This window comes from Numida meleagris, chromosome 7 (genome assembly GCF_002078875.1).
Source record: "Numida meleagris isolate 19003 breed g44 Domestic line chromosome 7, NumMel1.0, whole genome shotgun sequence".
NCBI classification, from domain to species: domain Eukaryota; kingdom Metazoa; phylum Chordata; class Aves; order Galliformes; family Numididae; genus Numida; species Numida meleagris.
Genome location: NC_034415.1, coordinates 1,187,513 through 1,434,832, shown reverse-complemented (window position 1 = coordinate 1,434,832; position 247,320 = coordinate 1,187,513). Strand labels below are relative to the sequence as shown.

Here is a 247,320-nt window from a genome sequence, read left to right as displayed (position 1 = left end):
GCGGGGAGCTCCGGGGCTGCTCTGCGGCCCTGCCCGTGCCCCCCTTTCCCCCGGGCCGACTTTCGGGGAGCGCCCTCCCGGGCCCCGCGCTGTGTCACGGAGCGGCGCGCTGCTGCCGGTGCCCCGCCGGCTGAGGGGCGTTCCGCCTGGCGGCGTGTGGGGAGGAATAAAGGCTATCTCGGAGCAGGTGCGCTGTAGTCAAAGCGCGTTCGCTTACTCTGTAACCCGTTCGCGTTCTCCGTTGTGTTTTGGTGTGGGAGCGCTGTGTGGCTGAACGCAGCCCCCCGGCATTGGCGCTGCGCTGTGCTTGTGTCTTCCCCGGGAAAGCGCCGTGCGTGTCGGAGCGGGCGGCACGGCGCTGCAGGGCTCCCCGGGGGTGAGCGGTGCTGGGGCACGGTGGCTGGAAGGGCAGCGTGGTGAGAGCGGGGGGTCAGCGCCTACGGTCCCCGTGGGGGCCGCAGGCACTTACTGGGGCGGAGCTGCCCGCTGCTGAGGTGCGCAGTGCTGCTTCCTGCGGGTTTCACTGTGACACAGTTCGCCGAGGTGCTGAGGCTGTCGCTGAGATCAGTGAGCTAGGACCTGTGGTTGAGTGTTGTGTCTGTGTTGAAACGCATCGCCGGGCTCTCTCAGTGAGATCACGAGGGTCTGAACCGCCCAGAAATGCAAGGAAGACGGACTGGAATTCCCAGCCCAGCTCTGCGAGGCACGTTGTGTGCTGCTGGTCTGTTTGGGAGTGATGAAGACAAAGGGATAATGCTTGTTTGGGAGTTTGAAAACTCATTTGTATTCTACAGCATCAGACCTTCCTGTAACTGTCATGCGAATGCAGATGCAATTAAATTTCTTCTAAAAAGGGTAACTTAGAGACTGTCCAAAAATCATTTTCTTGTTTATAAGCATTTTCCTGAAGTAGCATATTTACATGCATGTTTATGTTTCTTAAAAAAAACAATGCGCTTATCATGCCATGAGGCGGTTCATGCGATTGATTTGTTCTTAAAACACGAGGAAGAGCAGAACAAGAATGAAACCTCTCCCTGGGAAGCATAGGAGTAGATAGGTTCTGTTGCAAGAAGCCCACTTAAAGGGCATCTTGCGCAACAGAAGCGAAGAAGAGGTGTGTCAGCTGAGTGGCAGGGTAGTTGGTTGGGTATTTCGGTTTTTCTTGATATTGATTTATTTAGGAGATGGTTATGGGGGTTCGGAGAGAGGACAAATGTTGGAATGGGCTGCTATGAAAAGATGGGGTAAGAAAAAAAGGTACCTTGTCAGTGGAAATGACCTGAAATTTTAAGCTTTAATACTCCTTTGTCGTCATTTATACCTCAGGTTAATGCTGTGCTTCAGTTGTTCTTGAGTATTGGTGCTAGAGCTGATCAGATTGTGACGCTGTGTGCCATATGTGCTGACAGAAAGCAATGCAGTGGGATGGACCGACGATGCAGCTTGAGCTCTAATCTTGAGTTTCCCTGCTGGTTTTTTATTTACTTATTTTTATTCGTACACGCTCCGCTGATTGTCAGAAAAACTGATTGACTTCATAGTGTCATGTGTAAACCTATATATAGCTGTGATGTCACGATGGTGTTACAGTGCTGCTTTATTATTTTGACAGCGTAATGCAGGGAAGTCTGGAATCATCAGTCTAAAAAACTTTCTACTAAGTGAAGAACCTTTTTCAGTAGCTTTACCATTTTTTTTCTATTTGCCTGTCCAATAGGAATGTTGCTCTGACCCCACATGTGCACTGTGTTCATAACCTTGCTGATTTATGAGCTTCCTGGTGCATTCCAAACTGGCTTTCAAAGATCAGCATCCAAACCACATATTTAGCTTTTCTTAGCAGGATGCCAAAGGTGCCGTTATTCATTCCATGTGAAATGGAGGGGTGCTGATCATCCTTTCTCCAATTTATGTGCAGAATATAAACGAAGAAAAAGAACTTAAGTTTTAGAACCTGGCGAAAGTTCTGCATGCAGAACGAGCTGGTCCTGTTAAAGCCATACAGAAAATGGGAGGTAACTTCTTGCGGACGCTGGAGGAGGCCGCCATCAGTCGAGTGCTGTCCCTGCTGCAGCAGCGGGAGCTCTGGAGTGTTCAAGAACCGTGTTGGTGTGGCGCTGAGGGACGTGGTTTAGCGGATGTGTTGGTGATGGGTTGATGGTTAGACCCAGTGAGCTTAGAGGTCTTTTCCAACCTTAATGATCCTATGAATCGACTCTCAGGCAGAGTACTGAGTGTTACGATTGTTTTTCTGTCAACAGAATACAGAAATAATTGAAGGTAGTCTTGAAGCTCTGTAGGGTGACTTCCTATTTAGAGCAGACTCCAGTGGATCCAGTGGCAAAGAAAGCTGGAGTGTGGATGTTCCTTGCTTCAGAGGGAGTATTAGCCTGAGCTATGCTACTGGTTTCCTGATGGTGAGGCTCCGTGCAGGTTTGCCTCAGCTTCACTTTGTTGTTTGCCAAGGAAGCCGTGTAAGTTGTTTCATGTAACCGCCAACGCAATAAAGCATAATAAAAGTGAAATGTAAATGCATTAGGTGAGGTTGGGAATTAAGATGTTAATTCTAAACTCCTGGTTAAATTTGTGTTTGTTTCTTTTCCAGTCTATAAGGATGGAATTGAATTTTTCTCTGGGACCAAAAATCCTGATCCAGTTGCCAAAAGGGGAAGTAAAAATGGTGCTAAAACATAAGGAAAAAGCATTTTGCTACAAGTGCTGGCTCTAGGTTTGTGTATTGTCTGTCCATCTGTTTCTTCTCCTGCAGAAAGGTGCTCTGCAAGCCAGATATTAATTCCTTCCCTTGACTTTACAGCCAGGAGTGGGTGCGCAGTCTCTGGGTGTGTCCGCCCGGAGCCCATCCAAATAGCCAGTGGCTGGAGTGACTGCAATGAGAATTAAACCCAGCTGCTGTAAGAAGCGAGGCCGTTGCGTCTGGCACAACCAGGTCTCTGGTGTTCCAGAATAAACTGTGCTGCTATCATCACTGTGTTCCCAATCAAACGTTCTGGCAAAAATCTCATTTGAGAAAAGTTGGCATGCGATTATAAGGAAAATGAAGAAGAAAACTCTTTAATGCCTAATTTTCATTTTGTGTTGCTTAATGTTCAGTAGCATTGGTTTCCAAACTTATGAACAGTTTCACTGGAGAATTTGTCTCTTTCCCCTCATCTCTGGGGGGTAATTAGGGTATCTGTGATTTGTTACTGCGGACGCTTTGCGTGGTAACATCCATTCATTTTGCTGATCACTTTCATTCTACTTGGCTCATTTCTGGGGATATGGCTTCCTGCTGAGGGCTCATCACTGATACCGGCTTCTTGTTTTTGTATGCTCTCGTAATCCATTTAAGTCACTTTACGGCTTTGCTCCCACCAGAAGGAGTGGTTGTGCTGGTTCCACGTGTCAGCAGTAGTGGCTCTGTGCCTGCCGGGCAAGCAGGCGGGCACTGAGTTGGGGCCTGGCCCTGCTGTGGTGCCAGGAGGTGGCTGGGAGCTCCTCGCACCCTGAGCTGCTCCCAGGCACGAGCTGGTGGCAGAGCTGCCCCAGTGGCAGAAGCGAACGGCGCTGAGGAGGGTCCAGGAGCAGGCAGCTCGAGGCAGGTGAGTGAATGGGGGATTCCAGCAGTCAGTGGTTGAATTGGCCTGGGCTGTCTTGGATTGGCAGAGTTAGATTGTTCATGAAGCACACAGACAGAAATAGGTGTTCTTATAGAGGAGTAAGTGAAAGCTTTGGTTTGGCCTCCATTTACAGCTTCAAAAAAATGGGGCTGAGGTGTGTACAGACTGTGCTTTTTAGTGTGCTCTGCTTTTTATATGTGTTTCTAACAAATCGGGTTTTAAGTTTATATGCAAGTTGTCTAGATAGTGACATAGCACCTGGCGAGTTCTTAGGCTCTTTGCACTTTTCTGAAAGGCAAATAGTGAGGTGCGATCTCACATACAGTGCTTCTGCTGCAGTAGGATTGGTTTCTTGGTTGACTGGTTTCTCCGGACTCCATGTATTCATAGAAAAGAAATGTAAAGGTGCAGTGTTAGTCTGTCTCGCTTGAGGTTTTATAATCAGCATCTTAAATAAACAAAACTAGGAAGCTGATTTTATTTTCATAATGCTACAGTATTCTGTCCTGTGAAACTGCAAAAAAAATCTTAGTAGTCAACATCTGTTAAGCAAGCATAAAATGAAGTATTGATTGTCGCTGAAATTCTCTTTCCTTTCAGGCTGCCATCATGACGGCTGAAGAAACAGTGAATGTTAAAGAAGCTGAAATAATTAAACTGATACTAGATTTTCTGAACTCAAGGAAGCTTCATATCAGTATGCTGGCGCTTGAGAAAGAAAGTGGGGTCATTAATGGCCTGTTTTCAGATGACATGCTTTTCTTAAGGTAGGCCTTTCTCCAGTGCTTAAATACCACGTGTATGAAAGCATGCTGTCGGACTGTGATTCCATGGGCAGCTCTATGACACTAATCACAAGTTCTCATTCTTCTGCTTCCTCATCTAAAGTCCTTCAGTGAACTAGTTAATGTAAATGACTAAGCATCAACGTAGGCTTTAGAGTTAGGCTTGTTTGTTTTCTTGTTTATTCACGTGTTCATTCGTTTTGACTTCGTTATTTTTCTGGCATGCTAATGAGTTCTAAATGGGAAGGAGTCTTAACACATGCTAGTGTCGGCACGGGCTAAGTCAGACAAAGCACCTGAGCAGGAGATGGGAGTGCAAGATCATCTTCTAGCAGCAGTGATCTGTTATCTGCTTACCACATCATGTGGAACTGAGCATGTTGTTGATTGGTTTCTGATAAAAATAAATTATTCTTACAGTCTACTGGTACTAAGATCTGGGATGAGGTACCCGCGGTCATCAAGGCATGGAAGTTTGCGTCATTTACTGTTCATTATACTGTCCTCTGAATTATTGGAAGGAGTTAGTGTAGATGCACAGTAGATCTTCAACATTGTAGTTCTTCAGTGATGTAAAATATCATGTCAAAGGTATTTAATAACTTTCTGGAGGCGTGAGGAAATAATTTATCTGATTATTTTTAAAATGTAAATAAAAATAAATGGTTAAACGGGTTTTCTCATGTAGCTTCCCTTTTGATAAGATTACAGATATTGGAATAAAATGAAAGAACAACTAAAGAGATTAGTAATAATACTTGTTTGTTTCGTTCTTAGCTAATTCCAACTGTGCATCTAATGAGGAATGCAGCCTTTCCTTCTAGAACGGGACCGTTTACGGAGTACTGTGTGCATTATGAGTTCAAGTAATCCACCTGTGCAACGTAGCACACTGTTCTTAGGAGCTAAAACTCTTTCACTGGCATAGTTACTTCCCAGCTGTTGCTTTTATATTCTTAATATGGGTGCTCTGCACCTCTTTGTACAAAAATAGGTCCCGCAGTATTTATACAATTAAAATTAACTTTTTTTTACGTCCAGTTCGGTTCTGCAGAATGTCTTCCTTGAATAAATGTATTTAATTAAAATTTCTTGCGTGAAGAATACTCAATAAGAATTACAAGTAAAGCAGGAAACACGGGACCATTTCATACTTACTGATATATTTTTAAAAGCATCAGTATTTGTACCTGGATGAAATTACTTTTTTTAGTATTTTATTGTATCAGTCATGTTAGCGTATGTGCAAAGCATTAATTCTTCCAAACAGATCGATCGCCTGCTTTTTGTTTAGATACACAACTGTCATTTAAACGTACAGCTTTCTAAGCTAGTTGCTTAGAAAGAAGGAAGATGTGCTTGTCTGGTGAAATTAAAGCAGTGTTGTTGTGTTTCTCTTACTAGGCAATTGATTCTTGACGGTCAGTGGGATGAGGTTCTCCAGTTTATTCAGCCTCTCGAATGTATGGAAAAATTCGACAAGAAAAGGTAAAACAGAATGTGTATCAGAGTTCCTTTTTTCTTGGGAGCGGATGTTTTTTAAAAAAAATACAAGAAATTAAACATTATTTAAGAAAATAGTAGATTGAAGTTTTTAACTGTTTTATTTGTGTCCTGTATACAGTTCCTAATTGCATGTGGTTGTGTTATTTATACTTGAAGTTAAAAACCCATGTGCGCACAGTGCGTGATGGGCTTCGATTTGCTTTACATCTCAGGAATGTGATGCTGCGTGTTGAACTGTTCTTCTCTTCTATTTAAGAAACAAGTATGCTTGCTATACTTCTTTATTCCCTTATGACCCTTCAAATATTTTTACTGTGTTATTTCTGAAAGCAGTAATTGAAGAAAAATGTGTCCTGCTAAAATTTTGTGGTTACCAATTTGTTAAATTTTGATCAGAGTTTCTTAACACAGTAATTTCTATGTCTGACTCAAAAATTAGCTGTAAAATAGGTTGCTTATCTCTAAGAGAATATTGAACTACTGGATCAAGGTGGATAATACTTCACTACTTGCTTGCAGATTTCGTTACATAATTATGAAGCAGAAGTTCTTGGAAGCCTTATGTGTAAACAATGCAATGTCAGCAGAAGACGAGCCTCAGCATGTAAGATCTGTGTTTGTTTTGGGAATTTTTTGTTGGCAAAAAAACTTACTCGCGTGTTCTAATTAAAAGAAAAACAAATGCTCCCAGACTGAATAGGCAAGTTCTGTCTGTTACAAAATGGTTTCATAAATAGTGGAAAAACTAATTGGTGTCCTTTGGAAGTGAATGCAATCCCCTATTCTCAAATAGAATTTTATATGCGAGGGTTGCTTGAAACATGGCAGTATAGATCAGTAACCGTATGTCATCTCTGTGGTCCCGATCTTGAAATTTACTTGAGGCCATTATGCTAAAGAACAGTGCTCTTTTTCAGGAGTGCTCTGAAGCAAGCCTGAAAATCAGGGAAATTTATTGTCAGAGTCAGGTCTGAATGAAAGATGATATTAATCCTAAGCTTCATTTCTGTTGCTTTTAAGAAGAAAAGATGCTGTTGTTTCTTTGAAGGCAACAGATGTGGTCACAAAGGACTGATTGAGTTAAATGTGCAAACAGAAGGAGCCATGAACTTAGATTTTCAATGTGGAGACATGGGTGGCAAATCAAAGTGACAGAAAAGGCATGCTGGCTGTGGACTTAAGAGTTCCTCATTTGTAAATACAGGAGTATTAAGTTTTGAACACAAAGGTTCTCCAGTTAAAAACAATGAAGAGTTCCAGTAGTTCTAAGGCAACCGATTTTGTTTTCAAAACTGAATTAACTTTAATTCTGTCTCGTTACATATACTACAGAGTCTTCTCTTGACAGTATAGAGAAAGCTTGAAGTGTTTAAAGGGAACATATACTTCTCCTGTAGTCAGTCTGTGCACAACTATTAGATAATGGCACAGGAGAAGATAGTGAGATACATTGCTTATTTTTGTGCTGAGTGTTAACAGATGTGTAAGCATTTGTGGATGAAAGGCTGGTACACTGAGATTGTGCTAGGGAACGGAGGTAGGATTTTATGTATTTTTAAAGAACCTTCTTAATGAAAAATGCTAAGTTACTTGTATTTAACGTGCTTTTCTGACTTAGTTTCAGGAAGCTTTCTACTAAAAGCCATATATTCGTATAGAGGTGTTACCTTTAGAGGTTAACTTTTTTTTGAACTTCTTTTAACATTTTCCTGATAGGGAAACAGAAAACCTTAATGTATAAGACAACCTGAATTTGCTAATAACTGGAAACTAGAGAAGTATGCCACTTTTCAGAATTTATGCTGATAGCTTTCCATGGACATAGGGAAAAAAGAAAAAAAATAAATATAGTTGGCCCTGAGAATGGAACTAATCTTCTGTGCTACAGTAGAATTGAAACCGTTTGGCTGCAGATAAAAAGTTTTAACCTGTAGAATCTGTGGTGATGTGAAAGTTCCACAGATCTGTAGCAAACAAGACCAGGAATGGGGCAGAAGGTGGAAATTTCATGGAGTCTAAACATCCAGGAATTTGACTCCGTAAATGCATTTGTATCAGCAGTTTTGGTCTCTATATTGTATGCTATTTTACCTAAATATAAATAGTAATATTAATAAAGGAATGAGAGTGGGAAAATCCTGCTACTGCATGTTCTCCTTCAGCTAACTATAGAAACGTGCACTACAAGCTACTCTGTTAACTGGAATGTTTCTGTAGCTGGAATTCACAATGCGAGAGGCTGTGCAGTGCCTACATGCATTGGAAGAATATTGTCCCTCTAAGGAAGACTACAGCAAACTCTGCTTGCTGCTCACGTTGCCTCGCTTGACCAACCATGCGGAATTCAAAGACTGGAATCCCAGCACGGCCCGGGTGCACTGCTTTGAAGAAGCTTGTGTCATGGTGGCAGAGTTTATTCCTGCTGATCGGAAACTGAGCGAGGCTGGTTTCAAAGCAAGTAACAATCGTTTATTTCAGCTTGTAATGAAGGGATTGCTTTATGAATGTTGTGTGGAATTCTGTCAGAGTAAAGCAACAGGAGAAGAAATCACGGAAAGCGAAGTATTGCTGGGCATTGATCTCTTATGTGGAAATGGATGTGATGATTTGGACCTTAGCTTATTGTCGTGGCTGCAGAACCTGCCAGCTACTGTTTTTTCTTGTGCTTTTGAACAAAAGATGCTTAATATTCATGTTGATAAACTCCTCAAGCCTACGAAAGCTGCATATGCTGATCTTTTGACGCCTCTGATCAGCAAACTTTCTCCGTATCCATCATCCCCAATGAGACGGCCTCAGTCAGCTGATGCTTACATGACCCGCTCCTTAAACCCTGCCTTAGATGGGCTGTCCTGCGGGTTAACGAATCATGAAAAGCGCATCACAGACCTTGGGACCAAAACTTCTCCGATGTCGCACTCCTTTGCTAATTTCCATTACCCAGGGGTACAGAATCTCAGCCGAAGTCTTATGCTGGAGAATACTGAGTGTCACAGTATTTTTGAGGAGTCACCTGAGCGGTGAGTGCAACTGCGGTTTTTTACTTTGGCTTAAATTACATGCATGGTATTTCTGGATGTAATTGTAATGTTGAAACTTACCTTGGTTGTTTAATGGCTGGTTGAGTAGAACTCTGTAGACGAGGGTTTTTATTCCTCACGCGTTTATGGTTGAAATCAGATTTTCGTATTTGGTTGTCAGCCTTTTGGGTTCAAGCTGGATTTTCTTAAAGTTTAGATGTACAGAAACTGGAAATTCTAGCATAAATACAAATTTCTTTTCTGATTATATAGTAGAGGTTGTGTTCAATATTTTGGTTTTTTTCGTCCCTGATAAATATATGCAGTCTGTGAACTAGCTGTAACTCCATCTTTGTTATTCCATTCCATTCTCAGTGTCTGTAAACTTTGGTTGTGATACTGCAAATAAGTAAATATACTTCAGAATTTTACATACAGCTGTAGCCATAATGAAGGCAGGGGAAATGGCAGCGTGCTGGCATTGTCACATTCCTCTATCATGTAAACTTCTGCAATAGTAGCCTGGTATAAGTATTTACCTACCATTTTCCAAACTGTATCTGAGGAAGCCTGATGGACTTAATACTACTTCTGTATTATATTCAGATCTGTATTGTTTCAAGGTACCTAGGTTATGATAGCGACAAATTCTGTAATAAGCTTGTTTTAATGCAGTGTAGACTGCAAAATAGACTTCTATATTAAGAACTAACGTGTCAATACTTCTCTCTTGTACCTTCTGAGAGAACAGATTTGTTAACAAGGAAAAATAGTACATGTCACTTAAAAGCTTAAGGCTTTGCTTGGACTTCAGTTCGATCAACAGTTCTGCTCTTTTCTGGAAGAGTTTATACATGCTAGGAAACAGCTGCCAGAGGACCTGAAGGTAACTAGCCCTGTGCTTGGTTGCCCTGGCCAGCAGAGGAAACTTTTGGAGCTGTGAAGTTCAATCCTGGCCACAGTTGTTGATTTTTTCTTTTTTTTTTTTTCCTTACAACAGTGTTTTTTTTTAAATCTTCTTTCAGTAATGTACATCTTAATAAATTATCTCACTGCTTATCTTGAAAGGAGTTATTTTTGTTTCTGAATGATCTGGTTTAATGGTTGGTTTTGGCATCCTCTTCATAACTGGAGTTTATAGATAGCTTAACTCCTATAGAAATATTTCTTGAGATATATTCTTAAAGTGTACGCTTTGAAGATCTGAATTGTGCAAACGTATGGCTAACACCAGAGGGAATTCACAAATGTCAACACTTGTGTGTGTCCAGAGACCGATGTTAGAACTCAAGTTTATTTCCTTTTTCAGTTAGAGAATATTGAAATAATGAATCACAATCAAGTAGTTACCTTGTGGACTAAGTAAAGCTCACAAATTACTGCAGTCTTTTGAAATCCCTTTGTATACGCATTGGAATGTGACGTTAAGTGAAGCTGATAGATCTCAACATGTTATGTTGTTGTCTTTTTTCTGTAATGAATCTCTTGATATTTAGAATGACCCTAGGTGTCTTTAAAGACGGCATTATGTACTTGAGAAAAAATCGAACCTCAGATTATTTATCTGGTTTAACAGGCGATATTTACCAGGGTACAAACTGGAAGCTGAGCTTTTTGAGTACATTGCCTTTGCTTCCTCTTGGATGCAGAAGAAATTTGGTATTTCTTCTGTAAATCATATTTAGTGAGCAGTTGCTTGTCTTTAAGTCAGCTGAGTAAATTACGATAACTGAAGAGCTCGGAATAACTTCTTTAACAGCTTTGCTCCAAGTCGCTGTACAAAGAGGACTTCGCAAGTTGATAAAACTGAAGATGGGAATCTTAGGCTTCTGAACTGTTGTGCAAACTGATGGCTAAAGCATTTTGGAAAGCGTTCCACATGGAAATAATTGCATAGTACAGGAAAGGGTGGTGGGGGGGGGAACCATCAATTTTGCTGAAGTAGTGCTTCCAGGAATGTTCTAGCTGATGAATTTTAAGCATATCTTAAACTTAGATTTGTAATGGCAATTAAACTAATAACCCATAGAAAACACTAGTCTCATGGATGGTTTAAGGCTATGTAATTGAAGTGCAAGGATAACATCACATGGCATCCGAAATGCTTATTTTCTAAAGATTTTTGAAAAAACATTAGCAAAAAAGTGCAGTACCTCTTGACTTTTTTTTTTGTGGTGGTGCCTTTGTTTTAGTTCGTTGCATTTGTTGTTTGTTTTTGTGCAACCTATTGCAAGTGACATTTGCTCTGAAGTGGTATCTTCAGTTTTATGACTTAAGTAGCTTGCACATTTCTGTGTTACCAGCTTTTACTCTAGGTTTCTCTTCTTAGCAGGGGAGTTTCTACTCACATCTTTTCTCAATTGCACTTCTTTTCCATGTTGCTGCGAGAAGTGATACTCCTGTGGAGCCACAGCATCCCATTGGCAGCGAGACTTTGTCCCAGAGTTTAGTTCCAGAAAATGAACCAGTTATTGGAGCGCAGAGTCAGGGATCGGCCAAACAAGAGAGAAGTGAGGTACTGGTTGTTTACTTAAAAATAATGGAGCCTTTGGGACTGTGTTCTGATACGTTCATAATTTGCTTTTTGTGTTGAGAATTTCATGCATGACAGTAAGTTGTTTTGAATCTTGGTAGCTTTTTTTGTGAGATGTTAACAAATGAAATTATAATATTGCATCTTCTGTAAGACACTTTCTTTTCATTATAAAAAGTTCTGCTGTCACTTCAGTCTACGGTGCGCCCCATGAATGTGGGTTCTCACATTAGCGTTGCTAAACTATTGCATATAAGTTAAATTTTGCAGTACTCAAAGTCAACAATGTTAGATTAAACAGTGCTTAATCCTTTTGGTGTCTCAGTCAGGAATATAGAGTGTAGCTTGCAATTTTGGTGTTAGTGTCGAGTCTCAAGGGCCATCGTATCTAATTTGTCTAGAGCACAGAGTGATGAAAATCAAATAAATCCCTACTAAATATATCTTTGCTGTCCAGAATCCAATAGCATGACCTTCTTTTTTTAAAAAAATAAAAAAAAAATAAAAATGAAAAAACTTTGTGCCTTGACATTTTCCCAATCCTTAATGTCAATATGGGGAAGGTGAAATAGCAGTTCAGTAGGAAGGAGTGAAACAGTTACCTGTTCTTTTCCCCTTCCACAGTTTTAAGTATCTGCCTCTTATTTCAGTAACAATGTATTCTTACCTGAATATTTGTACAAAGAGTTTGCCTGGTGAAATAACATCGAGTATGTAGTTTGTTTGATTTGTAGACTCCAGTTTGGTTTTCTTAAGTAAACTTTTGTGGTATGACATCTATAGGGTTCTGAAAACCAGTCCAGTCTTAACAGGGCTGGTCTCGGGTGGACTCTGGGCGGTTGAGTGGGGCAGTGGGGCTATGAGGGGATTAACAAAGTCCTCTAAATGTGAGGACTTGGCTTCCCTCAAGGACTTTGCTAAGTAACCTCTTTGCAATAAAGTTATCAATGTGGGTTGGGAATAAGGGGAGGGAGACAGGAAAGAGCTTAGCTAGGCATATGCCAGAGCAGTCCTCAAAAGTTAGAAAACCAAGGGAGAGTTTATGGGGAGAGAATGGAGGCGGGAGGTATTACTCTGTAGGTGAAGATGTTGGCTGGGCTGTTATACACAAGTAGGAAAGAATGTAATATCCAGTCCAATTTTGTCACGTTTTGTTTTGTATGTGTTAATGGTATGTGTCTATCTGTGAGTAAGAAATTCTTTTAATTAATTCTTATGTGTGTTGTTAATGGAAAGTTTGTTTTAAAAGCCAGGTTTTATACTATAGAGTATCTTGACAACATGTTTAGGTGTTGGATTATGTATCGTTATCACCCAGACTAAGGGATCCAAGAATTTGATCCAATTGCAGCAAATAGGTATTAGTTATGAAAAAAGTGTGGGCCGGAATATGCCTCTTGTTTATAAGCATGCTAACTCAGTGACTTGGAAATGGGTCACGTATTTGAAATAGTTAGAATGCTTCTTAAACTTTAAAAGATAATTTCCAAGTTTGCATCTTGTGGAAACGTAATGAGCATGAAAGACATTTTTTTTTCTTTTACTGCTGTTTTTTTTCTTTTGATTGGTGGAAACGTTATGTTTTATTTTTCCACAAAGTCTGTGTCGCTGTTGTTAATACTTTGGTCTTGGACCGAAGTGCTTTTGGCTTCGTGTGTTTTGCTGTTCATTTTCAACTTGTTCTCAGCTGGTTTTGATGGTGACATTTGGAGCTAGCAACAGAGGGAGGGAGTGCAGAAGGCAGGAAGTCCTTGGGAGCTAGTGATAGGGAGGGAGTGCAGAAGGCAGGGAGTCGTGGGGGAAGCTAAAGGGAATACATAAATGTGAAGAGACAACGTAAAAGGAAGCTCAAGTATTTGTTTTGCCCAGAGGTGCTACGTATTATTTTTGATGTTGATCTCTGGGAGATGAAAATCTGTTCTGCAGACCAATGGCAGAAAGGTGTCAACACAGCAGAAAATACTGAAGTTATATTGAAAATATGAATTGGAATTTGGAGTGTAGCTTGTTCAGGTTTTTTCTTTTGTTTTCACCTTTTGATCACCTATTTGTTTTGATGTTAATTACTACTTTGGAATTTTTATGGGCAAGAGCAGTCTTGTTCTGAATTAACCACAAAGGCTTCAAAATTGGCAGCACAGTATGGCAGTGATTTCCTTCTTTAAAAAGGAAATTGTATCTGGTTTTAGGGAAAGTGAAAGCATTGTGGGTCTTTTGATGCATGTGAGGAAGTAATGAACCAGGGAGTGAGTATTTAGGTTAAATACTGCAAGTAACTATTCTATTATCATTTCTTCTAAGCTTCGTGATTCAACAGAGCAGTTTCAAGAATATTACAGACAAAGGCTACGTTACCAGCAGCACTTGGAACAAAAAGAGCAACAACGGCAATTATATCAGCAGATGTTGCTGGAAGGAGGTGTCAATCAGGAAGATGGAGCTGACCAGCAACAAAATCTTACTGAGCAGTTTCTTAACAGGTTGGGGATATCTGTTACTCTTCTCCTTTTCTCTCCAGCCTCTCACGTCCCTCTGCAAGTTCACACATTAACCTCGTTTTGTTTTCTGCTTGTTTTTATTTTTTTTAAATAAGGTCTATCCAGAAGCTAGGAGAATTAAATATAGGTATGGACAGTCTTGGAAATGATGTACAAACACTTAGCCAGCAATGCAATGGGAGCAAAGGGAATGTATCTACCAATCTAGCAGGTAACGTTACATCAGATGCTACTCAGAGGATGCCAACTGATGGCCAAAGCGTTAACACAAGCACTCCTCGAAAACGTGGATCAGCTAATCAGATACCCTTTCCTGAAGAGTCACCTGTGCAGGGGAATCAAATGTAAGTTATTTGAGACCTGTTTAGGACTGGAGATTCCCTTCTCTTAGCACTGTGGGAATAACTGTATTTACTTATCAATACCAAATGAATTTGTTGTTTGAATTAGGGATATATGGTTCATGACCTATAGTCTAGATATTTTTATACGAATTTTAAAATCTTGACGTATGAGAAATACTGGTTAATTGTGATGGTTTCTATTATACGATTAATTTTAATTCCACACCTCTTATTCTATATTACTTGTGTAGTTCCTGTTTATTTTGTAATTCTACGAAGCTTCTGAAATACAAAATAAACAGGGTGGGAACTGGATTTCTTTTTCTTGTGTAAAACTAATGCCAGCCTAAAAGCAAAAACTATTTTGCACGTGTGTGCTGTGTGTATTACAGCATGAAAGCAAATGTTTTTTTCTTTAAACTTTGACTTGTTTGATGCCTGGAGTTAACTGCCCCAAAAAAGACAACCTCTTGTAAAAATAATAGTTAAATGACAAAGACTTAGATGTGTAACGTAAGTTCTCAGTATGACTGTAACTTTAGTCCAGAAATGCTTACAAACAAATCTCCATCCTTTTTCTTGATTTTGTTGTGCATTTCAACCCTTCACCAAATCAAAACAGTGTATCGGAACATGCTGTCACTCAGCCACAGTTGGAAGACTCTTCGGGGAATCTAAATAGGACAAGAGGTGATGAGGTGAGTGTTCTTGCTGTCTTTTACGGTGTGTGATTTTTGCAAGATTTGGTATTTTATCCTGAGTATGTGAAGTTCTCTCATTGTTAAGAGATGGTTAGACTGAATTTGGGCTGATGTAATAATTAGTGTCACAGAACTATTGAGGTTGGAAGGGACTTCTGAAGAATGAGTCCTCAACAACTGTACAGGGAAGGTTCAATGGCAGTAGGTTGCTCAGGGCCAGCTCCAGTGGGGTTTAAGTATTGAAAAAGATTAGGACGGTACGGTCTCTGTAGGCAGCCTGTTTCCATACTTGACCACTCCGGATGTTCTGTTGAAGACAACAGGAATATTTAAATCGGACTTGCTGTATTTTCATTTGTGCCCATTGCCTCTTGTCCTTTTGCTGGGTACCACTGCTCTGTCTTTTTTACTCCTCCTGTCAGGTTTTTATACTCATTGATTAAATCCACCCCACTGACCCCAGCCTCCTTCAAGCCCTTCCCTTCTGGAACGGTCCCAACCCCCTCAGTCTGTCTCTGCAAAAGGAAAGCTCCACTCCCTTAGTCGTCTTAGAGGAGCCAAGCACTGGGCACAGTACTCTAGATGTCAAATGTAAAAATACAGCAAAAGTAGTGCTGAGCAGTAACTCGATTTGTAGCTTTGGTCCTCTTACAAGTTTCACTCGGATTAAACATGTATTTGTAGAAATAAATTGTAGTACCAGGCTTCTGAGATGGGCTGTTGAGAAAGAGTGTTGTTGGTGTCCTGGAGTGAAGGTGAGAAAAGTTAATGTGATGTCAGCTTAGGAATGAATTGAAGAATTTCCTGAAGAATGTCGTTCATTGACGAGGTATAAACATGGTTTCACCAAACTCTGAGTTCAGTCTGGTGCTGCTGCTTTTTATACATTCTTCAGAGTAATTTATAACTGCTATTTCAACAATCAAGTCCACTTTTAAACGTCTAGTTTTGCATTAAGAACCTAATTTGACTGTCATCATTCTACATAGGATGACAAATCAAAAAAGCAGTTCATTTGCATTAATACTCTAGAAGACACACAAGCTGTCAGAGCTGTTGCCTTTCATCCCAGCGGGAGTTTATATGCTGTTGGCTCCAACTCTAAAACCTTGAGAGTGTGTGCCTACCCAGAGGTAATTGACCCAAGGTAAGAAAGACTGTAACTGTTTGTTTTCCCGTGTCATAGTACTTCTTTCTCCGTTAACTACTGATACCTGTATGTTTCATTCCTTTATTTTGCTGTTGTAAATAGTGCAATCTTTTTCTTCCTTAGAACCTTGAACTGCCAAACAAAAAGAGCCTGCTGAAGTATTTATGTATTTGTGGACTAGTTTTTTTTCTTCCCTTGCATGCCAGATGCATTGCCACAGTACAACTTTTCCTTATAAAAGTGTTATTTTTGTCTTAGTGGGTGGGCTTCTGTGTTTACTCTGGCTTCTGCTTTTAATACTTCGGGGGTTTTCTCGTAGATGTAAATACTGCCATCTCAATAATCATCTCCTTGCCCCCGCTCCAATAACATTATTTTCTTGGAGCAGAGGGGAAGCACAGGCATCTAAAACCTCACAGTTTCAGAAGGAGCTACAAGCATGCACGGTTTAGGATTCACATTTAGGCTTTTAAAGTGTTCAGTAAGTAATCTGAATATTCCCACTCATCCTCTCCCCTTAAACATAGTACTGTAAATCAGTAAGTAACCATTGTTGTAAATCGGTAGGCTTTGAAGTTTAATTCTAAAAAAATTACTGACAGTATACAAAACAAAAAATTGTGGATTTTGCTGATAGTGCGAATTGACTTGCTGGGCTTGAAGCCCAGATACTCTCTCCTTGGTTGGTAAACAGCGCAGACGTTTCCAGTAGGACAGGCAATTCATTATCAACTAGTTAGTCTCCCCTCACACAACTTACTGTTGTAACTATTGGGAAAGATTAGATTGACTCTGCAGCCTTGGTCTCTTGTGAGAAGTGCATGCATCTGTTCAGACAAGAGACATAATGCATGTGGATATCAAAGGAATACAGAGACTTTCTTCATTTTGGAAATGTGCTTCTTCCTCTTAACTGGTCTTTTGCTTTGCTCAGTCTGCTGGAGACTTGCTGTCATGGGATTTACAAGTCAGCAAAGAAGTGATTTTAAACACAATCTTTGTAACTGTCTGACTCTAGACACACGATTGGTTTTTGCAGAAAACTCAGCTGCGTAGAGTATCTGATAAAATAGCAGTTTAATTATATGTCAGAGTTCTGTGGGATTTTGTTTTTGTTTTTTTTGTAAACTATCCCTTAAATTCATGTTTGATTCAGGGCAGATTTTTTTGTTGCTTTTTTTTTTTTTTAGATTAATCAGATTAATAGACACGTGTTCTAATGCTGCAGATGTTGATCAGTGTTTCCACTCAGCTGTTGAGCAGCGTGTGGTCTCTGCAGGGCAGGTGCCTCGCACTTCTTGACAGTCTCAGTGATTCTCCATTGCTGCTTCTATCTACTGAATCTATTTCCATGAATCCAAACTGAATGGTCGTGCTTTAGGCTAATTTGGCAACAAAATGAGATTAGCTTCCATGTAGATTTTTTTTCTATCTTTCTTGACTAGAATCTGTTTATCGCAGAATTTTTTTAAACAGACGTGTTTGTTTTGTTGGGATTTTTTTCCTCTGTTTTGTTCTTATCAAGTGTCTACAGTATGTTTTTCAAATTCCTCGGTAGTGATTTCATGTGCTGAGTTTCTGTTGTTGATGTTACTGCAGTGAATGCTGATGTCAGATACAGCAATACTGTATTTTAAGCACCGGACTGCTTCCTGCTAGGGGAACAGAGAAACAACATAAGTACATTGCCTCTATTTCACCTGAGGAATTCCCTAATTTGGACTGTTCTTCTTACTTCTGCTGTGTGTAAAGCTGATCTGCTTTCAGAGATAAGAGTGTATGGTGTACATAAAGGTGCTAGGAAGGCTGTTTTTTTTTTTTTTTAAATTAATTGTTTTCATTTAATGGGAAAAGGAGACTGTTAAGGCAGCATTCTTCTGCTTCTTCCCAGGCAGGGTTAACGCATAAGAAACAATTTCATTTATTTACGGAGTACATAATTTTCCGTACAAATAAAAATAAAACACTTTTCTTTCCTATTTTTCAGTGCTTATAATACTCCAAAACAGCCAGTAGTTCGCTTCAAAAGGAATAAGCATCATAAGGGATCAATCTACTGTGTGGCCTGGAGTCCCTGTGGACAGTTGCTGGCTACTGGTTCTAATGATAAATATGTGAAAGTACTGCCTTTCAATGCTGAAACATGCAATGCAACAGGTAGCGTGTGTGTGTGTGTGTGTGTGTAAAGAAGTAATTTTCGATTATTCCTCCACTACTTAAGACCATTTAAATTACGTTGCTTGTGTACTTAAGTTTTGCTATAATTTTTCTGATACGTGAATTTATGTAGTCCCTCTTCCTATTTACTGTTACTGCAGTCTTTGTAAAGAAAATAAACACTGAGGTGGTGTTTGGGGGAGATCCTTTGGGTTTTATTTTAGTTTGGATGTTCGAGTTTTTTGCTTGCTTGCATTTTCTTGTTTTGGAGATTCTGTGGCATTGTGCTGCCATCTGAATTTTTTTTTTTTTTTTCAAATATTGGTAAATAGCTAAATGCCCTTACTAGCTTTAGTCTGTGAGACTTGCCAGTAGGAATGTATTCCCACTTGGAGTTACCCTTTTCCTTGATGAGCTCTGTTGTCATCACTTAAACTGTAGAAATCCGATATTTCTTTCATGCAAATACTGTTTGATTTGCCTAGCCCTTGTAACCAATGTTAGCTGAGCTAACCAATATATCCAGTGTTACCTTGTAAGCAATATTACCCCGAGCTCAGGCTTACTTGTGGCATGTGTGTCTTAATTATCCTTTCCTCCTGGCAGAGAAAACCTTTCTGTATGTGTGTTACTTCGCCACAGTTTACAAGAAATAATTGCACTATGTAAACCTTACCTGGAGATGATCTCCATATACTTTTTTGCTATGCTTTAGGAATGGTAGGAAGCTCAAGCAACACCCAGTGAAAATAAGATTATTGAGGCTTTTAATTGAGCTGAAATGGAATGTTCTATTGAAAGTATGTATTTACAATAGCTAGTATACTGCCCTTGCCTGAAGTAGATTGCGTTGTCAGTATAACAGCTCTAAAGATTGCGGCACTGACAGTGCTAAACCAAGTATGCCTCATCTTGTTGCTTTTTATTATTACTTTTGTTATTTTAGGACCAGATTTGGAATTCAGTATGCATGATGGGACAATCAGAGATCTTGCTTTTATGGAAGGACCAGAAAGTGGTGGTGCTATCTTAATAAGTGCTGGAGCAGGGGACTGTAACATATACACAACAGACTGTCAGAGAGGGCAAGGTCTGCATGCTCTAAGTGGCCACACAGGTAAGTTGTTACTTCGTTCTTGCACTTCAGAAGTCTCTATTGGATTCATGTAGTAATGATTTTTGAAATGTCATCTTCGTGTTTTTCTTTTGAGCAAGACTTCAGTTATCCCTAGAGTACTCTGGTGCTAGTGGGGAAGGGTAGCTATTTTTGTGTTCGGGATTTTTTTACTTGGCTTTTTTTTTTTATTGGTTTGTTTGTGGGTGATTGTTTTGTTGGGCTTTGGTTCAGTTATTATCTTAAAATATACTGGCTGTTAATTTAGTGGCAAAAGTGCATACTTTGTTCCAGAGAAGGTGCAATGCTGAGTGTTGCCTTATACTGTTAATTCAGAACCTGCAGACCTTCTACAGGATCATGTAATCTCTGAATGCAAAAGTATCATCAGAAATGTAATATTTCATTATTGGACTGATTATGTTGCATCCTCTTTGCCACAGGTCATATTTTAGCACTTTACACATGGAGTGGTTGGATGATTGCATCGGGATCCCAAGACAAGACTGTAAGATTCTGGGATCTGAGAGTGCCAAGTTGCGTTCGTGTTGTGGGAACAACATTTCATGGAACAGGTAAGATTTGTTTCCGTGCTTTTGCTCATTCTGGCATTAAAAACATACTTAAAAGTGTAAAGTGAATATAAGGTGCAAGGGTTTTTAGGATTGTGGTGACTTGGCTTTAAGAGAAAGCCGTGGGAGTGTCATTTATGTTTATTTCCCTAAAAATAGATAAACACTTGAAATGTTGGCAACTACTTTGGCTTGTGAAATTCAAACAGATGCTGTGAAGTACTTTAGAATAAAACAAGACACATGAGCTGTTTCAAAACAAAAAGGCGGCTAGCATTCAGTATTTCTGTATAAAATCATGGAATATCCTGAGTGGGAAAGACCCACAAGATCAAGCCCAAATCCTGGCTCCACACAGAACCACCCAAAACTCAAACCCTGTGTTTGAGAGAATTGTCAGGATGCTCTTTGAGCTCCAGCAGCTTGGGCCTGTGACCACTGCCCAGGGCAGCATGTTGGATGCTCACCACCTTCTGATGTAGAACCTTTCCTTAACCCCCCAGCCGCCCCTCCCCTGACACAGCTCCATGCCATTCCCTCAATTCCCTGTTGCTGCCATCAGAGAGCAGAGCTCAGTGCTGCCCCTCAGCTCCCTGTGAGGAGCTGCAGCCACCGTGAGGCCTCTCAGCCTCCTCTGCTCTGGGCTGAACAAACCGTGGGACCTACCTCAGCCGCTTCTCACATGTCTTGCCCTCCAGACCCTTCTCCCTCTTTATAGCCCTGCTTTGGATGCTCTCTAGTAGTTGTATGTCCTTATGTTGTGGTGCCAAAACCTGCATACAGGTGGCAACCAGCAGGGGTGCACTGGAAATGTGTTTGTGGTAATGATGGTAGCTGTACCCAGGAGAAGCTCCTTCACAACTGCAAAAGAGGGAGAGAAAGCAGGGGTTTGCCAAAGGTGTAGACCCAAGAATGCCTGGACAGGCGTGCACATTCTGTCAGTGAGCACTGTCATCCCTGGCTGGCTGCAAGTGATAACATTCCCATTTTCTCATTTGCGTCAATACAGTGGTTTTTATTTTTCTCGTGTAGGAAGTGCTGTAGCCTCAGTAGCTGTTGATCCTAGCGGTCGTCTCCTGGCTACGGGACAAGAGGACTCCAGCTGCATGTTGTATGATATTCGAGGAGGGCGAATGGTCCAGAGCTATCATCCTCATGCCAGTGATGTTCGTTCTGTGCGCTTCTCTCCAGGGGCTCACTACTTGCTCACAGGATCTTATGATATGAAAATAAAGGTGACAGACTTGCAAGGTAACATACTGAAGAAGATTCTAGGTTAATTTTTGATTTGTTTTTCTCATAGAGAATTAATCAAAGATCACATTCTGGTTTAAAAGAACAGAATTTGGAGTGTTTGAAATGTCGTTGTGTTGGTGAGGAGCAGGGAGCCGATAACAGTAAAAACTATTGAATGCTGTTCCCTGAAGAGTTGGCCTTTGCTTTCAGACAGTGTTTAAAAATTGACTCTTTAAAAAAAAAAAAGTTTATAACGATACTTAAGCTTACTGGGAGGAGTTTAGATGTATTTTATACCTTTTCTTTTCCTAGCACCTTTTCCTAGACTGCTAAATTGCATGTGGGGTGTGTGTGTGCTTCTATGTCTGTGTCGAGAGGTCAAGTATGCTTCATAAGGTGAAATACGCGTGTAAGTTGTATTAAACAAATCATAAAGAGCTAGGATATAAATCGTTAACTGATGCCTGTTCTTCTGCTGTAGGAGACCTCACAAAGCAGCTTCCTCTTATGGTGGTAGGAGAGCACAAGGACAAAGTTATTCAATGCAGATGGCATACACAAGATCTTTCCTTCTTGTCATCGTCAGCAGACAGAACTGTAACCCTTTGGACCTACAATGGCTAGAGTGCAACTAAAGGCAACCTATGCAGCTGAAGCACAGAGACCTGAGACTACAGAACTGTAGAAACTGAGTAATAATAATTAGGCATTCAGAGAGCAGCAGTTGAGTAGGAGAGTGTCTTGAAGAGAGACACGTCACAGATTTTTCTGGTTTCACGGAGGTCTTGGTGTTTTTAGTATATTCTTTTGCAGTGCTTTCAGTCTTCCATGTGAACTCATGCTGCTGTGACCTATTGTAGTCTTGTTGCCAAAGTTTGAGAAGAACTCTTTTGTTGTCAGTGTGCACTCTAAGTAACATGAATGACGTGTTTACAGTTTGGTATTAATTGCATTCCTTGGTTTTTGCCTCAATGAGAATTTTATAGAAAAACTTAAGTTGAACAACGCTTCAAGTCAGTATCGAAGTAGTCCCATGTACACATAAGATATTCCACTGTTTTTTCAGATTTATTATATTCATCACTTCTTAACAAGAGGTCAGGCTTTTTAACATCTCCAGTTTCAACTTTTTTAGTCATAAACTCTGAACTGTAAAATTCTGACTAGACAGTAACCACATCTTGATTATAGTCTTTTCATCTAAATGGGGAAATGTTGCTGTTGTTACTACATGACATTGTTTTCAACAAGCTGACATGTTGGAGGGGGGAAAAAAGTACAATACTGTTGTTTTTTTTTTCTGTAGAAACATAAAATATTTTGCTTTTTGAATGCAACAGAATACCTCTGTGTATAATGTACTGTAGAAGAGAGTGGACTGGCAGCAGTTGTCACAGTGAGCTTAATGGCTATCGGTTTTCAAAGTAAAAGGGATACCATTAACACTATAATAGAAACCAGCATGGCTTAAAATGCTATGTCTGCATGATAATTTAAGAATTAAGTAATTTAAATTCCCAGTTCAGAAGCTTATCTGAATCTTATTTCTTGCACTGTTTATGTATGGGAAATTAGTTTTATTTCTACAGAACTTAGATTTGAATGTTTATGTATTGTTATATTTTTTCATATTGTACAGTTCCTTTACTTTTTAAATTTAAACCTTAAACAGTAGGTTATTTATTTGAACTGCGGTTAAGTTTTGGATTCTCTTGATTACTAAATTATACGTGCACTGTAGCAAAGCTTTTTTAACTATCGTATAAAAGTGGAAAGGTAAATATAGAAGTGTATCTGTGCTATAATCTCAATAAAGACCTCCAACACCTGCAGCTTACCTTATCTGCTTCAGATTCTTGTTCTGTAATTCCTCCGTGCTACTCAAGCTATGAGTCAAAAGCTGGTGCATGTTTAGAATTTGATCTTGGACAGCTGATTGTAGTGGGGTAATAACAAAGTAGAGTAGAGCTATGAATTTGTTTTGACACAGGTGGAGGTGCTGATGCTGCTTTGCAGGAAAGCAGGGCTTCTCACTGATCCCTTTCCCCAGCTGCCTCCATACCTGTGCTCAGAGCTGCCAGCTTGTTTACCACTCAGCTACCTGCGTGAGAATTACTAAAGCTTGTGCTGTTACAGAGAGGACCCAGTACTACATCACTTCACGTTCTAGAGTTGGTGCGAGTCTGAGTTGTCTGTATGTGAGAGCACCTCCCCTGGGCGCGTATTTACTGCAGAGAGCCTGGAATACCCGAGTGGGAGAGAAAGGGGAATCTTTATGAAGGATTGAAACAGTAGACTGAGTGGGGGGGAAGGGGAACAGTGCTTCGGAGTAAGAGTAAGGTAAGAATTGCTTCATCATCTCTCCCAGCCGTGTATGGTTTCTGGGTACTTAGTGTTTAGCTTGAACATGTCGGGGCAGAGCTGCTGGCTGCCCGCCGCGTTCCAGCCCCGGCTGGGCTGCACGCCATTGGCTTTCCCGCCTCTCGCTGCACTGCTGCCGCCGTGCGGTGCGCGCGCGCAGCTGCCCCTGAAGCGACCGACAGAGCGCGGCCCTTCCAGCCCCGCCCGCTCTCCGTGCCCTGAGGGGCCGGGCCCCGCCTGCGCGCCTCGGGGCGGAGCTGCGCGCCGGGGACGCCGGCGTAAGGGGCTGGGAGAAGCCGCAGCCCCTCCCTAGCGGCCGGAGGCTGGCGCTGTGGCGTAGCCAGGGCCTGGGGAGCGCGGTGAGGCCGTCTGCGGTGCTGAGGTACGAGGGGCCGCGCGGGGCCTAGTGCGGGCGCGAGGCGCATTGTGGGCGCGAGGCGGAGTGGCGACCGTTGGGGCGGTGGCGGCGCCGCTGACGGGAACCGCCGCGGGCGGGCCGGGCCGGGCAGGCTGCGGGGCTCTGAAGAGAAGGTGGGAGTGGCGATGGTGACGAGAACGCCTGCTCTGTGTTGTGCGGCTGTTTCAGCCCCGCCCTGTAGGCGCAGCGATGCTGGTGCTGGTTCTGTGCGCGGCCGTGCTGGCGGGCGGCGCGGCCCAGGACGACGACTGGATCGACCCCACCGATATGCTCAACTACGACGCGGCGTCGGGGACGATGAGGAGGCCTTACAAGGTGGGAAAAGCGCGTGAATGTCTGTCTGTCGTCAGCGGGCCTCTGTCCGTGTCCTGCTGATAGGTTGCCCTTAAATGGCGTGTTTATAAAATATGGCAGTTGTGCTCTTTTTATCGTTCTATGAAGATATATTGTGATTCGTAAACAGAAAAGAATTGTACATCTGTATCTCTGCTGTGGGAGGCGCTGCGCCGAGCGGCTCTCGCTGGGCGCCGGAGCACAGCATTGCATATCTGAAAATGAAGTATCTAGTTAATGGGTAACGTTTGAGTTAAGCTATCAAACTTCCCAGTAATATAGGGGTAAAGCCTGTTTGAAAAAGGGATGAGGGTGTTGTGAAACTCAGGGGAGTTCTACTGTGCTGGGTATCAGAATCTTCAGAAGGAAGATCAGAACTGGGGTTGAATACTGTGCTGCTGGTACTCTGGAAACACGGAGAATATGAAATATGAGAATATGATTTTAAGATGGTGAATCATACCCTGTTGTCTTGTGTGAGGAGTGCACTGTACATGTGTCGCGAGATGCGTGTTGTTTATCTGTGTCATGTCGGGCACCGTAAGCTATGGTTGGCTGCACCAGCACCCTTGTCATTCTTCAGCTTTAAATTTTGGTTTTGTAGTCTTGAATAGTACTTATTCAGTGTTTCAGAACATCGTTTTATGCACCTTTAAAAAGTGCAAACTGTGTTATTTCTCTTAATGATTCTTGTGGAGAAGGCAGTTCCCAGAGTGGTGGGATGCTGCTTCAGGGTGAAGGGGGAAACTGGAAAGTTGCGGAAGGCACACAACAAGGAATTGCAGCTCTGTTGACTTTGAGTCTGGCTGCGTGGCCAGTGGGGCTGGGGATTTGGGTTGGCTGGAAGCTGCCCCTTTAGTCACTGGGTCAGTAGTTAACCAGCCATTATCTAATCTGATGCACTGGGGCTCATGTGTTCAGCAGTGCTCGGCCAAAGGGAAAGGGCGAGACCTCTCCTTTTGGTGGCAGCATGCAGACAGGCATAAAGCAGCTATTGGTTTGGACCCTGAAATAGCAGTAGAGAAGCAATGGAATGTAGCTGAGAGCGTTTGCAGAAAAGACCAACCCTCGTGTTTTAGCACCTTTGCTAGTTAGTGACCTGGCTGTAGAAGTGTAACGTGGCACGTTGATCAAATTCTTGGATTCTGAAAGTTTGTTTTTTCTTATGTAACTTTAGGTAAACTATCACGATTCTGAGGACAAGACAGTGGATGGAATCATCACTGAAAACTTATCAAGTTGTTCCAGGGAAGTGGATTCTTTACAGCAGAAGGTTTGTGATGGAACTTCAGAGTATTTTCCAGTCTCTGGTTTGTGCCTCATGCAGAGGCGATGGATGACATAGGTAGCGTACAGAATTGCCAGTTCACTTTGGGAGACCGTGCATTACTTAGAGGGAATCTCTTTGTGTGACTTCAGAGGAAAGATCGAAAGAGGTTTGAAGTCAATTCTAAACTACAGCTCTGCCCATCAAGGGCCGTTTCCTAGAACGTTTTGTAGTCGAACAGAAGCTGGTAGGAGTTATGTGCAGCGCTGTCAGTTTAAACGTGGTGGTGGCGGCGTTACTCTGCGATGCCACAGCCTAGAGAATCTGACTTCGCATTTGAGCTGTTCAGTTCTGGTGGGTTTGAAGGGCTGGGCTGGGGGTAGGAAGAGCGCACTTGTGGCTGACCGCAGGGAGCGGTGGCAGCAGCTCTCAGAAGCCCCGTAGGCACCCTGCACTGCTGCTTCCTCTGAGGTCAGAAGGATGCAGTGATGCTTGCGTAGCCCTCAGCCATTTGGAGACCCGGTGTGAAATGGAATGTTGGTATTGTTCTAGTTGGTATGTTTTACGTGGCACAAACTTAAAACGTGAGGAGAGCCAGATCTGTAGTTCTTCTAGTCCTACTGAAGTTGGTATTCAAACCACTTTACTGCCAGATCTAAAGTCCTCAGTACTGGCCGGTGCCACGGAAAGCAGCAGCAGTGTGAAGAGCTCCTTAGCAACTGAATATGATTTGTATCCGATGTACTGATCGTGGGATTATTGCTAAACTAAGGAAACGCGACCTTGTTAATCTTGAGTTTCTTGTGTTGGTGATACTTGTTTCTCCTGTGAACCAAACAGTGTTTGAGCAACAAGTGAGTGGAAGTGCCTTTATGTTGTAGGTTGCAGAATGTGAGAAGAGGAACGCCAAATCTCGTGAAAGCCGGAGCTTTTATATTTTTAAGCGGTACTTGAATAAGATTTTAAATGAAGCTGGAAAACTTGGCCTTGTGAGTATCTGAATATGGATTAAAAATGAGTTTGAATTCATTCTGTTATACTTCGCATTAAAATGGAGGAAACTGAATTGGGAATTAAAAAATAGTGGAAGCATGCGCATGCAGTATTGCTGTCAGAGTTTGCGCTGTTTTCTCACGGGAGGCACAGTTGTCCCCTTATCTGTAAAGCATCCAGCGGCAGTGTGTGTGACTTCAGAGCACAGGACGCAGTATCTTGCTGGGATGCAGCTGTGTAGAGCAGTGCCCTATCCCGTTCACCTCAGCGTTGTTAAACCTGGGAGAGCTGGATTCCTTATTTGCTTGTCGTGCTCGTAGGCTTCTCTTTAAGACTTGATTACGCCGCCCAGCTAGGAGTAGCAGCTTTGAGTGTAGGAATCACCGCATCTATTTCTTTGTTTTATTGTCTTTGGAGAGATACTTTTTATTTTATCCAGGGGTAGAACAATAATTTTTTAGCAGTTGTTAAAACTAGTATTTTAAAAAGAACATTACATTTAGCTATGTAACATTTCTTAATTCCCTATTTAAAAGCTTCTGTCTGTGCTAACTGGTCTTGAAGAAGTTCAGTGGCACCCACGGTGCGTTGGTCATGAATGCCTGTCAATGAGAATTGCTTGTAAAATTTAAATTGCGGGCGAGATAACGCAATGCATTGGTTTTAGGTTTTTTGCAGTAGAGTTGAAAGAGAACAAAACAGCTGCAATTTTGCTTTATATAGGTCTTATCCTATATCCTGCATTCCGCCACAAAAGGTGGCTGGTATGTAATCGGGGCTTATAATCAGGATTTTGCAACGAAATACCGTTTTTCTTGCGTACATGTTAAAGACTGCCTATTGGAAATACTATTGTTTTGTCTTGCCTTTAATTCAGCCTGAGGGAAACGTGGACCAAGTGCATTACGATGCCGAGATTATCCTTACAAAACAGACGCATCTGGAGATCCTCCGGTTCCTGCAGGAGGAAGCGTGGCAGTCGGGTGCTGTGGATGATGCGCTTAGCAATATTTTGATCAATTTTAAGCACCACGATTATAAAGCTTGGCACTGGAGATTTGAAGACACCTTTGGGATTGATCTGTATAATATGTTTATGGTAAGAGAAGAAGAAAGGCAATGCACTTGTATTAATTACTGTTTTCTCCGGTTTCCTTGTGAAGCGATATTACCCCCTTAACTGTGTGAAAACCTGCCATACAGCTCTCACTTTTTAGTTGTTGAAGCTATAGGGCAGGTAGTTATTTGAAACAGCAATTCAACTTTTTTATTCCTCTGGTCTTATTTTCTTTTTGTAGTGTTGTGATTTTTTTTTTCCGTTTTTCTTCTTCTTCTTTTTATCTTTTATAACTGTGTTGTGGGACTCTTTGGGCTCTATTGCTTTGTCATCGTGACTTACGTTCATAATGCACGGGTTGTCGGTTGTCCGTATTTGTCTCTTGTTCAAATGGATGCGATAGCTGTTGGCTTCTGTAGGAGTTGGAATGTATTTCTATTGAGAGCAAGATACATTTGAGGTCTTAGATTTTGTAGGTTAGAGTTTTTGTGAGTTGTGTGGAAAAATTTTACATGCTGTTGTGTAGTGTGGAAATGTCATGTTCTTTAAAGTGGAGTTATGAAGTGCTAAACCGAGGATAAGCTGAAGTTCTTGGAATAAGTCTTTACAAGATATGCTAATATTTGTGAGCTAAAATGGTCTCGAAAGTAGCTTGTCTGGTTGTGGGGAGTCCATAGATGGCTAATGGAAAAACAAGCTGTCATCCGTTTCGCTTTGCTCCTAGCAGTCCTCAGGTGGAAAAAGGCTGCGATATCCTTCTCTGAAGTTTTCCTGCTGGTACTTAGAACATAACTTTGTCTCCACGCCAACCCACAGCAGGTGGTAGCAGTTGCTCCATGATTCATACTGCGTGCTTTGCTACTCAAGTGTTGAATCATACCAATGTTGTAAATTTAAGTTCTAATAGGTAATGTTATAAATAGCATAAGGAAGAAATAGCAAAATAATCACAACGGTGACACTTTTTTACTTGGTACTGCAGCAAGTATTCTGCGAAAGCAAGAAGTTTTAAAGCTGTTCTGTGTAAATGATGCCAGGAAAAACAAAATCTGGGAATTCCTTCAAATGTACAGAGAGTAAGCTTGAAAAATTCCAAATCTGAATCGTAATTGTTTTCTTTTTCAGATACTCTTGTGCTTAGTGTGTGTTGTGATTATAATAGCTACAGAGCTGTGGACACGTATCCATTGGTTCGTTCAGCTGAAACGTGTTTTATTAATAAGCTTTCTCATCAGTTTTGCGTGGAATTGGCTTTACTTATATAAGGTAAGTTGTTTTGAAGTCTTAATGGCTTTTAGGCTTAGCATTTGATAGTTATGAGGGACTTAAGGTGATTTAGTTGGCTGCAAAATAAAGAAAGGGAAGAAAGGCCTGTATGCTGACAAGTGTATTAAGCCTGAAGAATGATCCTGCCACTTTGTACCTTGCCACAAAGGTGCACGGAAATCATAAAGCAGTAGCACGGTGATTACGCTGTGTGGGCAGGGAGTTGTGTTCCTTGACATGAAGTCCATCTAAAGAAGCTTGTTAAAAGTCTCATGAAAAAGCATTGATTTCTTTCTTTATTAGGATTCTCTGGAGGAAATGAAACCGTTTAACAGGTGATTGATAGACCAGAGATAGATGCTTCATTAATGGTCATGGAGCAGCTGATTGAACGATGGCATTGCCCTTAATGGCAAGGAACTTGTCCTACTGAGTCGTAGCCAGCCACCAAATGTGGGACCTCACGTCTTGCCATCAGGATCTCCCTGGGGCCTGTCACAGCCCAGAGCAGGGGAATGCCACAGCGGGATGGCTCTTGAACGCCAGGGGACTTGGTTGGAGTCACTGAATGTCAGAATTTTTCAGCTGACGGTTTGCTTTGAATTTTTTTCTACTTGATTTCCAGTTGCAAACTACAAGGCAAAATTAAAATGAATATGGGTGTTTGTGTTAATGGAGTTATTTAAAAAATAAAAGAGGAAGTCATGAAGTTTTAGTAGTTCCATAGCAGCTGTCTCCAGTTTTAATTTAGAAACCTTTTTAAGGAGAGAAGATTTCAAATTGCTTTTGCCTTGGATTTTTATCTTTGAATATTGAAGTTTGGGTCATTCAGATTCCATTTGGAGAATTAATCAGAGGTAGCTGTGGTGGTAGGTGTTTATCCATCCCCAAGAAGTACTTAGAACCTAACTCTGCCTGGTAACAAGCTTTTGTGATAGCGTTGCCCAGGTAATTCCCACACAGCTGCCAGAAGCGCACAGCTGTGAGCGTCCTGTGCTCTCCACCCTGTGTGGCACAGCAGGTTGCAGCATGGGGGTGGCTTGGGCACTGTGCCCCTGACTTGCGGCTGAGCTGTTCCCGGCCCGGTGTGAGCTCTGCCTTGGGCCAGAGGCTGTTTAACAGTTCTGGAGCTGTCCCAGGGGCTGTGCTGCTGCTGGCAGAGGCGTCTTTGAAGCAGTCCCTGCCTTTCGAAAACTACTTCTGTCCCTACGAAGAAACTTCAAACTGAGTTTGATTTGTGGGAGTTTGTTTTGCTTTTTAGGATGTGTGATAAATCTGAAGAGGTTTTACAGATGATGGCAGCTCTGTCTTTATTTTTCGCAATTATTTCTGATTCTCCCGCAGCGGGCTTTTGCACAGCATCAAGCAGAAATTGCCAAAATGGGGCAGTTTGATAATGTCTGTGCTGAGAAGTTGGACTGGAGAGAGAGTCTTATTGGTAAATATGCATTTTCATTGTTCTGTAATAGCTTGTAGGGTCACAAAATATTCAGTAATTGTGTCCAAAATACTCTAAATTCTTTGTGAACTGTAAGTATGCTGAATGTTCCGGAGCAATACACAATTACGTGTTTTCACCATTTTTCCTTGTCACAAGACTTTCCTTTCTAGCCTTTGAAGGAGAGCTGACATCAAAAATGATGTTCTTAGAGCATATCACAGTGTTGCTTTTTTTCCTTTAAAACTTGGCCTGTGTATGTTCCGCCAGCTGCCCTGCCCAGCACCACTCAGTGTAGGCTATTGAAGATAGGATGGCCGAATTAAAGATGAGTTTCCATCAGCCAGTCATGTGAATGCAACAACCGATATGCAACTATTTTATCTACTCTGTTATTTTACAGAGAGGGCTAAATTGTTTTTGTATTGACCGGTATTTATTATTCCGTACTATAGCAGGTAGTCTAACGATGCCTGTCGTGCTTTTGCCTTTGAAATTCAGTGGCTGTGATTGCTCTGTGTTAAATTTCAGTGGATTATGATATGGCTTCACTGAAATCAAACTACAAAAACACTAGTGTCATACATTACTTAAAGCATTGAATTCTCTTAAGGAGAAAGTCTTTCTGCTTACTCGGATATTCTCCTGAAATCTAGCATGTACATTCTTAAGCATACTTGCAGCCTGGCAGATAAGTAGTAATACTCAAAATTACTTCTGTTTCAGTGGCCGTGGACAGAATATGCCAGATATGAAGCGTTTCCCCAGGCTGTGCTTATTTTTTATGACTAAGCATAGGAAAACCATAGTTCCTTCTCTTTCTTTCCTGCCTTCCCTCTCCTTCCAGCATTGCTCTGACTGAATAAACTGCACTGCCAAGCTAACCTCAGGTTTTTGAACTTAAATCTCGGCCTTGAACTGTATCTAGATTTCTCTTCCATCTGTAGTTGAAGTGCTACTTCCTGAATTACTACGTCATAAAATATGTTTTAACAAGTAGTGAAAATGCGTCCCTGTTCTGACTTCAGGATGGCTCAGAAGCCAGTGGACGTTGCAGGACGATCCGTGTCAGAAGTACTACGAAACTCTGCTAGTAAACCCTGTTTTGCTGGTTCCACCAACAAAGGTAAAAGCCAGACCCAAAGAGACTCTTTGTGTTTCTTTGTAACCCGTGCCAACACCAGGTTTCCATTCGTACTTCTCTAGGCACTGGCTATTACTTTTACCACCTTTGTAACTGAGCCTTTGAAGCATGTGGGACAAGGTATTGGCGAATTCATCAGAGCGCTTATGAAGGAGATACCGCTGATCCTGCAGGTTCCAGTGCTAATCATGATGGCTCTGTTCATTCTGGTTCGTATGCATTGGTAGTATTTAAAAGCTCAAATTTATTTTTATATATTTAACTTACTTAGGCATTATTATTTATTTCTTATTTGTCTGTTGAACAGATTTCATCACACAGGTGAAATTATTTGTAGGAGGAATTTTTTCCTTGGCAAAATCTTGTTAAGTTCAGTTTGGGAAATAATAGCATTAAAGTGCTTGAAATCCTAGACTCTATGACAGCTGACTTCACCTTTGTTCCTATTTCTTTCTTAAGAATCATTACACAGCGATGCATGTAGTTGCATTTTGTACACGAAAGCACCAAGTTAGACCCTTCAGCATCTTTACTGTGGCACAGAAGATGAATTACAATGTGGCAGCTCTTCCACTGTGCAGAAAGTTTGAATTTTATTGTAGCCATTTGATCATCGGAAGCTTTATTTCAGCGCTTTTTAGTTTTGTGGCTTTGAATTCTGTGTGAAAACTGTAGGCTGCCACTGTTTACAGTTTTGTTTTGTTTTGCCTTCCCTCCCCCAGGCTTTCTGCTATGGTGCAGCATCATCAGTGTCTGTGATAAGATATTTAATGCCTTCTCAGAAGAAGAGGCTTCCTCTACCTGATGGTCAACGGGAGGAAATAGACTTCAGCCAGTATGATGGGAATAAATCTGATGGCTACTATTCACAGAAGACTCCTTGCATTTACAGAGGCCCTTACGACAGAGGAGATGTTCAGATGAGACCTGGAAATAGCAGCAGCAATCCTGACGTGCTGCATGCAAGCGCCAAGCCAGATGCACAAGTAGAAGAGTCTCAGAAACCAAAAGCTGGTGTACGTTAGTCCTGGCACTCCTTGGGATTAGGTTTAATAGATTTCTGTGTCATCTGCTGGAATGTGCTTAAGCAACAAGCTTAACTCAAATCTAGTGGGGAAGATGTAGCTGTTCCTTTATAGGGAGCAATAGATTATCTTGGGTGTGCTTTGTCCTGGAAAAATAGGGGCCATGGTTAAACTGTGGCAGGAACCTCCAGAATTAAAACACTTGAACACTGTACTGAAAACACTTTTAACCTGTGCGTTCAGAGATCTGTATTTATGTCAGCCTGGGAAGATAGGTTACCCACAGAACGAAGGGGAAAAAAACGAAAACTTTTCTGTGAGTTACAGAAAATTAAAAACAGATTTATACTGTAGATTGTGCTTATTCCATGTAGTGTTTCCCCGTGGGGGGGGTGGGGGGGGGAAAGGAGTATTGATTATGCTTTGAAGTTAGGAAATTTGAGGGAGTTCTGTCTCTGGAGCTGAGAGGCACTTGAAGCTATGGATAGCATTGGTTTGGGTTGCTTGATTAATAACTTAATAATTTTTACAGAATAGATTGCACACTGAGGCTGAAGTTTGTAGACTAGAAACTCCTCCAGCTGCAACACTTAGTGGAGAAAAGGCATTTGAGCAGGAGAAGCAGCAGACAGATAAAGCGGAGCAAGAGACTGGAAAAAACTGTGATCCTAACAGAAACGTGGAAGGACAAAGTTCTGCAGAGGGACCGGCGGAAGAGATGAAGAGCAGTACGTGTGAGTCACACGAAGGAGACTGAGGGGCCCCCATGCTTTCTGGTAAGTTTTGTCTGACATGTAATTATCACATACTTGCTAGCTCCATTCTAGTTCTCAGATGTAGAGGAGAGCTCAGTAAGCTGATGAGAACTCATCTTTGGCCAGAATATTAGTAAGTATCGGTGTGACGTAGGGTTTATAGTCGGAGATTATTGTGCACTTCTTGTGGAACTCGAAATGAATGGAGTTTTAAATAAGCAAGCAAGCAGGCAGGAGAACAGCCTTGTGGCTGCGTGCTTAACATCAAGTTTGTGTGACAAGGTTCCAGTAAAAGCAGATACTCTGTGGTAGGAAAGCACATATTCTGTGATGAGCAAACATAAGGCTAATCAGGTAACTGGAAAACCACCTAAAGAAAGTTGCTGATAGTCATATATTCCTCATGTAAGAATAATTGGAGCTAAAAGTGAGGTTTCAGGACAATACTCGTTTTTTGTGGTTTCAAAATCAGTTTTCAGAAAGTAGAAATGCTCATCATCAGCTCAGTTTGAGGAAATCTTAACAGTGTTCTTTTAACTTTATCACGTGCAGAGGTATGAGAAACTGATGTCCTATCAGTTTGTGTCAGGGACATTGAAAGCTGAACAGCGAATAGGAAACACTACAAATTGCAGAGATCAGCTCAATCAAGTGATGGTTCACCTGGTTTGAGAAAAAACATTCTGGCATTTCTCCTTTAAAAAAAAAAGTTGTTTTTGCTTCAGTAGGCGTCAGTTTTCAGTGCTAAAAAAGCTACAAGAGAATGTTTGTAAAATATTCAGTAACTATTAAATAGTTGTAATGATATGGAGCTTATCTATCTCCGTAACTATTCTTAAACTGCTCTTACTCTGAAGCTAAAATTAACATTGGATTCTTCTCTAGGGATATAGAATTTAAAACTTAAAAATGGAACATTTTGATTTATGAATAACCGAAGTGATCCGTTTGCCACCTTTAGCATTAAAATGAGCAATGTGTGACACTAGGTACCTACACGTAACATAGGTCTAAGGGTTCTCACGAAATGCATCAGTACAGATGTCTGAGGGCAGATGTCTGAGGGTGAACGCTACCCGTTACAGCTGTTTCTCCCAGGAAACAGCCTAGCGTAGCACATCATCTTTTCAGCAGAAGTAGTGCAGTAAGCAGCAGCCATACGTTCATTACTTGTAACATGTAAAATTCTTGTACTGCAGGAATTACCTGCTGCTTGTACGAGGCTGTGCTAAGTGCTCACTGTCCCTGTGAGGCTCCTGGTGCAAGGAATGCTTCTGGTGGTGCAAGCGTACCCCGGTTTATAGAACTACGTTGAGTGCTGCTACTTAAAATACAAGTGTAACGTTATAAACTAGTTCTGATTGTTCCCTGCATTACTTAGAGCGGTTTTACACTTAGGTAAATATTAACAAAACAAGCCCAGTGTATTTCTAAAGGAGTTTTTTCACTTTGAAGACTAGATTAGATTTTGATTTAGGTATTTGATTTTTTTAAATAAATATGATGCAGGTTGGTAGAAGCAAAGACAGACTAGGTACTGAAGTAATTTCTCAATTACTTTTATTTAAAAAATGTATAAAAGAAAATGGGACTTCTTTCAGGGAGGTAAAAATCAGAAAAAAATCAAGTCTTTATCCTTATAAAGAGCATACAAACCTAGGTCTCTCACTAGGTGTGGTAGAGATTGCACACCAGCAACAATATCTCGAGGGAGAAAAAAACTGCTGTTAATGTTCATAAACTAGAGGCAGATACAGTAATGTGTATCTCAGACGCAGCTGAAAGCAGCTGCCAGATACAAAGAGCCAACTCCAACTACCAGTCACAAGTACGGTGCTGCTATTATACAAAAAGTGATTATAAAGGAGACAGAACTACTACTTGCAGTCCTTCGTAAAAAGACACATTTTTCCAGCAAACAAAAACAAAACTTAAGATGCTACTGCTGTACAGTACGAGCCTGTCCATCTCCTCAGCTAGAACTTGGTCCTTTTATAGCAGAGGGCAGGTGGACTCTTTGTTCATCCATTCTCTTAGCTTGGGATCGGACAATGAGGCTGAAAAAGTCCTCATCTGGTACAGTCGGTCCTTTTGCAGATGATGGAGGAGCACATCTTTGATCGTCCAGTCTGGAACCCTACAGACAGACCAAGCAATAAGGCTTACAGGACTGTAATATTGTAATAAGCAAACATTGTAAGTGAAACAATGACTAAAAGCTTTTCTTTTCACATTTAAAACTATGATAGGGATTTACTTTGTAAGCTTTGTTTCAAGCTTATGTCTTAACCGTTCTTAAATGAAATTACGATGTTAAAAGTGCAAGCATAGTTTTGCTAACCTTTACTTAGCTGTTAAAAACCCCCCTGTAACAGAAGAGCTGTCTTCCTTTCACTGTGAAGGGAATCAAAAATAGCTGCTGGGTTGTCAGATTGGGAAAAGCACTAGCTAGAGCCTCAACAGACTGATAGGTTTTAATCATGATGTTGCAGAGCAGTTTGCATAAAATGTCTGAGCTGTTTCTGTGCTATTTCATACCAACGTCACGAGTCTCGGGCTGTCACATCGCAGCCTTGGACTGTCACCTTGGAGACAGAGGTCTCCAAGACAGCGCCCCTGCTGCACGTCTGTGTGAAGCAGTAACATCAGTACCACAGGAGCAGACTGAAGTTTTCCATTCCTTTCTCCTTTTGTGTTACATATTTGTTATACACAGTACACAGTATTTATTATATTAATATCTAGATTATTTGCCAAGGTTCAAAAACAGAAGATGATATTTCACCAGGTTGACGAATGCTGTAATTCTAGACTCGATTCCAGGTGTTACTTTTCACAAAAGCTAATATAACTTAACTTACCTTTGAAGTACTCAGTATTGGAATTTTTTTACTTGGAGATACACAAACTGTGAGATAAAATACCAAGTCTTTTTAATTAAATGACTTGGTCCAGTTGGTATATATGCTGTGCTATACTTGGCAGAAAGATCACTTGCATATACCATGAAGTACTGCTTGAAGTGGCCATAATTTTAATGATGATCACTGACTGCCACGAAAACTTCAATAGTGAATTTTCATTTGCTGAATTAATTCCTGCTACACCCGGTGTCCAGCTAACAAAGCCAGCTCCGAACACATTGCCATACTCATTTAAATGTTTTCCTTCAGTGTCAGCATCCCTCAAGCTCACCATTGGTTACTTCAGTTGGTTAACATAAGTATAAATACCACCGTGATAACTTGTAGCCATGGGAAAATTAATATAATTATATGCTAAATATGAATATTAAATGTTAATATGTATATTATATTAGATAATAACAAATATTTAAGAATAATGTATTTAATATATATTTATGTATATATATTATTGATTTAAGTAATACATATTTAATATATTAACATGATTTTATAATAGTAATATACTATTATAGTATATATAGTTTTTATGAAATTGTATTAATATACAATATACCATATATATTAATGTTATTAAATAATATAACGACTGTAAAATATTATATATAATAATTAACTATATAATATATAGAATATAAATAATGCCATTATAAATGTACATTACATATATAATTATATTATTTAATAGATATTTTAATAGATATTAAATATTACTAAAATGTATTAAATTAATTAGCCAGTTCCAATAAGTATATAAACATAAACACCATTCTTATATATGGTCTTATGTATATATATATATACATGAGGCCATATGCGTATATAAAAATGTATATAATGAGAACACAAAAGAATATATATATAGACACACAAGGTTACATAAGAATATATGAGAATACGTATATATAAAATTCTGTGTATTAATGTGCTCATCTATACATGACATACACGTATGACATATATACAGTGTTTTATTTTCATACATATATGTTTGTTTTTAACTTTATGTCCTTATCTACCAAATCCATTTTTATCTTAAAATGTATGTGATAAGCACGGAAGCCTTCTTGCAGACGTTAAATAGCAGGATGCACAAATCAAACCCCAGAAATCTCACGGCCTTACCTGGCATTTTATTAATATATCGAAGAAGTCCTCATCTAGCTCTCTGTTGTTACTCGCCATTAAGTGGCCTAGCACAGACGGATTGGTGCGGTGGTTCAGACGCAGGCCAGGCAGATTGCTAAAGCTGGCGCGTTGGTCGTCGAGGCGGCGGCTCTGGGAACTCGCGAGTAAATCCAGGAATTCATCGGTGTGGGGTGAGACTACGGAAGCAGAATAGGCTAAAGGAAGAAGAAGAGAAACAAATAAGCACAGAAGTTCCTCTCCGTTCAAATACATTTTCAAAACAGCGTTTGACAGGAACCGAAGTCAGCAACAGATCTTACTAAAAATTACATTTTCGTATTGTTTTAGGTGGAGTAGAGGATGTTGCTACTGAAGCAGCTGAGAATCTGTTCTTCTCCTGGAAGTGGCATCTCTGATCATCCATCCTGTTACTCTGGAATCGGCTCAGCAGATCAAAGAACCCTTCATCTGCCACTGTTTCTCGACTGTTTCTCTGGAGAGGAGAGAAAAGTTAGAGGTACTTGGAACTCAGAAGTACCTAAAACTAGGGCAGTTTGATTCCGGTAACATATTTGCATATCTGAAATACATTAAACTAATTTTATTAGTCATCCATTCCTGTAGACAGAGATTTATCCAAAGAAGAAACATTTATGGCAAATGATTCTGGAAGGTATAACCTAGTAGAGACGTTTTGTTGTCAGGAAGAAATGGTACTCTTATCAGTGTAAGAGTACACCGAGAAGCCCACTGCCTGTCAGCCATGAAGTTTCCATTTGCTCCTCAGCTCTGTGTTCAAAAGCACTCTTCTCTCAGTGAGATCAAATAACTCTGTTTTAAACATTCTTTTTAAACAACTTCTGGGAAGAGTGCAGCAATCTAAAATATACATTCAATTATACCTTCTGCTGTCTGAATGCAAAAAGCTACATTTTTCAAGTTAGGAGAAGCAGAGTGTGGGAGAGATGCTAAAAATAAAATATATGCAAGCTGACCTGTAATCTTAGACAATCCATTAGGAAAAAAATGTTCCAGTAGTAGGAGAGGCATACAGCTGTCACCACCCAGGAGACAGAAGGAGAATGGCAGATTCTACATCAGCTTACAGTGTTTAACTCACGTATGTAAGTAAAACTAAAAATGTTACCTATACAAACACATTTTCCATAGTTTTGGTCAAACTGAGATTAAGTAAAGTCAAGGTTATGATCTCTACAGGACTCCAGACCTACCCTCTGAGAGCTGGGAAGGCGGTGGTCAATGGAGTTACTGGCATCCTGCAGAACTTTGGAAGCGGTGCCATTTTTATACTTTTTCCCTTTGAGTCGATTTACAAAAAGCAGTTTTGCTGAAGGCTTGGCAAGGAGTGGTTTCTGCTTAGCAAGAATCTCACTGTTCCAGTTCTGAACCTAAAAAAAAAAAATAAGTATTTTCATCATGGATTCTTTTATTTCTTTTTTGTGTATTCTTTTTCTCCCCCAAATGAAGCACCTTTACGCTATTCATTTTATCCAACCACTGGGACATAACAACTTAAGTTTTGCTTCTGTTACTTGACGTGTGATTATTGAGATCATGTTACCTGAATCGGGCCAGTACTGTTACTGAGCAGTCTTGTAACTGAACCGTAATGCAACAACTGATTTGACTAAGATGTGTTTGTGGCGCGTGTAATCAAACATGCTCTAGCTTTCGTTGCTGAGGGCTGTGCCGAAACTGGAGGAAGAATGGGGGAAAATGCCAGCAAAAGAGCAAACAGGATTAACTATCTCATTGCACTGAAAATGGCGTGGATAGCTTTATCAGTCTGACGGAGTTCCCCTAAATTCTCTTCTACAATAAGTTCCCATAAATCTGATAACTTCATCTACAGTAACAAACTTTTCTAACTGGAAAAAAAAAATAAATACTTGACCCTGCATCAGAAACTGTAACCACAATCCCATCTTTCAGCAAAACAGAATTCATTCTAAAGCCTTAGAGATCAACCCGTGTTCCAGCTCCAAGATGACAGTATCCTGTAAATCAAGCCATAATGCTAGTGTCTGTCATGTTGTTCTGCACAGCAAAGACACTTAGTGAGTAAGCTTCAGAACCTACTACGAGTGTCTCAAAAAGAGCCCTTTATAAGAACTAAGCCACAAAACTAGGTTAATACTTCATTATAAAAATCCACATGAAGCATTTGAGCATATTTAGGGCAGACTACCACAGGCTGCATATTTTTAAAGATACCGCAGACAAATGGGTTCAGAGAATCAGAAAATACAGCCGATACTAGCCAAAAGCTTAAAGGTTCCCTGCAACAGAGAAGTCGGTCTGGAATCAAACCCAGGATCTTTAGAAATCAGTATCCAAAGAGACACTCGAAGCAACAGTGCTGCTGCAGTTGCACCAGCTGTCACAGTGCAAGCTTTGAGATAACATTTTCTACTTCTAAACATGACGGTATGCTTAGGATCACTTGAAGAGACAGGCATCAGATACCCCAATACATAAAGAAAAAATAGCAATTTCAGCCTACCTCTGGAATCATTTATGTAGAACTGCCAGCTGGTATATAAATTTAAGAGAGACTTCTTCAAGACTGAGCTAATGCTTTGGAGTTCTATTCTGAATGACTTGCCGCATCAACAACAAACCACTTTTAAAGAAGCGATTACAGGAGTTCTTTGATGTCAGTCATCACTCTTAACATTAAACTCTTACAGAAACCTTTAGATTTTGTTGCAGTCTCACCAGCAGAACAAAGAAAAAAGGAAAGCACCAACCTTTTCTGGTGTTAATTTCATAAGTTCCATATTCTCCATACTGTGACGACGACCTACCCTTGGCCGGGTACCTTCAAGAAAGAAAAGAGTATTTTTTTTTGCCATTAAGGTTTATGGTGTCACCTTCAAAGCTGTGCTTGTGTTCATCACATGCCCAAGAGAAGCAATTCTGATTTCCAAACTCACAAGAGAATAAATAATAAATAAAAGCAGCCTTAAAACCCACACAGATGTGAGGTATGCAGGTTGCTTTCGGGGAACAGCGGAGAGGAGCACGGACCTTCAAACAGAAAAACATCAAACGAAGCAGCTTTACCTACAACCCCTTGTGTTCTTACAATCATGCGAAGGAAAAAGGAAGGACATAATTTGGGCAGCAAACAAATACATTTGCCACATTAAAAAAAAAAAAAAGACTGATTAGAAACTTCAGATGATACATTATGTGAAGGAACTAGGCAGTAACCTATGATTCACAACATAAATCCTCCAAAAAAGGAAGAGCTGAAGGGATCCAGTACCGCATCATTTATTTTTCTTTTGTGAGCGGGGGAAAAAAAACACTCCAGCATCTATAGTCAGAAAACAATGCAAATAACAGATTTTTTTTTTGAAGTTTGATGTTAGAAAGTATTTGGAGAAAAGCACGTACCATTCAGACTGTTATCTACCGCATGGCTTTCTGACATCATGGAGCTGTTTGTGCTATAGCTCAAGCCAAGAACCATTTGAAGATCTGAGAGATTAAGTCTAGCAGTGAGTTCCCCACTTCTGTCTCCTACCTGTAAGCAAATAAAGTAAGCAGTTCTGTTACTGTAACAAAAACATATACATTTGTAAATACCAAGGACACTTTGTTCACAGACTTCTAAGAGAAAAGGGTTTAAAAGGTTTCCCATGTTGGAAACTGTTAGAGCTGCCTTGGCAATGAAGTACACCAAAGGCACAAACCAAAGCCTAAAATAACCTCTGCTAGGCTCTCACAGCAAAAACCTGGCAGCCACCAGACACGAGTGAGAAATCATACCTCTCTGGAGATCTCCAGGTGCCTCTCAGCAAAGTGCATAGCTTGGTCATGATTGCCCAGAGCAGTATATGCATTCCCTAAACTCCAGCATGCTCTTCCTTCACCAATTCTGCAAAAGATAAAACATCTGTCTTCAGGGATATGTATCACATCCTCTCCGAACACTAGGGGTCAGGTTTTCATAATATTACCCAAATAATATTACTGTGCCAAAGAAAATTCAGACCCATCTCCAGAAACTATTCCAACACCACCACTTTAAGGACCTTACTTAAAGAACTGTGATCTGATATAAGCATAAATGTAAGCAAATCTCATCAAAACTTCTATTTTAAAATTTACAGCAACATTTTTAAGTCACTCCTTATAGTTCTGCAAGCATGGAACATTGCACAACCCCCTTTCTGTTCCTCAGACTGTGTGGCTTATTATTCTTCATGTATTCTGCTTATTTTGTGAATTTAATAGGTGTAAAAAAAAAAAAACAACCACACACCAGCCCCAACCAAAACAAATGCTTAATTCTACCTCCTCTTCCCCCCCCCCCCCCAAAAAAAAAAAGCTTTTAAAAGAGGCATTATTTACTACTGAATTACCCACCCTCCCTTCTCCACCCCTTCCTATTTTCTTCATTTGTGGAGAAGTGGGAGACAAATTCCTTTGAAGATATGCAAAACTACTACAATCAAATCCTGGAAAATATGTTTTTCCCTTCATTTTCAAAGGCAGTACCAAGACAAGAAGATCTAGATGGTCATTATCAGTTATCCTCTCACTGGATTTGTTATCTGCAATACTTTCAAGAGCTTTTTTTCCACCACTTGAAAACAAGCTCTGTACTGCAGGGAATTCACATTCAGTTGTTATACAGAACAACATCACCAAAGTTTGTAGTAACAGGAATTGCTTTAAGCATCACATACATTAAGCAATCTCTTAGGGCTTACTTATCATTTAACTCCTGAGCAATCACAAGGTGTTTCAGATGATAATCAATTGCTTTCTCATAGTCTTGAAGCAGAGTGTATGTGTTTCCAAGGCTGTAGCAGGCCTGTGCTTCCACAGCTCTATCTTGAAGCTGCCGCGCCAGCTGTAATGTCCTCCTGAAAGAAAGGGTTTGTCACCTCACAAATCACTACTTACTCATACAAGTAAAAATCTATTACATAAACTACATAGATTAGGACACCAGACTTTAGGACACCAGACTGACAAATTAGCTGCTAACGAATTATCTTGCAAAATCTTCGGAGATTTTAGGCATCTTCCACTCCCCTTCATTGCAGTCCATTTCTGTTTATTTCATGGCAGAGCAGACAGAGCCCTCAGACTGCATGCTCCAATGTTCATGTATTGCTTCATTGATAATTTACAGGTGATTTGCTGGTATTATCAGCATTAGAATTAATTTATCAGCATTAGAATAAATACTGTGTGTTCTCCATCAACATGAGCAAGACAGACCTATAACCACCATGCCAGCCTGTCTCTGCTAGGTAGGAATCTAACTAGAATCTACTCAGTATTGAGGCACTGTATTTTCCCATTTTCGAGAAGAATGGCTAAGCCCTGAAGTCCAAGTAAGATGCTAACACCTACACTGCATCTTTGCAGAGCTTATATTTTTCCGAGATACAGCAGCTACGTGTCTGCTTACGTGTCTAGAGATAAAGAAGAAAAATCTTGATTACAAATACAAACTAACTATGTAAAACCATGTTGATGCGCACCACTGACTGCTGGTCGTGAGTATACCTGAGATGGCTACTGCTCTCAGGTGTACTGAAAAGTCACTTGGATCACTCCAGCACTCGCTTAGACCTAAGACAATAATGCCTGGTTCTAGAACAAAGTGAATAAATACGTATCAACAGAAAGACATCTGCAGTGCTGAGAAGTATCTATTCAAAAGTAACAAAAAAGTTAATGTTGTGGTAGAAAACCTGAGTAAGCAGGGAAAAATGCTAAGTATTTTTTTACTAAACGAATGCAGCCCTTTTCCAAGTATATTTTGAAGAGATGGCTATTCTACAGCGAGCTCAAGTACCAGTACAACAGAAATTAGCTCTATGAGAAGAGGGATAAATGGAAGCAGTCAACTAACTTGTAGTATTCAGAAGCGGTCTCAAATTCACCCAGGAATATGTAGGCATTTCCAAGATTGCTGTACGCTCTTCTCTCTGCTGATCTATCTCCAAATTCTTTTGCAATTAGGAGACGCTTAAAAATGTGAAATAAGCATATTAATCACTCCGTTTTATACTTCATAATATACGTTTGCACACAAAATCGAACGCCCATAGACTTTCCAACCCTATCTGTTCTTTAGGCCAACAGCGCTTGAAAATAACAGCCAGACTTGACGCTGTGCCCTTAAGATCTAAAGCTTGCATTAAAAAGCTTATCATAATCTACAACAAAACGCATGTATGTGAGATCTGGAGCAACTGGTGATATTTCACATTGCTGTACCTGTTCATGGGCTAAAACCGCACTCCTGAAGTTGCCCAGAAGGTAGTGTGTGTTTCCCAGATTTCCAAAGGCACGTCCTTGTGCTGCTCTATCACCCAGTTCTGTTACTATTGTCAGGTTTTCCCTGTTTTGAAGAAGTGAAAGAGAAAGACTAGTGCCTTTGAAGTTATTTTTTCTCATAGTCATTTAAACAGATCTTATCTAGATAAAGGAAGAAGTAGAGTATTCTGCTTTGGCCTATTTTAATGGCCTTTATGCAACCACAGTTCTTCCACTGAGCAGGGAACGCTTTCAGTGAGATACTGAACTGCGTTCTTGTTCACGCTGGCCTGCTCGTTTCTAAGAAAAAAGGTACGTTACACGCAACTACACAAAATTCAGTTGTCTCAGTCTTGTTCTAAGAGTAATGCTGAATTCTAATGTAGGGGAAGGACTTACCTGGTAATAAAAAGTACACTGAAAATGAGAGCTAAACAAAAAATAGTGTACTTTCCAGTTTATAAGGCTGAAATTCACGGTCTTATTAGCTCATGACTCCACAAATCTCTCAATATTTTAACAAACCAGATGAATGTATCTTCTCAATCACCAACATTTAGAGCTACTACTTACTCATAGTAATTTGCAGCTTTTTGCAAAGCATTTTTCACATCCTCTGGAAGCTCCCCTGGATCATGTGTCCCAGTGCAAGCCACATTTTTCCCTTTAGAGTGATAAACATTTCCCAGATTATACAGTGCTCTAGCTTCTCCAACCTAAAACAATAGTAAAGCAAGGCGTTAAAACTTTCCGCTTCCAACTCCTGTGTCACAACAACCATTAGTGCAACCCACAGAAAGGAGTTCGTTAACTACTTGCCAATGCATGCTCTGCCCATTCTAAGTATGCTCTCATCGTCCACCCACATTACACCCTCTTGTACTCCTCAATCAAATCGTATCGTGTATTATTCCCTTCTGAGGTATGTAAGATACATAATAATTATTGAGGCCAATTATTAAAAGAGTTTTTTAAGAGAAGTCTCCTAGGTGCAAACAGATACCTTAAAACTGACAGATTCTTATTGTCTATAAGAAATATTTGAATATTCCGTTTTTTATTTCCTCTGAAAGGTGGCACACTCATCATTCAACAACAGGGTTCACCAGTGTGTATTAGTAGGAGTTTATTTCCGGATTCCTAAGCATCACTCACCTTATCATTAAGCTCTCTGGAAATATCCAGATGCCTTTGACAACAAACAATAGCTTCCTCAAAGTTTCCGAGTACCTTCAAGGTGTTCCCCAGATTCCCACTAGCTTTAGCTTCTCCCACCAGATCTCCAATTGTCCTAAAATTGCAGAAGTAAAGTAATTCAAAACCAAGCCAACAATCGGTGTGTGGTAGACGACGGTATCTAAAATGCATTCACATAAATATGGTTCAGTCTATCGTTAAGGAAACATTTAATTTTGTTTCTTAATGATTATACAGAAAAGCAGTCCCAGGATGACAGAAAGTTTTAACTATTTCTGAGTTTCCCTTGACTATCCTTTTATTATACAGTAAACGTACCGGTCTCCCGGAAAGCTTAGAAGAAATACTACACTTCTACATTCTGACTGAGATTAAGGCAAAAGACGACCACTGAGCCCCTCTGCCTCTGACACTTGGGGAGTAACACAACAAAGCAGCAGGTTCCCACGAGGATGCTTACTGAACGTAGGCACCTTTGTGGTTACCGCACTTAAGCAAGTAAAGGGGGCGGGAAAACCAGATTTTTGCTTATATTGTGCTCAAGTTCTACATTAGTGCTTGTGTCTTTTATTCGATCTATAATAAGTAATTAAAAACGAGATCATGAATAGTGTATGAAATGCACAGTTGTAGATTTCAGTGTATTGTATTGCGAGTTTTACACGTAGAAACGTGAATAAGCTTTATCTTCTAAACAAGAGAGCCAGAAAGACTTAAGTTTTAGGAACAGAGAAGGGTAAAGAAAGGTTGGATTTAAAGAAGCCTCTTAATTATCCACAAACCTGGTAAGGCCTCAGTTAGTACTAGGATTATGGTGCTAGGCTGAGCATTAGCTCCCAGGTTAAAGGGCAGTCAAGTTACCTACCAGCCCCCCGGCCCTCTCCTGTCACCGCATTCATGCATTACCTAGTATTAGTGGCAGGTTTTGGCAGGCAGACGAATAGCCAGCTGCTCACCTCTACAAGAATAGGATGAAATGGAGAACAGGGTTAAAGACACAAGATTACCTTGCAAGAGTTAAATCATGGTGATGGTATTCCAAGGCCTTTGCGTATTCATGCAAGTAGAAATAGGCATTGCCTAGCTGGCTGTATATAGCACTGAGTGTTTTTAAATCTTCAGTTCCAACCTGAACAGCTGCTTCAAAGAAAGACACGCCAGCTCGGCAATCTCCTGCTTTACACAGGCGCTCACCTTCCAAAGCCAGCTCTAGGCAAGAAGCCTCCATCCTGCACAGTTTAAATAAAAAGAGATACCTGTCACTCCATATGCAGTACTTGGTCCAACAATCTTGAGTTCTGAAGAGGTGTATTTTACTCAGAGGGTGATCTCCATTTGTTTAGGACAGGAAGTCAGCACCACAGGACAAACAACGACTACGATGCTCTAATATTAGAGAAGCTGAGGCTGAAGCACAACTTGGCACTTCAGTAGTGATATGCAAACATAGCAGTAGAACAAAAAGCTTCAACTATTTTTATTTTCATGTCTTGAAGATCCAAACATTGCTTTGTCCATATACAGCATCTGTAGAATCCTAAAATGCTGAGTATTCACCATCTAGATAATTTCAGAACAACAAACTAAAACTCAAGCGACTACTAGCAAATACTGATTTTGACAAATGTAATAATACAGTCTTAGCTCTTTTACTAATAGGCTTGTGGATGCAGAATATTCAAGGAATTGAACACTGTAATGGTGAAACATAGGTACAAACGGATGTGGCAGTTATTTACAGCAGGCTAACAGCAATTGCTTTCTCCTGTCCAACTCCCCTCCCCAAAGAAGTCAGTTTTACTTTTAGGAAGCTAGCGTAGTTACCTGCAAAATGTATTATTCAAAACAAACATCTTAAAAGTCCAAATGTTGTTGTGTATCAAAGACCACGACTACTTCTCCTAAAGGTCTTTCCTATGTAATTCACTACTACTTTGTATTTCATTTCCTATAGTATCACTGTTATGAAAATTCTCACAGTGTTAAGGAAAAAAACAGACTTAATTTACAAAGTGTATGTCAACTCCCGTTACTTTATTGAAAAGCCATAAGTCCAGAAGGCACTGGAATGCACTGTATCATTATGAGCAAATAACTGTGTAATTATACAGGTATAAAATACTGCAAGCAGTAAAGAAGATATCAGTGAATCTGTGGATTACATTTTGAACAAAGGAGCTCTGTGAGAGAACAGTGGCTGCCAAAAAGTATTCACGTGCACTTCCACTATTGTGAATTCAGCTGTACAAAAGGTAAAAAGCTAAAATTTCATGAAGTGTTAACGACCATGTATGAAAATTTCCTACTTTCCAGTGCTGAGATACGAGGGAGATAGGGAGGCAGAATAAGGAGGAAGGCAGCTTCAGGGTCTTAATCCTGAAGTATTCTCTAGCTTTTTTGGAATGTCTGCATTTTAACAAAGCTTACAAAAATGCCACCATTCTACTTTTAGAAGATTTTCTGAGAAGAAAATTAGTAAGACACATTCTCTAATTGTTCAAAAAGTGTGCGCTAATACTGCCAAAAAATGTTGGACATAGCTGTCAATTTGTGTATTGCTTTAAGTTTTTCTTCGATAGGACTATGTTCTGGCTGCTTGGAACGGCAGTCCAAAACAGAATGTTTTCCATCATTTAATATGTCTTTATTATGTTATTATGTGATATTTACCTGGTTGTAAGAATAAATATTCTAGAAATATAGTTCAAAACATATGCCTATTTTCCTTCACATGCAAGATCGGTAACAATCACAAATGTTTGCTTTTCCAGCAGCTGTTTTAGCAGCAGCACTAGAAGACAGCTGTTCTACAAGACACAGCAACAAAATATTTAGCGTACCTGCAAGTTTTACATTTGTTTCTCTAAAATCAGAAAAGAATAGGTTATACAACATTTGACAGAAACCTGAGTCAGAAGAAAGCATTTTTGACAAACCGACTGACCTGCCAAGAGAACCAGAAGAATTTGGATCGTAAGTAAAATAAGCTACTAACACAAAACAGTACCATACCTGCTGGTCTTCGACATTCCACAACTTAAGCACAGTGAGAAGACAGACATATTTAACTTTTGCAGTTAAAGATAGTGTCTGCTTGGTAGTCAGTAACGATACAAATAGAAAATGGGAACTGAAGCATGAAGTTCTTTCCAGGCACAACTTCTCAGGTTGGATATCCATAACACATGCGATGGTGGTAAGTTTGGAAGCTTCTCAGAGAAGCTCAAGCACTCCTATTGCTAGAGCACACAACTTGCTCTTTATTACATTGTGCAGGTGTTGAATGTAAGACAGAAAAAGGCAGAAATGATTAAGCACAGCATGTTACACCATCAGCAACTGAAGGTTTAAGATTTAAAACACTTCATTGGGTAATCTTAATCCTATCCAAAGAGGTTCTCTCCGGGCACCTCATGTTAACTGACATGCCTAATTAAAGTGATGGCGAGAAAATATGGTGCTCCTCAGTGCGAAGCTTTAGAACATTATACAATCGCATTCGTTTCTTGGGGTTTTAGCTTGAAAGGATTGCAGTAGAGCTTTCAGTAAAATGTGCGTACGGCAAAAAAAAGTCAAAATGCTACACCAGACTCCAGATGTATGAAGTGATTTAGCCCACTTGAAAATCATGGTTTTATTTGCGATTTGAGAATGCTGTGGACCAGGAATTTTTCTGATATTCTGCTCTCAAGTAATTTCACATTATTCCAAAGGCCGCCAAATGTCAAGGCAGCATTACCATTTTGTCAAGGAACTTGAAACAATCTTTTGACTCCACAATCCTGATTTAGTACCACTTACACAAATGAAAGATGTGGTTTGGTTTTGGTGTTGTGTTTTTTCTATCTAGAAAACTAAAGCTGATGCGTATCAGCTATTTCAGTTCAACCAGAATTAAAGGAAGTAAATGACAATGAGACTTAAAAATTGTCTGGGTAAAATAGAAGTCAACATTTAACACTACTTGAGCACACTTCCAGAAAGGTTGCTTCAACAGCTAATTGGAATCCGTACAACAAATTGAAGCTGTCAATCCATTTGGATCCATTCTGACTGGCCTTCTACATTTTCCAAGTCTAAATACACTATAAAAACAGAAGAACAGATACAACAGAGTATTTTGATTTATTACAGTTGCTTCTACTCAGTATTTTATTCACACTTCAGAAAAGCTACAGAATTATTATTTTACCACTTTGGAGCAAAAGGGCCTCTAAGTTTATCCATAAAGTACAAAAATGGACCCAGAAAGAGAGAGACAGAGTGTGTGTGTGTGTGTGCGTATGTGTGTATATATGTGTATATATATACACATATATATGTGTGTGTATACACACACACACACACATATATATTTACAATCTTTGGAAGACTGCTCTGAAAAAATCACACATTTTTTAAAGATGTACATAACTGTTCTACAGTCAAAAACCCACCACCTCCTGTTCTCAGGGACTGTTCTAACTGCTCATGGTTAAACAGCACGTCAGCAGACCAGACAGGGCCAGGTTATCAATGTTTTAAGAAGTCATTAAACAGTTAAAAGGAGAATATGAAATTACTTTCTCTGTTCCAAGGGCTGAATCAAATTACTTATTTATTCAACACAGAACAGCTAAACAAAAGATACACTGAATCCACAGAGACAAGAGAACAAGGCCCATTCATCTGGGTACTTCCAGTGAAACTCTGTTCCTACTAAACAGGATAGCTTTCTTCCAGATGTGACTGGGGAAATACTCCATTATTCGGCTTACAGTTGCCTCCACCTGCTCTCTGAAAGGCTGGCATCTCCTGAATAATTTCTCATTTGTAAAACTACCTCATCCTTATCTCTGCCTCTAAGCTCTTCATCTTCCCTGGCTCCCTTACGCTTCATTTTGGTTTGGTTTTTGGTCTTCTCTGGCCTTCGTATTCTCTTTTGAAACCTGACCCTTATAAGAATACAACTCCTAAGCATCTGCCTCCACCCAGGCCTCCCTGCTTTTCTCCCCTTTGGACTCTCCCACCCTTTATCTGTTCACATCTTAAAATAAAGAATGGAAAACTGATAACAAATAAGGCAAGAAGAAGAAAGCAAGAATACCCTGATTATATTACAGTCTCTAAACACTGCTAATTTAGTTTTGCTCTGTTCAATTCTTTCATAGAGGATTTCTGAAGACTTTTGCTATTTGGTGGGGGTGCTGCTTCGTAACTACGCTGTGAAACATAACAATCCGTGCACGGACACAAAACCAAAGAAAACTATTATCTCTCTTGAATTCAGAGAGAAAAAATCACTAATGCCACAGAATCCTATGCTACAGATGACAAGCTGCTCCTCATTCCTACCTTATTCTTGGTTTCCATGCATAATGTAGAAGTGCATCACTCTGACCAGTCCAAACAACTTAACTGCATGGCCACTGGAGCACTGTGCTCAGTCAAACGGCTGCTTTGGTATATGGACTTAGCAGGCCAAGGCAAATTAGTTCTACAAATATTTACTCTATAGATTCCTTACTTATCAGTCACAGTTACTGACATCAGCATTTCATTTCAAGTCACCAGCTGACGTTAGAACAAAACAAGTTTCCCTCCATCAGCATCAGCCTTTTGTAGTTGCTAAAGCCACTTTACTGTGGGCCACGCATCTGCTGTGGGGAGAAAGCAGCAGCTCGCGCAGCAAGGAGCAGACGCACAGTCAAGCTCTGCCTCAGGAGCGGGCCGCCAGATTCCTTGTACAGCCAGTTCCAGCAGAATGCCAGTGGGAAAGTTGCTCTGAATTTTAGAAAAGTTTAATATATGAAAAGAAATCAAAGGATTACAGCTCCATGTTTTTCAAATGTTCCACAGATTACAGTTCTTAAAGAAAGGTTTATTAAGACACAAATGCTTTTTTTGATAATTGGTATCATTTAAGCTCGTACAGAAATACAGAATAAAGCTGTAAGACATTTTGCTCTACCCATGCTCACCAAATTCGGCAAAGTTATTTCTGGCTTGTCAAGTTAAACAAGGCAACTGGCCATGCTGCTTTCTTTGCTCATTTACTTTCCTAACCTGAACAGCCCCAGCTTTTGTCAGAGAGCAAGGATCTCCTGCGGTTGTCTGGGAACGACCTAGGGCATCAGCCAGATACGTCCAAGAAACAAGAACAGAACAGCAGAAATACCATGCCCACACAGTAGGGATTTCTGCTATCAAAGCTACTGTATACAGATTTTAGCAAAATAAAGAGAGAAGAGCATAAAATATATTTTATTTACCATTTTTTTTCCATATTGACCACAAAAAAGTTCCTCCTGCTGAGTGCAGTGCTAACCAGAACTAATACTGTACTTCTGTGAAATGGAAGACAACCAACCTAACGCTGTCAGAAAGCTGTATGAGAATGGATTCCCCAAGTTCATACCTTCACGTTCACGTGAATTAATTTTAAGCCACAGCACGTGCCGTCTTGCAAGCAAGAGCGGTGCTCTGTTTCTGTTAGTTAGCGAGGAAAACCCCTCCAGAGGAAGGCTGGCTGGGGGAACACACAAGAACCACGCTTTTCATTTGTTCTTCAAACAATCATTCCACTGTTGCAGCGTCCCTTCCTGTTGAATGAGCTGCAAGATTTACCCTCCCCAGCAGTAGCCACTCAATTACAGTGCACTGCACAATGTTTCTGTTGTTCAAATGCGTTAGGGGGAGCCTGCAATGCTAACATTTCATCTCACATCTATAAAGGGGATTCCAGAAGAAAAAGGATAAAAGCATTCAGAAGCAAAACGGCATATCCTCTTGACTTGCAATTATAGCACTTCTTAGTTCAAAATGTCAAAGCAGTTTTTAATCCCTTAATCAAATCTATCATGAGGAAGGAAAACAGCGCTCTAGATGACAGTGCCAGTCACAGCAACAATAATGGGACAAGCTCAGAGAACGTTAGCAGACAAAGCTCCACAGTTTGCAGAGGCAACCCAAAGCTAAACAAAGATGTAAAACGGATTACCGTGCAGAGATCATACCTTGTATTGTTTTATGACAAGTCTAAGCAGAAAGACAGTGGAAGTACAAACACTCATACAGTGTTCTGCAGCCGCACACGGTTCTACTATGATCCAATCTAACCTACTATATAACAAAAGTGAATTTTCATACTTGGAAAATAAAGGAAAGCAGAGAAGTAGTGATTCACCTTTCAGTTTCAATCTCACTAGTAACAGAGACACCAAACTAGTGCAAACATGGTTAGTTTCCTAACGTTAACAGTACTTAGTCATCCATACTAAAATTCATTGTCTTACCTGTATCGCACATGAAAAGACTGCTCTTCTCGCATGCTTATCAAAACATTACTTTCCTCCATTGAGTTGCATTATCAGTAGAGAAAACACTCCTGTTCTGTAGCAAGGCAAGTAGTTTGCTACGCAGAACTGTTGTCAGAACACCATTCCAGTTAGTAGGTTAATAAGTTGGCGAAAAGGTATCCTAAGCTTCTGTTGAGATACTCTTCTTTATTACTAAGGCAAGCATGTCACTGTCAGACACATCTTAAACTTTCAGAAACGTGTTCAAGTTCTTTCATCTGTGGCCCTTTCAGCTCCATTCAGCTGCGTTTCTGCAAAGGGAACACAAGACGCTTGGCTTGAAGTCTGGTAACATTCCGTTAATAACTCACAACCACTTGCAGCTGATGTAAAAGCATAACACTACTCCTACCGAGCAGGAAGTGTCAATCAAGAACGTAAAGCCAGAGCCAAAACATTCATACATACACGGCAATTCCTGTAGGCAAGCAAGAAAGCAAGAAGGTTTAACAAAAAACAATGCTCTTCTCTGCTGGAAAATTCAAGTAATGTATCCTCGTTAGTATTTTTTGGCCTCATGAAGTTCCATGCAAAAAGCTTAACGGGTGAAAGCTACAGAATGAAAGGCATAACATAAAACCAATTCCAAACTGCTTTACGTGCAAACAGCTGCCAGAACAGGCTGACACAACCCCACCTGGAGAGGCCCACTCTGAACATCAGAAGCACAGAAGCCAGCAGAGGTTTAAGCTCTACTCCCCTCCCCTCCTCCCCTAAAAGCAAAGGGATATTTGTGTTTCGCCTTTTTATGTTTTACACGGGGAACACATTCCCAAGTGCCGCAGCGTTGCCGTATGAGCTCCAAACTCTGTTTCAAAGGGACTACAGCAGCCAGTGCTTAGAAGTTAGACCTGTTCAGGCTGGCAGGGAAAACAATTTGCCAGAAAGAAACTATTCAGAAGTTTATCCACTTTTAAGTATATTTTTAGTAGAGAAGTTGACATGTTTATTCCTTAGCACTAATATTACCTTCCTTTGCAAGTAAACATCAATCGTGTAATTCGCAAATGCATATTTCATCAAGAGCTTGCAGAGATGTCACAAAACAAGAACAGAACTCAGATTTAAAGCTGTCACCAGAACTCACCCATCTCTGTATTTTTAATTGTCAAGGTAGGCAATGCCTTCTCATTAGTTTCATCAATCACCAGGTGCGAATATTCATTCTTCTCACCACCCTCCTCTTTGACAGCATCTTTCAAACAGACCATCCACAGTGTTCTTCCAGTCAAACTACTTTGCCCTCCCATGCTCAGCACCGGAGTTATGTGGCATCAACAAGTGGGTGTGGGTATTCTTTTGCAATTACAAAGCGTGATACATACATTTTTAAATACCATTGCAACCCACGCACTGGGAAGACCACATGACAGGTATTTGCTCTGCCCAGGTTTGCGCAAAGCTCAAGTCAGGAACTCCCGCAAGCAGCCAGCTGCAAGTCACCCCGCCTGCACTCATCTCCCCAGAGCAGTCCTGGCGCTCGGCACTACACGGGAACCAGAAGTTAGTCAGACGCTTCGCATCGCTTGTCTACAACCTCATTTAACTGGGCTCCATGTCCATCGTGTCTGCCAGCTCCCGTGGATGCCACCTCCCCACTGCTGGGAGCCCTGCTCCTGCTGACCGCGTGGCACGTGGCTGGCCTTCGGTGCCTGATGTGGGCACACCGAGCTGGCCCATGTCCAACTTACAGCACATTAATCAGAGTTGTTAGTTAAGAATTAAGGAGGTAGATATCCATGAACCCTCTTGCAGTCACTATCTCCTTAAATCAGAAGATTCCAGCAGCATCCTTGGCTCCTTCCCTTGTCTCACCATCTCCCTTGACCATACTTCCTTTTTGGAGATGGTCAGACGATTGATGATCGAAAATCATTTCTGTGCTCATCTGCAGCTCCAGGGCCGCCTGTACTGGCTGCCACAGGCTGACCAGTCGCTGGACGCTGGCTACCGCAACGTTCCCAGCCCAGCTCTTCCTGCCTTGCCTAAGGAGGCATCAAACCAAGGGCTCTCTAGCCATCTGCTATTTTTCACAGAGCTACAGAAGCATCTGCCAAATGAAGTCATCAAAGGCCGAGAGATTCAGAATTGACGCAGCGAAAGTACAAATCGAGGCAGACCAATAGCACACATTCTATTTCCTTACAAAAATGAGCTACAGAGGGTGGTTGTTTCAAGATTAGGGCAAATTTTCCAATGTTGAACTACATCTGAATTTCCTTTCAGGGAGCGGCTGCCGCATAAGTGAAAAAACAGGAAAAGAACCTTGCAATGGATTACCTGAAAACAAAGCAGAGCTTTGTGTACCCTGTGAAGAGAAAGACAGACTAAGAAACAAAAAAATACAGTAAAGGTTCTGTTACCAAATTACAAAGGTTAGTTTGACTCCAGACCTTGAAATTGTAAAACTACATATAAACACAAACAGTAAGTCTAGAGATACTGAACCACAGCTGGAACCAGACAAAGCACAATTTTAGTCTTTAATGACGTCCAGGGATATTTTTAAAATTCACCTAAGTTAACAAGGAAGTCTAAAATAAGCCCCCCAAAATTTAATGAATTAATTCTATTTCAAATTTAACCTCGTATTTGCATAGAAAACAGCACAGTCAACAGCATTTGTGCAGTACTAACCATTCCGCTCTAAACAATCCCTAACGTAGCAGTGTGACACGTTGGGAAGCAGCTGTTTTCTCCAGACCTTGGCACGACAGAACACAAGTGCTGAGCCTCGAGCGGGACACGCAGGCTAACAAACCCCACGCGAGGACAACAGCAGAGTGCGACTCCTGGAACCCTAGCGGCATGCTCCGCTCTGCACCGCGTTCGACAGAAGTTCAGCAGCTGGTTGGCTGACACCACACGGAAACCCCCTTTGCTGACAAAGTGACTTGGAGGTTTTATTCAGGCTCAGTGGATGCGGAGCAACTCCAGCTCTGAAATCGCGGCTTTCCTCCGGATGGCTTTACGCTCGGTGCAGATACGCAGGTACTCTCAGGATGAACCGCAGGGCTCCTGCGGAAGGACTGCCTTACAAGCACCCAACACAAGCAGCGTTCCAGCGTACCACCGAGTGCAGCCCCGTCAGATACGGGCGGGCTGCACCCAGAGGCAGAACAGGGCAGTGGGGGTTTGTAACCGCCTGGCACTCCACCTAGCTGCGTGCCTGATGGAGCAGATTCTGCAGAGCTTGTCATTACACAGTGCACGGGGAAGACCTAGCCTACGCTATCAGACTCACCAGACGAGCTGAAAGTAAATACATTAATATCAGCAACTAACGTGCTTGATCCAGATGCTTCCTCCTCCACCCCGGTTCTATCTGCCATACGGACTGACAAATATTAGACCACGCGAAACTAAGTCACCTCACTGATTGTTGCAGAAAGTCCCGAAGTGGGTGGAAAAAGGGTACTGTACCAGCTTTGGGCCGCACGTGACACCCATTCAACAAAACAGGAGCCTTACCAACCCACTCGGCACAAGCCTAGAATTTCCCTTAAGGCACGCTAACAGAAGGCAGCACACGAAGCTTCCTCCCCTGTTCCCAAAGCTATTTTTTGCATAGGAAATCATCTGCTCCTCGTTGGAAAGAGAACCAAAGGAATGCTAACCGACAGCACAAGGCTAGAGAGGTGTTTTATTGCCAGAACTGACTGACCTCGTATGAATCGAAAGAACAGGATTACAATAGGGGAGCTTGGAACCTTGACTCCTTGATCTATAAAGTTATTTCATCTCTCTTGTTAGCCAATTAATGCCCAAGACTTAATTACTTCAGTATAACCAGGAGGCCTTCTATAGAAGCAACAGAAGCACTTTGTCAAACAGTAAAATAAATAATAATAGTAACAATAACAACAGAAGCTATGACACTCACGAAGTACCTTCACGTTGACTGATCCAACTGACTCGACTCTTCACTTCTCCCCCCAGTTTGTTTCTAGCACTACCTTTACTGCAAAGGAAGAAAAGGGTTTTTGTCCACGTACTTAACCCAGCATGGCTGCAGGGGCAGAAACCTCCAGAGACAACCAAGAGCCAGGATACCCAGGACTGCCCGAAGTAGGACTGGAAAATAGCTTTACTGAAAGCGTTAAATAACTGTAGGAAAAATTAATAATAAATATTGCATAAAAATCTACAACTACCTTACAAGATTAAATAATAATTAGTTACACTAGTTTGCACAATTTTATTTTTTTAATAAGCTTAAAAAAGGTTCTAGCAATAAGGTCCTCCTAACTCTCGAGACACTAAAAACCAACCAAACAAAAAACAGCATCCCTGAGACAAAGCTTGCTCACAACCAAGCGAGATCTCACCGCACCCTCAGCTGAAAATGAAAGCATGGACACAGCTCCCGAGCAGAGTCCAACATCAATTACGTAACGGCTAACACAGTGCTGCATTATGACAAACACGGTAATGGTGGAGATGCTTCATTTACTGCCCTATTTCTAAACAGGCTTGATCTAATTTTTAAATTCTGTGGTTACCCAGACACAACTGACCTTGCCGCTCAGTGGGTTCCAATGCAAGGCAGAGGAGGCTTGGTTCCCCCAGGCCCTCTCATATACAACAAACCCTCTTCACTCTCCCTCCACTTATAGCCCCTTCTGGCCTAACACGACAGACACCCTACCTTATACAACATTATGTTAAAGGCAAACCAAAGCCCCGGAGCGTTTCCACATGCCCTCCGGCATCATTCCCATATAGTTTCTATTTATTCTGTAGATTAGAAGTAGTTTAATTTCCCTTCGTATTTGTGCTGTACCTAGTTAAGTTAATAGAGTTTGCAGCTTTAATGCTCAAGATCTGCAACACAGCAAGCCTTTTCAACCCATATATGCTTTCGGTTCATTTTTTCCTCTACCACTAAAGGGCCGCGCAAATGTCTCTTTAACAAGTAAGCATTGCCTTGCATTATTTTCAGTATTGCTCACAATAATCAACCTAAAAAAAAAGAAGTCTTAATGACACAAGTTATTTATTCCAGGACATAAAGAAAAAAAAAAAATTCCCAACAACCCTGATGCCTGAATCCAGAAGCACCTTCCTACTCCCCCCCGGAGCACCTAAGCCACAGATAAAAACTGCATAGATGCTTTGCAGCGAGAAAACTACATCATTCCAGAAGCTGAAGGGAAAAAACAAAACCTTTTAATTAAGGAACTTCAACATTTCTGGACAGAATCTACCATCTCTATTCCTACCAAGCACCTTATTTCCACTCAGCGACAGACTGAAATATAAACGCACTCCTTTTAACAGGGTCATTCATGAAGAGCAGAAAGAAATGCCAGGCACTTAGGACAACAGCGCAACACATGAGTGACAAAAACCAACATCTCCTCATTGCTGGTGTGTTCATCAGAGCACCAACACGGCTCCAAGCCAGCCATTAACTGTAGTAAGGGAGGAAGTGCCCTACTAGGCGCTCCTCAGTAACACAGTTTTGTAAAGAGAAACATTTAAGGAGTCTTGCAGTGGTGCAGGCTATACAATAACGTACAGGTTCAGAATGCAATGCTGACAAAAACAAATAAAAAAACAGCACATATCCTTACACTAGGCATAGGACCACAAAGCACACATGTACCGCGCTGATACCTGAGTGTAAGGAACAGCAAAGTTCAGTGATGCAGGTGGACCTCTCAGCGCCTCTCCCACAGAAAGTCTTTCAGAATAGAATATCCCTTTATAAAAGAATCAATTTTTACCTGGAAATCAGCTCGCTACTTAACGTATCCGCCTGGCGCGCGAGTAGCTAACAGAAGGAAGCACAAGTAAGCGTTTTTACTGTAAGGACGTGTCCGCAAATAGTTCGTGGAAGCCAGACTTCTCAACTCTGCAGTAAGGCAAGCCCCTACCACGGCAATATACAAAAGGAAGAGAAGACGAAGTGCCTGCAGCAGAATATAACTAATAGCCTTACAGCAAATCTAATCGGGCAACAGGGAACTAATTCTAAATGCACCAAAATTTTCGATGCAAAACGCTAGAGTAACACCTTCTCTGCGCCTGGAAGAACAGCAAAAACTGAATAGCTGAGAATTCCATTTCTTTTACACTTTCAATACACCGAGATTATCACTTTTAGTTTTGATTAGATTAACAACTTCTGAGTTTCCACACGTTGTCATCCACAGCCTGAAAACAGGCGCTGCGCTGCCAGCAGCCTCCTTTCCAAGCATCCCATGGGAGATGGGAGTCACAGCTTTCAAGTGCTTTAACGCCACAACAGACCTACATGACGACCACAGGGAAGTCACAACTCGCATCCTTTTATTCTCAGCCTAAGTTTAAAACCACATCATCGCAAAAGCAGTAAGAGTTGTGTTACCAAGACCCGACCGTACATTCAAGTCTCTTTCCTGCTTGCCAGGACAACCTCACCGTGCCAACGCTGGACGTCAGGCCTCTCCCAGCCCACCAGGCCGCCACTCAACCACCACTAAACGCTACAGGCCGCCAAGGAACGCCAGATGGGAAACATTCAGCACAGAATGTTGTACTTAAGCTGATGGAGAGTGTTCATCGCGAATCTCTCCGATAAGGCGCTCCGCTTTCCTCAGCTCTGTTTTGCCTCTATTGCCCACAGCTGCACCCAACCGTACTCAGACATCACCACACAAACACCGCACGCTGCCCAGCCACAGCCAGCGACTGCTGGGTAACACACAGCCCGTGAGGCACTGCATGTAAGAACAGAATTCTGAACAGCGTAACAGCAGGGCAATGGTAGAAAAAAAATAGGGCAAAGAAATAAAAAGATTGGGAGAGGACCCACAGTAGATCACGTCCACTTTTCCCCATGACTCAGCTGCACAAAAGCTGTCCCTTTAAATGAATAAAGGTTTATACACACAGAAGTTCTATTATCTGAACAGGAATATTTCTCAGATACCCCCAGATTCAGTCCAAAGAGACAACTTGCCATTAGCCATCTGTACAACGTTACACACATCTCAGACCACCTCTTACCAGGCTTCCTACTCCTGCTCTCCCTGTATTTTGCACTCCTAACACTGCGATCTTTAACAAAGCAGTACTCTATTTCTGATGCAATCATCTGCGTAGCTGACTTGCTATTAAGTGCCTAAATGAAAGCAAATAGTTTTTTCCTTCATCTGATATCACTGTGTTCTTTCCTTCAAAGGACTGGTAAGAGCCAGAACAGGTTCATCTTTCACCAGCTCCTAAGATCAGTACTTCCTAAACATAAATTATTTCAGTAATGTGTTAACACTGAAGACTACTGAAAACCAGATCTGGGTATGAATGACAAAGTCGTGCAAAGTGAAAGTGACCGCGCTGCTGCTACCAAAAACATGAATGACAGCAAGTGAAAAGTACAAATAACTGTTATTAAATCTAATAAATTAATAAATAAAACACAGATACGGTTGAAACTACTGACAGATTGCATTATCCATTAGAAAGAAAAAACCCACTCATTTCTTAACACGACTTTTAACTAATGGGAATGAAGCTGCTCTCCATAAGGCACACGGGGACCTGAAGAACGCTGGTTTTGAAAAATCAGTCTGCTGCCATTTGCTGGCAAGAAAAAATGAAAACAGACAACAAAAATAGCCCTAGCAAACCAGGAAGAGATTTCCACCCTGACAAAGAGATAACACTCCTTTTCAAAACAGCGTTGATCTCCTTTACAGTATGCCAAAAGAAGCACATCATCTTTGTTTTTGCAACGCTGCCATTCAACACGCTCAGATGTGCCACAGTCTTTAAATAATTCAGAAAACAAAAGAAACAAAGGGAGGGAGGCAACGATTTAAGCCAAGTGACAATGACAGCACATTAAGAAAATACTAGCATGCCCATCAATGTCTTTTAAAAAACTATTTTGACTTTCCAACCAGCAAGTTGTGCCTTAGTTCTCCAGCAAGAGCAACGGGAATATAAAACTGCAAGCAGCTTTCAAACAAGAGTATTAGAGCAAGCCCCATAGAGGTCTTCTCTGTTTCAGTAAAGCTGGCTCAAGTTCCAGGCAGGTTTTGTGAAAGCTCAGCAGGGAAGTAACTGAAAGCATCGAGTCCATTCCTGCAAAGAGGGCTACGGAACCTCGTGTCCAGGTGACCATCAACGGAACGAGCGCCATGGAACACCGGCCCATAGATCACTTTTAAAACGCATAAGATACATACAAGCAAAGATTTTGTAAGGACCACGTTGCAAAGACGATGTTTCTGGTTACGTTTCCAGCTCAAATAACGCAGACTTACACGAAAGGCACCCTTTTCGGACCGGCCCTGGGAGGACCCGTTCGCCCCGCGCGGAGCCGGGCCGCAGCAGCCACCAAGAACCGCGGGCGACAATCCGGAGAAACGCGGTACCCGGGCTCACACGCAACGCGACCTCCAGCCCCAGCCGCGGTTCTCGAGCAGCTCGGAGCGCGCTCGCTGTACGCGTCGTTCCCCGCGTCCCGCCGCCCAGCAGCGCGTTACCTCGCCCCGCGCCGCCGCCCACCACATCTCGCCGGGCCCAGCGCAGCCGCCGGCGGGCACGCGACGGGACGGAGGCCGCGCCGCTTCTGCTCCGGCACGGCGGCGCCGCTTAAGGGTGGCACGCGCGGCAGCGGCCCCGAGGCACGAGCGCCGGGCCGCAGACGCACGCGCGGCTCTCCCGGCCCGAGCGCGGAGCACGCGCCCGCCCGCGGGTACCGACCGCCGACGAGCGGCGGATTCCCGCCTCCCTCCGGCCGCGAAGCCCCCCCGGGGCCGCTCGCGCCTCACCTGGCGCCGCCGTCGCAGGCCGCGGCCCCGCCCGCCGCCGGCGCAGTTTCCACAGCGACCGCCGCGGCGGGGAGCTCCAGGCGGCGCCGCCCACGCGCAGCCGCGCTTCGAACCCGCCAATCCCCGCGCCCCTGAGGCGGGGCGGCTAACGGCTCCGCGCCTGCCGCGCACGCGCGCAGGCCGCCCGGTAGGGAAGAGCGCATCATTCACGGCGGCCAATGGGAGCCGGGGGCGGGCCGCGGCAGGGCGAGGGGAGCGGGGCGCGTGCGATGCGGGGAGCCCCGCAGGCGGCGGGCCGTGCGCGAGGCGGGGGAGCGGCGCGTGGCGCAGCACGGCCCGGCCGGGGCGCAGCGCTCCCGGACTGGGGAAAGGGGAGCTGCGAGGTTGCGTCTTTCCGCCTCCGCTGCCTGCAGGTAGGGTGAAATAAAGCGCTGCTGCAGCTCCCAGCACCGCGCGTTAGTCTGCTACCTTAATCCACGGCGCGTTAGCTGCTGGGGGCGATGAGCAATCAGCCGAATAACGGCTGAAGGGGTGGCGAGCAGAGCGGGCGTGGGGCACGCTCCGGCGGTGAGCGTGTTTTCTGACAGAGCTGCTGTACTTCACGTTTCACTGCCAGCCTCGTCTCCAATTACCATGGGTTGCTATGCTGCACTGGAGCTGAAAGCAGCAGCAGCAGTTACCTGGCACTGCTCTCTGCTCTCCTTTTCCAAGCCTTTTGGCACCTGTGCCTCTGTCCCCGCTGCGCCGGACGAACACTGGTTTCCGTGAGCGCAGCTGCCAGCCCTGGCCCTGGGCATGGTGCTGGAAGACCCACCCAGGTGTAAGAAAGCAGGTCCTGTTCTCAACTGCATTCAAATCGACAGGAATTCTTACTATTCCCTTACAGACTTGGATCCACACACTAATAAAAGCTCTACCCAAAAAACAAGCAGAGGAATGATGGCATTCACACAGCCTACAGCAGGGGTAGGGAGGCAGTGAGGAAGCAGAGACCAGCAGAGGGGATGGAAGCCCCAAGGAGCTGCTCCTTTTTAAACAGACTAAGCTACGTCAGAGACACAACTGATGTGGAACAAGATGACTTCCCATACGGTGGAGATGCAGGAATAACCTGTGAATACATAAGCTCAGAGAAACTGAGTGACTGTGCTTGTATCAAGAGCATTTCTGATATTTTCAACTTATCCTGTTCTGAAGCTTACAAAAATGCATCAGCAGATTATGAAATTCATGCACAACCTGAAGGTGTCTGTGCCTATGATACAGGTACCATGGGAACTATCGGCATTTCAGCTGCAATGCCGAGAAGTGAAGCGTCCTTTACCAAAGAATTACCAGGTGCTGGTGGTAGTGAACCGGATGGCAAGGACCCTCTGACTCGCTCAAAGATGTCCCGTGTCCTTTTGCGCCATTTTTCTAAGGGAGAGTTAACGAGCACATGGCAGCTGATTGAATGTGAGACTATACCAGAAACATCCTTGACTGAAAGTACTGATGAAGCCACAAACAAACTTGAGACTTGTAAACGTGTCCAAGGCCCGTTAACACGTGAACAACAGGCGGCCAAGGTGGAAGAGCACCACTTAGAAAGGCTCAAAGCAGTGAACACTGGAGGGAAAAATCAGAATTTGCTAAATGAAAACGAACTTGTTTCTAAAACCTCTACTTCTACTACTGCTAAGATTGGGTGCAGACAAGACAATCCACAATTGATTAATGAGTATAAAGATACACGTATCTTCCAAAACACAGAAGAAGAGAGATATGCATTTAAGAAATCAGTACGATCTCATGAGCTCATACAGGACCAAGGTGAAGTTCAGAGATGTCAGAAGGACAATCATGAAGTTACTTCAGAAATGAAAGTACCAAAAATGAGTGAAAATAATAAATCAGTCCCCACCATTGAAGGAACAAACTCCTTCCCTACATTGCTAAATAAATTGGCAACTATCCACAGCATTCCAGAAAATCAGAACTGTTTTGATTCCACTGAAGTAGCAAATCAGAAGGAAACGAGCATTCCAGGACTGTCCCAACAGCTAAAGGTAATTAAGATGCTTTATGAAGTTCAGAATTTCTTAAAACGAAAGTATTTTGTGTTAAGCAAACTCTTAACATGACTAGTTCCTGCAGGCATCCAACAGCTACCAGTAAGGAAACCACTTCAGTCAATAGTCACTTTCACAAAGTTTCGTGGGATAGGATTCCTGTGGCGCTTTCATTACCAAATTAATGATGCTGTGACACCTTATTTCTGATGGCAAAGCATCCTAGCAAGCCATTAGGAAATTCACTATAAGCACATACTTCCAGTATTTATGAAAGTGTTCTAATTCACTAGAAGTAGTGTAAATGGGAATTTTTTCTTGTAATATTTTTAATCCCATGCCTGTACTTACGTTAAAGACTTAGTAATGCTCTTATTTAGGCCAGCATTCACTGACAGGTCCATTTTTTCTAAAGGTTTTGTTCTATAATAAGATTTGTCTTACAGCAAATTTTAAGATTTCTCCTCTAGTAGTAACTTCCTGTTAAGATTTGTTAGTAATTAGATAATCACTTCTTAATGCCATGCCCTGCCACTGAGTTCACTCACAGAGCTATACAGATGCTTAAGTCCTTTCCTAGGCTTATCCCTTCGTAAATTGTTCAAGATGGAGTAGCTCTTAATAGTTTTCCCTATTAATTCTTGATGGTATATAAGATGCAAATGCAGCACGCTGACATCAAGTATCATATTGACCTTCTGAAGTACAATCATCAGATAACAGAGTCCTCAAGAAGTCTTCCTGAATTCATTTTCTTATTTCTGGAGACTGAGTAATCACCACAACTGTTTTGTCACCTTTATAATATACTTCCCATTTACAAATTGTCTAAATACAAATTTTCATAACCCCAAATTGGCATATTTCAGTATTTACGCAACAAGAGATTATACAACTAAACTCAAAGCAAATTATACGGTGCAGTTATAATCAACTTCTCATTAACTTTAGAAAGTTGTCCTGTGCATTTCTGAACTTTTTATTGTCCAGAGCATTCTATATGCTTTTTCTCTAACCGAAGTTCTCATTTTGACAGATACTTCATCAGTCAGGTTTTCCAAATGCAGGATTTGTCATTTACTCAGGAGACACTGGGACATCCCCTGACGCCTTTACAGCAGGCACTTCTGTCCTTCTACCATCTACACCTGGTTTGTCTGAACCAAGTAAATGCAAATAACTAATTTTAAGTAATTCAATAGCACTTCCGTGCAGAAAGTTTCGGCAGGAAGTCGAACTAATACCTTTTCTCTTGCATTATGCAGGATTGCCATGCAGGACACTGGCATCAGCATTTCCAGCAGCTGGTACAGTAGAAGCACGCAGCCTAGATCCTCCTAATTTACTGCCCGAAATAACACAAGGAGAGAAGAGGTCTCAAATACTGAAGGAACAGACAGATCAACTAAAAATGAAAGTAATGAAGAACTCTGTTTCAGTATCCATTTTGCACTCATTCTTAAGCTCTACACTAACTTGGCATGTTTGTTTTGAAAAAACAATATAAAAGTCTGGTATTTTCTCTTGAAGGTGGAAGACTTCTCTCAGCGTATGGCCCAAGAGACATTCCTCCTCCAAGACGATTATTTGGTAAATTCATGTATTTTCAGTTATCCGAAGTGTACTTTAATTGGCTTACAGACTTAAAGTTTTCTGGCAATGTACTCGATGTTTTTCTCAAGCAGACACTTAGAAGTCATCTCGTTCTGAATCTCAGATTTAAACTGAGTTCAAGAAGCAAAAATGCAGGAGTCAGTAAGTGGCTCGGTTCTTACATTTAAGGACCACAAATCAAAAGTAGGCAGTGAAAGGCCTTAAATTGGCATAGAAATAATCATTTTTGATTTGTAGGGTACTAGGTCTGAAATACTATTTAGTGTTTTACTTTTAAATAACCGAGCAGCACAGTGTACTGGGTAGGTATAAAAGATGCAATCCAGAGCAGCAGCAGAGTTCTCACTAATATCACTGCAAATATCATCTGCCTTACATGGCATAAGTAGATATTACTATGTGTTGCTAATGATAACATCATTTACTATCGGAATATTTCTTACTGGTGAAGGCATTAAATGAACTGAAAAGACACCTCGATGCCTTGGAAAGGAATTACTTAACTGCTAGAGAGGAGCACCGTGACTTACAGCTGCAGTACTACAAGGACAAGGCTGTCAGCATCGGAGAATTTGATCCTGAAAGGTTTGGAGCTAAGCGCTAAGTACATTTTCCATATTTTGAGGTGTCTGACCACTACTTCATTTACCCATTAACACTTGTCAGAGGTGAAAACATGATCTTAATATTCCATGGGGTAAGCTAGAAGCTATTTGGCCAAAATTCACCTCATGCTTCACATATCCTTGTTGTAATAAGGATATCTATTTGATTAATTCAAGCATTTAAAAGGGACTCAGTGAACTCTACTTCTTGCTTCCCTCTATGAATTGTTTATTGCAATGCCAAATATGGTTATCATAGTAAGAAACAGAAGTTTCACTAGCTGCGTATTGTGATTGGTTTCAGAAAAGTGGAAGGGGAAATATTTAGACTTGGCACGCTGCTTGCGGCCATCCGAGAACAAGCTGATGACAGCAAATGCAGCCCGGCTCCTTTGCTTCCTTCCTGTGGATCTGCCCATTCATCGTACTCTCTTTGGGAGGTAACTCTGAGTTATATCATTTAAAGACGGCATTATTCCATTTTTTCCATTTTACTGAAGAAAATCAGTGTGGTTATTGCATGTTCTCCTCTAGCAGGATGCTCTTGGATAGCAGGTTGCTTCCAAGAAAGTTTTTTTGCATGAAATTGTAGCTTAATTCATTCATTCTAACAAAAACTTAAGTTAATCAGCGTAGCTGTGTTTATATCTAAGTACTAGCTTCAGAAGCATTCATTTCAGAGTAAGAAAATGAGCAACTATTTTAAGTTATACAAAGCTTTCTGGTTTTGCAAATTCATCATTATAATTCAGTGGGAAGAAAGATTACTTTGTCCAAGATTCTTGAACTGCAGATTTGCTGGAAGACTAAACATCCTGCTACAGAAAATTGAGTTTACTGTTAAAGACGGTAATATTTTGTCCTGGATCATAAACGCATGGAAAAATCTAATCGGTTCTCCACAAATCTAAACATACATATCTCCATATGCTTTCATACTGCGTATTTTGGATGACATAAGTCATTCTTCTCTGAATCTCAAGTGAGAGATAATTAGAAAATGCTGGCTGGTGCAAGCCGTCTGCTTGCGATACTCTGACTGAAAACTGCTACCCTTTGCTTACTTCACGCAGAGCTCAATAGTTTCAAGTATTGCTGATTCTCCTGAAGAAAACGCATTTCTTCCCAAGAACAATGAAGGAGAAAATACAAGCCAGACAAGTTATGTAATCCCACAGAAAAATGCCCACTTTTCTTCAGAACGTGGGAAGTGCAATCCTTGTTTTCACACGTAAGTATACAACTCCCCCAACTATTGGAAATACCACAAAAAATTGTTCTGTAATTATTTGCTGAGTCCAGAAAATTGGGGTGCCTGGAATATCGGAAAGCAGGCGGAGTATTCCCAGACTAAACTTCTCAGAGAATCCTAAGAATTCTTTCCAGCCTGGCACTCCTACTCTAAGGCCTTTCCTGAAGCCAAAACACTACTACCATCAGTTTCATTAAGAGTTAAATCATACCTCTGTATAAAATTGATTGCAACCACACTAATTCATGATATGGATGACTAGTCACAACACAGTACCAGCACAAAGTATTTGCTTATATTTGTGTGGTATTTTTAACCAAAAGGAAGGCAGATGCTTACATAATTAACCATCAAAACTTCATGCCACAACTCTACAGAGTATCTCTGCCCCCTTGCAAGCATTTAATAGGTGTTAATCTAATGAGAATTAACTTGGATTAACCAAATGTTTTCCTCTTAACCAATTAAGGTTACACAAGAGAGCTGAATCAACTTACGAAAGAGAAACGGATCCTCTGGGGAAAAGATGGCTGCTAGCAAGCAAGTGTTCTTCAAATGTAACGGTATGACAAGTTTCCACCTTCACTATAATTTAGGTGAACGTATTTGTCTTTGAGAGCATTTATGGAATATTTTTCCCTTTAGTTTTGCACAACATGAAAGCTCAGCTTTTGAGATATTACAGTTGTATAACATTACTTGGATTGGTTTCCAAAGAAAAAAAATTGAAGAGATATTGAATATTTTTGAACTATTTGTTTGCTTCTAAGTTTGCTTCTCTTAGGAAAGACCTAGCTGTGTTTACTAGCCTGCCTTTATTTCTTGTTCAGAAGGCAAAAATCTACAGGCAATCGCTTGCCTACCAAAACTTTTTTTTTCAACTTTAAGGCCATAAGAGAAGTAGATGAATATACACTAATCTTTCTCAACACTACATGACCATGTCTTGTATTCCAACTTTACAAATTATTAAGTCTTCATATGTTCTCCAGTTTCCTTTACCATTAGAATTGCAATAGATCAAATTGTAGATTTGATGGCAACTACAAGCTGTACAGAATCGATGTACACTTGATGCTACTGTTCACAGTAATATAAACAATACATCAGTTTGTTTTACCATCTGTGCACAACAGAGATTCTTTTCACCTGAAGGAAAATACGAGGCTGAAGGTCTTGGATCCCATACTCAGGGTACATTAAGTCCAAAATATAATGCCAGTGAAGAGAGTATGAAAGGGTAAGCGGATTGTGTGCTTTGGCTAGGTACAGACACTTCTCTTCAGCTGCGTGAACTGATCCATGCACGTGCACAGTATGCCTCTATACTGGACTCTGCTCAGAACACTGAGTATTTTTTGGTATGTATGAAATGCAAGGATGATCTGTTTTCAAAATTACCTGTTCATCACATAAGGTATGAGATTACCAGACCACTGGTAAAACACCCATCAGTTTTATTGAAGACAGGATTATTTTCCATTTTTAAGTAGCCCGTCTCAGTGATATAAAGCTTAAATAGCACAAACTTACGTTAATAAAGTCTGAAGAGAAATTTACTCTTTTTTTGCCCCCTTTCTTCAGTGATGTATGATAGCAAAGCGTTTAGCAACTAGAAATATTTGAGATTATTATTGTCATGAACTACTCCGGTAATCTTGGAAGGAGAGCATATTGATACCTCCTCATGTATTTCAAGTCTAAGGGTCAATCTGTCAAGTTTCATTTACAGATATGTCCATGTGCTAAAATAGTTCTACACAGTTTATTTGGGCTTTACAACTTTCAGCAAATCAAATCTCCATCCAAAGCCAGATCAAATATTAACATTCCGTGTAGAACATAATAATCATCAGCTTAGTATGCTGAAAGCAAGCAAGCATAGAGAAAAATGCTGTCAGACTATTTATTGAGTAGATACTAATATTTGTCCAGTAAATCTCACTAGCTTCCTTTATTCTCCCTTTGCTTCTAATCTTTGTTTCCATGAGCGGATAAGAAAAACTTCGAAATAAATTTGATGATACTACATGCCCTAAGATGAAAACATGTACATCAAATATGGCAAACCATCTTTGCTCTTGTTCTGCCAGAAAGTACAGCACCAATATTCCTCTAATTCCCCAAAGGCTGTAAAACTGAAACCTTAATAGCTCAGTTACTAAGAAACCATATCATCCTTACCATTAATAGTATTTTGATGCAGCATGCGTAAGCATCTCTAAATACACACAACTTTATACTCGATTGTTTTTCAAGAAAACGTCATTATTTTAAGGTATGCTTAACAGCTCTGGTAAGGCAGGCTCTCTGTCAGAACGAATCCTTTAACAAAGTCATTATTTTGTGATTAATTTTTAATTTAAGCTTCTACTTGCCACCTTTTTGGATCAGTGAAAAAGATAAGAGTTCTTTCTCTAAGTAAATGTGATTTCTTCTGAGTTAAGTGGTCAAGCATTAATACATTGGTAAGGCTCATCATAAAGGTATTAAGATTCAATTGAAATATCATTCTGTTTTCATGCTTGAAGAAATAACATCCAGGAAACGAAAACTGGAATACATTCAATCTTCACTGAAAGAAAACCAACTGATTTATCAGATACAAATCTGAGTAAGTAGCAACGGGGCACCAAGATCAGAACTGTGTTTATACCTACTATTCAGCCTTGTTAAATAATCCACTCCTGTTGCACCTAAGCACCATGAAAATTATTTTCGAATTCCAACACATGTTACTGCTTAGCATAGTACAAGATATTAAGAATAAAAAGGGTACTATAGAGGAGACCACATGAAATCTACTAAGCCACTTTAGAGGTGGCAGACAAGCTACAAAGGAATTAGAATGAAATACGAGCAAAACAAGTTTTACGTTTGGGTAGAAACAGATACTGCAACAGCTTGCCACTGAGACCAGGTCTTATCTCCATCCTTGAATATATTGGAAACTCAGCTGGACAATGCCCTGAGCTACTTGATCTAAAGTGGGTCCTGCTTTGAGGAGGGATCGGACCAGATGATCTCCAGAAGTACTTTCTAAACTGAACTACTCCATAATTCTAATCCATCTTTAGATGTTTTCAAGTATTACTACTAACATTTTCAAAAGTATAATACTGGTGCGCATGCTGTGCTTTGCTAGTGCTGTTTCTCCTTATTACATGCTAGAAGGAGATTCCAAACTTGGAAGTCTCAGCATGAAATGTTTCAATATCCACTTTCTGTTTTGGGATACAGCTTTCTTATTCTGCCTAAAAACCTAAGGAAACGTTTTCCTAAGCCTCTGTTCCGCTCAGGACGGAGACAAAAGACTGGATATGTTCTCCTTCTTCAGTTCAGCGCCGAAGGACATAATTTCACCTAATCCAAACTAGAGTCCTCACTGACTACTTGAAGTAATTAAGTCAGCTGTCAAATCATGCAAGATCCCAGTTCTTGAAGGTTAACTAAGAATCTTTAGGCATTTGTTTCTCTTAGAGCAACTTAATCTTTCCTCTGCAGAATACTCTGAAGCTGTAAATATCCAACAACCTAGAAGAATAGTTGGAAGCGTCCTAGATTTAAATGTGAAAAAATGTGGGTTTGTTTATGCTTTGGGCCTACCTTCCATCCTTGATTCCTCATAGCATCCTTTCACTTCAATATAATACACTGGGGCTACTATTCTTAGCGCTGTTTTGTTTGGTATCTATAACAGCTGCTGTATCCTCCCAGCTTCTGTCATGTTCCTTTTTAGGCTGCCTTCTTGCAGTAAAACTTCAGCTTTCAGCCATTTGAACCTCTAGAGCAAAAACCTAAGGACAGGGAGAGGGGAGAGTGTTGTTGTTGTTGACCGTTTCCAGTCCCAGAACTGGAAAGAAAAGTCAAATCTGCATTTCAGGCTTACAGTTAGAGCTGAAAGCCATTCTTAACAGCGTAGACCCTACCTGTAAAATGAACAGAAAAATACTTCAAACTGCAGTATTGCTACTGACTGTGAAGGGCTCAGAAATTATTTAGCTGAAACTATATCATGACTTACGTACACAAGCCAAAATTTCCAATATTTCAGATCTTTTTAACGTATTTTTGGGATTTTAGGCAGTGATTCAGAAGATATCTCGGCCTATCATTCTTATGGTTCACAAAGTGATGAATTTATGAAGTGTGAAAGTTACAAAATATTCCATCCAAGACTACATAGAGAGAGAAAAGGTATAATGATTTCCGAAATACCGAAACCTACGCAAAGTTTTCTTCTTCGAAAAATCTGAACAACCTAATGATGTGCCTTTGTTTTCAGGATATAAAAGCAGATGCCCCAGAGAAAGCCAAAGTCAATTTAAACTCAGGAATTACAAAGAGTCTGTTCAGTCTTGCGCTTTATGTAGAAATAAAAACTCTGGCTCAACTTGTAAGTATGATGCACTACTGAAATAATTTTAAGCTACGAGCCAGATTTTCATGAGCAAAAAGCTACGTCGCACGTGTATCAGGCTAAACTTAATGTAGTGTGAGCAAGCCACAGCACTTCAGCTAAACAGCACACAGGTACAGATCCTATCGTGAAATCAGCAAATCCAATATTTACTCACCTACCTGAGTTTTATTCCCTGTGCGTGACAGCTACCGCCTTCTCTACTGCTTTTTGACAAGTCCCGTATTTCACTATAAACAGTGGTAACTCCAGTTTTCCAGTGCCGTTAGAGAAATATTAAAAGCAGCCATTATTATGCCAACCTTTTCATTACTAGCTGTTACTGTACGTACTGTAAAAAAGCATTAAAGGAAATACCAGCTCTGCACTGTGTGACATGCAGCAAAGCCAAGGACTGCCTGATTTTTACAAAACACTGAACATCTAGCTTTTAAAGTCACTTCTCTCAGGCTCTTCTTCGTACCATAGGTAGAAACCAAAGGCAGAAGAGTCTCAAGTTTTCAACAGTGGGCAGAAAGTACAAGTTAACTATTTCTCTGTTAAGACAGAAAAACACTACATCAAAGTGGTACTTACAAAGTTATTAGGATTGAGATTATGACAGTCATTATGCAACGCTTTCCTCTTGGAGTCTTTCACTACATGAAATGCAATACAAATCTACACATCATTTGTTAAAGAACTAAACTCAACCCAAAAGGGGAACCCAAAAGCAATGTTTTGGTCTCATTTACATACATTAACATATTCAAATTTTAGTTTAGTGGTGACTTGAAATTGAGTTTTATGCTGAACAGAGAATGATTTTAAATTGATTTTCTTCGCTTTTATTTTTACACATGGCTTCAATGTCCTAAGCTTGTTCGCAGAAGAGAACCCCCAGCCAAAAGGCTCAAACAAATAAACAGTCTCCTGAAGTTGTAAACAGACTTTCTGAAAGGTAAGCTGCAATAACTGCATGTGTGCATGCAGCACATGAAGAAATGCCATTATTAAAGATTCAGCACTAAAAAAAAAAAATCAGTTACCATATCATAAGCGGGGCAGTGCTTTATCTTTTGCGGAGCATGCTATGCATTAAAATTTTACTCAGTAATGAAATTAAAATACTTACCATAAGAGCAAACGTAAATAATTATCTGAGTAGTTCTTCAATCTTTGTAATTTAGCCAGTCAAGTTTCAGCTTGATTCAGCTGACATACTTAGTTCTCCATCTCGAAAACAAGTAACTCTTCATTATTACGTAGTATACCCACATTCCCATTCACAGATCCCTAAAACAATACCAAACCCCTACGAGTATTTTTAAGTCCTACTTGTAATCATCCTTAACATAAAATTACTCATAGAATCTGAGAAATAAAATGGATTCTTAACCATAGCACAGACTACGCAACCTGAAACATGTTCTGTGACCGTAATTTTTGGCAGCTTTACCGAATAACAGCAATTTCTTGTAAGTATGGTAGCTGCACTTGAGAATCAATGGCATAGAGCACTCAGAGAAGGTTACAGCGCCAAGAAAATGATGTTGTCATGAGAGATTTCTTGACTGCATTCTGCAATGTTTTTCTGTCTTACTGCAATACAGATTATGATCAGCTGTATTTTTATAGTATATTCACTGTAAAACTGACTTGGAAATTCAGGTCATCAAAATGATCAAATTCACAGTTTAAAAATAACTTGGCTTATCAAGTCGTGTATTTCACTATGTATTACATTTAGACAAAATGTTGAGGCTGATGAAGCCTGCTATTCAAACACAGATGATCAAGTTATGCTTTCCCATTAATGCTTACCCAGCAAGAGGTCTGCCCGAAGCAAATCCGCGATCAACATCAGAAACAGAAATGCCAAGGATTTCAACATCAACGTAAGACTTGAGTGAAAGTTAAAAACCTTACAACTCATCTCCAGAAATGTATATTCCCCATATTATGGCACGGCTGAACATCCACTTTCTTAACACGCTGAGTATTCCAATCTAAGTTTGTCTAGTTCAGGATGGGACAGGATGAATAAAGTTAGAAGTTACACACCTAAAATTTTCATACCACTTCAAAATCAGGAGTTATTACATTCAAATAAAGCTCAGTATAAGGTATAGCTCTTGATCTTAGGTGAATACAGAAAACCATTTAAATATTACTATACTGCGTAAGTAATAAGTAGTGTTATACCCTGAGATATTCTACGTTGTGTTTCACAGGTGTAGACCACAACTGCAGAATCTGTAGGTGAAAACTGCCAGAATCGCTTTAAGCCACCCTTATACTCCCTCCATTACAAGAGCTTCTTGACCTGTAGTTTCATTTAAACACTGCAGGATTACACAAAGAAAAATAAATAACCAACACTTCAGCTTGAATCCTTGAGTAGCCTACAAAATAGCTTTTTTTTTTTTAAATAAACTTCTCAACACATGTTCAGAGTAGACCCGTTGAAAATGCTGCAGAGCCCTCAATTACACATTACTTCCTATTCTATACCTATGGAAACAATTGCATTCAGCAAAGCTGTATTTTGTTGTTTCCAGCAGATTTTAAATTCTACTCTGGATCATGCAATACAGACAGCAAACAGTTTGAAGAAAGCTACAGAAAGAATGGTGCAAGCAGTTTCAGAAGACCTAGCTAAAGCTGCAAGAAAACAGCTTTAACTATCTACTTTCAGATGCTGTTTTTTTTTTTTTTTTGCTGGTTGATATTAAAATATCTCTACAAATATAAAATGATAAATATGAGAAAATCAGCTAGCTTTAGTTCTCTGACTGTCAGTACTAACTGGTACATACTAGTATTCCACATGTTATACTCCGAGCCCCAACTAGAAAATGAATTGCTTATTCCATTGAAGTCTTAGATATTTTGCCTGGCCTCTGTTACTGCTTACAACTGCCTTCTCTGAGCATTCGTTAAGCATCCATTTAAGTTAGCTTTAGAAAAACTGGCCTATCGAGCAAGGTTAGCTTTTTTGATTTCCCTCTGCCCCCAAAGAGCAGAATAAATTCCATTCACTCTTACATACATTTTCTTTTCACACTTTAGAAGTAGCTGCTTGAGCACACCAGCAAATAGAAGCAGGTTCTGCACCCGTAAAAGCAGGATGCTAGTAGATCAAGTCATACACAGTTAAGGCATATAATTATTTTTAGTGTGCCCTACATTGAGAGTGTTCTAAGATACATCCTTGCATGTCTCAGTAACTGAGTAATGCCATTTGTCTACGTATTCCTAACAATTAAACTGTTGCTTCACTGCAATCTCCTTACCTTGCCTGATACATCTGACTGATATTTCTAGCTGATGATGTAGGCTACAGAATTTTTTCCAACTACAGAAATAGAGCAGGCCAAGAATCATGATCTATTATTTTTCTTCTGAAATCCATTTCAACGCAGCTATTAAAAGCAAGCAGACAGTTAACAGCCACCTATGTATAATCGGGGATGCTATTCACTGAAGCAAATCCGAAATATTCGTTTGAGTTGAAAGGGACCTTTACAGATCATCTAGTCCGACTCCCTTGCGAGTAAAGCCACGTCTACAGATCCATCAGGCTGCTCAGTGCCCAGTTCAGTCTGACCTTGAATATCCCAAGGACAGGGCAACCTCCACCCCTCAGAGCAACCTGTTCCAATGCTTCGCTACCCATACTGTAAAGAACTTTTTTCTTACATCCAATCTAAATCCCCCCCTCTTTTAGTTTGAAACCATTTCCCCTTGTGCTATCACAGCAGATTCTGCGAAATAATCTGTCCCCTTCTTTCTTCTAGCCCCCTTTACCTACTGAAAGGCCGCTACCAGGCCTTTCTCTTCTCCGGGCTGAACAGCCTCAACTCTCTCAGCCAGATTTCCTCTCTCTTGGACAAAGTCTAAATGCTGAATAGGGAGACTTAGTTCAGCATGTCTAATTGATATTTCTTCAACTCTACGCAATAAATGTCTTTACAATGGGTTCTATATAACTTGTCATTTTGGTCCTTAAATAGGATATTTTGATATTATTCTGTTCTGTATTTGTTGTTTTTAAATTACATTATTTTCTAAGTAATAAAACTGCTTTAAAGGAGGGGAAGAAAAAAAGCAATTTGCAACTTTTAACTTTGAATTAACTTAAGTAGCAAAGACATTCTCTTAACTCACTAGTTAGCCCGAGGACAACAAAACATCCTTCTGCAAAACCAGAAGTGAATACCCTTACAGCTTGGAGAAAATGTATATTAAAACCCAAGTAATCTGTTAGGTTACATTATGACATTTCTCTCAGAGTCTACATGTAACTGATTAGTACATCACTGCATGTCAATACAATATTATCCCCTTAAAAAGGTCATTAAATTTGCACTTAAATAACTTAAGACAAATCTAAACATTAGCAGTATTGCAGAATTAATACAATTTATTTGATCCACTTCAACACAAACTGATATATTTATATACAGGAATAAGAGAACAGTAACTTCTCTGAATAGATCAGGTTTGGGTCATAGTTTGCTCTTGTCTTAATTAAAACATTGAGTCCTGCCAAAGACTAACCATGTTGCTTCCCTTCTTCTCTCTCATCTCTTCCCCCTCTCCCCCCACTATTTCAGCTTTTTTTTTTTTAAACACTGTTTGGGAGCTAGTAAAACAGTAACTGTCATAGGCAATTTCATTTCTTAAACAGATGGACCACGTAGACATAAACAGGAAGATTCTAAGAAATTATTTTTGAAAAGCTTTGGTTATATTTAAGTATGTACAGGAATTAAGTGTACTTCGGTCCACAATTAACAGCATTTCTCCAAAGCTTTTTAATGAAATTCGAACTGCTTGATACGTGCATGATTATATTTCTACCTTACCCGCTACCATCTGAAAAAAAGCATTTCCACAATGACATACAATTCATGTTTCCAATGAGTTGTTTTACAGAGAAAAATTTAGAGACATTGCACATACGTGGAATATTTTATCACTTCTTTTCACAAACTTTCTTCTGAAGCCTTTAAGTGGTTAGACCCTTTTTAATTCAATCATTTTTAGAAACTATTAGAAAAAGGTTTCACAGTTTTCTAAAGCAATCAGAGTTTATATATAATCACAATAACTTTTATATAATTTATTAGGGATGAACATAACCTTTTGTAAAAGCACACATTGATTTTTTTTTCCCCCTTCTGTCTTCTATTTCCCCCCAAAAAAGCAGCAACTTTATAATTTAAAGTGACATTCCATTAGTCAGAAACATATTGTGTCCCAGTGCACTCACTGGAGAAGTCAGCTATGTAAGAATATGTACACATTAGACACTATTTGTCATTGCCAAATGCATCTTAAGCATCATCATTCCTACTCATCCTTAACGCAGACCGTATCCTTCGGTTTACTAAGGCTCTTGACTTCATCCAGTAGTCTTCTAGGTGTCAAAATATGCGTAGAACCTGACAACAATGACAATTTCAGTCTGATTTAGGTATGATTTACAAACATTCCCTCTTAAAAAATTAATTATATACAGTAAAAACGACATCCGTGTAACAATTACATATAGAGAAATAAATATTATACACACAAATACCAGCTACAGAAAAAAGATACATTCGCATTTTTTCTGTACCTGGCAATCAGAAAAGCACAACATACGAAAGTATTATGAATTGTTATATAAAGCATCATAACATAAAATTAACTGTCATTATTAGGTAGTGCCCCTCTTCCACACACCACAGACATTCAGAGGAAGCACCATGACTCTTGCTCTGCCCCTTGCCCTCAGTTAAATGAAGCCTGCCAGTATTTCAGGACCAGGAAAGACTTGAGGAGCAGAGAAGGAACGGCAAAGACCGCAAACTTGAAACTGGTGTCCAAACAAAGAGTTCTAGGTCCCTACTCTGTCTTGTTTGAATCACAGGCTTTTATCTGAGCCCCCTTCACTCTATCCAGTTGTCCCAGTCTGCAAGAAATCTACCCATTCGGTCAAAGTGTGAGTTAGTGGTGGCAGGCGTTATCCTAAAAATCGTTTAAATATCTGCACTGGACATTATCATGAACAGTACTTTCCTATAGAAACATCAGTTACAGAAATGTGGCTTTTATTGACTAACATTTTCCTGAAAATTTTACAGCAAATTCCTAATTCGGTACAGCCAAGAAAACTCTTACTACTGAAGAGCATGTAACTATTATTTCTCCTGTTCTCAAGGAGAGTTAGCTTCTACCTTGAAGGGTCACCCTCAAGTTATAAACAGAAATCTTAACTACTTAAGGTTAAGGCCGTCTTGAACCTTGAGTTTTAGTTGTGTCAATCCAAACAGTCTAGTATTCCTTGAATTTGGAATTCAGAATACCATTAGGTTTTCACTTTGAAGTAGCAGCATAGAAACTTGGCAGTTATTACCTTACCTCAGACAGCAGGATGACAAGCACAGCTACAAGAATCACTTCACAACAAAAGGAGAAACTGTGCTGGATTTAGTGCCACGTATTACAGTGGAAGAGACATGCACTAAACAGTTTTGTAAACAACTCTCTGATGAGGAAACAGTCTTGTAGTCTGGGATAACAGGCGTGTAGTTCAACTAATTGCAACTCAAAAATAGGAGCAGTGTTAAACCTGCCTCAACAACCACCATCGATAATAGAAATCCAACTCTCCACAATTGCTGATAGCAGATTCTATAGCTCAGAATCAAAGTTGTTACTGCTTTATGAAAACGTTTTCTTTCTTTTTTTCTTTTCATCTTTAAGTGGGTAGATCGATTAAATCCTTTTTGACTCTCAGGACTAAGTTTTGTTGCCAAAATATAGGCATCTCAAAGAATTTAGGATGATTTAGATGATCCTGCACCCAGAAAACTGCTGCCACTGGAGATGGATGTAGGTCTGTGTAAGGTTCTGTATCTGGGAGTTCTGATACATAGCACACCCCAATGTTTTAGTACTTAAATATAGACAGCATTACAAGAAGTGATTACTCGGAGCATAGCAGCTGATCGAAAAAGCACTTGCTGCCTCTGAAACAGTTGAAAAATTATTATTTCAATTACTGAGAAACTGAGAAATTACTCCTGCTAGCAACCCATGCATTTACAGCTATACTGGCAAATCCTAAAAGGATTAGGGAGATAGCTAGTTCTCAGGGAAAAAGCTTTTTCATGATGTGTTTTTATGTAAATTGTCCAAAGAAGCCATGACGAAACAGAAAAATATTGCAAAATGGACTAAGTAAACTACACTTGAAAAAGCTTTATCAATTAATATCTTTTTAAACAGAGGAAAAAGATTTCTTCTTCCTCCCACCTGAAGTGATTAATTTCGTATTACTTTACCAGCTTTCCTACTACTTACACAAGTAACTACAGTAACACGCAAGGGTAGCTGTGTGAGCCTATTTAATCATTTCTGCTATACATCAGGCTACTCTACTATCAGTACATTTCCTCTGATAATTCACGATATTCTTCTGTAGTTTTCAGTAATCATTTATTTGTCCATGATTAATTATTTATCCATATTTATTGTAAAAGACAGACCCAGACCTTCAGTCAGTCTAGACAGAAGTAACTTTTCAGTTCAAATGTCTAGTTTACAATGATGTATTGGCTGTAGCATTACTTTACTGAATCAACTTCAGGTAAAAAAGAAGGGTCCTTACATTTTTGCAGGAAAGCATTTATAGGCTATACACTTCTGTGTAAAGTAGATCCCTGCATACCACCTTTTTCCCAAGACAGGCTTACCAACGATAACTTCACAGGACTTGTAAGCTTGAGAAACTTCATAAGCGCTGCGCATCTCAGAATGTGTAATTCCTCCAATCACAAATACAATCAATCTCGCACTGCTCTTCCGCTCATCTTGGTAACTAGCTTTAGGTTTCTGGCGAGCGCTGGAATGCATTTCATGAGATTTATACAAAAAAAAGATCAGTAAAACTATCTAAATGATACACTTAATGAGCAGCAACAGTTTTTGTCTTGCAGTTCATGCAGCAAAATTTCAATAAATCGATAACTACAACAGTAAGTTAGAACATTACACAGAAGCTATTCTACTATCAAAAGGGGAAAATAAGTATAAAGCAAAACTCCAGTTGCTTCGCTACTAAGTAGCTTAATTCTGTCCGCTACCAGTTACAGTGGCAGCTTTCATCCAAGTTCATTCAGAAAGGTTAAAATTAAGTTTTTCAGGCTCCATGAGCAGAATATGACTAAGAACATATGTATTTGGCTGTTAGCAGGAAAGATTCAAAATCTAGTAAAAGAAAAAACAAAGCCCTTAAAACATTTTCTGCAGTGTGCGCACACACAAACAAATAGTAGATTCAAATTCAACTGTCAGCACTCCATCTCTTTGCTAGGTTGCCTAGAAGACTGTCCGATTTTATCAGCTTGCAAGACAAAGATGTGGTTACAATGCAGAGAGATGTGGGCTATATTTATGACAGTCAGCAATATACAGACATGTCCTTATTTGATCGTTGTTTTATGCAAGGTCCACAGCTGGTTCAAAGAGAGGAAGTATTTCTAGTAACAGCAATGTCACAGGTGTTTCAATTAAAACTTTTCTGCTTTGCATCATCCAGAACTAAACAGCAGGGTCTGCACGCTGTTTGGATTTCACTCAGACTCACAGCTGAAGAGCCCTGGTCCAAGCTCATTCTTTTTATCTGGTTAAATCTCATCATAGACCACCCAGCATCCAGAAGTAAAGCTGGGGGATTCTTTCCTTTTAAGTATTTTTGTAACAGAAATGCCAGAAAACATGTGCATGGGCTGACAAAATACACTTCACCTTGACATAAGCCTCTCAGTAGCAAAAAAAGTGGTGAAAAGGGTGTTAGGGTGAAAGAGTTGCATTCTAGAGGGTTATTTCATGAGGTTTATAGTATTAACGCTTCTGCCACAACAGAAGTCCCTGCTAAGTGCAGTGTTTCACAATTCTTTTCAACCTAAATTGCGTATCGGCCCAACTATATATGCTGCTTTACAAATCACTGTCTGCATACAGTTTAATTTTGTCTTCTCTCTTGATACCATTGTTATGTGTATATATCTGTGGGGATCCATCTCAGGGTCCTAAACTAAAGGAACTGGCTGATGTGGTTTTCAAGCCACTCTCTGTCATAATTGACAAGTCATAATTGAGCTGTCAGGCAGCGTCCCTGGTGACTGGAAAATGGGAAACACCACTCCCACTTATAAGAAAGCGAGAAAGAAAGAAGCAGGAAAAAACAGGTCAATGATTTTCACCACTTGGCCCGGGAAGATCATGGAATCGATCTCCTGGAAGATATATTAAGGCACAAGGGAGATAAGGATGTGATCTGAGCCAGCCAGCACGATTTCACCAAGGGCAGACCATGTCTGAACAATCTTGTGGCCTTCTACAAAGGAGTGATGGTATCACTGGACAAAGGAAGGGTAACTGATGTTACTCACCTGGACTCGTCCAAGGCCACTGACATGGCCCCACATCACATCCTTTTCTCTGAACAGGAAAGCAATGGATTTGTAGGGTGCAATATTTGGAGGTTGGAACTAAATGATTTTTACAATCCCTTCCAACCTAAGCCATTCTATGATTGTAATATTTCCCTACACTGATCATTATAGCGCTAGTCCAGGAACATAAGGACGCACAACAATGTGGTGAACAGTGGAAGTAACAGAACTACTTTCTTAAGACCATCTATCTTTAGCTTTGTCTTATATTTATTAAGGTGCAAATTCCAGATAGGAAGATACTGGTCCTGACATTCAAGAATTACTGGGATAAAGCAGGAAAGAGGGGGAAGGTACAATTTAGTAAGCTAGAAAAATTCCAAAATTGCCTCTCAATGCTAATAAGCTAACGACCCCTTGACATCAGGGTTTAATTACGGAACGTAATCATGCAAAGAAGCAGAGGTTGAATTAAACTTACTCAAATCATTTTTTTCAAGAATGATACCACCTAACACCATAGCAGAAATAACTGTCAGAAGAAATGAAAACATGCATTTTGCGTAAGTCACAGTACGATAATCCATTATTACAACTACTTCACACTGAACTAAAAGCTATTCAATTTTCTCTTACTGGGAACATCATAACTCACTTCAAAATGCAAAGCAAAGAAACTAAACAAAAAAAGCCTAAATCAACTACCCAAGGCTAAGAAGAGTTACTAAATTAACAATCAAGTTCAGTATGTTTTAGATGAGTTAAAAAACATAGTTTTACACTTAAATTATTACCTTATTTAAATTTTACCACTTAGAAAATAAACTTCCTTAATGCTTTGCAACATATGACAAAAATGTCAAGAAACAAGTAAATATACTTGTGAAGAAATTAAATAGTGTACCTCACTATTCCTGAACCGTTCCAGGTAGGAGGACACTGGGAACAGTAAGGCCATTCTTTTGAATCCAGTTTGTTTTCTATAGCATCCTGAAAGAAAAAACAGAGACTCACTTTGAAAAGCCATGGCAAACAAAAGCCCATCAAGTTTCATCTTCTAGTAAGGATGGCTAACTGGAATTCAATGACAACACATGTGATTTCTCAGAACAACCAGTGGCAACCAGCATCCTAACAACAGTGTTCTAATGTAGCAAAAATGCTACACCACATTATGCTAAAAATTGTTACAACGCTTTTGTACATCATTAGGAATTGGGAGTACACGTTAGTTCTTTCTAAAAAAGAATACCGATTTAATCATTCCGGTATTACTAGTAGTTTTTCCATCTGTAACTACTCTGACATATTCCATTTTTCCGGAGGACCACATCGGAGAAGTAATAGCCCCCTGAAGGGGCACTGGGTTAGCGTATCAATCACGTTAACAAAAATCTGCAAATGACTGCACTGGGTCAGAATGAAGATCTAGCAACCCCGTTATTCTGCCAGACATCAGTGACCAACTGATGCCAAGTAAAATTTTCTATCCTCTGCCAATCTGGAATTGAAATTTGCATTACTAATGGAAGACCTGCTAGAGGAAAGCCAAAACAAGAACAGAAGCAGCTAATCTCCAGATCTAGATTACACAGAATATTCCCAATGGCATGACAGGCAGTTCAAAAAATACTTACACTTCAGTTTGCTTTAATCTTAAGCCCAACTACAACAAGGAGCGCGGCAGTCTAGTTATCAAGAGATTCTAAGTGATTACTTAACCGAAGTAATTTCTAATATTACGGAATTTCAAAAGATTGAACAGAACAGCACACTTACACATATCCCTGCAACGCGCTCAAGAAATAGTTGGTCAAATTTACCTCCATAACATCTTTGATAAGAGGCGTCCACCTAGAGAGTTGAAACGTTTCTTCTGAGGAACGGTCCCTTCTCGGTTGTTTTTGTTGCTCAACAGCTGACTGAAGAGATGTTCAAAGACATAGTTGTATTATACAGTACATTTGGGCTTCATTGAAACTTACTGACAGTTTGCAGGAGGTGGGAAAAGTCAGTAGGAAGTTTTAATCAATTGCAATCATACCATTATATGATTGGTAATCTTTCTACAGGTAATCATGCTAGCAGAATTCAGGATGTACCAGAGAAACACCTTTCAGAGATGACTAATTGAGCAAGCTAGCACTTTCCAAAACCAAATAGCCCAAGTCACCATCTGATGATTTTAGAGGAAGCATTATAGGCATCTCTTTCAAAATTATTAACATGAATTGTTGAAAGACACGTCATGAAAACAAGAGCACCTAGTAACTGCTCGCTTCCAAAAATAGGAGACCTGATCAGCACTGCTAAACGTTACTGAAAGCTGTAGACAAGTGCTCGGACAGTAGGAAATTAAAAAAAGAAAAATCTTACTGAAGAGATAATAGGAACATGAAGGTATCTCCAGTTTCTTATCATATCACTATCACTTTCTATTTGTACATTCTGGATCAGTTTGTCCAAGTTCTCCTGGGTAGTTCCTTTGATATAAGAAAAACATATGACTTAGTTACCATGACTGTCACCGAGACTACTTTTACCTCGTGCATTCTGGGCTGTTACTTTTTCATTATTATTACTTGTGTTCGGTTCGGTTTTTATGTTTGTTTTGTTTTTTGACTAGCCAGTACACAGTAAGTTTTGTATAATCTGTATTTTAGATGAACACTTGATTCAGTGGTCCACTTTTGAGAACAGAACTCAATACTGTTACAGATTCTTGAAACCTACATTCTGACCATCTTCTATTTCTTTAGTACAAATTCTTCTCCACTTTCAGGATGCAATCGACATAGAGCTCCCCCTTTAACAGCTTCAGTATTGCATGAAAAGGAGAAAAATTAAGTTGCTGCACACATCCAAGCTCAGGAACAATGCTAAAAAAATATGGATCTGCACTTCTATTAAAACCCTTATTTCCTAATCAAGAGTATTATCTTTAACACCATATGTGGGAAGAGAAGCTACAGAGGATAGACAATATTTTTTAAACTTGGCCAGCTGCTTAACTTAAATTAAAAGATATTGGGCTCAAGTTTTGAAATGATGTCTCTAACACTGAGATAAAAAGCAAGGCAGCTTAACATACCATTTGTGCTGAAGATATACAGGAGAATAGCTCTAATTTTGTCATAGCTGTCATGACTTTTGCTGAGCAGAACTGGAAGGAGGACTCTCATTGAGTCTTTCACTTTTTGGCCTTCTGCGTCAGTTCCAAGAGCCAAGTCCTAAATTAAAAATAAAGCAAATCACGTTAGTGAGTAGTCATCTAAGGAACGCATAGTTTTTCTATGTTTTGAAATGCATTTTTATGAAACTGTAGGCCCCACGGAAAAAAAAACAGAACACAAGATGCACCAATTTAAACTCATTACGAATAACTTTTGACTTAATTATTTCAAGAATAACAACACTATAATAATACTACGTAACGCATTTAAAAATTTGAAACTCATACAGTTTGCACTGGATATTGGAAAAGCTCCTAGATTGTAGGTCAGGCAGAACAGATTGAAATTCTCTTAAAATGATAAAAGACATTCCATCTGCATAAGAGAGTAAGCCAACAGCTCAAATACAAGCAGCTACAGCCACTGATGTATCGGTATTTTAGACATGACCTGTCATATTATTATAGTTTCATTCCAAGCTACAATAAAAACAGTTCTATCCCCCTCCCCCCTCCAAAATTATGTTATTCTATACCCCAAAACTGTTTCAAAATATCAGTTCAAAAATATTTTCATCTGTCAAATTATAATGAAATCGCAGAATGGCTTCAATTGGAGGGAACGTTCAAGTTCATCTAGTTCTAACCCCCCGTCACAGACAGGGTTGCCCACCGCTAGATGTGACTGACCAGGACCTCAACCAACCTGGCCTCGAATGCGCTCCAGCACCTCACCACCCTGCAAGTAAAAAATTTGTGCTTGACATCTAACCTAAAATGGCCGTCTTTGAGCTTGAGTCTCCCTTCTCCTATCACTATCAGACCATATAGAAAGTTGGTCCCCTTCCTGCTCATAAGCTGCCTTCAAGTTCTGGAAGGATACAGCAGTGTCCTCCAGGAGCCTTCTCTAAGATAAACAAGCCCAGCTCCCTCAACCTCTCTTCATAAGAGAGGTGCTCCAGCCCTTTAACATCTTCATGGCCCTCCTCTTAACAGCTCTGCATCCTTCCTGTAATGGGAGCCTCAGGCTTGGACACAGAACTCCAGATAGGGCCTCACCAGGACAGGGTAGAGGTAGGACAATCACCTCCCTCTCCCCGCTGGAGACCCTATTTCGATGCAGTAATCCAAAATTCACATTAACATTAGTTTAGTTTTTAACTTAAGATTGCTAGTATAACTGTAATTGAAGCTGTAATTCAAACAGGTGCTTTTCCCAGATATTAAGAGAGTTTTCTTTGTCAGAACACAGTAGGGCAACTTCACCAGAGATTAGATAGAAGAAAACACAGAAGTAACCTTTATACAGATCAGCTAGATTCAAATGCAAAAAACTCTAACAGCAACTGCTTAATCATTAAGAATCTTGCACATTTAATTCCAGTATTACTACCTCCAGAAGTAGCTACAGGAAAAAAATATGCATACTAGTCTACCCATATACACTACATAGACATATACCCATATAGATATTTATGATATCATTCCATATAATTATTGTATTATATTTGTAACATAGTTAGCATATATACACTATTATATATGCATTTAGTGTATACAGACATATATACACATGTATTAAATAAAGTATAACTGTAGATACACTAGTATATATCAGCACCTATTCCTAAAAACAATCAAGTTCCATTTGCACCAGTTCCATGGGGTTACTGTTTTTTTTCTTTTCCAGCTTGTTTTTAACATACCTGTTCAGTTTTACAAAGCCTTTCTATGTTAGCTTTGAACTTGCTCATGCAGTCTTCTGCTATATTGAGATGAACAACTTGCTAGAAAACAGAAAATCCAGTGTCATAGCTTGATATGTTCAAAAAATAATAAGCAAGCCATCATTTTTATCAGTTACAAAATTCAGTCTTTCAACTGCTATTCACTATTATCACACATTTTCTGTATTTCACCCGTCACTAGAAGATCGACCCCCATAATACTTTTAAAACACTAATTGCACTGGTATCTTCAAGCCTTTGGGCACACAAGTAGTACAAAGAATTAAGCATTTTGAAGAATTAAAATGAAACACTAGGGAACAAGTTCTCATCAAAACTTTGTAGTAGATGAACATAACATAGAGAAAAGTTATATACTGCACTCAAGATGAGAATGACAGAATAAGCCTGGACATCAACAAGATTGTTATAGAGTACAAAAGATTTACCACTAAGCTGTAGTTATGAAATACTCCTTACCCTAGTAATCTCTTTACGGTACTGCGGCATCTTTTTCATTAAGTGGGCCAGACTGGATAACGTTAACTGCAAAGAAACAATTAAGTTGAGTTTTCGCCCCCCATCTTAGACATAGTTATTTCCCTTCCTGTTGCTGCTTTGCATTTTTCAGACATTGCAATAGATATAGGTTTATCTGTGTATATTTAGGTTTCTCTCCAATTCAATTTACATTAAATTGCACAGATCTAATCAGCTAATCACAAATTAACAGGAAAAACAACACTAAACAACTTACTTTTCCTTCTGTTGCTTTCTTCTTGGATGAAATTTCTTTCAACAACTTAGATATTTCCCTGCACAAAAATTGAAAGTAAGTAATCAGATACAACAGGACCACAGTTCTTAAGTATTTTCTTACAATCTTATAAGAACTGAGCAGCAAGAAGTTCTGAATGAAAGTATAAGCTTCAAATAGAAGTTTCACATAGAGATAAAAGCATTTTTCCACAAAGGAAATTGCAATTAGACAAGCTTTTTTTTTTTTAAATATTCCCACAAGTGACATAACGCAAATAAGTTGTTAGCACTTTTTGCCAAATCCCTTTGGATTTCACTAGTTTGCAAATATTTCCTCGGGAAATTATTTCACTTCAGTTTTACTCAAGAATGTACTGAGTGTTAACAGATCTGCATTTCTATATACATACTATCTTTCTGAAAATATGCTTTCTTCTTGGCATCAATTATTCACCAGTATGAAGTCTATTTTATAAGCCGTTTTCACTACTCCCACATCTTTTTTCCCCCCCACAGTTCAGTAATCTCCCCCCTACAAGAAACTTTCATCACCTGTACTTCTAGCTACTCGTTAATTCAAACACGTACTCAATTACATCCGCAATATGCTTGTGCCGAATCTTCACCCAGAGCTCATCATCTTCTTCCAGAATCGCTTCCTTTTCCTTCCCATCTGCTTTGTATCTTCAAAAAGAATATTCAGGTTGATTTTTTCTGTTGTTGTCTACTATTTACTCTTTTTCTTCATTCTAATAACTTTCTAGGGAGTATTAATTATTTAATCAACATACACTGTAATAACAGTAACATACACAAGTTTTCACTTAAATCAAGCTATGGCCTGAAATAGAATAAAATTTACATTTTACAGATCATATATTAAAATAAACAAGGAATAGATGAATTTTAGCATGATTCTTTAGGGCAATGCCTTCTGGATTTCTTTTTAAACTAACAGCAACTACGGTTTCAATGATACATTTACATGCACTTAATTACTCATCAGCTTCTAAAATAATTTTGGTTGTGAAATAATACATATTGAGATTATGAAGTGCAGCTTTTTGTACCAACCATAAAAAATACTCTAACCCTGAAGGAGAATTAAAGTCCCATTCATCCACAGAATAAATTAAGTAGTACAAACTACTTCACCAGTACAAGTAACGCGCTTCAAAGCATGAGAAGACAACTGTTACTTTTCTACAAACATAAGTAAGCGTACAGAACAAAAGAAAGAACAATCATACTACAAAACACTTGCAGTTACAGAACTCACGTAGATAACGTATGCAGCCAGAATGCAGAGAAATAAGAAAAAAAGTTACAAGATTAATTGTGCAAGTCAGATCATGGCTCTACCTAGAAAACATCCTCTGCTACATTCCATATACACAAAATTCTGTGACAGAAACACTAACTTAATATAAGTCAGAAAATAAACATTCCTGTTTGTTTAATGGAACAATAGGTTCCATTTGCTATAGTGAGTCATTACGATTTGCTATAGTGAGCCATCAGAAAGCATAGACTCAGGCAACATCTTTGGTGCCACTAGCAAAGCACTCAAAACTACGTTGCTACTCTGAGCAGTAATAAAATAGTGCATTTCAACTGAAGACAGCTTACCTAAATATGCATTTGGAATAGAAACATGTAAATGTGCAATGACTATACCAATTAGATGACTGGAGCTACCAAAGTGAGTGTTCCTAAAAAAAAGATAATGGAACTTCTTCTCCAAGGCTGTTGTCCTCTTAGTGGTCTCGTCTGCCTTACTAAACCAAGCAAGGCAGTCTGGATTCCGAATGTGCACTATCAGCGCTTTGAACATAATACTAGACTTGAATCAAACGTGTTTTTGAAATCGAAGAGTAAAAAAACCAACCACCCACAACACAGATTTACTTCAGCAGGCAAATGAAGTCAATGTTATTTGTTAGCATTGAGCTTAGCAGAAGTGTTAATTAAGTCCCACCTAAATAAATAACGAAGTTAATGAAAAGAAGTTACAAATCCAAGAGGATGACTGTTAACTGAAGCAATCCATACATACCAAAAGCAGCTAACAATACCTGTGGTGCAATTCAGCTAAACAATTCCATAGATATGGTCAAGAAGAAAGTGCTTAGATTAAAAAAAGTACTTGCTTGTAAGTATCATTCTCAATTGGTAGTAGGTCATACGCCATTGCCTGGAACGTGAGTTCGTGAAGGACAGTTGATACTGGGTCAAAGCCACGATCGATTATTATTAATTGTGAGTGGGTTTTAGCCTAGAGAGCCATCAAATAAATATTAAGTTGCATTGATTTTTGTACTGTCCGTCTTAAATTTACAGTCAATTACATCACTGCACACTTTTTTAAAACCTCCTATTGCTAAGTAATCTTTCTTAGCTAAAAATTACAGTCTGAATGTTTATCAACGTAAATGGAAACAAACATTTAAACAACAACCAGAAAAATGTTTTGAGGTAAATAGAAATAGAACACATAAGCAAGCTCTTAAGGTCTCCCACTGCCTATACGCAAATAGAGATGTGGTTTGTAATTCTGAGTCCGTTGTCTATATTCAGCTGCAATATAGAATGAATTCTGCACTAAGGCATCCAAACATTCATCCTAGGGTTTAGTGGAGTGGCGACAGCATCAGATACAAGTATTTCTGCAGCAGAGTGCAACCCCACCAAGTCCCAATGGTCTACCCTCTACTTCTGTGTAGAGGCTGCGGCCCATGATGTAGGAATACATCAGAATCATTATTTATGTGAAAGGCAGCATCTTTGTGGAAAGTAAATCCCTTTAAAGGAGCCACTTGACGCACGTAGTGAAATCCTTCTTGCAGAAATTCATGAAGAATGGTATTAAAACAGATGCTAGTAACTTCTCTTCGGGTCTGTACCATCCCTACAACTTTCCAAGAACAACTAATTTGTTCAGTAACATGCAAACCGTATTTACTTAAGTACAGTTAAGCAGCACAAATTGCTACCTCTTAGAAGAGGCTGTACATTCAGCTGTACAAACAGCTGAATGCCAATTACTTGCCTTTATTTGCAAATAAAACCTAGTTTGGTAAAGCCAATTCACAGAATATACTCCCAAAAGTTTGTTTTCCAGAAGCAGATATTTTAGTTCACTTTCTACCTTTATTTGGCTTTGCTCATCAGTTTTGTAGTAGTTCTCAAGTTTTTTTTCAACAAGCTGGGCAAGTTTGCTGGCATTATCTGACGGTGAGCTGGGAAGATAAGAGACAAAAGCAACTTAAATCACCTCAATAAAACATTCCAATGCTACCTTTAAAACAAAGCCTTCCTAGCCTGATGGCCCAGCACTAGATCTTCTCAGGTGTGGGAGACACGCACTTGAGGCAAGATGTGCCCCATGGTCAAAAGCCTGAAGGTACTGTTAAAAGCCCACAGCTTCCTTTGCCTACTTTCCAAATGATTACACTTACAGCAAATTCGCAGCTATCTTTAATTTTAAGCAGAACCCAATCTACACAGTGCACATTGCCTCTAGCAACAGCCGCAACTCCCAGGTTTTTCAGATAAGCACAGACATGCTAAGTAACTCCTCAACTGCAAAGCCAGACGGTACTGTGGCCAAAGCAGAGCAACACTCATAGCAGATCCATTAACAGGACACTCCTCAAACCATTACTGCAAGTCTCACTACTGAATATTCAGGTACCTACACATTTAAAACATTAGCAGCTGGAATTCTATGAATTCTAAGATTTTAAAAAAGAGAACTTATTTTCTTACAATATACTACAAAAGAGGGATTTTTTTTAACTAGTGAAGAGAGAATTGTTTTATTTTTCTCTTAAAAGAAACGTGAGTCTACTTTAGAAGTGAACCTTACAGTTCAGGAAAGCTCTGTTACAGGATCAACTGGGCAAGCGAAGTAATAGGAGACAGTACACTGGAGCTTCATGCTATATAGATCAATCATGAAATACAGCCAATTTATAACACAACAGTGTACAGCAAGCACTTAGGTTAACACACCAAGAAGTAACCCACTGCTTTGCCTACGCTTCGCAAATTCCTACCTTTCTACTGTGTGGAGAAAAACAAATGAGTTGTGGAGTGAAAGCAATTAATCCACAGTAAATAAAACCACTCTGTAGCCTCAAGCTATTATCAAATAATGTGGCAAAAGTGAAAGCAACTACACAAGTAAGACCCCTCACCTTTTACATCGTACTCCTGGATTCTCTTCTAGAGTGGCACACAAGGTAACAATTTGTTCAGCCATTGTCTCCATCACAGCATCTTTATCCTTTGTCTTTTCCAGAGTTGGACTGTAACAGCAGTAGAATGCATCTGGGACATTCAGAGTAAATACCTACATAAAGCAAAACCAAGGAGAAAACAAGGTATAAATTGTGCACTTTAAAACATCTGTTAAAAGAAAACCCGCTTGTATGTAAGTTTATACACTAAGTACTATGCAATTCCGTTATCAAAAGCCCAAGGCCTCCAAGAACTCCAGCTCTTCAAATGTAATAGACCTTGATGAAATTTATTTAATACCATACAGAATTACTTTTTCAACAGTTCAGTAAGTGGAATGCAAGCACAGAAACAATTCCACCGTCTGTAAATGGCACTTCTCCAACTTCAGAGGGACCCTTAACTACAGAGCCAAACAACTTCCATCCAGATAAAGATGTCCATTTCCTTAGAGTCGATAATCACCTGGACTTGGCCCAGAGTTCAGTCTGACTATTTGTTCCATCACCAGAGAAAGAAGGTCCAGGGATTTTGAATCAGGGAAAAGCAGTTTACATTCTCCATTCATTTTCTCAGGATTCAAAATATTCTCACAATTCAAAACAATGACAATAGAAAACTAAACTAAAAAACATGAAGAGACCAAGTGCTGTTCTGACATTTGACATGTTAATAACATTTCAAAAATACAGGAGAGACTTGTTGGAAAGCCATTTACAGTTAGTTCTGCAGTCCCCAAGAGCAGACATTGTTCTGGGGTTTGACTGCATTAGCAAGTATCAGAGTGCCTTTCAGCAGTATCAGATGATGCATACATTAGCAACAAGTTACTTCTCCACACAGCGCTCATGCTTTCACACTGACAACACTCGAGCTCCGGCAGTTTCCTTGTTTCCCTATCAGTAAAAACTTAAGTAGCCCAGATGTTAGAGGTTTTGTTTTTCCTCTTTTCTTAGGGACGTTTACGTTTTGTTCTGTTTTTCCTTATCTTCAGTTCTCTTCATCTGGTTGCTCTCCACTTCCAATTTTCACTGGGTAATCAGCTCTGGAATTCTAACTATTCCTACTTCTATGCATCAACCTACCTAAGTCCATCAAAAAACCAACACCTCACCATAAACAGTAACTAAATTTGCTGCTTCAAGGCAATCCAGAATACTTCCCTTCTCCTGAAGCACAGATTCCTCCTCTAGCCTCTCTGTGAGGATTCTCTGCTGCAACTAATTCCAAGTTTTGCAAAGAGGTCATACGCAAACAGCAAATCTCTGGGTACAAGAGCATTTGTTTTCTACCGAGAAAAATGAGCAAGCACTGGAAGCATGTCAAAATGGTAACAAGCCTTACAAACAGTTGGTCAGTGAAAAACAGAAGAGGTGATTTCAATTTATTTTCTGTTAAAATCAACAATCCTTGAAAACAGTCTTACAAGCTACGAAGCGTGATTGAGTGAAAGAATAAAACTTACCTGAGACTCATATGGGAAAAAGGAAATACTGATTTCCTTGCATCTCCTTATTGATCTGGCGCAGGAAGACTTAATTTTATTGAAGAGGTTGTCGGGGCAAGCTAGAGAAAAAGACACTAAGCTAAAAATCTTCTGCACACATTCCAACTTGAACTTAAGTCATTTATGAACTCACAATATTCAAAACCTCTTGAGTAAAACTTGTTTTCCAAAATGATTATTTTTTTCCATGTGCTTCTAGTACGACTTTTTTGTAGGTTCAAATTCTGATCCCACAGCTCACTCAACTTATCAGTTTACCACATCTTTGAATTCTTTTTTTCTTTCAGAACAGTAATTAACAGCCATTTACAGTAATATAAGCAAGCTGTTGAAACTTCTAGAGCAAAATAAGATTTATAACCAGTGTTTTGTGTTTGAGACCTCTTTTTAAAGAAACGCTGCTTGTCATTTTTTGCTAGCTTTTGGCAGGTGAGGTTAGAGCACTTGCTAGCAGTCTACAACAGCGAAGGATATCAGTTATAACAAAGCAAAAATTCCTGCAGTTAGAAGAGAGAAAGCATATCCCATGCTACAAGAAGGTTAAAGGAAAAAATAGTATGTATATATCAAACATGAAACCACCAATATACTGAAACTGAAAATTGCAGAAATGCATTCTACTGCATTTAAAGGCCACATTGGACCCCAGTCAAATCAAATTTTAAGAACATTTGGATGACAAACACTACACAGACTTGAAAGCGACAGTAAAAGGTATTTCTCTCTCTCAATAGAGAAGTTTCAGCAAGAGCTCATGCTGAAAGCTAGCCAACATACAGCAAAAAAGACAACATAAAGAAAGAGAACAATATATTTTCAGTAATACCAAAACCTCCTGTACCAGCATCAAACGAAGCAAGATACCAGGAGACACTGATAGTCATTTGATAGCTGCTATGAGAAAACACACTTCCTTGAAACATCAACATAATGATTCTATTCTGAAATGGAAAACCTAATTACTGAAAACTGCTAATTGGATGAATAAATGGTTTTGTAATGTGATTTGAGTATAAATTAGAGCCAAATAATTATCTGCCTTCATCAACTAAGCTTCTGCCAGTGACAGCCAGACAGAAGCAGACTCACAAGGGCAGCTCATGGCACACAAAGAACAGTCCTCCCAGAAATAGAGAGGAGAAGGGAAGGGATCCACCTGATAAGCTTGAATCCTTTAGAAATGCAACTTACGTAACAACATAAACTAGCAAACCCCTTAAAGGAACAGCACAGAAGTTGGCCTTTCTTTCACTCTAAGCTGCTACATATGATACAGAGTAAAAATATACAATTCAAACACCAAAACACAGTGAGAATGGGAATAACAAAAACCAAACAAGAACTGCCTTTCACTTCGGGTTTGAGAGAGACGTTTTTCCCTTAAAAGCTAGGTTAAACAAGCAGAGCAACTCCTAAGCAAGAGATGCACACCATCCACGAACACGAACAGAAACTGCCAGGATTCAGTGACATTTAGTTTTAATGTCTGCCTCTCCATATCATTATAATCACAGACTGACTGCAGAATAACATGCAGTCACATGAACTGTATCTGCACTTGGCAATTAACATCATCCATTCAAGGGGTGCTTAGGTACCATGTTGTCCTTTCTCCCAAGTAAGGAAAGAAAGAGCTAGTTCACAGGTCTGAAGTAACGAGCTACAATAACTAATGACAAAATGTTCTTCCATTAAAGCAAATTCTCATGCATCTATTTTTTTGAATGGTTTTATTTACATGAGGTACATAATTTTACTCAATTGCTTCCCTCCATAGCTTCTGACCCAGAAGAAACCAAGATACTTTTAAAATAAAACTAGATTACTAAAGTTAATAACTGAGATAGGGAACGATCAGCGTTGGAAAATGGAAGAACTGAGCATTGCTGCAGCACCTTAACAAAGTTGTGACAACCGAAGTATGGTTAATTAATTGAGTCTCAAATCCTGCCTGAAGAAACAGGACCCAAATATTATGCAGTGTGCTACAAAAAAGATAAAAGAATAACTTATTTACTGTAAGAGTCAGACTACAACACAAAAGCTTACTTACAATCAGTGAAATAGACGTATGCTGCTTTGTATTTGCTGGATGATTTGCTGATGAAGTCATCAATCAGACCATCTACAGACTTGGGAGGGGTGGGGGAGAAAAATATCATTTATTTGCCTTTCTTCGTGAACCTAAGTTTCTCCCCTCTCTCTTCCTACACTTGTAATAACCCAGTCTAGTTTAGGAATATTGCAAAGCAACTTAAAAAGAAAACCTTGCGTTTTTTGTCTTTAATTCAAGAACAAAATTAATCAACAGTGACAAAAAAGTCAGTCATGCACCTCTGCCAAAATCACTCCGGGAACCAAAGCAGGACACCTGCATCATTTTTCAACTTCAATAGCACTGAAATCTTTTCCTCACAATAATTTTTACTAAGTAGCAGCAGTCTCCTGTTAGAGTCATTACTTGAAATTGTTTAACCTATTGCATTATTACTAGATGCAATGTCTTTGTCAAGGAGGTTACTAATTTCTACACAACGAAACACTCTAACTTCTACACAATGAAACATTGCTTCTCTCGAAGAAAAGTTACACTGTTGGTTTGGGTTTTTTTGTTTTTTTTTTTTGAAGTACTGACCTTTTTGGTTGGAGTTATGAAATATATTGCTTTCATGTGTGGAACAGGCTCCCGATTTTTATACACGTTCTCCACCACTACAACATAAGAAATACTACATTTTGGTATTGAGAACATTACGCAACTATAAAAAAATACATATTTTAGTGTAAGGTAATAATAATAACGGAAAACAAATTATCCACAAAACTCCCATCAAGTATTCATCTCCTGCCCATAGAGCCTTGATTTTTGTTAACTAGTCTATTTTTTACTCATTGTTTTAAATACAAGTTAACACAAGACTTTTGCAGCACTTATCCTTCTGTCAACTCAGGTTTAGGACCAAGCAGATTTTACACCCCACAGAAAAGGATGCTCAAACTACGGGGAACAGTGTGGGTTATTTTGAGGAGAACTGCCTTATCAAGATGATTCTTCTTCCAGTTGATCAAAGGAGAGGGACAATGAAACCATGCAGGGCATCATCTTGGACTCTAGCCTCTATTGTACTTTGTTTGCCCATTTCCTGTGTACTTACTCTGTTTCAGTGTAATTGCAGCCACAAATTAGACATTTTCAGCAAATCAACTCTTTCATTCAACACTTACTTTTCTGTTTAAAAAAATCACTACTGTATACAGTGGTGCAGTACACTAGACTGAAAATGCAGAGAGATTCATGTTGCTCAGTAATTTTGAGTAAAAGAAAAGAGACTAAATAACATCAGATGTTCCGATGTGGAAAGATAGGTTCTTTTCAACAGTGTATTGAATGAAAAGTAAGGGTTTCATCCTGATGAACAGAATACGTGCCTACTGAAAGCTTCTCACAAAGGATAAGTAGAACCTACTATGATTAAAATACACTCAGAAGCGTAAACAGCTTTGCTACCATTCTTCTAGAAGAATTATGTCATGCAGAATACATGGAACAAGAAAAAGCATTGTGAAAAACAATACTGAATGAAATGGCATACCTTGAGGTTATAAATTAAGCATCTAATCATGCTATCTCTTCTTTAAGCAACCTTACTACACATGTGCAAAATAACTAGTTCTTAGCAAAGTGTTTCTCAAAATATAAAACTAGAGCTAATTAAAAACTAGATTATTTACATTTTGTCTAACTGTTCCAATTTCAAAAGGTATGCTTGGCATGATATCCTAAAAAGCATTACAGAAAGGCCAATGAAGAAAAAAGTGCTTTAGAGCAAGAAAAGCATCAGGTTTTGGTTTTTTTGTTTCTTTTTTTTTTATTGTAGGGAAGGAATGAAGAAGAAACCAAGTTTACTGAAGGAAAAACACTTTTACAAAACGCATGTAGAAAAGCAGTCTTATCTAAGCAGACATACTATGTAACTGAGATCCATCACAATCCATTTGTTGACACAAGCCGCTTTTGACAGTGGTCAACATCAAGGAACATCTGAGCAACTCCAGCACATGAAAGGAAAAATTCTACTAGAAATTACTTCCCAGCTACAGGGAAATCTGACAGTTACTGTTCGTGCTGCTGACAGTTTTATTCTAGGTAAAGTAACAATCAATATCAGTTAGTTTTACACTTCTTTAATTATGGAAAAATCTCATTTTGTGAAGAAGCCATATATTTCTATGCAGTATAGAACTCAAATTTAAATTCTCGCCTCTGCATCGCATCCGCTTGCAGACATCCCTCAGTTTGTCTATTGTCTCCTGTTTTTATTCTTTCTTCAGCTCTTATGTTTCTATACCTTCATATTCTAATTCTGCTGCCCATGAGCACAAATGTATTCAAAGCAGCGGATACTACTCCGTTCATTTAGTTCTTTACTAGTTACATAGTAACTAGTAAACTTTTAGTTGACATAGTTCATTTCATTCTTTACTGAGCTCTTGAATCCACTTCAGTTGACAGATAACATCCTGAAGAAATCTACCACTTCACATATAACATTCTTATTTTCCTGACATTAGCAAGCAAACAAAATAAACCACATCAATAACCATAAGCCTTAATACAAACTTCAATTTTTTTGAAAAAACATTTTTAGATTCTAAGCAGAGAAGCATTTCATTTTTTCATTCAAATAAATCAATTGCAATTAATTGATTACTCCAAAAGCCAAAAACCTGCTAGTCTAATAGCTCACGGTTATTTCTCTTCAACCCCCGAATTAAGACAATTTCTTGTACGAGTACCATCAACACAGTTCTTTCCCTTTTTCATATCAGGACATGATGATCCGTGTATTGCAAACAAGTATGCTTACCTGTGATACCCTCTGCCAGTAGATCAGTCATTTTGCAGCACAGTGACAGTAATTTAGTAGTGTAATCATCTAAAAGAATTACCTAAAAATTTTTTAAAAAAATCAATTAGATAAATTGATTGGGTATAGTAAAGCCATATTATTTCTTTAGTAACTTGGCTTGAAAATTTGATTCCAAAATCCATTTCTTTACTCTGTATCTTTATCATCTACTTTCAGAAACTGTAGTAGTAGTAATAGAAAATTAATCTTTAATAACGTCAGAAGGCATCTACCTACACACAGGATTTCAGAGGATTAACTGCATCTTTAATACGTATGTTGTCCCCAGTCTTCCTACTAGAAACTGCCTCAAAACTTTCTCTTCAAGACACGAGTCTTGAATTCCTGCCTAATTTACTGTACAGCCTGTTGAAGTCTATCTGTTCTTATTCTAGAAGTGTTTTACAGCTCAAGCAGCTTCTTTGTTCTCCCACCCTACCTCCATGCTTCTTACATTTTTTAGCAGGCGATAATTTCTTCCAGCTAACAGAGCCTCCTTCCTTCAGACTCACAAATAAGGCTCTTACCATTCCCAACCATTTCTACTTATCTTCTTGAACCTGAGAATCTACTAAAAAAAAAACCCACAAGATTCCTCTGTATTTTGTATTACTGCTCATGTACTTCCTTATCTCTTCACTTCCTCACGTTTCATAAGATACGCATACATTTCATAACAACTCAACAAGAACCATCAAAAGAATCAAAATTTTAAGAAGTTCAATTAATTACAATCATTTTAGTCTCAAAACGAAAAACATGACAATGAATTTCAGATACACAATTAGCCACACAAAATAAAGAAGTCAGTTCATTTTTCTTCCCAATCAGTAATAATTGGCTTAAATCGCATCAAGAAACATAAATTAGAAAGTGTTAAAAAAGAAAAAGCCCCAAAAGATGGACACCAAAACACACCGTGTAATGAAACTGAAACAATCAGGAGTTCTCTCTCCTCTTCTATCCTTTAAGAAAATCTCGCAAGAATGACACAAATAATAATTAGATGACTAATATGGCCAAGCGTCATTCAAAGGCAATTTAGAGAACCCCAGGAATCTCTGGGCTGCTTTAGGGCATCTACAGCAACATAATTAAGAAAAACAACATAACAGCTAACTCACTACAGGACAAAATGGAACAAAAGTTAAGTTACACACACACACTGGAAGATATTTAGAAACATTTTAATACAAATGAGAAAAAAATTGAACACTTGGATCAAATGATCTTCTTGCAGTCATTTTATCTGTACTTTTTTTTTTTTTTAACTACTGGTCATGCATCACTAAAAGCGGCACACACATTAGTGGCATCAGTCTCAAGCCCTGCCTGTCTTGTACTGTTGCATCCTGTTCCTCATATCTCACACAGCAGTGTCATTTCCTCCTGGATACCACTGAAATTAAAGCATCAATGTGAAGTTCTAGAGAAATGAATGAAGTAACAGAGCTGATACTCTATTATTTGGAAAGCAAGCAAAGCTTTCAGCAAAAAAAAAAAATCATCCATCAAACGATAATTATACAAAATCATACCTTCCATTCATCCTCCTTCCTGCAGTCATCAAATATTGCAGATTTCAGCTCTATAGACAGGAAGAGAGATAGACAGGTTAGCAATCAGAGGAATCAAATTGTTCCAAAAAAGAGTTGTAAATTTCTGCTCAAGTCACACTAAACGATCACAGTTCCGTAAATATTTCACGTGGTGCTGGGGTTTTATTTCTTTGCTTTTAAGTAAACTATGCCGCTAAATAGACAGTACGCATGCAAAAATTTAAGTTAGTCCTTAAGAAATGGTCGTCCCACCCACACATTCACGAGAGGCAGACCTATCTACCAGTACATGCAAACTTAAAATGTTTGGTTTCTGCTGGAATTCTAGAGGGAGAACGCAAAGGAAACCTCAGTTCATTCAGGAAATAAAAGTTGCCTTAAAACAGGCAGCTGTTATTTTCACTTGCTATCAGAGCTTTGGGAGAAATGTTGACTAAAAAGCATGTAGCAATAATAGCTGTAGCGCATAACTGGATCCTGGCTCTAAGAGATCACCAGAACTAGAAGCTGTACCTTTGTGGAGGAGCAAAGTCATCAGACTACCAAAAATTTGATCATGTCAGTAATAAAAATAAGTTATTAAGTCAGAAAAACAGGGGAACTGATGAGCCGATACTTATATCAACAAAAGAATTTTACAAGTCCGATTACTCGTTCCCCAGAGAACAGTATTTCAGATGTTGCTGCTAACTGGGCCTAACTGTCTCAGTTAAACACCAGTATAAAGCTAGTAGTAACAGAAATCTAATACACAAGCTAGCAGGTTCAGCATCCATTTTGTGACTCCTGCCAAGTAAGAAAACTGACAAGAGTTCCAGAACAGCAGGCGCACGTACAACAGAAAGTACATCTGTTTCTTCAGTGTTCGTAAATATTAACATCTTCACTTACATTAAAGGCCCTCTGGCATGACACTGTACCTAATACATCCAAAACTCATACCCAAACCCAGTGCGTAATACAGGCCCTTTTTCCCTGCCATGTTTGTACTCTGTATGTTTCTTACATTTTTTTCTAGGTCTCTACACAAGGTGTGTGAACTCATCTGGATTTTCTTTTTTAGCTTTGTGAAAATTCATTATGCTTCCTATTTTCTGAGAACGCTCTTACCAGTAAGTCAGTGTCGATCATTACACAGAGATCTTTTTTAGTAAATGGAGAGCCTGAGAGCATTGTCTAAAACCTCAAGTATTGTTCCATACAGTACTTTCACTTACTTGCCTACAAAATAACCCTAATCATAACAAATGAATAATCCCACAACTTGATTTCTATAATCAAAAACATAAATCAGCTTCATCCCATCGGGAAAAAAAATAATTATTCCAAGCTACCAGTATAGCAGATACAGTGTACTTGTCCCTGCAACACTTCAAATTGCCATTTATTTTGTCCCCACCTGCAGCTACACGCCTGAAAAATTCACTCTGGCTTACAGACCCTCAAAATCACCTCATTTGTTTCTAGCAAGCTATCATAAGCCCATGCATAAGTAGTGCTCCATTCCTTTCTATGGGGTCACTTCATTCTTCACACCAACCACCTACCCCATCCAATTCATTTAAGTCATTTTTTCTCTACGTAAGAGAATTAGAAAGTAAAATAACTAGACACAATCAGAAAGAATAACGGACTGCTATATCTCTGTGGTGAAAAACGTGGTGAAAACACAACAAAGTTTATAAAAGTAGACCATGCTGTACTTCCCGAAGGAAGTACTTGGACTGCAACTTTCACCATAAGCAAGTGTTTTGGAAAACAAAGTTGCTAAAATGCTGAGTCATAAGAAGTACCTATGGTTTCAAAAAAAAAAGTAAACAAGCAGCTTATTCTTCTCCTCTTTCCCCCCTCCTTCTTTTGTTATTCTCTCATTGAAATACGTGTGAACAACACAACAGACGATAAACTTCGATGAAATAACCTTTTCCACACAGTTCTGCTTGCACTCTGTCTAAAGCTTTCCCTTACAGAAACAACGCATTACCACAAAACAACAGCTCCTAAGCAGCACCATCCAACAGCACAGACAGGGCACTCAAACTTCCCCGCCCACCCACGGGACAGGAAGGCACGGGCACCTCCTGACACACAGCCTGAACCCGCACAGCTCCGCAGGGACTCCGAGAGCCGCTCCCGAAGCCGGGAGCCGCGCGCAGAGCCGCCGGCTCCAAAGTAGGAGAAGCCCGCGGGAAGGTGACTTCCGCTCCACCTCCCCAGGATGGCGGAACCCGGCCAGGTCCGCCTCAGCTCGCCGGGGTCCGAGCCCTTCCCGGCCGGGCCGCCCCCACCCGCGGCGGCGGGGGACGAGCAGCACGGCGGCCGTGCCGAGCTCCGCACAGGAGCGCCCGGACCCGGCAGCGCTCTCCCGCCGCCGCCCAGCTCCCAACGCGACCCCGCCCCGCCCTCAGCTCCGCCAGAGCAGCGAGACCGCCGCAACACCGACCCCCGGACGAGAGGCAACGAGCAGCGAAACGAGACCCTCACTGACTCACTCTGCCACACCAAACTCTTCAGCCCCCGCACCGCCGGCGCCATCTTGCTCACAGTCCCACCCCTCCACTCCCGGCCGCGCCCTCTTCAGAGGCGGTGCCGGCCCGCGCGAGCCGTGCCCGCCCCTCAGCGGCCGTCCGGCCGCGGGCTCCGCCCCCCGGTGCCGAGGGGGAGGTGGCAGGTGTGAGGTACCTGGGGTAGAGCCCCCTTCGTCTGGAAAGTTCTTCGCGAGAAGGCTGCTGGCGTGGCAGGTGAGGAGCCCGGCCCCTGGGGGAGCAGAACTGCCCCTTCTGCCGCTGTAAAGCCCCTCCAGGCACCCTGCTGACCGCACGGTCTAGTGAGCGATTGATTCATTGCGGGATGCCGCTTCTGTCGGTGGACGCGGCGTGAGGGGGTACGGATTCCGGGGCGCTGCGAGGAGGGTTCCGCGCCTCCGCGCAGCACAGAGGAGAGCGAGCTCCGTGCCGGCGCGGAGAGCGTCTTTCCGCTCAAAAGAAATCCCAGAGAGAAAAGCAGGTGCTTGTGAGTGAACGAAAACAGCCACGGCGAACTGAACAGCACGTTGCAGATCTGAATTGGGCTTGATTATTTTATTATTCTTGTATATTCAGGAATCGTGTAACAAGAAAAGAAGAAAAAAAAAATCAACCGAACAAAAAAACCCTGCCTACCTACAAGCTCATCTCCGCGTAGGACCGGTGCACTGCCGCCGCTGCCAGCTCCCGGCCCCGGTCAGCGCTCCGAGATGCGCGGGTCGGGGCGAGCGTCTCTGGTGCTCGTCGGACTGCTCCTCCACAGCCTGCAAGTGGTGAGTGCCACTGATTTTCTTTCAAAGTATTTTCAAGAATGGAAGCGTTTACAGGTGACTGGCAAGGCTTTGAAGTGGAGAGTGAAAAAATAAAATAATATTTTAGAGGCCAGGATCTTTCAAAGCCTGCCAGCAACTGAACGCTGGGTCTATGGGCAGATCCAGAGAGGAGAATGGGGAATATAATCTGGCAGTCTGTCTCACTGGTTGCACAGTGTCTGCGCTTAAAGAGTCTGAACAGTCACGTCACATCAGCAAAATGTGTTTAAAAAGTGTAATCTTTTAAGTTGATATTGTTATTACTAACATTATCAGGAGTTTTTGAATTTCCCAATTAAAATATTTTGCTTTGCATTTGTAATTTTTTACATCTTCTTTTTCAGATCTTTTCAGCTAACGCAGGTACATCTTCAAAATGATGTTTTGGTTTTGCCTACTCATTTCTGAACGGGTCCAAAGAGAACGTACAAAATTCTGATTTCTAATACATTCCGTAAGTTCGCCATGTTTTAGGAAAAAAAAAAACTTTTCAGGTTTGAGTTTTTAAAAACTTGTCATGATATTGCTGATATCTTTATAAATTTTAAATCTCACTTTTAGGAATCACAGTTCTATCAGACACTCACAGAGACATTCTCATGCCACAAATAAATAAATAAATATTAATAATTAAAAAAAAATCTCCTAAGCACTAAATATTTTTTAGTGTTCTGTGCATTTTATACTTCCTTCAATCTCCCATTCTGTGCCAAGATCTCCTGTTGCCTTATAAGTGAATAATATGAGGAATGCAAGACTGCAAGGAGTGCTTTCAGAATTTGCTCGGTCTCTAAGTGGAGTATTTCTGAATGTATTGAACTGTCAGAGTCTTCAACATTTAAGTGTGGCCACACTGTTTTAGTACTCGGATGCTTATGGTAGCACATTCTTTCCACAGGCTGCAGAACACACACTTGATCCTATTCATGCAGAGTACTGTTCAACAGGTTGAATATTTATATGTCGATTATATCTAGTATGCTTTAAAATAAGCGGACTGAAGTATCTAAGGGTTTTCAGTAAAACAGTTGTCACCACAAAATGATATTATGAGAGCAAGTAGTGGTTATTGCAGTAATTAATAGATTACAAAACTGACCAAGGGAAATAGCACTCCAGAATCAGTGGAATGTGGATCTGCTAAAAGTCAGATCACCCGCATGCTTGCTAAGGCATCTTAGCAGTCATCTTGTCAAGACTTCACTGCATTTAAGCATGACTGAAACATTTTTCTGATTATGGTTTGTTTAGTTTTTGTGTTTGTGTGGGGTTTTTTGCGTGTGTTGCTTTGTTTTTTTGTGTGTTTTTTTTTTAGGTTTCTCTATGTCCATATATGATGTGGCCTCAAGAAGCATTTATCTCAGATGGTCCAAGTTTTCAGGAGCCTCTTCTTACAGAGTCACAGCTACAGCTGTGAATACTGTGGGCCATTCTTTACCGGCTCATTTTAGTGGTGTTACACTTAAGGGCACTCTAACTTCGTTAATTCCCAATACTGTCTATAGTATACAAGCAGAAGCCATAGACAAGAATGGAATTATTCTGGCAGAAACACAGGCTATGCAATCAACAGGTTAGTAAGAGAACCTTCATGAAGTATAATTCCCATCAGCCTCTGTAGGGTTGGGATTTCATCCCTGATGTTTGTTGAATTTGTAGGGAATAGCTGCCGTTCCCGTTGCAACCTTTTGCTGGTGCTCACACTGAATTTGGTAGTAGCATGATTAGCTCATTTTCTCCTCTTCTTTTTTCCTATATGTTTCCCTGAGCTGCCATGCACAGCTTGCTCTGTCTCCAGCTTTCCAGATTATCTGCCCTTTCATTACAAGTGCAGATGTGAAGCTGTATACATTTGTCAGTACCGGTGCTGATAAATGGTACTTTTGCTTCAAAGGACTGCTAGCATGTAAATAATTGATACGTGATGAAGGATCTACATAAGCAAAGTGCTTTTTTAACTCATGCTGGAGTGCAATTGAGAAAAAAAAATTGTTGAAATTCTGTTTTTAATCATAATTGAACACTGGAACAGGCTGCCCAGAGAGGCTGTGGGTTCTCCTTCTCCGGAGACATTCTAAACCCGGCTGGACGTGTTCCTGGGTGACCTAATGTAGGTGTTCCTGCTCCAGCAGGGCGGTTGGACTCGGTGATCTTTGGAGGTCCCTTCCAATCCCTGACATTCTGTGATTCTGTGTGATAATTTTTAGAAATAGCCGTTACTTCTCCAGTATTTTTTTTTTAATGAAAGGAATCATTGCAATAAAAAGTAGCTGTGTTTATCCTGATAAGTGTAAAAGAATTCAACTGCTAGATTAGTTATCTGAGAACAGAAATTAATGATTCATATTTTCGAATTTATTTCTGATATAAATGATGCTTCATATCCTCTTCTTGCTTGACGCAAGCAACTCCCTTAAATTTGCACGGAATTTGTTATGAATTGCTACTAATGACAGTATATTAAAAGGAAAAAAGTAATCATAGCACAGTAGCTGGCAACTTGCTCAAATACGGGGACAGACACAACTGCAAATGTTCTGGAGGCACGGTCATTCGGAAAATACATTGCCAGTTTTAATAAGGGACAAAAGAGGGTGTCTGGTGTGAACAAATGAGAAAATGCTTGGGTCTAAGAGAGCTGCCTTCCTATGAATAAGTTTGCCTCGAGGCACATACTGACATCCCAAATACTTTTTAATTCCTTTTTGTACTTTAGACACTGTAATCTTGTCCTCTAATGAGTCTTTTGCAGTCTTGTAACATATGGATTTGCTTTACCTATGCTAATTCTGGTCTGAACATCCTGATTACTGAACATAAATTGCTTGTGGTTAAGAAACACACTCTCTGTAGTCACTTTGTAACTGCAGTACGTAAGAGCAGACTCTTTCCGAATGACCTTCAGCATAAGGTATCAGAAAAACATTCAATTGGAATATTTAATGTGATGTTATTGTATATCTGAATATACCTGCTTTGAGCAAGGAGAAGGGATCCTCCCAAACCGTACCTATCAAACTAATTGTTACGGTCTTTCATCCATGAAAATTTGCCACCGTCCTAGTAGCAAGTCTTTTCAATTATTATACGGTTTCTCAATAGTCTTTGCAGTTTATGTGCTGAAAAAATCTGTTGGTTTTTTTTTCCTGAAATAAAGGTAATTACACTATATTGTGTAACTTTTTATAACTGAAGAATAAATTCAAATCATTAATACAAGGTACAGACCGTTTGTCCCGATCTGTCTTCGTTAAATGTACAGCGCTTAGCTTTGAGTTCCCCAATTTCAGCACATCTTTTGTGATTCATGTTTTAGCTCCAGATGTACCTGTTATCGATCAAGCTTACTCAAAACTTAGCAGTAGTATCACAGTGGAATGGAGAGCGGTACCTGGAGCTACTAGTTATCTGCTGTTTGCACAGGATGGAGATTCCTGTGTCGAAACTGTAGTCACAAAATCACCAGGTACAGTGATGGGATTGAAACCAGCCACCTGGTACAGAGTCACTATCAGATCTGTAAATGCAGGAGGAAAGAGCCGGCCTTCACCTTCCAGAAAAACAGCAACAGGTGGTTTTTATTTTTATTTCAATTCTGTAATATTGTAATTTAAAGCATTTATGCAAGTATCTTACCTTAAAAAAAAAAAAAAAAAAAAAAAACCCAAACCAAAGAACAACAGTTTTGGAGCTGAAAATGAACAGTATAGCCCAGAAGCGTACCAGTACCAATTATTATAATCTTATATTTTAAATTGTATTGAGCACATTCTCCTTGCAGTTCTTGAGGACTAGAATTCTACTGTCTGACTTAATAACAAGGACGTGAGTCTGAATTATTGGTTTTGCTTTGTAACAGTACTGAAAGTTAATGTTCAATAGAGAACTTTCAATAGAGTCTGTATGAATGGATGGATTTTATTTTAATAAAAGACACAATTTGAGAGATCGGAATAAATGAAAAAAAACAGCTAAAAGTACAAAATAATAAGACAACCTAAAACTTAGATGGGAAATGCAGTATCTTAGTGATTTCCATTCTGATACACACTCAACCCTTCATAATTTGTTAAGAAGTTGCATGAATTACATTCATTTTACAAAATCTCTTATATAATGGAAGTACCAAATCAGTGTCCTAATTTATTCTGCCAATCTTGCATTAATTTGTTTTCCTGGTGTTGTTTTTTTTTCCTTGTTTATTTTTTTAAATAATTTGGTGATTTTTAAATTCTGTACATTCGTTTGGTATTTGGACCCCGCAAGCGGTATTACTGAAAAACTTAAAGCTTCGTTGATACTCTTTCTCAACAGTCTTGTCTGCTCCAGTTCTGTCTGTCAGTTCCCCGAGGTGTGATTCCATTGCAGTGAGCTGGAAAGCTGTGTATATGGCAGCTGGATTCTCTGTGTCCCTGATGAGATCAGACGGTTTGGGCAGAATGCTGAAGCAGAACACCACCAACACCTCCTTCGTATTTTCAAATCTAGATCCAGGAACTCTCTATACTATAAAAGCATATGCCTGGAATGTCAATGGTCTTCCTGGAGATGATTTCACATATAATCAAAGAACGCGTAAGAAATTTTATTTTCTGAAACTTTGTAAGCATTTTAAGAAGAGATATACAAAGAAGTATTTATGTACATATGATTGTGTTATGTTTTTCTAAGATATATTGGATAGATTTAAACATTGTATACATTTTATTTCATGGAAACTCAGATGATGTTTCTATGTTTAATGAGTGTTACTGAGGCAAAGATACCTTTAACTAGCAGCAAAGTTTTACAGGCCTGGGTAAAGATTACCCAAGCTTAGACTAATTTGAGGATTTTTCTTACTGTAAACAACAAATATTCACATAAGGCAAGGAATTTGAAAAGAAAGCTTGTTGTCAAAGTACAACTAAAATAATTTATTTAGAAAATTATGCTACAACATTAAAATCAGTGAGGGTAAAAAGTTACTTCATTTGCAAGAGCTGAAAGCGATCATGTCTGTAGACCATATGCAAAGTTGTAATTACAGATGTTCCAAACCGGTGTTCCATAGGTCCTAAGGCACCAGCAGATGTTCAAGTAGCTTTCGGTAGCGGAGCTTTAAGAGCTGTTGTTTCTTGGACGCCAACAGAAGGAGCTCTGACTTACAGTGCGACAGCCTCCAGCGGACTCTTGAAACTCAAGTGTAACACATCTTCTTCCTCCTGCATAGTACCGTCGCTCCAGTGTGGGTCTGAATATTCTGTTTCTGTCGCAGCACATAATGATGCTGGATCCAGCAATCCTACTGATGCAATAAGCTTACAAACTAGTATGTGAATAATTGGTTGTTACATAGCTTATGGCATTTGAACATACATTTATTTAATTTCAAATGTTAGGCCGTTAAAATTCTTGGTTCCCAAAATTGTTTTTGCTTCTGAACTGTGTGCATAAACTATGCCATATACCTTTGTACATAGCGGATAGTACCCTAAATTTTCTTAATATTTCTGTGAGAAACTTGCAATGGTGTACGTATTGTTAGCTGAAACAAGAAGTCTGCATTTTCCTCTTACCAATAGTACATACTCTAAAGTCAATTTTCTGAGCGTCAAACCAATCTAAGGAATAGCAGATCTATCCTACTGTGGCAGATCTGTCACAAATAGAGGGGGAGAAATCTGTGAGAAAATAGCACGGAGGACTGGCCCTAGGCTGAGAAGTGTTCTAGGCTAGATTTAGTTGCAACCTAGAATGCAGATTAATAACCACTTGCAGCTAAAATGGCACCACCGGACTGAATTAAGATGCAGTCACAGGCCATTTCAGGTAGCAGCTTCAGCTGCTGAAAGGCTGCTGATCTCAGCTACTTAGCGCCACTGCCGTGTCAGAGATTAATGCTTTCAGATCTGTTAGATGTATGGCCCATGTAAGCAAAACCTAAATCATGTAAGCTATGTGCTACCTTACAGACACCAATTAATTACTGATTTATTTAACGTTACCTACCTCGTTTTGACCTCTCATTGATGTGAGTTAAAGATCACTCGTGAGCAACTCAGAAATAGTTCTAATGGAATGAAAGCCTTTGGTAAGAGACACTTTTAAGCTGTGGCCTGTAATCTTCTCAGCCAACGTTGCTTCAGTTCGACCATGTATAAACTAATAAGCAGCATGCTAAACTCTTTGAACCAGAAAGAGATGAAAGGTGTTAACTGAGCAAAACCTATGGAGTTTTCAGTTTACTGCAAAATTTTAGGATGCCACCAGAAAGGAAACCCACGCAAAATACTTCTTTATTTTCAGTGAGTGTCATAACACCATATAGAAGGTTTTCCCAAAAGTTTTTTAGGTTCCGAATGCTATTTAAGCTAGTATTCTGATTGTCATCCAGAACTATTATCTGTGAGAACAGAACGTGGCAATTCCTTCTCAAATACTACCTGGTGCCTCTGGTTTTGTAGATGTCTTTTATGTAAGTGATGAAGGTAGCATGTTTTGTTCTGCAAAAATCATAGTCACTTTTTGTCTAAATGTAAGTAACATCATCTGTAAAGCCGTATGAGTTCCTGTTTTCTTGAACAAGACAATTCTAAATATTCAAACTTTAGAATAATTCTCTATATACCAGATTTTCCTATTTTTCCCCCTGAAGTATAACTTAGAATTATTTTTTCTGATTTTTTTTTCAGTTCCTTGTGCACCAGGAAATGTATCAATTGAAGAGGATGAACGTGGAAACTTGTTGGTATCATGGTCTAGAGTAAATTTTGGTCATTATTATGTGGTTTTTGTGAAGAGCGATGATGGCTTGGAAGTATACTGCAACACATCACGTACACAATGCCATTTCCAGTCAGACTGTGGTTTCACCTATTTCGTTAGTGTCTTTGCATATAACAAAGCGGGGCAGAGTCCTTTAGGTGATGTATTCAATTACACCACCGGTAAGTAATAATGTATTCTTGCAAATTCCTTTTAGATCTGTTGACTGTCTTTATGATAGAGCTGACTGTAGTTTCAAATTTTTTTTTAAGATAATGACTTAAACTTCAGTTTTTACTTAATTTGAGGGCAAAATGACCAGTTCAGTGGGAAACTGTGAAGAACATTCTAAAGAATTACTTAGATAATTTCTAGATGTTTTGAAATTTTAAATTGAGGATAGTCATAATTCTACGTATGTATAAGTACACATAAATACTATGTATTACATATACATGCAGAGGCCCTGTGTTAAAGGAAGGGTGTGGAATTAACTCAGGAAGAAAGTCTGGGATGAATGACATTCAGTTTGCGCCATATAAGACGTCTTTGGCGATTTAAGCTATGAAGCACAGTGGCAAACGACGCAGTTTTCTGTTCAGGCTGAAGATTCTATCTGTGCCTTGCCTGTTCCAGCACCGTGCTGCCCCAGCGACTTCCACGCCGTGCTGGTGTCGAGCGACACAGTGCAGGTGAGCTGGGCTCCTGCCCGCGGTGCTGAAATGTACGAGACCAAGGCTGCCTCCTGGAGAGGGACGGTGCTGTGCAACGACACCGCCACCGCCTGCACCCTGTCCGCTCTGCGCTGCAACACCCGCTATAATGTCACCGTTTACTCCTTCAGCGAGGCCAGGGGCAGCAACGCATCGTGTGCATCTAAGTTTGTGGCAACAGGTACGAGCGTTCCTACCTTCCTTTAGCGGAAGAAATAATTAGGTGGATTGCATTGATTAATGGATGAAAACCATTAATAGAGAGCTAAATTACTGTGGCTGACTAAAGTGAAAAAATAAGGCTGCTGGAAGTATTTGAAAATATACTGTGATGAGGGACCTAAAAAAAGATTCGGACTGAAAGTTAGTGCATGCTCCAAGCTTTTGAAAATCAGATCTACAATTCATTGCTGTTCCTGTACGCAAAATCTACGTTATCATTTCTGTCACGAGTTCTGAATTCACGCTTGATGTAACCATGTAAGGATTATAAACTTTTTCAAAGGAGCTTATTAGTTGTAACTGGAAGCTAATTTTTATGTGTAACCGTTATAATACTTGTAAACAATCTGTTAAACAACTTTCAGCTCCCTGCAGTCCTGAAATTAAAAATATTTCAAAGGAGGCTCTTTCTGTGGTCAGCGTGCACTGGCAATCTGACAATGAGGAAGCTACATATATCGTAACTGCCCGAGGAGAGGCTGGACTTTGGCATTGTGCAAGCTCCGGAAACTCTTGTACCCTAATTAATCTTCCCTGTGGATCTGCTTTCTCTGTTAGTGTTACAGCAAGATCACCAGCTGGACAGAGCTTACCAAGCTACAGCGTCCCTTTAGAGACCGGTACGTGAGAATTGTATTTGATGTAAAATATTTAGTATCGTGGCAATACAATATTTCTACATATGTTTCTAAATGTGTATATGTGTATAAAAATTACCATTTGTGCAAATTATACTTTCTGTATTGTCTTCTGCTTAAATGCATATGCATCTGTGTGTGTATAAGAAGGATCGCTTGGCATTTGTCTCAATCTAAGAAGCCTTAGTGCATTCACTTATGATCTGTCACAGCTAATATCGTAACTTCCTTGGCAGCATTTTGACTTCTAATATTACCAGGAGAGGCAATGAGGTTATACCCCCCTCAACAAACTAAATAGTCTTAAGAGAAAATTAAAGCACTTCCTACCATAATTCCTGCTATTAATTTGTTAGCATAACTTTATCCTATATTTTTTACCCAGATCACTCCAAAACGCAGTCCTGGGATTAATGTAGGCCAGGATCAATTTTAATCAGGCAGTTTGGTTTTTAACAGTTAATTTGTTTTGTAGAGAAAGAAAGTTTAAACAGAGACAGACCTTGACTGTCACATGACGTGACAGGTAGAGATGGATCCTGGTTACTTGGACCCTAGGCATGTAGCTGGAGTACGTTCTTCACCACACTAAGGTTTGCCTGAAAAGTACGCTAGTTTTCTTTGCTCAGCGTCGTGTACTGCTCTAGTTGCAATCCTCCAAAATGTTTTGTTTTCCAAAGGAAAAACTGAATTGAATTCTCTATTTTATTTAAGCTCCTTGTTGCCCTAATGACCTGACTCTAACTCAAGTGACACAGTCTGTAACAAATATCAGCTGGTCAGTTGGAATGGGTGCGCACACATACGCAACAACACTGGAGTCTCCAAAGGGACAGGCAGAATGTCACACTCTTCAAAACTACTGTCTCCTGGGATGCATCACATGTGGCACCAACTACACAGTATCTCTGACAGCAATCAGTGAAACTGGTTTGACGTCCCGTTGCACATATCAAGGATATTCTTCGAGTATGTAAACGATAAATGCAATTGTGAAGAAAATGACTAAATATACAACTTAATTGAATAGTGTTCCTCTAATGCAAGTAATGTAACTGAAACTCAATAGTTGCAAGTACCCTCTTCTAAATAAAAGCACATAGAATTAATTTCACTATCATTTAAGCCCTGTTCTTACAGCTTATAAAGAAGCGTTGATAACAATACTCCAGAAACAAGTATTTAATTATGCTATGGCATAATTAAATTCTAGAATCCACAAAAGGTTCCGGGGCTTTCTAGGTAGACCTACTGCTTCCATAAGGGGAGAGTAACCGTATTCCTGTACATCAAACAATGGTTAAATTCTAGCTTCGTAATTCTGAGAGAAGTTCACTTACCGATACATTTCTTATTCTGCTAGGTGCTTGCTGTCCTTCCAGAGTGAAGCTATATAGACTTGGCAGTAACAGTATCCGGGTATACTGGCGAGCTTCTGAAGAAACAATAAGCTACAGTACCGATTTACGTGGCTCAAAAGGCAATTTCACCTGTACACCTAGCTCGGGTCTAAGTTACTGCGATATCACTGAGATACCTTGTGGGGACGTCTACACAGTGGTAGTATCTCCAGCTACTGATAAGAGGCCGAAGCTTACATTTTGTCCTAAAAAAATATATTCAGGTAAATCTTAAAATTTCTTTGAACGCTTTTTTTCTCCACGCACGCTAGATAGTTAAAATGTAATCAAGTTATTTGAGTAAAGGCAGCACGCAGCAGAACTTTTCTGTTCTAGTGTTGACGCCAGAGTAATCTTCGTGGGTGCTACTGTGCAGTACTTGTGATGAGCTTCACAGGAGCATTTTGAGATTAAGTACAGGAAAGTTGCTTTTTCTTAATGTAGCTTTTGCCCAAGGATCACTAACACTTAACCACACAGATGCCTCTTAACTGCTGAACCTAGTGAATAAAGAGAAGTTAATTTTCAGTTGGGAGGGCAGAGGTTATATTATGGAAGCAAATAAATGAGGTTTTTGATCAGTTTGTTTTATAGTGTTATTGTTTGTTAAAAAAAAAATAATCAAGAACTTCTATAAACCAACCCCAAGTGGATAGTGGATATTTTGAATTAGTAGTAATTTCCTTGGGATTCCTTTCCCAGGGCGTAAATTTAATCCACTATCAAACTGTAACGTGATGCGATTGCACAGTTGTTTACCAGGGATTACATTCAGCAGCCTACAACCTGAAACTTACCATTCATATTACTGTTTCGTGTCATTTCAGTAACCTGTTCTGGAAGCTCTGTTGGAATGGGTAAGAACACACACTACATTCATGCCAAAATTCGTGTTCGTAAAAGCATATTAGCACTGCGTAAATCCAAGTAAGTTGCAAATAATAAATATTTGACCGTCAAAACTTAGCGTTATGCAGGTTTGTCTCACCCCTCATCTTATAATGCATAATTTAAAAAACATCTTTACCTACATTGTTGCCTGCGTACCATCATGCCGTTCCACACAGTCACATGACATTTACTGTTTATCTAATAGTACATAATAAAAGGCAGGCTTATCTTTTATAGCCCAGCCATATTCAATTCTAAATTAAACAAGGTCACTGCTCTAAATGTGACTTAGCTGAATCCATTCTACTTCATTTCACAAGGGTTTCAACACGATAGTCTTGTGCTCCATTTCTCTATATAAGATGCTGGAAACAACTTTGAACGCATTTCACTAGAGAATTGCTTTTCCATAACTGGAATTATATTAATTTCTGAATTGTTACAGTGATTTACAGAGGAAAGGGCCATGCAGAACATGTCTAGACGGAAATTCTGGATCAAATAGGGAGGTAAGTTATAATGTCATAATTAGGATTACAATGTACTAATCAGACTTATTCTTCTGCTTAAATTTTTAGAATTAGAGAAAGAAGCTTAATCAAATCTTATCAAATATAACTGACCTGTTGAAGTCCATCATATTTACCTCATGTTGTCTACTCCTATTATCAATACTGATTGATCCCCTCCTTCAGTAACCCACCTTTCACTCCCTTGTGTAATTTCGAATACAATTTTGTCACTCTTTGCCAGAAGCGAAGCAAGCAGATCAAGATACTCTCCGCTCCTCATTTTATTTTCCTATCTAACATGACTCCTTCTCCCTTCCTCAAAGTACTAGTTTTCTGGGCAATTCACTGTCCTTGTCTCAGAAGGATAAGGATGGTGACAAGTCACTGCTGTCCTTTTTTCTTCTACTCTCCCTCCCCCCGGTTGATCATTTCCTCTTCGCTGCTCTCCTTCAGCTACCCTGGATGTTACAGATGTTAACATCATTCTCCCTGAACACCCTTTCCCTGAAGCTGGAAAGATGATCTACGCGTAACTGCAACAGTCATAGCTGCTTGAGGATGGGGAAGAGGAAAGCTGGAGATTTAAGCTATGGAATTAAGCTACTCATAGGATACTGAATTTCAGCCTTAACTGATGAGATCACTCTTAAAATACGGCTGAACATAAGAGACCCTGGTAATCTTGAACTGTAATTTTCAACGTAAAGCAATCAGTTCTGAAAGCTGTTCCAGAACAATTACTAATCAATCAGTGTTCTAGACCTAATGCATCACTGAAATAGTAAAGGCTGAAATTAAGAGTGAAGTGTAACAACAACGAGCACTTCAGGTGCACCCAAAACTAGAGACTTAAGTAAGCATGCTATGCCTATTTACATTTGATAAAAAGTGCATCTATCCTCCTTAACTTTCAGAGGTAATTCACGAGGGTAAACTCAACATCCTCTTTACGTTTTTTGTTTTGTTGCTGAACTAACAGTTATTACTAACATTAACTTCTTGGTTTTCAGAAAAGGCAGAACATTTCCTCATACTCCACCCACTGTGGTTACTTCTTCAGCCAACACAGACCTGTCGAAGGATAAGCTTTTCTTAAAGCTCAATTTAAAATTTAGGTAAAAATATAACCAGACAACAACTGAACAACTTCAGTAGCAAGAGATTTCTCATACTGTGGATCGTGGTGATAAAGGAAAGACTAACTCCTCATAAAACAGTAAGAGCAAAGAGGGAGAAAAATATTCTTATTTTTGCTTCCTTAAATAAGTGGAAATTGTATTACTAAAAATCAAGCTTTTTTTCTTCTCCTTGAGGATTAGTGACAACTGTTTTACTCCTGTAAGATTTAAGGTACAGCAAACGAGTGAATATTCAGGTAAATGTTGTGGAGGGTTTTTTTGTTGGTTTGTTTTTAAATGCTAGTACTTAAATACGTAATATCCTGGATGCCCTGCGTCATGCAGAAGCAAAAAGGCAAAACATGCGTTTATTCCTACCTTCGGGTCACTTCATGACCGACTTACCCTTACATTCTTCCCATTTTCTGGGCTACTCCATTTCTTTTTTAGGTAAATATTCTATACAATTACATAAAATGTTCTACACTGCTACATAAAAGCCCTAATTTGTTCAATATGTCACTTTGTTTTCAAATGAAAAGACTGAGGAACACAAACACTCTTCAGTTGGCGATAAACATGCAGGGAAAAGCTGAGACCCAATACAAAGGAATTAATTGAGAGTTTATTCCAGATGGTTCTCCTCACTTAGTATACAAGTCAGAATAATCTATCAAATAGACTTGGACTTCAATGACACGATTTTTTTTTTTCCTATAATGCATTTTGGTTTTTGCTTCTAATAACCTGTTTAAAAAGAAAAATCTGCCAGATGAAATGTTCAGCACAAACTGCAATCTTACTATCTGTAGAAAATATGACTTAAAAAAAGGACACTATCAGGTAATTGTTATTTTAAATGTTTACACTTATAAAAATGCTTTGGAAGCTTGAAACTGAAATCTTTTGAAATGATTTTCTTCTTCCTACCTCCCTCTTCCCATCTGAAATGCCTTCATTAGCTCAGGATTATCTTAAGTTACAGAGTGCAGCTGCTGATTATCAACATTAAAATACCATAAATTGATCAACTGTGTTTAACAAAACTGGAAGCTTACGTATTTTTTTTCCCCCAAACAAAATGCATAGATGGCTACAGTACTCACCCATCAACCTTTACAGTGTCTGCCTGAGGTAGCCTTTCTGAAGAATTTTATACTAAAAAAGCCCATTGTAAACTTAAACTTTGCATCTAAACCACCGTCTCCTCAGAATTCCACTCCCAACTTGTCAACAGTGGTGATCAACAAAAAACATTTTAAAAGTTTCTGAAAACAGCAGGTACAGTGGACAGAAGTGTTATTCTAAATCTGCAGCCCTCCGTGTACATTGTATGCACATAAATATCTCAGCTATAATACACATTCAAGGTCGATCCCTAAGAAGCCATACTATTATGTGAAGCACAGCCATGCTAACTTCAGGATAATACAAACCATAATTCCACATCTACAAAATCAAAGTAGAATTAGCGGCAGTTTATTGCCTCATACAAATTTAACCAACATGGCAACCATGCCAAAGGAATTAAAACATTTTCAGGACGTATGTACAGACTGTACATTTCAGAAACATCTGAACAATAAAAATGCAACAATCTCTGGATTACAAATTAAACTAAACAAATGGGTTTGAAACCGTCAATGTATTGAATGGGTTTACAAAGGCACTTCCCTACCCAGAATAGGAAATGACAATCTGCAGCCTAGAGGGAGGTTGGAGAAGAATGCTCATCAACTACTGCACAATCTCAACTTTAAGAAAAAATAAGCAGGATTTAATCAAACATTTATAGGATTCAATGTGATCCACTTCTTAAGAGTTCACACAGTCTCATCTTTGTTTTTCTGTTGCTTTTCTTGGCTCTCTCGCTCTGTACTTTGGCTCCTTCGACGATCATGTTTGTCCGAATGGTCCTTGCTATCACTGTGATCATGTTTGTGGGAACGTTCTTTGCTTCTGCTACGCTTTCTAGATCTTTCTTTACTGGGACTGTGGTCTCGTTTTCTTGATTTCTCAACACTATCTGTTCTTCCTCTGCTTCTGCTTCTACTTCGTTTATTTGATTTCTCTTTACTTTCACTTTTATGCTTACTTGATTTCTCTTTGCTCCTGCTTCTACTGCGCTTACCTGTATTCTTACTTCGGCTTCTACTCCTATGCTTTCTTTCCCGGCTTCGACTTCTGCTATGTTTTCTCTCTTTTTTGGAATCCCTCTTATCATCCCGGTGTTTCTTGTCATCTTTGTCATCCTTGTGTCTTCTCTCTTCATTATCACCCTTACTTTTCCTTTCTTTTGACCTTTCTCTAGATCGATCACTATCTTTTTCTCTCTCGCTACCTCTGTCCTTATCATAATCTCTCTCTTTCTTTCGGCTGCGTTCATTTTCTTTCTCTCGCTCCCTATCCCTATCTCTTCTGTCTCCTTTCCTGTCACGACTTCGACTACGGCTTCTGTATCGTTCCCTGCTTCTGCTTCGTCTCCTTTCCAGTGCACGATCAGTACTTCTAGACCTGCGCCTTTCTTTTTCTCTCTCTTTAGCTTCACGTTCCAATCTCTGACGTTCTCTTTCTCTTTCTAGTTCTCTATCAAAACTAGATGATCCGTGAGCTTCCCGATGATGACTTCTGCTTCTGGATCTTCTGGGAGACCTCCTGGGACTGATGGATCGTCTTGGAGACCTTTCAAAATAAAGGATATTCAGTATGAAACAAGTTTTCCAAGTAAAGGAAACCTATCTACTCTCCGAAGTATGCTTTACATACTAAGCCTACATTTAATCTTAAAGACCAAGTAGCCTGCAATATAGCAGGATCATTTGTTTTTATCCATTAACATCCATAAACTAATTGCCCTAAATGCCATCTTATGGAAAAGACGACATAACGTAGTTCTTCATAGGTAGTAAGTCATTCAACATTGAACTTTCAACGTTCATTTACAAAATAACATATATACGACCTTGAACGTCTACGTTCTGGATGCCGGTCTATTTCTTCCATTCCCTCCTTGCCATCTTTCTTAATTTTTCTGGGTCTGCTTTTAATTTGCTGGTCAATAGTCTTCTGGACTGGCACAGGAATTCTCGGAAACAACGTGGAAAACCACTCAAGCTTAGTGAGGAAGGAACGAAGCATCTCCCCAATGGTCATAACACAGCCTCCGCCTGCCTTCACGTCCAAGTCCTATAAAATACAAACAAAAAATATCCTGATGGTCAAAAATACTCTTCGATGATTTAAGAAAAAATGCTGCTACATTACTGCCCTCTTGACGTCTCATGATTATGAAAGTTTACTTGTCTTTTATTCTAATGCATTTCCTTAGGAAAACTCTAACTCCGCACCCTTTGGATTTGGCAGTATGTTACAGATAGGGAATGGGACTTAGTACATACGCATGCAGGAATATACTAATCCTGCACCATCTGGATGCTAAGGGACTGTCAATGAAGAGATTAACACAAAATCCTCTTACACAGTCCGGTTATACAGTATGATCTTGTATTTTATAGAAATGCCACAAAGTTGAGAAGTCCTCTCAAACTACATTTAATACTTCATTTTGTGGATGCACAACTGCATAACATCATACCCAACCCTGTGGCCTAAATCATTTAAGAACTAGATCATTGCCTATCTAAAAATGATCATAGAAAAATCTGTAGTACAAAATGGCATCCTAACAATATTGGAAGCAATAGCAAACCAACTGCCATGAAGCAGTGAGGTTTCTAATTTAGAAATATGTAAAAAAATAAATAAATGAACAAATAATTGGAAACGCATAATCCATGATGACCATTGTCTCTGAAAAGGGTCATTACCGCATGAAGGCCTTCTTGCTATGCCCTCTCACAGCTCAGGACATGTTAGTCAGCTATTGTCAGTCCCAAACCTATAGTGCAAGCACACAAGGAAAGTGAGATTTGTTATCTAAACAGGAAGAGAAAATCTAAATGTAAAACTGCTTGCACTCACACACATTTAAGTGTTCAGATATACAGTATTTCCAAATATAATCGCTGCAGAGATCTAAAGAAGAAAAAAATGAGTTAAACGTAGCACCTGGAGAGTACGTACAGTTAAACAAAATAAACGTAAGAAACATTCTGAAAAGTAGCTGTGTATCCTGAGAAGTCTTTCATTTTCATAGCAGCATGTCAAAAGATGAAGTGCTTCCACGTATTTTAGAACTGGAGGAAAAAATCCCGTAGGTTTCAATCTACAGATAAATTTGCTTCATCCGATGAGTTTGACCAGGGCTGGTAAGAAACTTAAGAAAAACAGCCCCAAGTATTTTTTCCTACGTAACATAATGCAACTGAAAGCAGCTGGCAATCAAACACTAATTCCAAAAACACACTGGATCACTTTAAACAACAATAACGAAATGCTGAAAACCAAGAACGGCAAGGACTAAAACGCATGAACTACAATAGGTACTCTGAATAAAGAACCAGTTAAGATCTACACAATGAATTACATCTGTGATTTGTTTATCATCCTGGGAATTAAGCTACTCACGGGACCCTGAAAACAATGCTGCCCCAATTTTCCTCTTAAGTTACAATACAGTACTGCAGAGAAGAGTTCATTACCTAGCACCATCTAGGGGAGAATGAGGATATCACAGCTATGCAATCAAGATCTAGATTTGTTTTTTGTTAAAAACATACAGCAGCACAAGTTTACCTGAACTAACTTTCCTTTACGTAGCGTTTTTGATATTTCGCATCAAAGACAACGGTTTAAAAATGCACTGCATCGCAATCAGTTATAGGCATAATTAACACTTTTTAATACAGGTATTGGGACATAAATCAAATTTTCTTGAAGAAGTTGACAACTGTCACGCTCAAGAGTGCAGGGGATCTCTCCTGTACAATTCTTAAATCCAGGATGGAATTTACAATCCGATCCATGAATACAAATTGCAACACCATGTAGCAGACTTGACGTTCCACTTGATATACCTATAAACCTCATCCACAGGTTCCTTCTCCATTTCTCCAGACAGTAAATAGGAACAAAGACATTCTCCTATCTTACTGCACAGTAGAGGACCCGATTTAGTGAAATTCCCATGTCAGCACGTCATGATGCTTTTTCACTGTCCCATGAGCAGGAATGTTAATAACCTCACAATGCAGCAATCCAGCTGTTTCTGCTCCCAAGAAATACTGTCTTTCTTTATTCCAGAATTTACAGAGATATTTGGTACTTTTTTTTTTTTAGGTTAACATCGGTTTCTACTACATACTTTCCACACTACGCGAGTACCAACTCCCCTGTCCCAGTAATATAGGCAAAAGACAAAATTAGTACTCTCAGCACTTACTATAGCTTAAATATAATTTTTTTTTTTAAAAAAAAGCACAGAACCCACTCATACAGCCTACTGTCGACATTCTGATTTAACCAACTTGCTTTGCATGGCGTTATATTCTTTCTACAAGACAACATAGTAAGCAATTGCAAATTTCATTACGTCTTAGAAATCTAAGAAAAATGATCCAGATCCCAGCTCAGATCTGCTTCCTGCACTAATTAATGAAATTACAAGAACACAAACTTGCAGCATCAAACTACAGAAAGTCTTATTAAACAGTCTTAAATCCTGAAGTATTAACATGGAAAGAAACAAAAGAAAACAAATTATTACCCTCGCCGACATACCTCTTCATCATCAAGAAAGGATTCAAACCAGTCCCATAGATCTGTAGGTGGTTGTGTGTACCTTTAATTATAAAAAGAACAGAAAAACTTGAATACAGCATTTTGCGTATTACATTAGCCATTAGCTGGCTGTATCGACACTTACCTAATATACATAAATCCAAGAGCTCTAATATATGGAGAGTCTGTATGTGTAATAAGGCCCATCACTTGCTTACGGGTGAGCTTCAGTGTAAATAATTTATAGAGCAGACAAAAGGCAGTAGACACAATTCCTCCAGTTCCAACACCACGTACCTTTGAAAGAAAGAAAAAAATAAGTTAGGTGACAACCAGGAAGTTGCAGAGGTTTTTATCCGAAATCTGCAACTCTAAATCTACAAACAGGACTATGTGAATTAAGTAACGCTACTTGCCTCCACAGTTTCATCTCCTTTGGAAGCAAGGGGAATACATCAACTCTTCGTAATAAATACTTCTACATGTAGGGTCTGAGCCAACATACAAGCGTATCTGAGCTATGCTTGGGAACTTTATTCTACCAGAAACAGAAAAACTGAAGGCGGCACGTACTTCTACTTACCCCTCCACACATTCCTGTCTGGCCTGCTGTTTTTCTGCTCCCCTTTTCCCATGGTTCAACATGCGTAACCTGAAAGGACAGGGAAGGGAGAATCAAAGGAAAAAAAACAACTGTAAGTCTCCATTATGTTTAGCTACGTATACACATTAATTTAAACAATGGTAAATCAGTCTTCAATAGCTTGTTTTTATCATAAACTCAAGACCAAGTCTGCTTTGTTATTAAAACAAAGCATTTGGCTTTTTGAATTACATTAAACCCAAAATCATGAACAGAGTTGAAAACAAACCAAAGAAAGCTATGAGATGCTTTCTTTTGATACTACATACACTTTAAAAGCCAGTGTTATTTTCCCCGTAGACTACAATGATGTTCTTAAAATGGTTCATAAGCAATAAAGAGTAAAGCTTGCCCAATTCGAATGTTCTTTTGAGATGCACTTTGAGATGAGCGCACGAACATCATTAGCATCGTTCCCTACATACGACAATAAAAGACACAGACTGCCCAGACTGTATTTGAATTTCAGAGGAGTAACATTTGGGTTAATGAATGAAATTTCCTAAACACATCATCTTAAAAAAAATAAGTCAAAAAAAATACAGTGGTGCTACGTGGGACTGGAGACAAAAGCAAGTGGCCAAGTTGTACTGTAGTTAAGATATTAAAATTCTTTAGCAGTGTACGAAACAAAACTAGCTACATAAGCAATTACTTGAAATCGGAGATGTACCAAGGGATGAAGGAAGATGCGCAACTGTTTCTGATGGTTACTGTCTTTGCCAAATGAGAAACGTGAGACATGACAACACTGGGGAAAATCCACCACAGCTTCCCATATTATGAGCATTGCCAGTACATTTCAGAAGTACTACATAAGTAAGAGTACTTACCCTTCAGACTACTTGTTTTTGCCTCTCCCAGGAGAGGGAAGAACTTTAGTTAAAGGACCAACTATGACATTATCACAATGGTAGCCTTTAATTTTTTCGATATGAACATATGTTTTTTTTCCCAGACATAAATTAAAAAGGACCCAGAAATAATACTTATTTCAGAAAAGTATAATTAAAGTGTTGATCCGACAAAGACTGCTACATGTGCTTCTCTTGTTTGGAAGCACACAGTAAATGAAGTTGAGGACACGCATAAGGACATAAAATCAAGGAAGAAAGAGGAAGTCACCTACTCTGCAGATTCAGCACTAAAACAAATGGAAGACTTAAACTACTTGTGAATTAATTTAAGAATCTACAAAGAATCTGTATGTTCAACAACAGACTCTTATCATTAGCTGCCTGTGTTAAGTCAGAACATTCTTCCTGAGACGCCAAGATTCTGAATTCTTCAATTTTTGAGATGAGCAACTTATTCTTGTTCCCAAAACAAATACATCTGAAAGCACTCCCGCTATGGTAGACATCACATTCATTCAAAAAGAGAAAAAACTAGGCCAGCAATTACTCAACATTACTCAAGAACTTTCAAATACATACAGAATTAAGATCTTCTAAATGTCACTGAAGTATTTTCACCATCAGACCATCTTCTTCATATTTATAATACTTAAGTAAGGGTCTGAGTTTTCCCTTTAGCATTTATTTTTGAGTAAAAATAACTGTCAGGCTCAGCATACAAACTTAATTCATACTGCATTAATAAGCTGACATTTAATTATATGTCAACGCGCTTCTCCAATTTAAAATACTTCTGTCTACTTTATTTTTTCCCTGAAGATAGACTAAAATCAGTCTAGTGACACAATGACATTATTGAGCAGTCCCAATGTACCTCAGAAAAATATCCCAATAATCTCCAAAATACAGCCGACTGAAAACTGCAGCCCGAATTATTTAAGTAGGGCTCTCACTATCAGAACTAAACATGAGGCTGTGTTGATGAGCATTAATTATGCATAACTCTACCTAAGAGAATGGCTTGATAGAAGCCTGGCTGTAAAACTGATTCAATCCCACTAACAAAACAAGAACTGACCCATGGATGCACCGATATAAGTCTCTTCCCAGCACATCCAACCTAGGGCCAGGAGCAGTTTCACAATTAGCTCGTTTTTGACTGGGAAGAAGACTAGTGAGGAAATACTGATCTCTAATTGGGAGAGGGCCACACGCCAGCTCCCTTTGCAGCCACCTACTAGCACGGCCGTGCCTTTGGCGCAGCCATACCGGGGCCGGCAACTCCTGGGCTGCAGAGGCTGCTCGTTTGTTTCCAGAGGCGGCACGCAGAGCGGGTCCCGTCCTCACCCTCCGGCTCAGAGCGCAGCCTTCCGACGGCCATTTCACGCCCTCTGCCCTCAGTCAAAATGCTCATCTCAAAGCTAACTCAAAACCCCCTAATCCCAAAGCGAACGGGAAACACGTTGCTTCTGAAAGACAAAGATCTCGACTCTCCCCCCACCCCCCAACTAAGCAATAAGATATGCACTCCCATCCCTCACCACAAGATAGAGGCAGGGGACCCAGTAGGAAGGCAGGAGGGAGCCGGCAAAGGCCGCGGTCCCCGGCCACTTCAAGCCCGCGGCCCCGAGCGGCTCGGGGCAGGCACCAGCAGCGCCCCGCGGAGCCCAGGCCGCGGCCCGCAGCCTTACCTTGAAGTAGATCTCGTCCACCACTTCGTGATACGTTTTGAGCTCGTAGAGCTGCACCTTAAAGTAGGGCGACGAGAGAATGTTGGTGAGGATCATAGGGTTGAGGTTCATGGTCTTCTCGTTCCCCCACAGCGGCAGCACGTTGCCCTGCTTGCCCGAGGCCGCCGGCTTGGGGGCTCCGCTTTGCAGCTGCTGCTGGGCCGGCGGCACGGCACCGGGCTGGTGCTGGGCCGCCTGCTGCCCCTGGCAGTTACCGGCACCGACGGCGGGGCTGTTGTTCGCCATAGCGGCGGGGCCCGCGGCGGGGCGGCGGCACGCGGCCTACGAGGCGAGCGAACGGCCGCGCCACCACAGAGCGCGGGCTGCCGGGTCGGGCGCTGCCTCCGCCAACTGCTGACAAGATGGCGGCCCCAGCGGAAATGACGGCGGCGCTTTCCGGGGCCGAATCGGCCAATCCCCGCGGGAGAGCGCGGTCGCGCGCATGCGCTCGGCTGCGTGCGTAAGGGCCGAGCCTTCGCCGCCCGGCGGAGAGAGCTGGGTTTTCGTCGTGTAAAAGAAAGGCTTCGAGAGTCTCGTCCGCCAGCCTCGAGGCGGGCGGGCGAGTGTGCGGCTCTGGGTTACGGTTCGCGCTCTTTGACTGCTGAACTCGGCCGCGGATGCGCCTCTCGGTGGCCGAAAGCCCGCCCTGCTGCTGCCGCCGCGTGCGTGGCCGGGGGCTGTGGGCAGGCCTGGTGCTAAGCAGCGCGCGGGAGCCGTGCCCGCCGGCTCAACTGCAGACCAACGCGCGTTTCTGAAAGTAACTGAATGGTCAAACCTTAGAAACAGCAACTCCTTTCTCTGGACTTTCAGTCGGTCTTCGAGCAGTGCCTGTACTGTTACGTTAGAAGCGTGTTGCTATCGTACCGCGACAGTAAGTGGTTTCTCCCAACTGCCGGTTCTGCTATCTGGGCCACACTCCTGTTCTCTAAGAGTAGCGTCACCAGCTCCCTTGGGCCTGCTTTCCCACCTCATCTAATTTCAGCAGTGTGCACAACACCTTCATTACTTTCCGCAGAACTCTACTGTTGTTATCATCATTGCTCTGCAGTAAATGTCCGCTTAATCTTAGAGGAAATTAAAAGAACTAATTACAAAACGAATTCAACGATAATGCCCATGTAGCACTGAAGTTATCTTACTCCGCAGGCAGCTAAATAGAGTCACAACTTTATTTTGAAAGTTTTTTTTTTTTTTTCTCTTGTTTAGTGTACCGTTGACTCTTGGAGCACTTGCTTCATTTCTCTTGCATAATTGCTTCAAGACAGCTTGTGTTCCTTATCACTTACATAACCCAAATTGTTTATTCACATATTTCTCTTTTCCTGTTGGAACATTTAGTCAATATGTTCCAAAAACTCAATGTTCTTCTACTGTAAGTTCACGTTTTTGTAAAACAGTCCCTCTTTAGTGGTGGTGCTACGAACTTAAGCATGTTTATTTAGAACCTGTCGATTCATTTATCTCTAATTAGTTTTTCTTTTCCCAGACGTCCAAACTGCTCTTCAGACAGAATCAGAGCGAAAGTGAAAAATGGCAAGGAGGAAGTGATTTTGACTTGCAAAAAGTAAGGAAATATATGTAGTATAAAAAAGGAAGATGATGGTGATGTGTGTGTAAGAGCGCACTTCTCGTTCACGGAGATTAATTCAGATTTTTTTCTGGAGCAGACCTGATCTGTTAGTTGAAGCTGAAGAGAAAAATGACAGTACTTAGTCATAAAACATCCTCTGAGTCTGGTTTGATTGTTAGTTCTTGAATTACGGTTGGATTCAATTTTCCTGTAAAATTGCAGTGTGTTTTCTGGCAGTGGTGCTGTATTACCTTTCTTTTGCTATCATAATTAATTACATGTATTGAAATTTTAAAGTGAAAGTACAGGAACTGCATACAGTTGTTTTTCTCGTTCCAATTGCTGAAACATTAAATAAGTTTCAGCAGTTTAGGATTTCTTGATTCATCATTTTCTACTGTGAGATGCTTTTACTTAATTATAGCCATGTAATTTGTTGCTTTCTTTATGACACAGAAGGATTAATTCCTTAAGAATAATGCACTTAAGTTGTGAGTTTATTGAACTGAATAAACCTTGAATATACAATCTGCAATTTCAAACTGAAACGGGGAAAATACCTCTGAGCGGAAGTTCTCAGAGCAGTCACAGACTCCTGGAATGTCTTGGATTGGAAGGCACCTTACAGATCATCTAGTTCCAACCTATTGCCCTGGCAAGGGTTGCTACCCACTCGATCAAGTCAGATCAACTCGGATCTGCTTTGAGCAGGGGACTATGCTAGGTAACCTCTTGAGGTCCCTTCCAACATAAATTATTCTGTGGTTCCTGTTAAGTAGATGTATCGCTGCGTAAGGACGGGGAACAACTTTGGACTGACTAAATGAGAGAAATTTAACTTGTTGCATTGTAAGAGTAAGGCAAATTTCATTGATATAGTAGGGAATAATCAGAAGAATTCTTCAAAACCTTTTTTGTTAGCAGTAGCAAGAAAAAGATCAAACACACAAAGCTTGAAACGGTTAACAGCGTTCTCCATCTCTTCACTGCCAATCTTTGAACGACCCAGTCTTCCAACCAAACCTTACAACCTAATATGGAAAAAAAAAAAATTCTGTGATGTCATTTGTATATTTTTAAAGTAAATTTCCCAAATGGGTAGGGTTTGGTTATACTGCAACACTTTTTAGAGCCTCTTTGCAATCCAAACTCTGTTTGGATTATGAACTCTCAGGCTGCCTTATGAATACTGTCGGAAGGAGTTGTGAAATTGTAGACAGCTCCCCACAGCTGCCACTCAAACCAGAAGTGAATATGGACAATGGATAAGTGCTGTAAACCTAAAAAGCAAAGAAGCTCAAATGTAATAGGAGGTAGCCATTCCAATAACTTGAGATACCTAGAAAACCATTAGGACAACAGTTTGTAAGAATCCTTGTGTACGTTTTCTAGCAATTCAGTAAACAACACACTCAGCTTGCTGCTAACTACGTACATTCTGTCTAGACTACATCTTGCAAAACACAAAATGTCTTTAAGCCAGTACAGGCAAATACCAGCGTATACATTTCTATTATCCTCTGAAAACTAGAACAATTATCACTGAACTGGGATCTAATTAACAAATGTTGTGAAAACAAATCCCTACCAGCACCAGATTCCCTCCTTTCTTCCCTTAGGTCACAAGCATGCAGAATTAGCAGCGAGCCTTATGTGCCATCTTCTATATAGCAGCCTCACGATTAGCAAAACGCTTTGTGTATTTGTTAAAGAAAGAGTAACAGATCACGTGGATCACTGGTTTCCTTCCCAGTTGTACTGACCACGCAAAGGTCTGCCTGCTATGTGAGGAACAAAGCTTGCCCTTCCCTGCAGCGTGGTAGATGATGAATTACTGCCGCTACAGACATGGGTTTTCCTCTCCCAGTGCCCTAGAGTGCTTCTGCTTCCTAACAGCAGCAGCTTGCCCTGCAGAAGACACCAGGCACTGGGCTGAGCTGTGCAGGACCCATTTGGACAGTACTACAGAAAAACAAATGCTTTTAATTACACAGAGAGGCTGGCAAAGGCAGCAATACGTGCAACAGGTGGTCTATGCTGTTGAGTTATCCCTGTGTATTGAAGGCAATTAGAGCAGCTGTTGCCCCTTAACAGAGGGACGTGGGGGTGAGGCTGAGAGACCAGGTGGCAGGTTAGCTTCTTGCTGTTGGTGCTCTTTGGCTGTGATCCTTTGCCTCCGGATGCAGTGGAGGTGGTTTCCGTCTGTGCTGGGAGTTGTTGTGGGAGGTGAGCCCTGCAGAGAAGAGATGTGAACAGGCCAGCTGCACGGGGGCTGAGGAGGCAGCTGGAGAGTGTGCCCGTAGCCAGTTCCTGTGCAGGTTCCCCGGCCAGCTGTTTCCCTGGCGTCCGTTCCTTGTTCACGAGGGCCTTGTTTGTCGGTCTAGTGGGTATTACTTCTTGTTAAGTGTTAATGTGTGCTGAAATGTGGTTCTTTTTACAAAGTGTGAAAGCGTGGAGGTGGGCTGGTGGTTGTGGCTCTAGTGCCATGTTGCACTGTTTGGGCCATGGTAAGCTGAAGACCAGCAGAATCAGTCCTTTTCAGTGATGCAGTGATTTTTCAGATATTTCTCCCTGCTCACTGTGTTGCGGAACTCGCAGGGAGCTGTGCACGTGCAAGTCATCTGAATAGTAAGAGAAATTAAATCATAGGTGAGGGAAAATAAAGCAGCCACCTGAGTGAGAAACTATTTTTCTGTACTTGCTGGAAAAGCTACACAAGATAATGTTGTAGTTGTGCCAACATAATGTAGGTGTAGTTTTTTAAGATAGAATTGTATGTAAGTAAAAATTGACTTATTAGAAAGCTTGCATGTGTTATGCGTAGATGAAGCAGCTATGGCTCCATGTTGCCAATGTTTTGGGTTTTTTTTTTTGGTTGTTCTCCAAGTAGAACAGACATCAGGTCTTTTCCTTCCTTAACTGTGGCTTGAACACCACTGACAATAGCCAATTCTGTATTTTGATATGATATAGAGTACTTCAAGTAAGAGTTAACTTTTGTATTTTAGGCTTATCGAAGTACTATGGATAAGAACTTTGAAGGAAAGCAGTTTACTGGAGTGATTAAATTCACACCACCATTATACAAACAACGTTACAATTTTGTTAAAGATTTAGTGGAGAAATACAAACCAAAAAAGGTTGGTGTATTTTGTTTTCTTGCATTATAAATGTAAAAATATCTAATGTTGGATACCTCTGGAAGGCAGGAGAAGACTACATAATCTGGTGACCTAATTAGTTATCAATGCTACTGGAGGAGCTATTGTTAAAACTGAATTGCTTTGAGAGACATTTGTTGATGTTTCTTAGGCGTGAATATAATTATTGTTAATTGATGGGAAGTAGGAAAATATAAACAAGAAAAAATGCTTTAGCCTATCTTGGAGAGCAGGCAGCATTCTGGTCTTGATTTAACGTTGAGGATTTTGGATCAAGTGTCTTTCATTATAGTGTTTTTTGTTTTGTTTTAAAAACTTCTAGAGCTTTTAGGTCCACGTACAGTATCAGGTTTACATTGGCGCTCACTTGGATACTCTCAGTTGAGAAGTGACGTTTAGAGTGTGGATTTACATTAGACCAACTTTTCTCCACCCTAAAGGTCTGGTCATCAACCACTCCTGTTCTTCCCCTTTGTTATCCCAGGGCTGGAGAGCCTCTTCTCAGTGTTTTGGATGGAGAGTCCCGTGAAATCAGTGGTTAATGTGAAAATTCACAGTTGCTGCAGCTTTCATACTTAAAGTCATATCTCAGTTATTTGAGGGAGTATGCCTTCGTGTGGGAGACATTGTCTAAGTTACTGGGATGCTGTACGTGTGGTTGTTTATAGCTGTAATATCGAAAGGTTGACCCACTTAAGAACATTTTGTGGGATCCTCATGTTTTGAAAAACTTGGTAACTTTGTCTAGTTTGCTTGAATTGTTCCGATTTTTAAACATTTTATCGTTAAAATGTTTTTGTTATAAATACAGAATGTATTTATGAAAGTCTCATCATTTAATGTGCAAATGCTCTCTATTACTAATATCTAATTTACAGGTGGCAGATTTAGGATGTGCTGACTGTACGCTTCTCTGGATGCTGAAATTCTGTGGTTGCATTGAAGTGTTAGCTGGGCTAGATATCTGTGCAACTGTGATGAAAGAGAAAATGTAAGCTTTCGAGTTGTCTTAATTTAAGGTTTTTATTTGATTTGACCTAGTGGCATGATTTATTAAAAACCATTTCAAAATAAGGGTAAATGCAGAAATACCAGTTGGCTAAAGTAGAGCAGCCCATTATTAATTGGTTATGATGCCAGCTGTATCAGATTTCCTGGGGGAACTGTTGGGCTGTAACAACTCCTAACACAACATATGTCTGGGTCATGGCCCTGAAGGTGTTTGCATCTGAGAAATATACTGTTTGTAAAGGTAAAAACACATTGTATGTAGCTTGCGTTATGATGTTTATGCTTATACATGACATGACTGTGGTGTGCAAATCTGATCGTTTTTGATATGTGTGTAACTCTTCTCTGGGCAAGTGTCTTGAAAATAGTGGAAACTTTTGTAAAAGAAAAGGACAACTGTTGGATCAACTCCTCTGAACATCCTACTGAAATGGTTATTAAAACGTATGTGTATTATATTTTTTTCTGCTGTAAAATGATTAAACTTTTGGAGATTTGCAAAGTATCTATCGAAGTAGGGCAGTTGCTAGTACAGTTGGATGCAAAATTTATCTTGTCCTAAGGTCCTTTTTGCCGTATTATGTTTCTGGTTTTTTTTTTGTTTTTTTTTTTAAGGCATAGGTTGTCTCCTCTTCCTGCGGATTATTTGGAGCCATCTGAAAGATCCCTAACTGTGACTTTGCATCAAGGTTCAGTTGCTCATAAAGATCCCTGCATGCTTGGTTTTGACTTGGTAACTTGCATCGAGCTGTAAGTATTAAACCAACACACCGCGCTTTTCTGAACTCATTCGGGTTTATTTTAGAATTTTGTCTGTACTCTAAACAGACTTGATCAAACCTCTCAAACAGAGAAGCAAAATGTAGCGTTTTCTAATTTGTGCTTGAATTAACTTTACTAAGTACTTAAGTGGTGCTACCACATGGCAGCGAAAGGGAATACGTGAAAGAGTAAAAATGTATGAGGAGGTCTTCTAAGACAAAAAAGTCTTGAAGTTGCCAGTCAGCTGCACTACCAGTGCTAATGTTTCAGGCCTGGGCTTAAAACTAAAGAGTACAGATCTGTGTTCTTTGTTTCTTTGTTTTTGACTGGTTAAGAAAGTTAAAATGCGGTGAAGTCTTTTTACAGACGTGTGTAAACTTACCTTTACAGAATAGAGCACCTGGAAGAATCAGAACTAGAGAAATTTCCTGAAGTGGTGTTTGGTTTCATGGCTCCAACCATGGTTGCGATCAGTACTCCTAATTCAGAATTTAACCCGTTGCTTCCAGGAGTGATGGCTTTCAGGCATCCAGACCACAAATTTGAATGGGACAGAGCACAGTTTCAAAGTTGGTGAGTTTACTAAATATCATATGCAGACAGCTTTAAGTACTAAGTATTGGGAAAATGGAATAGCTGAACACGTTCACAGTGGTTCGTGCATATTGTTTGCTGTCAAGTTGCACATCAGTTTATTTGGTAAATGGTTGCTTTGCTGTTTCAAAGCACGTTCTCTGGGTTTCATGTTTTATGTTAAATTGGTTTGCTTTTTCTTTAACTGCTCTGTGAAAAATACTTAAAACTTCTGTTTTTATACATCATTATTACAGTTAATGCATTTGAAGTGTGAAGTATTAAAAATAAACGTTTTCACATAATAATACCCGGCTGTACAAAAGCTTCACGTAAGCCTGAGAAGTACGCTCAATAATGTACGGTGTGTAACCAAAGCACCTGATTACTCTGGACCTTTCTATGAGAGTATGCAAGCATACTTAGGGAATAATAACTCCAGTAGCAGAGTGTGTTGAAAAAAGTTAAGTATGGTTTAGTGAATCGTGGCACAGTGAAAGAACTGGAGCAAAACACACAAACATGAGCGAACTGTGTGAGATATAACAGGAACTTCTGGTTGCCTAAATTTGTGACTCTAAATGATTCAGACCGCGGTAGGAGTATGATCACCGCTGTGATCCAGCAAAAGCTTTTACAGTGCTTATCTTCGGGCTTGTATTCTCTCATCTGTGAGAGCGCGTCTTTATCACATTAGAAGGCTGAATATTTAGTAAGATGAGAATATGTTGTCTATCTTAGGGCTCGAGATACTGCTAAACGCTATGATTACTCAGTGGAATTCACGGGTGTAGGGAACCCCCCAGCGGGAATGGAGGATGTTGGGTTCTGTACCCAAATAGGTGTGTTTATTAAGAAATACCCTCAAACTAGTGAACCTGTGCAGTGTGAGAAACCCACTGAAGCAGCTTACAAAACCGTAAGTATCCTTTTCTTCATTTAGGAGGAACGATATGGTGTAAGACTTTATACGAACGTCCACTGAAGCTGTTATTTCTGTGGTCTACTGTTGCTATCTGGTCTTAGCCCTGGTTAACACACCGGTCAGCTCAGAAGTGTTTAAGTCCATGATTTGTGTTTCTAATTGTATGAAGGCCCTTACCTTCTAGATTATTTTCTAATGAGCAACATGGATAACAATTCTTATTTTACCAGACTATTACCCTTGTAATGAAAATTCTTCTTTGCTACAGGTACTCTGACACTGTAACTGTTTCTCTAATCATTCATTATTTTATCACGTGGCTGTTAAGATTGTTGGTGCTGATTTAGGCTGTTTCAGATACATACAAAACAAAAAGCATGAAGCGTATATGAAAGCGTATGTTTCGGAGAACCGCACAGCCTTGTCAAATACATTACCTTAACAAAGGTGTTTTCCTTAAGTGGGATTGACAGGACCTGTTTGCTGCTGTTTGTCTTAACCTCTAGCATTTGTTACACCCTAACCTCTGCATTTTTAGGTAACCCGTACTGGGATTTTACAAAGACATAGGTTCTTATCCTGTAGTGCGCAGGCAATCTTGGTTTGTTGGTGGTGGGATTATTTTTTTGTTTGTTTGTTTGCTTTTAGCACAAAATGACTGTGTGTTTAGTTTGAAAGATTTGTGTATATCTGTTTTGGTTTCTTTTGTTTTTCAGTCTTTCTTGGACTGACTGTTAATAGGTATACGTAGCTCTCTGTGGCTGAGGGATGTTGGTCTCAGCAACTCACTTCTGTGTTCACGTGTTGGTGAGGGGGAAATGAGAATCCGAAATGAGATAGCATTAGAGAATATTCTTGGAATGTACCCTGCACTGTTGGGCTACGTTGCACAAAACCTAATGCATCTAAATGCCTTGTAGTGTAATCAAAAAGATACTTTTTTTCAGAGGTAGCATTAGGTAATAATGCAGAAATACATTGGTGTTTTGTTTTCCCAAACTTACAAGGCCTTGAACTATTTAATTGAACATATTTTAATATTTCACTTCCTTGCTTAAGTGTAGGTATCTGCAAGTGACCTGTGAAGTGAAATATATTTCAATTTTATGGGAATGTCTTCCATAGTTTCTAAGCTATGAAGGTGTTCTAAGCACTTCAGTCTTTACCTCTCAGCTGCTGTCCTCAAGAGAATTGTAAGGTGCTCTTTAATACTCTGCAGACAAAGCAGGAAATAAATTCAAGTGACTGCCATACGATGGAAATCGCTTTCATTATGATTTGTCACAGAGTCTTATGGAGTGGGTTTTGACATCCATACCCTTTGGGTTTAAACAAGGGCAGTGCTATATCTTGTTTCTTATCAAAATTGTGACTGTCAGATTTTTGTTATCGAACCATTCTGTGCAAATAAATCAGCAGTTCAAAATCTAATCAGAAAGTAATAAATAGTTAAAAGACTCAAACTTTGGTGGTAGTGTTGGTAGTGTGTTGGTATAAAGCACTTAATAGTAAGCTAGTGGGAATGAAGCTGTCTACCTGATTTCTTCAACCTCTTGAGATGTAGACTCATAGAATCATAGAATGGTTTGAGTTGTAAGGGACATTTAAGATCATCTAGTTCCAACCCCGGGGCTGTAGGCAGAGACACCTCCCTCTAGGCCAGGTTGCTCACAGCCACATCCAGCCTGGCATCGAATGCCTCCAGGGAGGGGGGCATCGACAACCTCGCTGGGCAGCCTGTTCCTGTGTCTCACCACCCTCGCAGTACAGAATAGCCCAGTATAAAACACGTTAACGTTGTTTTCTGATTTTGATGTCACAGTGTTGTTTTTTTGTTTTTTTTTTTAACATTTGCTGCATCTGAGGAAAAATGTTTGCGGTTGATTCTGAAAATAGAACAGAAGGCAGATTTGCAGTCTCAGATTCTAGATGAATTTAGAACCTTCATAGCTGTGCAACTGTCATCAGCGCCTCATGATCAGTAATGTGAGAAGTAAGAGAAGGATTAAAAGCATTAAGGAATTGCTTGGCTTTACCTGGCTGTATCTGTGAGTACAACTTGCAGACACAAGCCTGATTATTATTATTATTATTATTGTTTTGAAGTTCTGTTAGCTTTACTAACTGCCATTGCAGTGGCAACGCGTGAAGTCAAGTTGTACTATGTAGTTTTTCTCTGTTTGAAAATATGTCAGAAATGAAACAGGACTGAGTCAAAATGTGATTGCAATGTGGAAGTTTTTTGATGAGCGTTTACAATCTGAATGTATGATAATGATAAATGTTTTATGTGTTCCTGCATGCTGTAAAGGTCTTCAAAGCAGTGTATCCAAGCCTTAAAGATGAGAAGTACCTGCAGAATGCAGTGGTCAGTGAAGTTATGTTCAGAGCGCAAATCATTATGCGAAGTCTGCTGCACCATTTACTGTCAGAATATGAAGAATATAATGATGATCCTACAGAGAGAAAATTGAAACTCCAATGTTCAGTGAACTGTTTTTCAGAAGATTTTGAAACACTGGCTGTTGAAAAAAGCATGGAGCCATTTGTCAGTGGAAATGTGGTTTATATACCCCTCAGAAAAATTTTTTCTTTTCCCAAAGTAAATGAACTTTGTGGCACTTTTGAGAAGTTTTGCAGGCTTATTACTGGTAAGGTCACACTGAGCAGTGATTGTTCTGCTATGATGCTCAATACTGAATATGAAGATGAGGAGAATTAGATCGGTTTTCTAACTTTAAGTTCAATTACAGTAATGAAAACACTGATTTTTAGTAGCTGTGGATTGGTGCGTTCTGTATGCTAACTACAACCATAAAATCATTCTTAAACTGCCCAGAACATATCTGTCAGCTTTATTTTTTTCCATGAGTGCCAAGCTGGCCCCAGTTTTGAAAACCTGTGTTTTCGTGCCACCAGAGGTGGTTAATTTCAAGTCTGCATTTTGTATCCCTTTCACAGTATCTTTGGTGGCTAGGAATGAGCAAGTATTAGTGTAACTAACTTGATTTCTGTGAAACAGGTTGCACACAGTTGTGAACATTAAAAAAAAAAAAAAAACAAATACAAAAACGAAAAAAATGTCTAAGTACTAACTGTTTCTTAGAGAGATGCCTACATTCTGTCTTATAAATTTTTGGAAGTCATGAAAGGGAAGGGACAGCTGTAATTCAGTCTTTAAGTGGTTAATGAGTGCTAACCCCCATTCTTTGTAAAAGGATTTACTTTTGTTTGTTTTTTTTTTTTAGTGATAGTTTTGGCAATAAATTCTTACGTTCTTGCTTATGCCTTTTCTAGGGAAAATATCAAGACAGACTACAGATGTTTGGCCGTATCTGTTTGGTGTTCCCTAGCACATGTATGTGTACTGAAATCGAAGGATATACTGCTTATCATATACAGCAGACCTATTTGGAATAGATAAATTTGAATTGAAACTGCTGTTTTTTACTAAAATAAGTGAAACAGTTTTGTGTGCCAGCTTTCCAGGTTTCCATTTGCTTAAATCAGCATTAAAGTCTTCTTTAAAGTATTGAATTAATGGTCTTTTCATGAGGTGAAGCCCTTCCACAGGACTCACCATGCACAGCTCTTCACTGTCAGGTTGGTCTTTTGATTATTATGTATTCACAGTGTCACATTCAGACTTGACATTTGAAAGGGGTGAACGTGAATTCTGCTGTCTGGAATCAGGACGATGAAAATAAGTTTATGAAAAATAGATGTTTTAAGTTGCATGTGGTAATATTACTGACCAGGAGATGGCACATGCATCTTGAAACATAGCAACTTAGGTTGTTCAAGCAACATAGCAACTTTAGGTTGTTGCTGCTATTTTGATAAAAGATCCTGAAGTTAGAAATACCTGTTAGTGTCACGAGGATTGTAGAAAAAATAACTAGCAAGTACAGTAATGAACATGTTATTGCTTTGGCAGGAAAAAAAAAAAACAAGTTGGTGAAAGCAACTTGAGATAATGGTGCAATTTTGTGTTACTTAGGTGTAAAAGTGAATAAAAGTTAACAGAAGCCCAAGAAGTTCTGTGAAACAGCCACATTCAGTGTTGAGAAAGAGCTTAAATGAGATCAGACGCAGGAGTGTTCAGTGCATTTCGGCATCAAAATCAAAGCAGAAAGTGGAGAAAGCACACAGGAAAAAAAGGTAGAAAAGGAAGCCAAGACAGGAAAAAAATACAATGGAGTATTCAATATAAAGGAAATAACGTGACAGGTACTGAACAAATTAGTAGGGATTGATTTTGGTCAGAATAGCTGAACAGAATGGTTTTGATCAGTGTTTCAGATGCAGAGTGAGCAAGTACGGTAAGTAAATTATAAAAATATTCAATTATTTAGAAACAAAACAAAAACGGAGTGCCTAATTCAGTGAGCCTGAAGGAGTTAATTGTCCGTCTCCCCAGAGCTTTTTTAAACAGGTAGCAGAGCTAATAAACTTATGATCTGTTCAAGTCCTGTCACAGGCAGGCTTGTAAGGTGTAAGGCTCTATGTCGTGCTTGTTTCCATTATTTTGATTAACGAGGTTTTGACCATTACGCTGGATTATGTGCTATCATGGTTAGTCGTTGGTACTTTTATGTTGTGTTTTTTTTTTCTTCTATTTAAGTTGAATAGAAGAAACGCAGCCTTCAGAAAGAGCTTCTGAAATGACAGAAAAATTCTCGTGCAAAGTCTTGGCATTTGCTTCCTAATCTATGAAACAAACGCATTTTATGCAGTACTGTAAGCAAGCAATTTGCTTGGAACGTTGCCAAAATCAAATGCACCGGTACTAGCATATACTTAAATGAAGGTACCAGGGGAACATTAGTAGATCAAAAGAGAAGGCAATAGGAAAAAAAAAAAAAAACAGCCACCCAAAGTAGTGCCACATTTACAAGTGTAGATACCATCCTTCCAACCGCAACTGAAATTGGTCATACGACTCTGAACTTGGGCAAAACTTTCTTTGCTGACATGCTTACAGACTTCCATTCATTTAAAAAAATGAGAAGTAATGTAACTTAATGATCAATTTTTACCAAGAAAGCAACACAATGAAAACTTAACAGAAATGTTTAAAATGTCTTAAGAACGTTTGTCTTTCCCCTTCTTGCTGGTAGGTCCTGCTGTGTGGTCATACAGGGAATTAAGTCAGCTAATCTGTTGCTAACACTTGTACTGGTTTAACAGGTAGGAAGGGGAGCGCAGGCAAGAATGAGCAGTTGGGTGTGGAGAACGCAGAAAATTACTTAATAGCTAGAATTAGAGAAAATAATTTTTCTCCCATGCTCACCTTTCCCTCTGTTGTTTGCCCATATCAGAAGGCCCGCAAAATGCACCTACGTGTTCAGCGATAGCATTCATAGTTCTGGTGCTTCATATCTTTTTTTTTTTTTCCTTTAGAAGTAAAGGAAAATTGTTTCCCGTAATGGTTTTGTCTTGATATATCACATTGCAACAGTGGTGCACAGCCTTATTTTAATTTAGAAGGTCTTCTAGTTTTTCTAACAACCATGTCTAAATGATAAATTTTCTTTGCAACATGAGTTTATTGCATGTCTGAGACATTTGCATTAAATATAGTTAGAAAATGTATCCGAAACAGTTCACAACATGTGTCCAGTATTCTTACAACATAGTTTACAAAAAAAGAAAATATATTTACGTATTAAGGTTATGTTCCATCTAAAATATGCACAATTACAGAATTACCTGGGAAAGAATTGTAGCTTGAAGTATGAACAATAAAAATGCCAGAACACAGCTTTATTTAAAGCTTGATTTCCATGTGAAACTTTTCTCCTACTTAAAAAATAAAAAATAAAAAAAATCTGCTCAGGCAAGAAATTAATTGGTTTCTGGTACACAAATAGCTATCTGTGACGGTTAGCTGTAGATTTTAACATAGAATACAAATCTGGGCTATGGAAATTCCCCTTTAGAATTACATAGGTAGCTGTACAGCGTTTCTACATTTCTTCTAGCTTTGCCTATTTTTCCTAGTAAACCTAAGTAAACTAACATCAAACTAATACTGGTTTTACTAGATTAGTCAAAAATGTGTAGCAGTGTTTAGGAGTACCGAAAGCGACATAATACAATTTTCATGCATCTTCTGCCTTGCAGTAGAATGTGTGAGGTTGTTTTTTTTTTGTACAAATTAGGAAACTATCAGGCTCTGAGAGAGGATGCTAGCAGTTAGGTATTGTCTGTTTATCTATTTCTCCAACGAAATTTTAGATAATACCACACTTACATGAACAGCAGCTAAAATGTAATCTTTGCATTAGTTATTTTTACCCATTAAAATGTTTAGATTATAGTTTAGAGTAGGAAATAGATATTTAAGTACCATAATAGAATAATTACTCACTCGTCATATTCAGTAACGCTACTCCAGCTTCAAACTCTGAAACTTCCTTAAAAACACAAGTGAGTTTAGTAACTACTACATATTTATGGAAAACAAAGTCTGATTTTTCCTGATTAAACCGATTAAATAAGGCCTACTTATACTTCAATAAAAGGATGTCAGACTTCCTTATGAGAAGAATTTAAAGGGTTCAGAGCTTTCTAAAACGACCACTGTTATTTGTATTCTTTAATTCTTGCTGATTAATAATACAATCAGTTGTAACAAAATACAGGTCACCTGCAGTTTGCAATTCAAAATACAGCAGATCTAAGCCCAAATTAGAAATATGTCGTTGGAAATATGTCATTAGAAATATGGATTCTTTCATAATTCTCAATGAAACTTTCAAGAATTTTCTTTCTTCATTCATCTTTCTCATCTGGCAAGCAAATAACTATTTGTGCAAATTTAAGTACAGTACATTTTCCTTAATGTAACAGTGGACAGATAGTGAAGGAATAAGTCTTCAACGTGAAAAGGCAAATCTGTTGCACAGTATTTCTTTTTCAGTGTGTAGAATATGTAAACAGTAAAGTGCTTATCTTAATAAGTTATACTGGTAGTAGTTTAGATGTTTACCTAGTTTTAAAGCTTAAATTGCTTTGTAAATAGTTTAATATCTCTGTACCTTCCCTGCCCCTCAAGGCACCTTCAGAACACTAGCAAAGCACTAACTGGGGAGGGTTAAGCTACAATAAAAAGTTGAAAGTGGTAGTAAACCTCTGGTGAGGTTTGTAAATGGTACCATCCCACTGAACCTCTAGGTTTGCCCACAGAAGCAAATTTCTGTGTAAGAGGCTTATGAACTCCATCCTTAACAATGCTAAAGCAAACAACCAGCTTTCTCAGTAATACACTACTGGGCACTGGTATTTTGATGTATCCCACTTATTTTGTCACTTGTACATTGTATTTGATACGTGCAAGCATCTAGATGTCAGTTACAACTAACACAACCTATTACTGGCTGGTTTACATCTACTGAGTCTTTTTTAATGCATGTGAATTTTCATCTCCGTTCTTCAACCACACTTCAGCACTTTTAAGAGAAGATTTTGGCTGTTTAGAACAGAGCTCTAGAGAAGCTGTAACCTTCGTGTGATACTTAGACTTAACTTGTCTAAGTCAAGAAGCAAGAGTCTAAGTCTCTAAGGCTTTAATGGCAGGTAGACTCAATTTGATCCTAATTCATTTATTTGGGCTCATTTATGACTTCTTGAAGTTTCTTTGGAAAAGAAACTGCAGGATACATAGCCACATGTGACCTCCTATGTAAAACATTGAAATTGGACCCACTTAATCATGCTTCTAAAAATGTATGGAACAGCTTAATGCATAATTCACTCAACATAAGGTGCAGCTTATAAAAACAGTCCAAGTACTTGCACAACATGTAGACATCTAGACATTGCCTTGGTATCAGAGAAGATAAAGTTCTATGAGCAAGAGGCGTTCCGTTACTTTTCCAAAAACAAGTTCACACAAAGTTCGGCTTTCACAATTCTTGCAATTGAGGAAATGTGAATCAGAAAATTGCTGCCAGCGTTCCATGTTTTCCTCTTCTGGTCAAGTCATTCTAGTCTAGCGTTTTATCACCACCTGCTCATATGCCCCAGATCCTACTCTGAAAATGTCCGGAAGAAGTTAGGTCAGTTCCAGTTAAAACAGAATTTACAGTGTCACAGATAAATAACAATGTACTCTGTAAAAACAAACAGACAAAACCAAGCAGCTTGTACCAAAACAGCTAAGTCTGAAAGGCAGAAAACATGCCCTTGTTACCATGCTGCTGAGTAACTTACAGTTTAATGCGTTAAAGGGCTTTGTGTAATACTGTAGTCAAAGAATGATAAATAACATTAGAGACCTGCAAGAAGTTATCGTTAGACCTCTCCATACTTCCTTAAATTTTATCTTTTGGATACTGCCTCCACCCACTGGCAAATATATGCAGGTAACTGTTTCTATATACATTTACACATAGAAAGGTAAAACTCTTAAAAACTAAGTGCTAGGCCTCTTAAGATAGTAGAAAAATGTCTTCAGTCTTTTGTTCCTGTTGAACTGCAAATGCATAGTTATAGACCTTTGTCTCCCTCTCTCACCCCCGTGATAGCATAGTGGGTAGTTTTACACAGCAAAATGCAGTGCCTGGTAACTGAATTAGGACAGATTTCTGTATACTGCAGCAGCGTGCTGTGTAACCATACCTGTTATCCTATTTAGAAACCAGTGTGCCCGGTTTGCAAATAAACCAATAAATTATCTTCTAACCGTCAACACTTCTTGCTTGTGTAAAACACATTTGTTTTATAACTTTCAGCACACTATCAGTGCTCTCTGGAAGTACTTACTGCAATTACTGAAGTATGCGTGCTACACTACTTTCATGAGATTATAGAAGAATCTCAGAGTCGCACTGAGCTGCAGAATCATTATATTAGAGCGCCTTGTTACCTGTTTTTAATGTGTTCTAGTCTGAGAAGACTCTAATACAAAGCTATATACCAGAATCTTAGAAGAGGTTTTAGAGAAGAAAAAAGTCTCTCTGGTTCTGAGACAACTACATGAAGAAAATATCAAGCAGATTATCAAAGGACGGAGTTTAGGGCTACAAATAGCTGAAAGATGAAAACGCTGTTGAAACCAGAATAGCGTTACTCGTGGAAACAAAAGGAGCTATGAGCAAAACTAAAAGAAACAAAGTTAGGCTTGCTACGAGGAAGACAAATGCTTGATACTGTAAAAGTGGTTGCATAAAACACTTAAAAGACTCCAGTTTCAGAGAGTATTATAGTAAACCACTAGAGTTAATATTTCAAACTGGTGCCTGTTTCCTGTGTCTATACTTAAACATTACTCATATCTGAAAACTTTGGAACTAAGACTTCAGGACCTCCACAAGTTATGTTTTTGCCTGGCATATCAGTTTGATTTTAGAACAAACCTTTGTCTTCTGCTTTAAAACCTGACAAGCTAGTTGTTTTGATGCTTTTGAATGATACAGAATACAAAGATGAAAAGATCAAGAATGTGTATACAGAATGACTGCTGTATAAGATGCATTTCTGTTTAGCCTGACCAGTGGATTAGTCATTCAGGCTACATACCTGTTAGGTAGATGATGGCTTCCAAAAGAAGTGCTTCCACCAGGACCTACAAATAATCTTAAACCTTCTTCTAGAAAGCAAAAGAATAAACATATGTTAGCTTCCTTTCCAAAACTAAGTCATTTAAGATCTACCAGTTTTGTAACTGATAGTTTCAGATGAAAATGTTTTAAGTAAAGAATCAAATTTCACCCGTTATAGGTTGGAGGAACTAACTTCCCTATAAATTTGCTCCTGCTCTTACCTTTTTAGGATGAAGAAGTGATTATCTGGGAAAGTTACTAGAGTTATGCAACTCTAGTTGCATTGGAAAGAGTCTTTCCCATTTCTGGATGACAGGATCAAGCTGACGATACAGTGATCCATATACACAACAGGGACTATGAAAAGTGTTCTCTTCAGGCCTGTAATGTGCATCAACTTTCCCTAAGCTTCTTTATTTATCTTCATACCTTCTGCACTTGAGTCTAAACTGAAGTCTTGACTCTGGAGTATTTTTTCAACTATATCGTCAGCGTCAACTCTGGTAGCATCAACCCTTTTCAGCTGTGACTCCACAGAATCTTGCTTTATGGGACGTCTGCAAAAATAATTACATTTAGAGATCTTACATGAGATGTAATAAATTATGTTTTGGTTCTACTAGATAAGGCTTTCAAATTGAACATACCTGCACAGTTTTTCTGATGATGCATCTTTAATAGATGTATCAATGTTAGTTACTTTTGGCTCAGTCTCTTCGCAGGGTTCTAGAATACTTGCAATTCCTGTTGAGGTACTCCCCACTGAGGTGTTTCTCCTGTGGCAGAGTTCTGACAGACTGGCTGATCTAGAGTGACACGTGCTGTATCCTGTTGGGAAAACACAGTAGAGCTATATGAAGTATATTGTTAGCTGCTATAATCATCAATTATCTTTTACCATCGTGAAAGCAGAATTTGTGTTTTGTCCCCTTGAAAAGAAATTTCAAAAGCCTTGCAAACGTATGCATACACCAGCTAGGCAGTTCAGTTTTTGTATTCTAGGATGTGCTGTTTTCTTGTTGTTTTAAGTAACTCTCATTTCCTAACAAATACCTGGTGTCATTACTTCCCTTCATCTTTTAAGAGTAAGCCAGTCTCCATTCAGAAACTATTTGGTTTTATACATGCAAAATGTAAAAAGTCTATCAGATATGTTAATTGGAGTGACAAAGCTCAGGGAAAAGGTTACTTCACATCTGAACAGATAATGTATTATGCTTTTAAAAAGAGAAAATGTTACCTTGCTCACAAAATCCCCACACCTGAAACTCCTAGGAAAAAGTTTCAAGTTCATACAGTTTTTTTAAAAAACATAAAATTATACTTATTTTCTACAGTGTGCAATTATGGAAGTTAATAAAAAGCTACAATTCGTAAACAATTCATAAAGAATTAGTTAACAGCTACCTGACAGTTTCGACTGCTGACTTGCATAGCTTGATGTTCTGGAATGTCCGCAAGCACCAATTTCGTCAGGGACTGAGGCGCTCCTTGATGAAGCATCTGCAAAACACGCTAGTCAGGTAACGTTGCTAAAGGCAGCTTTATTATTACTTTGCCTGCAATCTTGATTAGACTCAAATGTCAGATTTCCTAGAGGGAGTAGGACTTTGATGGTGTTTTTTTTGTGAACCCCTTCAAAGATCCAACTGCTGCAAAAATACTATGCACGTTAAAGAATATACATTTCCTTTTGAAAATAATAATATATATATAATGTAATATGGTTCTGCTCCCAAAAAATTGAGAGTAGCACTGAGTTAATAAGTTTTCTAAGTCTAGTTTTAGATTTGTCTACACTGTGGACACTTAAAGAGATTACCCTGCTTCTCATACTAGAATCGTGTGTGAGGTGTTCTGTGGTAAAAATTACATAAAACAACTGTGGTTAAGACAAATTAAACAGTTTTTAGGGTGAAAATTAATAAAAGCCTGAAGGTTGTTTAAAAAAAAAAACAATCAACCCATAATAAAGTATTTTCATAGTAACCATTTTTTCTTCTTGTTCACATACATGGATTGCTTCGGAATAACTACTTCAGTATTTTACAAAATACTTAAAACTTTCACTATTCAAAATTTAGGGATATGCATACCCCTAAAACCATGATTCATAAATTGAAGATCAAGGGCCACATTAAATACTCTGTTGAAATATAAACCCAAGGCAAATCAAGATACGTGTCACACAGAAAGATTTTAAATGTTAAAAAGGCAGCCCATCAAGTCCATTTCCTTTCCGTCTTTCCATTAAACAAACTGTTACATAAATAAAAAAAGAGATTCCACCGCTGTCATTTAGGAAAGGATGTGTCAGCAAATAAAGTAAAAAAGGTCCCTTTGTGAGCCACCTGTCAGCATCCCTTTAAGAGTACAAGTATTTCATAGGTATGTTCTTGAAGCTCTGAAGCCAGTTACAAAAGAATTAAGAAATTAAGAACATAATTTTATACCTGCTATACCCAGATGTACTACTTTTAAGTCTTCTCTGCCTTTTCTGTCTTCATGCAGGGATTCTGATTCTCCAGCAATTGCTAAAGACATTGCTGTGGAAGGAGGCCTGTAAGAAAAAAAGTGGTTAGAATTTGCTGTACTTTTACTGTGATTTCTCTAAATTGATTAGCGCAGATAAATATATTTTTTCAAGTAGGCATATTTCATGCTGTGCTTCACGCTAGCCGTCTTGTAACCTTTTTCTGGGAACACGCTGTCTAGCTCCCGTTCAAAACACATGAAAAGGGAAAAAAAAAAAAGCTTTAGCTACTGTGTTTCAGGACATCTTAGAGCGTCCATCTGCTCAGTCCTTCAGAGTTCTGGGGATCCTTGGAAAGGCTTTTCGTTTTTATTGATCCACTGAGCTATGTGTGAAGATTTTGTTTGTTTTTATAGGATATGAATCACGGGATTACATATGTGCTAAGAATTGTATGTAACTCAGTACCTTACGGAATACATGGTAAGATGGTAAACTAAACAAACAAACAAACAACCTACCACATAACTACAGTTTGCCAACTTGTCTTGTGCACTGCAGTGTACTTCTGGCTTCGTTTCATTTCTGTTGCAGTACACAAGGAGATTCCGGGGTGATAGCCCTCTCCCTCCTAGCAGAGGGGCTTCTGTCCCCATCCTCATGTATTTCCCTCTAACTTCTACCTCTTGCAAATTGAAAAATAAAAAGCATTACGCACCACATAATTTAAATTTGGTGCAGTACTAAAAAAGCTTTTCATAAAGCTTAAGCGATCATTTCAATGTATACCAAAACCTAAAGAGATACTTTATTAAAAAGAATAAACCTCTTAGTGTTAGAAAATGACAGTTAAAGTAATCTGCTCTTGCAAGCAGTCAAATACAACTAAAGTACATTTCAAGATGTCGCCTGCATGTTTTGTAATGCTTTGTTATTTTGACCTTGGGAACAGACTCTTGCTCTGCATACAAATGGATATTTGTTAACATTTCAACGTTTGATATTTAATAAATTAGCCACTGTCTTTCTGTACAGTAACGTCTCTTGTCATGTTAAGTTTGATAGAAAGACAGGCAGAAAAAGCACTTCTGGGCACGAAATGTTTATGTGAGTTAAATGTCTAACGTACGAGAGCTGCTCTGAAAGTAATGCCTTCTATCCTATTATGCTGGCCCGTGATGTCAGAGGGAGATGGTGGTGGTATGGCAGTGGAGGTTGAATCTTCCCACCGATATTCCATTGCATTTTGTTGCCACGCACAGATGACAGCAGAGAGGCAGTCTGCAAGAATGGCATCTGATGTGGAAGCGTGTATGAAGCAAAGGCGTGTCATTAAATTCCTCCACGCAGGAAAAATGACACCCATTGACACTTGCTGAATCTTTATGGAGACCAAAAAGTGGATGTGAACACAGCGAGGCAGCGGGTGGTGCGCTTTGGCAGTGCCATCAGCAACCTGAAAGACAAGCCACGTTCTGGATGCCCATGCAGATCTTTATGAGCGCAACGTACGGGTCTTGTCTACTGCTTATAAAAATGCATAGCTAATAGTGGTGACCGGGTTAAAAAACGGTGTTTTGTAACTAAGAATTTGCTCTAATAGTGTTAGTGCATTTTTGTAATCTGTTATCATTTCCAGGTGAACGAATAGGACGTATTACCTTCAGAGCAACCTACATACTTTTAGAAGGAAGAATTGAATGCTTTCAGGGATATCACCCCCGATCAGACATGAAGCCCCCTTGACTTTTTCATAAAATATGTAGTTGATTTCAGATTGTGCAAGTGTTTGAAACTGTTATTTTTTCCTTCTGCAAAGAACATCTGGATTAGATAAATTATTTGTTTTGTTTGTGTTGAAAATTTATGTTCTGGGAAATGGTATATCATCAGTCTGGAAGAAAATGCCAAGTCTGGATAATTTCAGCTATAGAGTTTTTACTAAGGAGCCAGAAAACTGTTTAGTTATTAAGTTCAACTATTCGGCTACCAGAACAGAAGTACACTGTTTTATTAGTACAGAAGATGAATAGATAATTGGCTGAGAAATTGTTTATCAGTACCAGTGAGATATTTTTAATAGGTCTGACTCAAAGTAAATGAAGAAGTACTCAATAACCAGGGAAAGTGAAAAGCTTTGCTTGACTGAAGAGATTCAGATAGTACCATCTTACTGTTTGTTCCGTCAGCACAGGATGAGATTTCACACTGTTCTACTCTGCTTTTTGTAAGGTTGGAAGAAGGGAGGAGAAAGGACTTTTTTAAGTGGTGCAGCTGGACAGCAAGGAGTTCCTACATGAACCGTCTGACCTAATCTGGTGCAGGCTCCATTCTCAGATCCCCTCAGAAACAATGGTAAGGATACTTCCATAGCAGTAATGCAAAGTCTGTACTTGTTACAGAAAATACTTCTCAGGTGTCCTAATTACACCAGAACCTACCTCAAAACAGCTAAAACCTACTAGTTACAACGCACTTGCTTTGCAGACTGAGTTAGGAGTTCAGCGCTGCTTTTCCTGGAGACACAGCCTCATCTCACTTATTTAAACAAAGTTGGTTTTGTTGTTATTGTTGTTTCTTATGTGTTTGTTTTTTTTTTAAGGAAGATTTTAGTACGTTTGCTACTTCAAAATAAACCTGTATGTGACTGTTATCCTATTCTTGGATTATAGAGAGGGACATTGATCGCCTATATTCATTTGACAAAACATGAGTCTGAATTCAGTTGATAACAATATTTTGAACGAAAACTAATTCCTTTTGATGTAAAGTTGTTTTAGTGCAGTGTTTGTAAGTAAGCACTGGCTGTAGCTTTGGGAGGTATTTTTGATCCAGGTTTTCAAAGAGTAAACAAAATTTGAAAACCTACAGAGAAAGATGAGACTGACATAACAAGTATGAAGCTAGCAAATTTTTCAAGATTGTTTTCCTTTTTGTTAAGCTGATATTTTCTTTTCATGTTATATAATACTTAGAAGTGGATTAGATTGTTTTTAATAGGACTGAGAAGAGGACAAGCATGTTGTCCCAGAACATAGGGCTGTATAGCTTCGCATACTGTTTCTGTCAGCAGCAAATAGCAGGTGCTGAAAGAATAGGGGCACAAAGAGTAATATATCTCCTGAATATTACTCCAACAACTCAGCTGTAGCTCACAGACTTTCTGAGCTTCATGTATTTTGTACGTAATAGCTCGCAGAAGTATTTCATTCAGGAATTTTTCTTAAATCTTTCAGGAGCTTAGTTTTATTATTCGCAACATGTAGTAGGAAGGAGTTCCACAGCTTGATTGTAAGTTCTTGGAAGAAACGCGTCCTCTTGTTTTGATTGCATCTCCTGCTTATTTCATGATAGTAACGTAATAATCAATGAAGTGAACAGAAGAAAAGATTGAGTTAAATCAGCACTTAAGGAATTAAATTTATTGTGAACGAATGATTTTATCAACTCCTCCCTCAAATATCTTGTGACAAGTAAAATACGACTTTTTTAAAAGCTGATATAGACAAAATTGCTATCTCCTGTCATATAAAATTAGAAACATCTTTGCTAACTAAAAATCTTCAAGTGCTTTCTCTTGAACTAAGTCTTATCACACTTAAAAAAAACAAGTTTTATTTAAGCCTTATTAGATTTGCAATCAAAAGCTGTAACAGCACATTTTTCAAACAAGGATTGGTCAGATCTGTGTTTATATACGGCTGCTGTATGAACACCTTCCCTTAAATGCTTCTTTATTTTCTTTTTTAATAATCATTGCAGATGTACAGGCTAGTATCTTTGCTTGCAAGTGTACCGAGTACTTAACAGCAAGGAGAACTGTGATACTTCCACCGCTGTTTTTACTATGTTAGCCATTATTCAGCTACCATCCAATTTTTTTTTTTTTTTTTTTTTAAGTGTTGTCAGCCTGAAGATGATCATATACACAAAGCAGAAGGTTAATTCTGAATGTGAACTGAGCCACTTAAGCTTGACTAAAACATTATGCAACACAGATTTTTGTAAGCTTACATTTTAAAGCATGGGTCTCCAGACATGAGCTGCATGTTGATCAACACCTACACAGCAAGAAAAGAAAACACACTGTAAGAAAGAAAAATCTGTGGTATATGGTCATACCACTAAGTGGTACTGGCCACAAATCTTACATTTAAGGAAAATAGCATCGCGTATGCAAATGAATTCTTAAGCAAAAAAGTCCGTGTTTGCACATGTGCTGTGAATAAACACGGCAAAGCAGCATTTGAAAAAACAGAATTACATTTAAGAGATTCTGTAAAAGACAGGCAGATAAAGAAGAATCTTGAAATCAGTAGTAGTTAAGAGAATTCCTGTCTCTTTATTTCTCCCTTGAAACCGGAAGATTCATGAGCAAACAGAATTTCGTTTAAAACAGAGGATGCTGAAGTATGTTGTTCGCTAACAGTGTTTAGCAAACTGCCAGCATACTAGAACTGTCTGTGCAAACATCAGAGACAAAGTAAAACCACAAAAGGTAAATAATACCATGGGACAGCGATACACTGAGAAGGCTTGTTGGCTGGGTCAAAGCCATCAATTAAAAGTCACTGAATATATTATAAAGACACCAGAAAGTGCATGCATAAATGATATACTCAATAATATAAATTAATTGTAGTGTCTTGGCAGGATAGTTTTGTTTTTGTTTTTTTTTTTTTTTAAATTTACTTGCCACCTTCTGTAATGTATTTCATGCAGCTTACTCCAGTTTTCATTCTCTATAAACTAACCGGGGAGAATAGCAAGGTGAGTTTCTTTCAATAATTCTTAGCAGTTGTTATATTTCCTACTATCAAACAGAAAAGGTTACGTTCCAGGATTCATGGAGGTGTTAAAGCTGGCTGACACGTAAATAAGACAATTAAAAGTCACTTTTAAAGTGACCTTAAAAGTAGGAGACCTGCACAGCAAGTTGCCCAGTCTTAGAGATGTAATTCCTACATTTGTATTAATGTATTTACTTTTTCCATTTTACTTGACTATTCCATTTTTCCAGCGCTGTTAGAGTAGGAGTACCATCTGAAAACTTATTTTACAGCTATCTAGCTCTATATCCAAGAGTAGATCCAATTCTGTTGTTGACTATATGGATTTTAATGACACTCTCTAAATTAGGCTTATGTTTTCACTTCAGCTAATTTTCCCTCTAGGAGGAGGTTCAGCATGTGTACTTTAAAATGTCATTAAATGCTTAAACATACCACATGTTTTCTGCTTTATTAGTTTAAGTATGAAGAAAGAAAAATTACTTTGAGAATGGAGTTATCTTGTCTTGTATTTTTGGTATCATAACCTTCTAGTAAACAGTGACGAGTGGTATTTCCTGATCCAGCAAACTCTGCTAGATTTAGATCTGCAAAGCCCAGCTGTTAAAGAGAAAATGAAAGTTAGTAGTAGGCATATTACTAAATGTAAGCTCTTACTACATGCACAGTACAGACTGCCACTCATCAGTAGTTTCTCTCAAGGGTAAGATGATGTCCATTAAATGGAGAGGCACAAGACATAAAGTAGAGAAGTTGAGCATCAAATTCTACATAGATCTATCTTCATTTGCTTATTCAAGTCTCAAAATAGAAGAAAAGGAGAATTGGATGTTTTTTTTTTTTTTAAATAAATATATGCAAAAGGGTTTTCTTTCATCAACCCTTTCAAAATACTCAATTGAAAAAAAAATTCTGGTGGTTAAATATATAAGTATTAAACACACTGAACAAGAGTTCAGACAACTCTGACACTATAGTTCACCTAAGGAAATCACAGGTATTACATTACTATTCCGGAATTACTTTAAAATGGCATAAATCGACAAGAAATAAAAGATAATCCACAGGCTAAATGAGATTTATTTCAACTTACCTTTGCATAGGCCTTTCCTCCTTTTAACTCCTAGGAACAAACAAAAAGAAACAAGACACGCTAGTAATTATGCAAGCCACCCACTAAAAATGCTGACTCAGGAAAAGCAAGTAGTAATCTTAGATTTAAAATAGCTCACCACACATTTGCTAGACTATACTGTGGCCATCTATTAATAATGTCCTCAGTGCCTGCCAGCATCTCGGTGCTGTGAAGAGAGTGCCCGATGACAGACCAGCATTTGCCTTCTGTAAAGTCTAGCTCCAGGTCCAGGAAGTGCTTCATACTCAATTCTCACACTTGGAACAATTCAAGGCTTCTGAGTTTACTGGTGCTTTCTAGAAAGATCCGTCAAGGGCTACCTTTATAGAGGCTGATAAGTGATTACTCTGCTGCCCTGCTGGAATAACTGTTCTTTTCAATATGAATGTTTAATGACTAATTTCCATAACTTAGTCAAGATAAAGCAAGAAAAAAATTACTATGCAAGTCTTAATTAGAAGAATACCTGACATAGTTGCAGCTCAAATTTATTTTATTATGTTTATCAGCTTCTTAAAAATACAATCAGAACAAGTGAAGAAAGAATGGGGGAAAGATGGGGGAAGAAATGCTACTTACCTTCCGCACAGACACTCTGCAGATACAAGTATCCAGAATCCCTGTTGTGGCGCTGGCACTGATTTTACACATAAATATGAATTTTTTCTTCCAGCGGACACAATTTGCCTGCACCACCTCCCTGCGGATAGGAAAGATACGCTTAATACCAGTTGTGTATGCATTCAGGACCATAAAATGCAATAGGACAGCTGAAGAACAAGTACGGGTTCTGCTGTTTGTGAAGCGGTCATTTAAGTCTGTTCCAAAGCCTGAAGTAACCATCCTTCATGCTTCTCTTTGCGTAGCAAGATTATTAATTGTTTTTCAATACACAGAAAAGCAGACTCATACAAGCAGAACTAGTTACATTTGAGGCCCGGCCCAGTTCAAAGGAGACCACGTACAATAACCTCATACAAAGTCATGCACTTGGAGCATAGAAGAATTTCAGCTACATACTGGGAATGGATCTAATCTGAATGGATTTGTTCATCACAGGATTACAGCAAAGTGATGGAGCTGAGCAAAAGACAAAACTTAGGATGCTTTCAGCTATGTTAATTGCATATGGAACACGTTTTTCCACGAGGAAAACTCGAGTTGAGGATGAACAGACTCCAAAATGAATACGTACAGAGAGGTCAGCTAGAAAAATCCTGTATTTTATAAGGAAAAAAATATTTAAAATAAAAACCTGCTATGTGATTCAAGCGGTGCAGACACCAAAGGACTTGTTAAGCCAAATGAGAAGTGCTTGGGAACAAAATAAAGCATAATCACACATTTAAAGCTGAAAATTACAAGATCTGAAACCATGAAGCAATTTGGTAGAACAGCCTTCAAATAACTGGCATAGGAGCAAAGGAATCTTACAGTATTTAAAGACAAGGTTGGCTAGTCTGCAAGAACAGGAGATGAAGACTGCGGTAAGGACTGAGCGATCTCTCTTCTAGTCTCACATTTCTAAACTCAGAACTTGGAACCATGGAGCATCTATGATAACTTCTATCGCTCCAGTCACTCGAATCTTCACATATTAAACTAGTATTTGCCCCTTTTCCTTCTCTTCCATTTTTCTAAAGCATATATTCCTATTTTATATGAACTTCCTACAGCACCTTATTATGGGAAGATCTAGCCTGACATCTTTTGCACAGGTAGATCTCCGTGGTTCTGCAGAAGTCGGAGTCAGAGTTTATCACCTATGGAGAAACGATGAGTTACAAGGCTCAAACTTGCTGTGCTGGTGAGACTGCCAGCTACAGTGCTTATCTGCACAATGACTTACTAAGGTTGGAATAAACTAGCCTGCCTGAAATGAGTCAGTTTAATTACTGCAACAGACTAACGGATTCCGATGATACAACACTGAGTCACATTCAAGCACGTGACCTAAGAGGAAAAGGCTCTGTACACCACGATCTACCTTTCATCCATTATGTTTTCTATTGTAAACTTCCCTGTGCTTTCAATTAAAAAAAAAAAACAGCAACAACAATGCTGCCAGTATGTGAATTATTTAAATCCAGAACAGAATCAAAATTCAGAAAGAGCAAATTACAAATAGCTACGTACTGCACTGGAAACAGGCTCAAGCCAAGGAGCCAAGTAAAATAAAATCTTTAAGGGGCACTGGATAACCGTTAACTTCTGTTACACATAGAAGGCTTGAATAGCTATTGCAGCATTTAGGTGACAGTTGCTCATCTCTCACATAAAGAAAATAGTCAGCTAGATGTCCACTGTCAAGCACAACACTGCAAGTGCACGGGTATCTAGTGTCTGCAGATTTGTATGTTGCATATGCTTTAAGGTAAATAAGTAATATCTGCTTGATAAATCTAACTGTGTCCTTAAAACCTTAAAAGGATCTTTAATTAATTTCAACATACTACTAATACTATATATGTGTGTCATTGTTCAAGTAAGGAAAGTAGCACAAAAGCACTATACTTCAGGATACAGGCAACATCTGAAGTGTTTCTCAATCTAGTCACATCACAGGTCAGGGTTTCTTCAGGCAAACAATGTTCTAAACATTAAACAGGATGATTAGGTTTTAAAGTTATCTTACAAACAAGGAAGTAAAAATTACTGTCAAAGTGCCTCAATTATGGATATTGATGCTTGTAAAATTCTTGTAAAAATAAAAATCAAACAAAACCAAGAACGTCCCCCAAAAGCGTAATCAATTTCTTTCACAGGCACATTGTTTTAAAGAGCAAGATATTTGAAACATTTATATACAATCTGCAGAAAGAGGCACAGAGAAACAAAACCGCTGGACTGTTCTTCTTTTAATTTCATGATATAGAAAAAAATGTAACATTTTAATGAAGGTAATTTTTGTGTGAAGAAAAACACCAGCAGCTTATTCCCTTAGGCTGAAAGGAAACAAGTTAAAGATTCAGAATTTTACTTTAAGTTTCTGAGATTCTTAGTTCATGTGCGGGACCTTTAGAAAATCAAGTTATATTGATTGGTTACTATGGAAATGAACTCAGATAACTTCTTGGCAACTGTGCCTATGTTATGGGGCACGCTGGAGAAAGCTTTCCGTTATGAGTCAGTTTCCTATGAGCCTCATAGTCACTTTACCACGTGCAAAGCAGACACAGTTGTTTTATGAATCAAAGTGCATCTTGGTTACTAAGATACAGTCAAATATGTACTAGTTGTAGCGCTTCCATACAATGCAAGAGCAAACACTATGAGTAAGATGTAGTCAAGGATAATGCAAATAGGCAGATATTTTAAGATAAATTGATTCCAAAGTATAGTCTAAGATAACCGTCAGTTGAACAAATTGTGGGTTTTCTTTAGAGGTACAATTTCACACTGACTGAATTTCAATTTGACTTGCTCTCGACAAGTCCCTTCCTGTATGTATTTTATGCACTGTACACAACTGCCTTTTAGAATGATGGAATAAAATCTGATCCACAGAAGAGAAAAAAATCAATATGGAAAACAACACACAAGAAGCAATAAGCCCTAATCCAATTGGTTTCTCATCCTAATTTATTCCCATATGGATATGACATGTGAATAATGGCTTGTTTCATCAAATGACCACTAATGCAAAAATAAATTACTTCTAAAGACCTTAAGCATCCTGTGAAAAATTCCTTTCTCCTAAATGGAGAAGATGAATCAGGAGAGGCTTAGAAATAAAGAAGTCAGAACTCCTTAAAGGCAAAAATACCGTGTTTTGTTAATTACAAACTTGTTTATTCAGGTTTTTACTTTAATTATTCCAGACAGCTGATTAGAACATTTAGCCATATGCCGACGATCATGTTGAAAAGACTGTTTTTCTAGCACAAATGCTTTGTAATTAGGAAGAACGAAACAAAAAAATGGGAGCATTTCCTTACAACGTTAAGGTGCCATTTAAGCTTTATATTAGACACATTTTATATCAATATTTAAAAAAATACTTTTGTAATCAATTAGGTAGGTAGTTTTCTTTATATTAAGAATGTATGTTTAGACGTCTTACAACTTTTGTACAAAACATGAGTTACCTAAAACCTCCTGTAAATACTTGGAAAAATAGCCTTTTCAGTCCACAACGTAAATGGGATTATTAATACTATTTTTTAAGCTGGTGATTTTATGCAAGAGTTTTTCTGAGGACTTCCAAGAATTTTAGAGACTGGGCATAGAGAGTCTGAAGTAGAATGAATTAAATGCCTCTAGATGAGTTATCTTGGAGTGGGAGCGGCTTTTCCAGCTTTATCTAAGTTCTGCTTGCTTCTTTCAGGAGAAAATCCATTATGCTGGATCAAGGCTGCTGCAGCTCTCCCATGCCTCACGTCCAACCAGTAACAATGCTGAAGATGCATTCTAGGTAATCACACCAACACACCACATTGATACACAGCCAGCCACATAGATCAGACAGAGATACAGATAGCACCATCAGCCTCGTTTACAGGTTGCCCCGACCAACTGTGGATGTCCCACCCTTGGAGGTGTTCAAGGCCAGGTTGGATGGAGCCCTGGGCAGCCTGATCTGGTGGCTGGCAACCCTGCTCATGGCAGGGGTTTGGAACTAGATGATCTTTGAGGTCCCTTCCAACTTAAACCAGTCCGTGATTCCCGCTCCCTTCTCTGGCTGAGCAGTCTGACTCCAGCTGTTGGCGCTCAGGCTCCCGGCCTCCCACAATACACACCAAACAGAGCCTATCACCCAAGAAAGTGAATTAGAAAAAAGTTTAACATGAAGACAGAATAGACTGCACTGATAAGAACAATGCACAGCCAGATAAGCTCGCAAGAACGCTACTGAGTGGCCCTTTTTGCCACATTACCTATTTTACCTCTGTTTTCCTCACTCTGGTTCCTCCTCAAATAACCTAAATTCACCCCTTCTCCCACCTTCGATTCTTCCCCCAAACATCACCTAATAACTTGCATACAGTTGTATATGCACCAATTCTAACCTCATGATCTTTAAAGAACATGGAATATTTTTGCTCATTTGTAGCTCAAATATAATGTCTCAAAAAAACAATCTATACTTAATTGTAAGTTGTTAAATAATCAGAATACTAAATTTAGTCTTTAAGTTAGAGCTGAGAGCAGCAAGTCTGAAGAATACACTGTAATAATAAGCTCATACAGAACTTGATCTATTTCTTGTATTCAAAGACAGTTGACTTCAACATTGTTTCATCCATGCCTGAGTCATAGAAGATGCATTCTGTCCAACAAAAACATTTTTTTTCCCCTAAGCATTGCAAAAACACAAACAAAACCAGTCATTTACAAACAGAGCTTCAACGTTTCCTTCAGTTTTTACAAATTTCAGCACTAGGCAAACCAGCAAAGAGCTCTGCAGGAAGAGCTCCCCTTGTTTACAGTGCACTGCGCAGAAGTTAGCATATGCAATGTTAATACAGGAATCATTTTCTATTTCATATTTTTACTCATGATAATTAGGTTAAATCTAACCAGTACTTGTGTCAGGTATTCCCTGTAAAATATGCACAAACTGATCATAATATGGAAATAGAGCTGCTTTGGGCTATTTTTTACTTATGAAGAATTGCTGGTTACAAGCAAATGTAGAGACCTAAACAGGAATTAGTACAGTGGAGGACAAACTGTATTAATGAGACTGTAGCCAGCAGTTTATAAGAAGTTACTGTTCCCTCTGTTGAACATCTGTGAGGCTCTGTCTATAGCACTGAGTCCTGTTTTGGGTCTCTCCAGTAAAAGACACTGAAAAACTGAAGCAAGACCGGAGAGCAGGAGATGAGGGTCTGGAGTTGCAGACAATAGGGCTGAACCAGGAGGAGAAGTTGGAAGAGCTTGATTTTTACAGTCTAAAGAAGAGATGGACAATGATTTAGTTACTGTCTTCAGCCATCTCTACTAAATTAGAAAGAAGACAGAGCCCGACCTTTCTCAGCGAGGAGCAGAGAAAGTATAAGAGACAATAACAATGGTAAAGCACAGGGGCAGGTTGCTTACAAAAACTGGAACCCCGTTCTTTAGCAGATGCTTGTCACATGTCTATTTCCAGGAACTTTTTCCTGATAAGTTAGCTGTTGCTTTCTCTCTTACCAGTACTTACAGTAAGAGGTGTCACAATAATGAGCCATTTCCACCTGCATTTTAACCAGTTACATTTCATGCAAAATGCAGTCTATACAAACATTTTCTTACCTGCTACTAGGGCCTAAATATTATTTTTTCCTCCCACTAACTTGTCTCACAGCTTTTGAAAATTTACTTTATTCCAGTTTCTCCATCGGCAAATCAGGTTGCAAATGAAAAACGATTAGAAATAGTACAACCCATTACTAAGTCTGCAGACTGTGCACAGAATTCATACGTTGTGCAGGAAGATGAGAGTGCGAGGGACAGCAGCCCCATGTGACAGGTATGTCATTTTAACAAGTACATTTGTTTAGAAAACTGTTTAATATGTGTTACTGTCAGGAGAAATTCTCCCTTTCAACAGCAATAGTGGCAGGAAGAGAAACAACGATTAGAAAGCAATTTAAAGAGCCTACTGGGGCAGAAAACGTCCTTGCCACAGTCACACAAAGCAAATGTATTAATAGCTGAGAAAGAGGCAGCCAAGCATCACTAGAATTAAGAAATACCTATTATCTGGAAGATAAGATAGCAAGTTCTACTGAAGAAAGTCACTTTTCTACCTAGTATCTCAGAAATAAGAATACATTCACACAGGTAACACAGGAGCTCTGCAACTACCTCTCAGAACTCAAAAGCTTGTCATATGTGAACTTCTCTAGAATCTTCAGGAGAAGAAAACATTTTGATTAAAAAAAATTCAGCTCCCCCTTACCTGTATCAATATTCTTGTCACACAGATACATACAATAATCAACTTAGTTCTGATTGTTTGAACGTATCATAAAAGAACAAGAGAACCATAAGCAGCTTAAAGTAACAGGAATCAGAACTCTGAACTAGGGAAATTTGACCAAACTGAAGACCACAAGCATGAGAACACACAAATCCTTCACTCCTTTTATATACCAAGGAGCGGTAGTAGGGAAATTCCAACTAAAAACTGAACTACCAGGTTTACAACTACTGTAGCCTCAGTTTGTACAGTAGAATGTTGAAAGCGCCCTCTTAAGAAATAAGATCCTTTACTTTAGAAAACTCATTTGGTTCCTTCGTATTCAGTCTTCTCTTTTGCTGTTGGTTGAACAACTCAGCCTATAAGCAGTGATCTAGCCTTGAGGCCTATCAGTTATTTCTTCAATCTTTTTACAGTGAGGTCACTCACAGGCAGTCTGTGCTTCCAATGTATTTGTCTGCATCATACTAGCTGTAAAAAAATACACATAATATTCACTGAAGCCTGTGCCGTACAATACTAGTCTTTCCTGTTCAAAATATTCATAGGTGTGATTCTTGCCCTGGGACAACCTATTGTTCTTCCATGGCACACACTCTCTGTACACAGTAATTTATGAGTAGCATACAAATATGTGGTATTCGGGAATCTGCACAAGTATCCATTTTCAGAGATAGGTATCTATTACTACTGGCCAAGGGAAAAATAAAAACGTATCCGGATACCTTTCTACATATGAAGCCAGGTCTAAGCAAGTTTTCTCAATAAAACTGGGTTCTGTTAACATAGCTTGGCATACACCCTGTGTATTTGCTGAGAATCCACCCTTTGTTGTAAAGTCTCAGGACAATACTGTAAAGATCCAGAATTCATATCAGAAAGTTCAGAGACGAGGAGAGAAATTGTACTGTATGGCTGATTGGCAGCTTAAAACAAACGAAGCCTAATTCCACTTTACAACTTCTTCTAAGGTTTTGCGTGTTGTAGAATGAAAGATTGTAACGCATTCATTTTTAGAATTCTAGGGTCCCGTTCTCCTGCATAATTTCCCTCAAGTTTAAACACTGCTACTACTTGCCTACTCAATGTTCTTTGATCAAAATACTTGAAATTACTGGATTATTTGAAAACATTGACTATTTTATCAGACAATTAAGCATTTGTTATTGTAATATAGTTTTTTCTTTTCCTACAGAAAATACTCAAAGATATTCATGGGCTACTTTCAAATGAATGTTTTCAAACTGGAGTTTTAAAAATTTATGTACAAAAATCACATGTGTGAACAATTGAGATGTTTTGCTATTTATGTTGTAAATCAGGTTTTTGTGTCCTGGGCTATATATGCTGTTTTTGTCTGGTCAGAGGTTTTTAATGCATTTCAGGCACACATTTGTATCAGCCAGAAGAGCCTTTGTGCTGAGAAAACAATCTCATCAGTATGAACTACATCTTCATACCATTTCTTAAATAATGGTAAAGATTTGAGGAGTGAAAAAATATTTTTCAGTAGCTCCAACTTGTCTTCTTTTTGTCCCACTTCAACATTCAGGGAGTTGATGCTGCTTGCAGGATCAGGGTTTAATCATTCGTACAGCAGCATCCAGAGCTCAGGCTGCCTGAGTCTGCTCACTTGACAACTCACTGCATACAGGCCTTTGTTGGGCTGCTGCTAGCTTTTTTATGGCATTTCTTTCTCAATGTTACCCTAGTTTATAGTGTGTTGATATTGCTGCTCTTCAAGTTTTATTTGGCATTGGGGTTTTTGTTTTGTTTTTAAGTCAAGGGCAGCGGGCCATTGGTTTGTATCAGTACGAACTTGATTCTCAGTACCTTCTCCCTGACAAGTTAGAAAACACTAGACCTTAATAACAAAAATAGCTATTAAGGAGACACAGTTCTTCCATGTATTATACAGTATTTTAGATAGGTTTGTATACTATGTTCTGAAACACAATCAAGTCCTTCAAGCTTTCCCTAACATTTCAAAGATGACTACTTCCAGAAAATGATCACCAGCTTACAATGAAGTAAATACATAGAAACAGAAGATGATCGGTATTTTAAGAAGAAATTTCTAACTGACAAGTCTTGAAATGCTGCCACTCTTGTTTATTTCATTTCTTTCTTATTTATTTGGACCTTTGCTGAATCACCACTCTGAAAATCCATACATTTATCCTTAAGCTGAGAGCCAAGTCCCTAAATTGACACTGAAGGATCACTGCAGAGGAATTCTATACCTTCCTCTGAGCGTACGTCAAGCTTGTCAGGCCAGCGTAAACACACTCACTGGGATTTTGATGCACTGACATGTTTCGCTGCTGTTCTTATTTTTAAACTGTAACCCAGGAAAAGACAAGATAGAAGAACTGCAAAGCTTGAGTCCAGCGCAGTGTTTCAGCACAGCTCCCAGCTTCACCGTGCTTCCACTGCCATTTCCTGGAGGCACTTTCTGCCTCATCTCCCTCACATTACTCACATCGGCTCACCTGGAATCAGCTGCTTTCAAATTAACTATCCAGAAAATACATCAGCCCGTGAAAGTGACTTCAAGGCAGTAAGGACTGTCTTAGAACAGTAAAAGTACATCAGGGCCTAAACTTACGATGATTATCCATCTGTTACTTATGATGAGGTTGCTTGCAAGAAGAATATTGAGGAAAAAAAAAAAGACACAAAATGAGAACACTAATGAACTGAATACCCTTCAACAATACAGAGGAAAACAATGTCTGACTACACATGCTAGTATATTAGAATGGTTAAATAATGAGGTTTTAGGCCAAAGTTCTATTTTGGTGTTCTTACTTGTCTTTGATTAGTTTCACTTACAGAATTAAAAGGAGATACTTCTGTAAGCTCTATGACAGCAGTATACATTTTAATGAGAAAATAACTGAGTAGTCATAGATTTGTTAGTAATTTCTGTCTCCTCCCAGAAGTCCAGGAGACATTTTTCAGTTACTCTTTTTTTTGTAATAGCATTAGAGTAATATAATAAGCCACACAGCAGGAATAACCGTAATGGGAAGGCCATCCCCTGCCCCCATGGGAGACCCGGGGCATCATTCGGCTCACAGCACACCCTGCTGTTGCTATGCCCGCAGTCCGCCCCTGCCCGGCACTGCCGAAGCGGGGCGGTTTCACCGGGGCGGCGCCCGGGCAGGTGACAGCTCTACTGCTGGAGCACAACGCAGAAGGTAAGAGGACACCTGTCCGCTGCCTCAGCTTCACTTGCAGCGTTAAGCAGGAACAGTTGGTAAAGCATGGGATCCAAACACATGCAGGAAAGAAGATAGCGCTTTTCCACGAACCTGTTTATGTTCATTCTCCTTGCAAGTATCTACACAACGACGGGCAGGGAGCCTGCACCGACCTGCTCCGACTTTAGACCCGGCAGCAGGAGATCCCTCTCCTTTTACCCACACCGCCAGCTCAAGACATCGCGGCTCGAGCACAAGCAGCCTCAGCTGCTCGAGGACTCATTTCACCTTTTCACCGGCGTTTAAGAGCCTTAGCGTTTGTTTTGAAACGTGACGACTTGAAGCAACGAGTGGAGGACGAGTCTCCGAGCGCTGCACCTTATCCCACAGCCGCTGCTGCTGGCAGCGCGGACGAGCTCAGGGGACACCCGGCGCGGAGAGACCGGCCGGCCGGCCCGCAGCCGCCACCGCACCGCCCGGAACCCTCCGCCCGCTCCGCAGCCGCCGCGAACGGCCGCGCCCCCTGCGGGGCTCCGAGAGCTGGAGAAGGGCGCCGGCCCCGGACGGCACCTACCGGGAAGACTGCCCGCTGAAGCTGCCGCCGTCCAGCAGCCGCACCTTGCAGAAAAGGATGCCGTTAACGAAGGGCACGGAGGAAAGCTCGTCCAGCTCCAGCTCCACGCGGAACTTGAACTTCTTCTTTTTTATCATCATGAAGGCCATGGGCCGGGAGCCCCCCGGGGGCCGCCCCCACGCGCGCTCAGAGCCGCACGGCAGCTCCGCTCCGCCGCCTCGCTCCGCACCCATGCCCGGAGGAACGGCGGCACCGAGGGGACGGGGAGCAGCTCCGCGCCGGTCCCGGCTCGGGGCGCGGTTCAGCCCCCGGCCCCGCCCCGCAGCGCTTACATGGCAGCCGGCGCCTCCCCGCCGGCCCTCCGCCCCCGCGCCCCGCCCGCCGGGAGCCGCTCCCCAGCTCCGCGGGCGCCGCGCTGGCAACGGCCGGGGCGCGGCTCTTTCCACGCCGCTTCCCCCGGCCCGACGGCTTCGGCTCGGGCGCCCGGTAGCGGGGAGGCGGCGGAGCGTTGCCCGGCACGGCGCGGAGTGACCGGGCAGGGGCCGCAGGTGCCGCCCGGCAGAGACTGGATGGTGCAACCCGCCCGGGGCAGCTCCGCCGCGCACCAGGGCCCCTGTGGGGTGCGGCCCCGTTAGGGCACGGCGCTCTGCTGACGTTCAACGTGCCGAATGCGGGGTTTTCAAAAACAGCCTGCAGACGTTGACGTTTCAACTCCAATTTCAGTTTCTTCCTGTTGGAATTCAAATAGTTGCAGGGTGTTTACAGCATCTCGTCTCTCAGTTCTTAACTCCTTGCGCATTGGCTCCAGTTCTGATACAAGGAACAGATATCCGTAACCTTGCAGGGAAAGAGGAATTGTACATCTGTGCTTACATGCGATAACGGTGCTGTGACACGATCCCAGCAGCACCCATGCAGCGAATCCTGCATAAGGAACAGTTCAGCACCAGCACCTGGCCTCCAGGGAGAATGCACACCTGCTCATTCAAGAAAAAACATTGGGAAATAATTTCTAAAGGAGTTCTCACCGAATGAATGCAAACATCACGAGTGACATGCATGGCTAAGCATACTAAAGTATAACATAATCCTAGAAGAAATTAAGTAAAGAGTAAGAAAAAGTGGAATAAAAACATGCTTGCATTTTCTGTCTTGCAGCGCCCAGGGCATAATTAGTAAATACATACTTCCAGTTAAAAACTTAAGGGGAGTCCCACCTGACTCCATCATCAGTTTCTGTTCCTAATAAAGATTCCCCAAAATGCTCACGCATCTAGTGACTGCTTTGAAGACACCTGCTGGAAGACCCCCACTCATGTGGCCTTGGTATGGGAACTCCTCCACTAAAGAACACTTCCATCATGCACTCTAATTCAACATTGTTTCACTAATAGAGTAGGGCAGCCCAAAACGTACCAAGGCAGCTCCCTGCATCCTGTATTCCTCAGCTCTCTTAAATGAAATGGATACTTCCAACATCCAATGGGAGCAAATAATACCATTTGCTGCATCTGTTTGCCATTAAATTAAAGTAGTCTTTACTTAAACAAAACAACATTCCTTAATTAAAAAAAAAGTTATTTAAAAACTATTAAGTACATTAAGAGTTTCTAAGAGCTGAAGACATTAACACTCAGAAGGACTAAAAAACACAAAGCTAAGTGTCAGGCAGATAACCTAGGGGCTGCTTAAAAAAATACAAATGCAGCTATTATTCTGTACCTTAAAGAAAACGTGAAGTCACTTAATTTTCCTTAGAAGAGACGAGGAATAAGTTACCAACTTTCACAAGCTATTTCAAGGTCCTAGAGTAATGTACAGATCCTTACTCAGCTGAAAGCCCCTTAAAAAGATGTGTAAGTTAATATGTGGGGTCAGGGCACTAAGCGGCCTCACCCACACCCAGCCAGGGACCTTTATAAGCTCAGCCCCAGGGGAGCTGTTTTTATGTTTACTCTAGAGGAATTTTGTATGTTTTTATGTATGCTGTTGTTTAGTTTTTGGGGGAACTTTAGTTATGGTAGGTATAGTAGTTTGATCTCAGATCTGCCCCGTTGTTATAGATACAACAATTGTTAAATTGTTTTTAGGTATGGTTTCTGTTATTGGGTTGTCTTGATGTGATTTGTGTTCTGCCTTGCTGCTGTGAGTGCCTGATCTCCTTGCTCAGGTACTGTAGTACAGGCCTCAGCCTTGTTAGTTGTGTTCCTGTAGTCAGTTCCTTTCTTGTAAAGGAAGTGTTTGCTCTTAATGTTCTCTTCTTTTCTGTCTTGAGATATTTGTTGTTAAAATGAGGTAATAGTTATGCAACTATTTCAGCAGGCTTTGGTTTGAATATAATCTTTACTTTTTACCTTTGTTCCCTACATTCAAGGGTTATATGGGTATATATTCTGCAAGTAGTAAATCTAAGTCTTTTAACTGTAAGCTTTCTGATGACATTCTAAGGCATGGATTTTTCTATTTTTACAGAATCTTTAATCATAAGGTGCTTAAAATAGCAGAGCACTTCCTTGAAGAAGTGTAAATACTGAGTAATGTAACAGGGCTATATTGTCATTGATGTGACGCTTTTGGAAGTTTAAAGTACAGAATCTTATTGCAGGAGAGCTTCATACACTTGAAAGGAAACAGATGTTTTTTTAAGTAGATATGAAACAAAGTTTCAAGAAAATCAATGTATTCAAAACATCATAGTTGTATTTAGATAGAACAAGTAATTCAAAAACTGTCCTCCTCATGAACAGTGTAGGACGTGACTCACAAAATGACAGGAATCAAAAGAGATGTCTTCTATGGACAGGTGATTGTCTGCAGGAAAAGTCAATGTCTTAAGGCTTTTAAAATTCTCCAAAACACGAGTGTGTATCTTTGTTGAAGATAGGAGTGGTACTAATGTAACATATGTTCATCCATTCACCTTTCTGTAGCACAGTTTCCTTGTTGGGCACTCTTATTCTCACTTTACAGCTCTTTTCCCCGAGAATTACAGCATTTACCAAGAGCAATTCTACGCCTTCCTTGCTCTGGTTTTGGTGGGTTGGCTAGACTTAAACAGATATAATGTCTGGGCTACAGCCTGCATCCAGGTCAGTGCTTCCAACGGCAGCAGTTGTAAGCACTGTAACTCTGTTGTCTAAGTGATGAATTTAGATGTTTGAAACTAAATTAAACTAAAAAGTGACCTCAGTGGGAGCAAGTGCAATGTGGTTAAGTAGACTCAATTTTAGTGTTGCTTAAAAAAAAACCAAACTTGTCAAGTCTTGGTCCTCCAAAAATGCTTGAGTGTATTTAATACTAACCCACATAGGCAGCCTCTGATTTACCATTGGATGATCACTCCCTCATGTTGTGTGTTTGTTTAAAGCTGTGTGGTAAAGCTCAGGTAACAGCCCCTGTTTTACAAGGTGTTCTACGTCCTTCAAGAGCCTCATGTATAAAGGAAAGCTGTAATGCAGCTGGAGCATACCCAAATTAGCCTCTACTAATAAATCGCAGTTTCCTGAATCCCACAGTACTCCTGTATTCTAGTGCCTATCTTGACAAAGAAATAGATGCATCAGGATAAAACTGTCTGGAACCACATGCTAGGAAAGACAGTGCCTGTGCGGAAAAATCACAGGATCTGAATTTATCATTGCAAGTTTGTTGAGACTAGTAAGGTTCTAAAATGTTGACCTTGAAAAATCATTTTGTGCTGGTAGAGAATTAACTCAGCTTTAAGCTATAGCTGAGCCGATATCCATTTTTTCCCAAACCATACAAAATCCTTCAACTGTGACTTTTCCTTTTACTGCTTTGGCATCTTCTAATTTATCTAGTGTGTGTCCTGAAGATTACTTGTTCAGGTGACACAAGCTTGTTGGTTGTTTGTAATGGACTTTTTTTTTTTAAACTGTGTAGCAGAACTGGATACGATCTCATCAAAAATTATTCACCTTCACAGCAGTCCACAGCATTAAGCCAGAAATGGCTATTGGCTCATACAGCAGACAATCTGCAAAATTTTGAGAGTATTATTGTGTTATGTTTTTTCTTTTTTCCCCACAGATAGAGCTATAGTATCTTGAGCAAACACTCAATCATGCAATTCAGCTGAGCTATCTCTTAGTCTGTCAATAAAATATATTAAGTCTGCTTCTAGCCTCTTAGGCTTTATGATATTTATAGTACTTCCTCTAAATGGGTAGTATTGATGTGATTTAAACATTGATGTATTAGTATGAATTAGTGTGTAATAATGCATACTAATTAAAAGCTCTTCTTTTACCGAGTTAAATATATGTATTTTTGATGTTCTGATACTATTTAGTGTTGATATCAGTAAAGAAAAATAAGGATATTACGGAATTTTATTTAAATCCTGTTTTACATGCATATCTTAGGTGAAGATGCTTCTTGACTCACAGATGTCCTTTGTGGCTGTGCAGTTCCTTCAAGGAAGGTAAGCATTTCCAAACTCCTTTTTAACTAAGGACTTAGTAAATAATGCAGCTCCCAAGTCTGTCATGTAAGACCGTCTGTAGAAGAAATAATGTCGGTAGTGCTATCTTGATAATAGCAAGAACTTATTGTCTGGTTCCCAGAGATGTAAATTAATCAGAGGTCTGGAAATGAATTCATGATTGCAGTATTGGATGTCATGCAGCAGGTTGCTTAGGCCTGACTAGTCTGCATCTTTCAGCAAGGACAAAGGCTTCCTCACGGATGTAGCTAACAGTTTATCTATCAATATATATGCAAAATGTCAGAGACATTGACCTGCTTTTCTTCTTCCTAGTCATATTAAAGTCACGCTACTTAAACTTTCTGCACAGACCTACGCTACTGCATTTTTGGGGAAACAAATGCAAATGAAAAATGAATTCCTTGTTGCTTCACATCTTAAATAAACAGGTGGATGAATTTAAATACAACCAGCACTTTCAATCTTCTACCATCTTTTTCAAGTCAGAGCAGAGTCTGTAAATATGAGTTCTGTAAGCAGAGTTGTAGCTCTGTTTTGTGGCTCATTTTCTGACATGACTTGTAATAGCCGAATGCATGACAGAGGTTATAATTCTCCCTGATACGTATATGAAAGTCAAATCTGCTAAAACTGGCTTTGCTTGCTTGTTGCCTCAGGAAGAACAAGTGCACCTTGTCCTCTTTCTCTCTTACTTTTGGGTTGTTGACAATTCACAAGTGCAAATGACAACTACAAAGGTATTAGGAAAAAAGCCAGTGTCCCACTGAAGTTCTCTGCTTGTTTTGATGTTTTACTTATGCCACTTCTTACGTAATCATCCCTATCAGGCAGTAGTGCACTTCAGATGAATTGTAACAGATTATCAATCTACTAACTTGTTCAAATTTCCACTAAAACAGTAAATGGCAAATGTTTTGCTTACATGTGTACACATGTGTATCTAGGTGTATGTAATTGAAAAGCGATTACCAAAATGTAGTGTTTGTTATTATACTGCTAGGAAAATGCTGCTACTCGTTGCCTGAAAATTCCTAAGAGCATCTGTATATGGTCTCACTGATATTGTGGAAGTGATTACCTGATGCTGAACATATGAATGGCATTAGCTTACAGCATAGAGTAAAACTGAGGCCAAGTTAAACGTGTTCCATGTATTTGGTGTTAATTTTTGGATGTTTCTAGTTTATACATTGTTAATATTTAAGTACAGTGTTTGGTATGGTACTCATACAATAAATTATTTAAGACCTCTGATAATGGTCCTGCTGGACATCAGAAATATAATGATATGCATGTCAACTTGTGCAGCACTGCTTCATTCCCACTTAAGCATATTCTGTAACTAGTACAGGTAGCTATTAATTGCATGTTCTGGTTTGTGATAAAGGGAAATGTTGAACTCACTTATTTCCTTGAAGATATAAGGGTGATGGCATGAGTTAAAAATAAATAGATACAGAATTGAAGACTATACTAGAGTGTTATGATGCTGGGCTGCAGCAGCCTCAGCAACGTTCACTTGCATTCTTTCAGAAAGGAGTGAAGTGTGTTCAGGCTGTGCCTGAATGGGTAATTTGGACCTGTCTCATTTAACGTTTATCAGCTGCCTGGAGGTGGTGGTGGGGAAACAACAACCTGGGGGGGACCACCTGTTGTCCTTGATGCAGGACTGCCATTCAGAGATGCTGAAGGAGTGGGCTGAGAGGAGCCTTACGAGTTTGAACAAGAACAAATCAAGTGCTGCATGTAGGATGGAAAAACCTCTCACAATGATGTGGGGTGGAGATCTGACCAGGGAGCAACTCCGGGGTCTTGGTAGAGAGCATGCTGAGCATGGGCCCTGGTGGTTAACAAGGCCTGCCGCTCCGTAGGCTGTATGAAATGGAGCACAGCCAGCAGAAGGAGGGGAGTGGTCGTCCCTCTCTGCTTGGGGCTAGTTAGGCTGCAGTTAGAGAGTCCAGGCCAGTTCTGGGCTCCCCAGTACCGGAGTGGCAGAAACTGGAAAGTTCAGCAGAGGATTCTTTCCATGAGAGGCTGAGGAAAGTGAGCTTTTCTGAATGGTGCAAGAGAAGCCTTTGTGGGGCTTGGAAGGAAGCCTTCACCCCCACTGGTTAGTGGAAGTTACGAAGAAAGTGGGGCCAGGTCCTTGCAGTGGACCAGGGTGGGAGGGTATGAGACAACGAGCAGAAGTTGAAACAAGAAAGGCTTAGACTGTACTGAAGGGGAAGCCCTCCTCCTGGTGAGGTCAGGCAGGGCAGGCTGCCTGGGAGGTTGCAAGTCCCCATCTGTAGAAATTACAAGGCTGGACAAAGCCCTGAGCTGAATTCATAGCTGAGCTTTGGACAGGAGATGAGGCTGAAGCCCTGTGAGGTCCCTTCCCACCTGATTTATTCTGTGTTTTGATAAACCTATAATGAAATCATGTTGCCTTTAAAAATACAAGGTTATTCATTCAGTAGTGTCTAACTCAATAATTAACCTATGGAGGGACAATGTACCAGATTAGCTTTATTGATTGCTTCTTGAGTGGGCCACGAAGCTCCAGCTCTGAGGCTGAGATGCTCTCTGTGGCTGCAGACTGATTGCAAAGGCACCAGGAGGGGGGCACTTGGTGCGGGTGCTCTTGGCCTCGCTGCAGCTCCTGTATGGACAGCAGGCATTCAGATGAACGGCCTGCTTCTGTTACCCATCCCTAGGCTCCTATACCAGCTGTGCCCTGTGAGTGGGTGCTTTGTGTTCTGACGTTTGCACTATGACTTAAGTTTGAAGCAATTGTTTCCCCTTCTTGTCTTTGCTCTACAGCCAGGCTGTTTGGAGGATGGGCCTGCCGGGCTATGCCAGCGGCTGCTTATGTGGCTTCAGTGCTGTGTGTTGACTACAGTGATCCCAATATAGCCCTGTTAAGATTCAGAGTATCACTGGTATTTCTCCACTGGTACGGGAACTATTTAACGTGATAGAGCCCTGTAAGTGCACACTACCTATGCTGGGTGAGTCAGTTAGCAGCAGTGCATCACAGCCGATACATTATAGAGTAGATGCACTTCTGATTTGTAAGAGACCCGTGGGCAGCTTGCGAAAGGCAGTCTGCTTCAATTCAGCGCTGGTGATGCTTGCTTACTGTAGGCTCGCACATCGCTGCTACCGGAGCGTTTTTCCGTGCCTCGCCGAGTACGGCGCGTCCACAGGGAAAGCAGGAGCGGGGGGAACCAGCGCGGAGCCGGAGCCCCGTCCCCGCGCGAGAGGTCCTGCCGCCGCCCGCTGTCTCGGGCCGCCCCGGGGCGGGGCGGGAGGAGCGGCCATTTCACGGCGCCGCGCGCGGCCGCGTCCCGCCTCTCGCAGCCGCCTCGGGCGGGGCGGTGCCGCTGCCTTCCGTCGTGCCGTGGGATGGGCCCGCCCCGCTCCTCCTCCTGCGGCCCCGCCCGCCCGCGCCCAACCCCGGGGAGCCGAGCGGGTGCGTGCGGCCGTCCGCTGCGCCCCGCACCGCCGCGCCATGCTGCCGCTCCTGCGCCGCCTCGCGCTGCCCGCCGCCTGCGACGGGAGCCGGGATGGCGACTCGCGGTACGCCAACCTCTTCAAGAAGCTGGACCTCAACGAGGATGGAAGGGTGGATATCGCCGAGCTCCAGACGGGCCTCCAGGCCATGGGCATCCCGCTGGGCAAGGAGGCGGAGGAGGTAGGAACGCGGCGCGGCCCTTCTCGAGGCGGTGCCTCCCGCAGCCGGGGCCTCGCCCCGCAGCCCCGAGGGGCGGCCCAGCCGGTACCGCGGCGCTGCCCTCGGGCCGCCCGAGCCGCAGCCGTGCGCAGCCGGCTTTGGGCCTGGTCCGGGAGCTGTGCTGTAGGGTTATAAACGAGGTAACTCGAGTGCACCCGCTATGAAGAGCGCGGCAGCTGGTGATTCTGTTGCCAGATGGGCTTCGCCTGGCTTAGTCATCGCGCATCACCTCTGCGCTTCCTTGGCCCATGTTGCATGGTGTGCGATGTGCTTCTGTCCCAGCGTGGGGAAGGATGTAGCTCACGGCTGTGGTCTGTCGCTGTTTGCACAACCTAGGTCAGAATATGTGTGTGCGGCAGCGGGTAGGTAAGCCTCTGTTTCGGTCGTATGGCAGCCGGCTGTGGTGTCAGAACGAGTGAGTGAACCCAGCTCTGTCAGAGTGCTGCCGAGGAGTGCCGTGGATGGCAGCTGGTGCCATAGCTCCTGCATGTAAAAGCACCTGCTTATAGCAGTGACCTGAAGCCCACAGAGGAGACGCAGCTCACGCTTTGAGCTGTGCGTCCTGCAGTGATTGTGATGGCACAAGGGGGAATGGCTTTAAAGTAAAAGAGGGGAGTTCTAGGTTAGATGTTACGAAAAAGATCTTTGCTCAGAGATGGTGAGGCACTGGCACAAGCTGCCTAGAGGAGCTGTGGATGCCCCATTCCTGGAGGCCTTCCACCCCAGTTTGGGTGGGGCCCTGGGCAGCTGGAGCTGTTGGGTAGCAGCCGGTCCATGGCAGGGGGTTGGAGTTTGATTATCTTTTAGGTCCCTTCCAACCCAAGCTGTTCTATCATTCTGTGACTATGACGTTCTTTTATTCCCTTTTCTCAATGATTTCTCCTAAGTTGGTAGAACTTGAGTCATCAAGTGCTTAAGTGCTCTTACAGCACTAGATCTGACCTGCACCTGGACAAGAAACTTCTCTTTTCTTGTTGTTTTCAATGGTGCCTCAGGATCAGAACATAAAATCATATAATGCCGAATTCTGTGGATGTAAGTATTTGAGTGATAAGGCAAGTCTGCTTTGTAAGAGCAGCTTCTAGGTTTCACTTTTATCTCTTTATAAGGTATTGTTTACTGAAGCTGTTGAAGTTGTCTTCAATGGGCTCTGTTAATTTTAGCAGTTGTAACACTTTCTCTTGTGCTGATCTTTCATTAGGAAACAGAGAGCTGGCGCATGGAGATGTAAATTGTTTTGGAAAGCAAGTAGCTTGTATCCGTGGTCGTGTGAGATGCACGAATTGGACTCATGCTAATAATGGTGTGCTCTGATGCTTAGGCAGTACTGTCTGGCTTTATACATCTTTCAGCAGGCATGGGTGTAACTTCCAAATGATGTGGAGGAATTTGCATTTCACCTGTACTTCTGCAAGTCAGATGTAGGTGCGGTTATGCTGAATGGCATAGCAGAGGTCTGTGCTGGCATTGTTACTTTAATGGTGCTGTTCTTTATTTCAAGATCGAGAGCAATCAGACAGCATCCCACTGCTATGCCGGTGTTAGCCACTGCGTAGATTCTGGTAGAGACTCAAGAAGGTGAACTCGCATTTTGACAAGAGTGCTCAGAGAAGTTGACTAAGCCATTCAATTTCATTGACCTTGTGCTAATCCTGGCACACTCCTTATTATAACCTTCCTGAGTGTTTTGTCTCTTTTCCTTCTTCTTGATATATGTAACTCTCTGCCTCAGATGCTTGAGGGAGAAGTATCCAGCAGGTCTCTCGTGAGTTGAATGGTTCTACTCTGAGAGTATAAATGAATCATAAGGATACTTCCACTTGAATATTGCTTCTGGTCAAAATAGTCTTTATAATGAAATAAGTGTGTCTGAATTCTCAGCCTTTGGTTGATCAAGGAGGGACAGCTGGGTCTGCTTAACCATGCAAGTTGTCATGTCTCTGGCCGCCAGCTCCAGTCATGTATTATGTACAACTTGGTGAAAACCTGTTGTACCACTTAGACTATAAGAATTTAGGGTTTTTTGGTTAAAGAGAACAATAGAGGGATAGGTGTCCTGTTTTCTAACAACTAATGAGGACGGTTTTCCAACATAGTTTACTGAGAGCCCTGAGAGACAAGTGACATGTTTCTGAAGTTTTGAGCAACTCATAGTTGGAGTTCCAAATGATTATTTCTCATGTTCAGCATGATATTTTCCCTGTGAAGTGCAGACCTAAACGTCTGTCCAAGCCTTGATTGATGCAGGACAAACTGGTAGTGAAACCATGAAATCAATTGAGATAAGCTACACCCTCATGCATGTAATGGGGAGCAGGAACGGGCTGTTCTAGTTACCTGAAAAACACGGTGTAAACAGAGTAAGCCGTGAGTCATGTTAGACTTTTGAGATGGGTGAAACAATTACTGGAGTGCGCTACGACATTTATACGCTCACCATTTTAATGGTGCACATTGTTTTTACTTGAAATGACTGCTTATAGTAAGAGAGCCTCAGTAGGACTTGCTGCTGCTTTCTTTCCTGTCTTTATGCAACTAATCTGCTTCCTGTGCTCTTCCTTGAGGCTCGAAGCTGCCTTCTCCCACTTAATCCATATCTTGGGCTCTAGACTGGTGTTTAATTTGGTAAAATATCTTTTTACTACTTGGTAGAAAGTCAGTTTATTAATAAAGTTACATATTTAGTCATTACCTTTAAGTTTGGAGAGGCAGAAATAGTCTTATAATTCTTACTAACTAGTGAGTAAGGAAATGAAATAGAGCAATATCATAAATCTGGCTGAAGGTTCTGCCTTGCTGATAGAGTGATGATGTGGGTGTGAGCAGACCTTTGGATATCTTAAAGAAGAGCAGACTGCACTTTCTCGTGGCTGAGTCAGGTGTGAGGCCTTGCACTTATTTGCTTAGGTGCAAGTCTGGGTTAGATCTCCAAAAATGCTCCTCTTTGTACTGAAACATGGGGATGTTGGTCACTGTACTCGTGTCTAGCACTGCTCCCTCCCGGTTAGTTGTTTCCCTGCAAAGTTTATTGGCTCATCCTAAGCCATTGCCTTCATGGTATAAATTAGTGCTTGTGCTCTTATTACTGCTTTTCTCTTTGCTCTGAAACAGTATGTAGTTCCTCCCTGAGAGTTTGTGTGATTTCAGAATTCACAAAGCTGCTGTCCATTCGAGCAATAGACATGAGTGTGCTCCTTTTGAATTAAGCTTTCATCTGTTTTCTTGACAGTTTTATTAATGTTTAATATACGATGGGACGCTCTTGAGATGAAGTAACACAGCAGATATCAGATTGATGTAAGTGTTGGAAATAGGTCACTTGTTTCTCTTTAAGGGAGAATCATTCTTTTTGTCCGTAGAAAGGCATCCTAGCGCAAAGTGACAGAAGCTCCTGACTTTGCGGTCTGTTTGACCTGCCTCCTGTCAGTGTGTGACAGAAAAGTAAACCACTGAAAAATCCGAAATGTCTGCTTCTTAGAGGCTGCCAGGATGACTCCTGTTTTATTCTGTAGTATATTACTTGCTAGGAAAGGATATCTACATAAAGCTTTACTAAAGATTCCTAACATTGTATGTCAACGCCTACAAAGAAGGAATTTAGTGTGGTGATGACATCAAGTGGCTCTCTGCAAGCTGCTTTAACAACTATTGTACAGTTAATTTCGATCAGGAGACTTGTCAGATAGCAATACTAAATAGATGCTGGGATCAGATCTCAAATGATCTCATCCCATGTCTTCAGAATGCAGTGAGTCTCTTAGATACGAGCACCATACATGGTGTGTGTGGTTATACTATTTTTGTTCACCCTTTCCTTCTGTTGCAATCAATCCTTACAGTAAACCTGCAGGAGGCAAGCTCCATGTTTTAAGCTTCAGTTTGCGCTAGAAACAGCCAACCATTCACATTCTGGAACTATTTTTATGTTGAGTCCTGGAGCTTGGAGTAGGAAGATGGTATTGGAATGAATAACTGCATTCTGGAAACAGTGTGATGGTCTTATTTGGGCTGACTGTCAGGTTTAGACATAATTCTTGTTATGCCCAGCTATGTAAAGGCCCCTTTAGTTGAAGAATCAGTGTGGTGAGATACTTCCATGTAATGGAAATGGGGCCCGAAGAAACTAAATTCTCAGCAATTTGAATACGGTCTGCTTGGAGTATTCAGCTGTGTTTATGAAGCTTTTAGCCCAGTTATGTTAAAAACAATCAGAACACATAAGGTGCATTACTGTGCTTAAAGTGAAGGAAACAGAACTCTGAGCAGACCAGACTGTGGTGTTCCAGTGCCATGTCTGGGTGTGAGGGAACAGGTGAGAACAGAGCCAGGTGTGTGTTCTTGCCTTCAGAGCTTTTCTCTGCCCTCTAGAATCTACAGCTCAGCAGTGCTTAGTATTTGAAATGTACTGTAGTTGTTTTAGCCCAGAAAGTATATCCCTTTCCAGATACTTAGTTACTGTTAAGCAAAACAAATACTTCAGTATTTCTCCACTGTTTTATTACTCTGTTTGCACTCTCCTTAATTTTGATGACTTCCTTTTTATGACAGAGTTAGAAGGCTAATAGACGAAATTAAATGAAACTTCTGTTGTATTTGGCTGGAAACGTATAAATAAATAAAAAGCTTGAGTTAGTTTGGGAACTGCTTAGAAGAAACATGGACATTGTTGATCACACAATATCTACACTTAAAAGCCATTACCATACACGGTGTGCATGTTCACAGTCTGCAGAAGCAGAGAGCTGCTGCGCTTCCATGTCTCTCAGTCCCATTTTTGTGAAATGAAACTTGCTCTCACCTTAGTAGTATGCCAAAAACTTGTACTGTGCATTTAGAGAAGTACCTTCAGCTTTTACCAAAACTAGATGGTTTTTTTGTAAATTGGTACTGTTTGGTTACGTAAACCTTTGTTGCCAGGTCATAATACGTGCTAACAATATATCTCACTTATATGTGGAATACCACAAATGTTTTCAATAATACATCTGACTACGGCTGAAAGCAAATGTCTAAGTTAATTCATTTCAACATATACAACTTCAGAAGCTTGTAACAGGTGCATGCTGCTGTCAGTAAGTCTCCATATGAAAGCACAATGAATTTGACAAGATAATTTCATAACACTTGTAGCATCCAAGGAGGGAAAACAATTTTTTAAAATATCAGCTTAATCCTTTTTTTTTCTGAACACAATACAGTGAACGATTAATTCTTCTTGTAGCTGCAAAGTATAAGAATGCCTGGCACCAGACTTGGGAACCCCTCTGCCCACCCCTGCAATTTCTGTTAGCTGCAAGTTGAAGCACTTCACTGAATCACTGGCTTAAGTCAGAAATGTGTACCGGGTGGAAATGTGAGGTAAACTGGTGCATCTTCAATGTGTGCGAGGCAGGATGCCTCTGCAGTATGGTAGTCCTATTTAACAGGAAAGTCAGTCTACCGAGTAAGTTGGAAGTGGAAGAAAAAAACAAAACTTGCAAGGAATTAAGTAGAAGGGAGAGTTTGCATCTAATTTCTGCTGTTTCAGATTCTTGGAATTTAACTGATAGCAATGAGTTATGCGAGTTTTTCCGGGTCCAGAACGGAAGTAGCTTCTGCAGTGCGTACTGGAGAGTATACTCACAGCTCACTTCTTGTCTGTTTTTTTTTTTTTCGTTTTATAGCGATTCTCAACTGCAGTGAACCAATGAGAAGGCTGTGGCTAGCCCTTCCCTATTGCAAGGAGAGGTGCTCAGAGCAAAGAACAGGAAGGGGAAGCTGTAGCTGGTGGATTTATCTGTCACTGCAAACAGTGCAGGTCTGCGGTATGAGGATGGGGAGTTCTATTCTTGGCGGTGTCTTGACAGGCCACCTGCTGGGTATTGTTTAAATGCAGTAATATCCTTTAGGAAGGAAGTGAACAAATAAGAATGGGACATCTAAATACGGTGAGAGTTCTTGAGAGGTAGTGCAAATGATTGCCTTGCTCAAAATGTGGTATTGTGGAGGTATTTGTGAACTTAAGCATCAGTCGTATTTGTTAGCGTGTTATTTGGACTCACTGGGTGGAGTAATGTGTGGGTGCATCTTGGGGCCCTTTGACTTCATTCCATATTTATCCCTTAACTGATGCACTGTCACAAAAGTGATTTTAAAAAACTTGACTAGTGCATTTCTCGTCATCATTTTGTGTTACGAATTTGTGTAGTCGTGGCAGATACAGGTAGGAAAAAAAGCAGCATCAGTTCTTGGTGTTGGAGGATACGTGACTGCAGAAGGCAGAGGCTGCCTGTGCTCAGGCTGCGAATGGATCTGGCTCCCAGTAGATTTCAATCTAGAACATTTGTAATTGTGGAATGCAGAGTTTTGTGAGTGATTGCCACTAATAATTTTGGAAGATAAGATGGAAAGAACAGAAGAGGGGGAGAAGAGGAGAAGGGAATAATGACAGGGTTGCTGTGGAGAAGTATCCTTGAGATGGACATCTGAAGGATACCGAAAGAAAAGAAAACATGCGTCTTCTGTGTCCAAAAGACACGCTGTTCTTACCTTGGTGTTGGTTTGCTTTCTGTGCGAGGTCTGTAACTGTGCCCTTTGGAGCTCTATCCATAGGTTACAGAACAATGAACTGCTAATTGCACCAATTCTGAATCTTTTAAATGCTGTTTATTTTTACTTGTAGTTAGCATGATAGGAAGCCAGAAATGCCCAGTAACTTCTTGATGGATCACTTCCTGTTTAAATTTCAAGTTGTATTAATCAGCTGAAATAACAGGCTAATAGATGGTCGGCAATCGTTTGTACTGAGTAGCCCCACTTCCCACACACTGCAGTTCTGTATCCAGAACAATGTGATGGCTTATATGCAACACAAAAACAATTGCGCCAAGTGGCATGAAGACTGAAGTGTAACTTTACAAGAAAACTCTGCATAAAAGCATTATGATTTCTAGTGTTTTGCGTTTTCTTTCATTTCTATAGCGATGAATGCGTTAAAGTTGATGACTTTGTCACAGAGCAATCTGACAATTCATCAGGACGCTTGACGTCAGGATTTTTAGGTGTCTGTAACTTTGCTGACGTTTTCAACAGACCTGCTGGCTTAGGTTCCCACGACCAGGGCACTTAAGGAGAAGGAATGTTTTATGTAATGAAATTCTTCAGTATTTCAGTCTAGCTTTGGTCTTGCAAATTGCTGTAGCCTCACTGTGCAGGACTTCAAAGGCAGCGGTATTAACAAACTACACAGCAGAAAAAGAACAGAAGTAGAATAATTGTTTCAAAAAATAGCAGGAATGTCATGGCCAAATAGGGTCAGCACAGGAGTGTTCTAGTCAGTATGTGTGGAGGCCCGTAGCATGAAAATGAAAGATGATCTAAATAGATCTTGAAGTATTTGTAGCTCTGTAAATTGTTAGCAGTTCGTTCTGATGGCTGCTTCACTGTGTAGGGGATTATCTTTATGCTTCAAGGTTGGAGTTTTCAAATGAGAAGAGAAATGGCAAGCCTTGATAAAAGAAACTCTTGTGTCTTAGGGCTGGGCCTGCCGAAGGGCAATGTGATTCCTTGGTAGGTCCAACAATACATGGCAGGTGTGAGTGCCGGGCACACTTAGAACTGGTTCCCAGGGCTTGCACGCAGCAGCTGGCAGCTAGGCTGGTTCCTGCTCCATTGTTGTAAACACACCTATGTTAAAAATGCATCCAATTTTCCACCAGAGAAGTAGTTGAAGCAGGAAGTGACATGGTGGCAAGTGTTTATAACTGTGTGGAATGTGTGATTTGGCAGTGTATGAAATGAGGAACGGCGGAGTCTGATTGCTTGCTGGATGTCAGTTGCCACATCAGGGAAGATGTGGCATCTCTGTCCTTGGAGAAGCTCACAAGTTGCCCAGGCGTGGTCCAGCATGACCTGATGTTGGGCTGAGTTTTTGCATGTGCTGTGAGTGAACAGTTTGCATGTGGGGACTGGCACCGGGCTCCCTGCAGCACCTGGTGGCTTCCTGCAGGCTGGGCCCAGGGAACACGCGGCTCCCACCGGCCCCTTTCTGCCCTCTGCGTGGGAGGCACTTCTCAGAGTGTTCTGTTTGCTCCACACACTTGCCAATTACTTGTTCTAGTCTCAAACTTCAACACATGCACGAAGAGTACATTTTTATAGGCTCTAAGAAGCTTTTGTGTTTGTATGAACTTCCAGATTTGTAGCATGAGGGGGAAAAAATGCGTGTGCCTGCTGAGGTACAGCATGCATTTCGGTTCCCTGCTGTTCCTATTCTGCTGAGACGGGCCTGAATTTTGGAGAAGAACTGCAAAACCAGGACAGGAGAAGGCTTGTGCACATGGCTTCCTAGCTGCTGCAGCATGAAGCGTGCCTGTAGGGCAGATGCAGAGAAAGGTGCCCCCCTTCACGCACGCTAATTGCCAGCTCTGTAAACCTCGGAGGAATTTCCGCTTTATTTGGCTCGCGTCATCCTCAGCAGTGGAGGATTTATAGCTGGAATGTTGCTTATGTTTTGTCGAGCCTGTGAGCCAGAACAACACTTCTCTTGTTTCGTATTTGTGTAGCTCAGGTAGGGAGCAGTACCAGTTGGCCTTGATGAGAGCTCAGTGTATGTGGCTGCCACGTAACTGACCCCTTCTCAGTAGCTTGGGGGAGTTGCAGGGCTGTGTGGTACAGGCTGCTGCGTGTGCTGGGTGAGTGGTTGGGATGGCACCATCTTTGATGCAGGGACTCCTTCTGCCAGGAGTTATTTTTAATGGACTTCCTTTGGTGGATCAATCTATTAGAAGGTTGTAGTCAGGAATGGATCCACAGATGTGAGTAACGATGACCTGTTTGTAATGTCCATGCCCTACAAAAACATAAAACTGAATTGGTGGGTGCGTTTTTGTTGACAAGTTATACTGATAGAAACAACAGCCAAGCTGGAGTATATTAAGGACAGAACCATGGAAATATTTTTCTCAGCTGAGAAAAACACCTTTATTGGAGTACGTGATCTCTTGCCTGGATTTTGCTGTGCATTATGTGCTGTATTATCGGAGGTAAATAATTTGCCTCATATTTCACTGTGGAGTACCACATAATCTATAGCCTTTTAATTGAGAAATCTGTAGGTACTGTACATTTTGGGTGAGTTTTTTATGTTTTTGAGATTAAACATTAAGCATTTTAGTGCATGGATAGGAAAGATAAAGGAGGCATTACAAATGTATCTGAACATTTTTGAAAACAATAAATAGATCAGAGTTCTAAGCTTCCTTTATCATAGAATCATAGAATTGGCTAGGTTGGAGAAGACCTACAAGATCACCTAGTCCAACCATCCACCTACCACCAGTAACCCCATTAAACCATGTCTCTCAACACTATATCTGAACGTTTCTTGAACACCTCCAGGGACGGTGACTCCACCACCTCCCTGGGTAGCCCGTTCCAGCCTCTGACCACTCTTTCAGAGAAGTCGTGTTTCCTGATGTCCAGCCTAAATCTCCCCTGGCGCAACTTGAAGCCATTCCCCCTCGTCCTGTCACTAGTTACAAGAGAGAAGAGGCCGACCCCCAGCTCACTACAACCTCCCTTCAGGGAGTTATAGAGAGCGATGAGGTCTCCCCTGAGCCTCATCTTCTCCAGGCTGAACAATCCCAGCTCCCTCAGCCGCTCCTCGTAAGGCCTGTGTTCCAGACCCCTCACCAGCTTCGTCGCCCTCCTCTGAACACGCTCCAGGGCCTCAATGTCTTTCTTGCAGTGAGGGGCCCAAAATTGGACACAGTACTCGAGGTGGGGCCTCACCAGGGCTGAGTACAGAGGGACAGTGACTTCCCTATTCCTCCTGGCAACACTATTTCTGATAGAAGCCAGGATGCTATTGGCCTTCTTGGCCACCTGGGCACACTGCTGGCTCATGCTCAGCTGAGTGTCGACCAATACCCCCAGGTCCGTTTCCTCCACACAGCCTTCTAGCCACTCTGCCCCAAGCCTGTAACGTTGCCTGGGGTTGTTGCGGCCAAAGTGCAGGACCCGGCACTTGGTCTCGTTGAACCTCATCCCGTTGGCTTCAGCCCAGAGATCCAGCCTGTCCAGATCTCTCTGTAGGGCCTCTCTACCCCCAGGCAGATCGACACTTCCTGCCAGCTTGGTGTCGTCTGCAAACTTACTGAGGGTGCTCTCAATGCCCTCATCCAGGTCATCAATAAAGATATTGAAGAGGACAGGCCCCAGCACTGACCCCTGGGGAACACCACTTGTGACCGGTCGCCAGCTGGATTTAACTCCATTCACCACCACTCTCTGGGCCCGGCCCTCCAGCCAGCTCCTTACCCAGCAACACCCCAGGGTGTACCTGTCCAAGCCACAGGCTGCCAGTTTCTCCAGGAGGATACTGTGGGAGACATGTTATGTTTGGTATCTGTAGGCTAATCTTGTTAGACTTTGCTCTTTTGAGGATTTACACTAATTATGGTGGAGTTAAAAAAAATAAAAATAAAAATAAAAAAAGATAATAATAATTAAAACAGACTTTGCAGATTACAATGACCAAGCAAATCCTGTTGATTTACTTTGCAGTTGTGCAAGGCAGTCTTGCAAAATAGGAGCTATTTGGAAGAATTTTTGGCATATGCTTTAAGTATACCCTGAAGTGCTCAGAAACTTACTGCGAATTAACGAACAGATTCTGCTTTCAGGTTGCTCATGTATGGTGCACTGTCCTCTTGGGATTTCCCACACGGAGCGACAACACAGGAACTAATGCCCAAATGAAGAGATGGGACATAACTTCCCCTCAAATCTTTTGTTTTAGAGCAGAAGTGTTGGGATAGACTTCCTTCCCCTGTTCTTTGCGATCTGCTGTATGAGCCAGTGTCACTGTGGGCACGTGAAGAGGATGGGCAGTCCCCACTGGAGTGCTGTTGCTGAGCCTTCCGTCCTCATCCCACTGCTGTCTGCTGCTCTCGCAGCTCCTGCTGTAACTTCAGGTCCAAGCTAATACATCCTGCAGAGCTTGCTTCCCTGGGCATTGCTCACCTCTGGGCTTTGCCTTTGCAGACATGCTACAGTTGTTACACACTGATGCCCTGAGGGGTTGCTGTGATTTCCCATTTATTCTGAAGCGTGTTTTCACACAAAGATGATACACTGTTCTGGTGCTGTGAATGAAAAGTATAAGCCCTAGGCAGTCATGCCATGGCCCTTGTGTGTATTTCAGGTTTTCTACTGTGCTGGCAATTGTATATCATGTTCAACTCGTGGTTAATTCTGTATGCAGATATGTCTGATCTACAGGACATTACTAGGAAGCGTGTGGAAAATTGGAAGACAACTGTTGTGTGTGTGTGGTGAGGAATTTTGTGTCAGCAGTTAAATGGTTAATTGCTATTATAATTCAGAGTAGACCACTAGATTAAAGAGGATCGCTGAGACTATTTAATTGTACTGGAATATTGTAGACTTCAAGTACAACTAGAAAATTGAAGGCTTAAAATTGTTCTCTGCAATGATTTTGTCATGTCCCCCAAGCTGTCCTCCAGAAATGGTTTGATCCCTGGCGGTGTAACTTGCGTTTGAATAAGAAAGTTTTGGGAATAAGAACTAATGCCATCTTTGTTTCTTTTGTCTTGTCTTCATGAAGCTACTAAGAATTTGTTTAACTTTGGGAACAAAACCTAGCTCTGAAGCATGTTCTTAGGTGTGTGTTCTCCTGACTTGACTCTCAATGTGACCAATATGGTACCACTTCAGCCTCAGCTGTGTTATGCTGTCGTTACCTTGTGAGTTGCTATATTTGGAAAAGTCAAATGTTACATTTTCTCTCAACAGAAAATCTTTAAAGCTGGAGACACTAACCAGGATGGGCAGCTAGATTTTGAAGAATTTATGCAGTATCTTAAAGATCATGAGAAGAAAATGAAACTGGCGTTTAAGAGCCTGGACAAAAACAATGATGGTATGCTGTTATTTTATGTGTTCAAACGTTGTTTGAAGAAACTATGGTTTCAAAGTTATCTTGACTTAAATTTAGTTTAAATTGGAGACCAAAATTGTGTGTGGGAATCCTCTACTTCTATGCCCTAATAGGAACAGTTATTGTTTACTGTAGTTTGAAATAAGTCTTTTTCCTTCTTTTTTTTTTATTACCTTCCAGGTTTATCTGGGGATCTTTGCTTCCTAGACAGTGAAGCCATAAGGAAGTTACTGTGTATCAATTACAGATAAAACTGTTAATTTACTGTATGTTCGTATCTTATTTGGGTATCGGATTTTAATGTTCTTACCTTTGCTCTGTCCTTGTAGTAGATAATAACAATGCATCACCTCTGGCTAAAATTTATTTTAGATTATCTTTTGCTATTGTGTAGATATTGTAGAATGTTAAAATCATAGAATGGCTTGGGTTGGAAGGGACCTCAAGGATCGTGAAGTTCCAATCCCTCTGCCACAGGCAGGGTTGCCAACTGCTAGATGAGGTACTAGATCAGGTTGCACAGGGCCCCGTCCAACCTGGCCTTAAACACCTCCAGGGGTGGGGCATCCACAGCCTCTCTGGGCAACCTGTGCCAGCACCTCACCACCCTCTCAGTGGAAAAACTCGCCCCGACATCTAAAGGAGGGGAGATTTAGATTAATGTAAAACCATTCCCCTTGTCCTATCACCTGTGTTAAAAGTTGATTTCCTTTCTGTTTGTAATCTCCCTTTGAATATTGGAACGCCACGGTGAGGTCTCCCCACAGCCTTCTCTTCTCCAGGCTGAACAAGCCCGGTTCCTTCAGTCTGTCTTCATAGGAGAGGTGCTCCAGCCCTGAGGGCCGCAACTTATCAAGTATGATGGAGAGCAGATTGGCAACCACATTAGTCAGCTCCTTTAGGACCCTGGCATGCATGTTGTCTGGCTCCATAGACTTGTACACGTTCAGTCTCGTGAGGCAGTCTCAGGCTAATGTATTAAGCTCAATGGACTCCGTATTGTATATATTCATTATCTTTCTTTTTATGTTTCAAGGAAAAATTGAACCATCAGAAGTTGTCCAGTCCCTCAAGATACTGGGTATAAACATTTCAGAAAAACAAGCACAGAAGATCCTGCAAAGGTCAGGAATTCATATTTTTACCTTCTTTGTATTCTTTTTTTTTTTTTGTAATTTAGAGAATGCAGTAATTGAATGGATTTTTTAACTTCGAAATGGTGTTGGTACTCTCAGTAGCACATATATAGGAATTCTTGCATTCCATCTGGTCTTGGCTTATAGATGGATTAGCCACTTTTTGGTGTATTGTTATGGGAAGGGAATGTTTATACCTCATTCCTGTATAAATATTGTTGATAGGAACAAAGGTTGTTTTGTGTTTTAAAATGGAGAATACTAAATACACTTGGATAAGCAATGTATGGTATTGGAAGACCATTTACCCTTGAAGTCTCCATTTATTGCCTGTAGATTGGATCATTGTGATGGCCAACATTTAAAATAAATTTCATTTCCTTATCTGGTTGTGTTCTGGTTTTTATTTTTCCTTTAGTATTGATGCTGATGGAACAATGTCAGTAGATTGGAATGAGTGGAGAGATCATTTTATGTTTAACCCTGCCACGGACATAGAGGAAATAATCCGATATTGGAAACATTCCACTGTAAGTTCAACTTCTTTTTTTAATTTAATGGAGCTCTTAAGTTCATTTCTGATGGGGTAACTTTTAGTATTGAGCATAACAGCTTCATAGTTATATTATGTGCATTTAGAAGATTGTTTGGCTTTCACTTAATGCCCTCCCATTTACCAGTAAAATAGTGTAATGTGAATTTCTTTTGAACAAGAACTTTTGCTTCATTTACCTTTTAATTGCCAGTAATTTCCAGGAAGAAATCCTCCTCTTCCCTTGGACGTATTCCATAGAAAGGAACTTATAACAAAATATTAAGTTCGCTTTCACATTACATTACACTCTTATGTTCAGTGCTTTTGATATGTTGAAACGTATATAGAAACATTTTAACTCTAATGTTGAAGTCAGTTCAGTAATTGCATTTCTGTAGTAATATTATCATTACCATAAAATCACAGTTGTCGTTGTCAGTGACATGTTCTTATATTCCTTTGTGCTATAGGATTTCATTTAAGAATGATAGGATGTACAGCAATAAGCAGTCAGTTTTTTAGGTTACTGTTGAACGGAGTTCTTACGACCTCAGTGGCTGACTTGAAAGAACAAATAGTAAGGTAAATAAGGCAGTAATAATCCACTTCGTGTAATTAATTTTGTTATTCCCCTTGTAAAGGGAGGGGTAATCCATGTAGTTATGAAATAATCCATAAAGTTAGGTGAAGATGAATTTCTTTGAACGTGAGACCATTTATACCTTGAAGAATTGGTCCATGCTTTTGTAATAAAAAGCAATCTGAGATGTGAAGTTTTTGAGCAGCTCACACTGTATGGGCTAAATTCCAATGTGCTTGCCAAAAGGAAACCAGCTCCCTATTTGCTGAGGAAAAGCGCTTGGAGCACTGCTTGGTGATCAGATAGTCCTGGTCCCAGCTTGTGTAGTGAAGAATACTTTTGCTTTAATAATATGCTTTGCAACACTTTTAACTACGAGATCTATTTTTGTTATTATGGAATGTCCTTAGTTAGTCCTAAGAAAAAGATATGGAGGTCTCTTGTGATACTCCAGTTTGGGGCCAGTTATGACCCAGTTATCGCAGCAAGCGAAATCCAGCTACGCAGTAACACAGCTGGTGCTGCAGATAAGAGCAGATGTGAGATGTCACATGCCTGGCTGGCAGCTGTGTAAACTGTTTGCTTTTTAGAATTTTATAATATATAATTATAAAATTGTATCATATAAATTGCTGTCAGACTCTTCTGAGCAGATAGCTGCATTGACAATTATTAAGGTAGCTGTGGTCTTTGTTATAAATCACTCCAAAATTTAAGAAAACAAGTTAAAACTGGACTTAGTTGTTCAAGTTGCATTTAGGGCTCAGCAGACATAATGTTTAAACTCTAGCAGATATGCATATAGCAGCTGTAAGATCTTTTGATTTTATATTTTGGGAGTTCTGATTGATACTTTGACTCCATTTGTTGTTGAGTAACTGAAGACACCTTATTTGGAAATCATGAATGTCAGAAAGACAAAAAGACTTTATCATTGATCAGTTTCATGCTCAATACCCAGAATAGTTAGGTCGTACTCTGTGGCTTTATGCATAATCTGCATCCTGCAATTCTTACAGTCAGAATGAGCAAGACAGTAGTCAGCCTACTTAACAGAGATCGCAGTAGGGTGTAGTGGCTGAACTCAACATCAGCAGCAGTAAAAATGAGTTCATCAGTTAACAGGCTTTCTGGTTGGTACTTGTTATCAGTTATTGAAACATTCCTGATTCTTTATAGGCTTTCTTTAGGCATAATATTAGCTCTTCATTATCTCTGTTGCAATTGTTCAGTTTTCATCATGCTTATAAATTACACAAAGAGCAAAGACTCCTTTAAGTGACATGTACAATTAATACAGACGTTAGTGATAAAGCTGTCCAAGGCATAATACTGGAATGTTCTGTGATCAGATTGAACGGTAATGCAAGCATGCCGTTGTTAATGAAGTGTCAAACTTGTATAGCTGAATAAAAGTGATTAATATGTATTTCAGAGTAACTGAGAATGAGAGGAGACTTTGTAGAACTGTCATTTTGTAAGCTAATACACAACAGCTACTGGGAATCGAATATTCTGATATATCAACTATATAGTTATTAGTTTAAGGTGTCATTGGGGGGGGGGGAGGAATCCCACGTATGTGTGAATAAATTAGCGTGAGAGAGAAGTGTCTTGTTAGTGTCCTTAAGAGATTACCAAGCTAATCCTAGAAGACTGTCTGGTGAAAGGTTAGCATTGGCAGTAAGCATTTGAGCCTTAGTGCTCTCTGAAAACGTTTGCTGATCATGCCAGGATGTCTTTGTTTGGGTCATGCTCAAGACAGAAATTTGTCATGATTTTTAATGATGACGGTGCAATCTTTGAGATGGTGGGTATGTGGTATATTGCTCAATATCTATGTGGAAGTAATTCAAAATACTGTTCATTGAATAGCAATAGCAATCCATAGCAAGGTGATTTTAGAATGTAAATTAGATTTTTTTTTTCTGTTGAACTAGCATCTTATTTACATATTTTCAGGTGGCAGGTTAATTTGAAGTTAGAACAATTGATAAAATTGAAGTAGTGGAATAAGATGGTTATTTGCACCCCTTTGCTTTGGATTCGAATAGGTGCTGGATATTGGAGATAGTTTGACTGTTCCAGATGAGTTCACAGAGGAAGAGAAAAAGAGTGGACAGTGGTGGAAGCAGCTCTTAGCAGGAGGAGTGGCTGGTGCTGTCTCTCGAACAGGTACAGCACCTTTAGATCGTCTAAAAGTAATGATGCAGGTAGGTGCGATGTCTAAGAATTTCGTCTTTTCCATTATATCGTTTCAGTTTTAGAGACCTGTTACGGAAAGCTGGTGGCCAAATGCAATATGTAAATTCTGGAGATCTAGTTGTATTTTAACAGGTTCTATGTTTTGTGCCCATTAGAGTGTTTTCCACATTGATACTGGCAAAAATGTAAACCAAATATGCTACTTGTGCAATTAAAATAAAAATTTCAATGGTGAATGTTTTACTTCTGCTAGTTGATTTATTTACACAGTGACTGCCTGCTTAGATGATGAGTTTTACAGGCTGATCAGAGCACTTTTCCTTACTCTGTTTTTGTTGTTGCTGTTTTGTTTTTTCTTTTTAGGTCCATGGTTCAAAATCCAACAAAATGAATATTGCCAGTGGTTTTAAGCAAATGTTGAAGGAAGGTGGTGTTCGATCCCTCTGGAGGGGAAATGGTGTAAATGTTGTGAAAATAGCTCCTGAGACAGCTATTAAGTTCTGGGCTTATGAACAGGTAGGATGCTAAATCAGAAATGAAAGTAGTAGTATATAAAATACTGTATCATTCTTACTGTTTATTATGTGCACTATTGTATTATACTGGAGTTCTCGTCATGGCTGGGGATTTTGTAATAGTAATGTAGAGTAACTCAGGTTTAAAACAGCCTGTATTTTCTACCACTAAAAATCTTGCTTTGCTGATTTGGCCATTACATTATAAGCAGTGTAGGTTAATCTGTCATTAATAAACTGTCTTTCAGTTTCCATAAGTTTATATGACGTACTGCATTAATCTCACGTTTATCTTCAAAGTGAGAACAACCAAAACCTTAGCGTGTTATACTAGCTGGACTTGCATAGGATTCTTTTTAAGTCAAATATCATGGTGCTACATAAGATGCTCTCACCCTGGATTTCAGAGTTATATTTACCTCAGAATCAGCTTTACACATCATGTTAAGGCCTAATCCTCCTTTGGAAAATGAACTACAGTTTTAGTGTAGTTAACTGATAGTTTTTTTTTGCCTCAAGTAAGACTAAAATAGTGTATTGCATGTTTTTGTGCAATAATGAAATAAAAGCAACAAAAACAAGTCAAATAAATCTTGGAGTATTGCAAGACTGAATGGCAGATGTAGATTCCGTAGAGAAACTGTGAGCGTTCTGTTCCTTCCTCTTGCCCAGCCTTTCGGGAGCGGACGCTGGGTGCACGATGGCATTTGTTTTGAATGATACTGTATGTAGAGCTGTATGTAGGTGCCCCTGTGAACATGTGAGCTGAGCTTTTGTTCTCCAGCTGAAGATCATGATCTGCAAGGGAGTCAGAGCCCTCTTTGTCTGGGCACCACAGCGTGGGTTGTTTGTGGAGTACTGGACAGTACTGTGAGTGACTGATGCCTTTAATGTACAGGATCTTTGCATGTTAGAATATGTTTTGTTTTTGTGAATCATTGATGACAGAGTTGGAGTAAGGGTAGTGCTAGCTTTGTTGGGTTTGTAAATGCAACTCTTAATAACTGAAAAAATAATTGATGCTTGAAAAGACACGCTATGCTGTACTCCTAACTCTAGTGGAACTCTTGCGTCTCCTAAAAAGCATGTGATATTTCATGTACTTTATCTTTACAGTATAAGAAGATACTCACTAAGGATGATGGAAATTTAGGCACCATTGAAAGATTTGTATCTGGTTCTTTAGCCGGAGCAACAGCACAAACTTCTATTTATCCCATGGAGGTTAGTAGCGGAGAATTTGCTTCCTTTGGAGACTGCCAAATGTCTGGGCATTTTTGCACTTGAAAGAATTGTAGGAATTCCTATACACGCACACTTATATCATATATCATTGTTTTTACTTTGAACTTATTTTCAGAATTTCAGTACTAGACACTTTAGAAGAGACACTGTTCTAATTGATAGCTGTCATTTTTCTGTATGTGTAGCTGTTCTTTTAAGATCTCTTTTGCTGCTTAAAAGATACTGGGAATTGAGGTGTTGATATCACCTCTCTCTGTGTGTGCACCAGAAACCTGGGTTATCGTATTGTATGATTGCACTTCGTGTGAATGTACTTTGAGAAATGTACTATTAAATGTGAAACCTTTGAAACCTAGCTTAGGAAAAGAAATTCTATAATGTGTTTAACATTAAGTACATATTCAGACTAGTTTCTGAATTAGGCCTAAATCTTTCCCACTATGTATTAAAGCAAGGAATGGTCTTGTCTGGAACAGAGCTGATGAATTTGTGTTGTAGCTGGGAGCTGGGTCAGATGAGGAGCTGAGTGTGGAGGGAGAATAAAACAGCTACAGCAGTGGCTTTATGGATTAACTGGTCTTTCCTCTATAGGATGTATTTCTGTGTATTATTTTTGGACTAAACTCTATCTGTGGCGTTCTGCATTCATGATAAAATCTGAAGAAAATTACTGCTAGCCAGCCCTTAACAGTAGTCATCAAAAAGAAAACTTGAACTTGCAATTGCAAAGCAGTTCCAGAAAACCGAATAAGCAGATATGCATGTGTTTTCCTGTATTTATAAACTACAGTAATAAATACATGTGTAATTAAGGCTACTGATTCTCCTCTTCAGGTTTTAAAGACGAGATTGGCTGTGGGTAAAACAGGACAATATTCTGGGATGTTTGACTGTGCTAAGAAGATCTTGAAAAGAGAAGGTGTAAAGGCCTTCTACAAAGGCTATATTCCTAACATTTTGGGTATAATTCCTTATGCTGGCATTGACCTTGCTGTTTATGAGGTGAGTTCAGATCACTGAATGTATGTTAATGTAATGTGTACTAGTTAGTTTATGAATGGAGTAACAGTTAGTTACTGTAACTCACTCAGATCTGTGTTAATCAGATTTGTAATACACTTGTAATGTTGCAGTTGCCCTTCATTTAAAACAGATAAATGGGAATTGCTACTGAACTCACCAGACTTCGGCATTTTTCGTTTTTTGTCCTCCTTGGAGGGATCTCTATACATATAGGCCCTTACATGCAACAGTTTAATCTAATGTGCAGGGCTCCTTTCTTCCATTCTATCAAAAAAGAAATGTGCTTGTGAAGAAGTGAATTAGATTTTGGTAATACAACACTCTTGTGTAACTAAATAACCCCACTGGCTGGGAACATAACCTCTACATGGCAAACCTGAGACTTAAAAACTTGGCTAGTGGTCATATTAAGTTACCTATCCCGCAGCTATGCTCGTTTTTTTGCTTTTTTTATTTGTGATTGGATTACAGTAATTTGAATTCCATACGTATTTTTGCATGTCAACGGAATTCTTTGTAGCCAACATGTAGTTCTTGTGAGGAGTTCGAAACGCTGAGCTCTTTCCTTTTGAGAGGAACTGCCACCACTTACACTCATCAGCACCAATTAAAATGTTTTATCTACCTTCAGTTACTGAGCGTTGCTTCAAAATATGTCAAATAACTAGTTTTAGTCTAGTCTAGACAAATCTCGCGATACTGTAGTAATTATAATCAGCAGAATTGCTTGAGCAAGTGTTTTCCAAGCTGTATGGGAGTTCTGTCCTACAGTCTGCATCTTAACTTTTGCATGGAGCGACATGCCTAGCTGTGTGAGCTTTCGTTGCACCTGATGGCATGCTGGGTCATTTATTCCCAAGTATTAACTGGAGCGTAGGCACTGCTGCCTGTCGCTGTGTCTGGATATTTAAGGATTTCTTTTTTCTTGGCACTAACTGCTGTTGTCTGCAGTCCTTTACCACCTGCAAAGGTTTTTATCTGTAGCCTTTACTCCAGTCCTACATGTGTGCTTTTAGTGAGCTTCATGCTTTTCCAGGATGGAACCCATAACAGATCTTAAGAGTAAACATTTATTTATTTTCTTAATGCAGATATCTTGTCTTATTATTGAATCTTTCATTTAATCTTTTATCTTGACAGCTCTTAAAGACTACGTGGCTAGAACACTATGCGTCAAGTTCTGCTAACCCAGGGGTTTTTGTGTTGTTGGGATGTGGTACTGTTTCCAGCACATGTGGGCAGTTAGCCAGTTACCCTCTTGCTCTTGTCAGAACACGCATGCAGGCTCAAGGTGAGTCCCATTGTTCTGAAAATGTTTCTGTGTGTTCTCATTGAAATTACATCTTTGTGACAGCTGTAGCAGGGATGTGGACATGGGGAAAAAAAAAAAAGGAGAAAAAGCTTGAAAAATTTAGAGTTTATCTGATATGTAGATGAGTAATGCATTTCAGTGGGATTTAGGCACATGGATCTCTCTGGAATATCTGGGGATTGAAGAGATTTGCTGTGAAGACATACATTTTAATCGTTGGCCTTAGAAATAAGCTAGCTACCCAGTTTAATACTTGGTGAAGAGTTGTGATATTACTGGAACTGTTGAATAACACTGTTTTCTTATTTTAGCCTCGGTGGAAGGAGCGCCACAGCTAAACATGGTCGGTCTCTTTCAAAGAATTATTGCTGCAGAAGGAATCCAAGGACTTTACAGGGGCATAGCCCCTAATTTTATGAAAGTTCTTCCAGCTGTCAGTATCAGTTACGTTGTGTATGAAAAAATGAAGCAGAATTTAGGAATAGCATGAAAGTAAGGAAATAGGTGAGGTATTTCTAACTTGGTTGGAATTATCAGAACAAAAATGATTTCTCAAGTAATCTGTTTTTACAATTAGAGACGTTGTGGAGAGATGCTGCAACTTCTGTTTTTATCCTCAAGTGGGAGGAAACTTTCTTGATTTCTAGTTCACCATTTGTAAACAGATACCTATATCGCACTTTAATGTCACTGAATTGAGAAAAAAGAGCCTGTATCTTTAAATCAACTGTATGTCTATATATTCATATAATCATGCATATTTTATTCTTGCTTTTGTCTTCTCTAACTGAATTTGTCTCAGATGAAACCAAAGGTAGAAGTTCATACTGCCTTGACACTGAACAGATGAAAGTGACTTTGTTTTGTCATGCTGCCTGTCCTCAAGCCATTCACAGCATTTTGCACTTGTAGAAGTAAGCACTTACTACCATTATTTTTGAAGACAATCTAAGTTCTGAAAAATGTTACCTTAGATACAGAAAGGGATAGAGTAACACATTAAATGTAGCCCGCCACCTTCATCTTCAAGCTAACCTGTTTTTTCTTTGAAGAATATGAGCCTGAGAAACTACTGTTCCATGGTATCTGAAATACCTCAATTGATTTACATGACGTTTTTGTAATGTGGTCGATGATTTTGATATCTTGCTTCTTTGGACCTGCTTTTGCACTTGTAAATGCTAGCATGACAAGCTTTAGATTACAGTTGCATGTTTTATAGAATCACAATATATAGAAACAGAAAAAGCTACTGGGTTACTGGATCCATTCCTACAAGTTTAAGTTCCTGTTTAAAAATGAGATGAAGGATCTGGTATTAAGCTAATAATGAATTAGCTATTGGCTGTGTTAGAAGAAATAAACAGAATGAAAAAGACAAGAACTCAAACACATCATAGCTGCCTTGAAGAGCAAAATGCTTCTTGTTCAGGACTCACAGTTTCTTCCCTTACTCTCAAAGGGTTACAATCCCCTACGTGCTTTTAACGAATAAGGGATTGTGTTATTGTGTAAAGTTTTTAAAGGCTTGTCATGAAGGATAAATCCGCTTACCCTCGCAGTCTTCTGTGTGCTGTGTGTGCTGACTGTGTATGAAATTTAGGTCATAAAATACTGAAGCATTTTGTCTGAGTGACCAAATGGAACTGTGGATCTCTAATGTCCATCAGGTTCACATTAACAAAGCAAGTGAAGCACAGGGAGCTTGTAAGTACTTGAGAAACAGTTCCTCATTTAAAGAAAAAAAACAAAGCAGCACTTCCTCCATGTGGAAAGTAGATATTTCCATGTATAAACCACTTCCTTTTTTTTTTTTCCTGGAGAAGTGTGGAACTGAGGCTGGTGGTGTGATTTTTTTTTCCAGTTGCCTTCAGACCCAGATACTGAGGTAAGATTAACAATTACTGCTGAGTTCACTTGTTATGCTTTATCTGCAGTCTGTACGATATCTTAATTCTGAATTTACAATAATCCCAAATTTAGAGAGATTATACTGAATCTTGACCTTCTAAAAAACACTTTTCTTCGACCACTTCCTAAAATTGGATTACTGCAGGAAGACCTTGGTTCCTATGCTAAGTTCCTGTAAGGCCTTTGAGGATCTCTGTGTGTACACTAAGCCAAACACCCAGACAGCTTCCCCATACATATGTGCACGTGTATACACAAAATCAAACACAACACAAAGTGCCCTTGTTCAATGTACAAAAGACTGGGCCATGTTCTTCAGATGGCAGGTCAGATGTAAATCTGTGCTCAGTGCTTCCGTGGTTGCTGTTTTTTCTTCATGAACTGATACATGACTTCATAAGATTTATATTATAAAATGTTTTATCGGATTTTAGAGAATGACAGCTTTGGCTGTGTCTTTTGGCCTTCAATTTGTGGAAACCTCGGTCTTTGCACTTTTTAAAAAACTGAGAAGTCATTCTATCAAAATCATCCATATGTACAAAGCCTTTCTGATCTGAATGTTTCTTGGTTTTGCCTACATCTTTGTATCTTGTGGGATTTGTGAGATCAGTGATGTTTCCTGGTCATTTTTTCTGACTGTGACCAACGAGCCAATGTACTGTGTGTGTGATGACTTCAGAAATGTCTATCTTCTAGACTTGGTCCTTTTTTTATAGTGTGCAAGTGCCATTATGAATATTGAAAATCATGGTGGTGATGCTTTCAAACATTGAAAAGGTGGAGTCTTCAAATTTCATTTTTCATTATGTGCCTCTGTGATGACTGTTCAATTGTATATTCTTTGTCTCTTAAGAAAAGAATGTTTACCTTTTTAGCTATATAAAACTACCAGTTTCTAATAAATGTTTGTTTCCTTATCTGGCTCAAGTGTGCTGATCTTTTATAATGGCCTGGTATTTTATTGCATTATAGGTATACTACTCACTGTCAAAGAAAAATAAAGGTAATGTATCTAATGGTGTTTTTAAAGCTAGCCTCTACTTACTTTTGGTTTGATATTTGGAAATATTGTTTAACATATTCATAGTTGATTATCATTCTGTCAAAAAAAACCCTCTTTGCTTAATGGAAGATGAAATAACGATCAGTAGTTTCTGCTTGTTCATTGGGCAATGTAACACCATTCTTAATGAATTTCTAATTATTCTGAATTCTTCCGAATTCTTAATAATCAGGAAAATGTTTGCTTTGATGTTTACCTTCCTTTGATGTTCATCTTACTTCTAAGTGAAAGTTTCAATATAAAGCCTTTTCAAGGTAATTGTCATAATCAACTCTGCATATGTAGCGTGTTTCTCCTCCTAAAAGCATGCTTGGTAGATAGCTTTGACAACCCCCTGAGTTTCTCACACTAATACTTTGAATAGTTAAAGAAAACTGTAATCAAAACTTCAGAGAGGCTTTTCTTGTCTCTGACTAATGCAAATACTCTCCTTGTAAAAAATAAGATTTAGAAGTTTTGTTTTAAATAGTGGAAGAGGTACGCACTCTGTAAACTATTCCTGAATTAAAAAAAAAAAAGACATTTTGTTCTACTTGGGACAAGAATGCTTTTAACAGAGAATGGAAATTCTCTGCAGATGCTAGCTGTCCATGATCTGTCTCATCATAATCAAGCACTGAACTCAATGTCTTGAGTTGCTTGGTCCTTCCCACCCTCACAGGAAAGAAAATCTGTCCCACTGTAACATGGGTTTTTACACTGTTGATCCCAAGTTAACCTACTGGGAAACTGAATTCTGCAGTCCTGATACAATGTTTTTTTATTGCACAGGAGCTGTTTCGGGGACAGTACTGTGGGCAGTACGTGGACAGTGTATTTGTTTTGGACAGTTCAGATCTGCAATGCATACATTTCTTCGTGCACAGCTCTGTAACCATGATTTCTAACTGCTTGCCACTACATGCATCTTGTGCTGAAAGAGCACCGAGGCAACAAGGATACAGTCAAACTATGGCTGTGCTACCACTCTAGGACGGTGCACTTGTTACCTTGGGAAAATATTTTGATCATCATCCTGAAGTTTGTTGTATGTTGGTTGGGGAAAACAGAATGCTAAGCAGCTGTCGTAGCTATTTCATCGAACTTGTTCTTCTAGCTTTCAGTGTGTTCCACTGATGTGTTATCATAACCTATTGAAATAAAGCAGTTCTGAGGTACGTTCCAAGTTCTTAGATTAGTGGTGGCAGATTTGTAGGCTGCTTTTTTCCCTTGTCTTAAAATGTTTAGTCTGAAACGTTCTAAGTAGTTCCATCCATGCTGCGCGTCTGTATTTCAGGACAGGGACATGCAAAGATGGCCCCTGTATATCATATGAAAAATACTGCTTACGGTTTGGTACTACCTCTTCAGTTGAAGAAACAAGCATGAAGAGGGTGTAATTGATGTAGAGTCACTAATAAGTTAATAAGATCATAGGCTTTTACACAGGAGGCTCAGAAGGGAAAGGAAAAGCTTGCTTTGTTTTTGCTTTGAGGTATATGTCAGGCATCAGTGCTACTCACATTAAAACTGCAAAGTACTACAGAAGTGGCTTGGAATTGAGGGCTGCCTTTTTTTTTTTTTTCCCCTACTGTTGATTGGGGTGGGCAGAATGTATCTGCCCCAGAGGCTGTAGCATTGGCATCCTTCACAATTGCCCCAAGCCAGGCCCGTGCTGCCTTGCCTGCCTGGTAGTGGAAATGCTGAGAACACTGTATGGGGAAAACAGCTGGGCAGTTTTCTACAAAAGAGTACTGGGTGCTGCATCGTTGGTCAGGTGTGGCTGGGTGTGAAGCTGCCTGACAGCCAGATTCTCCTTCTGAGGCCCAGGTGGAGATAACTGCTGTTCTGTGCTTTGTTGTTTCAAATATCAGAGCTAGCTGTGTTTGCAGCAGAATGTATTGGTATGTTTTCAGCCCCTTACAATGTTTGAAGGTAGAACAGGTATGGCAAGGAGTGTACTGCAGTATGTAATGTTGCTATGCATAAACTACTTGAATACTAAAGGATGCCTTAACCTGCAGGCTCTTTGTTGTGTAAGAAAGTGTGGTTTTGAATGCTTTCTTCTGTTATCTGAGTGGTCTTGGGGGTGCCTTTTGAGGCTTAAAATAAGGTAATAATGTAAACTATTTAGTGGAGAATGTAATTGGTGAGGACTGTGGATATTCAACACAGTAGCTTTAGTATATTAGCAGCCCTCCTTTCTGAATTCTTTTTGTATTTAAAGGCTGGGATTTGAAAACTGAAAAAATGCTTTGTATTTTGGCAGTATTTGTGAAATGCAGGGCATGCATTATTCCTGTTCTGTCAGCTAAGTAAATGCCTGCGTATTGTATATCTAAGCTCTTAAGCTGTTTTGTGAAGTAGTTAACAATGGAATCTAGCATGTATAATGTATGTGTTTAAACCTACATAGTATATGTACACATGTACAGAAGTATGTTTTCATGTATGTATAAAACCTTTCTCTCCCTGCACAAAGGTTGTGCATGTCTGTTGTGCAGTAGCTGGAGTAGCTTCCAGAGCAGGCTTTTAATTGAATGCTTTTAAAGCAGTAAAGCTGTCCCTGCAGATATTTCCTCTGCAAGCTGAAAGTATGAGATTATAGTAGCCATCAGGTTCTCTTAAGTAATGTCGGTAGCACGCATACTAAAATCCGGACTGTGGAGGAAATGCACGGATTTAGATTGAATTTGAGCAGTGCCATCTACTGTTGTATTCTAATACTGATTTGAGAGGAAGAATAGCTTGTCTAGACGAAACATTTGAGTAAATTCCTTGGAGTTACCTTTGCAATGAAGGAAAAACAGTTTGTAATAATGCAGCACAAACCCATTTCAGCCCTATTTTTAGTTGTGATTGTGGCATTGTGAATTACCACAGTGCGTGTGTGCAGTGCAATCGGGCGTGAATTACAAAAAGCAAGAATCATCATCTCTGCTTTGAGTAAGGTAAGGATAAAATCCACAGCTCGTATCGACTGCCGTGGCTATCTTTGCTTGTAATGAAAACCATTTGAAATAGAAAATAGTCTTTTTTTCCTTCTCTCAAAATGCCTTTTAAATATAAAAATCCCATTAAGATCTGCTGGCGTGTAGAAAGGTTCTTTACCAGTATATGACTGAAAAACTGTTGGTACAACGTTATCTGATTACATTTGAAGAGTGCTACACTTAAATATTTCTGAATGATGCTGGGGTCAAGCTGGATTAAGGTCTGCACTGAAGGTCATGTTAGCTCTTCACAACATTAAAACACTGTATAATTGAGGGCAAGTAGAAGACATCCTGCCAAATGTTACAAGTTTGACCACAGCATTATGGTGCAGTCGCTGATTTGTTTTACAGACGCACTTAGCCTGAAAATGTATAGCGTCTCTGGACATAGTCCAGCCCCCCCTGTTGTTTCCATCTTTGGACTTGCTAACAACTCCTCTTCTCTTTACAGCCTACCTATGTCCTTGACACACCTCCTAACTTCCACCGCTCCCATCCTAGTCTGATATTCTAATTATATTTAATTGTAGGAATGAAATTTGTGCCTTTCCTGCTGTGGAACCAAATGTACGTTCATCAGCATATTGGAGCATATGGGACAAGTCAGTGATTGTAATGAGTTTCATCTCCCTGTTGAGCAGGCTGCATCCTGAAGGCCAAATCACATATCTAAACAAACCTTGTGAGGTCCCCTGCGGTGCTGGCAGCCCACGTTGTGTTTGCGATGCTCTGAAGGAAGCCTTGCATGTACCACCAGTGGCAGCTGGCTGGTTTGCACAAACCCCATTTCTCTCATAGCTTCGTGTTTTGTATTCACTTGTGATTAGCACCTGGTTCGGTCCGTGGACTACCTCTCTGTTCTTTTCACCTTCACCTTTTGTGACGGTAAGCATATGCTTGAGTGAGAGCCAATTGTCTCAGCTGAAGGGAAAAATGCAGCAGTGGCGATGTTGCAAGGTTGCCATTCAGCATCATTTTCTTCTTGATTTACTGTTGGAGAGAATGAGATCTGCTTGGTGGCTACCAGGTCCCTAGAGAAGGCCCATCTAAAAATCATTTTGCTGTGTTTCATATCTTGGGATTTTTCTCAGATAAACATCTGTACTCATTTGCATCTCCTCTTTTGCACCTGGAAGAAGGAGTGGCTATAGCAGCTGCTGTTCATCTTCCCCTCTCAGCTGCAGGGGTAATTCCCAGCAGGTGTAATTTATCCCTTCTGACCTCTTGAAAAGGAAGCCCAGGGCAACTTTACAGCTTAGAGGTTTTCCTTCATTCCTCATCCCTTATGCTGAGCATGTCTAACCTAAATCTCCCCTCTTTTAGCTTAAAGTAATTCCTTGTTCTGTCACTATCAAACTGTGTAGAAGTCAGTCACCCTCCTGTTGATAAGGTCCTTTTCAGTGGTGCTACAGATCACTGTCTTGATCCTGGCTGTACCTCTGAAGCCATCCTTCTGAAAATACACAGATAAAAAGGGTTACCTTTGTCCCATGAATACTAGAGGCAGTCATTCACCTTTTGTCAATTGCTGATAAGAAGGTTTCTACTGTCAGCTCCAAGGTTGCTTGCAGTACAGAGGCAAGAGCTGTGCTTTAGTGTTCCTTTCCCAAGTGTGTAGCTTCTTATTTCTCCCTAGCTGGGCAGATCTTGCAAAGGCTTCGCTAGGGAAGAAAGATGTAATTGCAACTTTTGACCATGTGCTGAGGAAAGATATCAAGCTGTGACTCCTCCGTCATCACAGTGAGCTGCTTTTGTCGTGCACAAGATGTTAGGGGTAGGAGAAGTCAGTCAGGTTGTGCTGTGGTGGATGGAACATGGGGTCCCCCCGAACTTGTCAGTTTGCCCACACAAAAGCCTTCTGCTGTTGGGGGGTGGCAGTAATGGGTCCCCTGACGGTAACCCAGCCCCTGAAGTATCTGCACTAATGAATGTGGGGCAGTGTGCATATCGGATGCATCTGACTCATAAATGTTTCATTTGCTTTTACCAGTCAGCCCGGGTTTGGCAGCAGATTGTCTCCTGTGTGGCACAGGAAGAGACGTGAGTGTAGTGTTGCATTTCTCTGCAGGGAATTGGAGCCAGAGCAGGAGCGCTTCTAAATCACTCCTAGGCACCGCTGTCCCCTTGAAGTTACTTTGACTTAGACATCAAATACTGCTCACTAGTCCCATAAGGAGTATCTGGTTTTAGTTCATTGTTTCTCTGAACTTCCGTATTTTCTCTAGCCTAGGGGAAAAGGGATAAAGAGGAAGATTTGCTTGGAATTCTCATCTGTTCCTGCAGACCGATGGTTAACATCCATACTTCACTGTGAGGCCTTTGCTGTTCTGTAATCTGATGGCACTCATCATTTCCACAGCGTGACGCCGTGGCAGGAAGCTGTGATCCCGCAGGCAGTCCGGCAGGCAGATTTCCATCTCAGCCCTGCTCCTTCGTACATCTCCTCTCAGCCTCCGCTTCTGGCCTGTTCCTGCGCAGTCGGGTTTGGCTCTGGGGCTGTGGTGCGTGGCCTGGCATTGTGCGGCCATGCGCCTCCTGTTCTGACCAAAGGAAATCACGGCCTCAGCAGCCCTTGTTCAAGTGACGCAGCTTTATTTGCAGAGCTGTCTGCTGGTTCAGTGTGGAAGGTGAATAATAGTGCAGTGTGCAAACTCTGCTGTTAACCAGGCAAGCAACTGTATTCCAGAGCAGGCTGACGGCCAGCGGTGGTGATGGGAAAGATTCATGGGAATCCTAAGGACAGGTTTCCACGTGAGGAGAGGAGTGTGGCTTCTTGCTTGATTATGGGCTGTAGTCATTCCTCCAGTTCAGGTGGCAGGGGTGTTTTGTCTCTGTTCAAGTGAGGGCTGTATACCGCACTGGACACAGTGCGGTACCCTTTTGCTGCTGAAGCAAAAGAGAAGCAGAAAGCTGCAACGCCTGAACGGCTGAAGTGTCTCGGGACGGGGACTCCGGTTTCTCCCTGAGCGCGCTGTGCCGGCAGAGCGCGGACTCGGGGCAGTTCTCGTGTTGTCCGCCAGAGGGCGCCATGCCGCGCCGTCAGGTTGAGGCGGGGGGCGCTCAGCGGGCGCTGTGGGGGGACCGTGCACGACGCCCGCCGGCAGCGGGAAGTGACGGAAGCGTTTAAAGCTACAGGTCCTCAGCGCTGCAAGCGTTCCGGTGGAAAGCTGTGGCGAAAAGATCCCATCTACAGCAACGTGTTTCACACGCAGTCCTTTGCTCCTGGGGCTCGCTTGGGAGTGAGATAAGCACGGACAGAGAAACGAGCCCTTTAGCGGCCGTTCCTCCAGCAGCAGACCGCTGCCCGCGCTTCAGCTCTCCGCTGGGCTGCGCGCACGCGGGCTGTCCGAGCAGCGCGCACCGCTCCCCGGCCCCGTGGCAGCGCGCGACCCCGCGCGCGGAGCGGCCCCTTTGTCAGCGCTGCGCTCCTCGTGGAAGGCGTTGAGCGGGCGGCTGTGGGCTGCCGTGGTAGTCGGTGCTGTTCTAAAAACGTGAATCGCTTTGGAGTAATTCTTGATGTTCGTATTTACCGCCCCGCCGTATGAAATAACTCAGACAGCGTCTAAGGTAGCAAACGGGAGAAGTTCTGGAAGCTTCCCAGGTGCCAGAAGTTGACTTCCACGCGGGTTGCTCCGTGTAGAGATGCCCGGGCTGGAGACTGCTGTGCGGGTAGCGTGGTAATGAGCCGGCACTAGGGGCACCTGCGTCCCCAGGAGCTCGGTGCAGCTATTTGCTACTTGCAGTTACAGGCTTTTTCTTTAATTTCCGAGTATATCTTATTAGCACGTGGAGTATAAGTACTCAAAGGATTTATAATGCAACTGTTGACTCTGGGCCTTGCCTAAAAAGCGACCAAAACTGAACCAAAATGAAGAATGAAGAGTCAGAACAAGGCACCACCCTAAGGACAGGGCTGCTGAGGCTTCAGGCCGAGTGTGAACAATTCCTCACAGCAGCGCTGTGTGCGTGTGCTCTATGTAGAACAGGTGATGTTCCTCCATGAATTACACCAGATTACGGTCTCTGCAACAGATCTGAGATCATTTTGGTTGAAGGTGCTGAATAACAAAAGGCAGCAGGCTGTTTTAGGTGATAACGCTGCCTTGCTGATATCTAAGAAATCAGGATGTGAATAGAAACCTGTAATTCGGTGCTCAGTAGCTTAATTTATTATGAACTGCTTTTGAAACTGTGTGGCAAAACACAGATAATGGTGATCGATACAATACTGATAAAAATTTCTGCAACCGTCTGGCGTGACATCCTTTCTTGCGTTGTTATAGCAGCCCTCGAGCTATGCAGCGCCAGAGGAAGGGAGAAAAAGTGATGAGCTAAGGAAGAAGATTTATAAGAATTCTGTCTCTAATGTTTGTTCTTAAAATTGTTTACATCTTTCTCTCTCAGGTTTCATATATTTCCAGCTCTAAGTTCCTAAGGGCCGCCTGAAATTTTTGATTTAGGATGCGTACAGGAAGTCTGAATTTAATTACAGATTTATAATTCAGGGTTGCCTGATTATTTGTTTAAAGTAATATTTTAATTTATCTTTAATGTCAAGATGGAAGAAATGTATCTGCTCCTTGTCTATGTAGCTGCCGCTTTTAGCTTGATACTGAGTAAGGTGGGGTTTGAGGACTGTTGGTTGAAACCTCCCCCATGCCTGTGTCAATTTCTGTGGAATTCAGATCGTTGTAAAAACAACTGTTTCCAACCTGTAGGAAATATTTAAAAAATGTGTCAGTGTGCCTCCTCCTTTTGTGTTGCCTTTGGAGGCAGCTTTCCAGGTGAGCGCTGTCACAAAGGGCCCGCACACGGGTTGGCTTTCTGTCAAAGTCGGTGTTATCGCTGGTAATTAATCAAAGGAACGTGTGCTGGCACAGCTTTTGTTTCGTTGGGGCCATGTAAATCACCTCCCTTAGCCAGGCTCAGATTGCAATGCATGGTGCCGGTGGTATCTTGGGATAATCTATCAGAATTAAATGACCTAGACATTGAAAACTTGCAGTAATTGTTTGATGTGGACAGTTTATCTGATAGCAGCTGCCTGGAGGTAGATTTACAAGAAACATGTACTAATGACGTCGCTATCTCCCTTCTTGAAAGTGACCTTAACTATGAAGGTGAAGCAGAAGTGTGTTCTGGACTTGCTTCCTTTGGATGTTTGCCACGTTCCTCCCCCGAGCAATGCAGAATAATTACATTTGAAAAGCCATCTCTGTGTCCTGACGAGGTACTTGCAGAGATTAAGGCACTACATATCTGATAAAAATTTTACTTGGAGAGAACTAAAATTTTACTAAATAATTCTGTAAGGAAGATGAAATGTTGAACCGTGACGCTTCCCATCTCCCCCAAACCGTGAAGTTTTCCAATGGCGTTGACACTCAAGGACAGCACCGAGTTACGCGTTGCGCTTGCAGCAGACAGCCATTTTAGCGTTTGGAGAAGTTAGGTAACTTTCCAGAAGTCACGAGAAGTCAGTGACCACCAGGAATAGCAGCCAGCATGCTGACTGCCAAGTCTCTGCGAGCCACAAGGCCATCCTTCCTCCTGCGCTCAGAGAGGAATTGGCAAGAAGAGGAAGGACTCGCTGTGGTTTTTGGAGGGGCGATTCCGGGCCTTCCGACGTTATCAGAAGCACGAGAGCACCCTTCATTTACATAGAGGGCGGCAGAGTGGCTCTTGCTGTAAGTACTCTTAACTTGGCTGCTCCCAAACTGCTCTCAGGTGGGGCCAAATTATTCCTAAGTAGGAGGAAGGGTCAAAGATGAATCTACTCTGGTTCATCTTTGGAGAGAGGGTACTTGTTGATGGAGCTGTTGAGTTAAACAAAAAGCCAGAACACAACCATTGTATGTAGTGCTGATCCATCCTGAGGAGTGAAGTCCTTGGGTTGCTCTTGGGCAGTGTCTGGGCAAAGGAAGAGCTGGTAGGGCTAATGAGGAGAAAGGTTCTGCGGTACCAGCTTTTAAATCTGTCTCTGGGTAAGCCATGGAACGCATCACTATCTGGTTACTTAGTGATTCTCAAATATGCTCGTTTTTTCCATGGTTAGCACCGCTTCCCAGTTCTCATCAGTCATCTGTCAAGCAGCTTCTCCTCTCCCCCACTCTCCTTTCAGTCTGCACCATTAGTAATTCTAGCAGCAACCGACAGCGTAAGTAATATCACCATGTAAGCGAGATGGGAAGTAACACTTAACACTGAACAGAAGTTGTTCAGGAGTCAGTCAGCCCCCTGCTAACCCGGGTAATTTGCACTGGATGGAGCTGAAAAGTTTGGGGCACCAAGGGACAAGGCAAGGAGCAGAGTTACGGGACAAATCCTGTCCCCTAACGTGGAGTAGGATCACGCCATCCACTGAGGAGAAGCAGCTTCCTCTGGTAATTTCTTCACAACTGCACGTGCAGGGTGCTGGGTTGCAGAAGCATCAGGCTGGTGCCTGTAGGTCTGGGTCTCAGCCAAAAGCTGGGTTTTGCCAGGATTAAAAATTGCCTAGTCCATATTTCTGTAAATAATGCAAAAACAGTACCAAAGGAGTAAAAGTTTTTTTTATCTGCCAGACAAATGTATTGGCAGGTGAAGGAGGTTATTGTCCATTTTATAGTACATGAAATAAGCTACATTCTTCTGCAGTGATAGGTTAGCTTCAGTGTTTTATCTTGGTTTACCGTAAATCATTAATGGTGAGCTTTTCTCTGTGTTGCCACCTTGGAATGAAATGGGAATGGTTAAGAAAACCGAGGTGGCACTTATTCATCTGTTAATTAACGTGGCTATGCTTTTCTTGCGTGTGCAGCAGAAGGCAAAACCATTCCGAGCATCCGATCTTTCCATAACTTGGCTTCTGCAGTACTGGCCAAAGGCCTCAGCCAGCCTGGAGGTCCCATCCTCTAGGCGTTAATAGTGAATAACTATTTCTACCTTGAGGAGCGTACCACTGCTGACAGGCTTTTTGGCAGGACTCTGTGAACGCAGAGGGCTCTCACTCGGGTGACTTGGAGTAGTCATCTTGAAATTGGGAAGGAAGCACAAGGTAGGGTAAGCGCAAGTGAAAATGAAAGCTGAAAAGACTGAAAGAGAAAAAGCATCCGTGGAATGAAAGAGTGGGTGAGCATGAAGAAAATGCTGAGTGCAACTTGCTCCAGTGGAAAGGTTGCTTTTGTAGCAGCTCGTAAGAGCCAAAGACATTTGGGTTCCCCAGCGCAGTCGCGCTGCGGCTGGCACTGCCAGCTCAGCTGCGGGAGCCCTGGAGGCCTTTTCAGAAAGAAGGAGCTCTGAGGTCGCGGCTGCCCCAAGCTCCTCCATGGCTTTATTCGAGTGGGAGGACAGAGCCTCGGAAGTACTTAAGCCCGGATTGCCGGAGGTTTGGGCCACTGAGCCGTGCTGAAATGAGGTCTTGGGCAGAATTGGTTTCTCATTTCTCTCAGTTCTCCAGGGTTTAAATGCGGGGTTTTCAGTGTCTTACTACATGATTTGTTTTATACTGTACTATAGCATTAAATTGCATTCATATTCACATATCTTCCCCTCTGGCAGCTTTTCTTCCATTAGCATTGCTCTGATTAGCTGTAAAAGACTGAGCAGATAGACTTGAAATAGGTTGTTCCTAAGGGCCAGCCACTCTGATGTTTATCCTCTTATGGTATGGCACAGCTGGGAATGGCAATTTGCTCTTGTAACAGGTTGACCAAGGATCAGCTGCGGCATTAAAAGATTAGTACCCAGTTAATTTCCAGTGAGCTGTTCTGTAATAAACTCAGCATATTGATGTGGATTTTCAACACTGAAATAACTTCCTCGTTTACAGAGCATTGCATTTGAAGTCTAGCTAAAAAAAAGAAAAAAATCCCATTATTTAGATTAATTTATACTATGCCATTAAGGAACACGTGGGTTTTAAACTTGCATGTAATACTATATATTTTTTGACATCCGGACAGTAGATCTAATAATGCAAACAAGCTTCTCCTCACTGGGAGGTTGCAGTGCTGCCAACCAGAACAAATGAGAAGTACGTGGACTCCGTAATCAGAAAAACAACCATTTAATTTGTTTTCCAAGATTATTAAAATGATTGAATCTTACTGATTAATGAACTCTGTACCTACGTAATTGAGTACAGCTGGTATAACAAATTTTATGTTTATCTAGTGATGCTGCTGTCTCTGTAGCACTGCAGATCCACTTGTATCTCTGTTTTTCAGATGCTTGGCAGCTACATGATTGAACTGAATCCTTATGAACCCATGTTTCCTGTGCCAGGGAGAATGAACTTGATGAGGATTTCCTGGCTAAACTTTCAGTACTATCTTTAAGATTTTAGTCTGCGTTCTTCCCAATATCACATATCCTTAATGAAGCACGGTCATTAGATTCAAGGTAGGCTGCTTTATGGGACAACAACAACAACAGCACTACCTTTCTTAGTCTTCCAGTCATGACAGTGCATCAGCATCCTCATCCCTCACTGCCCTCTCCATTCTTCAGAGTTTTGGAAACTAGGACTTGGGTGCTGTTTGTGCACCCTGTCATGCTTTCCTTACATGAGCTGGCAGGCAGGATCGGTCCTTGTCTCACTGGTGAGTTGGCCCTGAAACCACAGCAAGCAAACGTCTCCTTGTTGAGCCTAAAGCCCTTGAGCTGCCAGTGGTGCCAGGCGCAGCGGTGGCCGTGAGGCAGGCAGGGTGGGAAGGTGTGCTGTGCTGTGAGGGGATGCTCTGCCAGCAGCGTGCTTCTGGCAGCCTGCAGTTCTCATTCTTGGTTGGGTGTCTTCAGTCCTGCATGGATGTTTTTCCATTGCCCTAGGTCTGCAATGCTTTGACGTTATTTGGATTGTACCCAGGGTAGTTACTGCAACACTTTTTCTCCAGTTTTTTAAAATTTTTCTTCTGATGGTATTTTTGGATCTGTTCTAGGCAGGTGCTTAATGTTCACTTTTACATTTAAAAACAACTATACAAGAAAACTGAAAAACGTCTTTGCCCTCCAAGTGAGACTGTCTTTCTTTAGACCATGAGTAGAAATTGTGGTGTTTGTCTTCTGGCCTTAAGAGCTGTCACAATGTCAGTAGGAGTTATGAGAGATACGTGCACTGTCTATTGCGCTGTGCCTGCAGCCCTCTGGGCCCAGGACACGCGAGGGGAACTGCTCCATGCCTTTTAGGGATGCTGCGGCAGCTCCCTTTGAACTGCGAGAAGTTGTGCCAGATCTGATCAGAACAATCTGAAGTGTGCTGGTTTTGCTCACTTGTGCTGTGTGGGAGCAACAGAGTAAGCTGAGCAAAATCTGGATGCTTTAGTAATTCTGTGAGTCTTGAAGCGCTGGAAATGGTGCTGACAAGAACCGACCCTTTTCTTCCCTTGTACAATGTGATCTCTGGGTCATGTATAATAAGAATAGATTCTATTTGCAACAGAGTGCATTTGCTTGCTTTCCTACCGGTGGTTGAAAAATCTGTAACTGAAGGGTTGTTTTCCTTGTCTGCACGGCTGGCCTGTGAGGGCTTTAGTCACTGTGCTCAGGTCTGCTCATGCCCTGCTTTGCATCTAAAACGTTTTGGCAAAGAATACAAAGTGTTTTTCCTCTTCTTCCCCAGAGGCTGAGCGGAAGCTTCTGTGCGAGCTCGGTCTGCCCGTCACCATATGTTTAAAAAATAAAAAGCAATTACCCCTGTTGACAGGCAGCTGGTGAGTAATGTGCATCCTCGCCTCGGAGAGGGCTCTCAGCCCCCGCCGTGCTTCTTCTGTGTGAGAGCAGGGCTCAGAATATTGCAAAATAAAATCCAGGATGGTGCCATCAGCCTGTGATTGGCTTTGGAGGCTGAGAAAGCAGGAAACTTAATGGACTAAGCTCTAAAGTCAATAAAAGACTGTGTTTTGCCCTTGCTAGTCTTGGCTGGAGATAAAAGTAACATGATGTATTTGATTGTAGGAATCCTACATAGTGGAAAGTACATTCGCATTTCAGATTTATGGTATTTCTAGCGTTTCTAGCCTGACACCGTGTGTCCAAAAAAAGCCAGCAGTTTCAGCAGCATGAAGAAAACCTGTATAAAGTGATTAATCAACAACGTGTCTGTGGGACTGGGGCATTTTGTAGTCTTGGGAGTAAGTAGCTGGCTTTTTGTATCCTTGGTTTTTCAGCCTGTCCAGTGTTATATGCGGAGTAAATGTATATGAGGGCTGCTCTGAAAGTAGTGCCTCCTATTTTATTATGTTGCTCCACGATGTCAGAGGCGGATGTTGGTGGTATGGCAGTAGGGGATGAACCTTCCCACCAATATTCCATGATGTTTTGTTGCCATGTGACAGACAGCAGCAGAGGGGCAGTCTCACAAAATGGCATCTGACATGGAAGTGCGTATGAAGCAAAAGTGTATAATTGAATTTCTCCTTGCAGAAATAATTGCCTCCACTGACATTCATTGACACTGGCTGAACATTGATAGAGACCAAATGGTGGATGTGAACACAAGCAATATTGGACTGCATGGGCAACATTTTCCTAGCAACGATGCCATCATAGCAGCTGTGAAACAGCAGCTTACCTCTGCAGAATTTTATGAGTGTGGTGTGCAGGCTCTTGTTTGTCTGTAGCAGAAGTGCTAAGTCATGGCTTGAACCAGTGATGGAGCAGCTGGTGGGAAGGCAGGGCCAACCCAGGGGAGCTCACGTGCATGCAATGCACCTGAGTGACTGGAAGGGGTGGAGGCAGGATCCACCCCTTAATTTAAGGGTTGGCAGTTGAGGTGAGTGTATCTTGCTGGAGATCCCTGCGTACTCAAGGCCTTGTGAAGGTAAGCAGATTTTTTTTTTCCCTTTTTGTGTGTCTACAGCTGCTGCATTTGGGCTTATCCTTATTTGCTGCAGCCTAGGTCTTTGCTACTCTGCTATCATTGCTGTGCTTTCCGTTGTATTATAGTGTTACCTTGTTGCTGGTGAAAATTCATAGCTAACAGCGGTGACTTGTGTTGAAAAACAGAGTTTTGTAGCTGAGAATTTGCTCTATTGAGTAGTGTTATTGTGCTCTTTATATCTGTTGTAGTTTCTATGGAAACAACTAGGATGTATTACTTTTGGAGCAATTTGTGTATTTGTAACTTGCATACAAAATTTTGAACTAATATTAGAGCCTATTAAGTACAATTCAAGAAGAGATGAATCACAATGGATATATTTCTAATATGATAAGGTTTTTTAATTTTTTTTTATAAAGGGGAAAGAAAACAATCTTGTCTGGATAAACAGACCAGTCTGCAGTCAGTGTTCAATTATGTAGAAATAAAGTTTAAATAATTAATGTTTTGTCACATTACAAGTATCTGAAAACAGAGCTTGATAATCAGAAGACTTAAAAGGTCAAGCACCCTTTGCAGTAGCCACAACTCTAAGCCTTACTCTGAAGCGTGAAATTGAACTCTCGCTTCCTGTGTGAGGTGTAGTTGTTGAAGGTATGTAAATTTTACAACACAAACTTAATGTCTCTAATTGTTAATTACATGTCGTCACCCTGCTGCAACAGTGTACAAGGTTTTGTAACTGACAATCAGACTTAAGAAGCTTGCAAGGAGCTCAGTGGGCTCCTTCCTATGCTATTTTAAACGCAGCAGCTGTGTCTGTGCTGACAGCACTGCTGTCGGGAGACAGATTCATGAAGGAGTTTCTCCTTCCCCTGCCCCGGAGAATACCTGGGAGCCCAAGGCAGGCATCCCCAAAGTGCTTGGCATGTTGCAGTGTGACAAGTGTAAACCCGTATCTCTGAGAATCGTGTTGTGCCTCCAAGCTCTGTAATCTGGAAGTGAGAGTAGAGGAACTGCTTCCTTCCTCACAACCGGGTCACACGAGTGCAGCAGAGATGGGGCCTTCTTTCCTCTGCATCTGTCTGCCTGAGAGGCTGCTGCTCCGGTCTGCGTGAGCCTGGGATGCCTCACAGTTCTGCGTATGCCAGCAGATGTTCACAGCCTTGGGCCTAAGGTCTTCATGCATCACTCAAGAAAATAGGGCTTTCCAGATTCTTGGTGCTAACTGGAATCCTCTTTGCTCAGCTTATTCTCTGCTGTGTTTCTCCATTCCACGAGACTTATTTTAATCTGTATTTTGCGCAACAGTATTGTGAGATGATAAAGGGAAGTTTAACATTTTGGCCAGGACTGGAATAGTTGTGTGAAACATTAGAGAAATAGAAACCGCCAGAGCATTATCTTTGTTTCCTCCTAAAGTCGTTGAGTTTACCAGTCACTCTATGCCACTGCTTGAGTAATGAAGGAAGGCCCCAAACTCAGCCTGCCAACTCAGAGTTGGAAGAATGATGCATTGTGCACCTGGAATTATACAGATACCGAGCTAGAGATGCGTACTGTGGTATGCATGAATTACCAAATATTTGCAAGTATAAACAAAATAAATAATTACGTTTGAACTTGGGGAAATGTCTTCTGTGCAACAGGTGATTTAGGTTCAGAGGCATAAGCTACTGGTGGCTCTTAGAGGCTGCACCTGGCTTCCTCAGCAGAGCTATGTGGGCAGCTGCTCTGAGAAAACATCTTCTGAAGTTATTTTAGGTGCTGTCTCAACTTTCCAGGCTTCATCTTCACCGTCTATCTCCGCTGTCTCTGCGGTAGGGCTGAGCTGTGGGCTGTTGCAGGGCAGCTAGCTGTCACAAGCCTCGGACTGCCCACCTGTATCTTGCCTCCGTGTGTATCAGGACACCTACTCAAACATGAGAAGTCTTTTTGTAAAGATGCATTGTAACTCTCTGTGGGTTTCATAACAGTTAAAGAGCTCCAAGGAAGAGCTTTGCAAAATGCTGGTATGCGATGTATCCGCGCTGTGCTCGGTTCTTCCTTGCCATGGTGGCATGCCATCATTCTTGCAGGTGCAGAGCGGGCTGTAGGAGCGGAAATTGCCACCAACTCAAAACCAAAACTCTTCGCACATTGGTGTAAATGGCTTTTGAAGGTGCAAAGCAGCAGCTCTCGGGATATGGTCCAGAGTTATTAATAGAGCTGTGGCTTTGCTAGGTCAGGAATAGTGCCACTGTATGTTTTTTTTCTTGTGTTCCGGTGGACCCGTGCACATGAATTTAACTTAGTCCTTTTTATCTTTGCTATAACTGTGTTAACTTTTCGAACTAGCTCGGATCGTCTTGGGGCTGAATCCGAGGTTCTGCTCTGATACCGATGGAAATGGCTGCTTCTATCTGCATCGTTAGCCTAGTGTTAGTTAACGATACTTACCGGTGACTGTGCAGAACAGGATATTCAAAGCACTTAGCAGTTATTAACTAATTAATCCTCCTGTCTGTGAGCTGGAAGGTAAATAAATAACAACCTTTCCATTTTAACGAAGGGGGAACCAAATAGGAAGATTAAGTGATTTGCATGGACTTAGTGGCTGGGCTGGCAAGAGAAGTCCTGTGCTTCAGTGCTTATGCTCATCCTTCACGCCCCAGTGACTCAGTGTGAATTAAAACCTTCACAATTATCCTCTGTAGCCTTTCCCGTTGCTTTAGTAGCTTTCCAGAAACAAAGTTCTGGATGCTCGGCCCCCTGCGGGGGGGCACCCTGCCAGGGTGATCCTCTTCCCTGGCAGTCAGTACAAAAGAGGTGCCATGAATAAGGAGATCTGGCTTCGACAACCTTCATACCGTTCAATGTGACAACATTTGATCTCTATCTACTGTTTTCTGAGACTTGGTCACATCTTTGGGGTTCTTTCACAGCTGAAAGAATTAGTACTTCTTGACTGCTGAGGTTGCAGGTCTGAAGGCAGAGAGATTTCTCTTATTCCTCATGGCCTCACTTTACACTGGTTTCTAGTACACACAGAGATGTTAATAGCTGCCACGGTGGAGGAATGCATCAAGCTGAGGGATTGGGAGGTGCAGCCCGTGTACAGGATCCTCATTTCCTCCCGTGCCATCCTGCCCTGCTCCCCTGGCAGCCTGCCTTCAGCCCAACTGCTCATGCCTCAAAGTTTGACATGTGTGAGAGCAAGAGGTTACAGCTGAGCTCAGTGTTTGTTGTGATATTTCGCGTTTCACACTTGTTAATTGTCCATTAGAGCTAGATGATATGCTGGAACATAGACTAATTGGAATTATAAATGATTTTAGCCTGAATTTAGCAAAAGCTTTCAGCCAGAGACAAGAGGGAGTTTGGATACTTGGAAAACAGTTTAGTGTTTTCTAAGTAGAGCATTTCATTTCAAAAACACTATAAGTTCAAATGAAAACAACAAAATATTATTCATCGGAATCATGTTTTTATTTTTAAAGTGACATTAAAAAACACAATACGAGGATTTTAGGCATTCTGAAATATCACTTTTTGAACTTTTTTGCTTTCTCAATGGCACCTAGGGTTTTTTTTTTTTTCCCCTCTGTTCTTCTGACAGTGAAGATACTTTGCACTGCATGAGAACACAGGATCTTTGCATCAACCCCAGCTTTTTGGTAGCTCAGCCGCTATCCCTTTGTACATCTCGGCTTTGAGTCCAGTGGCACACCTATCATAATCAGCATGGGGAGTCACTCGTGCTCAGAAGCAGCCTCAGTCAGCTGCTCACAGAAACATTTGGCTAGCTAGCAAAGCCTGGAAAGTTCACGTGGAAGTTGCACCTGTGTTTTTCTGTGCAATCAAGAGGTGTTTAAGAGGATGTTTGCCTCCAACTGTTTGGACTGTGGCGTGCATTTTAAGGTTCTCCTTCACATCAGCATTCCCGTAACTCCTGTTGGCATCCTGAAAGAAAGGGAAGCGATCTGTGCTGCGCAAGGACCTGGTGTGGAGAAAATACAATGACTTTCAAAAAATAATGATCCTGATCTCCTTCTCACCTAACATCAGAAAATGCCTCTCTGATTCTAATACATATTCAGCATTCTCTACTTGAAATTTCTCCCTGCTCCATTAAGCCGATGTCAACTCACAGTGGAGACAGGCTTTGTGCTGCTTTATATTTGTCTTCACAGCTGCGGTTATAAATTACATCACTTCTCATGAAAGTAGTTGCTGTCAGAAAATCAAGGTTGAATAGATTGTATTATTTTCAGCTTAATAAAACACTTGATATAACTAATAAACTTTCTGTGGATGTTCAGAGGAGCAGAACGATCCAGTTGTCTTTCCTAGCAGGCCGTTCCTTGGCTGTGGCAGAGCAGTACCGGGCAGGGCAGCTGCGGGGTGCCTGGGGATGCCAGGTCAGAGACCGGCACTGCAGAGATGTGAGCTGCTGCAGTAGTGCCCAAGGCAAGGTGAACACTGCATTTAAAAGAATTTTCAAATGCTGGCTTTTGTCCTGCAGGTTTCTAGGTATGAGAAGGGGAGGGGCAAAAACACAGAGGGGTGGGGAAAATGAGCCTTATGACAGAGGTCGTAGCTCCACTGCTTAGGCATGCCGTTGCACTCTTGGACAAAGACTGTCTTTTTGTTGTGTATTTTTGTATCTTGCATTAAGTAATATACTCCTTTGGCTGCCTCAGTACAAACCTGGGTAATTCACAACAACAGCAATTTCAGTAAGTGTGCGATTTGTGGGCAGTATGGCCCAGTGAGTCGTACACCCTGTTTGCCATTGTCGGGGAGCTTTGCTAACCGTGGCTGAAATTGCTGTTGGAAGGTTTCATTTCACTACCTGGTGCAGAGTTTCCTTAATGTTTTTCACTTTCTCTGTCTTGATCCCTGACTATCTCCAGAACAGGGAACATGTAAGGAAGCCTTTGACAGGTTTTTGTCTCTGTTTCCCAACTGTAGCATCTGAAAACCTCAGCGTGACGAATGATGCCTTACCATTTTCTTCACACGGTCAATGTCTGAGGTCACGGTAATCTTTTTTTCACTCTGTCCAAAGTCAACAGCTTCTCCTGCTGCAGACAGATGCTATTCAGCCGATTCCCCCCAGCAGCTCTCCAGCTTTACCCAGTTACTGGTATGTTTTGAACAAACACAGATGAGGGGAAGTATGAGACACCATGTTAAAATACTTCCTGCCCAGTCCCTCAAAGAAAGGTCCCTGTGCAAATGCTTGACATAGAGATCATATTCGACCTTTGATCATCTGTCATTTTGTTGTAAGAAAGCATGCCATCGTTTGCCACTGTTTAAAATAGACCCAAAGGAAGTGAGGGCTTAAACTTAACCTCAAACACATTGAGCCCTGCATTTCCTATCCAGCTATAGAGCATGCTATCTGGTTTCCTACACCTCAGGCCTGCTAAGTTTAGTCTCTCCAAGCCAGCTGCTAAGTAGTAAGGGAAGCAGTGTTTGTGCTGGATAAAGCATTCGCTGTCCACAGCCATCCCAGCTCCTCGCGGCCTTAATGTATGGGCCTCCTGGGCAGCAGGCAGAAATATGCTTTTGAGGTTTATCACTTCTAAAAACACATTTTGAATTCTTTTTCTTCTTTCTCTTATCTCATGGGTTCATGCATTTGTGATGCCACGCTTTCTTGGATTTCTCTAGGAAGAACATTATTAGCTGTATGCTTAGGCATAATCATTTAACAGTTACGAATGTCACGTGGTTAAACCATTGCTAAATTCAGCACTGGAGTATTATGCATTAATTAGTGTTATATCAAACCCAGTGCAGTCACTCTGGTCTTCTTTCATCCTAGGACATAAATGAATGAATAGGAATATATAATGTATCATAAAGGAATTAGATGGCTTCACCAGAAACGCTATTTATTACGGAAAGAAGCTGCATAAAATAGCTGTGATAAAACGGACCCGTTTTGCCTTTCTATTAGTATGATTTCTTGTCCATTTACTAGAGGCAAAGGGACTTCTGTCACCAAGGAAGTGCTGGTTCCTTTTTCAGAGGTCGTCTCTCAGGCCCTGCTATGAAAGCCACAGACGTTTCAATAGAGTGTCTTCTGGGGAGCTTAAGTATTTATTAACTCAATTCCTTTTCTTCACCTTAATTTTTAATAAAATTTTCCATAATTGTACCCATTTGGTTACTGGGTCCCATCTGGCAGCCATGTGCCACAGTGCATGGTTGGTTGCACGAGCTGGAGCTCTTCTTTGGGGGCAGACTCTGAACCTGATATTCCTATGGCACAGTCATCTGTGTTTTTTTTTTTTTTTAATTTAATTTCCAGAAATGATGGGGCTCTTCCTGTTAGTGTTTTTTTAATTACTATTTATAAAGCAGGAATCTTAGTAATATTAATATCTAAGTGTAACTTACAGGACTGGGAAAATTCCCTTTGCACTATCTGGTCCTATTAAACATTGGTTAAGCTCTTTCTTTGTGTCGTATTAATAAATCTCCAGCATTTCGGGCCACAAAAGGAAAGACTTCTGAAGGAAAGGCTCTACAGCGCCGATAGGAACAGACAATGTGCAGGAGCCCTCGGACAGGTGCAGCAGCTCAGCGCAGGCGTGCATCTGCCCCTGTGGATAATTCTTTCCCAGTTGGACGCTGAAGGACTTATTATGGAATTTGTATGGAAGGGATGTTTTCTTTTCCTAGAATTGCAGATAGCTTTATCTGAGTTGTTCTGATGTTTCCCTAACGTTACATCCTTCCACCTCTGTTCAGCCCTTGCTCCAGCTGTCAGCACTCATAAGTTCAGTTTTGAATTTGGCATCGGGAGCCATTTCTCCGATCAGCAGGGTGAATGAAAGTGTGTTCAAATCAAATAACCCAGTCTAACCCAAAATACAGTAGGCTTCTGTAGAACTTATGATGAGAACAGAAGCGTTAGTTTCATCAAACTTGAAACAGGATAGGAAATGCTCTTCTGCAGTATTACTTGAGCACTTCGATGTATCTCATTTTTCCCCTCTCTCTTCACGTAATAAGCTATTTCCCCTTTCCTTTTACTCATTTTAAAATGGGGTAGTTAGTAAGCTTAAATACTGCTTTTTTTCTTTTTTTTTTTTTTTGGTGGGAGGCAAATTGAGTCTGGTGTCTGCTTGCTTTTCTGAAAAGAAACAATTTAATGCATGAAGAAGAATGCAAAACAGCATGTTTGCTTTATGGGATCTCTAACGTAAATTTTAGTACAGAGCGCTGTCATAGAGATAAGGACAGAAAATGCGCAGGATGGAGCTGTAAAGCAAATATAAAAAAGATTGTCTGAAGCATGTAATTGAATTCACTTTAATCCAGTCGTGCAAACGGGGGAGCCTGATGGTACTGCTCAGACTGCCCAGTATTAGCCTGCTCAGAAATGGCAGAAAATGTGAGATGAAAGTCTCTGGATAGTAATGGCTGCGGAAAACTGCTGTAACAAATCTGTGGTCCATCGGGACTGGTTAATGCAAAATTCAAAGCTGAGGGTCCTTCTGAGCCGCCGGAGAGTTCTGTGCTGAGGAAGCTCAGGGCACGCTGAATAATCCTGGCAAGTGGCTCCCAAACACACTGTGATAACACGTGGGGAGTGCGGCCATGCTTTTCTGTTTATTCTCGCAAGTGTTGGGATTCCAAACCTGCCGCCCTTCCTTCAATGGGTATGCACATAGGTCATGTCACTGTTTTTAGTGCAGTGTACACTGATGCTTAGCCACATTAAAGATAGCTAAGTAGCCCACGTTAGGGAGCTGAAATGAATTTTTTTTTTTCCAGGCCCAGCTGCAGTGGTAGCAGCATGTCAGTAATGTTTTCTGGTTAAGGTAGATTCTGAGAGATGCTTATTATCCTCACATAGGTTGGCAGTAACACCTTTTGTTTTCAGTTAGTAACGTTACCCCTCTATCTGTATTTCTCTTCGTAGATTCAAGAATAGACACCTCCATTCCCCGGAAAAATAAAGATCAGCAGGAAAGCCTAAATCCATCCATTTGCTTGTCACATGTTAGGCAAATGGTGCTGACGTTAGGAAATGTGCAGCTCTTGACACGCGTGCTCTGTAGCTGCTCGGATGTAGCTTGCAGACATGGTGTGCAGTCAGCGCTTTGCAGTGCTGACAGGATCCTGACAGAGAGCTACAGTGCACTGAAAGGAGGATGAGTGAATATAAAAAACATATAATTGCATTAAATGTGGATGTTAGTGCAGATTTAAAAAAATCGCTGTCTATTACAGACTCGTGTTATCTAAGTGAGTTTTTGAGCTGTTTAACTTCTTTACCAGTGCAGTGTTTTTAGGATGATCCTCACTTTGCAGGTGCCATGCTGGGCAGAGGGGCTGACAGGCTGCGGGCACGGCCCTGCCCTTGCAGCTGCTGTCACACCATAACAGAGGACCAGCACTGAAAGCCTGGAACTTTGGCAACATGGACCAGGATCTCTGGGAAGCCCTGGAGCAGTGGGGAGCAGTGAGAAGGTTGGGAGGGAAGGGGCCTATGGCTGCCAGGGGCCCTATCTGTCCCCCACAGCCCAGAAGCAAGCGAGGGCCCTGCTTCGCTGGGCTCTTCAGTTTTATGTCCTGCTGTGACGTCGGTGCACTGCTGGGTCCACACTGGGCCCTTGCCTCTGGGATGCTGGGGGTGGTGGGGGGTCTGGATGCATTGTGAAGAGTGCCAGTCATTGCTCAAAAGGGTGTGTTAAAAGGCTGCTGGGACCTTGTCAGAGTGATGTGGAACATCTGTGTGCACGGAATCTACCTGCCCATTAGGAAAAAGACATACTTCAGTGTCAAGGTGGTGTTCCTGGCATCACTCTGAGTTATTGTGCATACTGTATGATATCCATGCAGAGCCTTGAGCAACAGATGACTAAGTATCATCTGATGCTCTGTTACTGAAAAGTAGGTGAATGTGCGTGTTTCACTGAAAGAAGGAAATGACAAAACTTGGGCGACGTACTTGGAAAGAACTCAATTTCAAAACTCCTTTTTCCCCCTCAGGGCAAAGGAGTCACAACTTGGTTAGAATAAGCCAAAAAACATAGTCATTTGGTTTTAAGACTCTTGGAGTTATGATAGAGACCCAGTGACAGAAATTTTATGAGGTGTGTTTCCTACATGATGTTTTGGAGTGGGCAGAAGTCTCACTGCTGTCTCTAATGAGAATTGGGTCTCCCTTAGTACTCAGATGTGTGCTTGGCTGCACTCGTAATTTAGCAATCAAACGTCACTCTTAGTATTGACTCTTTAAAAAATTGATTTTCCTAATGTAAATCGTCTCCTAACGTGACCTCAAGTGAGGCAGGTCATTGAAGGACCACTGGAAGCAGCACTCAGTAGGAATGCTGACGCCCGAGCTGGGCAGTCCTGACTGCAAGTACAACAGTTGAGTCCCACCTCATCCTGGCACTAAGCTCATCCTTTTCCTTCAGAGGCCTCGATCCCTGCCAGCAGGCAGCAGGCGAGCTGCTGTGGAGAAGGGGGTGGCTTCTGGAGGCCTGCAGGAGCCACTTTGTGACCCTAGGAGTACTTTGGTTGTATCAAAGCAATGGGTTCTTGTGGATTTGCTGCAGACCACCTGGCTGTTCTGTGAGATAAGGCTGCTGGGATCCCCTGAGCAGGAATAGAGGTTGTGCTTAGATCAGTTTGTAGCATTGCTGAGGTCTAATGGTTGCAGGTTGAGCTGGAGTGATGTGTCGCATCGCACTGTGGCACACTGCTGGGCAATTGCTCCCCAGACATTATTGTTCCTAGAGGTAGCATTTCAAGTATGTGCAGAGAGATTTTATATGTGTAATTATATTGTGATCACTTTGTTATGACTTCAGATATTCATGTGAAAAACACAGGAAATAACAGAAATGCAAAATAAGCTAAAAAAACTCGAAACCCTGTGCATCACTGTAATTTCCATTATTTCCTGGGTTTGACTAGATCAGAAATACTACAGGAAGTGCTTTTTCTTGTGGTATTTTTGCTTCCTCTCCTAGCAGAGCTGGGGCGTTACACAACATGTGAAAATGAGAGCTGCTGCTGATGCCTGGCCCTAGGAGCACTGGTTTCCTGCTCCCCATGGCAGTCCCCAGCGTGGCAACGCAGGACAAGGCCCAGCAGCTCTGTGGGCAGGAGGTGGCCGGGCACTGCTGGTGCTGCAGGGAGCAGGACCGGGCAGTGAACAGCCATGGGGTGAAGGGAGGGGTATTGGCATCACTTCTCTCTCCATTTCTCGAAGCCTGAAGAGAGGCCAGTCAACCTGAGGTGTTGCCTTGAAGCTTTAGGCCAGTTTTTGTCGTATCTGAGTGGATACACCCACCTCTCACACGTGACTTAGTGGACACTCAGAAGGGTTTTGCCTGTTCCTCAGGCGTGTGTTACCATTTTGAGACCTTTTGAGATCTCATTTAAAGACGTGGAACGCCAGCGGCTGGTCTGCACGCTGACCAACTGACGTTTTGTGGGGTGAGCCAGAGCGTATGCATTAAATCCTGCATTAAAGCTCTGCTGATAGCATTATGCTTATTAAATAATACAAACAATTTTCCTGTTTGCCAAACAGTGGGGATTCCTAGTGTACACTAGGGAGGCATGAACTATAAAAGCCTCTATTCTTTTTTTTTTTAATTAGACCATATCTAATTAAAATGATTGCCTGCCATTACTAGCATTTATAAAGAATTTTCCAAATCAGCGTGACTCATGGGTCTGTATGGAGACAGACTGCACCGCAGTCAATTTGGGATATGTTTGCCTTTGCCATGCAATTGTTCTTTATCTTCATAGGCAGGCAGTGTTTGTCTGATTTATCACTTAGCGTGCATTGCCAGCCCTGCTGGCCTCTGCAGTTCCTCTTTTAAATGAACTGATCAGCATATTTTGCATACATATGAGAGCTGTGTTTGAGATCCAGTTTGGGGCTCTGAATGGGCAAATCAAGGCAAAGGTCTGTCTGTAAATGATGCTGGTGAAGGATTTAACAGATGGAGATAACAGGCTAGTTCAGTCAGCTATTGAAATTGATTTGGAAACATTAACTGCCTTTCTCTTAATCCACGTGGGAACTGGAACCGTTGCTTGAACTTCAAGCAACCCACTCAAGCTCAGCCTCAGAGGAACAACTGTTTTGGAGGGAAGACAAGACCCTGGCCAGAGCCAAGGTTAGCCAGCAAAACCTGCCGGAGAGGAGCCAGCCACTCCTGCTGATGGGGAGCTGCAGAAGGCCAGCCTGCAGTGATGGGAAGCCACCCTTGGCCTGAAGAACAAACCCTGGCCTAGCTGGAGCGCAAGGCGCGGCAGAGTGTGCCTGGAAGGGAACCAGCCCTGCTGGTTGCATGAGTGGCTTCCTCCTGACTCAGCCAAGTGAGCGGCACTGGTTCTGGGCAGAGCCTAAGACGCTGCCTGTGGAGCTGAGGCTTGTTGCTGCAAGCAGAGCAGTATGGCCAAGGAGAGGTTGGGATGGTTCGTAGGGACCTTGGCTTGAAATATGAACATTAACGTGCAAGTGCATGGAAACTTGAAATTTTCAGGCTGAGCTCCCAGGCATGGAGGACATAGAGTTCAGAGCAGCACTTCCAAATGGATTGGACACCCTTTTTCCAGGAGGTGTGTCCATGTCAGCAGGATAGTGTGGAGTGGAGCGGGATAAGCCCCGTGAGCTGGGCAGCAGAGCAATACTTCTGCCAGCATCAAGTGACTGCTCTCTCTCCCTCTGCAGACCCCTGCTGCATTTCCTGCTCACTTGTTGCAGTGCTTTAAGTACAAACTGTGGTGGAGATCCGAGGGAAGAGGCCAGGAGCAGAGTGATGCCTGGAGAGAAACAGTGGCAGTGGGCATTGCTTGCCCAGCAACTGCAAGTAAAGGGCTCTGCTCTGCAGCTGGCGAGCTGAAGCTGGTGCTGATGTCAATGCAAGTTCTTGAATCACACTTCAGCTCTTGCTCTCTCTCACTTTCACAGCTCGTAGTTTTGGTGGGTTTTTCTTCCGAGGGCTATTAAGGCATACAAAAGATAAGCCCATGTTAGTGCCTTTTCTTTAAATCTGTACAGCCCAAATAATGCATGACAAGGCATAGAATGAGATGAAAATTAAAATCTTACCATATAAATGTAAGTTTTTAATATAGACATGCATCTTTGAGATTCTGCCATCTTTATTCTGAATGCTGTACCTCATACAGAGTAATGTAATACCTGCTCTGTGATCTGGTTATTAAGGCAATGCCTTTTAAATTAAAAAAACCAAAACAGTATTTTCAGACTTGTTTTGTAGGTGAGGAACTAGGACACAGACAATTGTATCTCTCCTATGTCATGCAGACTAGAAATTAAAATATGCTTGAATTTCCAGTTTTGTCTTAACCACAAAACCAAATTTTCTCTCTGAGTGGGTATAGGTTGCTTTGGATTTTAAAACATTTCTTAAAACAGAGCACTGAAATAAAAACTCTTGCAGTGCTATGGTTGCTCCTGAGGACAGAAGCTTTGTGCCTGCAGTCTTTTCTTCTCCCACTGCAGATAAAATTATACATTTTCTCGCTTCATGCATGGTGGTCTTTGCTAAGAGTATTTTTCTCTTTGCTGTACCTTGAATTACAGTTGCATGCATCATCCAAATACTACAGCACTATTTCCAGTGCTACAACAACAACAAAAATGCCCTGCTTTTTCTCCTGCAAGCAAACACCGTGGTAATTAATGTGAATGCAGTTATAGTTGACTGCCACTTACATTGGCTTTTATGGGTCACTCTTGTACTCTTTTTCTTTCTCTTTAATTATACAGTCAGGGAAGAAGAAGCTGAGGTTGTGCGTGGAACAGGGCTCACAGTTGCCGGCTAGCAGGGATGAGCTTTGCAGTCAGGTTTTCCTGTCTCAGAAAACAAAACCAGTAGGTGATCTCAGTGCAAGGCTGGGTCTTGCTGCTGTGACTGGCAGTGGCCTTGTCTTCTCAGAGCTGTTGCTGGAGCTGGGGTTTCACCAAGACTGCCTGCTGAAGCTGCAGCTGCGCCACATGGGCTGTGGTTTCTCCTCTCCCACTGGAAGTCAGATTTGCCTTCAAATTTAGGAATGCAGTAATTGCACCTCTAGAGCTGAACAAAGCATCTGTGACAGATCAGGACATGGACAGCTATTTTCACCCAGTCGTTACAGCTGGAGGTTTTGGGTTAGTTTGCCTGGATTCTTTCTCATTTTCAGTTGTTTCTTTCCATTTTCTTGGTACAACGACATTATTCTGGACGCTCTAACTTCTCACAGGAAAAGGAATGGGAGGAGAGTGCTAAAAGGAAATTAGCAGATAACAAGTTAATAGCGGTTTCTCGCACTCTTTCCCCCAAGCAATTGCAAGAGATGGGAATCCGAGTGATTCAGTCCTTCAGTGTGATCTGAAAAGGCCATTTGCCTGTGTGCACTTTGTCAAAGTCAGGCCACCTCACACGTGTGGTGAGGGCAGTCGAACTTGTGAATCCACAGAGCTCACACACCAAAGCACAAAGGAAAATGGTAAACCTGACAGGTCGGTTTCATCTCGTCCCACCAGTTTTCAGGCTGCTTAAACACCGCTGTCACGTGAGCCTGCACTCAGAGCAAAGGACTTACCTCTCTGTGCCCTCGCACCTAGGAGGCTGCAGTGCTTCTCAGGGCAGCCAGCTCCTGCCCCACAGCGCTGCCAGCACCAGGCTGCCTCAGGTTGAGCAAAGTTGGCAAGAAGGAGCTGCATCTGAAAGGGAAGCACTGCCAGAGCTGTTAAATATAGCCCTATTAATTATTCCTGGCAGCTTCTGCAGTGCCAATTAAACAAGGATTTACGTTCCCCAACGATTTTAGCATAATTTTCACTTTTAATCTGCTCTAAGTCCTGAATATGCAATCTATTAGAAGATGGTTGCTTCCCCAAGTAATTTAAATTCATGTTATTTCATGAGTAAAAAGGTTTTTTTTCTCCCTGTGAGAAATCACTAGTATATATGCTTTCGGCTAGTTTTTTAATTAGAATTACACGTGCTGCCTTTCTTTCACTGCTTTTGTTTACTTGCTGTCTACCCTAGCTCTTTGTTTTTCAGAGCTAAGGTAGGAAAAGATGTTCTTTTTGTTGACTTTTGTTTTTCCACATCAGGCGCACAGCTGGAACACAGGCTGGTGTTGCTGCGACCATCCCTCAGGAGTACAGAAGAAGCATGGCAGAACGGGTGGTTCCTGGCTGCTGACAGCAGGTAGCAGGGGTGTGTTGCTATGCTGGTTGGTCAGGGACCGCGCTGGGGAATCGGTGCTGCGTGCACCAGAGGTGTCGTGGCCACACGCGGCTTTGCAGCAGTGGAGCTGTGTTGTCGCTTTGCTCGTGTGCGCTGCAGCTGCCCTGGTCTGTGTGTCACCGCCGCTCCCCCTGCATGGGCAGAAGTTGTACCGGTGTCACAGTTGAGCTGTGACATTTTCTCTGTAAAAAACAGGCAAGTGACATTGCTATAGCAGTGCAGCGTTGTATCCAGCACTGGGACTGAAAGAATTTCTGTACTCGCATTCACAGGGGAGTTGGGAATGGAGAGACCAAGAAGGTATTGAAAGCCAAAAGGCTGCTGTACCCTAGCATAGCTACATTATATCATCATGAAAGAAAGTAATGTGGTGAAAATGGTGGGCCCAGGGCCACGTCCAGCCTGGCCTTGAGCACCTCTCCAGGGATGGGGCAGCCACAGTTCTCTGGGCGCCTCATGTTAATGTGGTCTAAGCCATAGCAAACAATCACTGTAAATGACTGAAATAGTCTTTTTTTTATTATTTCCAACATGCAGTTTGTTGACTCTTTGCTGTGAGGCTGAAGGCAGCCAGCCTATAAGAAACACGCTGGTGTTTCCCCAGGAGCGATGCGCTCCTGTGCCCACGTTGCCCCACCACCTGTGCCAGCCGTCTTGTTTGTCTGGCTGTGCTTTTTTCGGAATGCTGATCGTCAGCTTGGGGATTTCTATGGAGAAAATTTGCTGTGATTGTAGGACATCAGGAAACCTTTTTCTTTTTTTTTTCCTTGTGGAAAGATGAGGGTATTTGGCAAACACTGAGTAGCATGATCAAATCGCTTCTAAGTGTGACTGTGTTGTTTCCGTTCCCTGAGCTATTTATGCAGCGCACGTTTGATGGCAAGCTGTGAGTATTATGTAAAGAAGTCTGCTAGCAGGCAGTCTCTGGGAGCAGACCTGAGATGTTGTTTCAGGCAAGATCTGCCCGAGAGAAGACAGTGGGAGGAATGATTCTGTACCCTGACTAGCCTGAACCTAAAACTTTCGAAGTAAGAAAAAATTAGTGTGTTTAATGCTTGTTTTTTCATGATACATTCCTGCTGTGGTGAAATGCATTTGCATGCAATCCAACGAAATGCCCACTGGTGTGAAGTAACTTTTTTTCACCAGCTGAAGAAACTCAGGTGAGCATAACAGGGAGCACAGAGGCTCGATGTGGCCAGTGTGGTACTGCTGTGATGCAGCAGCCCACACGATGCTGTCACAGTGAGCTGGTGAGCAGCTCTGGCTGCTGCTTCGTGGGGCTGAGCTGCAGCAAGGAGAGCGGTCTGCTCACATCTGCCAGCTCTGGGAGAACACAGATTGGAATTCCATTTCCCTGGGTATAAACACTTACACAGCAAAGGCAGGAGCACTTGTATTATTGTAAGTAATGCATTTCCTCATGCTGCCATGGCCATTTCTCACAGCTAATGAAAAGCAATAGCATGTTGTTTCAAAGAATCAATATTTTTGCACAAGAACTTAACTGTGACCTCAGCTGCAGCAAGATTAGCTGCCCTCACAAGGCATCCCCTTGTCACCACTGGGCAGGATGATCTCTCCCCAGGCAGCAGACAGATTTCCTGTGGCCCCGTGCTGCAACTGGTGGCAATGTTGGACAGGGAGAATGGGGCTGGAGGTGCTCAGACATCTGTGCAGGGCTGGCAGCCCTGCTCGCTCTGCAGGCAGCAGGTCTGCGGGTTTTTTGGTCTGCTTATGGGGAGGGAGTGGACTTGTGGGTCTTAAAACTCCAAATATGCAGCGAATTCGAGAACTGCTCTGAGTTTTTATTGCACTGAGGTTGGACAAAATTAAACATTTTGTAACCAGTGTTGCAGCTAAGTGCATCCAAGGTGAAGTAGGAACTTTAACCTAACCTGGTCAGAGCTGGCCCAGTGACTCTCCCTTGGTGCACTCTGCTGATCCCTTCAGCCGCACTGACGTGCTGGGCTGGCCTCCCCTGCCACCACAGGCCTAACATTTTGCTCTCGTGGCTTCCAGCCTGAGGCAAGGTGGAAGATCGTCTCCCGTGTTTATCTCTGACACCAGCTTTTCCTTCGCAGTATTTGGAAAGTGCTTTTTTCATCTCGCTTCTTATTTTGCCCAGCTTCTTAGCCTTCTGTTATACAGTGCATGGAGAAATGTAGTGGTACTCCATGGCACTTTGGATGAAAAGAAAATCTAAATGTTAATATATTATCCCTGAAGTTAAAGCTGGCTGCATGATTTGCTTTTCAATTCAAGTGTACTTGAACAACTGCAATTAACGCAACCTAATGATAACATTATTTCTGAGAAATCTTCCTTTTTGAGTCTGTGTAAAAGAGGAGAAGGAAGTGAGAGGCAACTCAAGCCATGACACGTTTGCCCAGGAAGCACCAGAAGGTCTGGTTGTAATAGGTGACCTGAGTCCACATGCACAACTCCTTATTAAACTGTCACAGGATTGTGGTGGCTATAACAGGGAAGGAGTTTTGCATTAATCATTCAGCAGCGGGGAGATCTATATTTTGCCTCAGACTGACACTTTACCATCTGTTTAAAGCTTTACTGTTTCCTAACAACTGTTATCAACATGTTAATTTTTTTCCCCTATTAAAGTAACTGTGATGCTGATCTGCCAGATTGTTTGAGGTATCTAAGTTCCAAATGCAAGCGTGCTGTTCCGATTAGCTAATTCATTTTTTGTGTGTTTGATTGGTGTCTGGTTAGTATGTTTGTCTTAGCTGTAATTGTGATCTATTGGTGGCCTTGGTCTTGCCGAACTGTTCTGAGCTTAGCTGTGTTCCCATAATGTGACATCTGGAAGGATACCACGGCTTGGCAGTGGGCTAAGCCTTTATCTCTGCAAATACCATGCAGCAGCTTGCAGTGACTACAAGGAAGAGACAGCCTTCAGAATACAATCCTGCACAGTTTGAGGCTCACATCTGCTAAGCTCTGCCCCTAACTGCTCGCGGTGGCTGAGAGCTGCTCCCAGGCATAGCCACCGGCCCCTGCAGCAGGGTTTCTACCAGGAGCAGCAAAGAAAACATTGCCAGAGTGGTTCTTATTCAGAAAGGGAGCTTGCCCAACAAGACCTTTGCAAACCACATTCTAATTTTGGAGAAAATGGTGGCAGTGGGGTCATATAATCATTTCTGTTTTTTAAACTACAGAGGAAAAGGACACTGTAAGCATGGCATTGTGCTTGTCCTTTTGCTTTGTGCCCTTTCAGATAAGTGAATTTGTGAGTTCTGTCTCTCCCCTTGCACACCCAGTGGGTTTCTAAGCTGTGGGTTGGGATCTCGTAAAACAGAAATAGCAATCCAAGGCAGCGTTTGGGCAACACGAGAGCAGCCAAATGGCACCTTACCAGCTGTGCTAAAATGACACCACGTTTCACTGCCTGGGTGCTTGAATGGTACTTCTGTCTTTTTAGATGGCGCTCTGCATGTGTGCCCCCTGCAAACAGTAGTGTGAGTGATCACTGGCATCATCTCTGCTGTCCCCTGCAGAGAATGTCACAGCTGGTGAAAGTAAAAATATTGATTATCAGTGTAGTACACATAGGTTGTGGTAATACTGAATCAGTAAAAATCTTTCTGTAATTGCACTTATAACACTAAAAGCATTTGTAGAAAAAAACAAGCTTTATTTCCATGAGGATGATGTTGACAAGCCCGCAAGGCTGACGATTTTTTATGTCTTGCCTATCACCTTGATTAATGCATCAAATAACTGTGTGTGAGATCAGTGAAGTCTTTGTATGTGTATGCTTCTCTTTCCTTGACGGTAATTTAATGTACCCCCTCTAAGAGGAGCTTCAGCCAAGCAGTTAAGCTAACTCGTGCTCCCTCTTCCACCCAAGGGGAAGTAGGTCAGGAGGGCTGGCTCAGCACTGCTGGCTGCTGATGAGCTGGGTCACTTGGCTGCTGTGGGCTTTCCATGAGGCTAAAGGCTCACAGTTGGGGCTGGCTGCTGGTTTGCCTGGCCTTTGGGGTGTGTGGTGCACCCTGGGTGCTGCTTGGTGGTTGTGAGCTGATTCCTGCTCTGGGTGTGGGTCCCAGCGCAGCTCCTCATCTGCCAGACCTTTACTTGGCCTTTGTCTGCCCTTTGGTCCCTCCCTAGGAAAAAGAGAAGTAAAAGCCTGTGAATCTCCCGTTCTTCTACCTCTGTTTGTTTGTACAACGTAATTGTAAATCCACAAAAGGGGGTGGTACAGCTGCAGATACTTGTGAAAGCAATTAACAGGTACAACTCTGCACTATTTGGGCTTAGAGTGAAGGAAAATCCTGGATTTGAGGTGGCAGACCCAGTTTCTGCCACAGTTCTTGTTAGCTTTGCTGGTTATACCTGTGTCTTTCTGCCACTTACTGGCACGTTTTCGTTCCTTTGCTTAGTAATACTTTATCTAATTTGGTTATGAAACCTTTTGATATTATCTTGTTTAAGCATTTATGACAATTAAAATTGTGCCAAGGATATCTGCAATTTCAGGCTTGTGCAGTGGGCATCCACGCAGGCTGAGGGAGACACTGCAGCATGTTCCACAGGTGTAAGGTTAGCTTCGCTTTCCCTGTTTGAGTATTGTATACGAATTGCAGTGATGTAAGGGCTGACGGCAGGAAAGAACAAAGTGGGAGGAAGGTTAAGTGGTGCTTGGACAGGGAGTTTTTTTCAATTTAGTCTAAATCAGCTCTTTAGTAGACGGAGTTGTTGTGTTTCTCTCTTGGAGCGGTCCTATCTTTGACTTTGACTGAAGTTCATGTTATCTTGGCGTGCTCTTTAAGGCAAATTGTGTTTATATTAAGTTCCCTGTGCCTCAACATAACACGCGAGCTGTCAGAGAGCAGTGCCTCCTTACTGCTTTACGCCAGAAGCCAGTTTTGGTTTCTTCTGAGAGCTGTTCTATGTCCATCCCTCACTCTTTTATAGGTGAGATGATTGCCTGTGGAGCACCTGGGTCTACACGGGAAAGCAAGCGGTAGGTGTTGGACCTTATAAGCTAATAATGGACTCCTACCTTAAGCCCTGGTATAGTGCTGTAAGGAAAAAGGTAGAAGGGAGAAATAGTTTTACAACATGGGCTTGCCGAATGGACCACTCTGACCTCACCTGAACATAAACCTAAAACTGTAAATGCACCTTGCTACTTACAGCAGGTTCTGCTTTGTCCATGTTATCTTAGCTGTTTTATTGTCTTTGAAGGTGTAACATAAGTCTAAATAGGCCACTGGGAAACTTCATTGTGTGGTTGTCTTTATTCAAGTCTTGCAAAGCCAGCTTTCCAGTGCCGCATGCAGATGAACAGCTAACAAAGGTCATTACACTCATATATGGCACTCCCTAGCTCCACAGGATGGGTAAATCTCAAATGCTTTACATTGGCAGATGCCTGCTGCTATTTCTAACATGCTGAGAGCAGCATATCTCTGTTCTGATACTAATCGATGTAGTGGACCTGAATCTAAATGTTTGTTTTTAAATCACCATTTCACATGGACAGCTTTATGTCGAGCAATAATTGTCAAGCAGGATTGAGGAAGTTTTGATATCAGCGTAGTGGGTGGGACTTGATGGCAGGGAGATAAAAGATAATTTATGTCTGTCATTGTCTTGCCTGTAGTCAGTGGTTTGACTTAAGATGAGATGCTACCAGCCACTGTCTTAATGGGCTGTCTAATTAGGATGCACAGCTTCATAACCCAGGTTGTTGGCAGCCACAGATAGCACTGACTGTAACTGAAGTGAGGATCATAGACATGCAAATTAAAGGTCTGAGGTGAGATCTTTTTCTTTCAGAATGAAAGAAACGTTCTTGGCACCCATGGGAGTGAGGTTTCCCATTAGATATAAAACAGCATGCAAAAGTGGAAGTTCACAACATTCAGGGGCCAGTTCTGAAAATTCCCATCTTGCTCTTGTGGTGGCTTATTCTTCTGCGCTACAGATTGGCATTTGTGGTCCCTGTTAGCTGCAGGCCCCGTCATTGTCCCTACCAGTGTGGTTTCAATCCCTGTGGATTGAATAAAGAGACCCCTGACACGTCAGCCTCTGCTGACCTGCAGTCTAGCATTTGTCCACTTCGTTAGATGAACAAGACCTGAGAACTCTCATTAACAAAGTAGGTTGCACCCTGTTCTGAAATATTTATATTCTTTATTCTTGAGAAGAGACAAGTATGGTAACACTGGAGGTGAAGCTGCACTGCCTACTGAAGTGCTTACAAATATTTTTGCCTGCTGTCACTTCTAAAAATAAATTCAAGGGTTTTGTTGTTAAAAATCAGTACTATGTTTGACTTGTGAGTGTATAAGGAAGCTTTTATTTACCAAACATAGATTAGCATATAAATACAAGTTTGATGCTAAGTGAAAAACTGGAACAGTGTCTTGGAGGTTATATGTGACTGTCCTATTTACCATAAGAGTTAACGCAGCAGCAGATGAGAAATTGAAACTAAATTTTGACTGTAAGATGAGTTCAGTTGCCTTATACTATAATTTTGAAATAATGTTCTGTTAGTAATAGAGTTATAAACACTGCACTGAATACTCTTTCACTCTTTGAGTAGATATTTCATGCGTAGTCTTTTTCAGTTTTTCCAAACTTTAGGTAGAGGAGATTTATTTTTAATGTGAGAATTTTTCTGACTTTCCTTATATACAAATCTTCTCCCATCTGATCTTCCTGCAAATGTCGCAGTTGCAGCAGTTGATGCCTTCATCCAAAGATGCAGGGAAATCTTTCTGGATTCTGGGTTTTGAACAAACTATGGAAGCAAACACACAAAAACACAACACACAGAAGGTACTTTTCTGTGCTTTAGGGCTTACTTCCTTCTGATTTCTAGCTTTCTACATTTTTCACCTCAACCTTTCATAAAAGTAACACTTTCTTATCGGTTGGGATCATCAAAACCACTTTTCTCAGCATCTCCTTTCCTTCTGCGTTGAGTGAAAAGAGGTATATTCGTTATCCCGTAACCCTGTCATCTGATCTGACTTGGCATTAAGTAACACGATGAGACTGTTGAGAACAGTTTATGGAAGACAAGAAATGGAGATAGAGTGAAGGAAAGGATAAGAAATGTCTGTCTTGCTTAGAGGCACCAATGAAGTCAAAGGAAATTGAGCTGGACCTACAAAGACTTGGGGAGTGTAATGACTGCGTGTTGGCAGTTACATCCCTCTCTTCTCAGGTCAAAGAGGTGACATATCATTGTTCCTTTTGTATGAATATTTTTAGAAAGGTTAAGTGTGAGTATCTACGAAGCAAATACTGTATTTGGGAATCTAACAAATGATCTGGGACCTGTTAAAATCTGACAAACTTCTGTTGACTCCAATAGAAAGCAAGTATCCAGAGGGGGAAGTAGAGTTGAAGATGATGGCTTAAGTTGATAGTTTGGCAGGTAACTGTTGGATCTAGGCAGCCAACTTGTCTCCTTTAACATCTTAGTTTGATATTGACTCGTTTAGATGGATATTCCCTTGCAGCATAGATTTCTCAAACATTCAAACACATTCTGCGTACTGAAGCAATTTTATAATAAACCCAGTATCTTGATGTTCTTTTTGTATTAGTTGGCACTTAGAATTTCCCTTGGTTTATTTCTTGGTTTATTACTGTGTATACATTGACTGTTTGCATCCTTCAGGTTTCTACTGAAAGGTAAATTCAGTACCAGTTCTTGTTCTACTCAGTCCCATGTGTACTTCCAGCTTGTTGTTTTACTTACATTTTTCTTTTGTTTTCAGTGTCGGATGTGGATTTCAATCACTATGATTATTTCCTTGCAAACTTGAAATAGGATTCTAAAGCAAATTATAACACTTTGCTGAAAGTCAGATTGATTTGTTAGTTGAGAAGGTTTTTTATTTTAGAACGTATCTGATGTGCATATAAGGCTTTTCATGGTAACACTAACAAATAATTAAGAACTGCTCAATTAAAAGCAGCAGTACTTCCTTGCTTTCTGCCACAAAGTTTGCACAGCAGTCCTGAAGCTGGAACCAACCGCTGTGGGATACAGCCCGGTGCACCCAGAGCTCCCAGTCCACATCCATTTCAGTGGCAGGCCAATTACTGAAGAATGCTGGTCGCTGATCTTACCCTCATTTTCTTCTGCTGTGAGGTGAGCAGGCTACTTAAGAAATGCTGGACTCTGGCCACCTCCTGATTATTCACTTCCAGCCAAAAAAAGCAAAGGTCAAGGGAAGCTTCTGGCCAGGAGCCACGCTAGCCCAATGCATTTTCAAACGGGACAACGATCCGAATGGCTGAGACAAAGGCTGTGTATTTCTATACTCTTGCAGACTGCGTGTAACTGCATTTTCTTACCGGTATAATGAAGTGGGTCTAATTGAGACATGCTGAGAGTGAGCTCAGTGCTCAGCCAGCGTGCGCGCATTTAGCACCCACAAATGAGGGCAGTGCTTCACTTCAGCTTGCACCGCTTTCTCTCTGTATTATTCAACAGTGCTCTCAGAGCTGTCGTCAGAAGGCAGGAAAACCTTAAGAGCCAGAACCAATAGCTTATAAAGCAAATTGAGTTTCTCTCAATAAAATAACAAGAGAGGAGCTGGAAAGCTGCCACTTTCACAGGATGTAGCACAGGGTAAAAAGTAAAGAAAACAAGTTTATGGTGATGTCTCCAGCAAGGAGACAGTTGTCTCCTGGAAGGAAAGGAAAAACATGCAAAAGCTCTTTTTGGGTGCACTTTGGTGTACAGTTCTCCTTCAGACTTGTTCTTTTCATAGAATTATTTTTAGTTTTGGATTTCTGCGGCTGCTTTGCAGTGTTGTGAATGCAGGAATGAAAGCCCAAAACGTTACTGATTTCTTTATGAGAATCTAAAGATAAAACTGCTTTAGTGAATAGCTTAGTAATGTGCTGGGGCTGGAGTGGGGAGGCAGTATGTAAATATCTTGAGCTTATTTGAGAGATTGAAATGGAGCCCTCGCTGTTAGGTCCAGGAGTGTCAGCCTGTGCTGGTGGAGGAGATAGCTGCCATGGCTTCCAATCCAGCTCTCCTGCCACATGGGGCACACAGACCAGTCCGTTACTGGAGAATGAGGTGGAAATAGCTCAAACTTTTAGTGTGTTTTCAGCATCTGGTTCGTCTAAAGAACTCAGTATTGCAGCTGTAGTGTGGTGAGGTTTTTCTTTCCTTTTTTTTTTTTTTTCTTTTTTTTGCATCTGTTAACAGCAAAAAAAGAAAGTCAAAGGTAGCTCCTGCACCTAAACAAGTTCAGGATGAATTGAAAAATGCAAACCTTTCCAATAAGTGGTTGTGGACATTGTAGGAAGTTGAAGAAGGCTGAGGATAGTGTTTCAAGAGGAGGATAGTGTGTGTATCCCTGCTCCTCGGCAGTGGCCAGCCTGCTGCTCTTGGCAAGGCTGTGCTGACCCCTAGTTTGGGCTACAGCTGTGCTTACTCCTTCCACCATTTCCCCCATGTAACTCTGCAGGCAGCTGCCCTTCTGGGCTGTAGAGAGGTGGATTCTTCTCCACGTGAGTCTCGAGCAAGCTCCAAGTGCCTTTGCTAAGCGCAGGTGCGGGCAGTGGGCACAGAGCATGCTCCATCCAGCACAAATGAGTGGCTGTGGCACGGTGGTGGTTTTTATTATTCCCCTTTCAGTGAATTCCCATTGGCATTTCTGAACACGGCCAGCTCCATCATCTTAATGTATTTGGAGGGACTGCAGTGGCTGAGCGTATATATATTTTTTTCCTCTTTCCTCTGCTGTATCTCGTATTTTGAATGAAATGCAGTCCTTACATGCAGTGCAGGAGCCCATGAGCAATTCGGGACCACGGAGCAGGTTTGTAAGATGGTAGTTACAAACAAATTTTACAGCACGTGTAGTCCTTGGCTAGAAAGCTTGGAGCGAGGAGCTTGGACTGTTCCCGTTACCCAGGTGCAGTGATTTGGCCCCCAGTACCCAGGTGATGTTGCTGTGGCTGTTGTGCCTCAGAGCAGTGCTTGCCCTCCTGTGCCCTGCATCCCCGCTGTGTGCTGCCCTTGGCTGCTGCTGAGCCCAGCTGGGGCAGGGTGGTGGGCGCTGTGTAATGTGGTGCACATGGCTTTGTTTCTTGTGTTTGTTTGCTTTGCTACGTTCGGGATTGGTGTCAGAGTTATGGGTGTTGTGGGCCTGAGGGGGATGGCTGTGGGCACCACACAGTGTTTACTCACTTGCCATTTGGTGTTTAACTTGTCGCAGATAAATAAGCCTTACTCCCGGGCAGTGTTTTATTGTGTTCTTTATCAAACAGCTCTGCTGTTCAATCTGATGGGTGATGATAACCGAACCATGGCAGGTTGTTAATTTCAATCTCTTTTGACGCAGACATGGAACTGCTGCTGCTCCTGCTCCTCTGGGCAAGGCAGTGTGGTGGGGGCAGCCCTGCACTCCTGATTGGAAGTAGAGGGCCAGGGGAGATGCCTGGGCAGCGGGCCTGGTGCTTGTGGCAACATGAGGCAGTGCCTTCAGGCTGCCGGGCTGTATGCGTCCGGTAAAGGCCTTGTATTGTGGGGTGCATCCCTAGCAGCTGTGTGTTGTTGTTACAGGAACCGCTAGCAGCTCTTGGGGTGGTTGCTTGCTGGGCAGCAGGCATGGGGCATGGGGGATGCTCGGGGTGGCTGTGGGCAACACCGGTTGTGCTTTCTGTCAGAAGGCATTCTCACTCCAGGCTGTGCTTTTTTTTTTTTTTTTTTTTTCCCTAAATTACACGTTAATAACATTCAAAAGTCTTTTCTGGTTTTGAAAAACGAATGTAATTCAATAGAGGGGGAAAAAAAGGTATTTTTCTTGTATGCTGTTAAAAGACTTTTTAGAGAAAGTGACTTTTCGGCACGGATTCAGAAGTCCAAAGAACAGCGTTAGAAATGCAGATGTGGAGAGCAATGCAAACTGGTGACGGCAGGGTCGTTTTTTTCGGGCGGCTTAAGTCATTTTTAGTAACTTAATTCTTGGAATATATTTGCTTGAAGTTGCCGGAGCGCTCGTCGGAAGCCATCGCTCTATTTCTTAACGTTACGTAAAATATGTATAAAATTGAAATCGGCGCAAGGCAGCGCGGGGCAGATCTTGGTACGGCAGCCCCGCCCTCGCGGCGCTCCCTCCCGCTGCTGGAGCTGCTGAGCGGCACCTGCCGCCCCCGGCGCCTCGCGGCTGCTTTACCCGGCGCGCGCCCCGGGGCTGCGCACAGCCGGACCCTGCACGGCGCCGCGCGCGGACGCACCTGAGCCCCCGCGAGGGGGCGGCGGGGCCCCGCCTGACGGGGCGGGGCGGCGCGAGGCGGGCCGGGCCGGCCGCGGCGGCGGCGGCGGCGGAGGGCGCAGCAGGGGCCGCCGCGGCCGCAGCGTGGCCGGGATGGAGCCGTGGAAGCAGTGCGGGCAGTGGCTGATCAGCTGCAAGGTGCTGCCGCCCAACCACCGGGTCACCTGGGACACGGCCCAGGTCTTCGACCTGGCGCAGACGCTGCGCGACGGCGTGCTGCTGTGCCAGCTGCTCAACAACCTGCGCAGCCACTCCATCAACCTCAAGGAGATCAACTTGCGCCCGCAGATGTCCCAGGTGAGGCCGCGGGGCCGTCCCCGTCCCGCTCTCCCTTCCCCGCGCGCGTCCGCGACCGCGGTGCCCCCGCGCTCTTTGTGCGAGGCTCCGGGCGCCGCCCGGCAGCGCCGCTGCCGCCGCTCCCGGCTCGCGGCGGGGCCGCCCCGCTGCCGCTCGGCGCGAGGGAGCCGGGGCTGAGCGCGGCGGGTCTCGGTGCGGCGCCGAGGAGAAGTTCCGTGCAGCCCTGCGGCGAGGAGCGAGCGCAGCTTCGCGCTTCTGCGCGCGTCGGTGCTCGCCGCGCGCCGGCGGTCGCCACGGGCGGTTCGTCGCCTACGTAGCTCCTCGCCGTGTCGTTCTTCGGGATTTGCCCAGGTGTGCGACGGGGTGGGAGGCTGGGGGCACCCGCGGTGCTCGGGGCGGGCTGGCGGCGGCCCCCGGGGACCCGGGGCCGTGTTCGTGCCGGCGGCGCTCCTCGCCCGTCCCCGCTGCCCCGCGGCGCGGCTGGGAGCGACCGGGAGCCCACACCCTCGCAGCGGCCGCGGCACCGCGGGAGTCCGACGCCTCACGTTCGACTCTTCCAGCTGATGTTTTGGTTGCATAATAGCGTAGTTCCGAATTCATCCCATCTTACATGCGTTTTTCGGTCAGGGCTGATGTTTTGTTGCCGCCTCACAAAGGCAGCCCCACGCCGAGGTGAAGCTGCAGCGGTATCGGGGCTCCGCGCTCCCGGGCCCTCCTGCCGCCCCATGCGCACCTCCGTCCCGCTGGGGGCGCGGGCCGGTGTCGGGAAGGAAGCTGAGCCTCGGGGCTCTCGTGGGTCCCAGTGCGTTGGGAAAGGAACGCCTTGCACCGTTTCGCGTTGTTGTGATACGTATCAGAACGAGAGCTGCCGTTAACGGTTAGTACCCTAGCAAAAGGTGGTAGCAGAAGATACTTTTGAGGGGATCGTTCCTTGTCCGCGTTTACTGGCAAGGCCTACTGCTTTGTTAGTTCTTAATTTCCTTTTCTGGCATCTATGTTTAGCTGCCAACACATTCTCTGTGCCCACAAAAGGGAGAGAAAAAGTACCAGCCATAATTCAGCAGGTTAGGGTGGAAACCTCTATGCTGTTGTGCTGCATCAGAAGGGCAAGATGACTGTTCTGGTGGGGCTGTGTTGGATCGGAAGGGCGTGAGGGGTGTCCTGGTGTAGATGCATTGGATTGGAAGGGTTTGATGACTGTCCTAGTGTGTCTGCATTGGATCAGAAGAGTGTGATGGATGTCTTAGTGTAGTTGTGTTCCATTGGAAGGATGTGATGACTGTCCCAGTGTAGCTGCGTTGAATCTGATGGGTGTGGTAGGTCTCCTGGTGTAGCTGTGTTGGACTGGAATGGCGTGACGAGTGTCCTCATGTGCTTGGGAGCTCCAGTGCCTGTTTCAGTTGTGCACGTAGAGGCGATGCTCTAACGGCATGGGGAGATGTGCTTCTGAATGGAATGGATTTGGAGAGGTTCTCCTGGGTCTGTACCATTCTAGCTCCATGAGAGGCTCAGGTCTCCTTGCTTGTACCAGAGCCCTGCTTTATATCTTTGTAGATGGATGGATCACTTCTAAACTGACCCATTTTTACTTGAGCTTAAAGAACTATAAATAATTTCCATATGAACTATTGAAAGTGGTTTCCTGCCCTACTTAGAATGGATGAAAAGAATAGAAATAGATTTTCTCTCTTTTTTTTTTTTTTTAATTTTGTTTGGTTGTGTTTTAATGAACTGGTAGAACGTCCTCCTGATATTACGCTGTATTATTTGGATAGCTAACTGGTTGAATCCATTTCAGTTAGAGGTTAATGTTACTTGCACAGACCATTACCAGTTTTATTTTTATTTATGGTGAATACAACCATAGTGGTCTGCCTTTAAGTATCAAAATGTTCTGTCTTCCTTGCTTAGAGCTGTGTGAGAATCGTTAAGATCCATATTTACTTCTCTGTTTTAACTATGAATTACAATTTTAGATCTTGGTGTGTTTATAATGCACATTCTGAATTAGAGCTTAATACGTGCAGTGTGTATATACTGGAACTGTTTCCCAGCTAAGAGGAGCCTCCTGTCTGCGTCCTTGCTGCACACCCGAGGCACCTGCACTGCACTGTGCTGCACACTGCCCTCACCACTGGTGTGTTTCTGCCCTGTGCTGCTTTCACCCTGAAAATGGGAGGAACTGCTGCTGGATCAAACCTGTAGTGGCTAAACCTCCCCTTCTGGTATCTTTGCTTTCTGCAAGATCAAGGGTTGTCTGTCTTAGTGAGGTTCTGTGGGGTTTGATGAAAAGTCTCTTAGATTAGATTAGGTGGTTTCTTATGGAAAGAATCATGCAGTGAAAACTTCAGAAATTGTTATAAACAGTGCAATAAACAGAAATTCTGTAAGTTGCTCGTGGTTGGCTGCTACGACTGTAAGGAAAGTCAAGCCGTAACTTAGGCTGAATTCTCAGAAATTGCTAACTTTGTGAGAGCGGCTTGGAGTCTGCTGAACTTTGAGTTGTGAGTTTTGTCAAGTTAACATGTGCCAGCATGCTGTTGCATTTGGTGCATTGTACGATCTCGAACCTTACAGAAACATGGGCTGACTGTCCCTGTCCTTGTGAGGCAGTGGTTTAGGGACCTTAGAGGCATGGGCTGCCAGAGCAGGTTGGGCGTTAGGGTGCAGCCTGCCCAAATGCTGCTGTGTCTGTACTGCTCAGCTCAGCTGTTGGAACTTCCTCTGGCCCTTCTGTGTTATCCTCTAAAATGGAGCTCAAGTTCCTCTGCTCCTTGACCTGATGTTGTTTGCTGCTGCACAATCTGAGTACAGTCAAGGGATTCTTACTGCACTTTTTGAGCCGTAAAACCAGAGGAAGAGAAGGGTGGAGGTAGAGGACCTCATGGGAGGCAAACTGCGCAGTTTTAGCCTTGGCTTGTGCTTCTCTTGACATCTGTCAGACCTTTCTCAGTGAACAAGGTTTTCATGTCAAAGAAGGGGAAGGTGCATGATGATGCCCCAGGCAGAGGTAGGAGTAGCTACTGGCTCGCTGATACCAGAACCATGTCTCTTCCTTTCCTCTACGTGTTTATTTTTTTCAGAATGGATGCGGCAGATCAGATGTCTGTAACGCTCAGCAGCTCTTGGTAACCCATTAAAAGCTCCATCAGAAGCGCAGAGGGATTGCAGTTGGTGCTGACTCTTTAATGGCGCATGTCGGAGAGGCACTATGCAGTGGGACAGAGTGTTGCTGAGCTGCTGGGGGAGCACCAGGCTGCTCACGGGGCAGGAACAGAAACTGAGGCTGGTGCTTGGCGTTGAAACACTGGCACGTGCTCAGCCGACTGGCAGTGCATGCATTTTGTTCTGTGGGCTGCCCATCGTGTGGTCACCTGTCTGTTCCACCACTGACCGCTCATTTTGTGTCACAGCTGTTCTTGTGGGGGGTCAGTGTTACGCATCTGGAAGCTGTGGATTCAGCCCCTCTACCTTCTTGGAGATTATGCCTGTGTAACAGAAGTGTCTCAGTGGTTTTAGATCGCAAAAGATGGGATTTAGAAGCTATTTGGATGTTGGCCATTATTGCTAGCATTTTTCTGTGTTTATCACGGCGTGCCTGGTTACTGCTGTCTGTCCTTGGAAGAATAGAGGCAGATTCAGTCGCTCATGCAGAGAGCAAACCTCAGGTGTGGAAGTACTAAACTCATCTGCAGTAAGGAGCAGCGGCACTGTGCTTTGCTAACCAGTCTCCCACATCTGGGAGCTGAATCCTGCCTGCTTGTGTCTGAGCGCTGGGTCACTTGTGGAAAAACTACACGTGGGCTTTGTATGGGAATGGCAGCGGCTGGGCTCAGGGACTTCCACGTCCAGGTGTTTTCACTGTGACTGAGAAGAACAGTGGTGCTGGCTCGAGTTAGAACTCTCGTGTCAGCCCAAACCCATTTCACTGTTCGACATCTCAAAGGCTAGCGGCATCACTTGTCATTTTCATCCAGTGCATGTGCACTCAGAAAAGGAGATTCTGTAGACAGATCTTGTCGTTATCTTTTGAACCTGAAAGCCAGCTGTAGAGAGGTCCCATTCAGAGTTGAGAGTTGGCAGTGCTTGCCCTTCTGGTGCTGCGCAGTCTTGTTACAGGTATGCGCTCTCCCATGCGAAGTAGGGTAGACAACCGGCAGGGAGGGAGCTGGAAGAGGCACTGTGCTCAGTGCATTGTGGAGATGTGACAGGCGTGCTGGTGTGGGCCAGCCTTCCCCTGAAGTGTGGCGCTGGTGCTGGAGGATGGAGTGGTGTGGTTCACCATTGCATCTCCCTGGCAGCCATTCCCTAGGGCTGTTAGCTTTAGTAACGTGGGTTGGGAGAAATAATGAAAAAGAAGTGATCCATAACAGAGAGTACTAATCCTGGTGTTTAATCTTGGTCGTAAAAGAACTTGAATAATTTATCATCAAAAATATAAAACCTAAACCAGCGGATTACAGTGGATTTGCAGAAGATGTCATCTGTTTAATGCTTATCTTTTATCTTTAATACTTTGCAAGCTAGTTTTGAAATAGTTTTTGCAAGGCATTTAGTTAACTTACAAGAGATTGCTAAACAGGAAAGCTGCACTTAGTGCAATACTGGCATGGGAGTTCACCAAAGAAGATGCTGACATAGATTAAATATTAAAAATAACTATTTCCTATTATTCTAATAAAAATAAACAAAATAATCTGCAGTTTGCATTAGAAGTTCAAATGTTCTCTAATTTGAGGGAGTTCCTCTTTGGTGTGACTGTACAGTCTGAGGAAGATCATTATCGTCGTCGTCCTCATGATGTTTTTGGGTGGTATCTGAGCTTTCTTGTAGGAGCTCCCTGTCCTTGCCCAGGGTGTCCCAGGAAACGGCAGGACACGGGCATACCAGGACGTGTGCCACTGCTTCACATCTTGGTAAAGGTGGTTGTGAAGTTGTGTACTTGTTGGTACTTCAGCCCACTACACATCTTTAACATAGTTAACCTTATTTATCGTAGGATTCGTCTAAATGAAAACTCTTGTCTATAAGGGATACATAATTGTTGCTCTGAAAGTAATACCTCCTATTTTATTACGTTGGCCCACGATATCAGAGGCTGATGTTGGTAGTATGGCAGTAGAGGTTGAACCTCCCTACCAGTATTCTATTCTGTTTTGTTGCTGCGTGACTGATGGCAGCAGAGGGGGAGTCGCTGAATTCCTCAGTGTGGAAAAATGGCATCCACTGACATTCATCAGTGCTTGCTGAATGTTTATGGAGACCAAACAGTGGATGTGAGCACAGTGAGGTGGTGGGTGGTGCATTTCAGCAGTGGTGACTGCAAAAGTGAGTCACCTCTGCTGGTGCAGATTGTTACAAGCGTGGCATGCAGGCTCTTGTTCATCGCTGGTGAAAATGCGCAGCTAATGGTGATGGCTATGTTGAATAATACTGTTTTCTAGCTGAGAATTTGCTCTATCAAGTTGTGTTATTGTGCTCTTTATATCTGTTGTAGTTTCAATGGAAATCAGTTGGCAGCGTTACTTTTGGTGCAACTGATGCATTTATGCATATATATCCATAAATATGCTGTGTATACATACATATGTATCTTCTACATGTTGGACTTTGTAAAATATTTTGAACAAATATTTCTTCAAAGCAAAACCTCGACGTGACCTCTGTTTTATACTAAGAAAAGCAGCTGACAAAAAACAAGTGACCCGGTGTTTGCGTGTAGGTAATTCTGCTTACCTTAGGAGGTAGTAACATTTGAAATCTGACATAAGTTTTTTTGGTTCAGGTTGATTATTTCTGGTTGAGGGGGGAGGTCTGCAGTTGTGCTATATTTACATTGCAAAGTTTATTTACATGCTATGTTTATCATACAGTTATTAAATGCAGTCAGTGCATCTTGCCAAGAATTGCCTAAAATGTCACCTCCTGCACAAAGCCTTAGTGTGCTGGGAGTTGTATAATGCAGTAACAGGAAAAATGTTAGTGCTGGGTTTTCACAGAGGCCGTAGTTTTTGTCAGCTACAGATAATCTAACTCAGTGTCTGTGCACGGTGTGCTACCCTGTCATGTGGGAGAAGCCAAGCTATTTCCTGATCCTCGTCCAACAGAGGTGGGAGACCTGTGGCAGTGGTCAGTAGAAAAGACTGTTTGTGGGAAGGAAAGAATAAATTTCTGAAGACTAGTGAGAGAGGAGATGTATCTTCCAGTTGTTTCCTCTTACTTCTTTCAAGTGTGAACTGGAAAGAAAGGTCGGGAGAAGCTGAGAGATTGATCAAAAAGTGTATCGGCAAGTGAGATGCTTTGGGATTTTGAGAGGTTTGTAAAAAGCACTTAAGATTTATGCCAGGATAAATACAGGGAAACGGTGCTGACTATCCCGTGGTATTCTGTAGTGATAATGGGATTGTTGTTTGATGACAGCGTGCCCTTCCCTGCTGCAGTGCGCTCCCCTGGGTCTGCCATGTCCAGGGGCTTGTTCCCAGGCTGCAGCACTGGGTGCAGGGCTGGCTTCATGGTTTTTGTGTGCAGGTGACGTAGGGGATTGTGTGTTTCTCACCCTCATCCTTTCTCCATTTCCTGTGAAGGTGAAGAGATTTGCGTAAATCTGGGTGTAAAGAACAAACTGTAAGTGTAAGCAAGGAAATGCAGAGGGACAGGAGGGAAGGACTCAAGGTGAGAGGCAAGGCAGTGTGGCTGTGCCTGGCAGTGGTGGCACTGCTGGGGACGTGGCAGGGCCTGGCATGGCATGGCTGGGTGCGGGCATGGCTGCTGCTGGGCCCTGGGTGAGCTAGTGGGAACCAGTGGGCTGGGGATGGAAGGGCTTCTAGGATTAGGACCTGTATGATGAAATAAGAGGCAGGGGAGGAGACCACTTCGTGCTGCTGGAGAGGTGCAGGGCAGTGTGCCAAGTGGCCAAGCCAGGCTGGGTGGGATGAGGGCCTGTTGCTGCAGGGCAGGTGGGCTCATGGCCTGAGCTGTGTTGTGGGTGGGAGCTCCTGGTTTGTACCTGGCATCACGTGGGATCTCCCAGCACGAAGGAGGGTGCATTGGCTTATTGTTGTTGACAATTCTATTTTCAGGAAGTTTAGGGGCGCAGTTTTTGAACTCATTCCTCCCTGTACTAAGATTGTATCTGTAGTTCTTCAGCAAACAAGCAAAACAAAATCTACCACCCTCCTCTCCACGTAGAACTTGAGTTAATGCTTTGGTGAATTGGCACTTAATCTTTTTCAGTGTTCACCAGTTGACCCAGCATCATCTGGAGCTGCCTTCTCTTTGCTCTCACTTTACTTGGACAAGCCAAGTTTAAGACATTGTGAAATTGCTGCTGTCTGTAACATATAAACTGGAATCTGAACTGCTGTCTTTATAGTGATGTTTTGAATTTGTATATTTAGGAGAAAGGTGTTCCCTCAACGCTCAGCGAATGCTATTGGCTCCAATTCAATCTGTTGTCAAGAGGGAACATGTACTTCAGATAAATATCAGTCAATGACTCTTTCCTTGATCCTGTATTAAATGACAGTAGCGAATGTCTTGGTAACGTGAAGCAGAGGAGGACTATTAATAGGATATTTGATTCGTTGTATATTCAGAACATGAAACTTCAGTCACAAATTGTGTAATACAGCATTATTGTAGCAATTTGTATGAAGGCCACTCACATAGTATTTAAAACACTTGCAGACCTGCAGGCAAAAACTAACATAATTGGGAAAATTACATTCGGCTATCTTGTTTTACAACAGAAATATTTTGGACCTGCAAATTACCTTTACATTTAATCATAATTTTATCCATCAAAAAAATGATCTGTAAGATACTTTAGATTATATAGGAAACATGATATGATTGACTTGTAGAAATGAACAAAACGTGTATTTAAAATTGTTGCTATAATAACACGTTTTCTGAAAAACCAAAAGCATATCTAAAGCATATTTTTAAGTGGCAAAGCCTATCAGGACTGGAGGGTTTTTATTGCGAAATCCTTGGTGCTATCAAATTTGTCTATTCATTTGAGTTATTCAAGGCGATGCATTGTGTAACCTATTCTTAGGATACCTCGTACCATTGGTTGTTGTGTTCGTATCACTTCCAGGTGAACAGAAGCCTTACAGTCAACTACAGCAGAAGCTTGACCCTTGAAAACTGACTGTTAAAGCAGCTTCGCTTCACTGTCATGGAAGAAATTAGATGCTCAAACATGACTGCCCACGCTCTAAATAGATACAGTAATGACAACATCCTCATAGACTTAATTCCTTATGTTTTGCTTGCAGCTTAGATTTAAGTTATACTTGAGTGATGGACTTCAAATTCCCTCCAACTATTACTTTATGTAGTAGTGGTGCCTTACGTCAGTTAAGGATGGCCTTATTTTCCCCTCTGAGTTCCTGAGGATCAATGAGTGTATCTATCTGATACCAGCACAGAGTTGGTTAGAGGTAGGTGGAAGACCACGCTGTCACTGCACTAACATACTGAGCAGGTTTTGGTTGTCTTCAGATAGTGGTACAGTGATGATGCGGTCCTACCATGGGAACTGTAACTCAAACTGAGCACTTACCATCCTACTCGTATCTGTGGGATTTAGCTCCAGCTTTCAATTTATTGTTTCTGGAGAACAAGTGGAAAGCAGGGAACGGCAAAGAATGTTTACCGCTATTGCCTGTAGCTCCATCTTCACCTTGAAGACTGAGGATTTCAAGTGCTGCTGCCTTTGGGTCCATGGTTCGTTGCTGTCTGGTTGCTGGAAAGGAATTTCTGGCAAGCTTTAAAAACCTAGCTTGTGTTTAAGCACATATTTTGAAAATGTCCTCATGCTGCTTTGAGGCTGAAGTCCTGCATCAGTTTTGCTAAACTGCACCAAGCTATATGAGGAAACAGTTAAGTTTCACTTTCTTTTAGTGATTTACCCTCTGGACAGAGTGAGGCAGTATTTAGGGTTGTATCATGTACTTTTTTGAACTGACAGTTCCTTATTTTAAAGTATTTTCAAAAAAAGTTCTACTCAGCTTTGATTTCCCACCTGCTTTTTCTCTTGTTTCATTTGATGTGGGTATTTCTTCAGTTTTGGGAAGCTTGGTGTGAAGCAATGGTTCGTTGGGAATCCAGTTAATTTGTATGATCTGTGTGCCCTTTTCTGAGAGATCAGGTTTTTGTTGCCTGTAAGGCCCATAGTTAATCGTGTCATTTCATGAGCACAAAGCTTTAGCAATAGTAAATGGAACATAAATTGTTGTCTAGTGCTAAAAATACCAATTAAGAAATAAATAAAAAAAACCTAGCGGTTGTGCGGGAGATTGCCACTGACGTGGCATTCCTGGATTTTTTTTAATGAAATTTTAAGTTTACCATGGCCAGTGGGAGGAATATAAGAAAATAACTACTAATTAAAAAACTGAAACTGGGATTAGAAATGTGCCAAGGCTGAAATGTTCCCCTTTGGGGCAGAACTGGTGTTTGGCTGGAGCTTCTCTGCACAGATCTCTTGGTGGATATTGTCGTGAATGTAAGTCTTTGTCTTTCCATCTCAGAACTCAGTTGCCATTTCCGTGCTGTAGGAGGACAGGATTGGAGAATTGTCCCCTAAAACATAAAAACAGATGTCAGATTTTGTAGCTCGTCTTGCAGACCCACAGACAGATTTGCAAAACTACTCAGTTTTGAAATGTGACCCCTGAGTGTTACATCTCTTTTATGTAGTGTTCTAGTGGGGAATAGTGGTTTCATTTAATGTTGTTTGTCAAATTTGTGATGGAGCAGTTCTATAAGAAAATTGAACTGCAAGGTTTTGCAGGAATGCCCTTCTTGGGAGATGTTCTTTAAACTATTTGGAAAAGAAATGTGGTGTTTAGTTGTTCCTGTTTCACGCTGAGTATTGTTAGAGTTTGACCTCAAAATTCGGTGTTTCAGTGAAGTTGTGTTAAAGTGTAATGAACTTAAATATACCTTTCATCCTGATGTGGAATAGCAGATTTTTAAATGTTGCGATTCCTGTAGGATATTTCATTTTCCTGTCAGCTCTGCTAGCTGACAGGAATGTCTCACATTTTCCTACTGACTCAGGTGGCTTGATCTCATTTATTGTATCTGGGAACCCAGACTGCTCTGTGATTAGTGAGAGCTGTTGCTCTGACAGCTGTGGGTTTGGGGGGAGTAGATTTTTTCTTTTTCTTTTCTTGGGTCTACTTCTCCTTCATTTTGAGTCATCTCAGTTCTGCAGCTTGTTCTGCCCTCTCCACCCACTCAGGGCGACGTTACTTTCACCTTCACTTGCCTTGCTACCACCCACCCTGGTATTTTTCTCTCCCTCCAGTGCATCTGTTTCCTCATTAACTTCTTTCCTGATGCTTTTTCTTCCTTTCAGCTGTTTTCCCTGTCCTGTTGGCCTCATCTCTCCACAGATCTGAAATCTGTTTCCTACATGGATGAGTGATCTCCTGTAGATGCTGCTTCCCACGTGGGTGAGAGCACTGGGCAGGGGGCTCCATTAGGAGCTTGTAGGAGCAGCTAACGTGGGGTTTTCAAGAATCTAAGCAGCACTTGAACAGAAATCTTGTGTTGTGATGTTTTAAACTTATTTTCAGTGATTAATTTTCATAAATGGTGGTAACTTGACTTTTTTTCACTTGATTTCTGCCTGTCCCACCAGACTCTGGAGGTGCGTGCCACTGTGGCAGTGCTTGAGCAGTCTTTTTTTGAGGGGGGCTATGTCCTGTGGGAGCAGTTGCAGATGGGAATGGTAGTTATTTTTAACTGCTTTGCTTTTTCAGATTGATTTTCTGTGTTGCTTGCAAGGCAGAAATTACCAGCCCAGTGCTAGCCAGCACACTCAGCCTGCAGCTCCCTCAGGCTGGATACCCATCCCTATCATTTTGTTCTCTTTTCCAGTGAGCTTTACTTGCTTTTTAGTGGCTGATAGACACAACAATTTTATTTCTTCTTCCCAGGCTGCAGATGAGAGAAAAATAAACAGTAGAAAATAATTTGGGGATTTGAATTGCCCATCTTTTGGCTAAGGATGGATATTGGAACAGGCTGTCCAGGGAGATGGTGGAGTCACCATCCCTAGAGGTTTTCAAGAAAAGGGTGGATGTCACACTTAGTGACGTGGTTTAGAGCAGTGATGAGCATGGGCTGATGGCCAGACTAGATGATCTTAGTGGTTTCCAACCTTAATGATTCTGTCATTCTATGACTCTCTGACATGTTAAAGGATTTCCACTGGATTGTGTCCGTGAGGGCTAATGCAAACCATAAGTCAGAAAACAGAAATCAAGTTAGATGAAAAGTTAAGCTGTATTGGAGATCACTTACAAAATCTTAGTTACTTTATTTGGGCCACAGCTTGTTTCTTCGGGTCTGAAGTTTTACTCTCTTGCTTTCTTTGGATGGACGCTGTTGTGATAGGCCTGGTGTAGTCCCTGGTTCTGCAGACAGAGGAGGTGAGGATCCCTGCTGGGTCCTCCGCCAAAGGCTGTGGATGAGCTGGAATTGACAGCTCTGTAGGATCAAGCCATAAGTGGTTAGCTACTGTCCTGTAAACAAGCATCTCTTGTCTTGATTTGCTCACATTATTCCTCTCTTTGCGAAGGTGAAACAGTTCTGTGCTACCATGTGTTGTGAGTTAACGCAGGTTCTGATGGGACTAAAATAAAATGTTTTCATGCAGTTCCTGATCCAAGAGACAGCATGTACTTGAAGAATAATTATTGTGACATTCATCTTGCTGTCCTGGCTGATTTTATGGTTTCATATGATTTGAAGCCCTAGAGCAGCTTTGAACTTTGTTTTGTGATGAGAGCTTAATCCAGTTCAGTGATCGTGGACTTCAGTATTGGGTCTTTCATGACTTCAGAATAGCTTCCCTCATATGCCCCTCTAGAAATGATCCATGCTGCTGGGAAGGAGGTGGTTTTTGCTTAGCTTTCTAGTCACATCAGTGCTTTCTATCATTCAAGTTTTCCATTGTGAAGTTTGGCCCACTCCTTTATGCTTCCTTCAACCTTATTCGCTTTTTATAGCAGTAAGTGAATTTTAACGAGAGAATTTCCTTTCAAAATTGTAGTACTCGTTAGTAGTCATATCTATTTCCAGCCATTGTCATGTCTCTGTATTCACCTATGGAAGTTCTTAGTCTCATAAGTCACCACCTGCAAGGGATGGCAGTGACCGCATCCATTTCCTTGTCTTGGGGGAATGCCGTCCCTCCTGTCACCTGCCCTTTGGCCTGATCCACTGAATTCCCGATGCTGCCTCTGTGGGGTCTTCTCATGTTTTCTGTGGGATACTCTTTTCCTGTAAAGGAGGCATTTTGAGAGCGGGCTGTGACTTTGTGAAGGTGTTTCTGTGCCTTGGGTAGTAAAGCTGTGTCCTAGTCTGTGCCTGAGAGGTTTTCTTTCTTTTTCCCTCAAATTATTGATTAAAAGTTTGCTAATGTCCCAAGAGAAATGTAAACTGAAGAATTTTCAGATTGACTGAAAAGAAGAGGCATGATGATGAAATCCTTTGTGGTTTTGTTTTTGTCAGTGTTAGAAAAATTATTTGGAGCATGTCTACTCCCTTGGTATTACTGATCATGCCGTTTGTGTATGTTAGGAAAATTAAAACCTTCTTCGGTAATAGAAGTCTTCCAAGAATTATAAGGAGGAAACAAATGAATGGCAGATGTTTAATTTTTTTAAAGCTGGCATTGAATTGGATATGATTTTTTTAAATCATCAAATTTCGCATTTTCAACACAGTCATGTCTGACTAAAAGGAGAAGTGATTTCCATGTTGCTGCATTAGGATATCTTCGAGGTTGAAAACTATTTCCTGCTGGGTAGATCTGGTGATTTACAAAAATGAAATGAAATTGTCTATTGTTACATTTACCATTTTGTTGCTTACATCAACAGATAAATATTGCCTCTAATAGCCAGTTGTTGTTTTTGCTTGCGTTTTTAGCTCAGTTCTGTGAAGAGCAGTTGCATTTCCTGACTGGTGTTGCTGCCATAAGTGAATGGGTAGATGAGAACTGTACATCTAAGCAGAGTGTAAAATGTGGACAGTTTAAGTCCTCCTCTTGCACTTAGTAACTTTCTGCAAATTGCAGAGAATGGATTTCTAGCAAATACAGTTTGCACTGCTTATTGCTGGCAGCATGTAAATTCTACCGTTTCAGCATGTGTTACAGTAACTTGTTTCTCTTGCCCTGGAAAGGCTGTTGAAGTGGGTAGGGAAGCTCTGAGCAGATGCTGTGGCTCAACTGGGGTGGCCTCGGGCTGGTGGCAGAACTCCACCTGGGTTTTGGCAGACTCGTGAGTCACCTGGTGAGGATCAGTCAGCTTGGTCAGTTGTGCGGCGCAGACCTCCCCAGTGGGGAACACTGAGTCACACAGCCTTGTGAGTTTCCAGTCCCCAGTGCAGAAAAAACCCAAGTCTCTGCTCCTGCGGTTTCATTTAGAAATGAATGAGTTATGTAGAAATTAAATAATTAGGCTGTATACTTCAGGTCCCTACTGCATGCTGACTTGTGGTCTATATTTTTTTTAATAAAAACAGATGCTTAGAAATAGCGTATCATTGTCACAAATAGGGAAATGCTAGTTTCTGAAAACAGCAATTAGGATTTCCATTGAAAACAATGAATATAGCCACAAAGCTGGTTGCGAGGGTCTGTTCCAGTTGTCTTGCCTCCTTATTATCCTGCTTATGTTTCGCATAACCACACTTGTTCTGATCTATTCAAAATGATGTTGCTAAATCATTTTTTCTGTCTAGTTGTCCATGCTATGCTTTCTTCTTTCAACAAATAGAACAAATTTGTCTCTTGCTACAAAGACACCATGCTGCTGTTCTGCTTATCTGACTTAAGAGGAAAGACTCAGCCTTGCAGTGTTATTGTGTCCGCTAGTCTGAAAATATATCTTATTTTCTCTTTCCTGAGAACCATCTCTATGCAGAGGCGGAAGAAAATCTGTTATTGTTATAAAATCCCAGTTACCAATTGCACATATATTGACTCTGTTAGGCTTTCTAATCTCCACCTGGTTTGTGATCATATCAAACTATAGTGCCTTTTAGAAGATAGGAACTTGTCCAGGATCACATTGTTCTATTGAGAATTCATTGTGTTTAGTAGACTAGTCTGTAGAGCAAAACAGCGCTGAACAACCAGGTGTAAGCCTAGGCTTTCTACACATTGTTACAGCTTAGCTCCGATGCTTATATTCAATGTTACATAAAAGAAAAACATCCGAAAGAATCGTTTGTTCTGTTGGGCATTTAGAAAGCTGTTGCCTGTTCAGAGGTCTGAAAGTATGTTACAGCAGCTGCTTGTTTTGGTTTTGAATGTGTTCTTTTGTATAACAGCTTTAAAAATTATTTGCCTACAACTTGCAGGCAGGCAAATGCTTTTACTGACTCTACATTATATTGCTATGTTTTCCTTTTTGTATGCATCGGTACCAAAACTAGCGATAGATTACTGCTTACACAAATTTTTTTAGCCATGACAAGAGTGATTGTTGGTTTTAATGTAGTTTTGTGCAAGTAGGCAGCATCTTGCTTCAATTAGTGTGCTTCATAAACTCAATTTTATTGATGATATTAAATTTAGGATGATAGAGATGCTTCTGTAAAAATGAGTTAAATTCTGCATCCTCATAGCACATATTGCTGCTAGAATGGTAAATTTGTTGTGTTTTTTTGCAGCCACGGTATGATTTTAATAGGCAATGAGTACGGTAGGCAGGGTTCAGCCCCTTCATGGAGTTCAGGGACCAGTGGTGCAGCACTTGAGGGTTTCCTACAGTTGTGGCTTTCAGGTCCTGTCTTGGGGAGAAAGTTTCTAGTACTCATTTTTATGTTTTCTGGGAGTTTGAAAGGGTCTGCGGCTCCATGCTGCTCACTGCAAAAGGCAGCTTCCACGTGTGCTTGTCTCTTGAACTTCGTGCTGAAATCTGAGGACTGGATCGTCAGTAATGACGTTGTGTTCTGTGTTCAGCCTTGCCTGCGTGTTGGTTATCATGACTTAACAAAAATAATTCTTAATTAAATTACAGAAAAAATGGGATGACTATCCTTAAGATTCAGCATACAGTATGGCTCGGTAATGCGGGCTGCTCACTGGCACTGGTGCACTCCATTTAAAACCCTGATGGTACGGTAGTGAATGGCTTGGGGAATGAGAGTCCAGACAATCCTAGATGACTTTCTGCTGTAACCTCGTGTTTATTCACAACTTGATTGGTTTAGGTGATCTAAAGGTGTTTTGTGCTCTAGGATTTTAATTTTAAAAAATTTCTTCTTTTTGTAAATACCTTTCGTAATGAATCATGCTCATGGTTATGTTTTACTTTGTGAGATGCCAAAGTGGCATCTTTTGAAATAAAGTTTTGCACTATTCATGGGTGTACTTGAAAGGCTGCAGAGGCAATATAGTGGTATGATTCAGCGGAGACATCAAACGGGCCGCATGCAGAAGTGACAGTTGAATTTCCATGACCATTCACTCATTTCCCTCTGCTGAGGCTGTCATAGCTGTTAATTCATACCAGTGGAAGTGGGTGTTTATGTGACTTGGACACATTTCCCATATGAATTTGGGCTGCTTCAGTGGTGTGTCTCGTTTTGGCAGGCAGTTGGGTTGAGCAAATGCAGCCTTTTAGACAGCAAAGACCTATGCCAGTACTTGGCTGAAACATCTTACATCAAGTTTACCTCTTGCTGTTTATCAGCACCCTTAAGGAAGGAAATCTGAAGCTTCATAAATAGTCAGCGTATTTTAAGCTGATATTGTAATATAATGTTGCTGGTAGTAGAATTTGATCTAAAATTAATCAGTTCTCTCATCGTAACTACTTCGTGTCACTATTGCACTCTGAATTCCTTAATTAAGAATATTGCTTGTCACTGGAGAAGTGGAGCAGACTTTGCCTAGCACTGGCTGGACTTGAGAATGGCTGTGTGAGAAACAGCTGTGAGTACAGAGGCATTAGACTTGTATTTTAATTGACTTCTACTGCAGAGAATTTTTGAAAGCTTGAGAACTGTCAGTGTGTTTGTGTCCTGTTTATGTCGAAATCACAGGAATCGCAGCTGTGGTTCAAACCCTTGTTTCATCTAGCTCTGTATCTTAGGGTCATCTGGACCAGATTCTTCAGGGCAGCAGTTTGTTCTGGTGGACATCTGTGAGGATGAAGCACCTAAAGATTTTTGCAAATTATATTTGTAGCTACTTGTTTTGTGCTCCAAACATTCATTATACGATTATGCATCCCAGCATAATAGGCCATTGCAATCTTCTCCGTAATCCACCGTCACTTAGTTGTGGTCCCTTGTTTTAGAAAGGATGCAGGAAAATGAGAAAGGTGTGGAGAAGGACAGTAGGGGTTTTCAAAGGTATGAAACGCTTTTTGGTGAAGAACAGCTCAACAGAGAAGGAAGGATTTTTCAGCTTGGGAAAGAGACGGTGTGGGAGGAGGTTATGGCAGAGGCCTGAGGGAGGAAGGAGAAAATTTTTTGCTATTTCTTCTGGCAGGATATCCAGTGCAAGTGGTAGGTAGCAGACTCAGAACAAGTTGCTTCACCTAACTGAGTTAGAAAGTGTGGTCTGCTAGATCTTCTTAAACTTCAGATTGTGGTCTATGTAGTGGCTTTTAAGTGTTTCAGAAAAGCTTTGTCATTAACGCTGCAAGTGTTTTTTAAAGCTCATCTGAGGTAATGCAGTACTGTAAAAGATCAGATCGATTA

General features: G+C 41.1%; 11 protein-coding genes across 28 annotated transcripts in view; 7 read left to right on the top strand and 4 right to left on the bottom strand.

Moving 5' to 3' along the window:
* On the top strand, positions 4,224–23,081 carry WDR47 (WD repeat domain 47; the record flags this gene model as incomplete). Its single annotated transcript, XM_021405344.1, is given in 14 exon segments — positions 4,224–4,390; positions 5,813–5,896; positions 6,434–6,518; positions 8,132–8,934; positions 11,326–11,449; positions 13,769–13,947; positions 14,061–14,309; positions 14,932–15,007; positions 16,000–16,157; positions 18,148–18,317; positions 19,264–19,434; positions 19,875–20,006; positions 21,036–21,254; positions 21,721–23,081. Coding segments are annotated over 14 exon segments (2,751 nt in total). The 3' UTR covers positions 21,864–23,081.
* On the top strand, positions 23,483–37,963 carry CLCC1 (chloride channel CLIC like 1). 2 transcript variants are annotated; one of them, XM_021405355.1, is made up of 12 exons: positions 23,485–23,982; positions 24,187–24,333; positions 25,529–25,624; positions 26,500–26,607; positions 27,489–27,710; positions 28,794–28,934; positions 30,279–30,372; positions 31,401–31,498; positions 31,579–31,725; positions 32,239–32,532; positions 33,074–33,317; positions 37,697–37,963. In XM_021405355.1, the coding sequence occupies exons 2-11, from the start codon at positions 24,208–24,210 to the stop codon at positions 33,296–33,298; spliced, it is 1,551 nt and encodes a 516-aa protein (XP_021261030.1). In that variant the 5' UTR covers positions 23,485–23,982; positions 24,187–24,207; the 3' UTR covers positions 33,299–33,317; positions 37,697–37,963. The 2 variants fall into 2 exon arrangements, with proteins under 2 accessions (XP_021261031.1, XP_021261030.1); XM_021405356.1 differs by lacking the exon at positions 37,697–37,963 and having other exon boundaries at positions 23,483–23,982; positions 33,079–33,226.
* Positions 34,840–61,081, bottom strand: GPSM2 (G protein signaling modulator 2). Of its 3 annotated transcripts, none has more exons than XM_021405348.1 (15): positions 60,957–61,081; positions 52,129–52,442; positions 45,862–46,083; positions 44,813–44,948; positions 44,231–44,373; positions 43,619–43,742; positions 43,251–43,366; positions 42,094–42,249; positions 41,147–41,255; positions 40,772–40,901; positions 40,120–40,190; positions 38,581–38,757; positions 37,679–37,841; positions 37,346–37,563; positions 34,840–35,433 (listed from the first exon to the last, which is right to left on the bottom strand). In XM_021405348.1, exons 2-15 carry the CDS (start codon positions 52,188–52,190, stop codon positions 35,269–35,271), a joined length of 1,992 nt encoding a protein of 663 aa, XP_021261023.1. In that variant the 5' UTR covers positions 52,191–52,442; positions 60,957–61,081; the 3' UTR covers positions 34,840–35,268. The 3 variants fall into 3 exon arrangements, with proteins under 3 accessions (XP_021261023.1, XP_021261024.1, XP_021261025.1); XM_021405349.1 differs by lacking the exon at positions 60,957–61,081 and adding an exon at positions 60,669–60,692; XM_021405350.1 differs by lacking the exon at positions 52,129–52,442 and having other exon boundaries at positions 60,957–61,011.
* On the top strand, positions 61,226–74,864 carry AKNAD1 (AKNA domain containing 1). Its single transcript, XM_021404933.1, has 16 exons — positions 61,226–61,369; positions 61,868–63,004; positions 64,044–64,173; positions 64,273–64,424; positions 64,538–64,597; positions 65,073–65,206; positions 65,531–65,666; positions 66,300–66,457; positions 66,948–67,041; positions 67,615–67,718; positions 69,010–69,092; positions 70,562–70,675; positions 70,764–70,874; positions 71,757–71,838; positions 72,706–72,775; positions 73,439–74,864. Exons 1-16 carry the CDS (start codon positions 61,226–61,228, stop codon positions 73,559–73,561), a joined length of 2,832 nt encoding a protein of 943 aa, XP_021260608.1. The 3' UTR covers positions 73,562–74,864.
* STXBP3 (syntaxin binding protein 3) lies at positions 75,277–100,819 on the bottom strand. Of its 2 annotated transcripts, none has more exons than XM_021405352.1 (19): positions 100,698–100,819; positions 98,185–98,234; positions 96,605–96,686; positions 94,372–94,448; positions 93,790–93,868; positions 91,695–91,795; positions 90,187–90,341; positions 89,136–89,226; positions 88,138–88,262; positions 86,576–86,671; positions 85,986–86,043; positions 85,709–85,774; positions 85,208–85,288; positions 83,421–83,559; positions 82,706–82,812; positions 82,153–82,251; positions 81,234–81,319; positions 78,626–78,774; positions 75,277–76,327 (listed from the first exon to the last, which is right to left on the bottom strand). In XM_021405352.1, the coding sequence occupies exons 1-19, from the start codon at positions 100,738–100,740 to the stop codon at positions 76,236–76,238; spliced, it is 1,776 nt and encodes a 591-aa protein (XP_021261027.1). In that variant the 5' UTR covers positions 100,741–100,819; the 3' UTR covers positions 75,277–76,235. The 2 variants fall into 2 exon arrangements, with proteins under 2 accessions (XP_021261027.1, XP_021261028.1); XM_021405353.1 differs by lacking the exon at positions 100,698–100,819 and adding an exon at positions 100,649–100,667.
* On the top strand, positions 100,825–114,262 carry FNDC7 (fibronectin type III domain containing 7). 3 transcript variants are annotated; one of them, XM_021405347.1, is made up of 15 exons: positions 100,830–100,946; positions 101,307–101,503; positions 101,887–101,905; positions 102,858–103,115; positions 104,859–105,113; positions 105,857–106,117; positions 106,596–106,853; positions 108,217–108,471; positions 108,926–109,183; positions 109,590–109,844; positions 110,577–110,831; positions 111,226–111,486; positions 112,090–112,119; positions 112,599–112,662; positions 113,676–114,262. In XM_021405347.1, the coding sequence occupies exons 2-14, from the start codon at positions 101,441–101,443 to the stop codon at positions 112,634–112,636; spliced, it is 2,466 nt and encodes an 821-aa protein (XP_021261022.1). In that variant the 5' UTR covers positions 100,830–100,946; positions 101,307–101,440; the 3' UTR covers positions 112,637–112,662; positions 113,676–114,262. The 3 variants fall into 3 exon arrangements, with proteins under 3 accessions (XP_021261020.1, XP_021261022.1, XP_021261021.1); XM_021405346.1 differs by having other exon boundaries at positions 112,599–114,262; XM_021405345.1 differs by having other exon boundaries at positions 100,825–100,946; positions 112,090–114,262.
* PRPF38B (pre-mRNA processing factor 38B) lies at positions 115,241–123,067 on the bottom strand. Its single transcript, XM_021405354.1, has 6 exons — positions 122,654–123,067; positions 120,046–120,114; positions 119,608–119,759; positions 119,463–119,523; positions 116,746–116,969; positions 115,241–116,465 (listed from the first exon to the last, which is right to left on the bottom strand). Exons 1-6 carry the CDS (start codon positions 122,936–122,938, stop codon positions 115,607–115,609), a joined length of 1,650 nt encoding a protein of 549 aa, XP_021261029.1. The 5' UTR covers positions 122,939–123,067; the 3' UTR covers positions 115,241–115,606.
* HENMT1 (HEN methyltransferase 1) lies at positions 123,140–135,587 on the top strand. Of its 5 annotated transcripts, XM_021405366.1 has the most exons (9): positions 123,140–123,563; positions 124,179–124,256; positions 127,271–127,402; positions 128,302–128,414; positions 129,050–129,184; positions 129,587–129,769; positions 130,511–130,688; positions 133,006–133,345; positions 133,992–135,587. In XM_021405366.1, exons 3-9 carry the CDS (start codon positions 127,286–127,288, stop codon positions 134,045–134,047), a joined length of 1,122 nt encoding a protein of 373 aa, XP_021261041.1. In that variant the 5' UTR covers positions 123,140–123,563; positions 124,179–124,256; positions 127,271–127,285; the 3' UTR covers positions 134,048–135,587. The 5 variants fall into 5 exon arrangements, with proteins under 5 accessions (XP_021261041.1, XP_021261042.1, XP_021261038.1 ...); XM_021405363.1 differs by lacking the exon at positions 133,992–135,587 and having other exon boundaries at positions 123,141–123,563; positions 133,006–133,782; XM_021405367.1 differs by lacking the exons at positions 127,271–127,402; positions 133,992–135,587 and having other exon boundaries at positions 133,006–133,782.
* FAM102B (family with sequence similarity 102 member B) lies at positions 136,224–159,659 on the bottom strand. 2 transcript variants are annotated; one of them, XM_021405361.1, is made up of 11 exons: positions 159,328–159,659; positions 149,220–149,340; positions 148,599–148,628; positions 147,989–148,105; positions 146,730–146,776; positions 142,696–142,802; positions 141,650–141,745; positions 140,890–141,070; positions 140,672–140,799; positions 140,220–140,289; positions 136,224–138,733 (listed from the first exon to the last, which is right to left on the bottom strand). In XM_021405361.1, the coding sequence occupies exons 1-11, from the start codon at positions 159,558–159,560 to the stop codon at positions 138,691–138,693; spliced, it is 1,173 nt and encodes a 390-aa protein (XP_021261036.1). In that variant the 5' UTR covers positions 159,561–159,659; the 3' UTR covers positions 136,224–138,690. The 2 variants fall into 2 exon arrangements, with proteins under 2 accessions (XP_021261036.1, XP_021261037.1); XM_021405362.1 differs by having other exon boundaries at positions 136,224–138,728.
* On the top strand, positions 152,968–190,833 carry SLC25A24 (solute carrier family 25 member 24). Of its 3 annotated transcripts, XM_021405358.1 has the most exons (12): positions 152,968–153,054; positions 154,955–155,094; positions 163,713–163,771; positions 179,307–179,433; positions 180,488–180,575; positions 181,006–181,117; positions 183,757–183,915; positions 184,271–184,423; positions 185,539–185,646; positions 186,502–186,669; positions 187,831–187,981; positions 188,314–190,833. In XM_021405358.1, exons 4-12 carry the CDS (start codon positions 179,364–179,366, stop codon positions 188,490–188,492), a joined length of 1,188 nt encoding a protein of 395 aa, XP_021261033.1. In that variant the 5' UTR covers positions 152,968–153,054; positions 154,955–155,094; positions 163,713–163,771; positions 179,307–179,363; the 3' UTR covers positions 188,493–190,833. The 3 variants fall into 3 exon arrangements, with proteins under 3 accessions (XP_021261033.1, XP_021261034.1, XP_021261032.1); XM_021405359.1 differs by lacking the exons at positions 152,968–153,054; positions 154,955–155,094; positions 163,713–163,771 and adding an exon at positions 167,090–167,471; XM_021405357.1 differs by lacking the exons at positions 152,968–153,054; positions 154,955–155,094; positions 163,713–163,771 and adding an exon at positions 167,840–167,872.
* VAV3 (vav guanine nucleotide exchange factor 3) overlaps positions 218,857–247,320 on the top strand; it is a 178,920-nt gene continuing 150,456 nt past the window's right edge. For 3 of the 5 annotated variants that reach the window (XM_021404472.1, XM_021404471.1, XM_021404473.1), the window contains exon 1: positions 230,320–230,577. In XM_021404472.1, coding sequence (XP_021260147.1) covers positions 230,374–230,577 — 204 coding nt within the window. In that variant the 5' untranslated portion in view covers positions 230,320–230,373. Of the gene's footprint in view, positions 218,954–228,687; positions 228,823–230,319; positions 230,578–247,320 lie in introns of those variants that run through there. The other 2 variants (XM_021404474.1, XM_021404475.1) reach the window with 2 other exon arrangements.

Excerpts from the sequence above, each read along its gene's own strand:
- CLCC1 (XM_021405355.1), top strand. The coding sequence starts at position 24,208 with ATGCTGGTGCTGGTTCTGTGCGCGGCCGTGCTGGCGGGCGGCGCGGCC. Across the intron at positions 25,625-26,499 it reads TGGATTCTTTACAGCAGAAG|GTTGCAGAATGTGAGAAGAG; the intron begins GTTTGTGATGGA and ends TTTATGTTGTAG. Across the intron at positions 28,935-30,278 it reads ATTGGCTTTACTTATATAAG|CGGGCTTTTGCACAGCATCA; the intron begins GTAAGTTGTTTT and ends ATTCTCCCGCAG.
- GPSM2 (XM_021405348.1), bottom strand. The coding sequence starts at position 52,190 with ATGGAGGAAAGTAATGTTTTGATAAGCATGCGAGAAGAGCAGTCTTTT. Across the intron at positions 44,374-44,812 it reads CCAGAGAGCTTAATGATAAG|GTTGGAGAAGCTAGAGCACT; the intron begins GTGAGTGATGCT and ends CTATTGTTTTAG. Across the intron at positions 38,758-40,119 it reads TGAAATTAACACCAGAAAAG|GTTCAGAACTGGAACAGTGA; the intron begins GTTGGTGCTTTC and ends TTTTTTTTTTAG.
- AKNAD1 (XM_021404933.1), top strand. The coding sequence starts at position 61,226 with ATGCGGGGAGCCCCGCAGGCGGCGGGCCGTGCGCGAGGCGGGGGAGCG. Across the intron at positions 64,425-64,537 it reads CAGATCAACTAAAAATGAAA|GTGGAAGACTTCTCTCAGCG; the intron begins GTAATGAAGAAC and ends TTTCTCTTGAAG. Across the intron at positions 70,676-70,763 it reads ACTACATAGAGAGAGAAAAG|GATATAAAAGCAGATGCCCC; the intron begins GTATAATGATTT and ends CTTTGTTTTCAG.
- STXBP3 (XM_021405352.1), bottom strand. The coding sequence starts at position 100,740 with ATGGCGCCGGCGGTGCGGGGGCTGAAGAGTTTGGTGTGGCAGA. Across the intron at positions 96,687-98,184 it reads GGAAGGAGGATGAATGGAAG|GTAATTCTTTTAGATGATTA; the intron begins GTATGATTTTGT and ends AAAAATTTTTAG. Across the intron at positions 78,775-81,233 it reads AACGGTTCAGGAATAGTGAG|CGCTCGCCAGAAACCTAAAG; the intron begins GTACACTATTTA and ends AATGCATTCCAG.
- FNDC7 (XM_021405345.1), top strand. The coding sequence starts at position 101,441 with ATGCGCGGGTCGGGGCGAGCGTCTCTGGTGCTCGTCGGACTGCTCCTC. Across the intron at positions 106,118-106,595 it reads CACATATAATCAAAGAACGC|GTCCTAAGGCACCAGCAGAT; the intron begins GTAAGAAATTTT and ends GGTGTTCCATAG. Across the intron at positions 110,832-111,225 it reads ATATCAAGGATATTCTTCGA|GTGCTTGCTGTCCTTCCAGA; the intron begins GTATGTAAACGA and ends TTATTCTGCTAG.
- PRPF38B (XM_021405354.1), bottom strand. The coding sequence starts at position 122,938 with ATGGCGAACAACAGCCCCGCCGTCGGTGCCGGTAACTGCCAGGGGCAG. Across the intron at positions 119,524-119,607 it reads CTTGGATTTATGTATATTAG|GTACACACAACCACCTACAG; the intron begins GTAAGTGTCGAT and ends TTATAATTAAAG. Across the intron at positions 116,970-119,462 it reads CCTTTCTTGATGATGAAGAG|GACTTGGACGTGAAGGCAGG; the intron begins GTATGTCGGCGA and ends TGTATTTTATAG.
- HENMT1 (XM_021405363.1), top strand. The coding sequence starts at position 127,286 with ATGGATAAGAACTTTGAAGGAAAGCAGTTTACTGGAGTGATTAAATTC. Across the intron at positions 127,403-128,301 it reads AGAAATACAAACCAAAAAAG|GTGGCAGATTTAGGATGTGC; the intron begins GTTGGTGTATTT and ends TCTAATTTACAG. Across the intron at positions 129,185-129,586 it reads TTGGTAACTTGCATCGAGCT|AATAGAGCACCTGGAAGAAT; the intron begins GTAAGTATTAAA and ends TTACCTTTACAG.
- FAM102B (XM_021405361.1), bottom strand. The coding sequence starts at position 159,560 with ATGGGTGCGGAGCGAGGCGGCGGAGCGGAGCTGCCGTGCGGCTCTGAG. Across the intron at positions 148,629-149,219 it reads GCAGAGTGTCTGTGCGGAAG|GAGTTAAAAGGAGGAAAGGC; the intron begins GTAAGTAGCATT and ends GTTTGTTCCTAG. Across the intron at positions 140,290-140,671 it reads TTTAGACTCAAGTGCAGAAG|AAGAAGGTTTAAGATTATTT; the intron begins GTATGAAGATAA and ends TTTGCTTTCTAG.
- SLC25A24 (XM_021405359.1), top strand. The coding sequence starts at position 167,289 with ATGCTGCCGCTCCTGCGCCGCCTCGCGCTGCCCGCCGCCTGCGACGGG. Across the intron at positions 181,118-183,756 it reads GATATTGGAAACATTCCACT|GTGCTGGATATTGGAGATAG; the intron begins GTAAGTTCAACT and ends GGATTCGAATAG. Across the intron at positions 183,916-184,270 it reads GTCTAAAAGTAATGATGCAG|GTCCATGGTTCAAAATCCAA; the intron begins GTAGGTGCGATG and ends TTTTCTTTTTAG.